The sequence below is a fragment of the Euleptes europaea genome, chromosome 11 (genome assembly GCF_029931775.1).
Source record: "Euleptes europaea isolate rEulEur1 chromosome 11, rEulEur1.hap1, whole genome shotgun sequence".
In the NCBI taxonomy this organism is placed as follows: Eukaryota; Metazoa; Chordata; class Lepidosauria; order Squamata; family Sphaerodactylidae; genus Euleptes; species Euleptes europaea.
The window spans coordinates 78,693,746-78,936,921 of record NC_079322.1 but is presented as its reverse complement, the minus strand read 5'-3'; the positions used below and the strand labels follow the sequence as shown (position 1 = coordinate 78,936,921).

At 48.7% G+C, this 243,176-nt stretch overlaps 3 protein-coding genes and 2 non-coding genes across 5 annotated transcripts; 4 read left to right on the top strand and 1 right to left on the bottom strand.

Moving 5' to 3' along the window:
* The first annotated feature begins 18,107 nt into the window (after positions 1 to 18,107).
* LOC130484267 (KAT8 regulatory NSL complex subunit 1-like) lies at positions 18,108 to 54,290 on the top strand. Its single transcript, XM_056857171.1, has 13 exons — positions 18,108 to 18,490; positions 29,710 to 29,851; positions 35,124 to 35,321; positions 39,397 to 39,524; positions 43,473 to 43,680; positions 45,658 to 45,823; positions 47,079 to 47,216; positions 47,995 to 48,161; positions 48,721 to 48,839; positions 49,965 to 50,019; positions 51,051 to 51,163; positions 52,113 to 52,323; positions 54,009 to 54,290. Exons 1-13 carry the CDS (start codon positions 18,108 to 18,110, stop codon positions 54,288 to 54,290), a joined length of 2,310 nt encoding a protein of 769 aa, XP_056713149.1.
* A 2,851-nt stretch (positions 54,291 to 57,141) lies between these two features.
* On the top strand, positions 57,142 to 149,648 carry SMARCC1 (SWI/SNF related, matrix associated, actin dependent regulator of chromatin subfamily c member 1). The gene is made up of 28 exons (XM_056857170.1): positions 57,142 to 57,192; positions 58,708 to 59,418; positions 65,933 to 66,052; positions 67,092 to 67,177; positions 68,470 to 68,551; positions 76,676 to 76,768; positions 78,229 to 78,298; positions 81,948 to 82,017; positions 83,814 to 83,889; positions 88,730 to 88,855; positions 92,989 to 93,113; positions 95,353 to 95,477; positions 97,788 to 97,847; positions 99,721 to 99,758; positions 100,962 to 101,083; positions 107,826 to 107,897; positions 113,317 to 113,430; positions 114,556 to 114,709; positions 115,508 to 115,621; positions 120,298 to 120,357; positions 124,338 to 124,596; positions 125,598 to 125,759; positions 131,495 to 131,556; positions 134,074 to 134,185; positions 136,456 to 136,610; positions 138,639 to 138,773; positions 146,344 to 146,605; positions 149,350 to 149,648. Exons 1-28 carry the CDS (start codon positions 57,142 to 57,144, stop codon positions 149,646 to 149,648), a joined length of 3,915 nt encoding a protein of 1,304 aa, XP_056713148.1.
* Positions 94,663 to 94,731, bottom strand: TRNAV-GAC (transfer RNA valine (anticodon GAC)). Its single transcript has one exon. It is a non-coding gene; the product is annotated as a tRNA-Val (tRNA).
* Positions 149,649 to 175,484: 25,836 nt separating the features above from the next.
* On the top strand, positions 175,485 to 175,556 carry TRNAA-GGC (transfer RNA alanine (anticodon GGC)). Its single transcript has one exon. It is a non-coding gene; the product is annotated as a tRNA-Ala (tRNA).
* A 38,713-nt stretch (positions 175,557 to 214,269) lies between these two features.
* On the top strand, positions 214,270 to 232,636 carry ELP6 (elongator acetyltransferase complex subunit 6). Its single transcript, XM_056857757.1, is given in 7 exon segments — positions 214,270 to 214,323; positions 221,872 to 221,950; positions 224,180 to 224,250; positions 227,961 to 228,097; positions 229,315 to 229,510; positions 231,670 to 231,816; positions 232,502 to 232,636. Coding segments are annotated over 7 exon segments (813 nt in total). The 3' UTR covers positions 232,631 to 232,636.
* Positions 232,637 to 243,176: the final 10,540 nt, after the last annotated feature.

Below are 243,176 nucleotides of genomic sequence, written 5' to 3'. Positions count from 1 at the left end.
AGGGAGGTACACCTGGCCCTCTCATTGTTGACCTTCTGGAGGCAGTTGGAAAGTTTCATTTGACCAATGCAATTTTTATTTATTGGCAGTCCTGAGTGTTTTTTAAAACTGGGACTTTTAAAGTGTTTTTATAATTGTTGTTTGATTCATACTGTTTATTTTGATTTTTTAATAATTGTTTTATTCATATTGTAAGCTGGCTTGAGTTCCTCATGGGAGAAAGGGAGCTAATAAATGTTTTAAATAAATAAAAACTCTTATAGATCCATTCCATGGGCTCCAACCCTAATGCAGGAGTGGCTCTACAGGGGCTAGTCAAGTTGTGTTGTTTTGTTATGACTGATCCAGGGACGGATTTGGTAGGGAACCCTTCACTGTTTGTGTTTGTGGTTTTATATGTGTGGCCCTGCTGGCTTTTACGATCCCACTACACCTGCCACAGACAAAAAGGGGTCTCTTTTCTGCTATTCCCAAACTGAATGAAGGCTGCTCACCAGCTGCAAACAGGAAGTGCTGAAGCAGCAGCAGACGACAGAGCAAGCAGTCTTTTTTCTCCTGGCCTAAGTTGGAAAGGAAGGAGAAGATAAGGGTGCAGGTAAAATATATGAACACAGCAACCAAAACTAAGTGGTGGCTGATGGGAAAGAGGTCACAAATCTGCCCCACCAGGGACCTCAATAGATATGATAACCATCTTCAAGTACTTGAAGGGCTGTCATATAGAGGATAGTGCTGAGTTGTTTTTCTGTTGCCCCAGAAGATCCGACCAATGGGTTGAAATTAAATCAAGAGTTTCCGGCTAAACAGTAGGAAGAACTTTCTAACTGTTAGAGCGGTTCCCCAGTGGAACAGGCTTCCTCAGGAGGTGGTGAGCTCTCCTTCCCTGGAGGTTTTTAAGCAGAGGCTAGATGGCCATCTGTCAACAATGCTGATTCTGTGAATTTAGGCAGATGATGAGAGGGAGGGCATCTTGGCCATCTTCTGGGCAGGGTCACTGGGGTGTGGGAGGGAGGTAATTGTAAATTTCCTGCATTGTGCAGGGGGTTGGACTAGATGACCCTGGTGGTCCCTTCCTACTCTATGATTCTATATGTAAGAAGAGACTTGGGGCTGAAAGTGGCAAACCTAAGAGCTACGAGGAGAAAGAATGTGAGAGACCCCCAGTATGGTGTAGCGGTTAGAGTGTCAGACTAGGATCCGGGAGACACAAGTTCAAATCCCCACTCACACATGGAAGCTTGCTGGGTGACCTTAGGCCAGTCACACACTCTCAGCCTAACCTACCTCACAGGGTTGTTGTTGCGAGGATAAAATGGAGGAGAGGAGAATAACGTTAAGGCATTTGGCGTCCCCACTGGGGAGAAAGGTGGGGCATAAATGAAGTAAGTAAAATAACACAACCAACAAGGAGACTGGAAGTGCCACTCTTTGGGTGTGGGGTGGTCAGCAGTCAGAACTGTGGGTGGGAAAAGCAGGCCCCCGAGGGAATTCCACAGCCACTCCACAGAGGAAAAAAACAAACAGCCCCGTGTGCAAAATGCTGTGATGGAAAATTAGAGCAGCCACAAACACCACATCTTTGACAGGAGAGAAGCAGAGCACGGGGGAATGCACAACGAAAGGAGGACAGGGTGAGAACAGACAGTCTAGTCTACGCATGAGGACAGCTAGTGGTTTGTCACGGTCAGTTGTACGGAAGCTTTCTGCTCAGGACATACAGCATGTAGGAAAGACGCCAAAAGTCATTGGTCTCCTGGTTTGCGTAACATAATTTTTTTTATTATTAAGCAAAGGAAAATGTTTTCACAGTGTGGCACCACCATGCTTTGCCCTGCAGCCCAGGCTGATGCCACCACTGGCTGTGCTGGGCTCAAAAGGGGAAGAACACGCATGGATCAGGCCCTTGTTAGGCAGGCATGAGGTTAACGTCTCAACTTCCCTCTCCTACCACAGCGCCATCGTGGAATCCATGACAAACCACTAGCCTTGGTATATGGCAGCTCCTGCTCTCCTTCGCCTCTCTGCCCAGCCTGGGTTTGGAAGTTCTCAGGTTCAGCAGCTGCAGCTGATTCAACCCTCCTCATCACCACCATCGTGCCAAAGAATCTTGGGATCCATCGCTCCCGGGAAATGCCTCTTTACTCGTGAGGAAAGGGCAAGGCTGCAAAGCTGGCATGCCCCCCCCTCAAGAATTATGTATTCCAGCACGAGTGGTGACTTCCCTTTAAGAGCAACAGCTGCGGACTTGGAAGGAGCAGCAATTATGACCGATGACTGGAGTGACCAGAGTGAAGAACTAATAAGGAACTACAAGAAGAGTTTGGTTCAGCAATGGTGGAGGGTGAGGGCACATGACACGAGAGGAGGTGAGAACACAATGCAAAGAGGTTGACTTCTCTCTCGGGCAGGACAAAGGGGCACAACTGAGAGCAGGGGAGGAGTTACCAAGGTTTCTGTCTCATTGTAAATCGCCAGAACGTAAAACCACAAGCCGGTATGGTCGAGTAGACAGAGAAAGGACTTGGGCGACAGCTGCATTTGGTGGCTTTGGACAAATCACCCCAGTTCGCTGTCTTGTCGAATGGGAACCAGGCGCTACAGAACAAAGCTGCTGTCAGGGCGGACACCGAGACCGTTACGACCCGTGTTCCTGCACAGCTTCCAGAACGGCAAAACCGGCTTGTTCTCTGCATCACTTCGATGTGCTTTGACTGGCTGTGTGCAAAGCATTCCTGGGACCTTGGAGGAAAGGGAATCCTGGAGTTTTTAGCTCAACAGATGACCTGGGATTTGCCTTTCCTAACCCATCCACTCCTTTCTTGGTTTCAGAGAGTGCACTGGGGAAAGTACCAGCCTGCTGGTTAAGCTTCGTAGACCTACTGAGCCCTCCCCCTGACACCCCAACCGCTTCTTACCTCTTCTACAGGAATTCAGGGAGAACATCGCCGGCAGAGTGAAAAGCCCCAGTCCCTGGAAACACAAGAGGGGGGGGGAGAGGAGGCAAGGTGGGTCAAAGACAGTAGGCGCCATTTTCATTCCCCCCCAAACGGAATTTTTGGACAATTCATCTTCAGAGTCAGACACAATCCCAAAGGGCTTGTGATTCCTATGCTGTTGCCCAAATCATAGTTGCTGTCAGGAACTCAGACACCACCTCCACTGCACATTAATTCACAGCCCATTTCCTCATCCCAATTCTACATCACTGCTAATCTCTCAGTAGCTGCTTCCTTTGAACAAGAAGCAGCTAACTGGATGCAGTGAAACCTCCTACCTAGGGATGAAAAATATTCACGCTCAGTGAAACTAGTTTCTTTCAAGACCATGGGGAAGATACACATACAGAGTTGCTCATAGAATCATAGAGTCGGAAGGGGCCAGACAGGCCATCTAGTCCAACCCCCTGCCCAAGGCAGGATCAGCCTACAGCATCCCTGAGAAGTGCTCATCCAGCTTCTGCTTAAAGACTGCCAGTGAGGGGGAGCTTGCTTGCTGAGAATCTGCTCTAGCTTCCCTCTCAAAACAGCAACTGCCAACAGCAAGCAGAACTAGAGTCCAGCACCTTAGAGACCAACAAGATTTTTAGGGTGTAAATTTTTGAGAGTCAGAGCTCCCTTCATCAGGTACAAGTTGGAATGGAGCTCCCTCATCCCTTATATCCCAGTCAGAAGGCGGGACAGTTTGACTGGAGTCAAGGAGCACCTTAGAGACCAACAAGAAGGTGGGAGGGGTGTTGCAAAGAAGGAACTCAGGTGCAGAAGTACCATGCACATTGTAATCAGCTTGATTAGAGCAAGGGAGAAATGCTCAGGGGCAGAAAATTAGCATGTGTAGTTAGAGAAGAATTCTATTCAGCCCTGGACGGTCCATTGTTTTTGTTAATTGTGAATGAACACAACAGCAAGTAGAAGAGGTGGTATCCAGGTTTGTTTTGGGCCCGCTTTGTCCGTCAGTCTTGTCTCCTCTGACTAGCAGACGCTCTCTGCAGTGTCAGGCAGAGGTCTTTCACATTACCGTACTTCCCACCTGATCCTTTTAAATGGAGATGCCGGGGATTCGGCATGCAAAGCCGAATTCCACTGAGCCACAGCCTCTCCCACAATCTGCATTATCTTCTCAACAAAGTCTACCTTAAGCCAGCAGCTTCAGAGCCAGAACTGCACACGGGAAGGCAAAAGGCAAGAGAGTTTTGGCTTTGCCCTGCCTTCTCTCTCCACTCCCCCCCCCCCCCGCAATAACTGCTCTGCTGACCTCTTGAACTTCTACTAGCACAAAATGAAGAAGCATGGGCAATCAGCACAGAATAGGGCATCATTTGAATCAGGACTGCCAACGGGAGAACATTTTAATCTTCCAGGATATTCCATTGCGGACCTAAGAACGGAAATCTTCAAACAGAGAAGCTTCAAGGGGCGATAACAATGGGAGATGGCTGAATATATTTTGCATTTTATTTCTGCCTCCTGCCTCCTTTCTTTGCAACACCCCTCCCACCTTCAGACTGGGATATAAGGACTCAGGAATCTCCATTCGGACTTGTATCTGACGAAGGGAACTCTTACACTCATTTCTAGTTGTTCTACTGCAGATCAAGACGGCTACTCTCTGGAACGATATTCCTAGAAAGGGGAATTGTTTTTTTACTTAAGAGTTTTCAAGACAGACACATCGACTGGCCCTCGCTAACTGGACAGCATAGGACATAGAAATCACAACCAGCAACATCTTTCCTGCTAGAGATGTGTACTTTTAAGATGGAAATACTTGAAAAGGTCCACAGGACTCTGAAGGGCAAGTTTAGGGGGTCTTCTGGCTACATTTCACAAAAATGTCCTCACAACATGGGATGCAGAATCAGCTTGCAAACTTCATACTATGCAACAGCCAAACTCATGTGCTTAAGAAGATGGAACTCTTTCTCCTGGAGCATCTTTACACACAAAATGCAAGAAAACTGTTTGTTCTATGGCCAGCCTTGAGGTACAGTAGACCATCACCCACCATATCCACATCCTTCAATCAATATTCAAGAGAACAGCCCAGGCAGTCACTTGGGACCCAGCGACCCATCAAGCCTCTCCTACCCTTTTGTCAAAAACCAGGAAAAGCAATCAATTCTTTGTTCTCTGGCTTTCCTGACAGAACACCTCATACAGCCTCATAACCCATTTTTGGGTATAAAAGCAGGTCCTTTGCCCCCCCCCCCCCCGTGTGTGTGTTGGATCAGTGCACCCACCCCCACTTAACGTGCAGGCCTTCTTTTGCTTCCAGAAATGTTGGTTGCTTTCCTCCTCAGCACTGCTTTTGTGGATGTCCCTTCAAGACTAGTAACTATCACCCTTCCCAAAACACTATCAAACCTTCTCCTTTTTCTCTAGCTAGCTCCTGTGCATTTATGTATGCACGTTGCTCATTGATCATTAATCTATTTGCCTTTATTTTATCCTTAATAAAACCTGTTTCAATTATAATAACCCCCTGCTCATTTAAGAGTTCTCACCTGGGACTATCATGATATACACAGGTTATCGATCCTAGTTACTCCTCTCTAGCTTTCTGTCTCCAGCCAATTCCCCCAACTTAAGTAGAGACTGCCTACCCAGGGTAACAGTGCACACACAATGCTGAGAGGAACGACTGTTTTTTAATCCCTATAACCAGTCCGTGACAAATTTAGTGTAGGAGCCACTCCAAAAATGTAGGAGCCAGACTTTTTTTCAGGCTTCAGGGTTTTATATTTTAATGACCATACTGTCCTTATTACCACAAGATCTAATCCTAAGCACCACATTGTTTCTTATTATTTTTAAACGTGATAGCAAAAGTGTTGTAGTGTATAAAAAAATATGGGGTAACCCTGGTTGACATCAGAACAAAAAGGTAACCTCTATCCCTCGCCTAATTGAGCTCTGAACTTCTACTGAGAATCACCAAGAGGCACTGAAAATAAATGACTGATGAAGAAAACTCGGTGACACAATGAAATTGCCAGGCACCAGGGATTTGTTGAACTCTGTCTGTATCAATACACAGATTTACAATATAAAAAGTAAAAACAACTGAAATAATCTTACATAGGATGTACAGGATGGTTAAGTACCAATTCTAAGGACAGTTTCAAAGGCCTCATCTCCACCCCCCAATAGCCTGGAGGAGGATTCTGAGCAGACTCACTTAGGATAGCCCTTGAAGAGAGGAGGGCCACTCAATACAACTGGTGGGAGGGGGCTTCTCTGCTGCCTGTTCATATTTTGTGCACATCTCAAATGCTGGGAGCAAAGCCTAGACTGAGGGATGCCCCCAGCTGGCCTCCTGCAAAGCTGGGCCTGCTGCCCCCTGCCACGGCTGGTCAGGAAAACTGGAGTCTGAAACTAGGGTTTTTAATTTCCTATCAAAATAACAGTGACCAAAAATCCATCAGGAAAATACAAGGTAAAGCTTTGCCTTGGATTGTTACTAGCTCTTCTCTGCATCCTAGGTGAGATACATTTTTAAATTGACCAATCTCACTTTGATTGGAGACCAATGTACAGTGCATTGAACACATGAAGTTGCCTTATACTGAATCAGATCCTTGGTCCATCAAAGTCAGTATTGTCTACTCTGACCGGCAGCGGCTCTCCAGGGTCTCAGGCAGAGGTCTTTCACATCACCTACTCGCCTAGTCCCTTTAACTGGAGATGCCGGGGATTGAACCAGGGACCTTCTGCATGCCAAGCAGATGCTCTACCACTAAGCCACAGCCTCTCCCCTGATTACAGTAGTCTAGTCTTGATGCTACTCTGGCGTGGATCCAGGTGGATTCCCCATGTGGATTTACACCATGTAATCGGCCTTGATCTTCAGTGAGAAAGACAGACTATAAATACCACACACAAATAAATAAATAGCAGTGCCATGTCAGTGCAGTGGTCAGAGTAACAGAAGAGGATCTGGGGGACTCAGGTTCAAATCCCCACTCTGCCATGGAAGCTTGCTGGCTGACCAATTGGAACTGGCCAATGTTCTTCATAGTGTTCTGCTTTTATTATTTTACAGAGATAAACAACCCCCCCCCCCGTCATCTCTCCCACCCTGGACTTAATTTCCAGTGACTAATTTTTTTACTTCCTTAATATAAACCTGGCCTTTCTCCCCAATAGGGACCCAAAGCAGCTAACATTGTTGTCCTCTCCTCCATCATATCCTCACAACAACCCTGTGAGGTAGGTTAGCCTGAGTGTGTGACTATCTCAAGGCCATCCAGTAAACTTCCATGGCCGAGTGGGGATTTGAACCCAGGTTTCCCAGATCCTAATCTAGCTGTTACACCACGCAGTGGGAAACTGAGGCACGCATAATACATAATGCCTAAAGCCTCAGAGCCAGGGGGATGGAAAATAATTTAGTATCACTAGGAGGCCTGAACATTCTCATGACATCTCTGACAGATATTCCCAACAAGAAAAAAACTATCATTTTAGAGATAGAAGAAGAAGAGTTGGTTTTTATACCCCACTTTTCTCTACTATTAAGGAGTCTCAAAGCAGCTTAAAATCACCTTCCCTTCAGAGGGTAGTCGTGGTAGTCTAAAGGAAAACAGCTGGATTTGAGGTTAGCAAGATTTTGGGTATTTGAGTGTATGGGAGTCAATGCACCCTTCATCAGATGCCATTGTAGGTTTCACAGTCTCATTTTAGGTTTCTCAGTTTAACACAAACATTTACTCTGCTAATCCTAGGCAATCAACGGCAGCTTGATCTGCAGAAATCAACATTATTACATACTTCTGTTTGCCGAAAAAGCCACTGTCAATGGTACAAGAGAAGTGGCTTGCAGGGGGAAAAAATCTGTGTCAAACCCAATAATACTGACCACTGCCACAGTGGTCAGAACTTTGCCTTCAGAGGGCTCCAAAGACACAAATAACACTAACATCATGCAAACAATCCATCTTCAGCAATAGCACCCAAGGTTGGCTGACCACACACAGAGCTCTGATACTCTTCACAGCAAGCCTGACCAGAGGCAACTTTAAGAGGCAGGTGCAATTTGCCACGCAGTGTGAGAGAAAGAGCTAGCATGTGTTGAAACGCCCTCTGCTCTAACACCCCAATACATCTGCTGTCCCTTTATTGCTCACCGCAAACATATCCAGCATTGGCTGTGGAGTCAAAACCCACAGTTTCCAGGGCATACTAGTCAGAGCTTGTGAGGATGCCTGTTCAAGCCCTGTGCTAAAACCTCAAGCAAGGGAGGAGCATTTGGCACACAGCTCTGGAGATGGTCTTTTCACACATGAAGCTGCCTTATACTGAATCAGGCCCTTGGTCCTTCAAAGTCAGTATTGACTATTCAGACCGGCAGCAATTCCCCAGGGTCTCAGTCAGAGGTCTTTCACATCACCTACTTGCCTGGTTCCTTTAACTGGAGATGCCGGGGATTGAATTTGTGACCTTATGCATGCCAAGCAGATGTTCTGCCACTGAGCCACAGTCCCTCCCCTAACGGGTCTAATGAGTTGAGAGCCAAGCTCTGGTCAGTTAGATTCTCTCCCATCCAGGTGTTCTTACCCTCATGGCCACACATGAAGCTGCCTTCTACTGAATCAAACCATCGGTCCATTGAAGTCAGTATTGCCTACTCAGACAGGCAGCTGCTCTCCAGGATCTCAGAAGAGGTCTTTCACATCATCTACTGCCCAGCCCTTTTTAACTGGAGATGCTGCTGGGGAGTGAACCTAGGACCTTCTGCATGCCAAGCAGAGGCTCTGCCCCTGAGCCACGGCCCCTCCTCTGTCCTCAGAATCACTCTCAGCCACTCACAGGCAAACTGAGAAATTGCCAACACTTTTATTCCAAACATCTCATCGCCATCCAAAAAACTTGCAAAACACCATAAACAATTTTAGTAGAGACAGATAAAATCCAAAATCTAGATTTCCAGAAAACCGTAGCAGTCATGAAAGAGGCCTTTTAATTAAGTTTAATGGAGCCACAAAATTCTGAACTCCAGAAAGGGCATAGAAGAGGAGTCCTGTGGTACCTCGAAGACTAACACATTTATTGTATTATGTGCTTTCGTTACCTTGAGCCCACTTGGTCAGATGCCGTGCCCAAGAGACTCTGTTACAAGCAATGCATTCATCTTCAAAGTGCCACTGGACTTTTCTTTTGTCTTTGGTACAATAGGCAAACACGGCTACCCTTCTTGGGAGCTGAAAGAAAGAAACCTTTTAAGATAGAGGGACGACTGGCTATCCAAACACCAAGGTTTTGACATGACAGATGTATAAATATGTTAAGGAGGATGCTAAGGATCACACTAACTGATGCTTCTGAGTACACACATGCATTTAATCAGCATGAACCATTCGCAAAACCGCCTTCTCCGCAGCATCCCAGCACCCCTATTGCATATGTCTTGTAGTTTCTCCTGCAGCCTTAAAGGGAGACAGCAAACTCCAGGACCAAAGGTGCAGGCGGCCACTTTTTGTCTCCCGCTCCCAACCAGGATTTTGACCTGCGTGAGACCTCATGCTATTTCCTGCACCATCCCAAAGAGACAGCCTTGTTAGTCTGTTGCAGTCATAAAGAATAAAGTCTCCCGTGTTTGCATGCAATAAGCTTTTGCGAGCCAGCGGCAGGAAGCCTTTGCAGCTCTCGTCCCAGAGAGCCCACAGAGCGCGCCCAGAGGCATCTGGCTGGTCCAGGTGGGAAACAACCACTCTGAAGTTGCCTTCTACTGAATCACACCTTTTGGTCCATCCAGGGCAGTATCAACTACTCAGACTGGCAGGAGCTCTCCAGGCCATCCCCAGTGCCAACTGCCTGGTCTTTTTAACTGGAGATGCCCAGGAATAGACCTGTCCCCTTCTGCATGCCAAGCAGATGCTCTTCCACTGAGCCACAGACCTTCCCCAACGCAGGAACCTGCCTTCTACTGAATCCACCCAGGTCAGCATAGCCTACTCGGACCGGCAGCGGCTCTTTCCTACCGTTTAATGCCTGGTCCTTCTAACTGGAGGGGAGGGGCCGTGGCTCAGTGGTAGGGCCTCTGCTTGGCATGCAGAAGGTCCCAGGTTCAATCCCCGGCATCTCCACTTAAAGGGACCAGGCAAGTAGGTGATGTGAAAGACCTCAGCCTGAGACCCTGGAGAGCCGCTGCCGGTCTGAGAAGGCAATATCGACTTTGATGGACCGGGGAAGTCTGGTTCAGTAGAAGGCAGCTTCACGTGTTCACGAGCTGCTGCTGCTGCCGCCGGGGCTTGCGGCTGAGACCTCCTGGCTGCCCAACACGAGCTCCTCCGCCGGCCCCTCGGCCCCTTCCTTCCTCCCTCCCCATCTCCCGACCCCCTTCCCTCCGCACCAACACCCCCCGCCCCCTGAACCCCCCCCCGTGGAGTCCCGGCCTTGCCAAGCGGCTGGTCCTCAGCGGGGGCGCTCCCCCATCGAGACCCCCCGCCCCCTACTTATGGGGGGGTCTTAACCCCCCATCCCTCCCTCCCATTTTTCAACAGCATCGGGATGGGGCTCTCTCCCCCCCTCCGGCCTTGCAGGGGAGGAGAGACGGGGAGGGGGCGGCGGCTCCGGGCAGCCCCCTCCCCATCCCCGCGGAGCAAGCCGGGGGGGGGAGCCTCTCGCGCTCCCCCTCGTGAGGGGCCACCGACCTCCTCCTCCTCCTCCTCCTCCTCCTCCTCTTATTGCGACTTCTCCTCGCAGCTCTTTCCGCAAACCGGGGCGGGGGCGGCGTTTGAATGGGTCGGCAGCCCGGTGGTTGCTCGCTCCTCGGCCGGCCGGTTCGCTCGTCCCCCCCTCAGGCGCCGGGACTACAACTCCCGTCAGGCTGCGAGGGCAGATCCGCTTCCGGTACCTGGCGGAAGTGAGGCGGGGCGAAAGCCTCCGCGAAGAAACGGCCGAGGGAGGCGGGGCTTCCTTCTCCCTCTCCTAGGCAACGGGGCCACGCCAATGGACGGCGGAGTGGGCGGGGCCAGGGAGGGCAGGCGGGCGATGATGGGCAGGCCGCAGGAAGAAGGGGCGCCGGCGGCGGGGAAGGAGGCCTGGCCTAGGCGGCTCGGCAGGCGGGTCTCCGACCGGTGGAGCGTTGCCTGGCGCCGGAAGAGCAGGCGACACCTGCCGAACTCCTGCCCAAGCTCCGTAGCCGCGCCCACCCGCCCGGGAAGGTTCAACCGGTGCAGCTCGTAGGGGCGACCGGGGCGGGCTCGACAAGCTGGAGGGTAGGCTGGCCACTTCTTTCCGGTGGGTCGAAATCCGTCCGGTTAAGCTTTTTCCTTCTGCGGGGAGAACTGCACCAACTGCTGAAATACAGAGCAGGCCGGTTAGGTGCTCAGGGGTTGCTGGTGGGAGCCAGCAAGCAAAGCGCCAGCCCCCCCATGGGGTGGAGCTGGGAGGCCAGCCCGGCAGGGCTCATGGGTTCAGGGGAGAGGCCCTAGACATCCCCCACCACCACCTGCTGCTTCTTCTTCCCATCTCTCCGGACGCCACATGGCAATAATTCTTAGCATTCATCTAGCATTCTTAGTGTTGACAGTGCTTCATGTGTACTATCACAGTGTTGTGTACAACAGCCCTGTGAGGTAGGACAGCATTACAATTTCCGTACCGCGTATATTGTCACAGTGATGTGTACAACAGTCCTGTGAGGTGAGGCAGCATTACGATTTCCATACCGCATACATTATCACAGTGATGTGCACAACAGTCATGTGAGGTAGGACAGCATTACGATTTCCATACCGCATATGAGGGGTCCAGGCAGAGAGAGAATGACTTGACTGAGTTGGTACCTGAGGGGAGGTTTGAACTGGCAGCCTCCTGATGACAGCCCACCAGCTCCCTCACGCCTTTGAGAAAGAGAGGATCCTGGGGGAGGTGTGGGCACGCTGATTTTTGAGCTGCTCAATTGCCTGGTGCCCCTCAAGTATTTATTAGTAGCTAGAAGAGATATCCTAGCCCTCCACCTTTATTATTTATCTTCTCATGACTTTTTGTGTATGACCCCAAAGAGGCAACAGGATGTCCTAAACAGAAATCTTTGGGGGGGAAATGAAACGACTGTGCTGCTTTCTGTCTCTAGAGACTGGTAGAGCTTAGTGTTTCCTTACCAAAAAAGGTTCCAGAAATCTTTGCCTTGCTATGGCTTCCTCACAAGGGTGCTGTTTACAAGATGAACTCTTTTGGGAAACCTGTCTTTATCGAGAGAGCATTCTGCTCTTCTTCCTACATTGTAGTACTGGGTATTTCTTACCCAGTTTTCCACTTCCTTCCTTCCCTGCTCTTGAATGGTGTGCTAGATCTTGGGAGGAATACATAGCATGTATCCGTTTCTCTAGATTCCCCCCCCCCTTTCTGTTTAAAAATTTGACTCTGAATGATGGTTGGTTGCAAGAAAAGGAAGAACATTTATTGATGTACTATTCTGCCTCTCTTGTTGACACTCAAAGTGGATTACGGAATTAGAAATAATGCAATAAGATCAGCATAATACATAGACAATGCAATAAAACTGCAGTACATAGTTAAATGCTAGGAAAGGTTGAGGGCAGCAGGAAAAGAGGAAGACCCAACAAAAGATCGATGGACTCAATAAAGGAAGCCACAGCCCTCAATTTGCAAGATCTGAGCAAGGCTGTCAAAGTTAGGACATTTTGGAGGACTTTCATTCATAGGGTCGCCATGAGTCGGAAGCGACTTGACAGCACTTAATACACACACATAACACATAGTTAAATAAACAGTGACATAAAATGATGTAATATTTCCAATAAACAATGCAATATGAGGGGGAGAAAGAAAGAGGGGAAAAACATTTAATGTCGTTGCTATAAATGTATTTATTTTTATTTTACTTCATTTATATCCTGCCTTTCTCCCCAATGGGGAGCCAAAGCCACTTACGGTACATTGTTCTCCTCTCTACCATTTTATCCTCACAACAACCCTGTGAGGTAAGTTAGGCCCCTTCCCCTTCCTAGCAAGCTTCCATGGCAGAGTGGGATTCGAACCTGAGCCCCCCAGATCCTCTTCTGTTACTCTGACCACTGCACTGATCTGGCACTGCTGTTCATTTGTTTGCGTGTGGTATTTATAGTCTGTCTTTCTCACTGAGGCTCAAGGCCGATTACATGGTGTGAATCCACATGGGGAATCCACCTGGATCCACGCCAGAGTAACATCGAGACTGGACTACTGTAATGCTTTGTACACTGGTCTCCAATCAAAATCAACTCGTAAACTCCAAGTGGTCCAGAATGCCGCAGCTTGGCTATTAATGGGAGCTGGACGGAGCATGCATATTATTCCCATTCTGCAGGCCCTTTATTGCTTGCTCATTTGTTACTGGGATCGGTTTAAGGTATTAGCTGTCACATATAAAGTCCTTCATGGTCTTGGCCCCTCTTATTTATGGAACTGCCTCTCTCCCTATGCTCCACCATGACAACTTCGCTCATGTCAGTAGGGGCTCCTGTGGGTGCCAACCTGCAAATGGGCAAAATAAACAACTGTCCGTACACATGCTTTCTCTGTTATGGCTACAACTTTATGAACGGGTCTGTCTGAGGAGGTCAGGAAAACTCCCACTCTCCTGGCCTTCTACAAACTGGGCAAAACTGAACTATTCAAGAGTGCATTTCTGCACAGGTAATAAGGCTGCATGGTACAAAATGGTTTCACAAACTTGGATAAATGATTGAGACTGTGGTCTATACTACTGTGTTTATCATTTTGTGAGTAGGACCCTATTATGTAACCTTTGTACCACTCAATGTGTCATGTGAATACTTATGCTGCGCTTCAGTTCTTTCTGGTTGGTTCCAGAATGTCTAAAATCCAAATGCATTGGTTATTGAATGTCCCATTTTGTTGATTGTACTGACTCACTTTGTGCAATCCACCTTGATTGCCTGTAAGAAAGGCAGACTATAAATAACGTAAATAAATAAATACAAATAAAAGGTAAAGATATAGGTGGGAGTGCCTAAAGGTGCTCACAGACACACATGAAGCTCCCGGTCTTGCGAGCTCAGCAGGGTGGGCTGTGGTTAGTATTTGGATGGGGAGATCACCACTTATGCAGAGGCAGACAGCAACAAACCACCTATGGTAGTCTGTTGCCTCAAAAACCCCGTGAGGGTCTCCATAAATTGGCTGCAGCTCTCCACCACCCAAAAGATGTGTTTTAGCCTGGCGCCTGAAAGAAAGTAAAGCAGGCGCCAGGCCATCCTCGAGGCGAAGGGCATTCCAGAGGTGAGGGGCCACCACAGAAAGATGTAAAGTTTGCAGTCTTTGGGGTTTCAGTGTTATTTCATGAAGGTGATTCTTAATGTTCCTTTCTCCATTTGAGCCCAGAATCTCACTCTGTTCATTTCATTAAATTCTACCCCGAATACGTTTTACAATTTTTCTTCTCCACTGGCCCTGATCAGGGCTAATAGTGTGTGTGTGTGAGGGGAGGCCCCCTGCTTGTTCTGCTCAAGCTAAAAAGGGGCTTGCTAGTTTTATTTTTTAACAGTTCTTAATTTTCATATCATGGTTTGCATGGATTGTGTGTCCTCTGTTTTTTATTATGAGGCCTCAAAATCTGGAAGCTGCCAAGGTCTGTCCCTGAGTAAAATTCTGTGTTCCATGACCTCCCATCATATTTCTGCTAAACTCTTGTACATTAAATGTGGATTAATCCGAAGAGAGATAAGTTTGTTTTTATGTCTTGCTTTCAGATTTCAGCAAAGCACTGGGATTATTTCAAACTTTCAAAAATGGATGGGTCAGAACGCAGCGATGAGGGAAGGAGAGTCATATGAAGGTATGAATCTTCTAGATGGCTGCCATCTTGTAGGAAAATGCAGTCTTGTGAATATATGTTCTGAATAAGACCAGAGGTGATCTATTAAAGATGAAGAATGCATCCAGAATGAAGGTACAGATGTAGCAAGAAACCTTATAAGGCAGGGGTCCCCAACACAGCTCCTGTGGGCACCATGGCGACTGCCAGTATTTTTCCTGGCACCCTCTAAGTGCTTTTAGAAAGTGGGCTAGGTGGGTTTTTCCCCCAGCAGGGCTTCTGATTGGCTGTGCAGATTAAAAGGAATCCTATTAAATAGCGGTTCTACCTGAAATGTTGTAGAGTTACTACTAGAGTTATATATAACCTCGATCCCTGACATTTTGTGGTTGCCCCTACTTCCTGCAGCAGCTATTTTCTGATTGGCCTCACTTCCTGTGGTGGCCATTTGTCATTGTGCCCTCCGCTCTTTATATCAATATTCCAAAGGTGCCCACAGGTACAAAAAGGTTGGGGGGCCCTGGTGTAGAGTGTGAGATACAGATTCTCTGTTATTTCAGGCTGAATATTTATTTGGTCTTCTAATTGTGTTGTTATTGTTTCCTCAAATAGCGCTACCTTTGTGCTTGGTGCGGTACAAAAAAATAGAAGTGGTATAGTACCAGTTCAGAGGAGCTCTCAGCCTGAACTCCTGCATCCCAATCCTAGGCTTGTTTACTCAGAAGTATATCTTGTAAATTTCAGTTGAAGTTACTGCCAAGTAAGTGTGCTTAGGAATTGTGTTATAAAAATCCACTATTGTCTGCCTTTCTTTTAAACCGCGGCTGCTGAAATGCTTCATTTTTATTTCCTTTAATTGCTATTTCATCAGCTTTTAGAGGAGGGCATATGATTCTTTCGTGTGACTGCTGTTATGTTCTGATTGTTAGTGCATTTATAGTTATTGTTATAAAGAAAACAAGTATTTTCTATTGGTAAATGTGCAAACGTAACATTGTAATTGAACTGACAGGCTAAGTAGCATTATGCTCTACGTAGGGCTGCCCTTGAGACTGACCCGAAGGCTCCAGCTGGTACAGAATGCGGCGGCGAGGCTCCTTACTGGGGCCTCGCCCAGAGAACATATACACCCAGTGCTCCGACAACTGCATTGGCTCCAGCTGGAGTATCGGATCAGATTTAAGGTGCTGGTTTTAACCTTTAAAGCCTTACACGGTCTGGGACCTTCATATCTTCGGGACCGCCTCTCCTGGTATACCCCCCGAAGAGCATTACGCTCTGCTGATAATAATCTGTTGGTGGTCCCCGGCCTGAGGAGTGTGCGGCTGTCCTCAACCAGGGCCTTTTCAGCCCTGGCCCCGGCCTGGTGGAATGCTCTCCCTAATAACATCAGGGCCCTGTGGGACTTGAAAGAGTTCCGCAGTGCCTGTAAGACAGAGCTGTTCCGCCGGGCCTATGGTTGAGGATGGCCGCAGGTGAGATTAGATGAGATCAGTGCTGGCCTCCCTACTCCCCATCCCCACTTTATGACCTATTTGGGGGTGGGTAGCCAAACCAATTATATGCTTATGGTTGGCATTACCTGCCACAGTAAGCACGTATATACAGTGTCCATCTTTTAAATTAATTGGGTTGGTTTATGGTTTTATATCTTTTACTGTTCTATTGTTATATTGAAAATTTAAATTGTTGTAACCTGCCCTGAGCCCGGCCTGGTCAGGGGAGGGCGGGCTAAAAATATGAAAATAAATAAATAAATAATTTAGATATCTTGGGAAAGCAAAGTTTTGTATTTAGTTTGCAGACTTCCCCTTGGAAATTTTTCATTTTAATCCTTTCATTTTTGCTCCCTCAATGTGTCTTTACATATATTTACATTTCTCTCTTTAAAAAGCTTATTTTTTGTATATATTTGTTACATATAAAATCAGAAAGATGTTGCTGCAGTAGTTTGTTTGCATAAGCTATGCCAGGAGTAGCAGAACTTCACAAAGAAACTGCCCCTCCCCAGTGCAAACCCTGAAGTCTTAGTAGCTGACAGGCACTGCTTCGCAACCCCCTGCCAGCTTTCCATGGGAAAGGGAAGAGCCAGGACTTCCTTGGAGAGGATCAGGTGCCTCGAGAATCATCATGACATGGTTAAATGGAGAGAGAACTCCGGAATGGCTGTGTCTTTGAAGGTCTGCCCTTCTCCCATTTGACTCCATGTTCATTCTCTAGCTTGTGATTGACAGTGCAACCCTAAACAGTTACTCCAGTCTAAACTCATAGAAATCAATGAGCTCAGACTGGGGTAAACTGTGTTTAGGATTGCAGTGAAAGTCTTCGAAGTGCTAATAGGCTTGGTTGGTTGCTTGACTGCTTTTCCAAGGCTTTTTTGTACAATGCTTTCCATAGTTATTGCAAAGTTTTACCCAACCTGCCCAAAGGGAGCCAGCATGGTATAGTTGTTAAGAGTGGTGGCTTGGAGTGGTGGAGCCTGATCTGGGTTTGATTCCCCACTCCTCCACAGGAGCGGCGGAGGCTAATCTGGTGAACTGGATTTGTTTCCCCACTCCTACACACGAAGCCAGCTGGGTGACCTTGGGCTAGTCACAGCTCTTAGAGCTCTCAGCCCCACCTACCTCACAGGGTGTCTGTTGTGGGGAGGGGAAGGTGATTGTAAGCCAGTTTGAGTCTCCCTTAAGTGGTAGAGAAAGTCGGCATATAAAAACAACAACTCAACTCTTCTATTTTCTTTAGTGATGCGCCTGGGGGAGGGGGCTGAGGGCCAGGCAGAAATTCAGAAGGTGCAAAGTTTATTATTTGAATTTTTGCCCGTCAAGGAGGCCCTCCCAGCACAAAAAGAGCTGTGCCATTATATACTTTTTATTAGTAATTATTTCCCCCCTCTTTAAATGTAAACATTTAATTCGGGATAGTAGCCGAGCGAACGGTCGCCCATGCGCGGACGGCATCTTCCGGGTGACTGACAGTCCCGCAAAGCCTTTTGTGCGCAGGCGCTCCGGTCGGAGGCGAGTGGGCGAGCCACAGGCAGCCGTGCGCACGCGCCTTCGGGCCCGGTATGGGCGCGGCCGCGGCCGGGCGCGCGCAGGCGTGGTCGGCGGGCTCCCTCGCCCGCCCCCTGCCGGGCGGAGGAGCCCCAAACGGTTGCCTCCCTCCCCTCACGCGCATGCGCGCCCGCGCCCGCCCCTCACGCGCTGGTATTGTCCCGCCCGGGAGGGCGGCCATGGAGAGGCTGGGCCCGCCCTGAGGCGGCGGCGCGGCCCTGACCGGCGGCGAAGAAGACGGCGGCGGCGACGACGAAGACGACTTCCCCCCCCTTCATGGCGGCCGCAGCCGCTGAGGCCGGGCCCGCGACGGCGGAAGGGCGGCGTGAGGCGGAAGCGCGGGCCCGGCAGGCCGCGCTGTGGGGCCGGGCGCGGAGCCTGTGCCGCCGGCTGCGGGCGCTGCAGGCCCGGCAGGTGGAGCGCCACGTCCGGCAGCAGCTGGCCGGGCTGGCCGCGGCCCCCGAGGCCTCGGCGCTGGGCTCCGAGCTGAGGCGCCTGGCCGCCCGCGCCGCCGCCCGCCTCCGCGCCGCCCAGCGCGCCTGCGACTCCGACGCCACCGACAGCGCCTCCGACAGCGCCGCCGCCGCCTCCTCCTCCTCCTCCTCGGACGGCGAGGGCCCCGAGGCGACCACCACCACGTCGCGCCCCGACGCCCTGGGGTGAGTGTGCGAGGGGGAGGGGGGAGAAGGCGCGGCACCTCTTAGTGCGCGTTCTGCCGCCTTCGTGTCGGTGCTCACAGCGCCCCTGCCAGGTAGGCCACTCTCGCGCCCCGCTTTCCAGGCGGGAAAGGTGGCGGCTGCGTGGTCGGATTCATAGAATCACAGAGTTGGAAGGGACCACCAGGGTCATCTAGTCCAACCCCCTGCACAATGCAGGAAACTCGCAACTGCCTCCCCCACACACACCCCCAGTGACCCCTCCTCCATTCCCAGAAGATGGCCAAGGTGCCCTCCCTCTCATGATCTGCCTAAGGTCACAGAATCAGCATTGCTGACAGATGGCCATCTAGCCTCTGCTTAAAAACCTCCAGAAAAGGAGAGCCCACCACCTCCCGAGGAAGCCTGTTCCACTGAGAAACCGCTCTGTTAGAAAATTCTTCCTCATGTCTAGACAGAAACTCTTTTGATTTAATTTCAACCTGTTGGTTGTTTTTTAATTTTGTGTCATCCACAAACTTGGCCACTATGCTGCTCATAGAATCACAGAGTTGGAAGGAACCACCAGGGTCATCTAGTCCAACCCCCTGCACAATGCAGGAAACTCACAACTACCTCCCCCCCCCCACACCCCCAGTGACCCCTACTCCATGCCCAGAAGATGGCCAAGATGCCCTCCCTCTCATGATCTGCCCAAGGTCACAGAACCAGCATTGCTGACCGATGGCCATCAAGCCTCTGCTTAAAAACCTCCAGGGAAGGAGAGCCCACCACCTCCCGAGGAGGCCGGTTCCACTGAGGAACCGCTCTAACTGTTAGAAAGTTCTTCCTAATGTCTCGATGGAAACCCTTTTGATTTAAGATTCGGCTGTGGCGAGGGGGAGGAGGACGCCTGGGTTTCAAAACCACGCCTGAGGTCAGGCAGGCGCGCTTTTCCCGATGCCAAGCCTACCTCGCAGGGTCGCTGTGAGGGTAAAAGAGGGAAGGGAGAACAACGTGTGCTGCCCCGTGTTCCTCAGAGGAAGGGAGAGATAAAAGCGTGGCAGGGAACGGGTGGTGGACTAGGCCAGCCTGTCCTGTTTCAGGGGGGTGTTGAGAGGCTATATTAAGTGCGGGAAAACATCTTGGAGGGAGGGATAAAAGTAAGTAATTTGGTTTGGCCAGGAAAGAATTCAGCACGTGGTACCTTTTTGCACCATGGAGGCCAGAAGTCTCTGCCACTGCCCTTGCAATATATGAATGATAATTATTACTACTGTTATTATTATTATTTAGATGTATAGGCTGCCCTTTCCTGCCCAAGGCCGGGCTCAGCGGCTCACAACCTCGTCACCACGTTTTTGATAGATAGTGGAAATATCCTAAAACTGGGCATGGCTCCCACGGGTGCAGCCGCAGTGGGGGCCCTGTTCTCCATCTAGTTCTTAAGTAGAGAGAGCCACAAGCAATAGCTATCCAAATACACCCAGTTGGGTGCAAGTTGAACACGGACTCCCTGAAACTGGTATTCTGTCCAGGATCACCCTGTCTTCAGGACAGCCTCCTTATCCGCAGGGTAGGCAACAAATATATTGTCTCAGGGCCCATTCTTACTGCCCTTCCCTTGTGACTGCAATTAATGTGGTTTCTTTCTATACCCATATTTGACTCCTGAGGAGGAGGGTGCAACGTTGGTATGGAATGTTACCACATCATTTGCATGATTGTATCCTACAGAGCTGTTCTCATGCTGTTCTAGTCACCAGTGAATGGGTGCAAATCCTGCTTTCTGCATTCCTTTTGGAGCAGAGTCTGCTTGAAAGAGAATATGTTATGCAGTTGACTGAGGACTAGAAGAAGAAGAGTTGGTTTTTATATGCCGACTTTCTCTGCCACTTAAGGGAGAATCAAACCGGCTTACAATCACCTTCCCCTCCCCACAACAGACACCCTGTGAGGTAGGTGGGGCTGAGAGAGCTGTGACTAGCCCAAGGTCACCCAGCTGGCTTCAAGTGTAGGAGTGGGGAAGCAAATCCAGTTCTCCAGATCAGAGTCCACCACTCCAAACCACTGTTCTTAACCACTATACCATGCTGGCTCTCTAGGTAATGTCACTTGGGATAATAAAAGTTTTTGACTTACAGTTATTATGCAGAATTGACATTCTCTCCCTGAAGGGAGCAGGAATTTCAGGGTATTATAGGAATAATTCCTTACTGTCTTGGGGATTCATAATTCACTGCATTTGCGTGTGACACCAACTGCCAGAGGCTGCAGTCTTTTCATCTTGAATTGAGAGGCATGGAGTATCCGTATCTTACTAAGTGTTCTTTTTCCTGTTTAAGTCACTGCAGTCTGAAATGCACTCCTTGAGTTTCTTAAATAGATCACACACTGAAATTTAGTTTAGGGGTTCTTAGCTCAGGAGTGTTGATGATGTAAAGTTTAAGACAAACCCCAACTTTAAAGACTGGCATTGTCTAGCATTAGAGTGCTGACAGATTGCATCCTGAGTCCTTAACTGTCCTAGATCTCTCTGTTTTCTCACAGAGAACACTGAGCAATGGATTTTTAATACTGAATTGTTCTGAAATTTAAATTTTTGTTGTCAAGCTTCTGCACAGGGCAGGCTGGGTTATCATGATTTAGAAAGCAGCCTTGCTTTTCACAAAACTTGCTGTATGTTCCAGAGTACAGCAGTTTGTTATATAGCTCCAGTGTCATACATTTATTTGGCATGCATTCACTAAAGGAGAAGAAGGGCATTTGTGACTTCCTTTGCAGGTAATGGTTCCCACTTAATGGGCTATCTCTGTTTACTAACATTATAGGGACAGTCCACTATGCTAGAAAAGAATTGCATGTGGACTGCTAATTTGAGCCTGGCGCACACTGATAGCTGATATCATGCAGGAGACAAATGATTGTGATTGTTTCTGCATATGGGAAGCTTGGGTGGCCTTGGAACAATGTACCAACACAGATTAACTCATTTCAAGGAATCTGTAATGATAATTGAATCAAGCGTTGTTCCCATCTTTAAAATTCTGCAGAGAATAGATGTGCTTATCTATAGCTTATTGGTCTGGTCTTTTATAAAAGGCAGTTGTCAAATCAGGTGTGTATCTTCTGCTTTTACATATTTGTTCTAAGATGCTTATGGCTAAACCTCATGTTTGCTGTCTAGGATACTACACAGTAGCAGTTGCTCTGATCTGGTACGTGTGGAACTGTTTGTCACTTACTAGCAGAGTAGCCCAGAATTTCTTGTGACTAGCAAAGCTAGGGTGCCCATCAGACTCCTGTGCATTATTTTGCATGTGTGAAAGTGCCCTTGGAAAAGAGTTGCTATCTGATTATTGCTCTAATATTTGATGTGCATTATTTTGCATGTGTGAAAGTGCCCTTGGAAAAGAGTTGCTATCTGATTATTGCTCTAATATTTGATGGTCTCCAAAGTTTACTGTACTGAAGGAAGTGTGTTCTTCTCTGGGGGGCAGGCAGTTCTTTTGTGGTGAGTAAAAACTGATGGTCACTGCAGAACAGGCAGAGAATTTTCTTGTTTCACTGTGTATGTTTCAAGGGCAGCTGCTGTTTCTGATTTGAAACTGTATTTCTCTCTCAAAATGTATAGCAGACTGTTCACCTGAAGTTGGCAGCTAAGGTCTTTGCAACCTCTTGTAGATAAATAGGCAAAACGTTTGGCTCTTAATAATTCTGGCAGTTTATATACAGTGGTTTGCTGAAAATAAAGTAGTTTAAATGCTGCTTAGATGTAGGATTCATCCGATTAGAATTATTTAAGGTTAGACTGGAAGCATAATGAAATCCAAAAATTTCACAACTTTGCATTCTTGCAGTCCACTTTATATTACTTGGGTGAGACCATTTCCACCATAGAATTTTCCACTTCACAAAAAAATGAAACAATTATGTGTAGTTTAGTACAGGCAGAAATGATTTCTCTAGGGAACTTCTGGAAATGTCTTGTTAGGAGGATACTGAGGAATTCAGAGGAAGGGAGAGAAATGAGCTAGCAAAGGCTGTCCCTTCCTAGACTGGCAATAACTGGTGGCTGAAGTGCTGTGAGCCCCTTGCTAACAGTAGGAATCTAGTCAGTCGTTTGGCCGGTGGCCCTTGAGATCACGTGAGAAGCTCCCCTGTAATTGAATCAGATAACTGGTTCATCTAGCCCTGTAATTTCTGCTCTGGACGATGGGGGTCTGAGGGGGAGATCGTATAGGTAACCCCATCTACTACCTGATATATTAACTTGGAGATGCCAAGGATTAAACCTAGGACCTTCTGCATGCAGATGAAGTGCTGGGCCACTCATCTTGGTGCTGTGAGGAACATACCGGTAACATATGCTTCACTGGACTTTTCAGGAAAATATGTTGTGGTGTACCTAGTTGCTTTCTTGTACGTTCTTTGGTGTCTTGATAAGGATAGGAAACTGAGATGTGTGCAGTTTTGGTGACAGAATGGCTTTTGCGTGGTCCAGTATTGTGTGGTACCAGGGCAGCTTTTAAAAGTCTGCCATAAGAAAACCTTGTCCAAGTATTTGGACAAAGAGTTCTGTTGTCCTGCAGGAGCCCTCCAGTATGGATGTGAGGGGAAATACTGATAAGATAAGGCAGCAAAAGGAACCAGAAAGCCAATAACATGTGTAGTAAGAAGCAGGAACAAAAGAATAGCTGGGATATCATCGTGTGGATACAATCCAAGACTTAATAGAATACTCTGGTTTTTCAAAACAAAGCAATGTAACCCTACAATTCCAAATTATGTTTTTGGGTTGCTTTCTTTCAGGGTGTGCTTGCTGATTTAGAAAAGGTTACAACTTTCATCGGGCCTCTCCTAATGGAAAATCAGTAAAGGCCTTTTGTTTCACCAGGCAGGAGTGAGTCATTATGAGAAATGAAAAGGTCTGTTTGTTTTAGTCTGTGTTTAATGTTAGAGTTCACCAAGGATTGACGTCTATAAACATTTGTGGCAATTAGATATTAGGGCAGGGAAAACAATATTTGGTGGAATAGTGGAGAAACAGAATTATGGCCTTATTGGTGTGATTCTTAAAATTAGCAACCCCAGGGATACCCATTTTAATTTTAAAAAGTAACACCCCCCTCCGCTAGCCTACGCCACACCGTCTTAAAGTGCCTCAGCACAATGTATTGAGACTCAGATCAGCTGTGCTTTAAAAACAGGTTTAAGAAAAATTAGCTATTAACTGAAGCACACATGGTATATACGTTCAGGTCTCAGAGGTAGCTGACTCTACAGTGTCACAGCTCATAAAGCCCTGACCCAAATTCTGATAAATTAACCCCTTGATTGAAAGGGGCTTTGTACTGGAGGCAGAAAGACATTTCCGTATTGGTTATTAACTTATAGGTAGAGGCCACCTGAACAAGTGTGAGAAGAGGCCTGGAACGACTTTGTTACTTATAGGAATAGAAAAAAGTAAGCATCACACAAAACCTGGACTTGGGGTGTTGGATGGAAAGCATGCAGTGTCTCTCCTGAAAGGCTTTTCATCGGAAAATAGAGTGAAAACAGTTACGTTTTATCAGTGCAATGACTCCATTAGAGCTGTATCTCCTTCATGCGGTTCAATGTTTAGAGTCCCCAGGGCTGGACTCTTGGTCCCCAGCAGCCAAGCAGTTTATCTTCTGTTACGTGGAGGCTGGATGCTCTCGGGCAAGAGTAGCTCCGTGAGTACCTACCTTTCAAAAGAGGGGAAGCCTTTCTTCCACCCCTTTCCCCTGCCCCCATTCCTAGAAAAACGGAGTGAGCTCACAAGACTTGCTGCCCCCCTGGATCCACTGTGGTCCTTGTGGACCCCCAGAGGTCCCCAGACCCCAGCTGGAGAAATTTCTGTTCTGCTTGAGTTCATCTTTCCCGCCTTTCTCCCAAGTATCCAAGGACCCAATATTAAGCATTTAAATTTTGCAATACTTTATTGATAACTTTTAAATGGATAGAAGCAGAAGGTTTGAAGTAAAATGGCTGCATGCAGGGCATGTTAAAGAAGGGCTGCTAATAGTTTTCTGGGAGAGGGCTGCCTGTGTCCAGCCACAGTTATTATTCCTTTGGTGTCCTCACAGGACTTCTTCACTTTCGTAGCTCACACTGGTTTAAAGTTCAGTGTAACGCTGGAGGCTCTGATTAGTATTCTCCGAGGTCCAAATTGTGTGGTCCTTACTGTGTGCATTCTTTGCATAGTAATTTGCAGGATGAGACCGTGTTTGGCGGGCATGTGCTCTCATTGTCTGGCTGGAAGGGCAGAGGCTGGCGGGGTCCCTAGTTCTGCCCTTGCCTCAGCCCCCCTTGGGTAGGGAAAACAGTACTCTGTCAGGCTCTTCCCTATGAAATAGGAATAACTCAACAGCCCTGTAAGATAGGCCAGTGAAGAGTTCTTTGTAAGGTACCTTAAACATTCTGAATGCCCTAAAGCACTTAGCAAATGCTGAGTATTATTCTTGATGCTGCTTTAATTGAAACATTTTTGTGCTTTCTAGGTGCTAGTTGCATTGGCAGCAGAAACACTGGTAAAGAGGTGTTCTCCATTTTCCCCTCTGGTGGAAGCATGCTCTGAAGTCAAGTATCCTCTTGATGATGGCTTGTGTTATTAGTTCCAATGTGATGGCAAAATATTATGTGTTGCAAATACCAAAGTTAGTGATCTCTTAACAATCTTTCACAAGGATGTGTTTTTGTACAGGGTCTGTTGGCAAGGTGTATGTGGTTTGGATTTCCTGTGGGGTTTTCCATTAGCCTATTTGACCATAGTTATATTTTAAGAGAGCCTGTCCTGTTGTGTGTATATAGAGGGGATTTTCAGAGTTCACTAGGATCAAATGAACCGTATCTGTTTTCTAAAGGAATAGGAATGTTGCTTTTCTTTTATGCAGTTCATTAATTTGTTCAGTGTTCAAGTTTAGTGAATTGGGTTTCACTTGCCTCCCTGTGTAGGTTCATAATTTCTCCTACATAACCTACATCTTGTGTGCCTGGTTGGTAGGTCTCAATTGTGAATTAATGGTGTGTGAAACTGTAGGCCTACTTTCAATTCTTGATTAATTATAAGTTGTGGAGAGAGATGAAATTTAATTTGTGGATTGAACTGGAAAAGTCTATTCTTAGTTGAAAATTGTATTCAGGTTACCAGAATGAGTAAGATGTTTGCTTCATTCAGAAAAAAAGTCAGAATGTTGTTGTTAAGGTTTTCATTTGTTTTAGCAGTTTTAGAGCAGATCCTGGTGTTTTCCAGAGTACATAAATATTTCAGGAATAATTAGTCTGACTACTAGTTTCAGTAGCAGTAAACTTACAAACCTGTGAGCTGTGGTCACAAAGCTAATTCATTTTTATTTCTTTTAAGAAGTTCTGTGCCACCTTTCTCCCATCCTGAGATTCAAGGCAACTCACATATCAATAAAACAAAACGTCGAAACAATAATATTTAAACCCATTATAAAAGGTAGATAAAGTTGCCACTATAAAACTGAAAAGCAGTGTAAAATTAAGCCAAGCACAACACTCTAGCCAGATTTCATGGGCTGGACCAGGAGTCCCCAACCTTTTTGAACCAGTGGGCACCTTTGGCAGTCTGTCACAGGGTGGTGGGCACAACCAGAAAATGGCCATTGCAGAAGAAGAGGAGTTGGTTTTTATATGCCAACTTTATCTACCTCTTAAGGAAGACTCAAACCGGCTTACAATCTCTTTCCCTTCCCCTCCCCACAACAGACACCCTGTGAGGTAGGTGGGGCTGAGAGAGTGTGACTAGCCCAAGGTCACCCAGATGGCTTCATGTGGAGGAGTGGGGAAACAAATCCAGCTCACCAGATTGGCGCCCGCCTCTCGTGTTGAGGAGTGGGGAATCAAACCTGGTTCTCCAGATCAGAGTCCATCGCTCCAAACCACCGCTCTTAACCACTACACCATGCAGGAGGCAGAGCCGGCCACAAAATGTTGGGGAGTGTGGTTATGCATAACTCTAATAGTAACTTTTCAACATTTCAGGCAGAGCTCTGTTTAACAAGATTAACATATTGTTTAAAATATTTTCTTGCAAACACACCAGTATACATATTGAATAAATGCTAAGAAACACTCATCTGGCAGTATCTGTCAGATCTCCAGCGGCCAATCAGAAGCTCTGTTTGTCCCACCTACTTTCTAAAAACACTTAGTGTTCACCTGAAAAGGTGTCTGTGGGTGCCTTGGTTGGGACCTCTGGGCTGGATAATAATGGGAGAGGAATAAAGAGGACTTGAACTGCCCGTCCTAATGCTTAATGGAAATCAGAGATAAGCATTTGAGCAGGGGAAGTAATGTGATTGTTTTGTTAAGTGGTTCTTGTACAGAACAGAACATTTTGAAATGATTCTCATATATACATGCTTGTAACACCTTGGCATACAATGTGTCAAACTGTGCAGGGTGCAATTCAGGCAGGATCGTCTGTGTAGCTCATGAAAAGAGGGATAGTAGTGAGAGAATTGGAATAAATTGCTTAGTGTGCACATTTTCTGTTTGCCCTAGAGCTGTTCAATCTATGCACCTGTTTGGAGTTAATTTCATACTGAAATGATAGACATTTCTTTCATCCAGTCAGCAGAATCACCATTTAATTCCACCATGTTAGAACAACCTCTAGGTGATTGCAACACAGATTTGCAAAACCATTTCTGGATGTTATTCCCACTGCTCACTTCCTTCCATTGAGAGAACTGTCTGATTATTCCTACTGTGCTTCCGATTTAACCCATAAGAGGACCCATCATGTTATCCCATGACTACTAAGCTTATTCAGGAGTCTTCCGTGAGAGACTTTGTTAAAATCCTTTTTGGAATGCCAGGTATACAGTGTCTACCAGATCACCCTTATCCCTATTCTGGTTAACCTCCTAAATGAAGCCCGTTAGAATATTGTCGAAGGCTTTCACGGTCAGAGTTCATTGTCCTTCAGTGTTACTCCTCTGAAGATGCCTGCCACAGCTGCTGGCGAAACGTCAGGAAAGAAAATACCAAGACCACGGTCACACAGCCCAGATAATCTACAAGAACCAATGAAGCCCGTTAGGTTGGTGATACATGACTTCCCTCTCCAGAAGCCGTGCAGATTTCTCACTTGGCTGGCTTTGTTCCTCTAGGCCAGGGGTCGGCAAACTCATTAGTCAATGAGTCAAATATCAACAGTACAACGATTGAGATTTTTTTTGAGAGCCAAATTTCTTAAACTTAAACTATATAGGTAGGTACACTGTTTATTAACTTAATAAACCTTAATTAAAGTTTTAAGTCTTGATTAAACTATAGGTACACTGAATAAAACTAGATATCATACTTAATAGTGATCTTATTTATTGATAAAAATTAAATTGTAAGACCCTGCCATTTCCCCCTCCCTGTTCGGAGTCCTTGTCTGGAGGCCTGGTCTACCGCCATAAAAGCCTATTGGTAGACCTGGCCTCCGGCTGAGTCCCATTGGGAGGCCAGGTCTACCCATTGGCTTTCTTGGCAGTAGACCTGGCCTCTGGAGGCCCATAGAAGCCAATAGGTAGACCTGGCCTCTGAAGGGGGACTTTGTCCCTTCCTCGGAGTCCAGGTCTACCGCCAAGAAAGCCAGTGGGTAAACATGGCCTCCTGCTGAGTCCCACTGGGAGGCCACGTCTACCCATTGGCTTTCTTGGCAGTAGACCTGGCCTCTGAAGGGGGACTTTTTCCCCCTCCTTGGAGTCCAGGTCTACCGCCAAGAAAGCCAGTGGGTAGACATTCTCTCTCTCTCCCCCTCCCCCTCTCCCTCACCCACCCACCCAACGGGCCAAAGAGCCGCATGTGGCTCGGGAGCCGTGGTTTGCCGACCCCTGCTCTAGGCACTTAATAATCCTCTCTTTAGTAACAGTTTCTACTAATGTAGCTGGGACAGTTGTTAGGCAAACTGCATCTAATTCCTTGGATCCACTCTAGGCCCCTTTTCAATCATCCGTGTGACGTTTGCCACTTTCCAGCCCTCTGGCACAGAGGTTGATTTTAGTGACAAGTTACGTATACTGGTTAGTGGATGAGCAATGTCACATTTTGAGGTTCTTAGGAATCCTCGGGGCATGCCATCTGGAGTCTTAGTAGTCCTAGAACTTCATCTCTTGTCACCTCAGTTTGACTGAGTTCTTCACATCCTTTGTGAAAATAGTGGCTCCAGTAACGGTACGTGCCCCATATTTTCCATGGTTAAAAGAGATGCAAAGAATCCATTCAGCTTCTCTGCCACCTCCCACCTTCCCTTAAGAAATGCTTTCATTTCTTTATCATTCAAAAGCACAATTCCCTCTCTAGCCTGTTTTCTGTCCCTGATATTTTTGAAGAAATGTTTGTTTCTTGATGTCTTAGCAACCCACTCCTCAAATTCTGTTTTTGTTCACCTTACTGCTCACTTTTATGTCTGTTTTGTCAGACCCTGGGTCCTCCTTTCTTTTCACATCATATGGGGTGGGGGACTTGCCTGTTGATTAAAAGAAGTATTTTGAGGCTTTCTTGAACTGGGTCACTAAATCGCGTAGGCGTCCTTTTAGACTAGGTGGTACTTTTCCTGACTTAGGGAATACATTCTATCAGGGCCTCAATTAATCTAGCTTTAAATAGTGTATATGCTCCCTGAAGGGACCTGACTCTGCTAATTCTCACTTTCATCTTCCGTCTGACCAGCCCCCTCGTACTTGTCAATTTCCCACTTTTGAAGTCAAATGTTATTGTCTTGGATTTTGTGGGCAAGTTTCCATTGCCATGAACGCCGAACTTAAAATAGCGGTTATGATCGTTGCTCCCAGTTGGTGCGACAACATCTACATTTTTCACCAGGCCTCAGAACCAAGGAAAGAGTCAGTTCACCTGCAGCTGGCTCTGTGACAGACTGCTACAATGTGCAGTCATTGAGAGATCACAGGTAGCAGGACTAGTCCAAAGCTGCCCCCCCCCCAAGTGACAAAATATTATTTTATTAAGATCAACCAAAATGACACAAAACCGCAGGCGAGCTGTTGAGTTCTGTGGAACTTTTTATCAGGTTCTTTGTTTTAAGGGGAGGAAGCTTGTTTCCTCCAAGGCATGCTGGCTTTTTATTTGCAGCTGTTGTATTCGTTTATTCCTCATCTGCAGTTTTCATTTCAAATGTGTGGAAAAATTAGATTGAAGTGTGATGGAGTAATTGTAGCCTGCAAATGCTTGCTTTTCAGGCGCCATCTAGCAGAACGGCAGTGGGCGATGGAGAGAGCGGCCATTATCTGCCGGTGGACGTGGCTGCAGGCTCAGGTTTCCGACTTGGAGTATCGCATCAGGCAGCAGACAGATGTCTACAAGCAGCTGCGTTCCAGCAAGGTAGGGCGGCTTCATGCTTCTGTGAAGAATCCTCTTTTGGAATGGTGGACTCTTGATCTGGAGAACCGGGTTTGATTCCCCTCTCCTCCACATGAGCGGTGGAGGCTAATCTGGTGAACTGGATTTGTTTCCCCCATCCTACACACGAAGCCAGCTGGGTGACCTTGGGCTAGTCACAGCTCTCCCATACTTACTGATCTTTTATTGGGAATTTTTTAAGTATTCAAACGTTTCATGCTATACATTTTGAGTGAGTAAAACTTTGTCTGAAAAAGCATTTTCTCATTGCAAAAGGAAAAAAAAACATAGTTTTCCCCCAGTTACCCCTAAAGTGTCTCAGTATTTTTGTAAAAAAAAAAAACCCACCAGATTTCACATCTCTAGATCAAACCATCTGTAATTCTTTCCTGAGCTCCAAAGGACCAGTCTGACTTGGTAACTTGCCTGGAGTTTAGAGGTCACTCACTATCAATTGGTTGGGGCAGCTGCATACCTGGAATTTCTTCTGGTTCTCCTTTTGAGAATGTGTAGAGTGGCTTTTTGATGCCCTGTGATGTTCCAACCAATTCATAAGTTGTTATTATGGTTCAGTTTTTCTTTTCTCCAGGCTTTCTAGCCTGTTAAATGCATACACTACTTTACAATTTAAGGTCCTCCTCTGGAATGTATACACCAGATTGTTTTGGCTGCAGTGTGCTTGAGTGGAGGAGGATAGGTTTCTTGTACATAACTTGCATGTTCTGGAATCTGAAGGGCTGTGATTGAGTTATGAATGGCACATCCTGGTATTAACATTTAAAATGTAGAAAGATACCTAATCTCTGAGATTTTAAGTTTAAAAAAAAGAGCGTGACCTGAAATGAGGAGAGGGAGAGCACATGAATGTCCATGTGTCTGATCCAGAAAACTGAGGAATGTGTCCTGCTTGTATTTACCGGTGGACATCATCTCCCACTCCTCCAGTACCTTTTCCCTCAGTTGGCTTCTATCCCATTTCCTCCTTTGTAATCACAGCCTAATCATAGAGTTGGAAGGGACCACCAGGGTCATCTAGTCCAACCCCCTGCACAATGCAGGAAATTCACAACTACCTCCCCCTCCCACACACACACCCTCAGTGGCCATGCCCAGAAGATGGCCAAGATGCCCTCCCTCTCATGATCTGCCTAAGGTCATAGAATCAGCATTGCTGACGGATGGTCATCTAGCCTTTGCTTAAAAACCTTCAGGAAAAGAGAGCTTACCACCTCCCAAGGAAGCTTGTTCCACTGAGGAACCACTCTGTTAGAACATTCTTCGTAATGTCTCGACGGAAACTTTTGATTTAATTTCAACCCTAAGATCCCAGATGGATTCTTAATAGGTTGAGAAACCCTCTTGAAGATAGTGCAGTACATGTAACATTTACATTAATGCACACGTCGATCAGCTGGTATACTGTGCTGTTGGTATCTGCAAAGATCGAAGGCTGAATGTAGGATGAGGTGCTGACGGCTGAGGATCTTCCTCCCCCCTTCCGTTCTGGCCTTGTGAAAGTGGTCGGCAGGGCCCACGTGGAGCAGTCCCCAAATTGGTTGATGGGCTGCAGTGAGGAGAGGGAAGTCAGTGAAATCACTTTCCTTGCCTCATGCATTAGCAGAGCTCCTAGGGGGAGATGCAGTGTGGTATGAGGGGGGTGCAGCTGGAAATAGAAATCTCTTTTGGCTTTCTGCAGTTCAATGTATGATGGACCCTGGCCACAGACGGTCGATCTGGGGTGCAAAAAAATAAATCTGGGGCGCAAAAAAAGAAATCTGCAGAAAGGTCGCACCAACTGTGCACTAAGGAATGGCTGAATTCTACAACTTCTGTATTAATTTGGTGGTTTTATTATATGTGCCCAGTTTGGGGACAAAGTTTTTCCTTCTTCTAGTTATAAGGAGAAGCAAACAGCTTTTCCAGGCAATTGTTGCTGCTGCTTGCCTCAGACAAAAGGTGCAAGCCCTTGGTATATAGTCTTGTTAATGTCCTGTCTTTTAGGCGGAGAAAATGTGCTTGCTGTAAAAGTGAAAAGAATCTTAAATTTGCATGATGATCATCCTTGTGAAGGCTGCCTATTTTTGTTTTCATTCTGCAGTCATGTCCCAGCCTGCCAAGTTTGAACAGGCCTAGAATGGTTTCAGAATGCTTTCCTTTCCCCAACAACAGTTTATACCCTCCCTCAAAATTTATATGGGGAGTTTCCAAGGCTTAATCCCTGGTGATTCTCAGATGAGCTTTAATTCATGCACGCAAACAATGTCCTTTTTTGGTTCTTGTAGGTTATCCGGGCTGTGTAACCGTGGTCTTGGAATTTTCTTTCCTGACGTTTCGCCAGCAACTGTGGCCGGCATCTTCAGAGGAGTAACACTGAAGGACAGTGTCTCTCAGTGTCAAGGGTGTAGGAAGAGTAATATATAGTCAGAAAGGGGTTGGGTTTGAGCTGAGTATTGTCCTGCAAAAGTATTGTCCTGTAAGTATCAAGATAATGTGCTAATGAGGGTATGGTATGTTAATATGGAACCATTGTATCCTGAAGTGATCTGTTAATGTGTGTAATCCAAAGCTAATCTGTATGGCTATTGTTGAATGTTGTCTTTGTCTGGAGGTTTTTCAGGGCAGGAAGCCAAGCCTTATTCATTCTTAAACTCTCCTCTTTTCTGTTAAAGTTGTGCTGATGTTTATGAATTTCAATGGCTTCTCTGTGCAATCTGACAAAATAGTTGGTAGAATTGTCCAGTCTTTCAGTGTCTTGGAATAAGACCCTGTGTCCTGTTTGTGTCAGTCCATGTTCAGCCACTGCTGATTTCTCAGGCTGGCCAAGTCTGCAGTATCTTTCATGTTCTTTTATCCTTGTTTGTATGCTGCGTTTTGTGGTCCCGATGTAAACTTCTCCACAGCTGCAAGGTATACGATATACTCCTGCAGAGGTGAGGGGGTCTCTTTTGTCTTTTGCTGATCGTAGCATTTGTTGTATTTTCTTGGTGGGCTTAAACACTGTTTGTAGGTTATGTTTTTTCAAAAGTTTCTCCATCCTATCAGTGACTCCTTTAATAAATGGCAAGAATACCTTTCCTATGGGAGACTGTTTTTCTTGAGTTTTCTGATTTTTGTTTGGTTTAATGGCCCTTCTGATTTCATTCTTGGAGTAGCCGTTTGCTAGCAGTGCGTGATTTAGATGATTAGTTTCTTCCTTGAGAAACTGTGGTTCACAGATCAGTCTTGCACGGTCCATTAATGTTTTGATTATTCCTCTTTTCTGTCGGGGGTGGTGGTTGGAGTTTTTGTGTAAGTAGCGATCTGTGTGAGTTGGTTTCCGGTAGACCTTGTGACCTAACTGAAGGTTTGTTTTACGGATGACAAGGGTATCAAGAAATGGGAGTTTACCCTCAATTTCCTTTTCCATGGTAAACTGAATGTTTGGATGGATATTATTAAGATGGTTTAGAAAGTCCATTAATTTTTGTTCACCATGGCTCCAAATGGTAAATGTATCATCTACGAACCTGAACCAGACTGTAGGTTTGTAAGGTGCTGATTCTAATGCTGTCTTTTCAAAATATTCCATGTAAAAGTTTGCTATTACTGGACTGAGTGGACTTCCCATAGCTACTCCATCAATCTGTTCATAAAATTCTTGATCCCATAGGAAATAACTTGTTGTCAAACAATGGTGAAATAAGGCTGTTATATCTTCTGGAAAAATCTGGTTAATCAATGAGATTGTGTCTTTTACTGGAACCTATACACAATCTCATTGATTAACCAGATTTTTCCAGAAGATATAACAGCCTTATTTCACCATTGTTTGACAACAAGTTATTTCCTATGGGATCAAGAATTTTATGAACAGATTGATGGAGTAGCTATGGGAAGTCCACTCAGTCCAGTAATAGCAAACTTTTACATGGAATATTTTGAAAAGACAGCATTAGAATCAGCACCTTACAAACCTACAGTCTGGTTCAGGTTCGTAGATGATACATTTACCATTTGGAGCCATGGTGAAGAAAAATTAATGGACTTTCTAAACCATCTTAATAATATCCATCCAAACATTCAGTTTACCATGGAAAAGGAAATTGAGGGTAAACTCCCATTTCTTGATACCCTTGTCATCCGTAAAACAAACCTTCAGTTAGGTCACAAGGTCTACCGGAAACCAACTCACACAGATCGCTACTTACACAAAAACTCCAACCACCACCCCCGACAGAAAAGAGGAATAATCAAAACATTAATGGACCGTGCAAGACTGATCTGTGAACCACAGTTTCTCAAGGAAGAAACTAATCATCTAAATCACGCACTGCTAGCAAACGGCTACTCCAAGAATGAAATCAGAAGGGCCATTAAACCAAACAAAAATCAGAAAACTCAAGAAAAACAGTCTCCCATAGGAAAGGTATTCTTGCCATTTATTAAAGGAGTCACTGATAGGATGGAGAAACTTTTGAAAAAACATAACCTACAAACAGTGTTTAAGCCCACCAAGAAAATACAACAAATGCTACGATCAGCAAAAGACAAAAGAGACCCCCTCACCTCTGCAGGAGTATATCGTATACCTTGCAGCTGTGGAGAAGTTTACATCGGGACCACAAAACGCAGCATACAAACAAGGATAAAAGAACATGAAAGATACTGCAGACTTGGCCAGCCTGAGAAATCAGCAGTGGCTGAACATGGACTGACACAAACAGGACACAGGGTCTTATTCCAAGACACTGAAAGACTGGACATTTCTACCAACTATTTTGTCAGATTGCACAGAGAAGCCATTGAAATTCATAAACATCAGCACAACTTTAACAGAAAAGAGGAGAGTTTAAGAATGAATAAGGCTTGGCTTCCTGCCCTGAAAAACCTCCAGACAAAGACAACATTCAACAATAGCCATACAGATTAGCTTTGGATTACACACATTAACAGATCACTTCAGGATACAATGGTTCCATATTAACATACCATACCCTCATTAGCACATTATCTTGATACTTACAGGACAATACTTTTGCAGGACAATACTCAGCTCAAACCCAACCCCTTTCTGACTATATATTACTCTTCCTACACCCTTGACACTGAGAGACACTGTCCTTCAGTGTTACTCCTCTGAAGATGCCGGCCACAGTTGCTGGCGAAACGTCAGGAAAGAAAATTCCAAGACCACGGTTACACAGCCCGGATAACCTACAAGAACCAATGAACTCTGACCGTGAAAGCCTTCGACAATGTCCTTTTTATTCCTCAGGGTCCAGTTGTCTTGGGTGATCTCCAGCATGAAGATGTGACAAAGCAGCCAAATCGATTAGGCTCTGCGGCAGTGGCGAACGCCAGGAGGAATAAAGCACTGCCTCCTTCCTCCAACATGAAGGTGCCCCCTGGAGACAGGCAGGGCGGTTTGTCTGCCTGTATCCCTTCCTACCTCCTGCAGAACACAAAGAAGCAGGTCAGTTCATGAGAAATGTATACTGTTCTGTGGTAATCAAGAATATTAATGCATTAACAAAAAAAGTATTAGTATGCGATGTCTAGCATATAAAATTGCAATTGCCATCGTCAGGGCAAAGTGAAACCTCATATATTTGTTCACCGAGTGTCTAGAAATTTAATGGTAGTATAGAAAAATGTAGCAGCACAGGGCTGCTAGTGCTTTAAAAATGCAGGCTGGTTTCTAAAGCACTTGGAACTTGATTTTTTTTTTTGTTCTCCCCAGCTTTGCCTCAGATAAACTGGTGAAAAAGTCTGGGTATGTCCTTTGCTCATGAATGACTGCTGTTAATTCCATGTGATCTTTTTTGCCAGCAGTTATTTTTCACACACACACATAGTTCACTGTATTCTGCACCTTCCTTAGGTATAGAATCATAGAGTTGGAAGGGACCACCAGGGTCATCTAGTCCAACCCCCTGCACATTGCAGGAAATTCACAACTACCTCCCCCCCTCTCACCCCCAGTGACCAGAAGATGGCCAAGATGCCCTCCCTCTCATCATCTGCCTACGGTCACAGAATCAGCATTGCTGACAGATGGCCATCTAACCTCTTCTTAAAAACCTCCAAGGAAGGAGAGCTCACCCCCCCCCCTCCGAGGAAGCCTGTTCCATTGAGGAACTGCTCTAACTGTTAGCAAATTCTTCCTAATGTCTAGACGGAATGTTTTGGTTTATGAGATGAGCATATAGTAGCTGTTTCCTAGACTCTCACTTTTCTTGCATGTTGGTCACTTTATATAATAGAAAGGAAATCAGTTATAAATACATTCTGGAGAAACTGTAGTGGGTTTCCTCTAAAGTTTAAATCACTTATATGTATAGTCCAAGATTGGCTCCCAAAGCCGGTCACAACGGTTAGTGTCCAGCTCCAAAGTTTCAGTCACACAGACCGGAAAGGGTGTGCGCGCAGCCTTCTCTTCTGGCCCCTGGCGGTCCAGGACTTTGTCCTGCTTCCAGGCTTTTCTCTCCTGTGGGGTGGGAGCAGGCGAACTGCAGGTGACCTCTGAGTTAGCTGATGGAACGAATGCCATAGCAGCAAAGCAGCCCCTCATGTTGATCTCTTACCCCAAAAGTCGTTAGTATAAAAGCTTCTAAACTAACTTAACCCTGAGACTGGAAGTGGATAATGCTTCCTTCTCAGTCACTTTGGCAGCAGTCTGATCACTGTTACTTTCATTTTACAAGTGAGCCTGAGTTGTGGGGACTTGTTTGCTTAACCAATTAGTTTATGGCTGAGTTGGTTGGGTCTGGGGTCATATCCCGTCTTTCCACCTAGCCTGACCAGCTGTTCTGTACTGGTATTCTGGAAGGAGGTGATTTCATCTCTCTCAAGGACGTGATTTCCAAGCATGCCTTTCTATGACTCCATTTCCTCCAAGCTGTTTCTTGCTGTCCTTGAGAATCTCTTGACTTTCACTGTGAACTCAGCATTGTTTTAGATTTCCCCGGTGCTGCTCTTGATGGCTGCTGGAAATTCTTGTAGCGATGGCTGTGAATGAGCAGTGTGGAGAGCCTTTTCATTTGCCTTCGCAACTTGGCCTCTACAGGCTCCTAGACCAGAGGTCCCCAACATGGTGCCCATGGGTGCCATGATGCTTGCCAGGTGGGCTTTTGCCCAGCAAAACTTCTGAGTGGACATTGGGGATTTGACTGGCTGTGCAGAAAAATGGTTGCTTCAGCTGCAAATACCACCACAGCACAAGGATCTTTGCAGTATGACTGAAGATAATCTGCAGCAGCCTTTTGTGGCTGGCTCCGCCTCCTGTGGCAGCCATTTTACAGCTGCACCCAGCACCCCTCTGTCAGAATCTCAAAAGTGTCCATAGGTTCAAAAAGGTTGGGGATTCCTGTCCTAGTCCTTCCAAAGATCTTCCCTTCCCCCCTATTTCCTCCTTGTACAGTGAACCAAAGCTCTCCAGAAATGATGCTTTTTTTTTCTAAAATGAAAATAAGGTTCTTCTTTCAAGTTGTCTTGTTATCCCTCAAATCAAGGTGGTGGTGTAAATAGGACAGATCTGAATTCTGATTTGAGAGGTCTTGCTAGTCCTGGTATCTGAACAGCTGGATCTGAGGCAGTTGCTTTGTCGAAGCTTTCTGTATGGGAACATAAAAATTCAGATTAAAAGGTGATATGTTGTCTGAGTGATGCATTGCACACTGTTCTTTTTCAGTGACAAATGAGGTAGAAAAAGAACTGGCTGGTCTTTGATGTACAGTCGGTACCAGTGAAGAACATGCGCATTCTACACGCTCACTTTCAATATTGTCAAACTCAGTATCTCTCCGGCGGTAGAATCTCCTGTGCAGTTTATGCATTTGGCACACAAAAGTACATTTCTAACTCCTTCCTTGCTAGTAGAATCAGTTTCAGTGAATTCATGTAGTGGTATCACAGTTGAGTCGTTATTCTGTGTTTCCTGAAAGCAATAATTTGATCTCAGTGTCTCTGTACACTGGAAGCTGCTACTTTGGTGATTTGCTTCTCAGCAAGTCATGAAGAATAGAAACACACTGGGAAGGATTAGACAGGGTTCCTGCATCAGTAATGTTGTTGTTAACAAGGAGTGGTGAAGAACGGCCTTACATGTGCCCACATGTTAGTATAGAGACGATTACAAGCACAGGACTTGTATACAGAAGGTCTCAGATTCAATCCCTGGCATCTCCATTTAAAAAGGCTTCGAGAAATAGGTTTGGAAGAGACCTTTCTCTAGCCTGAGACCCTGGTGAGCTTCTGCTGGTTGGGAATAGACAGTACTAAGCTACATGAGTGGTCTGACTCAGCAGAAGGTGATTCCAGATGAACTGTGAGACTCATGATGGTCCCTTGAAATGGTTCAAATGCCTAGCAACTGATCAGCCCTTGGCTTTGCCCAGAGATCTGAACTCAGCACCTGAATTTCCAGGGCTGCCTTCCACGTCAGTGGTTAGCAATTCAGTTATGGATCTTCTGTGTACTGAGAGGTGTGTTTCCAGAGACATTATTTTTGATATGCTGGAACTTTATGTATACTGCTCTCACTGTATGAATTTTGATCCTTAAATTTGTTTTGCAGTGCACTTTTTGGATTATAGAAGAACATACTGTTTACTTCATGAGAAGGTTAGAATGGCATTTCTTAGGGAAGACTAGAGAAGCTAGTTGCAAAGAAGAGAAATGCTGAGAATTTTACCTTGTGTAGTTCTTTGACACTTGAACAGTCACTCCTGCTCACTACTTTTAAGTTATTTTCTACAGATTTAGAATTTCAGAAAGCCAGGGGAAAATTCTCAGAAAACCAAGCTTTGTATCAGGTTGTGCTTAAAGTTCAGGAAATGCACGAATGCATTAAACATTTGGGTGTAGTCGCAGTTTCTCTGTGTAGCTTACACATGAGGTCTGTGTGCTTCCTATTAAATGTTAGCCTTTTGCCTGTTGTGAAGCCTCATTCCATAAATGCCAAAATGAACAGCTGAGCTTCCTATACTGCTGCTGCCTTATGTGAAGATAGAACGTTAGGGAGAAAAAATGTTGAAAGTGCTCAGATATTTTAAAAAATTGTCTGGCAGCTCTAGTCTTAGTATTTGTAGTTGTCTGTGGTGAGAACAGAAATCTTGATAAGTTTCTTATTTGGCTTGAGTTGTTGTTGCATTGCAGGATTTGGGCTTTACATGACAGTGAAAAGCAAAATTAAGATGATGTAAATTGCTATCTTAGTTTTACTGTCATCTTAAAGTGAGGTTTAGTCACGAAGGGTAAAGAAATTATGAACTTTTTTTGTCCATTTGTGAATGGATGTGAACCACAGGTCCTCATCGTTTAACCTGAAATACATGTTGCAGACATTTGAGTTTTTGAATGCAGGTGGACTGGAAAGGACAGGAGATTGTTCTGGATTGTCCCTGCTGGGATGTAAGGCTACACCTGAGCTTCCTTTTTCACTTGCAAATTGCTTCTTTTGTTTCCTTCAACAACCACAACCAGAGTCTTCCCAGATTCATTCTGTCACCAGACTTCCTTGAGTTTGAGATTTTATTTTTCTCTTGCAGAATTCTCGCCTTGCGCAGTCTTTAAGAAACCTTGTGTGTCAAAGTCCCTCCTGTACACCCATCAATGGGGCTCCAGAGCCCCCCAAAGCCTCCACATCACCCCATCAAGTCAACGGAATAAGTAACTGGTTAGTCCTCCTTTTCTTACAGGTTGATCAGTGTGATGTTTGAAATGTATCCCGTTGAGTTGAACGTTCTCTGCCTGCACCGGCTTTAATGAAAGCGGACAAAATCGACATATGTTTTTGGAGGGGAAAGGGTTTTCCCATCTGTAATCCTGTTTTGGAAAGTTTTATGGCCTAAAGTAGATCACATCATTTGTGAGCAGTTGATGCATTCTGGTAGTGAATCTCACAGTCTGGAATTGGTTGTCGCTTATCCTTGTGCAGTGGTGCTTTGTCAGGATAGATGATAGTCCGTTCTCTGTTGGACTTGGGAGAGATTGCTGATGGTCAGCTTCGCTTTAGTGAGCCCTTCTGCCTTTCACTACTTGAGCTGGCCTCTGGCCCTCTGTCTGTATTCTCCTAAATGATCCAAGGGATGAGTTCCATATTCCTAGTCTTCCTGTGAGCAGGCCAACTGGACATGAGGCCACGTGCAGAGGGGAATGTCTCCTGAACAGAATCTTGTTGTTCACATCAACATGGCCCTGGCTCCTCAACACACTCTTTCATACCTGACCCTGTCGGACAAATTCAGTTCATGCTTGTTTATGTGTTTGGAGTCTTCGGAGTTTTTCCAGTTCTCATTTCTTGCTGGTTTTGTCAATGTCAGTATTCCCTTGAGCATTTGTTTATGATTGCTTCAGGCTTTCAGAGAGCAGATGCATTACTCAGCTCATTATTTTTCCCAGTCTAGAAGTGTTGAAAGGCTGCGACTGGCCCACTGAAGGCAGCAGGACTGTAAAGCAGCTTGGTTAATTTCATCTTGTAAAAGGAGGGCACGGAAGTTTTGCTGTGCCCGTCCCAAACAGATTGCAGGGGGACCCGGAGCTTGCCAAAGGTGATATGTACTTGGGTGTCTCTAGAACATCTCCATTAGTCAGAAGGGACCAGGGGCTTGTGGTGGGTGATGTTGTTTTTTTAAAAAGGAAATTTCTCGGTTCCACAGCGTAGTCTGTAGGTGTGATAGAAGTTTAACTTAAAACAGGTTTTCCAGCCACTCTGCTTGCTATTTCTTGGATTTCCCCTAGGCTCTTGTATGTGAGACGTAGTGTTCGTTTTCTCCCTCCCTCCCTCCCTCCCTCCCTCCCTCCCTCCCTCCTTCCTTCCTTCCTTCCTTCCTTCCTTCCTTCCTTCCTTCCTTCCTTCCTTCCTTCCTTCCTTCCTTCCTTCCTTCCTTCCTTCCTTCCTTCCTTCCTTCCTTCCTTCCTTCCTTCCTTCCTTCCTTCCTTCCTTCCTTCCTTCCTTCCTTCCTTCCTTCCTTCCTTCCTTCCTTCCTTCCTTGTAAAGATACTAAACTAGGCTGAAAGTTATATATTGACTTGTTGTGAGGGGTGACTCAGAGCCATTTCAGGATCAGTCAGTGAATGTGAAACTTCAGTTCTATGTAACCATGTAAACAAAGATAACCATGAAGAGTACTTCTGACAGGATTATTGAAAACTGGAGGGTTGGGATTCCCCTTTTTGGGGGGATTGATTGGACATCGATCTATTACTTCTCACATCCCAAATAAGCTTAACTTTTGAATTAGATGAGAATCTTTACACTGTCCAGATGAACAATGTTAAAAAGAAAGGTTTTTTGTTTACTTCAAAGAAGAAGAACTTCCTAAGAGAGATCCTCGATCCTCTCTTTTAGCTGTGAGATTGGGGCATCATTGATGAGTATATTCTTTAGAATGATGCATTTTAACATAGTTACATCCTGTGGCTAAAATAAAGGTTGTTGTGCCTTTCTAATTTAAGGTGAAATGATACTGCGTAGGAGGAGGAGTGTTTGTCACAGTGGAGTCATTAATTCATGTGGTGTAAGCACATCTCTGCCTGCTGGCAGCCCTTCTAATACATTGGGGGCACAAACAAAATTAATACAGCAATGTTCTGCTGGTCTCCCCCGCCCCCAGCTTTTAAAATTAAAGGCAGTGAAAGAGGTTCTGTTCCCTTTTGGACGGCTATCTCTGTACAGCTGTTTCTTTGGTGTTCAACAATTTGTCGCCAGAACACTGCCAGTGGCACATGAACACATGAAGCTGCCTTGTACTGAATCAGATCCTTGTTCCGTCAAAGTCAGTATTGTCTACACAGACTGGCAGCGGCTCTCCAGGGTCTCAGGTAGCAGTCATTCATATCACCTTTAACTGGAGATGCCGGGGATTGAACTTGGGAGCTTCTGCATGCCAAGCAGATGCTCTACCACTGAGCCACAGCCCCTCCACTAAGGGGTTGTTGCCCTGTTCATACAAGTCTGCTTATTGAGAGTAGCTATGTCTGATACATTTGAGTACAGCAAGCACAGGATAAGAGAACAGCCTGTTTTCGCTCTTCTGGAGTCTACTGTGGTGCTGGTGAGCTTTTATTTATATATTTATTTACTTTATTTATATCCTACCTTTCTCCCCAATGGGACCCAAAGCAGCTCACGTTGTTTTCCTGCCTTCCATTTTATCCTCCTACCTTCCATTTTATCCTCACGGCAACCCTGTGAGATAAGCCAGGCTCCCCGTTCATTGCTACCTTGTCTTGAATGAGTGAGACATGCTAGCATCATGGGTAGGGCTGTGCTAGATGTCCTTGCAGTTGAGAGGGTAGGTGGGATTAGGTGGAGGTCTGTAGGGCAGCATATGATAGGCTGTGTGTGTTCAGTGTCCCAGCCGTGAAGGCAGCATTGTAGAAACTCACTCTCCACTGTATGCAAAAGTGCTAGTTCTTCCATATCCCAAGATAGGAGTCTGGATTAGGTCATCTCCACTGGGTCAAGACCCTTCCCCTTGTCTCAGATAGGTGTTAAATTCCAAGGCTGATACAAGTGGTAATACACATGCCTACTTCAATTCTTGCTCTACCCTGGATTGCCCAGGCTAGCCTGGTCTCGTACAGCCTCAGAAGCTAAGCAGGGTCAGCTGTGGTTATTACTTGGATGGGAGGCCACCTACAAACTATAGGGTTGCTACGCAGAGGCTGGCAATGGCCATCCACCTCTGAATGTCCCTTGCCTTGAAATCTTCTTGAGGAGTTGCCATGAGACAGCTCTTAACACACACATTTCAATTCTCAGAATGTTTTTAATATTTTCATTTTTATTGTGGAAGTCAGATGTATTGAAACCATAACTATCTTAAAACCATCAGCGGAGATCTCATTTGACAGCAAATGAAGAAGTCAGAGAATTAACTTCTGTATAGAAATGGCTTAAAATAGATTCAAAGTCCCTGGGCATTACAGTGTAAAACACTTAAACACTTTGTCTGTTCCTCTTTCCTTTACTGAAGACACATAACATTCCCAACAAACAATAACTGTTCTCATTTCTTTCTGCGTATTAATCAGACACCCTTAATTGTACTTTATACATGCTTTCTTGGCAGTCACATGGCTATGTCTCCCTTTTCTAGTCAGACTGGTTTATTGATCTCTGAACCTTTGTCTTCAAGTGTGTCATTTTCTCCGTTCTTTCTACTGAAAATTAGTTAAAATAATATAGAAATATAGCCTTGGGATCATGAAACAAGCATGGAAAGGCCACTTGGCATTTTATAACAGGCTGCTAGTCCTCATGATGTAGCAGAATGGCCAAAGCCTGAAGTTCTGAAGGGCTGTGTCCATAATTTCCGAAGGCTTGTTCTGCATTTGCTGAACTAGTTGGTCAAGGATGGCGGTTGCACGACAATTTGTATTTATGTCTTTTCTTTCCAAAACGAGTCCCCTCCTCCAGAGTGTTGCCAAAACAGACCTGTGATCATATGATCAGTATTAGCAGGGCTTACCCTTACATAAAACTCTGAATCGCACTGTCATCTGGGGAACTTCCTGAAGATCTGGTGCTCTGGGATAATCAGCCAAGACAAACGATTAAATTTTGCCTTCCCTCTTCAGAATAATCCTCAGTGTGTGAAATCCTTCTTTTTGGCTGCAGCTTCAACCCTTGCTCCATGAAGTCCTCCTCCCAGGATGGCGCAGATGCTGGCCAGGTTCTCAAGAAACCAAAACAGCTGAACAACGGCTGGCCTGCCGCACCTTCCCCCCCTGGCAGCAGCTGTGTCGCTGCCAGAATCCGTCCGGTTTGTAGCTACAGGAAACGCAGACTGGTGAGAGTCAGCGCTGTCTCTCACCTTTCAAGGAAGGTAGGTGTGAGGTTTCACTTCTACGTCTGTTACTGGAAGAAGGCTTTTGTAGTGCTTGACTTACTGTCACATGTCAGTGGGAAAAACAAAAAAGGCAACTTCCAAGAGGAACAGTGATTATGGGCAGGAGCCCTTTTCATCTTCAGGTGGATCGGATGAAATGGACTAGTTCCTGAAAGCGTCTGTCACATCAACTTGATTAGCCTTGAGATTCTTCTTGTTTGTTTGTTTCTCTGCAACAAGCAACATCTGCCTCCCCCCTTTGGAATGTGCCACTTTAGCAGGAGGCATAGCGGAGAGGCAGTGTAGGGTGGTGGTTTGAATGGTGTGTGGCAGACGTAGGTTCAAATCCCTCACTTGTCCATGAAGTTCAATAAAACGTACTGGATAGACGGTTCTAGATGGTTTAGCACATGTACCCTCTTCATTGTATGGCCTAACAGGCTGGCTCCATCTACTCTGGTTTGTTCTGACTCTACCAATGCCTTACCCTTAGAGGCTTCTCCAACATGGTGTGTGTTGTTTCTTGATCGATTCTTTCTTTTTGGTACACTTGCCTGGAGTGCAGTTACCAGTACTCTCGTTGTGTGGGCTTGTGTGTTGGGATTCTTCATGTCCAAACACTTCTGCTTTTAAACAAAGGTAGGGGGCAAGGTGAGGCCTGGCTTGGGTCAATTGTAGTTTGCTTTGAGTGGCAGTTGCTTTCATGGGCATTTTGGTGGGGTATCTGAAGTTTGTTTGGAGGGTAGACAAGACAGGGTCTTTTCAGTGGCAGCCCACTATTATGGAAAAACTTACCCAGGGAGCTGTGCCTGGCCCCCTCACTTTAAATCTTTAGGAGGCAGTTGAAGACGGTTTTATTTAGGACTGGTTGAAGTATTCCTAAATTGTGATTTTAAATTTTGGTTTTATGTTTTTTTATGTACTCTACTTTGTGTTATTAATATTGTAAGCTGCCATGAGCTCCATAAAAAAGAAAGGTAGCTAATAAATTTCCATGTGTCTTTAAGCAGCCCACCCACATTTGGCATGCCAGCTGTTGTGAACGTGTGAAATGGCCATAACTCCCTGAGCATCATTGGCCTGTCTCACCCAGGGGCTGCTTGGGCTGCCTGGCAGCGGCTCTTTAGGATCTTGGGCCAAGGGTCCTTCCTCATCCCGCATGTTGGAGCAGTCCAGTTCCTTGAACAGCTCTAAGAAAACATGAATGTATATTTTCTTAGCTCAAGGTTGGGATGCTTTTGTGAGAGCCAGTCAGAAAGGGATGTTGGCCAAGGGAAGAGCTGAGCCATGAGCAGCGAAGAAGGAAGCGGCAGTCGTGTTCCTTGTTTGTTCCGCCCATAGTGCGGCTATTGTGTGTGGGGCACCGAGAGCTGCTTGGTGACCTTTGTTTTATGGAACTTGAACATTCGAACAGGACGAAGCGTTCCCCCCCACAGCTAGGCAGCGCACAACTTGTTTGAATTATTGGACATTGTTGTCTGGCTTTATATTGGAAGGGGGCTCATCTAACTTATGAAGGAATAAAATATCGTTAGTCTTAAGGAGCCACCATACTCTTGTCTAGTTTTACTGGGTTTCCACTCATCGTTATCGAGTCTGAGGGCCAGTGACATGTTCTCCCAGTGTGAAATTTAACTTTGAAAAGCAGCTGTAAGGAGGGTTGAATTGGGACTTCAGCTCTAAAATGGGAGGTTTAAAAAAAAAATTTTTTTCCCCTGGTTGCCCTCAGATTGTGCCTGTCTTTTTTGCCTGCCAGCAGCTTGGGATGTGTGTTTGTATGAGATGTTTCTCTTAGGTAAATGGTGCTGTGGAAAGCAGTCAACATCACCCGCGATACTAATTCAAGTTAAGGCCTTTACAGCTACTGAAATGCTTATGGGGAAATGCTGTCGCAGATTTCCAGTGTTTGTGTGGTTTCACCCCGCAGCAAAACAATTCCAGTTTAAATAGCTGTTTTAATCTTTGTTGTTCCAGCCGCAGAAGCCTCTTACCCAGAGATGCAACTGTGAGCATCCTGCTTCTTGCATCTTGTGTGAGTGTAAGGCCTCCATTCAGACCTTAGAACCAGAAACGATGTCCCTGGAGGAGCGGGTAGCTCTGCTGGATTCTGCCTTCCATCCCATCCTCTCGTTTTCTCACGGTGAGTAAAAATACAGTCTCTGCTGGTGAAAAGAGGGATCTGTCTCTTGAGGTGACTGTTCTTCATGCTGCTTACAAAAGTGGTGTTCTAGAGCCTAAATTTTCTTGTCCACATGTGGCCTGTGGGGCTTCCCAGCTCCAGCTGATTCACCCCATCCAAGAAAGCTGCATTTTAAAACATTTCTTGTGCTGTTTTTGTTGAAGTAGGACTTTTCTGGAGCGTGAGTATCTAGGCTTTTAAGGCCCCTAAATATAAAGCAGGCTTTGAAAACACTATTTGTACTGATAGACTTACGAAAGAGTGTTACAGTTGCTGCTGCACTTGGAAGGGATTTCTGCATAGGCCGACCAGTGGCGTCAGTTTTTTGAGTTGTGCTTCTGCCACTCTCTTTGACACTGTTGTGTTCATTCTTGTGCTCCTCAGCAAAAGTTTATCCTATCATTTGGTTCTCCGTCCATGGCAGCTTCCTCTTCACCATGATGATTTGGTTGGCCGCAGTTCTTTCCGCTGAGTTGATCTTCTGATCTGCAGGGAAAGAACTAAGAAATAATCATACAGTTAGTAACTGGAATCTGGTAATCTAGTTACAGCATATTCAACTCTTGTGTGCATGTGTGTGAGTAACAGTGTTGTGCACACAGGGAGAAATCCTCTGGGGCCTTAGGCTTTTAAACCAGTTGTCCAGGTAGGTCTTCAGCTTTGAAGTTGCAACAAATAATGTTTAGGGGCAGATGCTTACGAAGGGAGTTGCCTGCTTTTGATTTTAAAATGTTGCCACGGAACTGGATTCCATGAAAGAGTCCAGCTTTGCTAGCTAGGTTAGCAGAATGTCAGCAGGACTCTGCTGAACTGCTCATGGAAAAAGTCTACATATTGCCTTGCCATCCCAAAAGGTTTCATAGAGTGGCTTCCATAACATTCAAATATAAAACAATATAGAGACATCAACCAAAAACAGCCAGCTCAAGAGAGAGCAAACAAAGCAGAGGATGCTTGAGAAAACCACAAAGAAAGCTGGGCTGTTCACTCGACACTTAGGAACAATGAGGCCATGGCACTGCTAATGAGGAGGCTTGCGTGTCTCATAGCTGTGTGTGCAGAAAAGCACAAAGGAACTGGGCTTCTGGACCGTGCCTGTGTGAAGGATTTCTGAGGCCAGAGGGAAAAGAGGAAGCAGCAAGCCCTTTCTTGTGAGCATTTGCAACTGCAGCTTTTCAGGGTGTGTCTCACGGCCACTTGTTTTCTCTCTCTCTAGGTAGACCTCTTCATTTACACCTCGAAGCCTTGTTAAGGGAGGACCACAGGCTAAGCCATAATCTCAAGACTTTGAGGATGCCCCAGTGGGGGTTGAAAGACTTCACCAGCAATTGCTCCTCTCCACTTTCCGCATCTGGTAAACACATCAACTAACAGGGGAAGCAGTGGACCTCTTGGACTAACGCAAATTCTCCATAAAAGATGCCGTGTCGTCTTGTGGAGGAGGGCAGCAACTGGGGGTTGGGCGTGTCTAATAGTGCAATCCCAAGGAAAGCTGCTCCAGTCCAGGCCCATTGAAATGAATGGGCTTAGACTGGAGTAACTCTCTTTAGGATTGTATTGTAAATTGATGGTTGCTTTGACTGTCAGAGACCCCAAGATCCATCCAGTAGCTGGTTTCTGCTCACGGAAGTGATGGCTGTCTCATGTCGCTTGTCACTGACACTGGCAATCACGCATGCTGCCTCTGTACATGGAGATTTCCTTAGGTCTGTCAGTGGCCGCTAGCCATGATAACTATCGTCTGTCTTACGAATTAACTTTACTGGGTGACCACCAGTTGTAATATCGTAAGAGACAGAAAAAAAATCTTTCTGTTCTTTCAGTACTGTTTAATTTTATATAAATTTCCTCTGAAGCATTTGGGGGTTATAATGTATTTGGGGGTTATAATGCAATGCACTAACAACAGGAGTGGTATGTTGTGGTCACCTTTACATCAGCACCTTTTGCAGCACCTGCCTGCTTACTTTGATAACAGCTTCTTCTGGAAAAGTGTAGCATAGAAAGGAACTCCCATCTTCCCTGTGATGCTTGGCCAGATGTTGCAGAACTAGCATCTCTTGGTTGGCGGGGCAAAGAATTAGCTGTGACTTACTAACCGAAGTGTTATTTCCGCTGGGTTCCTCTAACAGGTTCTCTGCTTAAGGGGTCAGCCAATCACAGCTTGCTGGTTCCCAGCTCTCAGACCCACAAGCTGAGTCACTTGCATCACATGTCCTCTGTGTGCCTAGAAAACACTTCTGTCCCACCCTTCAACCAAGTCCCTGGCAATTCCGTGGCTGCTGGCAGCACTACATTGGTGAGTTGGAACATGGACCTCTGGCAAGCAGAACTGCAGAAAGGTGCTAACAGTCTGGTGTTGCTGAGTTGAGGAGCCCTTTTCCTAATGAGTAGCATGTGTTCCAGGAGTGCAGAACTGCTTTTGAGGAACATTTTACTCAGAGGAGGGCATCCTTGGTTCGGGTCATCCTGTCTTAGGGTTCGGCAGCAGGGACTGTTGCACAAAGCAATATAAAACTGCAGCAGACTTCATTATGCAGAAGGGTTGATTGAATCAGTGATGTGAGAAGCTGTCATGGGCATAGCAGCACCCACCCACAGGCATGCCACCCACTCAGCACACCATCACAGTCCCAGTGGCCAAGCTGATGTGCTGGTAGGGAAGTCAGTTCTTTGGCCTGGCCCTAGACAGTTGCTGCTGGAGCGGTTCCTGGGTTTGGGTATTAAACCTGTTAATCAGGGAGGAAGAAAAAGCAGCTTACTTGCTTTTTCGGGGGCAAGGAGGGAGGTACACTATTTGAAAATGTCTTGATAAGTGTGGTGATGTGTCTTTAAAATGTTTCCTGTGGTTTCAACAGCCTGCAAAGAAGAAAAAAGTAGAATCCTCCTACGACATCAATAACATCGTGATCCCGATGTCAATGGCTGCAGCGACACGAGTGGAGAGGCTGCAGTATAAAGAGATTTTGACACCAAGGTGGGTGCAGTTTGGAAGCTTTTGAGACTTGCCAAGTTCAGAAAGCAGCTGGAACATTTCCATTTGCATATAAGTGCACCATCTTTCATGAGGAAAAAGGACTAGCTGCTGTGCCAAGGAACCCTGTTGTCAAAAGATCAGCACGCTCTTCTTGGTGACATTTTGCTGCTCAGGCACGGGTCTGGGTTAATGCTGAAGACAGATTAACAGAAGAAGAAGAGTTGGTTTTTATATGCTGACTTTCTCTACCACTTAAAGGAGAATCCAATCAGCTTCCCTTCCCTTCCCCTCCCCACAACAGGACACCCTGTGAGGTAGGTGGGGCTGAGACTGGCCCAAGGTCACCCAGCTGGCTTCATGTGTAGGAGTGGGGTGAGTCTGCAAGCCCAATTGGGACTTCTCCCAAGGGCCTTCTATGGTGTGTCTATTCAGCATGCTCCATCTCTACTCCCTTGCAGCTCTGAGGCACTTCTTTTTTTTAAAAAAAAAGTTTATCCTGCCTTTCTCCCTGCAGGTATTCCAAGTGGCACAAGGGCTGTTTCCTAACTGCATCATGGAGGAGCAGCATGCCTGTGTCCAGAACCAGAGATCTGGCTGGTCATGGAGGGAATAGGGCTGTGTTCTCTATTGTGGTAGAGTTCACCTCTGCCTATCTGAGCCCGGGAGAAAGGACAGGCACTGAAGGGCCTCAAAATATGATCAGCATAATAATTTTTAAAGCCCCCCCTTCCCACCTCGCTTTGGGTTCTGAAGGTGGCAAGCAATAAAATAATGAAAACAAGATTAAAAGCACTTCTGGCTGAGTAGGCTGTAATCTCTGGAGGAGCGTACCTGCCGAGTGTTCCTTCAACACCCCCACCCCACCATGGAGTGATAAGCTACACAGAGGACACCCGACTTCTTGCAGATATAGTCTGTCTAGATGTATGTGACCAAGGAAATGCCACTTCTCCTTAAAATTAGATGATTTCAGACAGAAGGCAGGCAGACATGTTTCCTGAGATTGGCGATGAAGTGTGTTTACCTGGGGCCTCAAGGTGCCATCAGGACATTTGACCACCGTAGCTTTGTCTTGAGGATCAGGCTGGTTGGAAACCGCCCTAACCTTGAGTGATTGTTTTGCAGCTGGAGAATGGTGGACCTCAAAGAACTGGAGGCATCGGGAGAAGGAGGCCCAGAGGTAAGCTCTCGTATCCCCATCAGTGAACATTTTTATCAGGGTTGCCAGCTTCATTTGGGCCAGGGCTCCTGCATTGGTAACATTGCATTTACCATCCAACATTCAGATTTGGCTGCTGACGTGGCAGACTTTGCTCTGCCATCTGGTGCTGTTTTGTAACTTGAACCCACCAACAAATGTGTGTGTCCTTGGCTTGCTGTCTGGCTTGAATTTGCTTGCAGGGGCTTGTGTGGCACTGTTGGTGCAGGAGTACAAAACATTTAATGTCGAAAAACTGCTTTAGAGGATCTGAGTTGTCAGCATATGCACATTCTACACACACTGGCTCGTATCCTACAAAACACCAGCAGGAGGCATACAGATTTCCCCCATGTATCTCTTCTCTCCCCGCAGTCCTTTTCAATGCCTATATATCGTTCCTGTATCATGAGACCTGTGTGGGTCTGAGGACAGGAAAGGGGGTGAAATCATCCTTTTCCTGTCAGCAGGTCTGCCGTGATGGAATTGGACAGGAGAGCAAATTTGACCCCTTTCCTCTCCTCGCTGCAGGGCCCCCCCCATGGAGCTCTTTGCCTGCCCAGGTCTTATGAGCCCCACAGGAATAATCTTTTTGGCAGGCAAAAAGGACTGTGAGGGAGAGGGGAGGGGCTTATGGGAGATCAGCACTGTCTCCTTGAAAGATGCAACCCATAATGGCATTCTTTGGGGAGGAATTCAGACTTTGCTTCATGCTGACAAAGCTCTGAAGCCGTTTTCTTTACGCTGCCAGATGTGCTTCAGCCGTCCTTTCTCCTCATCTGTTTGCTCATGGTCTTGGGAGGGCAGAGGCAGGAAGCCAGCAGCTCGAGGAGGAGAGACAAGAAGAAGCTGCTGCATCTGCTAAAAATCCTGCCATAAATTCGTAGCATTGAACTTTGCCTCTGCAGGTGACAGTGGTGGTCCTTGCACTGAGCCTGGGAAGCCCTTAGCTCCAACCTGTCAACCACTTGGGCTCTTTAGAATGTCCAGAGATTAACGCTCTTTCATCTTAGCTGGAAGACACTTCCGACGAGGCGTATCTGACCCACCACCAAATGTTTGAAGAGCTGGAACGGGCCCGCTGGGATTCCTGGGCAGTAACCACTTCCCACAGGCGAGGAAACAGGTACTGGCTTCCTGGTATCTCTCTGGCGTGGGCTGGGCTTCTTTTCAAATGATGATACTGCCAAACGGCTTTGTTCCCAGACTTTAGGGGCGAATCACTAATAAAGAGTGATTACGAAGAGGTTGCCAGGAAGCTACGGCTGAGTGGCTGTGGTGTTTAACTGGAAGAAGAAGAGTTGGTTTTTATATGCCAACTTTCTTTACCACTTAAGGGAGAATCAAACTGGCTTACAATCACCTTCCCTTCCCCACAACAGACACCCCTTGAGGTAGGTGGGGCTGAGACAGCTGTGACTAGCCCAAGGTCACCCAGCCGATTTTGTGTGTAGGAGTGGGGAAACAAATCCAGTTCACCAGATTAGCCTCCGCCGCTCATGTGGAGGAGCGAGGAATCAAACCCAGTTCTCCAGATCAGAATCCACCACTCCAAACCACCACTCTTAACCACTACACCATGCTGGAGCCCTGCAGGTCAAGATTCACCTCAACTGGAGTTCCCCAGTGCACTCCCTCTGCCTCACTTGCATGCTGTAGGAGGAGTAAGCTGGGTGCCCCACCCTTTCCCAGTGCATGAACTGTTTCCTCAAGCTCCCGTGGCCTTGGTGGTGAGAGGCCCGAGCCCTCCTCTCTCCTAGCCTCTCTTCCTACAGCCGGTGGGAGGGCAATTGGCGTGTCTCTATCGGTCGCTTCCCACCCTCTTTTAAAGGCACCCCGGTAGGAACTTCCTTCCCCCTACGGGAAGGAAGCCTCAAGCATGTGGCTTGTCACTAATGTGCAGAAAATAGGCTTTTCTGGCGAGAGCCCATGGATGTATGTGAGAGGACTTACGCTGTGGTGGAATCTACTTATAAGGACCCAGGATGTCCTCTGAATGTGGCCACCTCTCGCCGCTTGTCTGTGCTGCGTGGCTTCCTGCTCACAACGCGGTTCTGTTGCCTGTTTTGTTTTAGGGTCTCCAACAAAGCTGACGGCCGTTGCCTATCTCAGCTGGGCTCTCTGGATGCCCTGGCCCATCACCTGAACCATCTCTCCCCCACGGGGTCTTTCAGCCCGGAGCTTTTGGATATTCTGCAGCCTCTCCTCATCAGGGGCAGGGACAGAGGAAGCCTGTCGTTCAGCGAAGACACAAGTTTCTCCCTCCCAGAAACAGAGGATGTCCAGGTGAGGGAAGCAGCGGCAGAGAGGATGTTGTGTCCTGTTATTCTGGTAAAGCATAGAGAGCTGAAGAGTCTTAACGGGCAGATAAGACGATAGGCCAACAAGGGTCCCCAATATTTTTGAGCCCGTGGGCACCTTTGGGATTCTGACACAGGGTGGTGGGCACAGCCACAAAATGACTGCCACAGCTTACCTTCAATCACACCGAGAAGATCCTTGTACTGTGGTGGCAGCAGCTGCCAAAGCAATGTTTTTGAAAGTCTGCACAGCCAATCACAGAAGCCTTGCCGAGCAAAAACCCGACTGAACCTGCCCACTTTCTAAAAGCACTTTGTGGGCACCCTGCAGTCGGCAGTAGCAGGCTATGTCTCTGTGTGTGTGTCTTTATTGTCCAACATGCTTACTTCATTAAGGCTGAGGGTATGAAATGATGTTGCTGCAACCTTGTGTTTTTTCTGAGGGACTCTGCACCACATTGTTGCTTGTCTTTGGGCCTTGGGTAAAAAATGGCCGTGCTCCCAAAACACTTGCTGGAGCAGATGCTTCCTGAAAATGAGGCAGAGGATGACCGGGGCCAGAGAGCCTTGCCTCCTGGCCTTGGGGCTTGTGAATGCAGGGGTGCAGTCGGTCAGTTCCCTTTGTCCAGAAACATGGCCAAGCTTGGGTATTCTAAGAAAGTTACACTTAATCTTGTAGCAGCAAAGCAATGAACAGCGCTGTTTCTTTTAAATAATGATCAAATATATTTGAATTAACCCAGGTGGAATGGGATATATAAACTGGCTGGGCAAACACTGACTGAGCGGATGGTTGCCTGACCACCTCTGGTTTGTGAGCCGCACAAGGATGCAGGGTACAGCAGTTCTCCCTGCCCCCCCCGACCCACCCAAGTTGGTTGGAACCGTTTTGTTCCAGTAATTTATTTACTTCGTTTATACTCTGCCTTTCACCATAATGGAGGCTCAAATCAGCTTACATTGTTCTCCTTCCCTCCATTTTATCCCCACAACAAGCCTGTGAGGTCAGTTAGGCTGAGAATGTGTGACTGGCCCCCAAGGTCATCCAGCGAGCTTCCATGGCAGAGTGGGGATTCGAACCTGGGTCTCCCTGATCCTCGTCTGCACCATGCTGGCTGTCACACAGCAACTTCTTTCTTCCCAAGTTTTTATTTTCTTTTGCTTGTTTACCATGTCTTGATATATTATGAAATCTGTCCGCTTTTTTCCTCCCTTGTCTAGATACACATCTGTTGGAGACATTATAAAAGGTGGAGATGGGCTCAGTCTATTCCTGTTTCTCATCCAAATCTTCATTAAACCTTCTATAATTACATGTCTTTGTCCAAAGATCTCCGACTTCTTTGCCTTCCAAAGATAAAAATATAAACCCCGGTCCCATAATCCTTTTTCCATCTTCAATGCTTTCTGTTCAGGGTCTTTGATCCAATCGACAATCCAAGTTAGTCCTGCCGCTTGGTAGTTTCAAATTCAGTAAAGCCATTCCTCCCCTTCTTTTTTCATCCTGCTTGACTTTTTGTATTGCCAGCCATGTCTTTTGATACACACAGCAACTTCTTGAGCTCGAGATGAAGCGGTTCAGCTTTGGCCGGGATAGAGCGGGATATAAATCCCAAAATAAATAAATAAATAAAATGCTTAAATAAAACTTTCTGCCCTCTGTTGTCCTAGAACGTCCAGCCATGGGAATGCCGCACTTTCCCCCTTTCTGACACCGAGTATCAAGCGCTTCACGAGGCACCATGCGAAGCTGTAGGGAAGCAGATGGGGGCCGTTCAGCAGTGGAATTCAGGCCACAGTCAGGACTTGAGGACTAACCAGATAAATTCTGGCCCATCTCATCCCAAGGAGTCACTCCAGTCCACCTGGCAGGCGCAGTCCAACGGCAGCGGGCATCGAGAAGACTTTGCCAGCCAGCCCTGCGTCACACCGAGGCTCATCAACAACAGATGAGCTTTTGGGCCCCACAACGATGTCTGGTAGAGTTGCACCCATACTCTAGAGGTTGGTATGGCAGAGCTTGGCAGGTGAGCTGACCTGGCAGAGCCTTGCAGCAGAAAGCCCTACTGTGTACCGAGTGGAGGTCCAGCTGTGAACTTGGAGCTCTGGATGCCCCCAGATCAGTGAGGGCTGGACAGGCGGCAGAGGCCAGGCTGTCTGCGGCAGGGGAAGAGGGAGCCCCCTAGAAAGGCTGACTTGAAGGTTCATTCTGGGTGGAAGAACTCCAGCGCCTTCCTAGCAAGAAGGTTGGGGGCTGCTGCTGGAGGTGCGGCAGGCCAAGGACCCCTCCTCCAAAGGGGGCAGCAAAAGAGGCTAATGAGCAACTCCACAGAGAACAGAGGCCAAGCAGGAGGGAAGGGCGGAGAAGCTGCTGCAGTTTAGAAGTCTGCCGCTCACAAAAGGATGCCAGTCAGCCAAACGTCCCAGCCTCAGGGGTTTTTATGCCAGTTTGCGAATAGGCATTGGGAACTGGTTGTGAAAAAACCATTCATGCTGACCAGAGGGGGGCTCCCCACGAAGCCACTGAAGGCAAGGAGAGACTTAGTTGGGGGTAGTTGCTGTGCATGAGCATTTGAATATACGCCTGTAGGGGAAGGCGGATGTTTCCCCTTCTAGTTTCATATGGTTTTTAATTTTGAAATGTAGTTTGAAAATCACCAGCCTTTTAATTATGAATCATGTTTTCTTGGCCTTATGGAAAATGCAATTGTTGCTGAGATGTGACAAATCATGATGTAAATCCTGTTCATTGTATGAATGTTTTCATTTATCTCTCTAGTATATGTAATAAAAATTGGCAGAATGTCTGGTGCATTCCTTCAGGTGGCCGTTTGTGCGTTCTTTCAACATTTCATTGGAGTAAGCCAAGGGGAGTTTTCGTTTTCCCAAGAAGGGGCTCCTGACTGGTGAACAACATCCTGTTGTCTGCTTCGGCTGAAACTGGATCATTCCTTTTGGAAGCAGCTCTTGAGTTGCCTCCACATGTTGCAGTGTCCACATTTCTCTTGCTGGGAAGATGTCTGGATTCAGCCTACATGCAGCACTTAGACTCATTCTCTGAGGGAAGGAAGCTCAGCTATTTTAGGGGAGAGTGCCTTTGAAACAAGGATGCCTTCATATGGAAGACTTTGGGAAGTGGAACTGATGGGGGAAGGGAGGTTGAAATGTGAGAACTGCTGCATTCTCCCCTTAACTCAAATGCAGGCAAAATTTGTCCTTTGGCTAAAAGTGCTTTTAGGGAGTCATCATGCCAAAGGAGCATGATGACTCCCTAAAAGCACTTTTAGCCAAAGGACAAATTTTGCCTGCATTTGAGTTAAGGGGAGAATGCAGCAGTTCTCACATTTCAACCTCCCTTCCCCCATCAGTTCCACTTCCCATATGAAGGCATCCTTGTTTCAAAGGCACTCTCCACTCTCCTTGTTTCAAAGGCACTCTCCATGCCCAACCTAAGTACCTGCAAGCAGAGGAAAATAATCTGGCCCAGATGGTATTTGGGTGCTGCTGGCAGGCTCTTCCCTGCTTTCTCTCATTAGTCATACCTAGGCAGTTTTGTTTAATATTTTGGAAGGGATTATTAGATACGGAGCTTGCTTAAGAGGCATTCCATAGTACTGAGCTTGCTCCTGGTTTAAATGCTGGAAATGCCCCATCAAAGTAAACTTTGCATTTCCCTTGTAATGCTGAGAAATTAGCCCACTTACTACTAGGAAGATCCCCTGTCCTTTCCAGAAGAGTCAGTGTCAGTCATGTTTATTGTGCATGGCCTTAAAAAGTCATTGTGGAAGGGGACAGGACTGGGTGATGAAAGCAGTTGCTTTGAACCTTTTCATGAGAAGTGGCTCCCTGAAATCTTTTCTCAAATGGATCCTCCCCCACAATGCCCTGCCAAGAAGAGGAATGGGAATGTGAATTGAAATGGAATCTCAGCTGCTACAATGTGATTGGGTCTGGGAAGCAGATCATATAAATGACAGCCTAGGCTGTTTGTGGGTCAATACCATCTTTAGAGCAATTAAGTTAAAATGCATCTTGCAGTGGTTGGTAATTTAATTTCCCTAACAGTGAGAAGCCGGGTCACTTCCAAATCTATCCAGTCACACTTGAACATTTTCCCAACTTGAATCCCAGCACTTGGCGCTTGTGAGGTCAAGCATCCTAAAGCACACTTTTTGTTCAGTTTTGCATGAACCTCCTGTTGCTTTCACTTTCCCTATTATGACTGTCCTGTGTTGCATCAGCGACGGCTGAGACTCTTCCTAATGATTTCAAAATAAAATGCACAAATCACCTGACATTTTTTTGCTACAGGAGAAAAATAAAACAAGGGAACTCACACAGACACTCTGGTTTTTGCACCAATTGGTAACGTATGTTTGGCCCCTAAAGCTCTTTGCTAAGCAGCTAAGCGAGGCTCCCCAGTTACCTTGGCTGAAATGGGTGAGCCGGCAGCATTCTGCAGAGGCTGCTTTACAATTTACTCTCTGGCAAAGGCTGTGGAATAAAAGCCCAAGTGTACAGTGGAGATGTTTCTGTGCAGCAGAGCTTCTCAAGGGTGTTCCACCTCTCCGTGGAGCAAAAAGCAAACATGGGGGCGAGCCTTCTCAGGTAGCGGAGGAAAACCAAGGACCGCCTGGCCGGCAGAACGCCCTTCTCTTGGAAATGGAATTCCAGGGTTCACTGGAGAAGGGAGCATTGTTCCCCTGGAGAGGCCCGGCTGGAGGGAAGGGTGTGTGTAAAAGTGAGCTTAAAGATGGATCCTGGGGATGGAAATTAAACGAACACGCTGCCTTCTGTAGTGCTGATGGCTGCCAACATGAAACAATCTAGGCCGAGTGGTTTTCTTCTGCTGCAGGTATGTATAGCCCAAGTAAGGCCGATGTGTCACAAACCTCAAGGCTGCCTTGGCCAGATGGACTAACCTGATGGACATCAACCTGGGATGTCACATCTACTCTTTCCCTTGTTTGTTTTTATATCGTGTTGTATGTAAATTTGTTTAAAAGTGTATGTTTGGTCAGCTGCTCTGGAATTTTCAGGGAGAAAAGCAGGAGAGAAGCATTTGAAATAAAAGGAGTTCTGAGATACAGTGGCATCTGGGCCAGATTGGACCAAGCACATATTTCAAGCAATTGTCCAGTGCATGCATAAAGCTTTCTTCTATCAGCGTTCACATCTCACTAATTCATAAGGTCTTAGAAGTGACAGTGGAAAGAAAATGCCCAATGAAATGTAATATCCAGTTGCTGGACATATCCAGATGTCTGGAATTCCTCTACTTTGTGGTACTCATTTGATTCTACAAAGCCAGGGAGGACTGAAGTGAACGTTGGAGGAATTCACACACACACACATGCACACAGATTCCTCCCGCAATGAGGTTAATAAAGTTCTGTCCTCCTTTCCCCCTCCCAGTTTGTGGTAAATCACCTAAGCTTGCCAGCGGTACAGGAGAAGCAAAAAAAGGGGGAGCAGAAAGGGAGGTGTCATGGGCCCAGAGATATAAAGCCCTTTATTTCTTTTACCAGGAAACCACACTGAGGTTTTCTGTCCACATATTCAACATTCTTAACTCACCAGTGGGAGGGTCCTTCCTGCTCTTCTAATGGAATGAGAAAACACTCCCTCGTTTGTTCTTGTAGGTTATCCGGGCTGTGTAACCGTGGTCTTGGAATTTTCTTTCCTGACGTTTCGCCAGCAAACGTCAGGAAAGAAAATTCCAAGACCACGGTTACACAGCCCGGATAACCTACAAGAACCAATGAACTCTGACCGTGAAAGCCTTCGACAATACTCCCTCGTTTGTTTAGATTTTTGGTTTTAATGTAATGTACCTCCTATAAACTGGGCTTTTTGCCAGTAAAGTATATCAAAGCTTGAGGAGAAGAAGAAGAGTTGGTTTTTATATGCTGACTTTCTCTACCACTTAAGGGACCACTGGAGGCCACCCCTCCCTCATAATACTAGAGGGAAAGATTCAAAACAGATTAAAAGTTTTTCTTCACACAACGCATAGCTAAATGGTGGAACTCCCTGCCTCAGGATGTGGTGATGGCTGCCAACTTGGAAGGCTTTAAGAGGAGAATGGACATGTTCATGGAGGAGAGGCCTATCCATGGCTACTAGTTAAAAGGGGTGCTAGTCATGATGCATCCCTATCCTCTCCAGGATCAGAGGAGCAGGCCTACTCTATGAGGTGCTGTAAAGGAACACAGGCAGGATGGTGCTGCTGCGGCCGTCTTGCTTGTGCGCTTCCTGGAGGCCCCTGGGTGTGAACAGGCCGCTGGACTGGACGGGGCCTCCTGGGGTCTGACCCAGCGGGGCTTTCCAGATGTTCTCCCTGCCTCAGCTTCTCCCCCGCGCCCCTTAGGGACAGGCCAGCGGGAAGGCGCATGCGCGGCCAAGAAGGGACGGAGGCGAAGCAGGCGAGGAGGCTGGCGCACGCGCAGACGGCCCGGACAGGCGGCGCATGCGGAGACGCGGCGGCGGCGGAGGAGGAGGAGGAGAAGGGGGCGGGCCCCGCCGGAGACGGCCGGTGCCTGCGGCGCATGCGCCGCGCCGCCCTCCCGCCTTCGAGCCAGCGAGAGGAGCCGGCGTCCCTGGCGCGCGCGGGCGGGGAAGGCGGCGTGAGGAGGCGAGCGCGTCTGCCCGCCCGGAGGGGAGCTTCGCCTCCTTCTTCCCTGCGCGTGCGCGCGGCGATTGGCGGCGGTGTGGCAGCCGCCGCGGCGTCCCGCGGGCTCTGCGCATGCGCGGGGCCAGGGCAGTGGGCGGCGTCGGGCCCCGGCAGCAGCGGCGGTGGCGGCGCGGGAGGCGCGGAAGGCCCGGCAGGACAATGGCGGCGGCGGCGGCGGGATCGGCGGCCGTGGCCGGCGCGGGCGGGGGGCCGGCGGCGGCGGGCGGCGGCGGAGGAGGGGGCGGCGGCGGCGGCGGCCCCGGCTCGGCGGGCTCGGCCTCCTCCGCCAGCCCCTTGTCGGTGTCGCGGCGCAAGGACGGAGGCCCCGCCGGCAAGTTCTGGGAGAGCCCCGAGACCGTCGCGCAGCTCGACGCCGCCCGCGCCTGGCTGGGCAAGCACTGCAAGAAGGTGAGGCGACCCCGGCCCGCCCCTCGCCTCACGGCCGCCCGCGCGGGACCGCCCCGGGGGGGGGGAGGGGGAGGGGGAGGAGGGGGAGGAGGGGGCGGGCGGCCCTTTGTGCTCCTCGCGCGCCGCCGGCGGACAAAGCGCGCTCCCCCTCCCCCCGCCGGCCCCGGCCCGGCCCAGACTTGCGCGGGGGACTCGAACACGCACGAAGCTGCCTTACACTGAACCAGACCCCCCCCCCCGGTCCATCAAAGTCAGTATTGTCCACTCAGATAGGGCAGCGGCTCTCCAGGGTCTCAGGCAGAAAAGGGTCTCTCACATCACCTCCTTGCCTGGTCCCTTTTAACTGGAGATGCCCCTGGGGATTGAACCTGCGACCTTCTGCATGCCAAGCAGAGGCTCTGCCACTGAGCCACGGCCCCTCTCCAAGGCTCTCCGGCAGAGGTCTTTCACATCACCTACTTGCCTGGTCCCTTTTAACTGGAGATGCCCCTGGGGATTGAACCTGGGGCCTCCTGCATGTCGAGCAGAGACTCTACCACTGAGCCACGGCCCCTCTGCATGTTCCAAGGTGGCACAGGGCTCCCCACTTGCACCTGCAGGCTTGCACTTCGGCCCCCTCCCTTCCTCGTGGCCCCCGGTTGGGCCAGCCTTTTGTCCCACCTGCTGGCCGTTCAAGCCAGCAGCTGAGGAAATTTCCTTCTTCGGCTTCCTTGTTTGCAGGCAGGAAGCAAAATCCCAGGTGTCGCAGTGTCGGATAATCCGCTTTCAGTGCCCCTTGCGACTGGTTGTTACTGTGGGTGCTTTCACACATGCCAAAAAATGCACTTTCAATCCACTTCCAATGCACTTTGCAGATGGATTTTACTGTGTGGATTGGCAAAATCCACTTGCAAACAATCATTAAAGTGTATTGAAAGTGCATTGTTCAGCATGTGTGGAAGCACCCTGTGTGAACCAGCCAGATCCAATTGCAAACAATGCCTAAAGTGCATTGAAAGCGGACTTATTCTGTGGCATGTGGAAGCGCTTGGTGCAATAGGAAGCCCTCATCAGAGGAGTGGGCAGGCTGGACCTGGGCTGCCCGAAGGGTCTCTGGTGGCACAAGGAGGCACCTCCAGGGCCTTTGTAAATGCAAGGCAATGGACCCCCCCGGGCTCCCTTGGGGCCTGCCCTGGGACACCTCTGCCTGGCAGGCCCTGAATGACAGAGCGTGCGTGGTGGCTGCTCGGTTTCCAAGGGGAGGGCTTGGCAGGCAAGGAAGTACCACGTGAAGTCCGAGGTATCGAAACATTGCTGCCGTTGGAGACGGGCATGAGTCAAAAAGAACCTGTCACAGGCGTGCATGCAGCCAGGGAAGTGGTGGAGGACTACGATCAGCTGATCGTTATTACTATATGCTAAGGTCAAGGGCAAATCATTAGGAAATCATACCTCCACTCTGTAAGGCCAAAGTGTTTGCTTTTTTTCTCTCTCTTTTTCTCCAGGATTATTTATTTTTATTTATTTGTTAATTTTACATCCCACCCTCCCCAGCAAAGCCAGGCTCATGAAGTGAAGGTTACACGCTTTGATGGGATCTATGAATGAAGTAATGGTCTGCTTGGAACAAGGACAAGAAATTAAAAAACAAAACAAAAAACGCTTTTAAAATGTGTTGCTTTTTTGTTCAACGAGATCCGACTCGCTTGGGATTCTAACTGCTTATTGATTAAGAAAGGACATGGCCTTTCTCAATCAGTAAGCAGTTAGAATCCCAGCCTTTAAAATCCCTTACGGCAGGTCGGGTGCCCGGTGCGCTTCTGAAGCAGGTTTTGCCAGGGTTGATGCTTAGAGGAGGTCGCAGTGCTTGGGGGCTGAGCAGTTGAATATTCAGCAGGCAGCGAGTGAATCTGGAAATGCCATTGGGAGCTGTGCTTGGGGGGGAAACCAGGCATGCCAGACTCTGGGCAGCGTTTTAGAACAGCCTCCAACTACCTACAAAGCTGCTTTTGCAGTCTCTGGAATCCAAGCTAAATACCAGATCACGTATGGAATGGCTGACCAGCTTCTTTGATCTTGACAAAGTAACACTTAGGTTTTAAAATAACAAGGTGTTTTTTTTTTTTATTGCTTGTCCTTGTTCCAAGTAGATCATTCTTTCATTCACAGATCCCATCAAAGCATTTCTCCTTCGCTTCATGAGCCCGGCTTCGCTGGGGAGGACGGGATATAAGATTAACAAATAAATAAAAATAAATCATCCTGGAGCAAAAAAAAGAAAAAGAGAGAGAGAGAGAGAAGCAAACATTTTTGCCTTACACAGTGAAGGTAGAAACTGGGTGTTGTATGGGTTTTGTTGGAGCGTAAATCCTTAGTGCCTGATAGAGCTTGTTGTGGTATTTAATTTTCTTTAGAAGGGGAACCAAGGACCAGTCCTCAAAGGCGTTCCTCTTTCGAAAGTGTGCTGCTTCTCTTGACTGAACCAGAGATAATTTGAAAATGGAAGAAACAGAGACCTTTGTGCCAAGCACTGTAAATAAACAATCTATTTGGGTAACAATCTATTTGATCTGTTTCGACCAGGATCCTGTTTTGAACAGTGGGGTATTCCTGTCAGATTGCGCTCAGAGCTAATGAATCTTAATGAAGTTTTTGGGTCTTGATGATCTTGGAGAGTGTAAGGGAAAGTAGTTGTAACCTGTAGTATTTGAAAGCTGCTCTGGAAAAAGATTCTTTAAATTATATACATGTATATATTGAGCGCAGGTAAATTAATGTATTGTTACATTTGATAAGAGTTCCCTGTTAGTGTCCTAGCTTTACATGTTCTTGAAGTTGTGCAGTTGCTGTGCTTGAAAAGTGAGGTGTGACTTTAACCTTGTTTTTTGTAAAACTCTCCAGCTGCCAATCACACACAGCTATTAGTCTGTTGCTTCTGATGTAGATCATAATGAACTTCTCCAGCTATGAAGCCAAAGACAGCTGCCAGGTCTCTTTCATCCAGGCAGGATAGAGGACTGGGGAGAGGGAGTGGGGAGGGCAAGCCCTGATAATGGCTCCATGAAGATTTTAATCTTCAGGGGAAATGAAACCTCTGCTAAGCCCAACAAACTTCTTTGCAGTTGCTCAGTCCCATCAGCAGAGAATTCGTGATTCCCTGGAAGGGGAGGAAGCAGGCCCCTATTCAGCTTGTGAGTGTAAACAAGGATTTTTTAGAAGACACAGTCTGAGGAGGGTGGTGATCAGGAGTTTGTGGCAATTGCTAGCATTTCCCACTTTGAAAACCCTATGCCTCTAAGAGGCGGGTGGGGGGACACTTCCTCAGTGGTGGTCCCGTTTCCGTACATGCATCCTCCCTAAGCGAGCATGTGTGATTTGGTCATAACTTGGCAGCATTGTGGCTCAAGCAATAGATAACAAACCAGAACTCATTGGTAGCTGTGATGATAAATTATAAAGCAATTTGTTGAAAGAAACACTCTTGGAGTTATTGAATTTTGATATCTGAGTATTGGGGAGAGGCCGTGGCTCAGTGGAAGAGCCTCTGCTTGGCATGCAGAAGGCCCCAGGTTCAATCCCCGGCATCTCCAGTTAAAGGGACTGGGCAAGTAGGTGATGTGAAAGACCTCTGCCTGAGACCCTGGAGAGCCACTGCCGGTCTGAGAAGACAATATTGACTTTGGTGGACTGAGGGTCTGATTCAGTATAAGGCAGCTTCATGCATTCATTAATCTTTGCCTTTGTCTTGCCAGGCCAGAGAAACAGAAGGCATATAACTGGTTTATTATGTGAGGGGGGAGCATGAATTTCTGACTATTTCCCCTTCTCCACTCCTAACTTGGGTGGAGGGAACTGAAAGAGTGAGACAGTGTTAGTTTGGAGGGGAGGGATCCATTGTCTTCCCCTCCTCAACATACTTCCATCCATACTATCCTTATGAAATTTCATGAGCTTTACCTAGCTATATTCACTTAGTCTAAGCCACATTCTGAAATACCCTTTCTCCTGCTTTTAGGCAGTTTTTAAAAAATGAATTTAAAAATTAAAAAAAAAACCTTTCCTCTACATTTTGATTGTCTTGAAAATCTGATTCATTGCTTCAGGACCATGCAGACAACCCTACATTTTCCATGAAAGCTGGGATACTTGGTATTCAGGTTCCTTCGCTGGGTTCCCCCCGCCCCCAGTGCTTGGTTTCTAACGGCAAAACCCGTTCCATTTTGCAAACCAGCTGCAGGAGTTTTGTGGGAGGAGGCATCAAGCTGGGAGAAATGATTATTACATAAGGTACTCAGGAGGTTTCTTTTCTGGATCAAGATTTGAACTGGCAGGTAAGCCTTGATGAACAAAGGAAGGGGAGGAGGAGGACCTGCCCTGCAGGTCTGTTTCAGAATGAATCTGATTGTGCGTGGTTGAAAAGAGAGAGCTCTTTTGGGGGTGCCTGTTAATTAGCATTGTTTGCTTAATGTGCTACACTACTTTTGGGCCAGAAATAGCGATTACTGTATTCCCAGTTGAAGAATTAAATCCTAACAATGTTGAATAGCAGACGTCTCCAAATGCAGTCGCCCGTGGTAACCATACCTTTTACTCTGGTGATTACCCGCCCCAGCACAAAGTGAGAGACAGCTGGGGATTCATTTCTGACCTCATCCTGGGCTTTGGAGGCACATGAAAGCATTGAGTGGGGGGTGGGACCCGGGATGAATGTCAGCCAATGTAGTGGCATGTGCTTAGCAGTAGTAGTGTGAAGAATGAGGGGGTAAAGCAAGGGTCTTTGTGGGAGGGGTGGGTTTTAAGGATGAGCTGACTTGGAATACTCACAGAGGGGACATTTATCCTATATTTGACTCACTGGTACAAGATCGTGTTGTCGATTTTTAGAAAAGGAAGTACAGTTGCATCATTACAAGATGCAGTCCATGGTTCAGTGTGTTTGTTCAAATTCCAGTGTGGTACAAATGAAAACCCACTTCTCAACACATTTGTTTGTTATTTTTCTGTGCTGTGTGAATTTGGTTAACAATACATCCAGGCACTTTTATTCCAGTCTCTTAAAGAGGGTGCAGTTGAAGGTCTGCTGAAGCTCAGTCCAGATTAGACCGAGCTACTTGTAAATCAGTGGAGTTGCCAGTCAGGGGTTGTCAGCCCATACTAGCAGGATTGCACACTCCTTCGATGAGCATTGTTAGTTCTGAGTCTGCAGCTGGAAATGTAGATTTATCTCTTGGTCTGTAGCATCTTTTACTGGCTTTGTTTGGTGTGCCAGCTTGCTAGTTATCCATGCTTTGATCCATCCCGCATAAGGTTACCATAACATACTCTGCTTGGGGCTGCCTATAAAAACTCTCCAGAAGCTTCTGTTAGTGCAGAATGCAGCAGCCAGGTTGCTGATGAGTTCTAATGATAGTGGTCATATCAGGACCCTCTTACAGCAACTGATCAGGATGCCTTTTTGTTCCAAACCCAATTCATAAGAACATAAGAAAGGCCATGCTGGATCAGACCAAGGCCCATCAAGTCCAGCAGTCTGTTCACATAGTGGCCCACCAGGTGCCTCTAGGAAGCCCCCAATCAAGACGACTGCAGCAGCGTTGACCTGCCTGTGTTCCACTGCACCTAATATAATAGGCCTGCTCCTCTGATCCTGGAGAGAATAGCTATGCATCATAACCAGTATCCATTTTTACTAGTAGCCATGCATACCCCTCTCCTACATGAACATGTCCACTCCCCTCTTAAAGCCTTCCAAGTTGGCAGCCATCACCACATCCTGGGGCAGGGAGTTCCACCATTTAACGATGCGTTGCGTGAAGAAATACTTCCTTTTATCTGTGTTGAATCTCTCACCAGCTTCAGCAGATGACCCCGCATTCTAGTATTATGAGAGAGGGAGAAAAGCTTCTCCCTGTCCACTCAATTAAAGGTGTTAGTTATTTCCTTTAAGCCTTAAGTTGGGCTGCAGTACCTAAAGAACCTGACTCCTTCCATGCCAGCCTTCTCTGTGTTTATCTTCTGAGGAGTGCAGGATATGCATTTTTCAAATGAACTTTTTCAAAAGCAGTGATATTTTAGTGAATGTCCAGTTTTTTTTTTTTATGTGAGAAAAAGTCTGGACCCAGTCCTTCCAAATGGTTATTAGCTGTTCCCATTGCGAGCTGCTGCTTATAACCCTGTGTCCTATAAATGGGGTCACCATAGTACATAATAGCTCCACCAGCGTGTTCTTTGTTTTTTTATGAAGCACAGAGGTGCTGCTGCCATTGGTAATAGCGCTTCCTAGGCTGGGCCTGAGCGAATGCTGAATCAATAGAAGCGTCTTTAAGTGGGCTTGGCAAACTCAAAACTAGTGACAGTGGAGATGCTACTTGGCTGTCTAGTTCCTGACTGCCCGTTGCTTAACAACTGTAAGAGCAAAAGTTAAGAAACCGCGGCCTCCTTGTGCACGCTAAGCCTTGCCTGGTAGTGTTGAAGTTGCTTGCAGCCTCGCCAAACAAGCTTGATTGATTGGGGAATGGCTTTGTTTGCGTTCCAGTATGTTCAAGCAGATGCTCCGACCAATAAAACGCTGGCTGGGCTCGTGGTGCAGCTGTTGCAGTTCCAGGAAGATGCCTTTGGGAAACACGTCGCCAACCCTGCCTTCACAAAATTCCCAGTGAGTATTGAAATGCTGTTGTGATATATCTTCGGCCGATGTGCTTGCAGCGCGCTCCGTCTGGCAGAGAGGGTGCTGCAGCTGTCTCTAGAAAACCCGCCCGTATCCAGTGGGGACAGCTGTGGTCAAGCCAGCCAGTACCAAGAAATAAAGGTGTGCCTTCTGTTTCAGGTGTGTTCAGAGGTGCATCTGGAAGAATTTGGCAGTCAATTTAGACAGATATCCTTATAGACAAGGATTCTATTAATGCCACAGGACAGATTAGGAAGATGCTACTCGGAGCAGGGCTTCACCTGAAGATTTTAAGAGCTAGGAGGCTGGGAGAAGGTGTTCCCAAGATGGTTAGGTCTTCTCAGGACCTCTTTCTCCAAGTAGGAAGGCTGTTGGCTTGGACCAGTTTTGTATATGAGGACTGTTCCCATTCTCTTTGGGCATTGGTTCTCCGTGTGCCTCTGTTCAGTGACCTCTGCTAGAGTGTTCCCCACAGCTGTGCAGCGTTGTAAATTCTCAAATACTTCATGAAAAGGGTTCATATTAATTCCAAGGTCATTGGTTTTGATTCTCATCTTCGAGGGGATGAATGCACACCAAGCATAAGGAGGCTGTGCCCCAAATACTGAGTCCATGTATAAGGCTCAAGTGTAACTTGAATCTACTTGCCCTGGGTAGCCAGCGTGGTGTAATGGTTAGAGTGTTGGACTAGGATCTGGGAGACTCAGGTTCGAGTCCCAGCTCTGCCGTTAAAGCTTGCTGGGTGACCTTGGGCCAGTCACGCACTCTCAGCTTGTAAGGATAAAATGGAGGATGGGAGACTGACGTAAATTGCTCTGGGTATTCATTTGGGGTGGGAGTGGAAGTAAATATGAAGTAAATAAGTCGTGCTTTGGGGAGTAGGAGAAGAGGGAGATGTGTGGATTGTGAAGCTGAGGCCAGAGGGATTATTGCAAGTTGTGGCTTGGGTGACATGCGCCCTGGGGCGTGTTTGTGCTTTGGTGCTGTGAGTGTGTGAGGGTCACATCGGGACTTTTTTCTCTTCTAGGCAAAGTGCTTCATGGATTTCAAAGCTGGAGGGACCCTGTGTCACATTCTCGGTGCTGCTTATAAGTATAAAAACGAGCAAGGATGGTGAGCTCTTTTTTTTTTTACCTTTCCACGGGATTCCCTCCTCATGCTTAAGAGGGTCTTACTTGACTTAAGCTAAGATTCATTTTATTTTTATTTATACCCCTCCCTTTCCCAACCAAGTCAGGCTTAGGGTGGCTTCCAACAATAATAGATTATAATGTAGCTCTACGACAGACATGCTAAGAAAAGTTGAGGGCAGCAGGAAAAGAGGAAGACCCAACAAGTGATGGATTGACTCAATAAAGGAAGCCACAGCCCTCTGTTTGCAAGATCTGAGCAAGGCTGTCAAAGATAGGACGTTGATTCATAGGGTCACTATGAGTCGGAAGCGACTTGACGGCACTTAACACACACATATGACATAAGGGGGAAACGCACCATTTAAAACTATAAAGTTTGTAGTTCTGTGTACTTGCCCATCTTTCTGCATAGTGTGGTGTTCCATTGTGATTTTATTGATTTGTCTTAATTCAGTATAACCTGCTCGTAGCGCTTCTGGTGTGAAAGGATATAAAATGTATTAAAAGAATAATTATTTGCTTTTCCTTACCTGCCCAAATCTACATGCTGTCTTGGTATTGCTTGGGGCTTTAGCCTTTGCTTTGAGCAGGTTCTTTCCAAGGGTTGAGCTTTTACTCATGGGCAAAAGCCCCTCTGTTGCAGCAGCTGCAAGAATTATGCCTTTAAGAGGCCAAAGCTATCACGGGCTCAGAGGTTAAAATATTTACACTGCAGCTACTTAAGGGATGTAAAAGTTTCAGAAATTATGAAGCTGTAGTTAATAATTGTTTTTTGTAGTTAATGAATTGTAAGTGAAAAATTGTAGTTAATGATTTTTTTTCCATTTTGTCCCCCTGGACTATCACCTCTCTGTGCCTACTAAAGTTTCCCATGGAGAGGTGGCATTAAAAAAAATTCCCAAAATAAATACTAACCAGTGGTTCTTGAGCAGGCTCACAATCCATCACAGGAAAATTTAGTAACACCAATAAAATCACTAAACAGTGCATTCCAACAATAAAACGGTCAACGGTCAAGAATAGCTATAACTTTCAGGGGACATATCGTTCAAATTCTTCTGCAAACCTGGGGCATTTATCTGGTTTGTAGAAAGAGCTGCCTTGTTTGTTCATGGGTCCAATCTCTGGATTTAAGTATCCTCAGGTTTGGCCAACTTGGCTACTAGAATATAGATATAGATGTCTCCAGTATACACTGGAGTTATCATTATCTAATACTGTAAACTGTTTGCTGTTCCAACCGCTGTTTTTTTTTTATTCTTTCCTTTACAGGCGACGGTTTGACTTGCAGAATCCTTCCCGCATGGATCGAAATGTAGAAATGTTTATGAACATTGAAAAAACATTGGTGCAGGCAAGTATTTTACAAATGCCAGTCTATATAGCCTGACATCAATACCAGGTAAAATACTAGAGCAGATAATTAAACAGACGGTCTGTAAGCACTTAGAAAGAAATGCCGTGCTCACTGACAGTCAACATGGGTTTCTCAAAAACAGGTCATGCCAAACTAATCTCATATCTTTTTTTGAAAGAGTGACAAGTATGGTAGATGAAGGGAATGCTGTAGATGTAGTGTACCTTGATTTCAGTAAAGCCTTTGATAAAGTCCCCCATGATCTTCTTGAAACAAAGCTAGTAAAATGTGGGCTGGACACTGCTACTGTTAGGTGGATTGGGAATTGGTTGACCAACCGAACCCAAAGGGTGCTCATTAATGGCACAACTTCATCCTGGAGAGGAGTGACCAGTGGGGTACCACGGGTCTGTCCTGGGACTGGTACTATTTAATATTAAAATACTATTTTATAAATGACTTGGATGATGGAATAGAGAGCATGCTAATCAAATTTTCAGATGGCATCAAGTTAGGAGGGGTAGTTAATACCCCAGAGGGTAGGGTCAGAGTTCAGAATGACCTCGATAGACTGGAGAGCTGGGCCATAAGCAGTAAAATGGATTTCAATAGGGAGAAGTATAAAGTACTTCACCTAGGCAGAAACAACATAAGGCACAGGTACAGGATGGGAGATAGTTGGCTTGACAACAGTACATGTGAAAGAGATCTGGGAGTCTTAGTGGACCACAAACTGAACATGAGTCAACAGTGTGATATGGCGGCTAAGAAGGCCAATGCAATTCTGGGCTGCATCAATAGGAGTATTGTGTCTAGACTCTAGATCAAGGGAAGTAATACTACCACTGTGTTCTGCATTGGTCATTTGGAATACTGTGTCCAGTTTTGGGCTCCACAATTTAAGAAGTGTCCCGCGCCCGGGCAAGCCCCAGTCGCGGGACTGCCTGGCGGCCTACTTACTGGGCGGGAGTCGCAGCCGGCTCGGGTCGGAGGGGCTGGGCCGTCCGTTCCGCGGCTCACGCCTACCCCAGAGGGCTCGTTGTCTAGGCCGGAGGGGTTGGGGCCAGGTGGCGCGACAACGTCGCCCGGCCCTGGCAAGGCCAGCGAGGGGACGGGACTGGCTGGGCCGCAGCCCCCAGAGGCCCCGGAAGAGGCGCCATCCCGACCGGGAGGGTGGGGGCGCAAAGCATCGCCGCACAGCGGCGGCAGGGACCACGGGGCGCCGCCTCCGAAGGCCCCTTTGGAGGTCCTGGCACTGCGGCGGTCTTCCCCGGCAGAGCAGGGGCTGCAGGGCGGTCGGGCGGGAGCGGAAGGGGCGGAGCGGGTACCGCCGATCAGCTGGGGGAGGGCCGCAGTCCCCCGGAGAAGGAGGGCGAGCTGATAGCGCTGGCAGGGGATTACTGGTGGAGCCCCTGCCCGTCAGGAGGAGGAGGGGAGAGGGGCGGAACCCAAGGGGCCTGGCCTATATGACCTGGAGGGGGTGGAGGCCAGGGAGGAAGCGGCGGAGACGGTCGACTGTGGAGCAGGTGGCTCGGTGGAGCAGAGACCGCCCGCGGGGCTGAAGAGGAGGGAAAGGCCTTCTCTTGAAAAAGCCCATTCTGAGGCCAAGGAAGCCCCCACCGGGTCGAGTTGGCCAGGCCTCGGGGAAGATAGGCGAGGGCCTCAGGGACGGATCCTCACAAGAAGGATGTTGACAAGTTGGAGCATGTCCAGAGGAGGGTGACTAGAATGATCAGAGGTCTGGAATCCAAGCCTTATGAGGAGAGACTTAGGGGGTTGGGTTTGTTTAGTTTGGAGAAGAGAAGGTTGAGGGGAGACATGATTGCCATGTTTAAATATTGGAAGGGATGTCATGTTGATGAGGGAACTATCTTGTTCTCCTCTGAGGCTCCGGCGTCTTGAGCTGTGGGTTATTTTCCTCCATCTTCAGGGTAGGCAGGACTAATATTTATTAATTTTTTTGCTAACTTCCTGTCTACCCTTGGCGGGAAAATAGCCTGCAGACTTCAGTTCCGTCCTGCCTCCCTGGCCTCTAATAGGCAGATGCCTGCTAACGTCAAAAAATTGTCCAACTTAGCCCCTCATGCTATGTCCTTACTCAAAATACCACCAGTGGATGCTCCAGTGGTGGATATACAGACCCCGGCTCTCGTTCCTGAAGATGGGAAGGGATAACTGAGGGATCAATTAGATCAAAAATGTGAAGCCTTAACCAGAAAAGCCCATGAGTCTTCAGCACTAGCCATTTAGGCTAGTGCAACCACGTCAATATTCACCAGAGCTTCATACTTGTGGATAAAAAAGCTTATCCAGTTGATACCACCAGAGAATCGTAGAGTAGCAGGAGGCCTGGATAGAGTCCTGAGTGCTGTCACCCTGATGGCGGATGCTTCATTGGACACTATGTCACTGGTTGCACGATCCATGGCCTCTGTTACATCAGTAAGAAGGGCATTATGGCTGAGGGCATGGCTGGCAGATTTTAGGGCAAAAACCACCTTGATGTCCTATCCTATTCAGTAGGGCAGGCTTTTTGGTGACAAATCGGACAAAATTCTTATCGAGACCAAAGATAAGAAACAGGCCCTGCCCAAACAGATGAAAAAAGAGTCCCGACCCTCTTCGTACCAATCCTTTCGGACATCAGGGGCCCCATTCAGATACCGATCAGAGTACAGAAGGGGTTCTTGGAATTCTTCCTCTCGGCCCTTTTGGAGGGGAGGGGGAGGTAGATTTCAAAGATCAAACCAGCAGTCCCGTCCCGATAAAGGGGACGTTTCCCAAGAATAATCCCCAATGACAACTGCACATTAGAAGTGGGAGGAAGGCTTCAATACTTTCAGGAAAAGCGGGCCTCCTCATGTCAGGACCAGTGGGTACAAACAATCATATCACAGGGATATCTACTGGAATTCACGTCACAACCAAGAGACTGATTCATTCGATCTCCCACATCTTTCAAACTGGAAAAACAGAACAGAACACGCACTGCTATTCAGCACCTCCTACAGATCAATGCCATAGAACCAGTTCCCAAATTAGAAAGACATCAGGGAACATATTCAATATTCTTCACAGTCCCCAAAAAGAATGGGGACTGGAGGGCCATCCTCAACTTGAAATACCTAAACAGGCGGATGGCCCGCAAACATTTCCGCATGGAAACCGTCAAGTCCATTGTGGAATCCCTACGCCCAAATACATTCATGACGGCGGTGGATTTGACGGAGGCATACCTACATGTGCCCATCCATCCATCACACAGGCGTTTTCTTCACTTTGCATATGGCCATTCATATTTCCAGTTCAGGGCCCTCCCCTTCGGATTAACATTGGCATTGAGGGTGTTTACAAAAATTCTAGTGTCAGTCATCGCATCACTCAGACAAGAATGCGTCCAGGTACACCTGTACCTGGACGACATTTTGATTTGTGCAAAATCCTAACAACAATCCAATCAGCACACAACACGGGTAATCCAAGTTCTTCAGGAACACGGTTACTTAATCAACTACAGCAAAAGCAATCTCAGACCTTCTCAGTCCATGATCCACCTGGGGGTCAGGATAGACTCGAAACACAACTCTCTATCCCTACCCTCAGAACGCATACAAAAGATTATAGGTTTAGCATCGACCATAACCAAATCGCGAACATCCAAACTCATGACATTAGCCAGTCTATTAGGGCTCATGATTGCATGCATAGCCATGGTTCCCTGGGGCCGCTTTCGGTCCAGACTGCTTCAGTGGCAACTCCGACCGTTTCAAAAGGACATAGCAAAGAAGAGGGACAGGGTCATTACACTCTCCCTCAAAACCAGGAAGAGTTTGCGCTGGTGGTCTCTACAGTCAAACCTTTCCAAACCCACTCAATACATTCACCAGGAACCGGTACAAATATTCACAGATGCCAGCCTGGAAGGGTGGGGAGCCTCGTTCAAATCACACATGACACAGGGTCGCTGGTCAGAACAGGAGTCCTCTCCTCACATCAATCTATTGGAATTGAGAGCGGTCAAACTCGCCCTACGAGCCTTTGCTCCACTACTCCAAGGTTCACACATCCTTGTGAGAACGGACAATATTTCCACAAAGGCTCACATAAACAAACAGGGAGGGTCCAGATCATCAACCCTCCACCGCGAGTCAGAGCAGATCTTCCTATGGGCTCAAGCCAACCTGAAATCTATCCGGGCAGAGCACATCAAAGGGATTTTCAAAATCCAGGCAGACCAACTAAGCCGCCACTTCGTAGACGAAGGGGAATGGTCCTTGGATCAGGAAGTCTTTCGGCAAATTACCATCAAATTTGGCGATCCCTTAGTAGACTTGTTCGCCTCCGCCAAAAACTTCAAGGTACCAAGGTTCTTCTCAAGGTATCATAATGTGGTGGAAGTCATAGATGCCCTTCTGAGCCCTTGGCCAACGGGAATGCTGTATGCGTTTCCTCCTCTGCCCATCATACCAAAAGTCCTCCGAAAGATCCAGACCGAGCAGGCCAACGTCCTCTTAATAGCCCCTTTTTGGCCGCGACGACCATGGTTTGTGACTCTCCGCCAGATGTCTTGTCAGGACCCTTGGAGAATTCCTTCTCAGTGGGGAACTCTCCATCAGGGTCACCTAGTTCATGCAGACCCCCAATGGTTCTGTTTGACCGTCTGGCCTTGAGAGGGGATCTTTACTAGAAAGGGGTTACTCTACCAAAGTGGTGGACACCATACTAGAGGTCCGTAGACCCACTACCAAACGTGTTTATAATACCTCTTGGAAGGCCTTTGTGCACTGGGCAAGAAAAAAAAGGTTGACCCACTAAATCCGGGAGTACAACTACTGGAGTTTCTCCAGGAGGGGGTACATATGAAACTTTCTGCATCCACCTTACGTAGGCAGGTCGCAGCTATCACCACTGTCGTTCCCTCAATTGAAGGGTTCCCACCAACTAGACACCATCACGTCATCGCCTTTTTAAAAGGGGTCAAGCAAAGTCAACCTCCGGTCATACATCGCTTCCCATCCTAGAATCTTACCTTGGTGCTCAAGGCCCTTACAAAGCCGCCATTTGAGCCGCTTCGCTCGGTCCCCCTAAAATACCTTCGCATGAAGGTCCTCTTTCTAATTGCCATTACATCAGCCAGAAGGGTATCCGAGTTAAGGGCTCTATCTATACGTAGAGGGCTTTGTGTGTTCTACAAGGACAAAGTGGTCCTTACACCTGACCCCACATTTACTCCAAAAGTTAATTCTCCTTTCCACAGATCACAAGAAATCAATCTTCCATTCTTCTGTCCAAGGCCATCCTGTCCCCAGGAACGTTCCTGGCATTCCTTAGACTTGTGTAGAGCCCTGCACATCTTTATTAAAAGAACAGAGAGTATAAGAAAAACGGATTACATGTTCATTGGAATTGCTAACCCCAACAAAGGGGAAAGAATGTCTGCCGCAACGATTAGTAATAGCATTAAAATCTGTATTTCTGAGGCATATAAAGCCTTGGGAGCCCCTGTCCCTGAGGGTATCACCGCTCATTCACTGCGTAGAGCTGCCACCCCAGCGGCCTTTGATAAGCAGGCTCCGTTAGAGGAAATCTGCCATGCTGCAACCTGGGCATCAGTATCGACCTTCATAAAACACTACTGAATAAATACTTGGTCGTCGGCCCAAGCTGCCTTTGGTCGCAGAGTGTTGCAACAAGTAGCTGAGGAAGGTTCATAACCCACCCATCAGGGGAGCTCTTTTAGGTCCCACAGCTCAAGACGCCAGAGCCTCAGAGGAGAATGGAGCCTTGATTACTTACCGTGACGGCTCCTTCTCTTCTGAGGCGTAGGCGTCTTGCCCACCAGATATGAACCTTTTCCTGCCTCACTATTGAGGGAATGTAGTTTACAAATTTTAGTGATTGATCACTTTCCAGATTGTGCCAATAGGTTTATCTGGGGGTATGTTTTTCTTCCAAGGTCGATAATACAAATCCTTTGGGTTCAAAAAAGTTTGTTCCACTGTTAATGTTGTCAATGTTATATCTTTCGTGTTTTTTATAAAGCAAGTGTTCACTCCTGTCGTAATAGCAAGACTGTACCTGAGGTCTGCAGGCTATTTTCCCGCCAAGGGTAGACAGGAAGTTAGCAAAAAAATTAATAAATATTAGTCCTGCCTACCCTGAAGATGGAGGAAAATAACCCACAGCTCAAGACGCCTACGCCTCAGAAGAGAAGGAGCCGTCACGGTAAGTAATCAAGGCTCCATTCTCTGTTGCTCCAGAGACTAGGACACGGAGTAATGGATTTAAACTAATAGAAAAGTGATTCCACCTAAACATTAGAAAGAACTTTCTGACGGTGAGGGCTGTTCGATGGTGGAATGTGCTGCCTCGGAGGGGGGTGGTGTCCCCGTCTTTGGAGGTCTTTAAGCAGAGGCTAGATGGCCATCTGTCGGGAGTGCTTTGATTGTGGGATCCTGCATGGCGGGGGGAGGGTTGGGGTCACTGGGGATGTGAGGGGAGGTAGTTGTTAAATTTCCTGCATTGTGCAGGGGGTTGGACTAGATGACCCTGGTGGTCCCTTCCAACTCTATGATTCTATGAAATGTTTCCTCTTTGTGTGAAAACAGCTTTCTTACTGTGAGCACCGTGGCAATTGCAGATGTTTCTTAGAACATCCATAGAATATGTGTATGCATTTGTAACCTGCCAATTTATCCATTAAAGAGGAGGAGAATCAGAGGAACCTGTTGGAAGCAGAATGAGGGACATGTAGTGATAAAATGTTTGCAGTTAAGAGTTCAAGAAGGGAGAATTTAAGCACTTGTTTTAGTTTATAAAATAGGATTACCAGTAACTGAATCATTCAGCAGAACCCTCTTTGATAACTGTTACATCCAGAGGTTATTTTCTGCCACCTGAAGAAGGGAAGGCAATTTTTATTTCATTTTTTTCACTTCTGTTTAACATCAACCTTTCTTGAGACTCAAAGCAGTACAGATTTATGAAAGACCATTAAAAAGACAATGAAGTACAACAAACAACTCACCAAAACTGGATTGCACAAGTTAGATAACGAGGAAATAAGAAACAGCTTAGCATGTATTTATTTATATTCCACCTTTGTGTTCCTAACCCTAACCTCTGCATCCTGACTCCTGTCTTTGCAACACCCCTCCTACCTTCTGACTGGGATACAAGGACCCAGGGATTTCCATTCCTACATGTATCTGACGAAGGAAGCTTTGTCTCTCGAAAGTTTATACCCTGGAAATCTTGTTGATCTCTAGGATGCTCCTGGACTCGAATCTTGCTCCTCTACTGACACCCAGCACGCCTGCCATGGGCTGTGGCTGTTCAGGTGGAAAAGCTCAACCCTGGATGAGGGGCTGTGGCTCAGAGGTAGAGCCTTTGCTTAGCATGCAGAAGGTCCCAGGTTCAGTCCCTGGCATCTCCAGTTAAAGGGACCAGGCAAGTAGGTGATGTGAAAGACCTCTGCCTGAGACCCTGGAAAGCTGCTATCGGTCTGAGTAGACAATACTGACTTTGATGGACCAAGGGTCTGATTCAGTATAAGGCAGCTTCATGCGTTCATGTGGTGGAAAGTCTTCCTTGGCAAATGGCAGCACCAGGCCTTGGCTCCGTTTCAAGGGTTGAACAGCCTGAGGAGGGGTCATAGCAGTCCCAGGCTTGTGTGGCTTTTCTCTGTGTCTGTCCCATGATCCCCAGCGTTGCCTTTTGGGTGATCAAAGGGGACCCCTCTGTCCCCTTTGCACCAATGGAAAACCTGTCTGGATCCAATCCAGCAGGCTGAAACTCCTTGTTCATCTGCTATGGTCATACTTGACCGAGACGTTAGTTTGCATAGTTGTGAGATACCTTGTTCCTGGAAGTAAGAGCTCTGTAGTAGTAGTGAAAATTCCCAGTAATCAGTGAGAGGTAAAAGGTATATCTCCGCATAGCGAAATGTTGCCATGTCTGCAGCCTTTCAATTTAAGACACTGATCATAGGGAGTCCTATTAGTGGAACCATCTCTCGAGGCTCCGAGCAAGACTGCGAGAGAAGGAATGCCACGGGTGGACCATACCACGGTCTCCAGGCTTATATATTTGATTTGCTTCTTTCTGATTTTCCCCTTCTAGAATAACTGTCTGAGCAGACCAGTCATCTACCTCGTTCCAGATATTGAGCTGAAGCTGGCTAACAAGCTGAAAGACATTGTCAAGCGACACCAGGTAAAAGGCAGGAAGTATCCTGTTATTCATAGGGCATGGCTCAACCCACCCAAGACTGGTCTTTCTAGGGAAGGGAGTGCCGGGGGCCTCAGGATGGAAGGGGGTGGACTCAAGCTACAGAAAACCTTTGAGAGCCAAAGGTTCTGTTAGGTTTGTGGGATCCTGCATGGCAGGGGGTTGGACTGGATGGCCCTTGTGGTCTCTTCCAACCTTGTGTGATTTTGTTTGCGGTGTGCTCCAGGCCAAGGGCTTTCTTTGGTTCATCTTCGTGGCCTCTTTGCAGTCCCACATGGGAACTGTGCATGCGCAGGGCAGCAGCTGGCCTGTGCATGCACAGTTCCCTTGTGGGCCTACAAAGAGACCATGAAGATGGAAACAGTGTTGCCTATCTGTAACTGTTGTTGCAGTTACAGGTAAGCAACACTGTTTTATCCCATCTGCACAAGTAGCTGCTGCTTCCACTCATTGTCCTTACCAGCATGCCTGTCCCTCTCCAAAAAGGCTGGTGGGAAAGCTCTTGGTCAGGAACAGTGGCCGCCGCAGCTCCTCTTGGCATCATTTTGGAGCAGTCGGTGGCAGCAAGGAAGGGGAACCACTGAAGGCACCTGGCCAGTGTGCCTCCAGAGGTGTCGAGCTGGGCTGCATCTATGCCAGGTGCACAAATGTATAGAGCCCCCACCACCAAAAGCAGAGAATAACTCATGGGCATTACAGTTACTGGAAAAGACAGTAATGCTAGGAAAAGTTGAAGGCAGCAGGAAAAGAGGAAGACCGGACATGAGATGGATTGACTCAATAAAGGAAGCCACGGACCTCAGTTTGCAAGATCTGAGCAAGGCTGTTAAGGATAGGACATTTCGGAGGTCATTAACTCATAGGGCCGCTGTAAGTCAGAAGCAACTTGATGGCACTTAAAGCACAACATTGTTACTTAAATCACCAGTAGGGATTTCTGGCCTGCCTGCTGCTGTTTTAATTGTGGTCAACTCTTTACTAAGCACTGTGTAGAAAGGATTATGGTGTGCTGTGTCATATTGGAAATAAATAAAGTTTATGTAGCTTGAGCTGTTACTAAGAGGGGGTTGCAAGATTCACAGCAGGACTTGAGGGAAGAACTGGTTACGGCTTTGGACTGGTCTGAAATTACAAAATGGATGGAAAAGGTTCTGAGGTATGCACCTAAGAACTCTCCAAGCTTGACAAGCGTAGAAAACTGCTTCCTGAGAAGTGCAGAGGTGGTGGTTTGGCTCTGTGAATGGGGGCACCTTCCTCCCCTAGAGGGAAGTACAGCCCCTCAGCAAAATGTTCCATGGAGTCCAGCCTGGCACCTTGGTCAGCACTACCCAGTTTGGGTTGTATCCCGTGTTTAAATCTAAGATAGGAAAGGGATATGTTTGCTGAAATGAAATGGGTTCCTGTGCCTATTGCTGAAGTGGCATCTGCCTTTGCTTTTTCCCCAGGGCACAGTCACAGACGACAAGTCGAAAGCCACCCACCATATTTATCCCATTCCTACCTCATTGGATGAAGGTATATTCATATTCAAACCTTTATTGGCATAGATCTTTTAAATACATAAGTCAGTCATTAAAATACAGTATTTAAATAATAGAATATCAATAAAATAATTAAAACATGTGATTCTTAAAGTGCTATGTAGTCTATTTAATAGAGTTTAGCTCTGTGGGGGGAGCTTGGCGCAGCGCTCCTAGGGAGGTTTCCAAGAATCCTGCTACCATCAGTGTTATATGTGCACGTCCCTGTCCCTTAGTAGGTAGCGCACCAGGCCCACATCTGTTTGGGCTAGACTATCCTTGAGTAACGGTAGCAGGAATTTTTCTCACAGGAGCGCATGAAGATGGCAATGTAATAGGACATGGGTTACCGATTCAGGTTGTCTCTTTGGGCAAACACAGAGTCTCTCTTCATAAGGGGTTTTAGTATATCTGCCTCTAGTCATAGCTGTCAGAAGTAGATTTAAGCGAGCCAGCATAAACTGATGTCTTAACATTGGAGAGGTCAGGTTTGAGAAATAGTCTGGTAGCTTATCTCGAACCGGGTAAATGCCAAAAGATAATGGTGAACATGTCCTTACAGCATTGGAATATACAGATCGGCTTTCAATATCTAAAATCCTTTTGTTTTAGCACTTTAAAAGCTTGAGATCAGGGGCCAGTCTTCTTGGTTCATGAACCCATGAAGCTGCCTTCTACTGAATCAGACCCTCAGTTCATCAGAGTCAGTATTGTCTACTCAGACTGGCAGCGGCTCTCCAGGGTCTCAGGCAGGGGGTCTTTCACATCACCCACTTGCCCAGTCCCTTTAACTGGAGATTCTGGGGATTGAACCTGGGACCTTCTGCATGCCAAGCAGAGGCTCTACCACTGAGCCACAGCCCCTCCCTTATTCAGAGGGTAGCCATGCTGGTCTGCAGTAGAACAGCTAGATTTGAGCCCAGCAGCACCTTAGAGACCCAACAAGATTTTCGGGGGATGAGCTCTGTGACGAACAGAGCTTTGACTCTCAAAGTTTATAACCCCAGAATCGTGTTGGTCTTTAAAGTGATCCTGGGCTTGAATGTTGGTATTGCTATCTGGTTTGTTTTATGCTTTTACAGTGTTTATCGCTAGTAATCGTTTTTTAATCATTAGCTGCCCTGAAAGTTTTATATGGGAGGGGTGGACTGTAAATATTTTGAAGACGTGTTTGCGCATGGTTTGGTTGGCATGACCAACCTTCTCGAGGTTGTGTTCTGACATCGGGATTCCACTAGATGGCAGTATTCATCTTTGCAAATGGCTGAGCATCTCCCCTTTCTTCTTTCTTGCTGTGTTTTGTTTTGGGGAGATATTAACGTTTGCAGTCCCTGGCATTGAACTCTTTGTCATCAGTGTCCTTGAGTGCTTGAATGCACTTCTGCCACTCACCGGAACTTGCATAGGTTCAAGCAAATCATTCTTGCTCAAAGCCCAAGCAGCTGAACTTCTTCTCCCTGGGAGGGTGGTGGTGACATCTTCCCCTTCTTCCCCACCCAGCATCAGGAAGCTGCATCAGTGCCTTGGCTGTAGACATACTTGGCTTATCTCAGCAGCCTCCTCTGTTTCAGTTATTTATTTTGGAACACCTCTTTTTCCTTTGGTGAGAAGAAAATATTGGGCTGGATCCTGTGAAGCACAAGCAAGAAGATGGACGTGGATTTTCCCCACCTCCTCCCCCTCCGGTAGCCTCTTTTGACCCCCAAAACGTTGATCCAGGGGGGCTGGGATTCGCCCTCCTCCCTGCAGCCTGGTTTGTGCCATGGCATATTCCCCATGAAGGGCTGCTGGGGGAGGGGACAGTGGGAAAGACCCATTTATTTTAGTTTGCAAAATCGATACTCCTCCTTTCTGCCCTTCTAAGGGCTGCCAAGTTGGCTAACAAATTAAAACATGCATAATAAAACCACATCTTAAAACCAACAAAAACAAATATTTAAAACAATACCAGAGCTAAAATACATAGAAAGACATAAGAGCGACAATAAAAACATTGGGCATGGGGGAGGGAGCACCAAACGAAACCGAAAAGTCGTCCGTTGGTGGAAGACTGCAAGCAGCAGAAAGAACAGGCAGGTCTCCCCAGGGGGAGAGTTCCAGAGTTTTGGTGCCATGACCAAGAAGGTCCTCTCCCAGGTTGCCATCTGCCTAATCTCAGAAGGTGGGAGCTCCTGAAGCAGGGCCTCAGAAGATGACTTGGGTAGGTTCGTAAGGCAGCTACTGTCCCCGAGAGCTGTTGCACTTGTATTTCCTATGGTCAGGCCCATTTCTTCTTGACACCATTAAAACGTTGCCTTTTTGCCAAAATTGCTTGTAAGAACAGTTGATTTCCAAAGTCATTTAAAAAACCTTTTGATTCTGCTGGATCTTGGAAATGGTGAGCGCATTCCTGTTGCAGTCTAGACTCTGCCACCTGGTTGGCCTTGAAATTCTACCTTGTCAGCTTGCTCCTCTCTTAGAGCAGAGTAGAATTTCTCACTTCAAAAATAGCGCTTCCACTTTCTGGGAATGAAATATCTCTGGAAAGCTGTATCCTATTTATGTCAGAGAGAGCCTGGGGTGATTGCAGGTTATGAAAAAGAGAGTCATGCAGCTCTGCTTTCAGAGTTCTCCAAAGGGAGCAAATGTGGAGATTGGGGATAGAAGCTATTTCTGGTCTGGTTCTCAGCCTGGTAGTGGGGGAGGGGTTAAACTGTAATACTCGGAGGAGGACTGATGCAGGCACACGGGCCTAGAAGGAGACTGCCCCCGCACCAACCACCTGCAGCCTTAGCCATTTGCCCAATCCTTCTTACCAGCTATGAGATGGCCAGGGACACAAGTCAATGCAGTCTGCTGTCTGAAGCCTGCAGCCTTCGCTTTTGGTTGATGCTTCTGAGAACGTTACGGGGGCACTCTGGCCTGTGGCGCACACGCTGAACTTGTGCCGTTCTTCTGACATAATGGCAGCATGTCCTCTCCTTACCATGTGCACCTGATACGCCCTCTGTCCTTTTTGTCTTGCATGGTACCTGCTGGTTATCAGCCCAGATCCTTGTTTGGCTCCTCTGGCTGAGAGCCAGTGTGGCTTAGTGGTTAAGAGTGCTGGACTCTTAATCTGGAGTATGGGGTTTGATTCCCCTCTCCTCCACATGAGTGGTGGACTCTGATCTGGAGAACCGGGTTGGTTTCCCCACTCCTCCACATGAAGCCAGCTGGGTGACCTTGGGCCAGTCACCGTTCTCTCCAAACTCTCTCAGCTCCACCTGCCTCACAAGGTGTCTGTTGTTGGGAGGGGAGGGGAAGGCGATTGTAAGCCATTTTGAGATTCCTTAAAGGTAGAGAAAAGTGGTGTTTAAAAACCAACTCTTCTTCTCATTGTGGGGTATAAAAACCAACTCTTCTTCTCATTGCGCCTCATTCAGATGCATGGAAATGGGTTCTTCAGGTCAGCCTCAGCAGCTGTTAATCTTCCAGCTCTACCCTGCTGGTTTCTGTGTGCCATCTTGTATGCAGACATTCCTATTAAGGAAACGGGTCTCTGATGCGTTTCTCTCACTGCCTTTTGGTGAGATTACTTAAATGAGTGACACTTCCGGTGTCCGATGGGGTGGGGTCATTTGCATTGTTTGCTCACTGTTACGGCAATTTTTTTTCTGTTGCAGAAGAGTGGCTGAGACCTGTGATGAAAAAGGACAAGCAGGTTCTTGTGCATTGGGGCTGTTATCCAGACAGGTATGGAAAAGGACCGCAAGGCCAGCATTCATTTTTTAAATAGGGTGTCCTTTGTTTACCAGGCGAAAGGGAGGAATTCTTTCTTAACAGTTTTGAATTGAAGGTTGCTGGCGGTACAGATGCTTCTCTGGAATTATTCTTTATTGAGAGACTTGCTCTGCCGCAAGGCAGCTTCTCAAGTAAATACAACACAGTACAGAAAATTGCTGGACACAAGGCATTTCTCCCCCCCCCATTTTTTTATTAAAGTAAGAAATAAAACACATACATACCCATACATACAAAATATATCTTCCAAAGGGAACATATATTTAGAACCATTCGTGAGGCTTCAAATATCAGATTGATATTCTTACGACCCTTTGTCATTACTATACTATTGGTTGTTATTTTATCAATATTTAAACTCAATTAAAATTCATCAAACTTCTGCTTACAGACATCTGCTTTATACTACCTCTCTTGTTATTGCATTCTCTATAAACTACTATTAACATTCTGCTTATCTAACACCCTATAACCATAGTGTGGTTACACATAGTCAGTATATGGCTTCCATTTTCTCCAAAATTCCTCCTCAGGTCTTCTGTTCAACAAATACGTCAATTTTGTCATCACTGTATACTCTGCCATTTTCTCTCTCCGCTTTTCAATCCCAGGAATCTCTTCTTGCTTCTACACAGGGCGTTTCTTGATAGGGCAACACAATTTACGGAGCTTTGTAGAGCGATTGAGGGAAGTAGCTAGACCGTGCCAGAGAGACCCACACTAAACATGGAGTTTTCCTTGGTCACAATCTGTTGGAACCCAGAGCCTGTCTTAAGCAGCGTGCCTCCTTGTGCAATCTCATGTTCTGTTCCACTGGTTGTCTTGAGGAGGGCAGCTTTTCCATTGAGCTGGGGTTCTTTTCTAAAGTGGTGGCTGTGGGTCTTTTCTCTTACCCAAGCAGTACATCCACGCATGCCCTGGTAACATCTGGATTCGATTACTGCATAGCGCTCTACACAGGGCTGCCCTTGAAGACTGTCCGGAAGCTGCAGTTGGTACAGAATGCAGTGGCCAGAAAGTTGACTGGAGTGGAAACTAGGGACCAAACCACTCTAGTCTTGTTGCATCTACACGGGCTCCTAATCTGTTTCTGGGTTCAATTCAGTGTGCTAGCCTTGACCTTTAAAGCCCTGTAGGGCTTGGGACCAACATACCTTAAGGGGACCGCCTCCTCCCATATGAACTTGCCCATTCGCTCTGGTCCTCTTTGGAGGCCCTCTTTCAGTTGCCGCCACCATCTGAAGCTAGATGAGTGGTGGCCCAAGAAAGGGCCTTCTTGATCATGGCACCAAACTTTGGAACTCCCTCCCCAGGGAGGTTTGTTTGTCTCCTTCTATCAGTGCCTTCTGCCAGTGGGTAAATTTTAATTTAAAAAAAATTGTTCAAATGTTTTTATTTTTTTATGCATGCCACCTTGGGGACCTTGATCAGGTGGAGAGGCTGCATTAAAATGTTTTAAATAAATAAACCTTTGTTACTTTCCGACTGCTGACTCATTTCAACGCCTCAGCCCACTTTTTCATGCAACCGATGTGGTTTTGGTAATTTTCTGGGTACGTGCAATAATGCCTGTAAATTTATTCCTCCAGTTTCAGTACGATGATGGGTGTGTTTTTTTCCTGGTAGAGATATTGTTAACTGTTTAGAGCATGATGCAAAATTGTTTGATGTTACGTGTTGCCCAACATGTCCCGGGGGAACTACCCTGAGGGACCCATCCACATCTTGGTTCTTTATTTTCCTTTTAGCTACGACACTTGGGTTCATGCTGGGGATATAGATGCGGAAGCTGAAGAGCCTCCAATTCCAGAAAAGCCGTGGAAGGTGAGACCAGCGTGTTACTCTCCAAAAAGCTCTGGAGCGTTGGCCGTTTCAGAACCCTCCATCTCCGAGCGTGATATTCCTTTGGAATACCAGGATGCTGTTTCAGACATGCGGGGTGGGGTGGGGTAGAATGGAAAGCTGAATTCAAAAGTTAAAAATTCAAATCCAGAGTGAAGCGGGTCATGCTGTTCAGATGACAGGCTCTTAGGATGTATCACTTACTGAGAAGTGAAGTTATCTTATTCAGCCAGTCATCGAGTAAGCAGGACTCAACAACTTTACCTACTTTTAAAAAGCAAGTCTTTTTATTGAAATACGTCTGGTAAAATATGTGTAAATGCGGATTATCAAGTCTTTAACACTTCTATAAAAACTCTTGTCAAAGTACAATGTATGTATTTACAATGTATGAAGTAAAAGCAAGCAAGTCTTACATACTTATTCAGTTTCAAAATCCAACTTCTAAAATATAACAGTCAAATTATTCTGATTCAGTTCAAAGTATCTAATTCATAAAGTCTAGAGTAATGTATTTAAGCCATACATACCAGTCAGCCTTTTCTTGAGAGTCTTTGGAAAGTTCTCATTCTCTGGGCTTACTGTGGCTGTATTTATACTGTTTCAGACTCATTAAGAGTGTTGATTTTACCATCAGGAGGGATATCTTCCTCCCCGCTTTCAGATAACATGAGCAGTGCAATAATGTACAGTTGCAGCTGTTCAGGTTATTAGCTTCTCCCCATGACCAAATATGGGCTTCCTTTCCTTTCAGTCTATTTTGCTTAAAGTATAAACAATCATTTCTGAGCTCCATGATCACTCCATATACTCAATTTTCATACCATTCTCATCTTCAGTACAATACGCATTAAATGAGACTATTTAGAAATCTACAATACAATATATAACTATATAAATCATAAAACACAATTATTGCTCACATTGTAACATGTAACCATCTGGTCAGTAGGAAACATAGCCTTCAGCAAGGTTATAGAAAGCAAGAAGCTTACTGCACTTATAGCCTTGAGGTCTTTGAGTAGACCTTCTCAAGGTTTGAGGATAGCAGGACTTTTCTGCTCTTGAGATATGAGCAGCTGACAGCTGGCAGCTGAATCAGGAAGGGTAATTTCAGATACACCTTTCTGGCAGATAGTGAAGAATGACACTGTTCTTCTCCCTTCAAGGACAAGACCAGGGTAAGTTAGTTAGCTCTTGAAAGAATTCAGACCTTGAGAGAATTCAGTCAGCCTGTTCTAAGGACATTTGCATTTTGCAAGCTGTTGCCAGGCTTTTCATTACACAAACCTCTGCAGTTTGTGGTTCAGTTTGTATGTTGTGTTCAAGCTCCACATGGAATTAATTCAGCACATGTACACAAAATACCACAAATATGTCAGAGACCGTGACAGAGTTTAAAAGTTTGACCACTCAAGTTTGTTAGGAAGGCCTTTGAGAATTATTTTTACAAAGTATAATGTTGGTAGAAACTAATTCTGGGCTGCATCAATAGGAGTATTGTGTCTAGATCAAGGGAAGTAATACTACCACTGTATTCTGCATTGGTCAGACCTCACTTGGAATACTGTGTCCAGTTTTGAGCTCCACAATTTAAGAAGGATGTTGACAAGTTGGAGCGTGTCCAGAGGAGGGCCACCAGAATGGTAGAAGGTCTGGAATCCATGCCTTATGAGGAGAGACTTAGGGAGTTGGGTTTATTTAGTTTGGAGAAGAGAAGGTTGAGGGGAGACATTAGCCATGTTTAAATATTTGAAGGGAAGTCATGTTGATAAGGGAACTAGCTTGTTCTCTGTTGCTCCAGAGACTAGGACACGGAGTAATGGATTTAAACTAATAGAAAAGCGATTCCACCTAAACATTAGGAAGAACTTTCTGACGGTGAGGGCTGTTCGATGATGGAATGCACTGCCTCGGAGGGTGGTGGAGTCCCCTTCTTTGGAGGTCTTTAAGCAGAGGCTGGATGGCCATCTGTCGGGAGTGCTTTGATTGGGGGATCCTGCATGGTGGGGGGAAGGTTGGGGTCACTGGGGATGTGGGGTGGGGAGGTAGTTGATAGTTTCCTTCATTGTTGGGGGTTGGACTAGATGACCCTGATGGTTCCTTCATTGTGCAGGGGGTTGGACTAGATGACCCTGATGGTTCCTTCCAATTCTATGATTCTAAGTAAAGGCTTAAGCGTCCTGAGCAAGGGAGTTCCATTTGGGCAACCGCAGCAAGGAGGAAGGGCCATAGCTCAGTGGTAGAGCGTCTGCTTGGCATGCAGAAGGTCCCAGGTTCAATCCCTAGCACCTCCAGTTAAAGGGATCAGGCAAGTAGGTGATGTGAAAGACCTCTGCCTGAGACCCTGGAGAGCCGCTGCCGGTCTGAGTAAGCAATACTAACTTTGATGGATTTAGTATAAGGCAGCTTCATGTATTCATGTGTGATCAAGTCACAGCCCTGCAGGTCTCGTAGCTGAAAACAGCAGGGAGTGAAGGGGGGGCTTGCCCTTCTGTGTTGAATGGGGGAGTGTTTGTTTGGAAAGAAGGTGCCCAACATCAAGGGTTCAGGCCATTTAAAACACTTTGAACTGTGCCCGGGTGTGTGTTGGCAACCCAAGCGGTCCGACTGCTTCTGGTGTGGTGTTATCTCTGCAGACCGCCCCATAATGGGTAGGGGGGGTCATTTTGCCCCCAGGTTTACGTTGTAGCCCTGAAGCAGCTCATTAGTGTATTCCCACGATTAATCTATTGCTGCTGGGGAGGATCTGTCTGAGAGGCCTTCCGGGAAATTCGGAGAAAACCAGTCATTGCCCAGATCCAGCATTATCTACCAGACCACACTTGCTCTGGTTGGCGGAATAATTTGTGAGTAAGTTACCATGTCTATAATTAATGCTGCCTTAAAGCCGTGGGTGGGAATTTCTTGTTCTCATTTGAGCTGCATTTCCAGAGAAAGAGAGAAACCAACCTTCTATTGCAGCTCCTTTACTACTGCACTCCATAGCAGGTCTGATTCAACATTGTCCTTACATTAAGAACATAAGGTGAGCCCTGCTGGATCAGACCAGTGAGGGTCCATCTATTCCAACATCCTGTCCCACGCAGCAGCCAGCCAGTTCCTTTGGTCATCCAATAACAGGGCACAGAGGCTGAGGTCTTCCCCTGATAAGAACATCAGAAGAACCCTACTGGATCAGACCCATGAGGGTCCATCTGGTCAAGCATCCCGTCCCACACAGTGGCCAACCAATTCCTCTGGAGGTCCAAAACAGGGCATAGATGCCGAGGCCTTTCTTCCCCTACTAAGAACCTCAGAAGAACCCTGCTGGATCAGACCAGTGAGGGTCCCTCTAGTCCAGCATCCTGTCCTACACAGTGGCCAACCAGATCTTCTGGAAGTCCAAAAACAGAGCAAAGAGGCCAAGACCTTCCCCTAATGTTAAGAACATAAGGCGAGCCCTGCTGGATCAGACAGTGAGGGTCCATCTATTCCAGCATCCTGTCCCACACAGCAGCCAGCCAATTCCTTTGGTCATCCAATAACAGGGCACAGAGGCTGAGGTCTTCCCCTGATAAGAACCTCAGAAGAGCCCTGCTGGATCAGACCAGTGAGGGTCCATCTAATCAAGCATCTTGTCCTACACAGTGGCCAACCAGATCTTCTAGAAGTCCAAAAACAGAGCAAAGAGGCCAAGACCTTCCCCTAATGTTAAGAACATAAGGCGAGCCCTGCTGGATCAGACCAGTGAGGGGCCATCTAGTCCAGCCTCCCATCTCACACAGAGGCCAACCAACTCCTCTGGAGTTCCAACAACAGGGCAGAGAGGCCGAGGCCTTCCTCTGATGATGTCTCCTGGCACTGGGATTCAGAGGTTGACTGCCTCTGTATAAGGAAGCTCCCTTTAGTCACTATGACTAGTAACCATTGATGGACCTCTTCTCTGTGACAGTATACTCCTGTATAGATTTGGCAGAGATCTCCCCACAAAGCAACACTGTCCAGTCCTGAGCTGTTGGGCTGGCTAGTGTGCGCAGCTTGCCTTCTGCTGACTGAAGGGCACGTCTGAGCAAGGGGAGGTGGCAGAAGCACTTCTGTCCTGAGGGTGGGAGCCGCTGCATCAAACGGGAGCCTGAAGCAGAGGCCTGGACTTCATGCTCACGCCTGGATTCTGGCTCAGGCGTGTGGGTCGCTGCATTACAGCCATGTTGATATGGGGCTTTATAAAAAAAAACTTTCTTTCTGTTGAGTGCTTCAGTCTGAGGGGTATAATAATGATGTGGTCCTCCTAATCTTGTTTGGTGTTTGTAATTATTTTATCATTTTAACTGTATTTTTAGTTGCTCAAATGTTTTGATTTTTCTTTTTATGTTACCACCTTGTAGACTAATTGGATGGAAAGACGGCATAATAATAATTATTATTATTATATTACCAACGCTGGCTGCATAAAGAAGGGCTTATCTTTACAAAGTCAGAATGTTTGTTTGCATGGAGGGAGTTGACTTGATTAACGGCCATATTAATTATGGCAAAGGTTCATACGTTTTCCGGTTTCGCTGAACTCGGGCAGATCAATACTTGGCAGTCTTATTAAAATTTCCAGAGCCCTAAGTGGTCTGTGCCGTAGACCCAGTCTAAATCAGATGAATATGCAATTGTTCATTATATGGGGTCATGACCAATGACCCATCTCTTGGACAGCGGTCTTAACTAGACCTGGAGATCATGAGAACAGAACTGGTGGTACACATCCAGAAGAGAGTCCCTGCCCAAAATTCTCTCAGTGTGCAGAAATGTCAGCACGGGGAGGATGATTCTGTTGTGTTTGCTCTTGTAGGTTCACGCCAAATGGATTCTGGACACAGACGTATTCAATGAGTGGATGAATGAAGAAGACTATGAGGTGGATGAGAATAAGAAGCCAGTTAGCTTTCGCCAGCGGGTCTATATGAAGAACGAAGAAGTAAGACTTCCCGGCTTCCTGTGGGCCTCGTGCCAAGCAGTGGCATGAGCAGCCTTCTCTTCCTCGTGTGACTCAAAGCCATTTAGCCAGCTGGGAGTCTGCCAGGGCCTGGCAGCACCATTCTGGAGAAAGTGTCTCTGTCAGGCATGCAAATGCAAAAGTTTCTATAGACAGAGGCAGGGAAGTCTCTCAATGGGTCTGGGTTCAGAAGGGCCAAGACTTAGCTTCACCCTCCATTGACCCAAAAGGGACCTTCCATTGGCTTAGAACTAAAATGGGGACGAAGATTGGTCCTGTCCAGAAACCTTATGATTCTTTCATTCCCCTAGTGGGCTCGGTTTCGTAGCTGTCAACGTTATGTCAGAGAAAACGTTTCTGCCTAGTCTGTCTTTCAGTATTTGAAGGGCTATCACTTAGAGGAGAGCAGGGAGCTGTTCCTGTTGGCAGCAGAGGATAGGACTCGCAGGAGTGGGTTTAAATTGCAGGCAGAAAGGTATCGGCTGGATATTAGGGGAAAATTTTTTACAGTAAGAGTTGTTGGACAGTGGAATCAGCTACCTAGGGAGGTGGTGATGCCCCCCCCCCTCTCTGGCAGTCTTTAAGCAGGTGCCTATAAGTCTCATGAGCATGTAACTTTGAATTGCAAAATTATGATCGGATGAAATTGTAATTATCTGAAGAAGCAGAAATCCAGCGAAACAAGGCATAACCGGTTGCTTGTCATATTATCATTGCATTAGCCTGCATATATTCACTGCGGTGGATACAAAGTATGGATTGTTAAACGGCTGTGCAAAAGAGGAATCCTATTGGTCAGCTGACTTTTAGAAGACATATTGCAAGACGACACTGTGCAGCAAGACATCTGTAATTTCTCTTTGAGGACTTGGATTGCAGGACATTGTGGACAATTTATCTATCTTGTCTATAATGGTTTAGTATTGTAAATCGTGTTATGAAAACTTTGTGAACTGGTATTTAAAGAGATACTAAGCATGGGAAAAATATAAAAATAACAAAAGAATTGGAAGTGGCTGCGTGTTGGGATATTTTTCCTTAACAGGAGATTAGCCAGCCTCTATATACAACACGCTCTTACTTAATAGTCTTTAAGCAGAGGCTGGACAAGCCCTTGCCAGGGATGCTCTAGGCTGATCCTGCATTGAGCAAGGGGTTGGACTAGATGGTCTGCATGGCCCCTTCCAACTCCATGATTTTCTCCAACATGTTGTTTTTCCAGTATGTGACGAGAGAGTTCTTTCCAGGAGAGCAGCTAGTCTGCAATCCCCCACTTTCAGTCAGAAGTGGTACAGTCCCCAAACAGTTCTACTGTACTACTGCAGCTGCTCAAAATATTGTCGAAGGCTTTCACGGTCTGAGTTCATTGGTTCTTGTAGGTTATCCGGGCTGTGTGACCGTGGTCTTGGTATTTTCTTTCCTTTTTTTTTTTTTTAAGAATTTTTATTATTTTCTCATTTAATACCTCATACATACATCACTACTGAGTATTAAAAAATAGTAAATGTAAATTAAAGTCTAATACAAATAAAAATGACTCCCCCTTCACTTTCTTCCGTCTGAAAATAAATTGTAAGTACTTTTGCTAACAGCGTAATCCCCATCTATATAAGAAATTTATCCTTTTCCTGTTTTATCTAATACAAATCTTATGGTATCCTAGTTAGCCATTATACAAAATACATACATGGGATTAAATCAAAATTTATCCTTTAAGTTGATCCATCAGAAAGTAATTTTCACAATAAGTTCTCCACTCCTCCTTACCCCCCCAAAATTATAGATTAACAAGATTCGCCCATTCTTTATTTTAAGCATTAATATTCTAATAAATCAATATCAATTATGATTCTCTTTCCATTTAAACCAGTCCCTTTAATTCATTCCCTTTAATCATGTCACCAAGAAAGACCCCTCTTTTATATTAGTCTCTTCTCTCGGAATTTCCAGCGTTTCCTTCTTGCCTCCAATAGCAATAGGCATCGAAAATCATCCTTGGAGGTCATTATTGAAGTCTCTTCTGCATACTGATGGTCTTCATAGGAAATCCAGGTTGTAGTCTGTTCCATCCCACATTCAAATAAAAGAGTCTTGTCAGTTCCAATTGTCTTGCTCATTAGGTACTCCAAGCGTATATTAAAGATTTCCTCAGGCAGGTTATAGAGCCACAAATCCAAGTCCTTCACTGTCAAATCCATTGTTGGTAGCAGGATTATCACACTTTGCTTATTGAAATTTCTCATTTCATCCGAGTGTTTCCTCTGTATTTCTTCTTTCTTGTCATCAAGTGGCAATTCTATAGAACCGTTAAGGTCTTCCTCACTTATTTTTTGGGTAGGTGACTGGATATCAACATTCATTGTAACAGCCATCCATTCTATCTGCTTTGCCAGCTGCTCCTGTTTTTTTAACATTTGTTCATACCATCTGGCAGAGGCCTCGTACTGCTGGGCAAACAGATCTTGGATTTTTTCCATTTTCTCCAGGGTATGGGTAGACTAAACTTTTATCAAGCACAATCACTGTAAACAGGAAGTCAGCCAGATATGATGCAGGTACGGACCTTCCGTCTTCCCCTTTATCGTAGTTTTAGTATAAGTCTTTTATTGGATGCACCGGGGGAGTTTCTGGTCATGCGTAGTTCTCTACTTCCCTTCTGCAGAGTCGACGGGCATTTCAATTTTGAGTACGTGGCAGGCTGATCTTCCTAACCCGGAAAGGTATTGTGATCAAGGGAGGGTAGGGTTTTAGTGCTCCCTTTCCCTCACGTCACAGAGTCTAATTGGTATTTGTCACGTCCATCTAAAAGTCAATTGTTTAGTCTACCCAAATTTATAACTTCTTTACTGCTTTATCCAATGTCTTATCTCAGCCAGTCAGTTTTTGATGGGGGTGGGGAGAGTGCGAAGTTCTCAGTTATTTCTAACAGCCAGGCTGCTCTTCTATTCCCAGTAAAAGCGAAAGTATTCTTGTTACTCACATAGACTTCAGATAGTGAGGTATTTGTTCATTAATCAGTTGATAAGTTGGTAATAGGTGGTGGAGATCCTGGCCAGATGCCAAAGAAAACGCTCACGGCGATGCTTCTCCTCTCAATGCCAAGCAGGACAGTCTCCGCACTTCCGGGGGACTTAAAAAAACTTCCTCGGAGAGTATGGACGTCAAACTGCTATCTTCAGGCTGCAGAGGAATTCCTGTATCCCAATCCACTAATTAGGACTGGGTTGGAGTGAAATAAATCACTCCAATTAGAGCGTATCTTGGATTCTCTTGAGAGCTTTCTCAAGAGACAAGCGCCGGGATCAGCTCAGCCACCGGAAGTCTCCTTGGTATTTTCTTTCCTGACGTTTCGCCAGAAGCTGTGGCAGACATCTTCAGAGGAGTAACACTGAAGTACAGTGTCTCTCAGTGTCAAGTGTGTAGGAAGAGTAATATATAGTCAGAAAGGGGTTGGGTTTGAGCTGAATCATTGTCCTGCAAAAAGTATCAAAGGTAATGTGCTAATCATTGTCCTGTAAGTATCAAGATAATGTGCTAATGAGGATGTGGTATGTTAATATGGAACCATTGTATCCTGAAGTGATCTGTTAATGTGTGAAATCCAAAGCTAATCCGCATGGCTATTGTGGACTGTAGTCTTTGTTAGTCTGGAGGTTTTCAGGACAGGAAGCCAAGCCTTATTCATTCTTAAACTCTCTTCTTTTTTATCTTGATACTTACAGGACAATGATTAGCACATTACCTTTGATACTTTTTGCAGGACAATGATTCAGCGCAAACCCAACCCCTTTCTGACTATATATTACTCTTCCTACACACTTGACACTGAGAGACACTGTCCTTCAGTGTTACTCCTCTGAAGATGCCTGCCACAGCTGCTGGTGAAACGTCAGGAAAGAAAATACCAAGACCACGGTCACACAGCCCGGATAACCTACAAGAACCAATGCAGCTGCTGTTTGTGTGAAGTAATCCTGGGGGTGTGTGCGTGTGAAAATGTATGAGTGAGGCCACATTAGTAACTGTTGATTGTGCAGTGCTAACCTGGGTGGCTAGGAGAGCATTTCTTACTCAGCTGAGTTCATTATGCTGATGTAAATTTCCTTCTGTAACAGCCAGTCCGCAGCCCAGAACGCAGAGACAGGAAGGCGACTGCCGGCGCTAGAAAGAGAAGGCACTCTCCTTCACCCCCGCCTCCTGCTACCCTGGTTGAATCGAGGAAGAAGGCAGGAAAGAAAGGGTAAGTAATCAGAGGGGCATACTTTCAGAAGGTAACCATGTTGGTCTGCAGTAGAAGAGCTGGAATTCGAGTCCAGGAGCACCTTAGAGACCCACATGATTTTCAGTGTATAAGATTTCAAGAGTCAATCTTGTGGGTCTCTAAGGACTCAAATCTAGCTAATCTGAGGGATGTGCAGCTTGAGGTGAGAGCCAGCAAGGGGGTCTGGGAGTCCCAGGTTTGAATCCCCACTTGGCCATGAAAGCCTGCTGGGTGACCTTCGGCCAGAGTCACTCTCTCTCAGCCTAAGCAACCTCTCAAGGTGGGAGTTGCGAGAATAAAGGAGAGGAAGGGAGAATGGTGGAACTTGTTTTGGGCCCCAATTTGGGAAGACAAGGTGGATAGAAATATCTGGATGCAAATAAGAAGAGTTGGTTTGTTTACCTTGATTTTCTCTACCTTTAAGGAGTCTCAGGTGGCTTACAATTGCCTTCCCCTCCCCACAACAGACACCCTGTGAGGTAGGTGGGGCTGAGAGAGCTCTAAGAGAGCTGTGACTAGGCCAAGGTCACCCAGCAGGCTTCATGTGGAGGAGCAGGGATTAAACCCAGTTCTCCAGATTAGAGTCCGCCACTCATAACCACTACACCACATTGGCTAAGATGAGGAGGGATAGCTTTTCTAAACAGAAAGGTGAATCTTTGTTTTAGAAATATTGGGGTGGGGGGCATGAGCCTGCTTGCCGTACTCTTTCTGGCAGCCTGCGAACGACATGAATATTTGATGCTGCCTGTTGAGCTGGGCCACTTGATCTTCCGAGTGGAAGGCCCATCCCGCCTATGGGAGGCAGCTTGGTGCAGTCATTATTCTGCCTAATGAGCGCTTGGCATTTGAGCGGCAGAGGCCATTAATAAGCAGGGTCGTTTTTCTGTGTGGCAAAAGCTATCCTGAGGTAACTCTGTTGGCTTTAATACACTTGACCAATGAAGCAGTTGCTCAGCTTCAAGACAGCTGTTTCCTTACTGGCAAAATCCTGCATCTGCGGGTAGATATAACCTTAGAAGCCACTTCTGTGCCCTGCAGCCCTTAAAATAGCATATGCCATTCAAACCAAAGATAAATCCAAAGATAGTGCATATTCCTAAGGTTGTAACATAGCATCTTGTTCAAGACTGAATTCCTCTTTCCTTAACCAGCGGCACATTTCAGTGGATGGGCCTATTAGGGCTCCCTTGGGAAGGAGTTCTACAACACAGATGGTGCTTCAGAAGAAGCCCTGTTAATCTTCGTGGCTTCATCACTCGATGAACAACACACGAAGCTGTCTTATACTGAATCAAAGTCAGTATTGTCTTCTCAGACTGGCAGTGGCTCTCTGGGGTCTCAGGCAGAGGTATTTCACATCCATCTACTTGCCTGGTCCCTTTAACTGGAGACGCCGGGGATTGAGCCTGGGACCTTCTGCATAACAAGCAGATGCTGTACAAACTGAGCCACAGCCCCTCCCCTAAGCTCTCCAGGGTCTCAGGAAGAGGCCTTTCACATTCCCTACTTGCCTAGTCCCTTGAACTGGAGATGCCAGGGATTGAACCTGGGACCTTCTGCATGTCAAGCAGATGCTCTACCATTGAGCCACGGCACAGGTAAGTGCAACTCTGTTTTTCTTTTTAGAAAATGGCCTCCCCATGTGGTGTTGTAATTGCTCCAGCTGAAGGGGATATGGTTGAGAGAAAGCATTCCTAGATGGAACTTGGACCCCCCTTCCCCCGCAACTTTCTATAACTTGGAAAAGTCAAAAAGAGCATCTTGAATTTAGCTTGGAAGCACGGTGATAGCCAGATACTGCCTGTTCTTGTCCACCATCCCAGACAAAATCCATGCTGCCATATTCTAAACCACCTGAGGTTTCTGCATGGTCATTAAAAGCAGTCCTGCCTAGAGCAAGTTACCAGTGAAGAGATCCAAGTGACCTTATCTTCAGAGTTCTCGTGTTGCCATTGTATGTTACTGTGGGTTCTGGAGTCCCAGCTGAGGTGGGGATTGAGTTGAAGCCGTCCCCTCCACATGTGAGAATGACGGAATTGCATGACAGACATTTGGGCGGAAAGCTGATGCGCCTCTTGTGCTGCCTAGTGATCACCACCGTCCTGGAGGCATCCCGTAGCAGCGTGCACCATGCCCACGCTCGTGTTAATGCACACTGTGTTTATAGAAAACCGGTGACAGTGGGGACGGCTGACACATGCTTAATCTGTTTCAGACAAGCCAGTCTTTATGGGAAGAGACGAGGGCAAAAGGAAGACGATGACCAGGAAGATCTTACGAAGGACATGGAGGATCCAACCCCGGTGCCTAACATAGAAGAAGTGGTCCTTCCTAAAAATGGTACAGGGATCCAAATGCTGGGTTTCCTATTGAACCACATGTGACGTGCATTCCAGTGTGGAGTAGTGGTTAAGAGTATTGAACTAGGATCTGGGAGACGGAGGTTCAAATCCCTAATCGTGCCATGGAAGCTTACTGGGTGACCCTGGGCCAGTCACACACCCTCAGCCTAACCTACCTCACAGTGTTGTTGTGAGGATAAAATGGAGGAGAGGAGAATGATATAAGCTACTTTGAGTCCCCATTGGGGAGAAAGACCAGGCACAAATGAATTAAATAAATACGTGCCAGTTTTAACTGGGCCTTTCTCCACCAGCTGCCCTGCTCAGCATTGACCTAAATCTTAGATAGTTAAGGCTTCTGGGTAGCCTTGCTGCAGCTAAGCACCTTAAAGCATCTTGCAGCAGGTGAAGTCTGTCTGTCTGTACTGGAGGAAAGCACCTGCACCAGCTCAACAGATCCTTGGGATCCTCCCTGTGTGCATGTGTGCTGGGATCACCACAGAGCACAACAGATTCCTGTCCTCTGCCCCCAGCGCGCGCACTGGTGCATTAGTGTCTTCGGTAGGACACTACTGGGTTGAACCCATAATGTGTTCCTCACTTGTTGTCACATCTTCATAGATGTTTCAAATGCCAATATTTGCTTTGCTTGTTTGAAAGCAGACGTTCCTTTTAGACTCTTGAGGCCGGCCCTGGGGCTGGCTGCTTCCCAGGCTTTGCTTCAGCTGTGCTCTTTCCCAATTTTCTTCACAGCGAGGGAGATCCCAGTTCTATCCAGTGTTTACCCACATTGCATTGAAGGCATCCAGTCTTTGCTGCTATTGCATTTGGCACCAGATGGAGTTGAGACACTGCAAGCTGCATTTGGACAATTGTCAGCGGTGCGTGTAGCAGCAGGCGGAAGAATAGCCCCCCGCAGTTAAATAAGAATAAAGGCTCCCAATGTTTAGAAAGGAGCCTTGTGGTGGGAAAGGAAATCAGCTTCAGCTGCTGGCTGGCAGCAGGGCCCACATGTGCCAAGAGGGCAGGACAGCGGTTGACCCCTCCTGTCACGAGATCATCAAGGCGAATGGTTCATTTAGCAAGCTGCAGATGCAGAAATTCTAGATGCACTAGTCTTGCTCCCCATTAATGGTAGCAGACTGCTTCTTGTGAAACCACAGAACTAGAATGGGCAGTGGAAACTGATTCCCCCCCGCTTGCTTCTTTTGTTTTTGCTATTCACTATTAATGCTGGGTCTTTGCACATTACAGTTTCCCGGCCTTAAACATATAGGCTTGGATTTCCATCAGTGGAACAGACCTTCCTTGTCTCCTCCTACCCGCCCCCAGCCCCAAAATGATTCCAGGAATAGCATGAAAAGGTAGAAGAGTTGGTTTTTATATGCCGACTTTTCTCTGCCACTTAAGGAAGAATCAAACCAACTTACAATCACCTTCCCCTCCCTCTGAGGTAGGTGGGGCAGAGAGAGTGTGACTAGCCCAAGGTCACCCAGCTGGCTTCATGTGGAGGAATGGGGAAACAAACTCAATTCACCAGATTAGCCTCCACCGCTCATGTGGAGGAGTGGGGAATCAAACCCGGAGCCAACCGCTCCGAACCACTGCTCTTAACCACTACACCACACTGGCTGTCAAATTATCCAAAACTTTAATACATCACAAACAGTAAAAAAAAAACACATCATTAAAACCAAACATGTTTTGGCCATAAGGCCTTCTTCAGTGGTACAGTTTGTTAAAATACATACCATAAAGTAAAATATTCAAAGTGAAAAATGCACCAATTCTGACGTAAGCTTTAAAACACACACAAGAAGTAGGGCCAGTTCATGAACTAGATAATTCCCCCTTCATTATAGGAATCAATTAAGGACCACCAAAAATAATTTTTCAGGACATTGTTGTTCATTGTTCAAATATGTCTGTAAGCAAGGTCAGAGTGAACTGTAGCTCTATGGTGTGAATGTCCACATTCAGAAAGCAAAATACAACAAATCAAAATTTTGTATTTTGAATATATTTTTACTTTATGGTGTTTATTTTACCAATTTGTACCTCTCAGACTCACCTGCCTCCTCTCTGCCACCATGATATCTTACTTACTAAATACAATCAACTGGCAAAGAAATTCAGTTGAGGTGGAATGATGTTTAGTCTGTATAAATCTAGATCACGAGGTGGGGGGTGCATCACAAATCTGAGTGTGCTGGAAGACGGGTTCATTTCAGTCAGTGTTTTGTAGCATGAAAGCAGAGGATGCACACTTTGACTGTTTTTCAGTCTTCCTTAATTTTTTTTTTTACAGTCAACCTAAAGAAAGACAGTGAAAACACTCCCGTGAAAGGAGGAACTGTAGCAGACCTGGGTAAAACAGCATTCTTAACTTTGCTCTTTCTGTCACATGAATACGTGAAGCTGCCTTATACTGAATCAGACCCTTGGTCCATCAGAGTCAGTATTGTCTACTCAGACCGGCAGCAGCTCTCCAGGGTCTCAGGCTTCCACATCACCTACTTGCCTGATCCCTTTAACTGGAGATGCCGGGGATTGAACCTGGGACTTTCCGCATGCCAAGCAGATGCTCTTCCACTGAGCAACAGAGCAGATTCACATGTTCTTTCTTTTCCTGTGGCTCTTGTCTGGGCTTGCAGTTGTGCCAGGCCCGGGGGCGTAGGACAGCCTCATCTTGTCGATATCGATCCTTCCTCTGAAGGCCGGCACTGTAAAGAAGGAAGCAGAGAGGAGGAATCTGTGCAAGGTCACCGAGTAGTCAGCATCCTTTGTCCCCTTTTATGCAGCTGCCCTTGACCTGTTCGTTCTGCTGTAGCCGGGGGAACCAGGCATTGTAGCTACAATTGCTGACGGTGCAGCGGCAGGCCCATTTACAGCTTGTCGTACCAAAACAACCTTCGGGGCAGTTCTGCAAAACAATATAGCTAAAGCCCAATCTGTGTAATATTGGTATGATAGAAGAAGACTCTCAAAATCTTTCTGGCAGAGGTTGACCAAAAGACTACTATATCTGTGGTGAAGTGTCTGTTCTCTGTAACGGACATATAGGTTAAGTTAACGTCCTGTGTACTTAGATTCTAAAAGTATTAGTTATTTTAGGATGACTGATGTATGCTGAGATTTTATGTAGGTGATTAATTTTATAAACATTTCCCCCCCTGCTTCTGAATAGGCTGTGGGCCGTAATAAAAACTGAAGTGAACTGTTACAATAGAATCATAGAGTTGGAAGGGACCACCAGGGTCATCTAGTCCAACCCCCTGCACAATGCAGGAAATTCACAACTACCTCCACCCCCCCACACACCCCCAGTGACCCCTACTCCATGTCCAGAAGATGGCCAAGATGCCCTCCCTAAGTTCATAGAATCAGCATTGCTGACCGATGGCCATCTAGCCTCTTCTTAAAAACTTCCAGGGAAGAAGAGTTTACCACCTCCCGAAAAAGCCTGTTCCACTGAGGAACCACTCTAACTGTTAGAAAGGTTCATTGTTTACTCACCGAGAAGGTCCTTTCCGCTCTGAAGTAGAAGGAAAGTTCTTCCTAATGTTTAGCCGGAAACTCTTTTGATTTAATTTCAACCCATTGGTTCTGGTCCGATCTTCTGGGGCAACAGAAAACAACTCGGCCCCATCCTCTATATGACAGCCCTTCAAGTACTTGAAGATGGTCATCATATCCCTTTTCAGTCTTCTCCTCTTCAGGCTAAACATACCCAGCTCTTTCAACCTTTCCCGATAGGACTTGGTCTCCAGTTACATATGCCAGTTACCCAAATTAACTGCTAATGGAGAAGGAAGTACTTACCGGTTGTAGTGAGTGGCTCTTACAGACCAGAAAGTCTTGCATTGCAGGTCTGGGACTGAGGCATACGTCTCTAGGCAGTTTGGTTTCTCCAGGCACAGAAGTGTTGCCTCCACAGGCAAGATCCTGCTGTGTGTATATGCGCCCCCCACTCCTTGTCCGGGCCTCTCCCCCTGATCTGAACTGGCGGTTAGGTTCATACAGAAGGCGGCTCTGCCTTGGTAACACTCCAGGTCAAAGGTAGTGAGGCTCTCTGTGGGATGAGTTGAGCAGCCTCTGCGTTTGCCATCATTCATTCGGAGGCACCGTTGATGCTGTTCTCCTTGCTCTGAATGCCGTCGATGTTCAGTCATCCTGTGATTGTCCAGGGCTGCCATTTGTCCAGAGGAGTTTCATTCCCTTCTCTGCCCTTTGTCTTGCAGATGAGCAGGATGAAGAGACACTGGCGACAGGAGGAAAGGTAACTACTGCCATCTCCATCTTCTTTCCAGCGTTGTCAATGAATGCTTTATAAACTGAATGGTGTCAGTTCATCTTTGCAGTGAGGGAGGTTCTTGAACCAGATTATTAGGTCTGGATGTTGCCTTCCAGATGCTCAGTAACACGCTGAAAGTGTACTGAGGTTGACAGACCTGAAAGTGGTGCCCATATCCGGGGGGGGGGGGGTGTGTGATTTACTGGCAAAGTCTGGCACTGCTGAAAATTCTAAGGGCCTGTGCCCCCTCCCAGAAATCTACTGACTGTGTGGATGAAAGGTGTAAAGGGTTAACTAACCCTTTTTATCCTGATGGGTAGCCGTGTTAGTCTGTCACTAGTAGGAAAGAGTAGGAGTCCAGTAGCACCTTAAATACTAACGAAAAGACTAACCTTGCCAGAAATTTTGTTAGTCTTTAAGGTGGTACTGGGCTCCTAACTCCTCTCTACTGCCCTTTTTATCCTGTTATTGTTAAAGTGGCCACAGACCCTTGGGCCTGCTGCCGCCATTCTTGGTTTACTTCAGGTCTGTGGGAGCCTGGGATGGCGTGATGCCTGGTTACTGGGCTTTAACCCCTGGGCTTTTGAGTACCTTACCTCTTCCCTGTGTCTGTCTGGGTCACCCTGTCCCGCCACAGTAGCTCATGCTTCAGTCAAGGCAGAGAGTTCTAGGGGAAAGAGCTTAAGAACCTTTACTGGGAAGATGGAATTGGAAAGAAAGCGTAACCACAGTCTTGATCACAACAGTGACAAAAGAAATCTTTACTAGTTCACATTATTGTGGTGTCTGATATTTGGCACCCTGTAATAATTTCGCTTGTGCACAAAGGGAAGAAGCTTGATTTGGTAAGAATTTCTGAGCAGCCGATTACTCATCAGCAAGTTTTCTCCAGTAAACAGCCTTTACTGAAGTTGCCAGTAGCCAGTCAGAGGAAGGGATAGATATGGGAGTGGAGAGGATGGATGGCAGGGAAGGCACGACTGATGATTTTGAGACTTCTGGGTCTACAATCTGTTCTTTTTTGTCTCATGGAAGTTAGTTCATCCCACTGGAATGCTAACTCTAACCAGCTGCCATCTTAACATGATGTAATCTCTCTCATACATTGGTTTTCCTTTTATTTCTTGCTTGCTTGCTTTTAACCCACATGCTCCATTCCAACACACTTGGATGCACTTCCTCCTGCAGGAAGATGAAGATCCCAACAAAGGTGACCAGAGCCGCTCGATAGATCCGGGAGAAGACAATGTCACAGAACAGACGAATCACATCATTATCCCCAGCTATGCATCCTGGTTTGACTATAACTGGTAAGGAAGAGTTCTCGGGGAGGAAGAGCCTGGTTCAGCTGGCTCCCCACTATGAGGAGTCCAGAGACTGTCCTGGATGACCTTCAAAGGGTTGTGTCCCACCCGCTCTGCTCAGCTGATTTTCGTGCGTTTTCTCATTCCAAGGAGCTTCTGGCATCTGTGAGTCTCATGGAACAGACTGCTGTTAGCCGAGTGCAGGAGTAGGATGCACTCTCTACTTGCTATTCTCAGAACCACTCAGCAGTGACTTCGGACATTGATTTTATGCGTTCAGGGCCGTCAGCTTGCTTCCAAGTTATGGCAACCCTGTGATTTAAAGAACTCTAGAATGTCCTGTCATTAACAGCCTTGGTCAGGTCTTGCAAAACGAAGGCCGTAGTTTCCTTTAGAAGCAGTGGACTCTGATCTGGAGAAGCAGGTTTGATTCCCCACTCCTCCACATGAGCGGCGGAGTCTAATCTGGTGAACTGGATTTGTTTCCCCACTCCTACTCACGAAGCCAGCTGGGTGACCTTAGGTTAGTCCCAGTTCTCTTAGAGCTCTCTTAGCCCCACCTATCTCACAGGGTGTCTGTTGTGGGGAGGGGAAGGTAAGGTGATTGTAAGCCAGTTTGAGTCTCCCTTAAGTGGTAGAGAAAGTCGGCATATAAAAATCAACGCTTTTTTATTGGGTCAATCCATTTCTATTCTGGCTGCCTTCGACTTTTCCTAGCATTGTCGTCTTTTCCAGTGACTCTTGTCTTCTCAAAATGCGACCAAAGTACAAGTAAGCATGAAGCAATTCACTGTAAATCCCTGGGACCAACGGTAGCCTTGGAAGTCACAGCCTTTGACTCTGAATTTTCCTTTATACTCAGCGATAGGTAGCCGTGTTAGTCTGTCACTAGCAGTAGAAAAGATTAGGATTCCAGTAGCACCTTAAAGACTAACCAGATTTCTGGCAGGGTGTGAGCTTTCTGAAGAAGTGAGCTGTGGCTCACGAAAGCTCATACCCTGCCAGAAACTTTGTTAGTCTAAGGTGCTACTGGACTCCTAATCTTTTCTACCTTTATGCTCAAGAAAGTTGTTTCTTTTAGATGACCTTTGCAAAACGCATATGCACAACTGGTAGATCAACAATATTCATTACAACTGTGTTTTCAAGTCTGGGTTAAAGGTCACATAGATCTGGCTTGGGTCTAAACCATGTATAATAAACTTCACTGTAGGAGAAGAGGGTCCAGTTAAGTTGGCACGCCCCTAGAGGGAAGCAGATGGTTATGGTTTCTTTGTGGCTCTTGGAGTTTCCTGTTGACAAGACTAGTGGTTCTTTTGTTTGATCTTGGGACCCCCAGAAGGTCCATGCTCATAGAATCATAGAGTTGGAAGGGGCCATACAGGCCATCTAGTCCAACCCACTGCTTAATGCAGGATCAGCCTAGAGCATCCCGGACAAGGGCTTGTCCAGCCTCTGCTTAGAGACTGCCAGTGAGGGGGAGCTCACCACCTCCCTAGGAAGCTGATTCCACTGTTGACAACTCTTACTGTAAATTCTCCCCCCCCCCAATATCCAGCCGGTACCTTTCCGCCTTCAATTTAAACCTGTTATTACAAGTGCTGCCAACAGGAACAGCTCCCTGCCCTCCCCTAAGTGACAGCCCTTCAAATACTGAAAGAGAGCAACCGTGTCCCCCCTCAACCTCCTCTTCTCCAGACTGAACATTCCCAAGTCCCTCTGCCTTTCCTCGTAGGGCTCGGTCTCCAGGCCCCTGATCATCCTTGGCGCTCTCCTCTACACCCGCTTGATTCTGTCCACGTCCTTTTTGACGTGGCGATGATCATTCCTAGGCACCTTCTGCAACTGACAACACCCCAGTCATAACCAGGAAACTAGCTTAGGGCAATGGAGCAGCCGAGGCAATGGCTGGAATGAAAGTGGAGGAGTCCTGGCTCAAATCAGAAATTGACTCAACATAAGAACATAAGAAAAGCCCTGCTGGATCAGACCCAGGCCCATCAAGTCCAGCAGTCTGTTCACACAGCGGCCAGCCAGGTTCCTCCAGGAAGCCCACAAGCAAGACGACTGCAGCAGCACCATCCTGTCTGTGTTTGTTTCATTTTTTCATTGCTGTGCGTGACTGATGCTTTAATATACATTCCTAACTAAAGGATAGCAGTGTTCCAGGCCATTTTTCATTTGTGTAGTGTGCAAACACTGGTTTAAATTGTATAATGGTAAACTGAGAGTTAAGTAAGTTTTTGACTATAACAGCTGGCTCCCCACTCATCACAGAAGGGGGCTTCATGAAGTGACATTTCTCCTGTCAGTATTCATTCACATCTAGAGAAGTGTGTGTGGGTGCACACTGAATTCCTGTCCCAAAAGGTTCATTGGCGTATTTGCTGGGGGAGGAGGGGGGTGTTCTCTGGGACTTCTTTTCCTCGCGCAGTTTGAAGATGGGAATAAAGTGGTCCGTGGTTCTTCATGGTCTGAAGGGTGCTCCTCCAACCTATACAGACACAGCGAGTCTGGTAGCTGTCTGAGGGAAGCGTTTGTGAATCCAAAGCATGTTGAGGCACCAGGAGCAGACCAGACAGTGTCCTTGAATGGAATGCAAATTGGTCGGGTATAATTGCTTTTCTGAGACTTGCGTCATTTGGCAGCTGAACAGCGGGAAGGGTTTTTGGATCCCGGGCTGCCTGCCTGTCCTCCCTTCAAAGGTGCATCTTCTAAATACTAAACGCTCTTTCAGGAAGTCAGACACAACATGCCTGGTTGAACATTCGTTTCCTTCTCAAGGTGTTGACATTCTTTTGCTACTTATCATTCAGATTTCAATGTGTTCATTTATTAATGGCTTTGCATGAAGATTGTTTCAGAGGATGTCCGTGTTGGTCTGCAGCAGCATGGCTAGATTCAAGTCCAGGAGCACCTTAGAGACAAATATGGACAGAACGGAGCGGGTGCAGAGGAGAGTGACGAGGATGATCAGGGGCCTGGAGACCAAACCCTATGAGGAAAGGCTGGGGGAGTTGGGAATGTTTAGTCTGGAGAAGAGCAGGCTGAGGGGGGACAGAATTGTTCTCTGTAGTAGGGTGAGAGCCAATGTCATGAGACGACATAGCCGAGGTGTGTCTGACCTCCATTGGATCAGGCAAACAATGGAATTTGTTCATGGCTGGTATGAGCCTGTTCAACTGTCTGTCTTGTGTGCCCCTTCCATTATGGGGCATGCAGAAATTTTAGATGTTTTCAGCTATCTCTGGTTAGCCATAATATCCAAACGTTTATGCCTTAACTGAGTTTAGTTTTTTCCCTTCCAGTAACCAGGATTCTTAATCACAGTTTAATGCCGGTCAAAAAACCTAGTTACTGGGCAAGAAACTAATCTTAGTTGTAATAACTGAGGTCACCTTAAACTAATTGGTTTAGATGAAGACACCTGTCCTTAATCGCTGCAGGGAGGAAACACGAACTGGCAGCCATCCAGGTTGGGGCCTATAACAGTTTTGTGGTGCCTGAATTAAGCCACTGTCTCTGTCTGCTGATCTGTTGTGGCTTCAGACTGATTAGGGCCACGTTCAGTGGTGGTCTCTGCTTCACCAAGGAAGACCTCTGGCTTTGATAGATATTTTATCCTTTCCTGTTCCATTGGTATTTCATAAAACACCTACTTGGGGTCAGCTTCCAAACTAACCTGGATTGTCCACGGGTGTACATAATACTAAGAATCCCCAAGCATAATCCCCTCCCCCAAAAAAAGGTTTATTGTTGCAAGAGAGATTTCTCCGTACAACAGACAAGAGATCGTCTACAGTGGGTGGGGAAGCCCATACTGTTCTGATCAAGAAGCAAGGTTGTGGATGCCGCTTCTTAGCCTAGTGAGACTTAGAAGGGTTAAGAGCCGGCTCAGCAAAATTACCATCCGTGCAGTGCTCAAATTATGTTTCTTACTAAATTGTCTGCATCTGTTGATGTTTCATCTTTCTCATGAAAGTAGCTGTTCTAAATAGGTAAAGGGTTGTGAGCTCAGCAGTGCTTCTGCTGGCCTGGACACTCAATTGACTACTGTCAGAAAAAGAGTTTGGCTACTAGGTAAGGTTGGGAAAGCCCAACACTCAGAACATCAGGGGACTGCGTGGTATGGAGACCTCTGCCTGGGGTGCACCCTCTGAGTGGTCTCCAAAGTGGAAGAGCTGTAGGGCACGTTCTCACACGGAATACTGCACTTTCAGTGTGCTTTGCAACACGAATTTTCCATGTGAACTGGCACAATCCCCTTGCAAATGGTTGCTGAAGTGCATTGAAAGTTAACAGTTAACTGGAGTTAGCACAAGACCTCCACCCACAATTTCTGTATGCCACATATTGGGAGGGGGATGGAATATGCAGTCAGATGCCTTCAGATGAAAAGGTTCCTGGTTCAGAGTACTTTGGATCCTTGCCTCAGTCTGGAGAACTGCAACTGTGAACATAAAGGCCCTGCTGGATCAGTCCAAGGTCCATCAAGTCCAGCAGTCTGTTCACACCGTGGCCAACCAGGTGCCTCTAGGAAGCCCACAAACAAGACAACTGCAGCAGCATTATCCTGCCTGTGTTCCACAGCACCTAGTATAACAGGCATGCTTCTCTGATCCTGGAGAGAATAGGGATGCATCAAGACCAGTATCAATTTTTACTAGAAACCATGGATAGCCCTCTCCTCCATGAACACGTCCACTCCCCTCTTACAGCCTTCCAAGTTGGCAGCCATCACCACATCCTGGGGCAGGGAGTTCCACAATTTAACTATGCGTTGTGTGAAGAAATTCTTCCTTTTATCTGTGTTGAATCTCTCACCCTCCAGCTTCTGCAGATGAGCCCGCATTCTGGTATTATGAGAGAGGGAGAAAAGCTTCTCCCTGTCCACTCTCTTCATACCATGCATAATGTTATAGACCTCTATCAGGTCTCCCCTTAACCACCACCTTTTCAAACTAAACAGCCCTAAGCATTTTAACCGTTCCTCATTGGGCAGTTGCTCTAGCCCCCTGATCATTTTGTGCTTCCGCCTCTCATGGAAGAGGGGCCAGCAAGAACATTTAAAATAAACTACATTCAGAGACCTTCAAACCTGAGCCTGCATTAACAGCAGTCTGTCTGAGACTATTACAGTAATTTGTGGAAGAAAATTCGCATTACCCAATTATTTTCTGCCTAAGCTTTTAAAAAATAAGCCAGCATTTTCGTTATTCTCTAAAATAGAAAAAAAAACACCGTTCATAATTCAATTGACAGTAAAGGGGTGATGTGCAGAACGCCTGCGCTGTATTGTATAATACTGAAAAATGCTTAGTATATTAACATTGCAAGTTGAGCTGAGAGATCCAGACTCAGATTTTTTTTTTATGGAAGGAAAACCTAGCTTGAATTGTGTGAAGTAACAAATCAGAAAAGTTATCAGTTGTTACACACTGGTGATGACTTTAACATTGCACCCTATCTTTCCTGCATTTCCTAATTGCTTGCAATTGCAGGAATGGAACGTAGGTGATTTCTCTCTCTCTCTCTCTCTCTCTCTCTCTCTCTCTCTCTCTCTCTCTCTCTCTCTCTCTCACTCTCACTCACAAACTTAAATTATTTTTATTCCTTTTATATGTAAATAGCCTGGGTAGGATGCAAAGATCATTTTCTGCCAGCAGTAGAGGCAGCGATTGCCAGAAGGACCAAGACATGCAGTCCCTGACCTGAGAGGCTTAGCATCTTTTGGCTTCCTGATATATGTCAGCTTTCTTCAATAAGGGGCTGCCCTTTCCACTATTGGGGAAGATGTGTAGGGCAGCTACTAGGGTGGGGGAGTCTGCCTCTCCCTGTTGGAGGGACCCCATCCTAGTTCCATTCACCCTGGCTGGGACTGTCATGGGTCTGCCTGCCACCAACGCCTCCTTGGATGAGGAAGAGATGGAGAAAGCCATCCCTTGCAGGTGGCAGGAAGACCCACTGGACAAGGTGCAGGGGGGGAGTCTCAGGTAAAGGCAGCGTGCCACACCCCCAGTCTCGCAGCATGGGGTCTGAGGTTGATGTAGAAATGCTGTGGCCGCCATCCTCACCTCTGAGGTTGCCAGAGCCCTTGGAACGCCGGAGAAGGCGAACCTGGAGGGAGGTACATGAGTGGCATGGTAGCATGCACTTGGCAGCCTAGTGCCGGTCAACCTCTGCCTGTGAGCTGGAGTCATAAGAACATAAGAACTGCCCTGCTGGGTCAGACCCAGGCCCATCAAGTCGAGCAATCTGTTCACACGGTGGTCAACCAGGTGCCTCCAGGAAGCCCCCAAACAAGTCATCATGGGATCAGGGCTGACAGCCATAGAGGCTGCCCAACCATTGAGCAGGAGCAGCACCTGTCCTGGGATGACTCAGGTGGAAGAGTTGCACCTGCTCCTGATCAGGGTTTTCCTGATAAAAGCAGCCGGAAAAGGGTTGAGCCAGTGTGGAAGCAACTTGTCCAAAGCACCTTGCGCGCCTGTTGTTGCTCTATGCCCTAGGCCTCTGTGTGTTTGACCTTAACTGGATATGGACTTGGTTTCTTGGATTATTACAATTTATTGGTAATTATCTTTATTTTTAATCTGTTTGCCACTTCAGAAGCCACTGACTGCAAGAGGTGGTGGGATAAAAACCTAATAAATGAGGATGTGCGTGTTTACAAGCCATGCAGATGTAACGATTTTGCAATATGTAGTCTGCTTTGGGTTGACCTGTGCTCAACTTGCTTTTTTGATAGTATTCATGTGATCGAACGCCGTGCTCTTCCAGAATTCTTCAATGGGAAAAACAAATCAAAGACCCCAGAAATGTAAGTAGTCCATTTGTCTCATTGTTTTCCACAGGTTGGATTTCAGTGCCGTCGGTTGACATGAGGCCGTCATTGCCTGGGGCAGACATACCCCTGCCACTCTCATAATCTTATTTAGGAGATCGGGAGCACTCTGCAGATATTTGGGCGTTTCTCTCACCCTCTCTCTCTCTTGGGTATTTCCCCTCCCTTTTGCAAGCTTAACGATGCTTAGTGTTAATCTGCCCTGGCCATTTTTGCTACCCAAAGTTAGCACATCATGGATTGTAAACTGGCTTCTAGTCATAGTTGCAAACATGATGGTTAGCAAACCTTATTTGTTTGTTTGTTAGACTTCTATCCTGCCCCTCTCCAACTGGAGTCGGGCTCGAGGTGGCTCACATCCAGCTTAATAACAACAACAATTCAAGTTCAATTTAAAACAGTAGCATCATGTGTGTGTGTTAAGTGCCATCAAGTCGCTTCCGACTCATGGCGACCCTATGAATCAGTCCTTCAAAATGTCCTATCCTTGACAGCCTTGCTCAGGTCTTGCAAATTGAGGGCCGTGGCTTCCTTGATCGAATCAATCCATCTCTTGTTGGGTCTTCCTCTTTTCCTGCTGCCCTCAACTTTTCCTAGCATGCTTGTCTTTTCCAGTGACTCTTGTCTTCTCATAATGTGACCAAAATACTATAGCTTCAGTTTAGTCATTTTAGCTTCTAGGGTCAGTTCAGTAGCATCTTAATATATAATAAATTACCATTAAAATATCTGATAATTCAAAAATTATACATTATTGAAATCCATGAGGCGCCATTCAAGAAGTATTAATATCCACCCAGTCAGGAGAGGAAGACGGGGTGGGCAAAGATGGAGCAACGGATGAAACGGGCAATAGAACAGGGAGGCCAGCAATGATGCCCTCAGCTGTAGGCCTGGCAGGACATCTCCACCTTGAAGTCGCTGAGGATCTTCCAACGCAGACATCATCACAGTTCAGTCCAAAACTAAAAGGAAATGGGGAATGCTCACGGGGAGAGGGAAGAGGCAGGTGAGTCCGTAAACTCATGATGCTTACAGGACAATGATTAGCACATTACTTTTGCAGGACAATATTCAGCTCAAACCCAACCCCTTTCTGACTATATATTACTCTTCCTACACCCTTGACACTGAGAGACACTGTCCTTCAGTGTTACTCCTCTGAAGATGCCTGCCACAGTTGCTGGCGAAACGTCAGGAAAGAAAATTCCAAGACCACGGTTACACAGCCCGGATAACCTACAAGAACCAATCATGATGCTTAGTTCAGATGTGTGCGGTTTGCATCGAGGCTGTTGCCAGTTTTCCCCTCACAATGCGCTTTTTTGTTTTTAAATGTGTTTACTTGTAGAGCTGTGGGCAGAACTTGTGCATTCCTGTCTGTGTTGTCAGGTCAATCTGAGTTTTGCACCTAATTCTCAGAAGGATCGTGACTCGTGAAAGATTTATGCGTGTCTTAAGAGTTTCTGTTTGTTAGTTTTAATGTAAGCCCTGGTTCTGCCTCTAGTGGAGGTCATGCTCTGATGCCTTCTTGGTGTTGTCCATCAAGCCTCGAAACTTCAGAATGCAGCCTTCTCCCACCCTGCAACAGCAGAAGCTGCCTTTCCTACATGCATGTTTCTCCTCACACATTTCTGATGGGGTATTGACTTGTCCATAAAACAAAGTGAAAAGACACTTTGACCTCACTGGGCCAGTCTTTGAGTTGGCAGCCATGTCTGGTGTAGGAGGAATTCACTCAGGCATAGGGAAGTTAGAGCGGTTCCTCGGTGGAACAGGCTTCCTTGGGAGGTGGTAAGCTCTCCTTCCCTGGAGGTTTTTAAGCCGAGGCTAGATGGCCATCTGTCAGCAATGCTGATTCTATGACCTTGGGCAGTTCATGGGAGGGAGGGCATCTTGGCCAACTTCTAGGCATGGAGTGGGGGTCACTGGGGGTGTGGGGGGAGGTGGTTGTGAATGTCCTGCATTGTGCAGGGTGTTGGACTAGATGACCCTTGTGGTCCCTTCCAACTCTGTGATTCTATGAAGTGTGTGTGTGTGTGTGTGTATACATACAAGATCCTCCTCTCTCCCCCTGCACATTCCACATAGAAAAACAGCTCTGTGTGCCCGGGGGATATTGCCGTCCATATTCACAGGAACAAGTGGCACTTTGTGTTGCTCCTGGGACCTTGGCTGAACTCAGGGTGTAAAAACCGGTGATCCAGGGATTGCTTGTGGCAGCACAAACCAGCCCCAGGTTTGGCATGTCTCATGCCAACGGCACGGTCCATTACTGCAGTGGCTGAAATGCAGTGAGGTGCCGCTCGTTTCTATTATGGCTGCCGTAGTTTGGGGGGGAGCTTCCAGCCAAGCTCTGCTGATTTGAGGAATTTGGTAGATTTTTCATGTGTTTGTCCTACAGCTAAAAAAACTCAACAGCAGTGGTTATGTAGTAGGGTTGCCAGCTCCGGGTTGGGAAATATCTGGAGATTTTGGGGGTGGAGCCTGAGGAAGGTGGGGTTTGGAGAGGGGGAGGGACTTCAATGCCATAGAGTCCAGTTTTGCTCTTGTTCTGATTTTGTGCAGAGTTTAGGATCTGCAGCAGAATTGGGTCAAGGGAGCCGGTTCCTGATTTCCCATTCAGGAGTTTGAATTGTGGGTGAGCATGCACAGATGAGCCCTTGGGTGGGGCAAAATGGAAGTTGTAGAAGGGCCAGTGGAAGAGCTCAGGTGATCAGAGTTACCTCAGCAGTGGTCCAGCCAGCTCAGGCTGGTCCAACAGAAACTGAGCAGCAAGATGGTGACATTCCCTTGGTTTGAGATTGAGTGACCGGGGCAGGCGGTACTATGGGGAGGGCTCCAGGTCTCTAGATTATTATCTAGCAAATTTGAGTCGATTACCCCTCTCTGTGGGTGCGAGGGAGCTCTGTAGAAGAAGGAGGAGGGTGGTGGTGGTGGGTTTATATGCCAACTTTCTCTACCACTTAAGATAGATTCAAATCTTCCTTTCCCCCTCCGCACGACATCCTGTGAGGCAGGTGGGTCTGAGAGAGTTCAGAGAGAACTGTGACTGGCCCAAGGTCACCCAGCTGGCTTCATGTGTAGGAGTGGGGAAACAAATCCAGTTCACCAGATTAGCCTCCGCCGCTCATGTGGAGGAGTGGGGGATCCAACCCGGTTCTCCAGATCAGAGTCCACCGCTGTTAACCACCACACCATGCTGATTCTCATGGTGAATCTCTTTTGGGCAAGGACGGCAGGTGCTTTCTCCCATGCCAGACTCCCATTTATGTCAAAATAAGCCAGGTTAGGAATTCAGTCTGACGAAGAGAGAGACCACTTGGAACCCTGGGCTGCCACTCTTGCTTTGAAGAGCTGCCGCACACCCAGCGGTCTACGAAGCTCAGTTGCAATTCCTAGTAGAAGCTAAGATTTCTGCACACGGTCTTAAAGTCGAGGGGTGTTGATTTGAGAGGGGGGCTCTCCACCATTGCCAGATAAACATCATACATTCTTGACGCAAGCTATCAGATGTACAGCATCCCCCCCCCCCCATGAGTCAAGAGAAAAGAGCACTTGTCCTTGGGCGATGGACTCTCAGTATCGGCTCCGTTTGAATCCAGTAATTTAGAAGAAAAGCTACTGCCAGAGGAGTTGATGCTGCAGGTTTTGCTGGCAGGTGTTTGCCTTTCCTATAAAATAAGAAATCTGTTGACCTTCGGGACAATCCTTTGGAGGCACTGGACCCACTGAAGAAGGTGGGAAGAGGCAGAGGTCACTGAGCCATGAGTTTCTGTGGGCATGTTTCACCTACTGACTGTTCAGGAGAGGTATAATTGATCGCAGTCACAGGATGTAGAAGGGCACCGCATCCCCTCCTTTGTGGTTTATGTTTTCCAGCCCTCACAAGGAAAATAGCTCAGTGACTTCAGAAAGCAAGTCAGCATTTTTCCTTTTTCTCAGCTTCTGGAAGTTTCTCATCTGTGTCTTGCAGTTTTTTTCTTGTTTTCAGATGTATGCAGGCCTTTCCCTTTCCTTTATCTTTCTGCTTTTGTTTTTGGGAACCCAGAAAAACCTGCAGATGAAATAGGATGGTGCCCCAGCAACCCACTGTGTGCAAATCCTTTTCATGCTTTCTTGACTATGGGAATTGGCACATCCTTTTCTGAATCAGAGGGGCCTTCCTCGGAGTATGTGTGCCAAGGCACCACTGAGCAGAAACTCTTGCTTTTCTGGCACTGGGGCTGTGACTGAAGGTACACACCCCTTCGATAAGGATGGACACCCAAGAACGCACACAGCAGCTTGCTTGTGCCTTAAGAAATTAATCCTTAATTTCCTTTTCCCGGTGATCAGAGGACCAAAGTGTTGTTCTTCGTTATCTGATGCGTAATGGCTCTTAGTTTAGCTTCTAACAAAGATGAGCATGTCTGTCCAGTCCAGAAAAGGATCCTCAAGGGCGGGCCCATTGGGCCTCTGTAAACCTCTGTAAAATGATGCATGGTTTGGAGAGAGTGGACAGGGAGAAGCTTTTCTCCCTCTCCCATAATGCTAGAACACGGGGTCATCTGCTAAAGCTGGATGGTGAGAGATTCAAAACAATTAAAAGGAAGTATTTTTTCACACAACGCATACTTAAATTGTGGAACTCCCTGCCCCAAAATGTGGTGACTGCTACCAACTTGGAAGGCTTTTAGAGGGGAGTGGACATGTTCATGGAGGAAAGGGGTATTCATGGCTACTAGTTTAAAATGGATACTAGTCACGATGCACACCTATTCTCTCCAGGATCAGAGGCGCATGCCTATTATCTTAGGTTCTGTGGAACACAGGCAGGATGGTGCTGCTGCAGTCGTCTTGTTTGGGGGCTTCCTAGAGGCACCTGGTTGGCCACTGTGTGAACAGACTGCTGGACGATGGGCCTGGGTCTGATCCAGCAGGGCTTTTCTTATGTTCTTATGTAACCCGACCTGAACCATGTTGCCGTTTCTGGCTGCTGTCACCTTCCGGAGTTGGTTGGTAATGATCAGCAACGGACTGGTGTTAGTACTTCTGCCCTTGAAATAAGAGCTTTTGTGCTTGCTTTTAAGTCCAGGGTTTGTCAGAAGATATCCTAATGTGATGTCAGCTCCCAGGGGGAAAGCTGAAGTGGGTGGCATTTCAAATCACGTTTAACTGAGGTGTGAGTAGGAGTGTGGGCAGGTTTCAGTCAAGAATCAAGTAGTGATGGGTGAAGCTGGGGAAAAGGTCCTTCCATTGAAGAAAAGAGCAAGAGTCCAGTAGCACCTTCAAGACTAGAAAAAAAAATTCTGGCAGGGCATGAGCATTCACGAGCTCACGAGTTTGTGAATGTTTCTCAAGCAGCACATAGTAGGGGAGCGCGTCCCTAACGTGTCTGTGGATTCCTTTTCAGATTCTTAGCGTACCGCAATTTCATGATCGACACCTACCGCTTGAACCCTCAGGAGTACTTGACTAGCACTGCCTGCAGAAGGAACCTCACTGGGGATGTCTGTGCAGTGATGAGGTAAGCCCACTGGAGATGCTTCTGCAGTGCTGTAGTCGTCAGAGCTAGAGTTTGTCTTGCCTGACAAGAATGGGGGAACTGGGTGAGAGAATACTTAAAAGGTGGACCACATCAAAAATGTGCTCTCAGTGCACCTCTACAGAGAGGTGGATTCTGGTAGGCATGCACCCATTAACAGTATTTTGGACTGTCTTGTTTGGGGGGGAAGCATCACTTAGACAGCATGGGGAACGGAAGGCCCTTTCATCTCCTTGTGTCAGGCCCTTTCGTCTCCCTTCAGACCTGGCAACTTGTTAGCCATATTGAGTGGGGGACTTCTAATGCAAGATAAAGGTGGATGTGGCAGAGCCCTTGATGTGGTAGAGCCCTCCCCCTACTGTGTTACTTGTTGTGCAGTCTGGGTGATGAATAAAATGAACCTTAATAACTACACATAAAACCGGTGAAGCACAGATAACAGGCAACAGAGAGTTACAGGAGGACGTCTAAGAACAGAATCAAAAGGCGCGTTGCTAAACTTGTGCTTATACAAGAAGATTCCCCAACATTCCTGTTTGAGGAATGGGTCCAAGATTTAGCATCTTTGGCATGGCCTGGCAGGCTCTGTCTGTGATGAGAGTCTTAATACTGAGCTCCCAGCCTGGCTAACAGTAACCTAGATTTCTTCTGAAATCTGGGCAGTTCCCTGTTCAGCCCAGTCTGATTTGGGGGTGCAGGCTAAAAGTTTTTCCCCCAAGCCTGCTTCTCACCAGTCAGGCCAAGAGATGACAGGAGGCTCAAGGTGCCAAGCAGGAAAGTTAAAATTGACCTTCCTTGGCTCCTAACAGCCTGACTGAATGGCAAACTGAAGTAGATCATTGTAAACTTGTCTTTTACCCTTCCTGGGATGGATCATTGTTCATCTGCAGACGTGAATTATTTTAAAAAACTTTCTATTTCATTTAAATGTAGGGAAATGGGGCTTTCCTGATTTTGAGAAAAATCGGTTTCTTCCTCTTGCATGCAGAACAGGAGGATTTTGCGGGGCTGGTTTGCCAGCTTCCCTGTGTTTTCAAATGTCCCCCCTTGCTGCTCTGTCATTGCCACCGTTCCTCAGGCCTCCTTTCTTGTGCTGTTGCCTTCCAGAGTCCATGCCTTTCTGGAGCAGTGGGGGCTCATTAATTACCAAGTGGACCCGGAAAGTCGGCCCATGGCCATGGGCCCTCCTCCCACCCCTCATTTCAATGTGCTCGCTGACACCCCTTCTGGACTCATGCCGCTTCATCTTCGCGTGCCTCAGGTAAAGATCCCCAAGTCGTGTCTTGCCACAGCCCGGCCTGCACGTCTTCCTGTCTGAACGTTGAGTGCTTTTTCTTACGGTGAATTATTACAACACAGAGCTCCCAGCCCCACTTCGTCTTTGTGTGGTTGATTGTGTAAGAAGTCCCAGTAGCTCCAGTTGGTTCCATGTGGGACCACCTGGAAGCACTTGAGAAGAAATTTATCTCTCTGCACTTTGGGTGCTTGCACCATTCGTGGCTCCAGGCATGTGCAGCCCCATGTGGCAGCTGAGTGTAGAAGGGTCCCGTGTTCGATCCCTGGCATTTCCAGTTGGAAGGATCTTAAGTAGCAGGGCTAGGGAAGAATCCTGCCTGTGTCTCTGGAAAGCTGATATCGACCAGGATGGGCTGAACAAAATGGATCAGGCAGCCCTTGTATGTCGTTTCCAGTACATAAGTTGTTCATCCCATAAGATGCATGTTGAGATGTTATGAGTAAGGTTGGCCACCTCCAGGTGGGACCTGGGGGCTACCAGAATTACAACCAATCTCCAGACTACAGAGGTCAGTTCCCTTGGAGAAAATGGCTGCTTTGGAAGGTGGACTCTGTGGCATTGTACCCCGTTGAGGTCCCGCTGAGGTAGAAGAGGTTGTTTTTGTCACCTGGGATTGGGAGAAATGCTGCCCTAGAGTATTCCTAGCAAGCTTCCAGCATTCAGCATAATGATTTCAATGATTTGATAGGTTGTCATCATGTTTGTTTGTGATGCTTTCATAGCTTCTTTGCTCTTCTGGTCACTTTGCATTTCTTTACCTAGATCCCAGCTGCTCAGCAGATGTTGAATTTCCCTGAGAAAAACAAAGAAAAACCTACTGATCTGCAAAACTTTGGGCTTCGCACAGATATATACTCCAAGAAAACATTAGCAAAGGTAAGTGATTTGGTTTCCTTTCTCCCAGAAATTTTTTTTTTTTACATTTGAACAAGATTTTCTTGAGTGGAGGCTGATTCTCATGATGCGTTGAGAACTATTTAGACCCATTCTTTCTCCGAGGGTTGTGTCCTGTACACCATTTTGAGCGTCTGTGCATTCAAATTCTTAAGTCTTCCATATTTGGTTCAGAACAGCTGTTACTCAGGGCCTGGGTTGGTAGTAGCTGAAAAAGCTGAGTAAGGTGGAAAATAAATCCTTCAGAGATCTGTCTTTGGTATCTAGCACTGAGTATTGCAGCTGGGTTTTTTTTTAAACTTTTTTTTATTGTTTCTTTTTATACAAGTTTCAAGTATATATTTCTTAATCTACAGACATTGTTTGTATACCGTACTTTTCTCATTCCCTTCCGTCCCTCCCATCCCCCTCTCTATCCCCACGCCATCTCCTTATAATTTTTAGTCTCTTGATCTCAGCCACGGGCACAAAGTCTGGATCTTCCACCGAATGTCTTTTCTTCCTTCCGTTGATATCTACTCTAAGTAGGTCTTCCATCTATCCGTGATTTCCCTGTTCTTGTCTTCCCATGAAGTCTTCTGGCATATCATCTCGACGATATCCGACTGTATAAATTCAAACAGATAGTTGTGCCAGATTTCTATAGTCCATTTACTTTTATCCTTCCAACCCAGAGCTATTACTGCTTTGCTTGCTAATAACATAGCCTTGAATATGGCCTGATCCCTCTTGTTTACCCCTGAGTTCCCTGTTGTGCTCATTAACATTAGTTTAAAATCTATGGTTAAGGATACTTTACATGTTCTCCTTATAATTTTTAGTATTTGTGTCCAAAAGTCCCTAACCTCTGGGCATTCCCACCACATGTGGGAGAACCATCCCTTAGATTGTCTACAGTGCCAACACATGGGGCTTAGTCCTGGGAACATATTCGCTAATTGCGCTGGTGTTTTGTACCATTTTGTAAAAAATTTATGTTCCAGTTCATTGAATTTAATCACTTTAATTTCCTCTAGACCTTTCATAATTTTACCTGCTGTGTTTTCTGATATCTGACCTTCCTCACACCAAGTTTTTTGAAAATATGATATTGTCTTGTCTTTATTTGATAACTTTTTCCTGCCAATCCTTGTTTTGATTTTTGCATTTCTTTATATATTTCTTCCATTGGTTTCTCTGACCATATTTCCCCTTTTTCATTAAACATTTTAACCCTTCTATATAGGCCTGTTGTTTTTAGCCAATGTTGTTTGCCTACCTCTTCTACTATCTCCTGTAAAGCTTTTAGGGTTCCTCCTCTGTACATATCTCCCAATCTATAATATCCTTTTGACCTTAGGGTTTCCCACCATTTACTTTCTCTCATTTCAGTGTGTATAGTCTCTAGCGGGGCCCATCTTAAAGTCCTTCCTAGCCATAAAGGTTGCCATTTATTCCATACCTCTAATGCTGTGCATCTGGGTCCTATAGTTAATTTTGAATCTTTACTTAAGACTTTTGAGAAAATGCCAAATCTTCCTATGTCACTGTTAATTTTATTTTCAAATCTAACCCATTTCTGGTCACTTTCTTCTCCTATCTCTAATAATGACTTTATTTGAAATGCGGCGTAGCAGCTATTCAGATCCGGGGCTCCCCAACCCAGTTCTGATCTAAGGCTATATACTAACCTTTTTTGAATTCTACATTTTTTGCTATCGAATATCCACCCTCTTATCATTCTATTCCAGTGTTCTATTTTTTTGGTACTAATTCCTAGTGGTATCGTCTGAAATAAATACGTTAACTTAGGCACCCAGAACATTTTAGTACTTCTAATTCTAGAGGAGATTCCTAAAGTTTTATTTCTCCATCTTTTCATATCCTCCTCTATCTTTCTCCATACATTATTATAATTGACCTCTGCTATTCTATTAATATTCTTTTGTAATATTATACCTAAGTATTTAAATTTTTTAGCTCCCAATCCTATATTTGTAATTTTATTAATCTCTTTTTTTTCGTTCCTATTCACATTGACATATATAATTTCTGATTTAGCCATATTGACTCTTAATCCTGAACACCTTTCAAAGTCTTCTAATATAATCTTTATTTCTTTTATTCCTTCTTTAGAGTTTGTCATAATAACCATGATATCATCAGCAAATAAATTAATTTTCATTTCTTCTTCCTTAGTCTTATAGCCTTCTATTATTGCGCTATTTCTTATCCTTTCTCCTAGTTGTTCTATCGCTATGATAAATAGGAGTGGCGAAAGCGGGCATCCCTGACGAACTCCTCTCTGGATCTGAAAGACTTTTGAATGATCATTGTTAACCTTAACCACAGCTGTACCATCCCTATATAACTCTTGTATTGCATTTAGATAATGATTCCCTATTCCGTTTTTGCTCAAAACCTTCCACAGGTATTCTTGGGACAGAGTGTCAAAGGCTTTGAATACATCTAGTTTTAAGAGGGCCAATTTTTTTTGTTGGCCATGTTGCAGGACATTAATTATATTTCTGATAGGATGCAGCTGGTTTTAAGGCTTGGAATGATTATTTTATACGAGAGCTCAGTATTTCGGAAATGCCTGCCAAGGACTCTGGGACGTTGTTTGTCACCATTTTAAATATTCCTTCTGACTGCTGTATTTTGGACCAGTAGGATGAGCAGCTGGCCATGTTGGTTCGCCTTCTCCCCACCACCATGCCGTCACTCAGTGACTTTATCCAGATTCTGTCTGGGCCCCTATGCTGCACTCATTGGGGGTGGGGGCAACATGCTCATCGCCACTTGGTTAGAGATGGTGAGATCCTGGTTCATCCGTGTCCCTTGCTCTTCTGGCTCTATTGATTCATTAGCGCATGCCCTCTTGGAATGCCGCTTTTATGAGGAACTTCGATTACATTATATCTCTCCCCTTTTAACATATAAATCTAATGCCTCTATCTCTGACATAATGCCTTTTAAGTGACAGGGATCCCAAGGCTACATTGTCAGTGGCAAGATTTATTTCAGTCCTTATATCCCTCAAACATTAGATTTATGCTGCTCAAGATCAATGGATCAAGGAGCTTCTAAGAGATAAAAGGAAAGGTTCATCTGTGTTGAGTACATCAAGGCCACCTTGCATCATGCGCCATTTTGCTAGAGGTTCCTTTCGTGTCCTTCCTGGCCTTCGATGCTGTGACCTCTCCTTGGAGCTGCTGTGTGCTGTTGGGTCCCAAGTGTCAGTCTTCTGGCAGTATCTTATTCTTTGGGTTGTCTGAACCGAAATGCATCTGTATGCAGCAGTTGCCTGTACCGGCTTCTTATCTTGGAACTCCAGTCAACTTGCATGCTAAGTAAGTCTGGATTCCCACCAGAGGTCCCTGCCTCTGCTCCAGTCAAGACAGTCCAAAATATTGTGCTGCCCCCAACAGCTGCACGCTCATAAGAACATAAGCAGAGTCCTGCTGGATCAGACCAGTGAGGGTCAATCCAGTCCAGCATCCTGCCTCATGCAGCAGCCAATCAGTTCCTCTGGAGGTCCAGCAACAGGGCACAGAGGCCAAAACCTTCCCCTGATGCTGCCTCCTAGCACTGGGATTCATAGGTTGACTGCCTCTGAACGTGGAGGTTCTCCTTAGTCACCATGGCTAGTAGCCTCTCCTCCATGAATCTATCTAATCCCCTTTTGAAGTCGTCTATGCCTGTGGCCATCAATACATCCTCTCAGTGGCACTGGGATCTGGGGGTGTGCAGCTTCATTCTGAAGGACCGTCTCCTTCCCTGTGTCCCTGTGCGCTGACTACAATCATCAGGCAGCCACCTGCCGGCTCTCCCACCATTTAGGGTGGCCCGTCTGTCATCAATCAGAGTTGGGGCCTTCTCCATCGTGGCTCCAGTTCTGTGGCATGGGCTCTCTGAAGTGGTGAGGGGGGCACTCCTTGGAGATCTTCATGAGGCACTGCAAGGGCTGCCTGTTTGCCTGGGCTTTAGAGGGGGTTTGAATGGCAGGCATCTTTTAAGGGGGGGTGGAGGAGAGATCTGGGGTTTGTCATTTTATTTTGGTTTTAGCTGGAAATGTTTTTAACTATTAATGTAAGCCACCTTGAACTATGAGGAAAGGTAGGATATAAATGTTGTAATAAATAAATTTTAAAAGTAGATTCTTTTGAAATGTGGTGTTGGAGGAGAGTGTTACAGATACCGTGGACGGCCAAAAAAACAAATCAGTGGGTTCTAGATCAAATCAAACCTGAACTGACCCTAGAAGCTAAATTGACTAAACTGAGGCTATCGTATTTTGGTCACATTATGAAAAGGCAAGAGTCACTGGAGAAGACAATCATGATAGGAAAAGTTGAGGGCAGCAGGAAAAGATGAAGACCCAACAAGAGATGGATCTACTCTATAAAGGAAGCCACGGCCCTCAATTTGCAAGACCTGAGCAAGACTGTCAAAGATAGGACATTTCGGAGGACATTGATTCATAGGGTCGCCGTGAGTCGGAAGCGACTTGACGGCACTTAACACACACACAATAAATAAATAAAATGGTGTCACTTTGGCTGCTGTGCTCGGCTTCAGGTCAGAGATCGGTGAAGCGCACACCTGGAGACCAGAGCCCCCTAACTCAGCTGTGCTCTGGGGTAGAGAAGTATATGGCCTCCTTTTTCCTTCCACAGAGCAAGAGCGCCAGCGCTGGGCGAGAATGGACAGAGCAGGAGACTCTGCTGCTGCTCGAGGTAAGAAATGGGCACGGCGAAAGATTGGGACCTGTGGCGGAGGGGGAGAGGCTGCTGTGCAGAAACCAAAATGCCATCTAGTTCGTGACATTGGTTGGGCCAGAGCGGCCGTGGAAGGTATAGCCCTTTGGGGAGCGTCTGTGGTTTGCAGCTGGTGGCATCAGCGCTTCCAAATAAATGAGCTCTTTCTAATGGGGTGTCGTTTCCAGAGTGACGCCGTTCGCACCTGCAGCATTCTAGACGCTGCTATTTATGGCACAATATGCAAATATCCACACCTGCCCTGCAAAACAGGTGGCAGGGCGAACAGACTTGCTGATATGGTACTACTCTAGGAAAGGAAGTTGTGCTCGCCACGTGACCCTTTGTGAGCTTCTGACAATGCTCACAGCCTTTCAATATTGCCAGAAGCTGTTAGAGGACACCGCAATTGTCAGCACTGTGAAGCTTCGCTATTGCAGACTGAATGAGGCATCAAATGGCAGCCTGGTGTAGTGTTTAAGAGCGGTGGACTCTAATCTGGAGAACTGGGCTTGATTCCCCACTACTCCACATGAGCAGAGGACTCCACTCCTTCACATGAAGCCAGCTGGGTGACCTTAGGCTAGTCACAATTCTCTTAGAGCTCTCTCAGCCTCACCTACTTCACAAGGTGCCTGTTGTGGGGAAGGGAAGGCGATTCTAAGCCGGTTTGATTCTCCTTAAAAGGTAGAGAAAATCAGCATATAAAAACCCAACTCTTCCTCTTCTCTTCTTTAATTGTACAGTCACAGGATTTTCTGCTTCATTGTAGGGAAGCAGGTATCAGTCCCCCCTGCCCCAATCTGTTCACCTGGGCTCACTGCTGTTGGCAATGCTGGCCTGGATGTCCACTGGCACCCCCAGATCCCCTTCCCTAAAAGCAGAGAATTGCAGAGCCTTGTGTTGCAGTCAGCTTTGGAGCAGGTAGAAGCAACAACACACAAACCAGGTGATGATGATTTTATCATTACGGCAATAGCCAGGTGTCTGCATATACTAGAGGAATCAGGGAGGGGGTCGAGTCTAAGTTGACCTCAAATAATGACTTGATACTGAGCCAAGGCAGAATTTGCGGACCCCGATAGATTGACACGGAAAGCCTAGTGTGCAACTGTTGCTATTTGGCCACAGAATTGTTTTTGATGTTCCCTTGCAGGCTTGAGGCTAAACCTAAAAGAACAGGTGCGCAACGGCAGTTCATGAGTTCAGTGACGATGAGTGAACTCTAATGAGTGTGTTGTTTCCAGAAATCTGTGTTTGTTGTGGTCTGGCAAATGAGGCCAGAGGTTTGTCCAGGGCTACTTATATGTATTTATTTAGCCATTTCCACTTATTAACAGGTGCATCTGTACAACTCATTGGCTTTCAGACAATAGTTAGTTATGTGAAATGTAAAATCATATAAAATAGAGTTTAAGAATAAAATACAAAGCTAAACCCCCAAGCTGAACAGCCATATAGTCTCCAAAATTGCACTAATTGACAAATTAACAACAAAGCTGAAATTATAAGCTGTTCCCAACTGGTACAGAAGGCTAGTTCTGAGTAATAATCCAGAGTAATAATCAACCTGGGTTAAAAGAAGTGTCTACAGATACGTATTTAGCTACTGTCGGGGTGACATCTGTCATTACCTGACAGAAGGATAAGCAGATGGCCGTCTCTGGAATGTCTGGGGAAGGACACTGAAAGAGGAGTAAGCAGAGATGCTCCCAATTCTGTGTTCCGCCCACAAAAGAAGGCAAAACGTTGAATAGCTTCCAGAGTACGAGAAGGGGCAGGTCTGGCTGCAGTCCGAGCGGCTTCGATGTCCTCGTCTGCCTTTGAACTCGACAGACGTACCTCAGGCTGATGTGGATGATTATCCACACAGGGATGTCATGTCTAGAATAATGATATTTAATGTACCTGGCAGGGTCTCCTTGTCCCTGTGTTCATGCTGATTGGGTAATTTACATCAGTGCTGTATGTTATACTTTTAATGCTGCTAATGGTGTGACCAGCACAGAGCAATGTTTATTTCCAGGAAGATGCAAGGATGTGCTTTATTAGCAGCCTAGAGGGTTTGAGTTGATGTTAGACTTCCACAGTTGACAGGAGTCGTGGATGGGGTGGGTGCTATGCAAAATGACAAGAAGGCTGCTGAGCTGCTAATTCACATAAACACCATTCTGCTTCTTCATCTGACAAGGAGGGAGCCCCGGGTCTCTGCTAGAGTTCAGAGCTGTTATACATGACTGACTTTTCCCTTTTAGTTGTGTCCGGAAACATCCTTTGTTTGTGTTCCAACCTTCCCTATATAAAGCAAGTTCTTCAGAAGTCCGCAAAGTTCTTTTCAGTCACTATATATGCCACAGAGCTTAAATAGGTTTCTTTGTGTCTTTCCTGCCTTTGGTTTGAATGGCATGAAACAGAATTATCCTCTGCCCCAAGCTAATCAGTTGCTTCTTAGCAGACAATTTCAGAGGGCAGCTGTGTTGGGCTGTAGTAGAACACCTAGATTCAAGTCCAGTAGCACTTAGGGACCCACAAGATTTTTAGGCTATTGAGAGGTATCTGATAAAGGGAGCGTTGACTCTCAAAAGCTCATACAAAATTATGTTATTCAAAATATTTGTGTTCAGCCTTTGTACTTGAGCCAGGTCCCCAAGGCAGCTTGTGTGATTAAAAGCAATCTTAAAATATAAACACAAAAAATTAAGAACTAACATGCAAAAAAGAAAAAGAGCAAGCAGGCAAGTCAGACGCTGTCAGAGGAGCACAGTGGAAAAGCCAACAACAGGTGAGGCTGAGAGAGCGCCGGGAGAGAGAGTTTGAAGGCGGGTGATGGAGAACCAGGCTTAAGGGGACATTTCCACCATCCTAGCGGTCGTTTGGAGGCAGGGGAGAGAATGAATGAGCGCACGGACAGCGCCCACAGGAGCCTTTCCTGGCTCCCACCGAGTGTTTATAGAAAGTAGGCGGGGCCAGGTGGGCCTTTTCCCCAATGGCCTCTGATTGGCCATTGAAGATTTGATTGGCTGTTCAGATTTTTTGGAACATTGCTTTGGCAGCAGCTGCCACCACAGCTCAAGGATCTTCACTGTGTGACTGAGGGGAATCTGTGGCAGGCATTTTGTGGTTGGCTCTGCCTGCTGTTGCAGTCATTTTGTGGTGGCGCCCACCATAGAAGAAGAGTTGGTTTTTATCTGCTGACTTTCTCTACCACTTAAAGGAGAATCAAACTGGCTTACAATCCCCTTCCCTTCCCCACAACAGACACCCTGTGAGGTAGGTGGGGCAGAGAGAGCTCTAAGAGAGCTGGGACTAGCCCAAGGTCACCCAGCTGGCTGCATGTGGAAAAGGGAATCAAACCTGGTTCTCCAGATTAGAGTCCACTGCTCCAAACCACCGCTCCTAACCACTACACCACGCTGTGAGAGGGCAACTTGCAAGAAAGCCATTGTCACATTTACTCTCTTAACCGAATGACCAGCCATAGGCGTGTTTCCGAAGGCCAAGGATTAATGATGGCTAACTGATTTCAGAACCCCAAGCTACAGACAGCAGGGGGCCTAAACTTCAAACACCCACTACTGAATATCGTCGAAGGCTTTCATGGTCAGAGTTCATTGGTTCTCGTAGGTTTTCCGGGCTGTGTAACCGTGGTCTTGGTATTTTCTTTCCTGACGTTTCGCCAGCAGCTGTGGCCGGCATCTCCAGAGGAGTAACACTGAAGGATAGTGACGTCTCTCCTGAAACGTCAGGAAAGAAAATACCAAGACCACGGTTACACAGCCCAGATAACCTACGAGAACCCACTACTGACCTCAGCAGGCTGAAATGCCGTGCTTCGATTATCTGAATAAGTGTTTAGTTTCTCTTCTGAAAACTGCGAAACTGCACACCGCAACTTCTGTAAGACCAGTGCCATTGGTATTGTGCCTCTCTTAAAATTTGCTTTCCCTTGCATTTCCTAGGCTTTGGAAATGTACAAAGACGACTGGAATAAAGTGTCGGAGCATGTCGGAAGCCGCACTCAAGACGAGTGCATTCTCCATTTCCTGAGACTGCCCATCGAGGATCCTTACTTGGAGAACTCAGATGCCTCCCTGGGCCCTCTGGCTTACCAGCCGGTGCCGTTCAGCCAGTCTGGAAACCCGGTGATGAGCACTGTCGCTTTTCTGGCGTCTGTTGTGGATCCCCGCGTGGCGTCTGCTGCAGCTAAAGCTGCCTTAGGTGTGCCGTCACCTTCTTATCCCCTTACAATCTTGTCTGAGAAGGTCTTAATTGTATACATCATGTGGGTTTGGGCCTAGAAAATCTAAGACTGTCTCATTGATTGAGCCATCAGAAAGAGGACTTGCCCAGAAAGACACGGGGAGCGGACCGAGTGAATGGCGTGCTCAGACTTTCCAAGCTGTTCACTCAACTTGAAGCTGGTTTTCATGCCTCCTTCGGTCTGTTGCCTCCTGACACTTACCGTCAATTGGTTAATGCTTGAAACCATTGCCCAAGCCAAGCCCCACTTAAATGCTATGAATTAATTTGTCATCGCAGTAGCTCAACCAAGAATTTCCAAAGGGCCTCGTATACCTATTATGAATGCTTCGAGTTCCGCTGTCATCTCCCAGTCTCGGTTATGCTTCCACACAGCTTTTCTTGAGAGACACCCAGGAAGATTTGTGTATAGAACAGCCCTTCTATTATTAACTGTTCTACGATATCTATATGTGAGAGATGAGCTGTTACGTTTTTGGTTAGTGTGCTTACGGTTAGTGATTTATGAGAGGAGGAGAACTTGGATTGGATTCTTCCTCTCTGGCATCGAATGCCGAACCCTCTTCAGTGTCTGGCAGTCGGCAGCCTCCCCTGCAATCTTGTACACCTGTCATGTTTCCTGATCAGTCACTTCGAAATTACCTTAATTTGAGATGTCTCCTGTCCAGGCCTTCCCTATTGCTTTCCTTGACAAGGTTCTGGGCCTTCCGTTCTGGATCCTCCGCCTGCCCTGACCCAACCTCTTCTCTCTTCCTGTGTTATCCCGTTCTCCCAGTCCTCTCTTTTGCCTTCTGCCCTCCCTTGTGAAATCCGTATTCAGCAAACGGGTAGCAACGCTTGGTTACTAAAATTTGCAATTTGATCATCCGGCAGAGACATCATGTAAAATTTTGCTGCATCACTGAGAACCCCCTCATCACTGCATACAGAGCCTTAAGTACCTTTTGCTTCTTTGACAGAGGAATTTTCCCGTGTCCGAGAGGAGGTGCCCCTGGAACTGGTTGAGGCCCATGTCAAGAAAGTGCAGGAGGCAGCCAGAGTCTCTGGAAAGCTGGACCCCACGTATGGGTTAGAGAGCAGCTGCATTGCCGGAACAGCTCCAGACGAGCCGGAAAAGCTCGGTAAGCCCCAGAGTTTGATGCCTCTGCCTGTTGGGTCTCTCTCTATTCCACTGTGACAAGCAAAGAACCATTGGTTTTCATTTACAATGCAGCAACATTTTTAGCATGTCTGGGGAGAAAAAGGACAAAGACTGGAGCGGTGGATTCTGATCTGGAGAACCAGGTTTGATTCCCCACTCCCCCACATGAGTGGTGGAGGCTAATCTGGTGAACTGGATTTGTTTCTCTACTCCTCCACATGAAGCCAGCTGAGTGACCTTGGGCTAGTCACACTCTCTCAGCCCCACCTACCTCACAGGGTGACTATTGTGGGGAGGGGAAGGGAAGGTGATTGTCAGCCGGATTGATTCTCCCTTAAGTGGTAGAGAAAGTCGGCATATAAAAAACAACTCTTCTTCTTTAAAGGTAAAAATGAGCACGTTGAATTGGGCTTGGGGTGGATTGGTAGCCAGCGCTGTTGCCGTAGTATCAGGGTCACGTCCTCCCTATAGCTGGCCCCGACCAGCCGTCTAGCCGCAGCGTTCTGCACTAGCTGCAGTTTCTGAACACCTGTTGCATCCGTGATAGCAAATGTGTTTCTACCACCCGCTGTCCCAGTCTTAGCAAACAGGCGTCTCAGTCACACCGCAGTACTGTCAAACACGGACACGTCAACTAAGACCTTGGGGCTTCCCAACCTTCTTAATGGTGCTTCTCATTCATTACTGCTTGAATGTCAGGAGATCACCTGGGGTGGTAAGTAGAGCCTCAGCTCACGGGTGATGATTAAGGTTCCTTAAACTGTGTGTGGTAGTCATATCTGTGAATTGCTGGTGAACAGCTGGTGATGATGAACATGATACGCCCCCACCAGAGAGCATTGTGCTCACTGAATGCCAATGTACTGGTTGTCCCTGGACCCAGAAGCGTCCGGCTGTCCTGGGCCAGGGCTTTGTCAGCCCCGGCCCCAGCCTGGTGGAACCCCCTCTCTAGTGAGACCACGGCCCTGCAGGATTTAACACAGTTCCGCAGGGCCTGCAAGACCGAGATGTTCTGCCAGGCCTACGGTTGAGGGCAGCAACGGTTTCCATCATGTCCGGCCTCCCTCCCCCCTTCTTTTTTCTTTCTTTGATCCATCAGACACTTAGGGGGCTTGGATTGCTTCTCTCTGCTGGCTCTGGTCCTGTGGGCAGACACCGAGCACCTACTGTTTTAGATTTTGAATTAATATTTTAATGGGACTGAATTTTTGTGATTTTACTGGATGTACTATTGTTTTAATTGATGTAACCCGCTGTGAGCCCGGCCTTGGCCAGGAATGGAGGCCAGGCTAGAAGTTTAAATACAAAAAAGTAGTAAATATTTCGCTGGGGTTAAATGAGCAGCACCATATCCATTGGTGCTGCCCCGCCATATCCATTGGTCTTGCCTTGACTTGCCGCGTGTAATTTGACGGCCTGCAGTCCTTTGAGGGTGCAGGCAAGAAAGTCTTTCCTGCTTCTGCTTTTAGCTGGAGATTTCAGGGGGTTTGGAGCCGGGGCCTTCTGCAGTTGCTTGACCAGTACTTGACCACTTATGGCCCCTCAGCTTAACATGGCTTGGGCTACTGAATGGAAAATAGGCTCCAAAAATCCCATAGCTCGGGACTGCTTGATTAGCCTGAGGCAAGAGGAAAGGGACAGGACACAGAGCTGCCAGGTAAATAAGCTTAACCTGGTTCATGCTGGATGCTGATCTCTTTTACCCACCGATACAGACTGCAGAGCCTTTACCAGAACAAGTGAATATGAACGAGAGAGAGAGAGCAAATTTATTTTATCATTAAAACAAGTGGGTAGCCCACAGAACTTGCCATGGAGCGAGGTGGCGAGTGGACTCTCCTGCTCCTCCTCATGCTGTCTCTTCTTTCCATCCTCCCCTCCCTCCTACTGCTCTGTGTCCCCACCCCCACCCCACCTGCTGTTTTGGTCCTGGCCTTGCTTCTTCCTCCTTTCCCCTCCAGGCAGCCCCTGCAGCTGCACCCATTTCCCTGCTTCCTTTGTTCTCTTCAGGTCCCGTCTCTCCCCTTTTACTCCACCTTTATTTCCCCCCCCCCCTCTGTCGACTAGGGCTTCACTCCTCCCCCACCCCCAGATCTTCATCTTAGGGATGCCTGCCCACTCCCTCCCCCTCCACATGAACACATGAAGCTACCTTCTACTGAATCAGACGCTTGGTCCATCAAAGTCAGTATTGTCTACTGAGACCGGCAGTGGCTCTCCAGAGTCTCAGGCTGAGGTCTTTCACATCACCTACTTGCCTAGTCCCTTTACCTGGAGATGCTGGGGATAGAACCTGGGACCTTCTGCATGTTAAGCAGATGCTCTACCATTGAGCCACGGCCCCTCACTCCAATTCTCCTCAAGCTTCCAAATGAAACTGGCAGCCATTTTGGGTTATCCAGGCAGCCACAAAGAACATTGTGAGGATGTCTGGGGTTGGTGAAGCAATCCAAAACGGTCGCCAAGATCTCAACCTTTTAAAACATTCATGTTTTGTCACCTCCATTTTTAAAAAGGGGGGATTCTGTTAAGCTTGGGGTAGTCTTGGGTTTGTAGAAACATCTTCTTTGTACATCGCTGCATAGTGTGGATTTTTTGACTTGCGACCGAGGGGCATGTTCAGAGTTAGGTATATGATTTGCTTGTTAGTGTGATTTGTATTGATCTGTGGTTTAATGGAATAAATTAGTGCAGTAGCAGAGGGGGGTGTCCCATTGTGGTTGAACTGGGGTCAGTCCACAGCCTGCAGTGCCTTCTCTTTAGAACGTCTGTTCGCTGTGGGGCGGGCAAGGTGGTGAGCCTGTGTTTGTTGGGGGAGGTGTGCAGAAGTGCCGCAGCAGAGCTACACTTAAGCCTCACTTCACACTTCACAAAGGATGTGGACAGAATGGAGCGGGTGCAGAGGAGAGCGACAGGGATGATCAGGGGCCTGGAGACCAAGCCTTATGAGGAAAGGCTGAGGGAGTTGGGAATGTTCAGTCTGGAGAAGAGGAGGTTGAGTGGGGACAGGATTGCTCTCATTAAGTATAGGAAGGACTGTCACTTAAGAACGTAAGGAAAGCCCTGCTGGATCAGACCCAGGCCCATCAAGTCCAGCAGGCTGTTCACACAGTGGCCAACCAGGGGCCTCCAGGAAGCCCACAAACAAGACGACTGCAGCAGCCCTTAGAGGAGGGCAGGGAGCTGTTCCTGTTGGCAGCAGAGGATAGGACTTGCAATAATGGGTTTAAATCGCGGGCGGAAATAATGGGTTTAAGTCACGGGCAGAAAGGTACTGGCTGAATATCAGGAAAAAAATTTTTTTACAGTCAGAGTTGTTCGACAGTGGAATCAGCTGCCTAGGGAGGCGGTGAGCTCCCCCCTCTCTGGCAGTCTTTAAGCAGAGGCTGGACAAACACTTGTCCGGGATGGTCTAGGGCTAGGCTGATACTGCATTAAGCAGGGGGTTGGACTAGATGGCCTATGGCCCCTTCCAGATCTATGATTCTATGATAAGCGCTTCGGCTGCCTTAAGTATCGGTATGTCTAGAACAGATGTGTGGCCCTGGGGAGCAAAAAACACTTTTCCTGCTGACCCTAATAGTACTGTACCTGAGACATAAGACTGTGCTCTAAAGGCTTTTAAGGCTCCAAATGGCCAGTGTGGTGTAGTGGTTAAAGTGTTGGACTAGGATCTGGGAAACCCAGGTTCAAATCCCCACTCCGCCGTGGAATCTTTTGGGCAACCTTGAGCCCGTCACATGCTTTCAGCCTAACCTACCTCACAGGGCTGCTGTGAGGATAAAATGGAGAGGAGAGGAGAATGATGTAAGCTACTTTGGGTCTCGATTGTGGAGAAAAGCGGGATATAAACAAAGTGAATTGGTGCCAGGGTACCTTAAGACCGCCTCCTGCCATACTGTCCAGCCTGCCAGTAAAGATCCGCCTCTCGAGCCCTCCTCTCTGTGCCCCCTGCCTTCAGAGAGGGGGGCAACTAGAGGGGGGGCATTTTCTGTGATGGCACCTAGCCCTCTCCCTTGAAATTCACCTGGCATCTGCTTTATTTTCTTTTAGGAACCAGGCTGAAACACATATTTCTACCCAGGTTTCTAATTAGGGGGTTTATCTTACCAGCTTTTTAATGATTTGCTTCTGTTTGATGGATAGTTTTTGTGCTATTTATGCCCAATGGCTTGTTTGTAACGGCTCGTTTTTAATATAGTGACGTGGTTTTAATTGTAAACTACCTTCAGCAGGACTCTCGAGGCAGCACAGAGATATCAAATAAATAGAAAATAACAGATTGTTTGTGGCGTGTGAAATGAAGCCAGCCCAGGAGCTGCTTATAATTGGTGTGTGAGTCTTGACCTGCGGCAGCCCCTGTGTTTGCTCGGTGGGCCTGCTTTTGAGCTGTGCGGTGGAGCTGTGAGGGGCAGCGTGGACCAAGGGTCGTGTTTCATTTGACGCTTTTTGTTGTCCAAGTGTGCAGGTACATTTTGCTGAAAATGTGAAGGATGAGTGGGAAGGGGCTTCACAGGTGAAGACGAGATTGTTCGGGTATGGGCCACCGTTTTGGATCAGCTGGCTCCTTTTCTTCTTAAGGGCGGGTATCAGCTCCAGATCTCGGGAGTGACACAGCCAGGAGTGAGAGGAGGAGAAAGCAAAATGGGGTGGGGGGAGACAACAGACATGGGTAGACAGGCTCCAGGTGGAGTGGGTGCAGAGCAGCCCTCTTGGAGGAAGAGAGAGCCAGCCGAGGACTGTAGCAAAGGGCAGCTGGCTGGCGAAGCTGCAGAAGTGAAGGAATCAGGGAAGGTTCTGACAGCGCTTTAAAAGGCCAAGGGGAAGGACCGCTTGAGCATGGCATCACCCTTGGGAGGCAGGGTTCCCCTTTGGGTGTTTTGCCTAGGTAGGGCTCCAATGCCTCACAGGCTTCTTCTTGGACGATACTTCTATTTTCCGATAGGCATAACATGAGGCCTTCGGTGTCCGGGAGCACAGAGGGGCCCTAACTAAAGATGGCTTCCTTGAGCTCCCCGCTAACAAGTGTCTTGGCTGTGAGTTGTTCTTCTAATTGATCGCTGCGAGGGTTTTATATATCTAATTAACTTATTTTACAGCCTGCGTGGAGGTGTTGAGTGGCAATTACTTAGGACTGTTTACCGTGTGCCAAGATGTTCGATCTTGGGCCTATAAATTAGGGCAATTAAGGAAATGTGCATAAATGCACTTAATTTGCTTAAACTATTCTCATTGCCAGATCTGGGGTTTTGCATCCAAGCCTCTTAAGTCTGCCTTCCAACAGAAGCAGAACTCTGATGCCTCAGAAGAAAAAATTTCAAATCCCTGTAGCTTATACTATGGCTTCCAGGAAGCTAATGTTTAGGGGCTCATGGAAGGGGGCTTTCCAGTGTTGTAGAAAGGTATTGCTGTGCTCCACAAGTTGCTTTTTGCTTAAGATAATGGGACAAATCCATCAGGGACTTATTTGAAAGCCCTGTGGAAACCAGCATGGTGGAGCTATCCTAGAAGAGCTCCCAGTGGATTGGCCCACTGGAGGGGAAAGTTAGTATCTGGAGAGAGTCATGTATATGGGTATATGTATATCTCAGAACATGATGCTGGGTGCGAGAGCTGAAAAAATCCGGGTCAAAACCCATCAGTCCTACGGTGGCGTATCATTCCTTTTGCCGCGTGATCTGCTTTGCATTTAATGTTTGGTATTCTATCTTGCAGATGGGCCTGAAGAAGAAAAAATGGAAACAGAGACCGATGGGACGCCGGCAGAAAAAGTTAAGGTCTGATAACTTCAGATACGGTTATGCAAGAATAGCCATGGCACAATATGACTGTGTGTCCTTTATAACTGCTGCTGAGCTCCCAGATGTGGGGCGCCAGTGCACTTCTTTCTTCTCCAGGCCCCAGATAACATGGCTGGGGAAAGGCAGGGGGTTGTTGTGCGTGCCGCAGGGCCCGGGAACTGTCGAGAGTGCTTGGTGTCCTGGTGTGTTCTGGCATGGACGGAGTGAAGCAAGCTGCCATTCCTCTTGGGCAGGGGTGGGGAACCTTTTTCCTGCCAAGGGCCATTTGCACATTTATAACATCATTTGGGGGCCATACCAGGTGTAGATCTCCAAGTGGGGGGGAGAGGCTAGGGTTGCCAGGTCTCCGGCCACCACCTGGTGGTTGGCAACCCCAGGGGAGGCCACGCAGAGAAAGCCTGGAGGGCTCCCCCAGTCCCCCCCTCCCAGGCGGGAGGGCAGCCAGTGGTGGGCTTGAGAAAACGAGGCGCCCGCAGTCAATCGGCAAGGGAGGAAGGGAGGGAAGGAAGGAAAACAGAGAGAGGAAAAGTGAGAGAGGGAGAAAAAAATGAAAAGAGGGGGAGAAAGAAAAGGACAGAGGAAGACAGACAAAGAAAGAGAGGGAGAGAGAAAAGCCTCCCCCACACACACACACACACACCTGCCGGCCCCACGCAACCGGGCCCCAGGCTCCATGCCCTCCCCCAGAGTCCACAAAAGGCCCCCTGAAGCCCAATCAGCTCCTGCGCACGTGCTCTGCCGCCGGGAGCCACGGGCCTCTTTCCCACCTCTCCCTCTTGCTGCTCAACAGCCGACAGGCAGTGAGAGGGGCTTACAGTGTGCCCCGGCATTCCTGCATGCTGCGGCAATAGGGGGCAGCCTTGGGGGAAGGGTCCCTCCCCCTCCTCTCACCGACCAACGGCAGTTGGCGAGAGGAGGTCCAAAGGGCGCTGCAGCGCCCCTGCAAGCCGTGGCCCCAGGAACACCCTCGGGGAGGGCCGTCCTGCGCCGTGCCTCCGCGGCAGGGCCCCGGAGTACCGAGGGCCACAAAAATTGTCCTTGTGGTCTGTATGCAGCCCCCGGGCCTGAGGTTCCCCATCCCTGCTCTTGGGCCTCTAATGTGCTGGCCACGGCAGGATTTCAGGGAGTGTTCCTGAGGGCAGCAAATGGGAAGGAGAGGAAGTGTCCCTGTAGGGTTTCCTCAGGACCTTTGGGAAATAATGGGAGTGACTGGGCACAACCAGTTCAGTTGTGGATTTCAGCTTGGCCACTTTGGAAAAGAGCATTAAATATTCCCTGCCTTACCTTCTCCTTCCAGCAAGGAAGGACGGCCATTACAGGTGGCTCTGTCGCAGTTGCCCTGCCTTGCAGATTACCTCCGACTGAGAACAAAACTGATAGAAGAAGAGGGGCAAGAGTCTGAGTGTCCATCCCACCCCCACCCCCGGTCCTGGAGGCTTCTCCTTTCAGGATCCTGATCTGCTTAGGGCTGGTCCAGTTACGTCCCTGCAACCAGCCCGTCTCTTTGAGGGTGAGGGAACTGTGCTGACCCAGGAGCACTAAAGACGAGGGTTGAATTCTGACCGCTGTCCTTGCACTGGACTTCTCGTTTTCTGAAGATGCCCTGTGCTCACCAGCCCTCCCTCTTTCACCTCTAAAAGAGTGGGGAATCCCCAGCTAAGCTGCCCCATTCCATTCTGTGAGGGATTCTAGATCCATTCTTCTAATTTCAGTCCCCAAGATTTAAATGGTAACTTGTGCTGATTTTACTCCCTTGCTTTATTACTGGGCCCTTTTAGTTGTAGTTTAGTTGAAAAACAAGGCAGGATAAAAATTCTCCAAGTGAAGACGATGCCAGGAGTGTGAAAATGCCTGTTCCAATCTGTCCTAGGAGGGTCGCAAGCCATTTTCTGCCAGCCCACAGGCTGTGTGCTGAAAGCCATAAGGTTGGACCTTTGGTCATTTAATTCCACCTTGTTTTGCTCATTATACTTCAAGGCTAGTTTATGTCTTTGGATGAGTGGCACAGTTTGTCTTGTGCCGGAATGAATTTGGTGTATTTTCATTCATTGTTTTGGTCAGTGGCTTGGACAATTGACCATCTGAACTGAACAATGGCATTCACTCTGAGGCCGTTCTCTTCTGGTCTGCGCAGTGAAAGCCGCCAGGCTGGGCTTTCCAAAGAGATCAAAATGGGGTCCAGCTGGCATCACTCTCTTTTTCGCTAAAATCAGCTGCCATTTGCATCTCTAGCAATTAAAAAGTTGGGGGTTTCTTGTGCATCGATGTCCTTTGTTTTCTTGTGCTGCTGTAGCATACCTCCATGGTTACTTGCTGCTACTTTATCTGTTGGAAGTAAACCATTAACTGATTGTCAGTTGGAACCTTTAAGAAAAGATACTAAGGGAACCTTAAAATTTCATAATCTCTGATGCATCTCTTTGGGGTGACACTGAGAAACATGCCAACATTTGAAGGATTGTTTCTGTTTCATTCTCCTTTTGTAAATTCTAGGTTGAAAACAAAGGGGAGAGTGAAATGGATGGAAACAAGGTACTGGAAGGAGAAGAGGAGAGACACGCAGAAAAGGAGCAAGATGGTGAAGTCCCTCTGGATCCCAAACCAGGTAGGGAATGCGGCTTCACCCTCCTCACATTGGGGAGGCGCTGTGGCTCCGTGGTAGAACATCTGCTTGGCATGCAGAAGGCCTCAGGTTCAGTCCCTGGCAGCATCTCCAATTAAAGGGACTTGGCAAGTAGGTGATGTGAAAGACCTCTATCTGAGACCCTGGAATGCTGCCGCCGGTTAGAGTAGACAGTACTGACTTTGATGGACCAATGGTCTGATTCAGTATAAGGCAGCTTCATGTGTTGCCTCTAAAAGGCTCTCCGTTGTGCTCGGACTGTCCCCTAAATTTAGCTGTTATCGGCGTTTCGCCCTTCTTGGAGCTTGGCCTGCTTCAGAGCACAGCACTAAATATTCAGGCTTCGTCTCGCAACCTGGCTGAGCCGCTAAATCTTGATTTGCTATCCTTTCATGCTTCATTTTGGAACTCTTTTCATCTTGGTTGTGTACTCTGGTTGATGGAAGCTGAGCTAAACCAGTCCAGGCTTATGTAAATGGAACCTGCTCGTTCTGTATTGCTAAGCCATTGGTTCAGCCCTAATCCAAAAGAATAGGTGAGCGGGGTGTCCTCTGTTGCCTTCCATGCTTCCAAGTCAAGGGGCAACTTGTTATGTGTCTTACAGTTTTCTGCAGTTTAGATATGTGAAGGAGCAGGCCCGATCCTGAGAGCTTGGAAAAGGCATGTGGCCATGCCAGGTCTCTGCCCAGCATTGCCTTCCCTTACTCCCAGGGGGTAAATCAATCTGTCTCTCCCTCTCCCCCCCACCCCCCGGCAGTAACTGCCACCAACAACAAATTCCCCGCTAGATAGATTTGCACTCTGTATCGACATTGCCATTTAGAAGGTCCACCTAGTTGTTGCATCTTGTGCTTCACTTGCACCGGCTAGCGTGGGAACGATCAATCGCATTCAGAATTGTGAGCTGTCAGGCTCAAGAGATGGCAAGCTGACTTGCTGCCCCTCCCCTTTCCGGCTGTTTGGACAGCAAGGCCAAGCAGGCATGGTGCGTTTTACAGTTCAGGCACCCAGCATTCAAAGCGTAACAAAGTTTAATAAAAACAAAAAGTAGATGTGGTTTATTGAAGCATCAGGCTGAACAAGTTACAAATAAAAGGTGCAAACACGGGGTCCTATGAACCCTCAATTCAATACTTATCCTAACAGATGTTGAATTGGGACAGTCTAGTAGCCCATTAAGGTGGTGAGCTCTCCTTCCCTGGAGGTTTTTAAGCAGAGACTAGATGGCCATCTGTCAGCAGTGCTGATTCTATGACCTTAGGCAGTTCATGAGAGGCAGACCATGAGAAGGAGGGCACCTTGGCCAACTTCTGGGCATGGAGTAGGGGTCACTGGGTGTGTGGCGGGGAGGTAGTTTTGAAATTCCTGCATTGTGCAGGGGGTTGGACTAGATGACCCTGGTGGTCCATTCTAACACATGATTCTATGATTAAGATGTAACATTTAAAGTCCATCATTACTTTAGTTCGCAGAGTTGGGACCTCCCATTGTCCCTTGACATGTGGTTAAGATGGAGTCCCTCATGTCCTGAGAGTTTATAATATCCTTTTTCAGAGCCCACATTTCCTCACAAGATACTTGGATATTTTTCTGTGCTTTGGAATAATTTTGCCTGTGGGTATTTGAATAACTAATATTGTCTATGTAATGGGTTGCGCTTCGGAGGAAGGTACCACACTTACCTGAGTGGAGTGGCAAGGCACAACCTATTGGTATTTTGGGAGGGGGGGTTAGTACTGAGGTAGAGGAGTGGGAAGAAAGTGCAATAGCAAACCGCTTGCTGAAAATACACTGCGGCTGTGACCGCTAGTAAGAAGACGAGGGAGATGGTCAGGTGATAAATTCGCAAGGACAGGAAGAGAGCGCAACAAAGGCACCCTGTGAGTTGCCATGCAGAAACACGCCCCTGGAAGGGACGATAGACGTTAGGAGGCCAAAGTCTCTTATTTTCTCAATTGATAGGGAACGTTTTTTAACAGATGCACGGCACTATATTCCCTTTTAGAGTGAAGGCAGAGCAACTCACAAGGTGTTTGTTTCCTCAGCTGTTCTAACAAGGGCTTGCGAGTTGATAAGCAGTTAATGTAAGGAAGGGGTGAATTAGTTGAGGGTGGTTTTGTTTCTGACCCTCTTTTATGCTAGAAGTTGAGTGTCCCCTCCCCCCCCCCCCCGATCATGAGGTTGGTGTCATGACAACTGCGGCGGTGACCAAGGGGGGGACGTATGAGGCTAACTGGAAGCATTTTGTTTAGATGAGAGGGAAGTGGAAGAGAACAAGGAGAACCTTGATGTGGGCAAAGACAAGGAGAGCGATGCTGGGAAGAAGAGAGCAGAGCACGAAATCTCTGAAGGGAATGTCGCAACTGCCGCAGCTGCCGCTTTGGCTTCGGCCGCCACCAAAGCCAAGGTTTGTCGCGTGCGGATTTTCTGCTCCATCTGATTTCCGGTGCTGTTCTGGGAGTGTCTGTCAAACAACACCGTTGTTTCAAAGCGCTGGGTCTCTCCCCCGCCTTTCTAGAGCCTCAAAATGCGTGGCTTGTGCTCCTCAGCTTCAGCTGGACCGGTGTCGCTGTCAAATGAAATTTTGTTTCCTGGTGAATGGTTCAAGGCTGCTATTGTAGGCTTACTGAAAGGCACACTGAGGAATCCCTTCCCAAAAGTTTGTCAGCTTCTTTCAGAATGTGATGCGCTGTTTCTTTTGATGATTAAATCTCAGGAGTCAAGCCAAGCATTCCTTCCTCACAAGCCCATTCACATTCCCGTGAGAGATGGCTTTTGCATTCTGGTGGCACCATAGCAGTAGCTTGCAAAGCCTTGTGCGGAACATCCTAGATGGGAGAGGTTTCCGCTCCGTTTTCCTAATTTCTGTGCTTCACCACTGGCCACAAAATGGCCATTCCTTTAAGCCCCTTTCTTATTTTCCTCTCAAATGGTTCTGAAGCTAGTTCAGAGATCTCTTTTGCTAAACACCAGCATGCTTCACTCACCCCCTTTCTGATGTTTGTATTGGCCTCGGGCTGCAGGCTCAATGTTGGGGCAGAAACCACCCTGCTGGGCAGCTAAGGCCCCAGCCGTGTGCAGCAAGTGAGTCTGACCGTGTTGTTGGCTCTCCTGTTCCCACACTCAATGGTAGAGCGCCTGATAGTCCATCTCCTGCCATGTTACTTCACAAAGGGGTCCTGTCTGATGTGCCCCTGGGGATAGCAAGACTGTCCTTAGCCTGCCCAGGAGGTCTGTTACGATTTCTCACCTTGCCTCCTTCCCAGATTTTCTCTTGGGTTTCTTTCTCAAAGGTGCTGTGGAGGAGCTCCCTTTCACGCCGGCTCTCTGCTTCACGCAGCTCTCCGCTTGGTCTGGGAGGACTTCTTTATACCCTCCAGGGTGCCACTGCCCTGCCCCTTCCAGGTCAACTGTTGTGTCTCTGGCCACACCCAAGCTTTATAACAACCTTGTGAGGTAGGCTAGGCACATGTGACTGGCCCAAGGTCCCCCAGCAAGCTTCCATGGCAGAGTGAGGATTCGAACATGGGTCTCACAGGTCCTAGTCCGAAACTCCAACCACTACACCACGCTGTCTCTTGCAGTCTTGGGGAAGAGGAGAGCCTTCCCCCTCCACCTAAGCCCCCTTCTTCCCCCCAGGTAAAGATAGAAGGGGTCCAGCCAATGCTGTTGTTTAGACTTCTATAATGACTGGTGCTCATGAACTCATAGAAGAAGGGGTCGTATCCTGCCATTTGGGCCTTCATGCTCCAAAGCAGAACAGAAATGTGCCCAAAAAATGTAAAGTAGTTATGTCTTTCAGCAAGCCCCTGCGGTACAAGTATTTTATGTGTTTTTTAACACCCCAATACTATCAAATCAGAGTAAAGGAGGTTTTCAGAGGTCCCAGTCATAACTGTCTTGAACTATCTGCTGACAGAAGTGATTCTCTTTGCAGCACAGTAGAATAAACAAGTTTATTACATTAGTGGAAATCCAATTTTCATTCTTGTTGCAGACCGTTGTAATAAGCTCCATTTTGAACTAGTTCTGTTCTTCCAAATTTGGTTATCTAGTTGCTGATGGATCGGTACTCTAGGCCAGCAGTGAATGAAAATCCATCAGTGGTTACTTTGGCCCTCAGAAGTTTTTAGATGAATCGGCCTTCCACGCAAATGCTGCAAACCACATAAATTAGTTAAGCCTAGGCTTGTTACTGGCACCCTAATGCTCTGGCCACTTCACATTTTCAGAAGACTGCAAAGTAAAATCAGATGTATCAAATAAGACTGTAGAAAACAGAGAAGGATTACTGTTGTTGAACTCTAGTGGGGGGAGAGAAGAGGGAATGCTGTGTGCAAATGGGGAGGAAAGCTAAGGCCACCTGGCATTCTGTTTGTGCTGCAAAACCTCTGATTGTGTAGCCTGTTTGTAAAAATGCCGGTGTCTTTTTCAGCATCTAGCAGCAGTTGAGGAGAGGAAGATCAAGTCCTTGGTTGCCCTCTTGGTGGAAACACAAATGAAGAAACTAGAGATCAAACTCCGTCATTTTGAGGAGCTGGAAACGATCATGGACCGAGAAAAAGAGGCGGTAAGAACAGGAAGCGGCAGTTACCTAAGTACATGCTCAGCGTGGCCTTGCTGAGGAGGCTTCGGAGAGCATGGCTGTCTCTCTCTGCGTGCATTGCTTTTTGAGGGCTCCGTGCATTTCAGCTGCTCATCAGTGTCAAAGGATTTGGCTTTTCTTCTGACACAAATGCTAGGGAACTGTTTGTTATGTACCACCAACCTGCTGTCTCCTCTGCTCAGAATCTCTCCTTCACTGAGCGATAACTTCTCGTCTTTAGATCACACTCATTAGTACAGCCCCTTTTGGATAAGATGTGGGCAATTTTAAGACACAAGTGTTTGCTTGTGTGTTTATACAATGGTTTCTTAAACCAGTCATGCATGTGTGTTTTCTGTTCTCTGCTTGGGACACACAGCAAGTGTACATGCTTGTATTGGAGATTGTGGACAGAGGATACTACTTCAGTTGTCTCAGAATGGAGTTTGCTGCTTGGCTTCTCCATGGTCCAGTTCCTTCTTCACATGGGTTCTGAGCTCCCTGGGTGTATCTACAACAACCTTAAGCCCATTCTGAACTGTTTTAACTAATCATTCCCGCAAGGATCTCTTTTCAATTGCAGTTTTGTGAGTTCCAGGATGTATCTAGTAGAGATTTCTAGCCACTCTGACGAAACTAACTTTCAAAAGCAAGCCGGAACAGGTTTCAGAAAGATGTCTGGGCTTGGATTTTATTGAGGCTGCAAGACAGTGTAAATAGAGGTGGCAGCCACAGGGTTAGTCAGTGGGTGGCATGGTTGGGCATCCTCTGGACCACCCAACTGCTCTTTTCAAGTCTTGACACTTCCTGGAGGCCGGGCACTGCACCGCCTCTGAAGGGGGAGGTCTGTGGCCACCTGCTGCTCCCAACTATGAGATTTGCTTATTTTATTTAAATATATCTGTTCTGCCCTTTCCACCACCCACAATGGCTGGAGATAGGCAAATTCCCTCCAGCTTGCTGTGAAGTCCAGTGTGGACAAACCAAACTTTTTGAGGATCATTTATAAAAAAACGTTTTTGATCCGAACTGGAAACAAAACTCTTGAGTGCTTGGGATACCACGACACACCCAGGGATGTCCTCAGGGGCGCCGTGGACTTCTAGTTGGGATTTGTCTTGTGGAGTGTCACAGGGTTCCGTTCTCAAACCCATGCTCTTCTGTACACATATGAGGGTGCTGAATGAGATCGTCTGGAGCTTTGGGGTGTGTGGTGTTATAAAGGTGACACCCAGCTCTATATTTTGTTATCTGAGCCTCTAGGTGAGTCAGTCTTGGTTCTGAAAGTGCTCGGAGACTGTAGTCGTGTCTAAGGCAGGACAAACTGAAGCTGAATCCAGGCCAGAGGCAATGCCGTTGGGGGAGGCTGATATTCTGGGGGGATTGGATCCACTTGTTTTGAATGGAGTGGCATTGGCTTTTGCAGAGCCAGTTGAAAGCTTGGTGGTCCTGGACACAACCTGGCTGTTTGAAAAGCAGGGTGGTGCAGTGGCCAGGTGTGCCCTCTGTCGCCTGCGTCTGGTTTGCCAACTCTCTCATTTCTTAGACTTAGCATATGTGGCATCTCCGATATGTGCTTTTGTGACCGTGCAGTTGGACTACTGTAATTGGCTGTACATGGGGCTGCCCTTGCAGTTGAAGACAGCCCAGAGACGGCAGCTGGTCCAGAATCCAGCTGCCCAACTGTCGTCAGGGCAGCTCCCAGGGGTTCTGCCTTCCCCATTCTATCCTCACAAAGAAGGCTACGTTGAGAGTGAATGGCTGGCCCAAGATAGGCCCATGAGCTTCATGGCACAGTGGGGATTTGAACCCAGGTCTGCCAAATCCTAAAATGACTCTCTAGCCCAAGATTCCCCAGTGTGGTGCCCGTGAGCGCCATAGCACCTGCCAACACTTTTCCTGGTGCCCACCAGGTGTTTTTAGGAAGTGGGTGGGAGTCTGGGTGTTGGCAGAAGACATGCGGGTTCAGATTTCCCACATTGCTGCCACTCTTGACCTCAGCTGGTAGAAAACTGTGTGGATGTGTGTGGGGGGGGTGTTTTCCACGTAAAAGCTTTGCAGCTGCTGAACCAGTTTGAACACCCAAGATATGCAGTTTGAATTCTCTTTGAGCCTGGAATATTGGAGAGGTATGTGTGTACTAAGTGTCCTCAAGTCGCTTCCAACTCATGGCGACCCTATGAATCAACGTCCTCCAAAATGTCCTAACTATGACAGCCTTGCTCAGATCTTGCAAATTGAGGGCTGCGGCTTCCTTTATAGAGTCCATCCATCTCTTGTTGGGACTTCCTCTTTTATGCTGCCCTCAACTTTTCCTAGCATGACTTTTTCCTAGCAAGGAGAGGTATACTTCAGCGAAAAGCTGCTTGTTCAAAGAAAGAGCCAGTGTGGTTTAGTGGTTAGAGTGTGGGGATTGGGATCTGGGAGACCCAGGTTCGAATCCCCACTTCTGCCATGGAAGTTCGCTGAGTGACCTTGGGCCAGTCAAACTCTCTCGGCCTAACCCACCTCACAGGATTGTTGTGAGGATACAGTGGAAGAGGAGAATGAGGTCAGCCACTTTGGGTCCCCATTGAGGAGAAAGGTGGGGGTTTAAATGAAGTAAATAAATAAATCCAGATGTGCCCCATGGCATGGAGCTGCCTGGTCTGAGGCAGTGTGTGGCATCCTTGGAAAGCTTGAAGAGGGGAGTGGATGTGTTCATAGAGAGGGCTATTCATGGCTACTAGTCAAAATGGCTACTAGTCATGTTGCTAACCTATTCTCTCCAGTATCCAAGGAGTAGGCCTATTATATTTGGTGCTATGGAACGCAGGCAGGATTCTGCTGCTGCAGTCATCTTGTTTGTGGGCTTCCTAGAGGCACCTAGTTGGCCACTGTGTGAACAGATGGACCTTGGTCTGATCCATCAGGGCTTTTCTTATGTTCTCTCCAGGATCAGAGGAGCATGCCTATTATCTTAGGTGCCGTGGAACACAGGCAGGATGGTGCTGCTGCAGCCGTCTTGCTTGTGGGCTTCTGGGAGGCCCCTGGTTGGCCACTGTGTGAACAGACTGCTGGGCTGGATGGACCTTGGTCTGATCCAGCAGGACCTTTCTTATGTTCTTAACCTACTTCCTTATGAGAGGCAGATTTGGCCAAGGGGCAGGTTGAATAGGTGTCTGTATTTATGGGCAGAAGGCAGCCTTGGTACTGACACGCCCCGTCTCCAGTTCTGTTGAAAGACAAGAGCACTGGAACACCTCCCGGCCGTCTGCAGCCAGCTCTGATGAAGTGTCTTGCAAGAAATGAACCCACGTGTGTGTGTGGGGGGGGGGGCTCTTGGTTGGCCGCAAGCCGGCAGCAGCAGCTTCTCCTCCTCGGAGATTCTGCCAGGCCTGTCTGTGCCCCCCCTCCCCGCGTGCAGGCATTCCCCACTGCTGATTGGCAGAGAAGGAAGGGCTGTTGCTAAGGGGCAGATGCTCCACGAATTCCCTTAGCCACGTTGCGGAAAGACCTCTTTTCACCTGGCTTTTCAGGCACCGGGCTGTTCCCCCTTCTAAAAAAATTGCATGCGTCCCTCCAGAAAGCAGCTGACCGCTAAAAAACACGGCCTTTGTCCTTTGTCGCTAAAAAACACGGCCTTTGTCCTTTGTCGCTGGCCTTTGGCGGTTCCCGCTTCCTCAGTGCCAGGGAAGGGGGAGCGGAGGAGGGGGGCTGACAGGTTCGTGCCAAACATGTAAATGGGAGCCATTTTAGTGCTGTCGGCCCTAATTGTGCTCAAGGAAGGGCTGTCGGAATCGCATCCTTCTAGATCCAGAGTGCAGCTGATGATGACGTGGGGAGATTTGGGCTTTGGACGATGTGTGGCATTTTGACATGTGCCGAGAGATGTGAAGGCCCAGGAAAAAATGGGGGGGGGGAGGTTTTTCTGTGTGTTTTTTTTTCCTCTGAGGCCTTTCCCCCCAGTTTTTCCAGTGAAATCATCAGAAATTTCGGAGAGTGCTAAAAATAGCTCCCGTGAAATATTTTCTCTTTTTGAATGAGTGAAATGCTTTTAGAGCCACGGTGGGCATGCTGTAGAAATATATAGCTCTTAAATCCAAGATGCGTTTCCGCACCTAGGAGGACACCTCATCTTCATGAGGGGAGCACGCAGGCCTTTCGTGGCTTCTCAGCTGCTGCAGGCCTTTCATGTCCTTAGTGGTTGAGCATCTGCTTGGCATGCAGAAGGTCCCAGGTTCAACCCCCGGCATCTCCAGTTAAAGGGACTAGGCAAAAGGGTGACGGGAAAGAAATCCCTTGGCCTCCTGGGGGATGCTGCCTCGGAGTTCAGCTGTGAGCCGAGTCTGGTCACTCTGAGGGCGCTGGGGTCGAAGGGGAAGGGAAGGCTCCTGCCACGGAAGTCTGCCTCAGCAGCGCGGCTTCGTCTCTCCTCCAGCAAATCTGCAGGGAGTCAAGACGTTTTAACTTTCAAATCCTTTTTCAGCCATGCACTGTTACCCCACTGGCAAATCTTTGGAAATGTGTGAAATCAGTCAGGGACAAAGGAAAGAGGATCAGTGTAACTGAACGCATGGTACTGATTGTATGCTAAAGCAGCCCCCCAAAAGTGCCGTGTGATGGTTGTGAGCTCCATTCCATCTGGGGTCCCAGAACAAGCCTGTCCTTTGTGGCTGAGGCCAGCTGTGGTGGAGTAGGTTGTTTTGTTTTTTAAAAGGGGGTGGGCCGGTGCTGCCGAGAGGACACAACATTCAGCTTCCAGCAAACCATCACAACGGGGAGACTGATAGGACCAGAATTCAGAGGGGTTTCTTCGCTGGGGCCAGACCGGCTGCCAAGCCACGCCAAGGGGGGCCTGGGTACCCAAATAGATAAAGGAGGCCGGGTTCTTTCTTCATTATTTATTTTCGTTGCCCATCTCAAGAAGGCTGTCCCTTAAAGCTGCCAAAGGTGTGGGAACGGGCAGCCAAAGCAGTCAAGGGTTTGAAGCTCCCTTCCCACGCGGACAGGCTAAAGCGCTCGGGCTTTTCTAAATTTAGAAAAAAAGACAACTAAGGGGGGGACAGGTATATAAAAGTATGCATGTGGAGAAAAGCAGAGAATGCTCTCTTTCCTGGCACAACTGGGTCACTCGGTGCAATTGGTGGGCGGTAGATTCAGAGCAGGCGAACAAGAGAGAGAGAGAGAGAGAGAGAGCTTCACGCCTGGAATTAGTTCATGCCACTATGTGCAGGGGTGGCCCATTGACACAGATCGTTCGAAAGGGAGATCAATCCATTTCAAGGCCTAGCAATAACTACTAGCCCTGATGGCTAAATGGGACCTCCAGCTGCAGATTCCTGGAGATTTGGGGGTAAAGCTTGGGGAGGGCAGAGTTTGGAAAGCAATAGGACCTCAGCAGGGTACAGTGCCCTAGAGCCCACTCTTCAAAGCAGCCATTTTCTCCGATGGAACTCATCTCTGTTGTTTGGAGAGTAACTGCAATTGCTGGAGGTCTCCAGGCCCCACCTGGAGATTGGCAACCCTCAGGCTGCAGTAGGGTCTTCAACAGCAGCTGGGTTGCCTCTTGATACGATGCTGGCCTAGATTGGCCTTTCATTTGTTCCAGCAGGTCCAGCTGGAAGGTGCTGAGAGAGACAGAAAGAGCTGTCCATGTGACAGGTCTTCGGAAGCAAGAATTGTAGTCGGCACTCAGGAGTTATGAACTCCTTCTAGCCCAGTCAACCACTGCTGGTTTTTTAACAGCAGGGATCCTGTTTTGACTTGAGCAAGGGCTGAAGGGGCAATAGAATCATAGAGTTGGAAGGGACCACCAGAGTCATCTAGTCCAACCCCCTGCACAATGCAGGAAATTCACAACTACCTCTCTCCCCACACCCCCAGTAACCCTTATTCCGTGCCCAGAAGATGGCCAAGATATGCCTTCCCTCTCATGCCTAAGGTCATACAATCAGCATTGCTGACAGATGGCCATCTAGCCTCTGCTTAAAAACCTCCAGGGAAGGAGAGCTCACCACCTCCCGAGGAAGCCTGTTCCACCAAGGAACCGCTCTAACCGTTAGGAAATTCTTCCTATTGTCTAGACGGTAGTATCCCTCCCCACACTGACACAGCCTCTGGCCCAGAACCGAGTCGGAAGCCATGGCCTCTTCAACCCCTTCTTCTGCGCTGTGAACAACTGAGTCCTGAGCTGAGCTTGAGGTGCTTTCGCACATTTGCCAGTGTGTTGGTTCACATGTGGGAAGGAGCAGCTGAGACGCTTAGAGCGCTCCCCTTGTCGAAACCTCATTGGCTCTGCTGTGTGCCCCGGGGAGTGGGCAGGGTGAAGACAGAGCTTGACAGAAAGCACCTGAGGCTTCATAATGGGGCCGAGTGATCTTGCTGTCGGAGTATGGAAATGTCCCAGGGCTCGGGGCATCTCTTGGGGCCACCCTCTCATCCTCTGCTCTGTGTATGTTGTACATCAGTAAAAGTGAATCTGTCCCTGACCCAGGAGCTCATATTTTGCAGTCTATCTTTAACCAAGTCCTGTGAGGAAAAGTTGAAGGAGCTGGGTATGTTTAGCCTGAAGAGGAGAAGACTGAGAGGGGATATGAGAATCATCTTCAAGTACTTGAAGGGCTGTCATAGAGAGGAGGGTGCAGAATTGTTTTCTGTTGCCCCAGAAGGTCGGACCAGAACCAACAGGTTGAAATTAAATCAAACGTGTTTCCGTCTAGACATTAGGAAGAATTGTCTAACAGTTAGAGCTGTTCCTCAGTGGAACAGGCTTCCTCAGGAGGTGGTAAGCTCTCCTTCCCTGGAGGTTTTTAAGCAGAGGCTAGTTGGCCATCTGTCAGCAATGCTGATTCTATGGCCTTAGGCAGATCATGAGAGGGAGGGCATATCTTGGCCATCTTCTGGGCACAGAATAAGGGTTACTGGGGGTGTGGGGAGAGAGGTAGTTGTGAATTTCCTGCATTGGGTAGGGGGTTGGACTAGATGACTCTGGTGGTCCCTTCCAACTCTATGATTCTATTGCCCCTTCAGCCCTTGCTCAAGTCAAAACAGGATCCCTGCTGTTAAAAAATCCAGCGGTGGGTCTTTCCACATCTCTCCCCTGCTTTCTTTACGGACTCTTGCTCCAAGGGGAGGGGTGAACCACCCCAAATGGGGTGCCTCGAATGGCAGTCGCTTGCTGAGAAATCAAGAGTTTCCTTCTAGACATTTTCTGACAGTTAGAGTGGTTCCTCAGTAAAACAGAGGTTTTTAAGCAGAGGCTAGATGGCCATCTGTCAGCAATGCTGATTCTATGATCTTAAGCAGATGATGAGAGGGAGGGCATCTTGGCCATCTTCTGGGCATGGAGTAGGGGTCACTGGGGGTGTGGGGGGAGGTAGTTGTGAATTTCCTGCATTGTGCAGGGGGTTGGACTAGATGACCCTGGTGACCCCTTCCAACTCTGTGAGTCTGTGATTCTATGATCCAGACATTTGCTGGGAGCATCTGTTGGAAGGAAGGCCTGGGAGGGCTTTATGGCTCCATTTCAGTGTATATGTTATGGCATGAATCCACTCTCTCCTTCTCCTTGTAGCTGGAGCAGCAGAGGCAGCAGCTGCTGACTGAGCGCCAGAACTTCCACATGGAGCAGCTGAAGTATGCGGAGCTGCGCGCCCGCCAGCAGCTGGAGCAGCAGCAGCACAGCCAGAACGCCCAGCAGTCCCACCAGCACTCCAGCGGCCCGGGCATGAACCCTCTGGGGACCTCTGGACACCCGGGCCTGATGCCACCCCAGCAGCCTCCTCCATATCCCATGATGCACCACCAGATGCCCCCTCCTCACCCCTCACAGCCAGGTAAGGGCCGGAAGTCAGGCATGGTGGAAACGGGGCCAAGACAGAGTCCTGGCAGAACACAGATGAAAGGAAGTTATTTCTTCACACAACGCAATGTAAAATTGTGGAACTCCCTGCCCCAGGATGTGGTGATGGCTGCCAACTTGGAAGGCTTGAAGAGGGGAGTGGGCATGTTCATGGAGGAGAGGGCTATTCATGGCTACTAGTTAAAAGGGGTACTAGTCATGATGCATGCCTGTTCTCTCCAGGATCAGAGGAGCATGCCCATTATATTAGGTGCTGTGGAACGCGGGCAGGATGGTGCTGCTGTAGTCGTCTTGCTTGTGGGCTTCCTAGAGGCACCTGGTTGGTCACTGTGTGAACAGACTGCTGAACTTGATGGGCCTTGGTCTGATCCAGCATGGTCTTTCTTATGTTCTTAACACTGAAATTCAGGACTCAGAGGACTGAGGAACGTAATGATGTCAGTTTGGATCCAGTGAATGGAGCAAAAACAAGAGCCAGCATGGTGTAGTGGTTAAGAGTGTTGGACTAGTATCTGGGAGATCCGGGTTTGAATCCTCACTCGTGCCCTGGAAGCTTGCCGGGCAACCTCGGGTCAGTCACACACTCACAGCCTAACCTACCTCACAGATAGTTTCAGGAGAGGGTGTGGAGGGCCCGTGTTGTTCTGCAGTAGAAGAGCTTGATTTGAGTCTGGTGGCACCTTAGAGCCAAACAAGATTTTCAGGGTTTGAGCTGTCAAGAGTCAGAGTTCCCTTCGTCAGATACGAGCGGGAAGGGAGATCTGAGTCTTTTCATCCCAGTCTGAAGGTAGGTTGTTGTTAGGATTTTTTTTAAATACTTTTATTTGTGTATATATAGGGATACAGAAAAGAAAAAAGGGAGGGAATGGGGGAAAGAAGAAAAATATATAAGAGTTTACAAGAATAGCAGCATGTCTGTGCCCAAATTTCAACATAATAATACTTAATTGCCCCCATCACCGACATCAAACTTGTCTTAATAATATGTTCCTCTGGTTCTCCTTGGCTGCAGTTTCAGCAAAACCTCTAGCAGAACTAATTAACACTCAAGTGACAGTGTAGTCAGGAAAAGTATCCTGAACAGCTTTCAAGGAGAGGTCCACAGTTGACCCAAAGGCCAAGTGATCTTTCTTGCAGGGTTTAGACAGAGAATGCTGGAAAGTGGGTTGTGTGTCAAAAGCTCCAGTCAGAGGCAGGTTGGACTTAGCTTTAACTGGCTGGCTACAGGACTGTCCCCCTTACAGCCGCGTCAGTTCTATGCTGTGCGTGCTTTCAGAGTCACCTGGGAGGCCACAAAGCAGAACTTCTGTTTAAACATCACTAAGAAGAATTCCATGGACGCTGTCACTGCGGTCAAAAAAGAGAAGAGGAAGAAGAGCTGGTTTTTATATGCTGACTTTCTCGACCACTTAAGGAAGACTAAAACCAGCTTACAATAACCTTCCCTTCCCCTCCCCACAACACACCCTGTGAGGTAGGTGGGGATGAGAGAGCTCTAAGAGAACTGTGACTAGCCCAAGTCACCCAGCTGGCTTCATGTGGAGGAATGGGGAAACCAACCCGGTTCTCCAGGTCAGAGTCCACCGCTCCAAACCACCGCTCTTAACCGCTACACCATGCTGGCTCTCCAGTGTGGCCCAGCTGCCGTGGTGGTGCAGAAGGGTCTCCAAAAACACGTTCCTCTGTCATGGTTCTCTGCAATGGCTGTTCGATTCCACACCATCTGGATCTGAGCTGGTGCTCCTCCGATGGCTGCTTTGTCCTGCTGCCTTTCTTGACGGTCGCTCGCCTCAGCCCTCCAGCAAGCGCAGAACCGGATCCTGTGCGGTGCCGCTTCCTTGCAACTGCTTGTGGGTCCATGGCTATCTTGTGTCTTGTCATTGAGCTCCCGAAAAAACTGCTGCAGCTGGCTTCCAGGGGGATTTTTGCAGAGGGCAGCTTGTAGGGGTGTCAGCAAGTCACAGGGCAAGTGCCTCAGTGGAAGAGCATCTGCTCTGCATGCCAAAGGCCCCAGGTTCAGTCCCTGGCATCTCCAGTTAAAGGACCTGGCAGTAGGTGATGGGAAAGACCTCTTCCCAAGACCCTGGAGAGTCACTGCTAGTCTGAGTAGACTAGGGGTCCCCAACACCTTTTCTGGCACCCGCCAAATGGTTTTGGAAGTGGGTGAGGCCAGGTAGGGTTTTTGCCCAGCAAGGCTTCTGACTGACTATTGGAGATTTGATTGGCTGTGCAGATTTTTAAAAAACGCTGCTTTGGTAGCAGCTGCCGCCGCAGCACAAGTTTCTGCACTGTGTGGCTGAAGTTAAGCTGTGGTGATCATTTTGTGGCTGGCTCCTCCTCCTGCGGCAGCCATTTTGTTGCTGCGGCCACCATGCCGTGTCAGAATTCATAGTGTGCCCAAAGGGTCCAAAAGGTTAGGGACCCCTGGAGTAGCCAATATTGACCTTGATGGCCCAGTGATCTGATTCAATATAGGCCAGCTTCATGTGTGTTCCTGTGAACTCGTGGTGGCCATCCTCGGATAGACCTGCCTGTTGAGGGTAGTGAATGAGACGGTCTCGAGGAAAAAGGCAGGGAGTGCGCTGATCCCACTTGACCTTTGTGATGGCAGGGTGGTAAGGGTTGCCCGGCTTTTGCCCGGATTCCCAGCAGCCATTGTCCAACAGTCTTTCCTTGCCTCTTTGTGTCAGATAAAAAGCAGCCCTGTTAATTCAGCAGAGCGTGAAGAGATGTACGAAGCTGAGCGCTGTTTAAGTGACTGGTGGGGCTGGGAAGCTGCTCCGAATAAAGAGACCAAAGGGGCCCATAAAACATTTATTGGCCAAGAAAACAAAGAAGAGCCCTGGTTTATAGTCCTCTCCAGTTCTGCAGGCAACCAGAATATAGGGCCTCAGGCTCTGAGCCATTTCTCCTATCCGGCTTTCTGCAAGCACTGGAGAGTAAAGCGGCCAGGCGGCTGGCTGGTTGGGCAGTACCTCGATGAGCGCATTTTCAGGATTCCCGTCCAGGTGGTCTGAACCAGAGCAAAGCTCACTGCCTTAAACAGTGAAGTGCTGGGGGTGTGGGCTCTGGCTGCTGGGTGGGAGGAGTGGGTAATCAAACCTGGTTCTCCAGATCAGACTCCACTGCTCCAAACCACCGCTCTTAACCACGACACCACGCTGGCTCGCTTTGAGTGGTGAGGGGGACTATGAAGAATGGCTCCAAGTAGGGCATCTGACCTTGGCCTTCAGGAGACCATCAGGAAAGCTATCATTCTCCTGGGCTTGCCAGGCATGTTTCAAGAGTCTGGGCTTGCAGCTTTTGACTCTGCGTGCTCCAAGATGTACCCCCCCCCAATCCTCAGCAGTGTTGCAAGGGATCCTGCGATACCCTTCAGCGAGTGTGGAGTGCAGCCATTAGGGGGTGCAAAATGGCTTTTGCCCAGCCTGTCTCCTATCCTGGGTAGCAAGTTCGGATGGTGTCTCTTAGCCTTACGATAACCCGTTGAAAGCTGCCCATGCAGGGAATAAAACCAACCAAAAAAGACCCCTTTCTGTCTTAGTGACAGAGGGTGTCAGGCAGGGGGCATCAGTTCTCCTGCAGACCCCAAGAGGTGTTTTAATAGCAGTGATCTATGCAGGCTTTTCCTGTCACTTGAAGCCAAGCAAGCAAGTTTCCACACTTGGTAACTCCTGGCAGTGATGCTTTATTTAACAGGCATGAATATTTGAAGGTGGGCAGGGCAGTCTCGGCAGGTCACTTGGCCTGCTTGCTGCCGCCGCCACTTCTCCTTGGCAGAATACCACAGCCTGCCGCGTGAGGTCGAGAAGAGGAGGTTCCTGAGCCGCCAGCGGCTCATGGTCCTGTCCTGTGGGTGGGGTGGGGCGCAGAGATCAGCATGGCCACCCCGTAACTGGCAGAGAATGGAATGGCGGGGGTGAAGAGGCTCAGGGTTGAAGACTCCCTGCAAAGTGTGCCGTTGCTCTTAATTATTCAGCACCGGGCCAGTGATTCTCTGCATCTAATGGGGAGGATGCGCTGCAGAAAGGGCAGAGTCTGAAGGGTTGCTGCGGAGCTGGGCTTTCGGTTCCACTATTCATCATTTGGGAGGGGGTGCAGGCATGTCTTTTCGACGCTGCATTTCCCTGCAGGAGAGCTTCAGCAGACATGTACACATGAAGCTGCCTCCACATGAAGCCAGCTGGGTGACGTTGGGCTAGTCACAGCTCTCTCAGCCCCACCTGCCTCACAGGGTGTCTGTTGTTGTGAGGGGAAGGGAAGGTGATTGTAGGCTGGTTTAAGTCTCCCTTAAGTGGTAGAGAAAGTTGGTATATAAAAACCAACTCCTCTTCTTATGCAGTGGCAATCGTTTTGGGGCTGCCTCTGACTCCTGCGACAGCCATTTTGCGGCTGTGCCCACCATGGTGTGTCAAAATGTCAAAGGCGGCCACAGGCTCAAAAAAAGCCATTCGCTTGACCACCAGCCATGCAGGCTGCAACTGTTAGCAGAGGGAACAGTGGGAAAATATGTCGGGGCTATCCCTGAAGTCCTGTTTGTGCAGAGGAGGCTTCCGCTCGAACCCCGTGGGGTGTGCTCATGCCACGCAGCATATGTGAAAGTAATGCTTCACAGTGCGCCTTTTCGGGGCTAAGCGAGGAGAGAGCCAAGCGCCTCTGGGTTTTTTCAGCAGACCACTTCTTGCACCTTTCTTACCTTCTTTCCTGTGAAACAACTGCCTGTTTCCCTTTAAGCTCTCCTTTCCCTTATGTAGGTCACGTTTGACCGTTTTTTCCTGCGTTTAGCTTCCAAGAGCTTCAAGCCATATTCTTCTCTCTCTCCCTGCCAGCCATTTTTCTTTGTTTTGCCTGTTTTGTCCAAATGCTTAATCCAGGTTTGAGGTGTGTGTATGAGGGGAGGGGGTTCGACGCTGGCTGGGCTCTCCTGTGTTATTTGTCAGTTTGAAAGCTGCCTATGATAGGCTAGGAAAGTTGCGCGCCAGCATCTCTGGCCTTAACAGATAATCTCGTCTCCGCTGCAGAAATAAGCTATGGAGGAAACGTTAGCGGAGAGATGGGAAGCCATTTTCTAAGCTCAGTGATGCATGGGGTGGGAATTGGCAGAGGGGAAGTGGAGCACATTTGCCAGTGGAATAAAAGGGCCGAGATTTTCCCAGCCGAGGGTCACTCTGGGGCAGGGCTGCCTTCCCAACCCATTTTGCATGGCCGCCTTCCTTCTTGGGAGAGGGCAGAACAGTGATGTGCCGTTTGTCTGGTGCTTTTAGCGCGCACATTGGGGAATCCTTCCAACAGCCTGTTGGGTATCATTGGCCAGGATTAGGACCCAGGTCCAATCCCTGGCAGCATCTCAAGCTAAAGGGACCAGGCAAATAGGTGATATGAAAGACCCCTGCCTGAGACCCTGGAGAGCCACTGCCAGTCAGAGCAGACAATACTGACTTTGATGGACCAAGGATCTGGTTCAGTATAAGACAGCTTCATGTGTTCATGTGACCTTAGATGCCAGCCGGGGAGAACAGTGAGCTGCTGCGGGCCCCACGGAGAAAGTTTGTGGCAAAGGTGAGGTTTGGTCCCAGCACTTCCCCAATCACGGCTCGTTCTCTGAGCCCACTGGCTCCCTCACCTTGCTTTTAAAACAGCGGTTAGTCACATTTAATCCACTACTGCTAAGCATTGTATCTGATGAAGGGAGCTTTGACTCTCCAAAGCTCCTACCCCAAACATCTTGTTGGTAGACTCCTGGACTCGACTCTTGCTCTTCTCCACCCGACACAACACAAGGACCCTCTGAAACTGCTTCTAAGGAAGTACACAACATTAGCCTGAAATCCTGCATTTTCTTTATTTGTTACTGGGAGTTCTGAATGACACCCCACCCACCCCCGGTGAAGAGCGGCAGCCTGAAAGCGTGTTCTGGGCTGTCAGATTTGCACCCCCCTTCCAGGCATATGTGTGTGGTGGTCTCCTGCTTCCCCCAGCCCCGGCCTTTCCTCCAGCTTGGTGTAGTGGTTTGGAGCGGTGGACTCTGATCTGGAGAACCGGGTTTGATTCCCCACTCTTCCACATGAGTGGGGGAGGCTAATCCAGTGAGCCGGGTTGGTTTCCCCATTCCTACACATGAAACCTGCTGGGTGACCTTGGGCTAGTCACAGCTCTGATAGAGCTCTCTCAGTCCCACCTACCTCACAGGGTGTCTGTTGTGGGGAGGGGAAGGGAAGGTGATTGTAATCCGGTTTGATTCTCCCTTAAGTGGTAGAGAAAGTCGGCATATAAAGACCAACTCTTCTTCTTCTACATACACCTCCACTTCTCTTGCTTTGAAGTTTTTGGGGTTGGTTGCATTGCAAGGAGTTCTCTGACAGTAGTCTGATGTCTGGCAGGATAGCAGATTATAGGCATGCTTTGCTGAAGTGCTCTGACGTGGGTGGCCCAGGCTAGCCTGATCTCGTCTCGGAAGCTAAGCAGGGTCAACCCTGGTTAGTATTTGGCTGGGAGACCAAGTAAGTCTAGGGTTGCTATGCAGAGGCAGGCAACAGCCAACCACCTCTGTTCATCTCTTGCCTTAAAACCTCTACAGGGTTGGCTGTGCCTTGACCACACTTCCCACCACCAGGCTAAAGTGCTCACAGCAAAGGGTCTGTCTGAACAGTCTGGCAGGTTTACTGCTTCTGGTACTGGAGGGAGCAGATATCCATTGTGCTAGTGGCCATTGATAGCCCTGCCCTACATGAATTTGTCCACTCCCCTTTTAAGGCCTTCATGGAGGAGAGGAGTATTCATGGCTGTTAGTTAGAATGGATACTAGTCATGCTGCATACCTATTCTCTCTAGTATCAGAGGAGCATGCCTATTATTTTGGGTGCGTGGAACACAGGCAGGATGGTGCTGCTGCACTTGTCTTGTTAGTGGCTTCCTAGAGGCACCTGGTTGGCCACTATGTGAACAGACTGCTGGACTTGATGGGCCTGGGTCTGATCCAGCAGGGCCTTTCTTATGTTCTTATGTAAGGTGGCAGCCATGACCGCATCCCTTGGCAGTGAGTTCCACAATTTAACTGTGAGCTCCGTGAACAACAAGTGCTTCCTTGTGCCTGTCTGCCCTTTTCTTGCTGTGCCAACGCCAGCCCTGCCCCTGGCGCTTGGAATCGCTTGTCAATGGACATTCTAAGGGCCAAACCAGATGCCATTTGGAGAGTTTCACGAATGGTGCTCCCGGTATTTTTTCCCTTTAAGTAGCAGAGGTGTATGTGGGGGGGTGGGGGCAGATTCACAGAGAGGGTATGTGTGTGTGTGTGGGGGGGGGTATTACGCTTTTCCCTTGTGCCATTTTCCTGACCACAGAATGGCCATGCAGAGCCACAGTTGGCCCCATTGAGAAGAAGCATTCCAGAACACATTTCTGTCCCAATGGAGCAAATAGGATCAGGGGACAAGCATAGGGGTGGGAGGCTTGATCAGGAGACTTAAGCCGCAGCCCCTCCGCGTGGGGCAGTTTGGAGTCTAGTTGTCATAGCAACAGCATCCAAGGCTTGAGAGCACCACCAGCTGGTGTAGTGGTTAGCGTGTCAGACTAGGATCTGGGAGACCCTGGTTCAAGTTCCCACTCTGCCGTGGAAGCTCGCAGGATGACCTTGGGCTACTCACTCTGTAACCTGCCTCACAGGGCTGTTGTGAGGATTGAATGGAAGAGGGGAAGATAAGGAAGACCTCTTTGAATCCCTGTTAGCTAGGGAAATGGGGTTCGAATAAATGAATGCAAAAGCAAACAGTGCTGCCCTTCCCACAGCAGCAAAAGGTTGAGCAAGCGTGTGGGTACACATGCACTCTCCTGCACCCCAAGGTGTGGTATATAGCTGTGGTTGCCAACCTCCAGGTGGAGCCTGGAGATCTCCCAATATGAACACACATGAAGCTGCCTTATACTGAATAAGACGCTTGGTCCATCAGGGTCAGTATTGTCTGCTCAGACTGGCTCTCCAGGGTCTCAGGCAGAAAAAAGTCTTTCACATGATAGAGTTGGAAGGGTCAACCAGGGTCATCTAGTCCAACCCCCTGCACAATACAGGAAATTCACAACTACCTCCTCCCCCACACACCCAGTTATCCCTACTCCATGCCCAGAAGATGGCCAAGGTGCCTTCCCTCTCATGATCTGCCTAAGGTCACAGAATCAGCATTGCTGACTGATGGCCATCTAGCCTCTGCTTAAAAACCTCCAGGGGAAGGAGCGCTCACCACCTCCTGAGGAAGCCTGTTCCACTGAGGAACCGCTCTAACTGTCAGAAAGTTCTTCCTACTGTCTCAACGGGACCTCTTTTTATTTAATTTCAACCCATTGGTTCTGGTCCGACCTTCTGGGGCAACAGAAAACAACTCTGCACCCTCCTCTCTGTGACAGCCCTTCAAGTACTTGAAGATGGTTATCATATCCCCTCTCAGTCTTCTCCTCCTCAGGCTAAACATACCAGCTCCTTCAACCTTTCCTCATAGAACTTGGTCTCCGTCAGCTGCTTGGTCAGCTACTGCCAAATCCTTTAACTGGAGATGCTGGAGACTGAACCTGGGCTCGGCCTCTGAACCACAGCCCCTTCCCTAAACTTTACAATGAAGGTGGGATACTATACTATACTATGGCAGATCTCCAGACTACAGAGGTCAGTTCCCCTGAAGAAAAAGTCAGCTTTGGAGGGTGGACTCAGGCTCCACCCCCCAAAAAAAACCTCCAGGCGTTTCCAAACCCAGTGTTGGCAACTCTGTTCAGCTCAGCAGGTTTGGCCTCAGGTGGCCCTTCTGGTGGGAGTCCCGGCCCCTTGGTAATTGGAACCCTTTGGGCAGGCCTATGCAGTCATTTTCCCCAAAAGCCCGGCTTAATGTCAGCTGGGCTCCGCGGCTGGCTCATTTGCAGTCCTTTTCTTTCTTACTGCCACGGGTGTCTCCATTCGGCTTAGAAAATCTCCGGCTCAGTAGAAACATGTCAAAGAAGATGAAGAACCATTTCTTCAGTTTCAGGACAGAGAAGGACGTTTCTTTGTGAATCCCCGGTATGGAGTGTGCTGGTTTTCAGGGAATAGGCTTGATTTCCAAAGATGACCTCTGAAGCTCGCTGCTATTAATATACCGCCAGGGAGAGGATCACAGTGACAGAGAGAGGGAAAGCTGAGCTCGGTGAAGCAGAGTGTCTTTTACAGTCGGAAGCAGAAGAAGAGTTGGTTTTTATATGCTGACTTTCTCTACCATTTAAGGAAGAATCAAACCAGCATACAATCAACTTCCCTTCCCCAACCCACAACAGAGACCCTGTGAGGTAGGTGAGGCTGAGAGAGCTGTGACTGGCTCAAGGTCACCCAGCTGGCTTCATGTGGAGGAGCGGGGAAACAAATCCAGTTCACCAGATTAGGCTCCGCCGCTCATGTCGCTCATGTAGAGGAGTGTGGAATCAACCCCAGTTCTCCAAATCAGAGTCCTCTGCTCCAAACCACCGCTCCTAACCACTACACCACGCTGGCAACAGCATTTGCATCTGGGAGCAGGGCTCCGTGGGGGAAGCAAGAAGTTCATCTCCCTGCCATTTTTTTCCTTAAAGATTGTTACCAGGAAACCCTGGTAACGCTTCTTTTTAGATGATATCTGGGGCTTCAGAGCTGGCTGCCTGCGCTGCCCGTAGATTTCTGTGCCTTTTGCTGTTGCAACTCCCCAGCCAGCAAATCATCTAGTCCAACCACCTCCATTCCTTAACACACAACAGTCTGGGCTGATCCTGCATTAAGCGGGGCGGGGGGCGGGTTAAGTGACAAAGAAGGACAGTACTTGAGAATGAGACCTGGTTTGTGCTGTACGTGTTTTCCAGGGAGAGCAGAACCGCATTTTCACACTTGTAAATTGCATCCCTGCAGGAGAGGGTTGGGGAAGCTGACAGGTGCTTCTTTCATTTGTCTGCAACGCACAGCCCACTCTGCAGAAAGGACGAGGCTGTCCCTTTCTGCTTGCAATCTTCCGCCTGGAGTTGGAATTGCGCGAAGGCTGAGCCTCCACTCGGAGTCAGTTCCACCCAGCCTCAGATCTCCGCTTCATGCACAGGCAGCTAGCTGGTGAAGACTTTTCAGTTTCCTGGGGTTCCCTTAGTGCCAACGTGGTGTGGTGGTTAAGAGCAGTGGGCTCTAATCTGGTGAACTGGATTGGTTTCCCCACTCCTACACATGAAGCCAGCTGGGTGACCTTGGGCAAGTCACAGCTCTGTTAGAGCTCTCTCAGCCCCACCTACCTCCCAGGGTGTCTGTTGTGGGGAGGGGAAGGGAAGGTGATTGTAAGCCGGTTTGATTCTCCCTTGAGTGGTAGAGAAAGTCGGCATATAAAAACCAACTCTTCTTCCTCCTCCTCCTCCTTGTTTGCTTTTAAATACTGCGGGTTTAAAGTGGATTTTTAATGTTTTTAATTGTTCACTGCCTTGAGGGACCCTAAATAGATGGGAAAGCAGCATATAAATGTTTTCAGAAGATGAATACCACAAACTAGTCTCCACTCAGAGGCTCTAAGGATAGAGTGGCTCCCGTGTCAGGTGAAGCGTCTCTTAGATCCTGAACTTCCTTCTCATCCTTCCATTGTGTCTGCAGATGCTGGCCTTTGTGGCTTGCGTTCTGAGGGGATGCTGTCGGCCTGAGCCCCACGGGTGGTGGGGTGTGTGCGCTGGCTGCCAGCCACACTCTGGCCTTTGGCGCCTACTCTACAGACGTCGCGAGAGCGTGACTGGCAGGCAGATGCCAAGAGCCATGTTTTTAGGCGGCCTTCTCCGGCTCAGGGGACTCTTCACTGCGCTGGCTGACTGCTTGTCTATGGTGGGGAGGGGAGGGAGCCGGGCTGGGTGACTTCCAGCTGAACTTGACAGGTAGGATCTTCAGAGCTGAGGCTTCTGCTGTGGCACGGAGCACCCCTTGCGCTCACCTGGTCAGAGGCTCAGGGCCTGGAAGAGGTTTGCTTTTGATAGCTTTTGGGTCAATCTTTGCTGCTGGCGTCTCCTTTAGACTTGGGGGTGCAAAAAGCTTAGTCGCGCACCCTTTCATAGCTGTCAGAGTGGAAGCAGCTTTTGTTTGGGAGGAAGGAGGCAGAGAAAAGGCGGCTGGGCCCCTTGCAGAGAAGCTCTGTTAGGGATGGAGATGTCGCAGCTGCTCGTCGGAGGCTGCTTCCCAGAGGCTGCCTGGTCTGCCTTGCAAAATTCCTTCTCATGTCCTTTACCTAGGCTGCACTTGAGGATTTTTCAGTCTGCTTTGTTGCAAAACCACCATAGTTTTACTCTTTTTTGGAAGGGAGAGAAAGGGGGGTTTGCCAAGATTTCTGCATTGAAGAGCAAAGCCCAAAGCCCAGGACTCGCACTCAGAATAAATCATGCAAATTGAAGAGCTAAGCAGAAATGCTCTTCAGAGCTGTTGCCGGTCTGAAGGTGTTCGCAGCATTCCAGTTCCGGTGTCAACAGCAGCCACTTGGAGGAGGGAGGATGAGTCCAAGGAAGCCACTGGGACCTCGGCTCTTCCCTCTTGAACCATGAGGACCACAGCACTTTGGAAGGGGGTGGAGCCCGCAGTCGGCAGCAGGAAGGCAAGGGCTGTGGAATAAAGGCCTCCCTTCATACCAGACATAAAGCAATAAAATTAATCCAGTTAGTCTTCAAGGTGCGGCTGGACTTCCGTGTTGTTCTCCCTTCGTAAAATCTGCAGAGGGTAGCTCTGAAGCCACCATATGCTTCATCCGCTGAAGCTGAAGGGTGGGAGATTCAGGACAGACGCAAGGAAGTGCTTCTTCATGCGGCGCATAGCTAAACTGTGGAACTCGCTGCTACGGGATGTGATGATGGCTGCCAACTCGGAAGGCTTTAAAAGGGGAGTGGACAAATTCACGGAGGACGAGGCTGTCCGCGGCCACTAGACATGATGGGTATCTGCTCCCCAGATACCCATCATGTCTCCCCTACTGGAGGCAGAACGATGCCCCTTTGTACCAGTTGCCGGGGAACACAAGTGGGAGGGTGCTGCTGCAGTCTTCCTGTTTGTGGGCAGCCGGTTGGCCACTGTAGGGAGAGAATGCTGGACTTGATGGGCCTTGGGTCTGATCCCGCAGGGCTCTGCTTATGTTTTGCCTCACTTTTGTTAGGTGCTAAAACCAGGCAAGTTTGTTTAAAGGGTGGCCTTGCAAGGACCACCCAAAACGATGCCTTAATGCAAAGTACCCCCTTCTTGTGGGACGTCAGGCAGCCAGAAGGCCTTTAGCACCTTGTCTCTTTACCACCTGAGAGCCAGCGCGGTGTAGTGGTTAAGAGCGGTGGACTCTGATCTAGTGAACCGAGTGGTTTCCCCACTCCTCCACACAAAGCCAGCTCTGGTGAACCAGGTTGGTTTTGTCCACTCCTACACACAAAGCCAGCTGGGTGACCTTGGGCTAGTCACAGCTCTCTTAGAGCTCTCTCAGCCCCACCTACTTCACAGGGTCTCTGTTGTGGGGAGGGGAAGGTGATTGTAAGCTGGTTTGAGTCTCCCTTAAGTGGTGTAGAAAGTTGGCTTATAAAAACCCAACTCTTCTTCTTCTACCTTTTAAGGAGAATTAAACTACCCACACACACACATGCACACCAAGGTAGTGCTGGGTGTGCATTGCATTTGCATGTGCGGTGGAGGTGATACCGGGGGGTGGGGGTGCTCGTCAAGCCCAGGAAGGTTAAGAGCCCTTTTGAAGCTCCCGGGGCCTAGTCTGGAGGAACCTGTAGAAGCCAGCCTGGCGAAGCAGTTCTGGGGGGGGAGGGGGGAGCCCTTCTCCTGGAGGCGCCCTGAAGGGTCATGGGGCATCAACCTGCCTCCCAGCGGTGGGTCTTTGCGCATCTCTCCCTTGCTTTCTTTACGGACTCTTGCTCCAAGGGGGGGGGGGCGAGCCACCCCAAATGGGGTGCCTCGAATGGCAGTCGCTTGCTGAGAAATCAAAAGAGTTGCCATCTAAACATTAAGAAGAATTTTCTGACAGAGTAATTCCTCAGTAAAACAGAGGTTTTTAAGCAGAGGCTAGATGGCCATCTGTCAGCAATGCTGATTCTATGATCTTAAGCAGATGATGAGAGGGAGGGCATCTTGGCCGTCTTCTGGGCATGGAGGTAAGGGGTCACTGGGGGTGTGGGGGGGAGGTAGTTGTGAGTTTCCTGCATGGTGCAGGGGGTTGGACTAGATGACCCTGGTGGTTCCTTCCAATTCTATGATTCTATGAACCAGAGTCTCAGATCCTAGTCTGACATGCTAACCACGACACCAGCTGGTGGTGCTCTCAAGCCTTGGATGCATGGAGTAGGGGTTGCTGGGTGTGTGTGGGGGGGAGGTAGTTTGGAATTTCCAGCATTATGCAGGGGGTTGGACTAGATGACCCTGGTGGTCCCCTCCAACTCTATGATTCTATGGTGAAGCAGGTCTTGGGGGGAGGGGGGAGCCCTTCTCCTGGAGGCGCCCTGAAGGGCCATGGGGCATTAACGTGCCTCCCAGTGGTGGGTCTTTCCGCATCTCTCCCCTGCTTCCTTTACTATCTCTTCCTCCGTGGGGGGCAGAGCCATCCCAAACGGGGTGCCTCGAATGGCGGTTGCTTGCCGAGAAGGTAGAGCCACCTTGCAAAACCCCAGGAGGAGGTCTGTGGCCAAGTGGCTGGCTTAGCCTGTACATAGGTTTGTGCACTTTAATGACAGAAGGGATTAGCAGCAAATGCTGAGAAGATGGTGATGAAACGGTCCGTATACCAGACTGTAAGTGGGTGTCAGGACTGGCGATCCATAACTTGGCAGGCTGCTGCTCAGCCGGGGGATTCCTTGGCATCAGTTCCCACTTTAGCAGTAATGCATTTGCATGGAATTCCTCGGCTTAGAAAGACAGCCTCTTGGGGGGGTGGGGGATGTTGTGCTGAAAGAGGAGTGTGCAAGCAGACTTGGCCTAAATGTTTTCTGTGATGTTCTGGGGTTGGCTAGGAGGGTCATTGCTTAAATTGGAGGTCCCCAGCCTGGTACCCGTGGGCATCATGGCACGCACAGACACTTTTCCTGGCGCTTGCCAAGTGTTTTTAGAAAGTGGGTGTGGCTTGGTGGTGCCAGGAGAGCTTCTGATTGGCCGTTAGAAAATCTGACAGGTAATGCCAGATGAGTATTTCTTAGCTAGCTCAAGAGGCATTTTTCTGTGTACGAGAACATTTTTAAACAATTTCTTACATTTTGAAAGAGCTTTCTGGCAAACAGCTTCTTCCTGAAATGCTAAAGAGCTGAAGAGCTACAGTCAGAGTTATGTACAACCTGACAGTTTTGTGATTGGTTCCACTTCCTGTTGTGTTGTTCCCCTTCCACCGCCCTGTGTCAGATTTCTAAAGGTGCCCGCTGGCTCAACATTTAGGGGCTACTTTTCTCCCCAAAGGCACCTGAATCTTCTATTAGAGAACAGCTTTGCTGTGTCACATTACTGCCCAGTTTCCCTTGGTGCCCCTTATCTCTGGAACTCTTGTGGCAAATGGAAGCCAGGTGAGTTGTGGCCGCTGTGTGTAACCTTTTCCCAAGGTGAGTTGTGGCTGCTGTGACCGTCTCCGTTGTCAGGAGGTTTCCATGTTGATTTCAGTGGAGGTTTCCCCTTCCTCTTCTGCAGGTCAGATCCTCGGCCCAGGCGCCATGATTCCTGGGCAACCCGTGCCCGGCCGGATGATGCAGACAGGAGCAGCCAACAGCGGTGGCGGCAGCACCTCCCAGCCGGGTACGGCGCCAGCAGCGGGGAACGTCGCTGGACCCCGTGGGCCTCTGTCATCTCCCAACGGCTTGTGTAAGTGGGCTTCACGTGTTCAGGATGCCGTCGGGCCTGTGTGATCTTTGAAATTGTCTGATTCTCCTTTTATTGTGAGAGCCAATATGGCACAGTGGATAGAGCATCGGACTAGTACCCTGGGAAACCCAGGTTTGAATCCCCTCTTCTACCATGGAAGCACACTGGGTGACCTTGGGCCTGTAACCAAATCCTTAACGTGGCCTACCTCACAGGGTTGTTGTGAGAAAGCGGAGGAGGGGAGAAGGATATTCTAAAAGCTGCTTTGAGTCTCAGCTGTGGAGAAAAGCAGGATATAAATAAATGAATGCAAAATATTGTCGAAGGCTTTCACGGTCAGAGTTCATTGGTTCTTGTGGGTTATCCGGGCTGTGTAACCGTGGTCTTGGTATTTTCTTTCCTGACGTTTCGCCAGCAGCTGTGGCAGGCATCTTCAGAGTAGTTACACTGAAGGACAGTGTCTCTCAGTGTCAAGTGTGTAGGAAGAGTAATATATAGTCAGAAAGGGGTTGGGTTGAGCTGAATCACTGTCCTGCAAAAAGTATCAAAGGTAATGTGCTAATCATTGTCCTGTAAGTATCAAGATAATGTGCTAATGAGGGTGTGGTATGTTAATATGGAACCAATGTATCCTGAAGTGATCTGTTAATGTGTGAAATCCAAAGCTAATCTGCATGGCTACTGTTGACTGTAGTCTTTGTTAGTCTGGAGGTTTTCAGGACAGGAAGCCAAGCCTTATTCATTCTTAAACTCTCTTCTTTTCTGTTAAAGTTGTGCTGATGTTTATTAATTTCAATGGCTTCTCTGTGCAATCTGACAAAATAGTTGGTAGAATTGTCCAGTCTTTCAGTGTCTTGGAATAAGACCGTGTGTCCTGTTTGTGTTCAGCCATGTTCAGCAACTGCTGATTTCTCAGGTTGGCCAAGTCTGCAGTATCTTTCATGTTCTTTTATCCTTGTTTGTATGCTGCGTTTTGTTGTCCCGATGTAAACTTGTCCACAGCTGCAAGGTATACGATATACTCCTGCAGAGGTGAGGGGGTCTCTTTTGTCTTTTGCTGATCGTAGCATCTGTTGTATTTTCTTGGTGGGTTTAAACAATGTTTGTAGGTTATGTTTTTTCAAAAGTTTCTCCATCCTATCAGTGACTCCTTTAATAAATGGCAAGAATACCTTTCCTATGGGAGACTGTTTTTCCTGAGTTTTCTGATTTTTGTTTGGTTTAATGGCCCTTCTGATTTCATTTCTGGAATAGCCGTTTGCTAGCAGTGCGTGATTTAGATGATTAGTTTCTTCCTTGAGAAACTGTGGTTCACAGATCCGTCTTGCACAGTCCATTAATGTTTTGATTATTCCTCTTTTCTGTCAGGGGTGGTGATTGGAGTTTTTGTGTAAGTAGCGATCTGTGTGAGTTGGTTTCCGGTAGACCTTGTGACCTAACTGAAAGTTTTTTTTACGGATGACAAGGGTATCAAGAAATGAGAGTTTACCCTCAATTTCCTTTTCCATGGTAAACTGTTTGGATGGATATTATTAAGATGGTTTAGAAAGTCTGAAGATGCCTGCCACAGCTACTGGCGAAACGTCAGGAAAGAAAATACCAAGACCACAGTTTCACTGCCCGGATAACCCACAAGAACAAATGAATGCAAATTTACCTGAGCAGTAGTCCTGAAATAATGCCCTGCCTGCCCAGTAGGAGGCATACCCCTCCCAATTCCTGATGTGTATTCTGGGGGTCTGCCTGTGGGGTGTGTTGCCTTTTGTGAGCTTGCGGGTCATCCCTTTTTCTCCTAGTTCTGCAGTGGGCATCCTTTGCATCTGGGATAACACAGCCTCGTGGTCAGAAGACAAGTTCAGTCTTCTGAACTTATTTAGAGCATTTCTACCTGAGCTTTCCACTAAAGGGCTCAGGGCATCTGCCAACTTGATGAACCCAGTAAGCCAGTGAGAGGCTTTCAAAGCTGCACCAGAGAGCAGCACCCTTCAGGAGAGACACAGGAGGCAGGACAGATTTTAACATCCTCTGGATGGCACATCTCTCTGGAGAGGTTGTGCCAAAAACTGACCAGGAGGTGACGCGATCCCAGATGTGAACTCTGCCGCCTGGATGTTGAGAAAATGGGAATTTACCCTCCGTAAAAAAGCAAAGCCTCCCTGTAATACTGGGTGTGGCGGCAGGGCTACTGCCGGTGTAGCTTGCGCAGGGCACTTCCAGCTGCTGCATGAACATTCTGCTGAATCCCTTTCTTTCTCCGCAGATCCGCCCCCACTGCAGCCACCTCCTCCAACCGACGGAGTGACCCCTCCTCCTGCAGGAGCGCCACCAGCCTCCACGGCGCCCTGACGGGGTCCAGCAACCAGGAATTGCTCATGCTGTGCCAGTAGCAACCAAAACCACCCTTCCTCCATTTCTCGCCCCTTCCTTTTACAGCTTGTGTTCCCTGCATCTGGTGCCGCTCGGAGACGGGAGTGGCATCTGTGGCCTGGGCCTGGCTTCCCTGGCAGGAGCACCCCCCCAGGCTTCCGCTGCCTCATCTTGGTGCTTTGCATTTCGGCCTCAGGTCTCTCTTGGCTGCACCGGGCAAAGGCTCTGGCTTGGCTGACGCCCTGCCCGGCAGGCTGCTCCAGCGTGCTAGAGGCAAAGCACCAAGATGCTGCGGCACGTGGGCATGGGCACAGATGGATGGAGGCGCACGCCTGCCCCACCCCCTGGCCGAACTGTCCTGGTTTGCGGTGCCCAAAGGCTCAGTAGGGGGCCGTTATTCAGCTCCGGGCCTACCTTGCAAACTTAGCAAGAGGAAACATCGATAGGGGAGCTGAATCACTTGGCATGAGCCCCCTACAGTGGTGCAGGTGGTTCCGGCTCTCATCTTTTCAGCTGGAAAAGGTAGGGGGGAGGAACTGGTTGATGTGGACCCCTTTCTCCCCCCCCCTTGCCCTCCTCCCACCGCCATTCCCTCTGCAAAGCGCAAGGAAGGCATCACGTCTCTTCGTTTTCTCTCCTTTTGGGGAGCATGTGTGGTGTGCGTTCTTTTCCTTTTTAAAAAAATGAGCAAGCAAGTAGGCCCCCGTAGGTCCCTGCGAAGTGCTGGCGTGGGAGATCATATTGGAGCGACTGGGGGTGTCATTGTCCAAACTACCTCTTGCAGACAGCTGCATGGGAAGGGGGCAGATTTGTCAAAAAAAATGGTACTTGATTCCTTTTCGGAATTTCCCTGATGGGAGTTGAAAAAGGAACTCTGCGTGCCTCCCTCCTTTCCCTCCCCTCCCCTCCCTCACACAGGCACGTCCCATCCACAGGCCCCTCACTGCCACCCGCTTATCTTCGACAACATTCCATCCGTTCCCTGGGCTGGGCCAGGCTTGGCAGGCGAATCCGGGCACGGCATAGTGGGGCAAGGGAAGGGGGAGGGGTGTCCTTGACCACCCTGATGAAATGTTGGGCTGCCATCCTTCCTGTTCCTTGCCTGGTTCGCAGGAGCTTCCTCTCTATCCCAGCACCACTCCCGTTGTTTCGACTCCATTCCAGTCTTGCAATTTGCCAAGGAGTTCTTGTGTAGCTGAGGAACTTCTGCTTGGGTAGATGGTGCCATGTTGTGAACGTTGCAGAGGGACCCTTCTAGACCCTCAAGGTCCAGTGGCTGCCACCAGGGTCCCTCCTCACTTGCCTGGTGCACCCAGCAAGGTAGCCAGTAATGACAAAGACAGGTCTCAGGTAGGGTTCCGCGTGACGGCTTCCCACCCTGGGAGGCCTCTGAGGCCCAGCTCTGGGGGGAGGGGGACGATTTCCTTGTGTTCACCCAGCTTGTTGGGAACCCTGGCCTTATCACTTGGGGCATCAAAGGAGGAAAGGCTTCATCATCCCCTCTTCCCCTGTGCCCTTGCTGTGACTAGCGAGGGAGCCCTGCCTCTGTTCTCCCCCAAAAGCACACACCTGTGTCCCTCTCACCTTCTCAGAGAGGAAACCTCCTCCCAGCGTCTTCCTTTTCCCTCTCCCCACTTCTTCGGAGCAGCATGGAGCTGAGATTCCAAACAGTGTCCTCTTTAGACTTTACTAACCTCAGGTTGTTTTTAGCGAGATCCACTTCCGATGTAAAGGTTCTAGACGGAGACCTTGTTTTTTTACTCGACTGTCAACTGTGTTCTGCACTGTACTCCGAACGGTTCACACGGTGGCGTTTCTGCATGTGAGCAAGAGGTGACTTTTTGCTTCCAATCTGCTCCTGTGTGTATGTGATGGAGGGGGACTTTGTTCTTGCAGCACGGCCACCTAATTTTGTGAAATAAAAAATGCGGGTTTTTTTAACAGAAAAAATAGGTCCGTGTCCAGTGGATTTATTGTGGCTGAGCTAAGCGAGAACCAGTTCAAACCCGCACCTGTGCTCAGAGCCAGTCACGGACATTTCAACATCCCCAGGCAGAAGATGCACCCATCCACCCCACCCCCCGGCACCAGTGAATGAATACATGCGCAGTCCACCAGGAAGGCCGACCCTGGGAATCTGGCCCTGCAGTTGACCTCCCTCTGCTGCCCATTCTGACACCCCAAATCACGGTGGTCTCACTTTGGTCTGGCAGGAGTGGCAATATTCAGACAAAGGAGAGTTGGGCATTTTGGTAAAGGAGCGTTGGCAGGCAGATCAGAGAGAGAGAGAGTCTGCTTCCCGTGATGCGAATGCAGGCAGGGACGGGGCCACCCCGGGATCTCGCAAGCTGGGCTCGTGGGCTTCGTTACCTTCACACTGAGCAGAGGCCATGTTTTGGGCTTCCTTGAGAGCCAGCGTGGTGTAATGGTTAAGACAACGGACTCTAATCTGGAGAACCAGGCTCGATTCCCCACTCCTCCACATGAGCGGCGGAGGCGAATCTAGTGAACTGGATTTGTTTCCCCACTCCTACATATGAAGCCAGCTGGGTGACCTTGGGCTAGTCACAGCTCTCTCAGCCCCACCAACCTCCCAGACTGTCTGTTGTGGGGAGGGGAAGGGAAGGTGATTTTAAGCCGGTTTGTTTCTCCCTTAAGTGATAGAGAAAGTCGGCATATAAAAACCAACACTACTGCTTCTTCAAGAGAGGCAACAGAAAGCTCTGCTTCACTTGGTAGGCAGTTGACCTGTGGAATTCACTGCCACGAGATGTGGTGATGACCACTGGCTCAGATGGATTTAACAGGGTGGGAGAGATTTCTGCAGAAGGGTCTGTTGGTGGCGATGAGCCATGAGAGCCGAGTCGGAACTTCAGGTTCCGCGACCGAAAACCTCCAAGGGTCAGGTGCTGGGGAGCAGCCAGCGGGGAGGGGGCTGTGTGCATGGCCTGCCCTGGGGCATCTCATGGGCGGCTGTTGGATGCAGGACTGGTTGAGCCCCTGGTCTGACCCGGCAGGGCTCTTCTTGTTTTTGTCCTGATTGCTTAGTGTGGCTGGCAGCCCTGCCCAACAAGACGCTGTCCAAGCAGAGAGTTCCACAGGCAGTCCTCTCTGCTTCTCCCAGCATCACTCACAGGGTTCCCACTCGTCCTCTCTTCCCCCCCCTTACTGCGGGGAGCTTCCTTGGGCCTTCATTGAGATGCGGGGCACCTCGGCTCCCGGATGGATGGAACTAATCCTTTGCATTGAAAGAGCCGATGCTGGTGCTGCAGACAATGAGCCATTGAAAGGATGGTTGGCCGGGTGGGAAGCGGCCCGGGGCTTCCCTCGGCTTAGTATGCATGGCAGCCCATCAGCGACTTGGCTCCTGCGAGTCCAGGCCTGGCCCAGCTCTCTAGGAACAGCGCTGACCATTGTGTGTGCCGCCCTGCTCAGGGCAACAGACAGCCCTCTTTCCAAGACAGCCTCCTGCCCCTCCCAGGCTCAGGGGCTTTGTAAAGTTGAACGAATGAAGCTGCCTTCTGAATCAGACTCTGGGTCCATCAAAGTCAGTACTGTCTACTCAGATCGGCAGCGGCTCTCCAGGGTCTCAGACAGAGGTCTTTCACATCACCCGCTTTCCTGGTCCCTTTAACTGGAGATGCCGGGGATTGAACCTGGGACCTTCTGCATGCTCTACAACTGAGCTACTGCCCTTCCCCTTGTGATCACACCCCAGATGTGCAATTCCCTACTGGGGGAGACAGGCTGACGCCGTGCCAATTCTGTCTTTTAGGAGCGGTTAAAATGTTTGTCCTTCTCTGAGCAGCAAATTGCTGATTTCCAGGGTTTTTGTCCTGTTTCAGTTCAGCCCTGTTGTATTCACTGCCTTAGAAGTTTTTATACACATCTTTTTGCACCTCTCTTGCCCCCACCAAGCCCTTTGTAAGCCACAAGAACTCAGAAGGGAAAGGTGGTCGAAAGGTTCCCAATAACTGACAGTTAAATGGGGAGCTGTTATACCGCTGGGATCAAGCTACAGATAAGGCCGGTTGCCTGGCCTTCATGGCTCCCGCGTACCCCAGAGGCATCTGGCTGGCCTCAGTTGGAAACAGGATGCCAGATCTTTGCTCTGATCCAGCAGGTAATTGGGGGGAGCCGGGCTCCTTGTGCATGGCCCTGCGTGGTGTGCATCATTGTCTTTCTAAAGATAGCTTTGAGGCATGTAAAATCAATACTCTCTCATTCGAAGCTGTCTCCCTCCTGCCCTCTCTTGCGTACCCCTTCCTGTTTCTCTTCCCATGCTGTAGGTCATTGGGGCAACAATATCCTCTTCTTTCATCAGATTTCCCCCTGACCACTTGAGAGGCATGTTCAAATTGCCGGGAATCAGGGTCACCCTGGAATAGGGTTGCCAACCTCCAGGTGTGGCCTGGGGATCTCCTGGAATTATACCTGATCTCCAGAGGACAGAGATCAGCCCCGTGAAGAAAATAGCTGCTCTGGAGGGGGGAATCTATGGCATTGTACCCTGCTGAGGTCCCTCTCCTCCCCTGGCTCCATGCCCAAAATCTCCAGTTATTTCCCAACCTGGAGCTGGCAACCCTATGGAGCCAGGCAGGTCTTACATCACCCCCACAGGTGAGCACAGCTGATTCTCCCTGCTTGGGCACACATCCCAATTCCAGCTGTGAGGCTGCAGGTGCCTGGGGCCGCTGGGTTCTCCTGCCTGGCTTGATGCAGCTCCCCGAGGCCCTGGCCAGAGGCCTGTCCTCACCTGCCCTCCCCCTTCCACCAGAGCAACTGGAATCCCTGCCTGGGGCCTGGTGCATGCCAAGCAGGCACTCCACCTCTTAGGTACCCACTCTTCCCCCCCCCCCAAAAAAAAAGCGCTCTGCATGAAGCGGGCGGAGACCCAAAGTAGAGGAAAGTGTTTCCTGCAGCTTCCCACTGCTGCCAAGATCAGCCTGCAAGACTAGGTGGACCCTTCGGCCTGATTTGGCAGGGATGGGGAGGGTAAGACGTAAGGTTGCCAACATCCAGGTGGTGACTGGAGGCCTCCCGGGATTACAAATGATACCCAGGCAACAGAGACTGCTTCACCTGGTGAAAATGGCCACTTCGGAAGGTGGACTCCATGGCATTTATATCCCATTGAAGACCCTCCCCTACCCAAACCACGCCCTCCTCTGGCTCTGCCCCCCCAAATCTCCAGGTATTTCCCAACCCGGAGCTGGTAGCCCTAGTAAGAAGCCCCGTGTTTCTCCCCCCTCCCCAGCATTTGCTGGAGAATCAAAGGCCTCCCTGCCCATGCTGTTTGCAGCGTAGCCCCAGCCGCTCAGTTGAGCCTCCCCACCTTGACTGACAAGGGCAGGGGGCTGTTGGAGTCCCGCAAGGGCAACCCCCGGAAGCCCACAGTGCTGCCGGGATCCTTTTTCCATGAGCTCATCCATAATAGAGGACGCCAAGCTCTGGAAGGAGCCTGCTGACGCTGTAGGGGTTGGCTGGTTAGGAAGAAGAAGAAGCTTCAGGGAAACGGCATCGATGCCCACTCCCAGCCAGCCAGCTAGCTGTCGGCAACCAGAGTGTGGGGAAGCACATTAATAGAAACCACCACCACCCCCAGGTTTTGTCCCTGCTGGGTTTAGAAACCCCTCCGCTCCCTTTTGGGTGCTCAAATGTTTTATTTTAATTTAGAAAATCTATTTAGCTGCTTTTTTTTTTCTTACAAAGCTCAAGGTAACTTACAATAGAAATATACAATTTTTCAAATCACAGTTTAGGACTGTTATAATCAAATGCGGCCCTAAATAAAACCATCTTCAGCTGCCGTCTAAAGATCGAGTGAGTGAAGTTGCCACGTGCACCTCCCTGGAGAGGTTGTTCCATAATCATGGGGCTGCCCCTGAAAAGTCCCCGTCTCATTTGCCCACCCAATGAGCTGCTTCGACTGACGGAGGAGGACCCTCTCCCCGTGATCTTAATTCCTGGGCAGGAACATATGGGAGAAGATGGTCCTTCAGCAACTCCCATGGGGCCTCCTTGCCCCACACGTGGGTCTCCTCTCCCTGAGCGATACATGGACAGTGGCTCACCTGTTCCCCAAAAAGTATCCATGCCCGCTCAACACCTCCTGGGACTCAGGGGGTTGCCAAGCAGCCGCCTCTCTCAAAAACCAGCAGCCACTGGGTGGATCCCAGAGCCAGGGTGGTGCCGTGGATAGATTATCGGACTAGGACCCTGGGTGATCCGGGTTCAAATCTCCCATTTCTACCATGGAAGCTCACTGGGTGACCTTAGGCCTGTCACAAAGTCCCAGCCTTGTCTACCTTGCAAGGTGGTTGTGAGAAAATGGAGGGGAGGAGAACAATGTTCTAAAGGTGCTTTGAAATCCTAACTGGGGAGGAAAATGGGATATAAGTAAATAAAGCAAATACATTCACACCCAAAGGTAGCAGACACAGGTAGCAGACACAGGAGGCAACTTCAGGTGGGACTGTGAACAGATTGCTGGACTTGATGGGCCTGGGTCTGACCCAGCAGGGCTTTTCTTATGTTCTTATGGGACATTATTTTAAGCTTACTCTCCAGCCTCTGAGCTACCAAGGAGGATTTGAGGAAGAGGGAAACAGCCCTGGCCTGCTGAGGGTGCGGCTGATGAGGACCAGTGGGAGGGGCTTGCAGATTTAATTAATTCCCCCCCCCATCATTTGAGCTCAGCTCTGAACACAAACTTTTTTTTGTCAGTGACTAGTGCAGAAAGAGGCAAGAGGAAAACTGGTTGGCATGAGGGGAGAGAATGATAGCTATGAGAAAGAGCCCCCGAAGGGTGTTACAAGGATCTGCCCAAGGCACACAGCACATAGACAGCATCGAAAGACTGCACAAGGTGTGTCGAATGGCTGATTCTTGGGAAGGCTGAAAAACAGAAACCCTCTGAGTGTGACAGAGAGAGGTGGATCGGCCTGTGAGCATACTTGGGAAGTCCCTGGAGAGCTGCCGACAGCCAGGAGGAAGCCAAGCCCCAGGGGCAGAGCCGGGGCTTCTAGTTTTGCCCATCACCACCACCCGCACTGCCAAGTCAAAGCTGAGCAGCCTACATGGCAGCCAGTGATGGTGCAGGAGGAAGTAATTCAGGGGTGGGACCATGGCTCAGTGGCAGAGCATCTGCTTGGCATGCAGAAGGTCCCTGGTTCAACCCCTGGTGGCATCTCCAGTTAAAAGCACCAGGCAGTAGGTGATGTGAAAGACCGGCTGAGACCCTGGAGAGTCTCAGTGGCCAAGACTGACTTTGATGGACCAAGGGTCCGGTTAAGTGTAAATCAGCTTCACGTGAGTGGCTCAGTGGTAGAGCATCTGCTTGGCATGCAGAAGGTCCCAGGTTCAAACCCTAGGGTATTTGGTTAAAAGGACCAGGTAGGAAGTGATGGGAAAGACCTCCGCTTGAGACCCTCCAAGCTGCTGCCAGTTTGAGTAGACAATACTGACTTTGATGGACCAAGGGTCTGATTCAGTAGAAGGCAGCTTGCGCTCCTGCAATGGGCAAGTGCCCACCTGGCACCAGCCAGTTCCCTTCATCAGCTCACTCTCGGGTAGTGCCAAGACAGCAATGCTCTAGTTGTCCTGGCATCTTGGCACAGCCTGGGAGAGAGCTGATGAGGGGAACTGGCTGGTGCCAGACTCAGAGAGCCTCTGGGCACACCACATGACCAAAGGCCTCACCCCCTTTTGGATTTTTTGCCTTGTCTTCTCTGGCTGAGCTCTGACCCTGAAGACGATCGCGCAGCCAAAACCCACTATCGAGGCCTGGGAGAAACATGAGCCTTAGAAGAGGTGAAGAATCAGGCACTGGGCGGAGAAACTGAAAAGATGCCAATATGCCCATCAGCTGCTTGCCCTGAGTGCCCACGCACTCAGTGCCACGCGTAGTGTGCCCATGCCTAGTGCCCACTTAGTGGCCCACGCCTAGTGTGCAGCCAGGTTCTGGGCACCTTAGCAGCTGTCCCCGTGCTGAGAGACAAAAAGAGACAGGCAGATGAAAAGAGGCATTCCCCCCAAGTTTTTCTTGTTGTCCCCACTGGGGGGAAGAGGCCTTCGGGAACCCTGCGCTTGTGTCTGAGGCCACGGTGGCATGAGCCAGTGGGTGGAGCCAATGTTGTCAGTCCTGTCTTCACCCAAAACAACACCTGCTGACCCAGCCAGGTTTCTCGAACGCAGCGGCTGCTCCCTGCAAGAAAAGGGGAGGCAGCAGGACCATTCTCAGCCATGGGAAATAGCAGCAACTCCAGTTTGCCACAACCATCAGTCGCGCGTCACTTCCTATTTGGCAGTCCACAACCCACCCAGCAAGGCTGACCACTCCGTCCCCTTTAACAGACATCAAGCTGGGACCTTGGGAGAGCGGCTGCCTAACTCGATGTCCCTCCCAGCCCTGGGGCCCTCTTTATCATGCTCCTGCATGGGGAGGGGGTGGCCAGAGAATCAAACGGCCCACTCCTCCACTGCTTAGAGTGTTTCCTGCTGCCAGCCTTCCCTGCCTTTTGAGAAGAAAAGCCATTCAGGAAGGGCTGTCTGAGTGTGACCGAGGCCAAAGCAGAAAGCCCTGGTGTGCGCTTGACCCCTGCCAGCCCTGGGGGGCCGATCTCCAAGTGGTTTGAGATCCGGGGCCTGGCCCTCCTCCCTCTCTTTTCCTAGGAGCAACAAGAGCCAAGCGCTATCTCCAGGGAAGAACCATTCAACAGGCAGGGCAGGAGGGGATCGGCACCCACACGAGTGCGAAGAAAGGGTGTGCTCTGTGCGGCTTCATGCGTGGGAGCCTTCCTCATGCGCACAAAGGCCCTCCCTGGGGTGGATCAGCACCGCCTTCTTCTCTTTTGCCCCATTACGGCCTGCCCCACATACCTCCAGCACTATACCTCCAGATTCTGCCCAGTCCCGTTCTGGCTGCAGGAGCAGGTGGCCAGTTGGCACAGTCAGGCAATGAATCCCAAATCAATGCCGGGTGAGGGGTTCGAGAGCGCCCAGGGGGATGCAGCCGGCTGGGCAGTGGGGCTTGTTGAGGGAGGATGGGGAGGTCAGCAGCTGTCCCAGATTCGAGGAAAACAATCATTCTGACCTGTTTTCTTTGTTTGGGCAGAACAGGCATACACAGCAGAGAGCCGCTTAGGCAGTGCACACAGAAGCAGAGGGTAGAAGGTGCCAAGCTGGCACCTGCAGTAGGGCATTTGGGCACCCTAAGAGACAAGGGGGTGGCTCCTGCCTTGAAGTGGGCACTGGTGCATCCACTCCTAAAGAAACCTACTCTGGATCCAGGAGAGTTGAATAACTACTGTGCAGCCTCAGATACTCCCTTCTTGAGCAAGGTGATTGAATGAGTGGGGTCAAGTTGCTTCATGGCAACGCTGTGAATGAATGTCCTCAAAAACATCCTATCATTAACAGCCTTGCTCAGGTCTTGCAGACGGAGGGCCGTGGCTTCCTTGGTTGGGTCAATCCATCTCTTGCTGGTCTTCCTTCCTCTTGTTACACTGCCTTCAACTTTCCCTAGCATGGTTGTCTTTTCCAGTGACTCCTGTCTTCTCATAACATGACCAAAGTATGATAGCCTCAGTTTAGTCATTTTAGCTTCTAGGGAGAGTTCAAGGAATCATAGAGCTGGAAGGGACCACCAGGGTCATCTAGTCCGACCCCCTGCGCAATGCAGGAAATTAACAACCATCTCCCACACACACCACCAGTGACCCCTCCTCCATGCCCAGAAGATGGCCAAGATGCCCTCCCTCTCATGATCTGCCTAAGGTCACAGAATCAGCATTGCTGACAGATGGCCATCTAGCCTCTGCTTAAAAACCTCCAGGGAAGGAGCGCTCACCACCTCCCGAGGAAGCCTGTTCTACTGAGTAACAGCTGTTAGAAAATTCTTCCTAATGTTCAGGCTTGATATAATCTAGAACCCGCTTCTTTGTCTTTGTGGCCATCATCAGTATCCATAACACTCTCCTCCAACACCCCATTTCAAAGGAATCTACTTTCTTCCTGTCAGCTTTCTTCATTGTCCAACGTTCACACCCATACATATTAATAGGGAAAACTATGGCATGAAGTAAAGCTGCCTGATACTGAATCAGACCATCGGTCCATCAAGATCAGTATTGCCTGCTCAGGCTGGCGGGGGCTCTCTAGGGTCTCAGACAAAGGGATTTCACATCACCTCTTACCTGGCCAGTGGAGATGCAAGGGATTTATCCTGGGACCTTCTGCATGCAAAGCAAAGCAGAGACTCTTCCAATCAACCACGCCCCCCCCCAACTTAACACTTCTCACTTCAAATGGATGCTGCAAGAATAATAGCCTTGTGAATCACTGCTCTATCTCGCTTGCTTGGATAATTTATGATGTCTTAAGCTAGGAAAGTCCTGGTTCAACTTGACCTTGGTTGCCAGTGATACATCCTTAAACTCAAGGGTCTTTCCTAGCTCCTTTATGGCTGCCCTTCTCAGACCCAATCTCTTTCTGCTTCCGAGCAGAAAATTAGCATCTGTAGTAAGATAAGAATCCCATGTCCCTGTTCAGCCCTGGGGCGGGGGGGGGGGGTTCCATTGTTCTGAACATGTGAAAATGCATCATATAAATGACAGGTCCCTGGACAGCATGAGGCGGAGCATCATAGTGTGGCCGGGCCATGCTCACAGTGTGCTGTCAGGACTCTGAACAGCTCCTTCCGTTCAGCCGCTGGCTGCACCAGCTATACGCTCGCTCTCTCTCTCTCTCTCTCTCTCTCTCTCTCTCTCTCTCTCTCTCTCTCTCTCTCTCTCTCTCTCTCTCTCTCTCTCTCTCTCTCCCCCCTCCCCCCCTTTGTGGTGTGTATCCTGGGCCTCTTATTCCGTGAGATTTCCATGCTGTAATGTGGATGCATCCCAGAATGGTGTCTATTTTCACATTTGGCTACAACAGGCCAGTCCCTGCAACAAAGATTAAATGGACGTAAGTCTGGTATCAAAAACTACAACATTCAGAAACCGGGGGGTTGGGGAGAGACATTTTAACCTTCCAGGACATTCAGTTGCTGATTTAAGAGTAGCAGTTCTCTTACAAAGGGATTTCAAAGGGAGATTAGAAAGGCTGAATTGCAACTAATAATGAAGATCAAGAAAATGCTCTTTCCTGGATTGAATAGAGATCTGGGATTCCTGTCTCATTACCAATGCTGATTTCTCCACGCCTACCACCCCTCCACATATCACACCTCATCCAATCACGCCTGCTAATGTCATTGACTTGCTTTTGACATTTACATTGCCATTGTGTGTCTAATACACTCTTCTCTACTTAAGGATAGATGGGCTCACATTCTAGCTGTATCTGAAGAAGTGAGCTGTGGTTCACGAAAGCTCAGACCCCGCCAGAAATTCTGTTAGTCTTTAAGGTGCTCCTGGACTCTTGCTCTTTTCTACTGCTAGTGACAGACTAACACAGCTGCCCATCGTGATTTATCCACATTTGCCTAGCCATTCCCATTCGCCTGGTATGGTGCTGTCCGATGGCAGGCACCATTTTGAGCTCTCGCCGTCTTCTTGAGAAGGCGGCACACATGGTCAGGATGCCTGGCAAGAGGCTGCAACCCCTCCGTGGCTGCCTTCTCCACTCCACTTGGGAGGATCCCAGACTCCTGCTTCCAAAGACAACATTTAGAGGAGGGGCTGTGGCTCAGTGGTAGAGTCTCTGCTTGGCATGCAGAAGGTCCCAGGTTCAATCCCTGGCAGCTCCAGTTAAAGGGACTAGGCAAGTAGGTGATGTGAAAGACCTCTGCCTGAGATCCTGGAGAGCCGCTGCTGGTCTGAGTAGACAACACTGACTCTGATGGACCGAGGGTGTAAGGCAGCTTCATGTGTTCATTTGCTCAGCGATTCGACTCTAGTTGGGAACTTCATAGGTAGAAAAGGAGCTGGCTGCCCCACCCCCTTAGCTACAGGCCCTGCAGGAGACCAGTGGAGACCTTCTACCAGGTCCCCAGCTGGGCTCTTTAACCCCATGGAGGGCCAGCCCCATTGCGAATCTCCTTGTGGCTGAATTCAAGAGTGACCTTGTTCCGCTCTCAACTGCTGAAGGATTCCAGAGTGTGCCAGAGTGTGCCCTCGCAAGACCTCCGGTGCGTCTTCTGTGGTGGTGTTGCAAAGCGCCCTCAAGCTCCAGCTGCCACCCCTGTAGGGTTTTCAAGGTGAGAGACATGCAGAGGTGGTTGGACATCGTCATCCTCTGCATAGTGACCCTGGGCTCTCTTGGTGGTCTCCCATTCAAATATTGACCAGGGCTGACCCTGCTTAGCTTCTTTCGTATCTTACGCTACAGCCGTAGTGCAAACGAAGAGCCCGAGGTTTGCAGCCCCCCCCCCCAGACTGCCACTTTTGGGGGTCCCTGTGCAGGAGCTGATGCTGGAGCTGAGGGGTGGAAGCCTGTATGTGATCTGGGGTGGGGTAAAGGCCCCTTCCTTCTCCCCCACTGCCGACCCACGGCTTGACCCACTCTCTTGAGTCATCTACTCTGGGGCCAGGATTAGGTGAAGGAGCCTTGCTCCTTCCCAGTGAAGTGGGCTTAGTTAATGGGGAGGGGGGTGTCAGCTAGGGTTGCCAGGTCCCCCTTCTGGCCACTGGCGGGGGTTGGCGGGGGGGGGGTTGGGAAACTCCTGGAGCCTGGGGAGGGGGCCTCAGTGGGGTGCAATGCCAGAGAGCCCCCCACCCTCTCCAAAGCAGGCATTTTCTCCCGGGGAGCTGATCTCTGCAGCCAGGTGAGCTGTAATTCCGGGGGGGGGGGTCCCCAGGTCCCGCCTGGAGGCTGCCATTAGAGTCGCCAACCTCCAGGTGGGGGCTGGAGACCTCCCGGAAAGACTGCTGCTCTCCAAACCACATCAGCCCCTTCTTTGCGCTTTGTTGAAGGCGTTCGGTGTCCGCAGCGGGCCTTTCCTCCTGGAGGGGAGCGGTCATTGCGGGGGATCCCCGGCGGCGCCCTGGAGGAAGAGCGAGGGCTCTGGGCGCGTGCAAAGTGCGGGCGGGCGTGGCGAGCGGGGGGCGTGGGGCGTGGGTGGGTGGGCGCGCGCGCCATGCGGCGCCGGTGGCGGGGCTGAGCGCGGCGGCTGCGGCGGGCGGGCGGGCGGGCGGGACTGGGCGGCGCTCGGCGCCAAGGTGGCAAGGATGGGGCGCCCGGCTGCTCCCGCCGCCCCCGCCGCCCTGCCGCTCGCCCTCCTGCTGCTGCTGCTCGCCCGCCTCGCCGCCCAACACGCCGCCGGTAGGTGGAGCCCCCGGGCGGGGCGGGGGGAGACCGGGAGGAGGGGGGCGGCGGGGCAACGGGCAGCTCGGATGCAAAAAGGGGGGGCCATGCCTTTTGGCAGAAGGGGCGTTGGGGGGGGGGCGGGTTTCCAAAATAAGGGGCTGCGGGGCGGGGGAGGGAGAGGCGAGACGGGGCGGGGGGGGGGGGCTCCCCGGTCATTTCCTTTATTTTTTCCCTTCTCCCCCCCCCCCCCGCCCGATTTTTCCGGGCTCCAAACCTTGCACGATGGACATGGGAGGGTTGGGTGGACGGGCGGTTGGGATGCAAGACACGTGTCCCCGAGTCCACACGCCCTCTTCCGCCACCCCCACCGGTTCTGTTTTTCAAGGGAGGCGGCGGGGTCCCTCGAGGGCGAAGCGACCCCCCCTTTCGCGCCCCCCCGCCCCCTCCCCCATCAGGGGGCAGACGAGCCGCGGCCCCGAAAACGCGGGGGGGGGGTCGAATCCGCCCGCTGTCAGGTCCAGACGTGTCAATCGGGAGACCCCGGGTCAGGGGGCCACCCAGGCCAGCCGAGGGGGGGTCTGAATGGCCCCCCGGGGCCGGGGAGCCCCCCCCCACGCAGAAGCTTCCTCGGGGGGCCTGAGGGCCCTGGGCTGGGGCTGGGGGGCTGGCTCCTGGCCGGGTGGGGTCCTCTCCAGGGCCGCTCTGCAGGGCTGTGCCTGGTTTGCCAAACCCGATGGCTGGATGGCTGGCTGGAGCGGGCAGGAGCCGCCCATTCAGCACTGTGGACATCCCCCCGCAAAAAACCCCAACCCTGCCTCTCTGCTCTCCGTTGGGGCTTTGTCTGATGGGAATCTCCAGCCCGCCCAAAGGAGAGCCCCCTCGAGAAACCCCTCTGTCTCTGGGGCAGAGCCCCCCCCGCCCCCCACCCTTGCCCCCGGGCTGAGATTTCGCCTCCCGCCAGGAGGGCTGGGTGCCTGGAGGCAGAGCCCAGCGGGGAGGGAGGAAGTTTCCCCTCTCCCGCCCCCCCCCCCATCACTACAACCAGCCGCCTCCTATCCCTATCCCATCCCCCCCCCCACGCCTGTGCTTAATTCTGCTCTACTACACTCGGAATGAGGGGGAAGGAAGACGCTGAATCAGAGAGTCACAATGTGTGGGAATGAACACGGCGGCTATTTTTGCCACAGTAGCTGTGGCGGAAAAAGAGAGGAAAGTGTTGAAAAGTGTTTTGGGGGAATCCCATTTGGTTCACAGTTTCACCAGGGTTGCCCATGACAAGGGGGGCAGCTTTTGCCTGGGCCCCCGGCAAGGGATGTGTCCATCTCAGTAACGCACAGCCCAGATCACATGAACACATGAAGTTGCCTTCTACTGAATCAGACCCCCCCCCTCGGTCCATCAAAGTCAGCCTTGTCTACTCAGACCAACAGCAGCTCTCCAGGGTCTCAGGCAGAAAAGGGTCTTTCCCATCCCATTTAGCTGGAGATGCCACTGGGGATTGAGCCTGGGACCTTCTGCATGCCAAGCAGAGGCTCTACCACTGAGCCACAGCCCCTCCCTATCCCATTGCTAAGCACCTCCTGTTGTCTTTTCCAGCCTCGGAGCAACATCCAAGACCCCCCAATGGTACCGACAGCCAAGGAGCCACCTGGCAGGGTGGCAGCAGGCAGCAGGGGGCGGTAAGCAGAGAGCCCCCCAAGAAGGACCATCCGGCTCCTCAGAGGAATGATGCCGGAGCAGGGGAAGAAGCAGCTGCCGGGGCAAAGGAATCCCGCCCCAAGCCACCTGCCCTTCTCCCCGAGGGCAGAGACGTTGCCGCTGCCGATGACCCAGCTGCCGGCAGCCCCCCTGGGATGGGCATCCCAATGAGGTACTTTTCTGGTGAGAGCGACCCGGAGAAAAACCAGATGGAGACGACCCTTTGCCTGGGCTGCCCAGGCGGGAGGGGTCAGCTGCAGGACCATTTGGTGGGTGACCGCGGCGGCCAGGGGCCCATGGAAGCGCTCTCCAGCATCACCAGTTTTGCTCTGCCAGCCCAGGAACCAGAGAGGAAGGAATTGCCAGGGGGCGCACCCCCCCTCCCCGAAAGCCAGGAAGAGGCGGGAAGCGGAGACCAGCAGGCCAAGGCCTCCCCAAGCGAGGGGGACATGGCAGAATGGACCGCCATCCCCACCGCCCTGCAGTTTGCCACGGAGACGAGTTTGCCGGTGGGCCGAGACTTCAGTTATGATGCAGACGACAGAGAGATTCTGCTCGACACCGCTGGGGTGGCCGTGCTGCCTTCCCCCACTTTGAGCGGCCCAGCCCAGACGTCGGACGAGGCGGAGAGTGTCGTGGGGCAGGACTCGGCCCAGAAGGAGGAGCCGCTGGAGCTGTGGGTGGACTCGTCGAGCAGCACACCTGTGGAGGGTGCTCAAGGCCGCACCGACCTGACCTGGCTTAATACGGAAGCGCCCCAGTTGGCTGCCACGCCTTCGGTCCAGGACGTCCAGACCTCGAAACCGTCCGCGGACCCCTCGGCCTCGGAGATCATTGACATAGATTACTATGACCTCTTTGATGGGGACGGTTTGGGAGGGGCCAGTCCCGATTCCACCAAGAGGAAACCTTCGGATGATAAAGGGGTGTCGTGGTCCCTCCACGACCTCTATGACGACTTCACGCCCTTTGATGAGTCGGATTTCTACCCCACCACCTCCTTCTACATTGACGGGGACGAGGAGGACCTGGATGAGCCGGAGGATGACGAGGAAGAGGAAGATGGGGGCGGTGGGTTGGCTCGGGATCTGGAGGATGAGAACGACTACCGGATCCCCACTCCGGCGATGCCGAAAATCCAGACCATGGTTCAGGAAGTGGAATCCACCAGCCGGCGCTACGTCGTCCCCCCGCTGCAGATTTTCATCGCCTCTGGGGGTAACGGTGCAGCCACTTCTAGGCCCCGTCCAGCCGAAAGTGGGAGGGACCAGAGCCTGTCTGGCGGCGGTGAAAACGGCACCGACTGCCGGAGCGGCTATGTCCGGCACAACAACTCCTGCAAATCGGTGTGCGACACCTTCCCCAGCTACTGCCACAACGGGGGCCAGTGCTACCTGGTGGAGAATTTGGGCGCCTTCTGCCGGTGAGCTGCTGCAGAGAGTGGGAGTGGCAAGAGAGAGACGTGGTGTAAACATGGCCTTAGATCTAGGGGTTGGGTCTAGAGGTGGCCATTCTTGACCGACAACAGAAATGCACTCTTTGTATGGTCAAGTTGCAGCCGACTTATGGCAACCCAGTAGGGTTTTCAAGGCAAGAGACAAACAGAGGTGGTTTGCCCTTGCCTGCCTCTGCGTAGCAACCCTGGACTTCCTTGGTGGTCTCCCGTCCCAGTACTCACCAGGGCCGGCCTTCTGAGCCCTGACAGGATAAAGGGCTAAGCCTGAGCCAGCCAGGTCAGGACGGGCTTTTCTCTCCTACTAGGAAATATTATTAGGGGTCTGTTTCTTCAAAGAATGAAGAGCTGTGGCCAAAGTTGGAGAAGAGGCGGGGCTAAAGGAGGCATGGCGGGGCTAGGGGAGTGGTAGACCTTGCAGGAGGGGCTGTTTCTATTTCCTCTGCAGCCAAGGATCTGCTAAAATCGTGTTTCTACCTTGAGAGCAACGGAGGGTGACTGTGTGTCATGGAAGTCTGAGAGCCCACAGCAGCAGGGGCAGAGGGGGAGGGTACCTGGGCCCCTCCCAGAGCACCAGAGCACCCCTCCCTTTCCAGAATGAAATGGAGGCACGGATCTGGCCCTTGGTCTGCTGTAAAAAAGGCAAATTCCATGCTGGCCATAATTAGACAAGGAATAGAGAATAGAACTGCTAATATCATACTGCCCTTGTACACATTTCTGGTGAGACCACACTTGGAATACTGTGTACAGTTTGGGTCACCACACCTCAAAAAGGATATTGCAGAGCTGGAGAAGATGCAGAAAAGAGCAACCAAAATGATCCGGGGTGGGGGCTACAGCAACTGCCCTATGGGGAGCGGGTAAGACGCTTAGGGCTGTTTGGCTTGGAAAGAAGGCTGCTAAGGGGAGACATGATAGAGGTCTATAAAATTATGCATGGCATGGAGAGAGTGGACAGAGAGAAGCTTTTCTCCCTCTCGTAATACTAGAATGCAGGGTCATCTGCTGAAACTGGATGGTGAGAGATTCAAAACAGATACAAGGAAGTATTGCTTCACACAACATGTACTTAAATTGTGGAACTCCCTGCCGCAGAATGTGGTGATGGCTGCCAACTTGGAAGGCTTCAAGTGGGGAGTGGACATGTTCGTGGAGGAGAGGGGTATCCATGACTACTAGTCAAAATGGATACTAGTCACGATGCATACCTGTTCTCTCCAGGATCAGAGGAGCAGGCCTATTCTATGAGGTGCGGTGGAACACAGGCAGGATGGTGCTGCTGCAGTCGTCTTGTTTGTGGCTTCCTAGAGGCACCTGGTTGGCCATTGGGTGAACAAACTTGATGGGCCTTGGTCTGATCCAGCAGGGCTTTTCTTAGATTCTTATGTCCGCCCCATTAGGTGGCCGAGATGGGAGCATCACATCCGAGGTTAGGGCAGGACTGACCCTGGATGTGGAGGGTTCTTTTGTGGCATCCATTAGGCCCCCCTAGGCGATTGCCCAGGGCGCTGGGTTTCATTGGGGCACCAAAAGTGGCTCCAGGCAGGTTAATCCTTTGTAGCTTTTTCTCTTCGGGCTGTTTTCCTGCCGAAAATCACCACCTCTGGGGGAAATGTACAGCAGGTGCACATTGTGGCTGACTTGAGATTTGGACTTCGGTCTTGTTGTCCGTGTTAAAGCCTATCCTACCATCCACTACAACACACTCCCCTCCAAACCAATAAATCCTTGCCAAGGGGGGTGGGATAGACTTATAATGTAAGAGGCCCCTTTACCATCCTCTATTCTTCTCTTGGCTCTTTTCCCACCAGTTTTCTCCCCCCCCCCCAGCTTTCTCACTCTCCCCCGCCCCCATCACTCTTTGTCATTTCTCCGCTGGAATGCTCCTCTTTGCTTCCAGCTTCCTCCCCTGGGTTGGGGGGACAGGCACGTCCCAGGTCACTTGGTGGTTAAGGGGCAAGAGAAGCTGAACAGAGGGGGTGCCGTGTTCTGGTTTGCTGGAGGGGGTTGAGATCTAGGGGAGGCTAGAGCCTTTGCTTGGCATGCAGAAGGTCCCAGGTTCAATCCCCGGCATCTCTAGTTAAAGGGACTAGGCAAGTAGGTAATAGGAAAGATCTTCCTGAGTCCCTGGAGAGCCGCTGCCAGTCTGAATAGGCAATACTGACTTTGATGGACCAAGTCTGATTTTTTTTAGAGGAGGGGCTGCGGCTCAGTGGTAGAGCCTCTGCTTGGCAATCAGAAGGTCCCAGGTTCAATCCCTGGCATCTCCAGCTAAAATGATCAGATCAGAGGTGATGTGAAAGACCTCAGACTGAGACCCTGGAGAGCCGCTGCCGGTCTGAGTAGACAATACTGACTTTGATGGACTGAGGGGGGTCTGGTTCAGTAGAAGGCAGCTTCATGTGTTCATGTGTCTTTTGTGCCTTTTGCCAGCTTGCAGCGTCTGGGGGGGGGAGGAAATGAAGGGAAAGAGTGTCCAGACGTGCCGTGACCCTCTCCTCCAGAACGTTGAGAGATTAATTTTCCCAAGAAGGCAGCCGTGTTGGTCTGCAGTAGACCAACGAGGGACGAGTCCAGGAGGACTGTAGAGACCAATAGGCTCTCCAGGGTGGGAGCTTTTGAGAGTCGAAGCCTTCTGGGATCTCTCTGGGATCTGGCGAAGGGAGCTTCAACTCTGAAAAACTCCTCCCCTGTAGCTCCTGTTGGCCTCTGAGGTCCTCCTGGACTCCTGTCTCGTAATTCTCCCAATTTTCTCCCAGCAATTCCTGCCATTGCTGATGCTGTTTAGGCAGCTCCTTTTTTCCCATCTGTTGAAAATATTTATACCCGCCCCAACCTTCCCGCTGTTAGGGTTCTGAGCAGCTCACTAATGACAGCCGTTGCAAAAACACCAATCATTTCATAAATCAACAGCAGAAAATGTAAAACAAAGAAACAGCAGCAGAGAAATGGCAGAGCTGTTGGAGTCCCAAGGGTGGGGGCAAATGGCTGCCTGGAGGGCACATCCAGCCTTTGAGCTGCCGAACAATTTGCCAGGAGCATGCCAACTCCCCCCCCCCAGAATGCAAACCACACTTTGGGGGCCAAGACCCGTTAAGAGCGGCCAAGTGGGAGAGCGGGCCGCTTCTGGGTCTGTGCCCACTTGCAGGGCTCCAGTTTGGATTCTGGCCCTTCCTGCTTCCAGCATCATCTTCCCTCATCATCCTCTGCCTTCCAGAGCCCGGGATTGGAGGAGAGGGGAACACGCTGAGTTAATAGCTCCGGAAGACTTGAGCCACTGAGCCAAGCCACATGGGAGGGGCTGTGGCTCAGTGGCAGCGCATCTGCTTGGCATGCAGAAGGTCCCAGGTTCAATCCCTGGCATCTCCAGATTAAAAGGACCAGGCTGTAGGTGATGTGAAAGATCTCTGCCTGAGACCCTGGAGAGCTGCTGTTGGTCTGAGTAGACAATACTGACTTTGATAGACGAAGAGTCTGTTTCAGTATAAGGCAGCTTCATGGGTACATGTGTTCCTTAGGCCGGGCAGGAAACCCTTCCCGAACCTAAATGCAGCATCAAGTCACTGGAGATGAAGGACCAACCCAAGGAAGTCCTTTGCACAGTGCAGAATTCCCTTGTGGAACTCCTGGCTGAGGGATGTAGTGACCGTCACTGGCTTGGTTGGCTTTAAAGGGCCGTTAGACAAAAATTCATGGAGGCGAAGAGGGACCCATCAAGGGCTGTTGATCACAGTAGCTAAAGGAAGCCCCCCTGTATAGTAGCAGTGTACCTGTGATTCATCGTCGTGGCTTCTGTGCAGTCCCACATGGCTGGCTCTGCGCAAGCGCAGTCCCATGTGTGCCTGCACAGAAGACCACTCGACGAACAACAGTTACAGGTAAGTGCAACGCTGTTTTTACCCAATACAGGGGTCCAGTCCAAAGGGGAAGTTGCGGTTGCCCTTATGCCCTCGTTCTGGGCACTGGCCAAGGTGCCATTGGGAGCAGATGAGTGGAATCAATGGACCTTTGGTTGGATCCGGTTGGGCACTTCCTGTGTTGTTCCTGGTTTGCAGCTCACCCCAGGGGGCTGCCCCTCCCTCGCTCATGAGATCAGTTGGGGCAGCAGAAGGTTCTGTGCCCTGCCCCATACTCAGGAGTGCCCCCATGCACAGTTCAGGGATGCCACACCTGTGGGTTACTCTTCTCCAGATGTGGCCTGGAGTTCTCCCCAAAGTACAGGCGATATCCAGACTACAGGGACTGGTTCCCATGGAGGAAACTGCATCTTCAGCAGGTTTATGCTATGGCTTCACATCCCTACTGAGGTCTCTCTCTCCCCCAAATTCTGCCCCACCCCCTTACATCTCCAGCTGGAGTTGGCAACCCTAGTTCCTTGATGGCTGGGCTTTTGGTGGGCTGGCTGCCCATTGCTGCCACCCTCTGCATGCCACGTACTAACTCACATTGCCGTGTCCTCTCCAGTAACCTGGCAAAACCGGTGCTGAGCAGACAAGCCCCCGTCTGTCTCTGGCCACCTGTGTAGGGGGCTCGCGCACAGAGCCCGGTCCGTGGCCTGGGAACAGCCCGAAAAGACCCGGTTCTTGAGAGCTGGGCAGGCAAGGAGGAAAGGGAGGGATGTCCCGGCCCCTCTCTGCCCCCCTCCCCAGCGCTGTGGCTGCTCAGCGAAGCTGGAATTAGGTCAGAGCTGCCCTGACAAGACTTTGCTCCGGTCACTAATCATCTCTGACAAGCGGGGGAGAGGGGGAGCCGCACCAGCCAGCAGTGGGCCGGGCCTGAGCTCGCAGGGCGCGCCCTGAACTCACAGCAGCCTGCCAGTAATCTGGGGGGTTCCCTGTGGGAAGCGTATGGCATGAACCTTGCCAGCCCGCAGGTAGGAGGCTGAACCGTGGGGAGATGAGTTCAAATCCCTGCTCATCTGCACCGAAGAGAGTCCTGGGCTAAATCATGCATTTCATGTGTTTGTTTATTTATATCCCACTTTTCTCCCCAGTCGGGACTCAAAGCGGCTTTTAGAACATCACTCTGCCCTCCTCGGTTCTTGCATAACAACAGCCCTGTGAGGCAGGCCAGGCTGAGAGTGCGTGGTGGGCCCAAGGTCACCCAGCGAGTTTCCGTGGTAGAAGTGAGGATTTGAACCCTGGGCCCTGGTCTGCTACTCTCTCCACCACACCACAGCTGCTGAGCAGACGCGCCTGGAAAGTGCCCTGGAGGCAGAGGGGAGTTGAGTACCTGTCTTCCGGTCACACTGGGCCACCCCGCCCCACTCTTCTCTTGGGTCTTGTTCGCCGCGAGACCTGCTGGTGCTCAATGGCTCGCATACAGGGCATTGCACGAGAGATGCGGATCCTTGTCCTGCCAGGACATTCACTGAGGGCTCCAGAGAAGACGCTTCTCTCGCGTCCTGAGCTGGGCTTTGCGTCCCCCGGTCTGAGCTTTTCCAGAAATATTTGTGCTTTGAGGGATGAACGAGACGCAGCCTGCCCAAAGGGAAGTGTTGCCCAGTGGCTTTGCCACCCTCCTGCCAGGAATAGCTGCACCTGTGGGTGTTTTTCCCCTTTTGTTCATCTCTTAAGAGCCAGCGTGGTGTAGTGGTTAAGAGCGGTGGTTAGGAGCGGCAGACTCTAATCTGGAGAACTGGGTTTGATTCCTCACTCCCCCACATGAGTGGCGGACACTAATCTAGAGAACAGGGTTGGTTTCCCCACTCCTACGCATGAAGCCAGCTGTGTGACCCTGGGCTAGTCACAGTTCTTTCAGAACTCTCTCAGCCCCACCTACCTCACAAAGTCCTTTTTGTAGGGAGGGGAAGGGAAGGCGATTGTCAGCTGCTTTGAGACTCACTAAAAGGTAGAAAAAAGCAGGGTATAAAAACCAACTCTTCTTCACCAGCGTGGTGTAGTAGTTAAGAGCGGTGGTTCAGAGAGGTAGAGTCTGATCTGGAGAACCGGGTTTGATTTCCCCACTCCTCCACATGAGCAGCGGAAGCTAATCTGGTGAAACAGGTTCGATTCCCCATTCCTCCACATGAAGCCAGCTGGGTGACCTTGGGCTAGTCACAGCTGTCTCAACCTCACCTACCTCACAGGGTGTCTGTTGTGGGGAAGGGAGGGGAAGGTGATTGTAAGCCGCTTTGAGTCTCCTCAGACACCTTGTGAGGTAGGTGGGGCTGAGAGAGTTCTGAGAGAACTGTGACTAGCCCAAGGTCACCCAGCAAGCTTCATGTGGAGGAGCTTGGAAACCAACCCGGTTCTCCAGATTAGAGACCACTTCTTCAAACCACCACTCTTAACCGCTACACCATGCTGGCAGGGGGTGCAGGCAGGGGGAGGGCTCGCCTGGGGCCCCTAAAACCCAGTGCCTGCTTCACCCCTATATACTGCCTCTGAGTATGGAGGCTCCATTTGGGGGCTGTTTCAGGAGTCGTGGGGGAAGCCACGGGTGGGTGGGGGGAGATCCTGGATGTCCTTTGCCAAGCGGGCTGTGTTTTGTCTCCTCCCGCAGGTGCAACACCCAGGACTACATCTGGCACAAGGGCACCCGGTGCGAGTCCATCATCACCGACTTCCAGGTGATGTGCGTGGCGGTGGGCTCGGCCGCCCTGGTGGTGCTGCTGCTCTTCATGATGACCGTCTTCTTCGCCAAGAAGCTCTACTTGCTCAAAACCGAGAACAACAAACTGCGCAAGACCAAGTGAGTGGGGGGGGGGGGCGGAGAGGGGAGGACACAAACTGAGCCCCCCTCAACCGGTAACTGGAGCTGAAATATTTTCAACTATTGACATTTGGCCCATTGAAGCAGCTGCGTGTGTGTTCGGGGGGGGGGAGATCTGCCCCCCCCCATGCTATCTCTTGGCTTCCCTGGGTTAGATAAAATTTGGAGGAGCATAGAATCACAGAGTCAGAAGGGACCACCAGGGTCATCCAGTCCAACCCCCTGCACAATGCAGGAAATTCACAACTACCTCCCCCCCCACACCCCCAGTGACCCCTCCTCCATGCCCAGAAGATGGCCAAGGTGCCCTCCCTCTCATGATCTGCCTAAGGTCACAGAATCAGCATTGCTGACAGATGGCCATCTAGCCTCTGCTTAAAAACCTCCAGGGAAGGAGAGCTCACCACCTCCCGAGGAAGCCTGTTCCACTGAGGAACCACTCCAAGGGTTAGAAAATTCATCTTCATGGTCTCACAGAAACAGATCCACCCCTTCGCTCACCCAGCCGCCTGCCCACAGTTTTGGGACCATCTCTTTCTTTGCCTCCCCTATCTGGGAAGACCGAATTTCCCTCCTGGCCCATTCTGTCTTTTCCTGAACGTGCATGCTTGTTCCCCCTCCTACTAGGGACTCTGTGTAAGACAGCGTCATGCATTCTGCCGGGCAGAAATTCAACAGGGGCACCTCCCACAGCCATACCCCGCACCGTGTCCATCACAGATGCAATCCTGTGCACGTGAATGAACACATGAAGCTGCCTTATACTGCATCAGACCCTCTGTCCATCAAAGTCAGTATTATCTACTCAGACCAGCAGTGGCTCTCCAGGGTCTCAGGCAGAAAAGGGTCTTTCACATCACCTACTTGCCTAGTCCCTCTAACTGGAGATGCTGAGGATTGAACCTGGGACCTTCTGCATGCCAAGCAGAGGCTCTACCACTGAGCCACAGCCCCTCCCAATGCACACCATGCTCAGCAATGGCTGTGGCCGGGTGGGTGAGTGATGCCAAATCCGGGAAGGGCTTTCTCGGTCTGCTTGCATCCACAAACTGCACGCTAGCTCTGGTTGTCTGAGGGGCTCCCGGCCTGCTCTGGAGGGAATTCCCTCTCTCTGCCCAGACCTGTGATTTACGGGAGAGTCTCTTGGCTGGGAAAGGCGCCAGGCATGCGAAGGAATGGCTTTGCCTGTCGATTGCCTCTCTCGGGGCCATCTATTTCCCGAGTGCCGTCAGAGATGGGTGGGGGAGGAGGTGAAGCAGAGTGTCAGGGGAAAGGATGCTGGGATCCCTGGACTGTTACATAAAACCCTACAGAGGATTCGGGGCAAACTGGCTTTTTAACTGGCCGGGAAAGTTCCTGGGGGGCTGCTGGAGGGGGACACAGAAAGTCGGGAGCGAGTTCAGCTGCTGCACCAAAGGGACTCGGACTAGTTTGCTCCTGGGATGCTTGAATGTCCCAATCCTCCCCTGCGGAGGAAGCACCTCACCCACCAAAGGATCCTGTGGGGGTCCACCTGGGCTTCCTGGAAGTGCGGGCTGGGTGCGTGCCGAATGAGGAAAGGCTGCAGGAGCTGGGTATGTTTAGCTTGAAAAGGAGAAGACTGAGAGGGGATATGATAACCATCTTCGATTACTTGAAGGGTTGTCATAGAGAGGATGGTGCAGAGTTGTTTTCTGTTGCCCCAGAAGGTCAGACCAGAACCAGCGGGTTGAAATTAAATCCAAAGAGTTTCCGTCTAGATATTAGGAAGAACTTTCTAACCCTTAGAGCGGTTCCTCAGTGGAGCAGGCTTCCTCAGGAGGTGGTGAGCGCTCCTTCCCTGGAGGTTTTTAAGCAGAGGCTAGATGGCCATCTGTCAGCAATGCTGGTTCTGTGACCTTGGGCAGATCATGAGAGGGAGGGCACCTTGGCCATCTTCTGGGCATGGAGGAGGGGTCACTGGGGGTGTGGGGGGGAGGTAGCTGTGAATGTCCCACATTGTGCAGGGGGTTGGACTAGATGACCCTGGTGGTCCCTTCCAACTCTATGGTTCTATGAATGCTGCTCTAGACGCACCCTGGGCCTGGTCCAGCAGGGCTGTTCTGACAGTCCTAAGGCCTTTTGAGAAGCCGTGAGAGAGAAGGGGGACAGTGCAGTGGGAACCGGAAGTGTGCTGTTGTCTAAAGTGATCATCAACCCAGGCAGCGAGGGCAGGCGGCTGGCACAGCCCCTCCCCACACAAAGCAGCAATTGTGGAGCTGAAATCAGGCCGAGGTTGTCAGAAGGGAGGGAACTGGAGCTGATGTGCTGATTTCCAGGGCTGGTCAGTAACTGCGTGGCTGAGCTGCAGTTTGAAGCCAGAACCAGGTCTTACATTATTTATTTATTTATTTATGTATTTTAAATCCCATTGTTACCTTTCCATTAAAATAATAGGCAAGGTAGTTGTACAAATAGAATAAAATCAATAGCAATGATAAACTGAATCGGCAGTCCTAAAAAATCAAGTTGTAAAATAGGGATAATAAATCCAGTGCAAAAAGCGCACTGATCAGGGTTGCTTCCGCTCATGAAGCCAGCTGGGTGACCTTGGGCAAGTCACAGCTCTCTTAGCACTCTCCCAGCCCCACCTATATCACAGGGTATCTGTTGTGGGTAGGGGAAGGTAAGGTTTGATTCTCCCTTAAGTGGGAGAGAAAATCGGCATATAAAAACCAACTCTTCTTCTTCTTCAGCTCTTGTTGCTGCTGCAAATGCGGAGCATCCACACACCCATTTTTCCAGTGCTTTTCTGGCCTCAGCATGAGCTACGAGAGGGCTTTATTTTTTTAAAAAAAGAAAAATGGTAGTTGACAGATCACTAGAGAGGAATAAGATTGTAATGACCTATAGCAACTATGTACTGATTCCCAGGATTCGTTTTTTTAAGAAAAGCAAGCCCGTAGCCCTTTTCATTGTGACGTTATAAGGGTAGATGTGCAGCATGTATGTTTCCCAATATAACTCTGCACGGAAAGGGGGGTTGGAGTTCAAATTTTGCTGCCCCAGCAATATGTCCTGCTAAGCCTACAGCCCTCCCCTCATTTTCCTGTCTTCATACCCATGTGCCAGCTGCAAAGTTTTCCACTACCTCTAAAGGGTCGCCCTTGCGGCAGAAGGAGGGAGACAGAGCGGCACCTCCCCTGGGTCTCTAGCTGTCCTCAAAAGGGAAAGCCAGAGCTGTGCTTTGGCTGCATGCAGCAGACATGACTCTGCGTAGAAACCTCCTCCGAAGGCCGAAGACTGAACTGTCTGCCAGGCGTTCCCCCCCCCCCCTCGTGATCTCCAGCCTGCTAACCCCACATAACCCCTCTGAGCATCTGGCCGGGGCTCAGAGAGGCAGAGGGAAGATTCCAGCTCCCGGCCCTCTTTCCTCTCCCTCTCCCGGGCCGGGCAGTCGGGGCCGAGGCAGGCCAGGTCCCTAATGAGCGGTTAATTATGGGTTGCGAAGTGCCTTCAGTAATTGCCTCGGAGCGCTTTGCTCGGTCTGCTTGCAAACAGTCTCCAGCCAGCGAGGGCCAGGCAGGCTCGGAGGTCTTCCGGAGCTACGGGCAGACCCTCCCCTTCCCTCCCATTTTATTGGTGTGCCTTGGATAAGCAGGCAGATTTGTAGTCCTTTTCGGCATGGGAACTCTCTGTGGTTAGTAGGGTGGAGTTTAATTTGTCTGTCTGTCCCTGTTTATCCTGCCCTTCTTCCAAAGGCCTCAGAGCAGCCTTCTCGGCTCACTCCTCCCCATTTTATCTCCGCAGCAGAACGCAAGTGACCCTCTCAAGGTCACCCTGCAAGCTTCATGGCAAAGTGGGGATTCGAACCTGCGTCTCCCTGCTCCTGGTCTGGCACTCTAACCAGTATACCACACTACAGTCAAAGAGCATGCTGCACACATTTGCATTTATGAACTTATTTATTTATACCCTACTTTTCTCCCCCTTTGGGATTCAGAGCTGCTTTTAGAATGTCGATTTCCCCTCCTCTGTTTTCTCACAACAGCCCTGTGAGGTAGGCCAGACTGAGAGGTTGTGACGGGCCCAAGGTCACCCAGCGAGCTTCTGTGGCAGAAGTGGCGATTCAAACCCCGCTCGCCCAGGGTCACAAGTCCGCCAATTTATCCACCGTGATGTGCTGCCCTGTAACTGATGTTGGCCAAAACACTGGGTCTATTCACACCAAGAATCCTGGTGGATCTCTACCTTTCTCAGAAGGGATCAATATTTCTAGATACGGAAACAGGGAACAGCAGTCCCTAAAGCTTCCCAACATTAAAGGTCCATCCATAACCTTTTGGGAAACTAGGACGCACTGTCTGAAAAAATTGATGCCATCCACTCTTAATTGTCCCCCCAACATCTGGTAATCAGAGGTATACTGCTTCCGAATGTGGAGAGTCCATTTAAGGCTGCATACATACAATGATTCTTCAAAGCACAGAAAATCTGTACAATATTGCTTTGGGTGCAGAATTCAGCTTCCCAACAACTTACACTTTCATTTTTGTAGGGTTGCTAATCTCCAGGTGGGGCCTGGAGATTTCCCAGAATTACCACTGATCTCCAAACTATACAGATCAGTTCCCCTGGAGAAAATGGCTGGGTTGGAGGGTGGGGCTGTATGGCATTATAACCCCACGGCAGTCCCTCCCCTGCCCAAACCCAGTTCTCCCCAGGTTCTACCCCCAAATTTCCAGGAATTTCCCAACCCATCGTTGGCAACCCTATTATGGAGTAATCTGCTCAGAAACAAGATTTCCCAACCCCCGTCACTAGGGTTATGTTCTTCTGTTGTTGAAAGCGTGCTTTTCCCAACACAGAAGCGGTCCAGTGTTTGGTGCTGGGTCGTGCATTTGCGGGCTCTCTCTCCCAGCTGCTGCGATTGGGAAACGCCCCAGCAGCTGGAGCCCCATTCTCCAGGGGTCATGGGAGCAGCCTGTCCACCAGAGCGTGCGCCTCACTCTTTTCTTTTCCAAGCAGCTAACAAATGCAAATGAGTTGGGCCCCTAGGACTCTCCCGGAGAGACCAGACCCAACGCTTCCCTCCCCTCCCCGCCCCAGCCCGTCCAAGAATTTTGTGGCAGCTGCCTCCCAGCATGGGGGGGACTGAGTTTGGCCACAGCAGATGGTGCTTTGTGTGGGTGTGTGGGGGGGGGAAGAGAGATTCCATCACTCTGCATCTTCTGAGCCACAGGTCATCTTGGAGTGGGGGGGGGGGAGCAATGCAAGCAGAGCTGGCGTTGCCAACTCTGGGTTGGGAAATTCCTGGAGATTTGTGGTTGGAGCCTTGGGGGGGGTAGAGTTTTGGGAGAGTGGGGGTATAATGCCATAGAGACCGCTCTCCAAGGGTATAATGCCATAGAGACAGGGTATAATGCCATAGAGACCGCTCTCCAAGGGTATAATGCCATAGAGACAGGGTATAATGCCATAGAGACCGCTCTCCAAGATTGGACTAGATGACATTAGGAAGAACTTTCTAACAGTTAGAGCGGCTCCTCAGTGGAACAGGCTTCCTTGGGAGGTGGTGGGTTCTCCTTCCCTGGAGGTTTCTAAGCAGAGGCTAGATGGCCACCTGTCAGCCGTGCTGATTCTGTGACCTTAGGCAGTTCATCAGAGGGAGGTCATCATGGCCATCTTCTGGGCATGGAGTAGGGGTCACTGGGGGTGTGTGGAGGGGAGGCAGTTGTGAGTTTCCTGCATTGTGCAGGGGGTTGGACTAGATGACCCTGGTGGTCCCTTCCAACTCTGTGATTCTGTGAAGGAAGTCCTGCAGTATTCAGTGGTGCTCACTTCCAGCTCCACGTACACAGGATAGCAGCTTGGTTTCTTGGACAGCGTCATGACTTAGTTGGCTGCTTCCACACCTTGCTGGATTTCCGGTGCCTGGAACCGTATTGTTCCTGAACAGAAGGATGAACGACTGGAAGCCGGCCTGCCCTGTATAAAACTCAGTGAGACGGGCCGTCCGAACACGCTCAGGTAGGCTCTCCATTGATGACATCCCCCGTCCAAGCACGGAGGCACGGAAAAGAGGTTCTGGGGTTGAAGCCTCAAATGTCCACTGGCCTTTGGCAGCCCGAGGGATCCTTCGCTTCTCTGCCAGAGTTTGTGCTAGGAGTACTTTGGTTGTGCTTCGTGGGAGTGTTTCTGACCGCCCTCTTCCTCTGCCTGCCTCCCCCTCCCCGCTTTGTCTCTTCTTCCCCACCGGCAGGTACCGAACTCCGTCGGAACTCCACAACGACAACTTCTCCCTGTCCACAATTGCCGAGGGCTCCCACCCAAATGTAAGGAAATTTTGCGACACCCCGTGTAACCTCTCCCCTCATGCCCGTGCATTGGCTTACTATGATAACATTATCTGTCAGGTAACTCGTCTTCTTCACGTCTCCCCCTTGTGCATGCCTGAAACCCTCTTGGCCACCCTCCCGCACCCCCCCCCCAAACACTCCCGCCTGCTCCACAGCATGCTGAGGCCAGCACCGGCAAGAGACCTTGCTAAGGGGTGTGGGGTGTGGGCCCCAGGGATCCAGCGGCAGTCCCAGCTGCGTGGCAACCTCCTGAGCTCCTTCCTGTGGTGGAGCTCAGCAATATGAGAGGTGTGCCATTGTACCTCTGCATGCTTGCGCATGGCCACATGGCAGAGGTGATGGTACTCCGTCCCCCTCCTTTGGCACATGGAGCCCCTCCTATCTCAGGGGTGTAGGGAAGGTGACACAAATCTGTATGAATGGCATTGTTCTTGGCCCAAAGAGACTGCCAAATGTCCAGGGGTCTTTGGTAGGCCCAATACAGGACAGCTGCTTGTTCAAAAAACAAGGCATCTCATCCTTTTCCACTAAGTGGCTGGTTGGCCCAGTGTTCTGCAAATTAGCAGTTTCTTACTTCTGCAATTGCCAAGCATATTTCTAAAATGGACGCTTTGGGCTCAGATCCCTGGTCGGCCAAGACTCTGCTCCCTTAGCCTCACGTAGCCTAGCCCCAGATTGAGAAAGCAAAGCCAGGGATGGGAATTCTGGGGTGGGTCGAGAGAGATGGTCCACTGTACAGGCGCTTTGAATGCTCTATGTGTTTGCACTGCCCTTCCTTGGAGTATCAGTTTAGTCAGTCAGTGACAACCCTGTGGGGTAGGCTAGGCTGAAAGAGGGCAACTTATCTAACGCCAATGAGACAAGCATCCTAGAGTGTGGTGGAAATGGTTGTGAAACACTCCTCTGCCCAGGAACAAATGCCTTGGGATGTAGCCAATGTGTTTCGAACCCACTTCCATCATAGTCTAGAAAATCTGGCCCCCACTCCACCCGCTGAAAGCAGGTTTAAACTTGGATTTCCGGTGCCCGAGCCACTGCATAATGCTCCCCATTAATGTTCCAGATCATTGATAGCCGCTGCTGCAGCCCTCTGGAACCAAAAGGGGATTTCTAGGCCCCAAAGGAACCGTGGTCCTTTTGCCTCCCCCCTCCTCCATTATTGCTTGGCAACACCAATACTGCTGTGCCCCCTCCTCTTCCAGCTGTGCATGCCACACAATAGTGGAGGGCTTCAAAGAAGGTGTGGTGCATCCTTCCTTCCCATACACTGCTGTTAGTAGTGGTTGCTAGGCAACAATAAGGCTGTGAGGCTCCATCCTCTCTGACTAGGCCTGGCAATGCGAGCTGTTAGTACTGGTTGCTAGGCAACAACAGGGCTGCGAGGCTCCATCCTCTCTGACTAGGCCCAGCTATTAGTGCTGAGCGCTTCTTTAGGTTCTGCAGGCTATATGGGCTTCTGCCACCCACCCACCCGGGCCCAGGGGTAGGGTTGCCAACCTCCAGGTACTAGTTGGAGATCTCCTGCTATTACAACTCATCTCCAGCCGATAGAGATCAGTTCACCTGGAGAAAATGGCCGCTTTGGCAATTGGACTCTATGGCATTGAAGTCCCCTCCCCAAACCCTTTCCTCCTCAGGCTCCGCCCCAAAAACCTCCCGCCGGTGGCAAAGAGGGACCTGGTAACCCTACCCAGTGGCATTGCTAGGGCACCGAGAGGTTGAGATTGTCCGTGCCCCAGCATTAGTGGCTGTCGTGCACAGATCTGTGCCTTGCTTCGGCCGCAGAGAGTCAGCAAGGGGATCTAGCCAAACAATTTATTTGGGGTCACGATTCTTCTCTCAGGACCATAACTCCTGATTCGCGTCAGTGCAGCCGTTGAGTTCCCTGTTCCGTTCCCACCAAATGTTATTTCTGCCACCATGAGTGGCCTGAAGCGCCGTCAGTGTGGTGCCGCATCTGTTATGAGGCTGGGGCCACACATCACATCCCTGTCCGCCGGCACTGCTGATGCTTTGAGCGTGCCTGATCAACGCGCTTCCCTCCCCCCTCGTGTCCATTCTCATGTTCCTGCTTGTCTGCCATAGCCTGTGTCTGTCTGTCTGCGTGTGATTCAGCCACACATTTTTGGCCGGAAGCAGGGCAGAGGTGGGATTTTGGTTGGGGGGGGGGGGAAGGATTGATGCTTCCTTTGGTTGCCCCTATTGTCCATGGCTGCCTGGAGCAGAGGGAGATGGGTTTTGCAAGTGGGGGGACGACAACACAGTGGCTTCAGAATGCAACAGCATGCGCAGAGCATCAATAACTCTGTGGGGCATGAGAATGGATCTCCAGGATCTTTTGTGTGACCCAGCCAGCACTGCATGGGAAGGGGGCCGGGGAGGGGGGCAGTCCTCTTTATACAACTTTTTCACAGTTTATCTCAGTCAATTAAAGGCCTTCAGAGCAGTCCCTGATAAAACGCTGAAAAATAGATTTAGAGAATGAGCAATAAAAACCTGCTGTAAAATCCGACCGGAACTTCACGCCTTGGCCAGCCAGCCAGAAAACAGGCCCTCCCCAAATGCCCTTCTGAGACGCCTTAACCACTGCATGATATGTCTGGGGAGTACTGGGCCAGGAGGCCTTTCTCGAAAGAGGTTTCCATAGTGCAGGGGGCATCCCGGAAAAGCTCTCTTCTTTCTAGCTACCAGTCTTGCTTATTCAGTGACTTGAGTGGTGGAGGGTGGCATTTCCTGGGCACTCTAGTGGCTGGGTCCCAGGACCTAACCTGATATTTCAGGGGTTAATCCTACTCCTGATTCTCGCCAAGGGAAGGAATTAGACATCAGGGTGAGTGCCACGAACGGGGGTGGGGGGGAGCTACTTGGTCTGCCCTGACTGACCAGTTGGTGTGCCCTGCCATCCCTACCCTAGCAGGCACCCTCCTTACTCCCAGGGGTCCACCCCTCCTGGAGTCTGAGCCTCAAGGGATCTGGCAGCCTGACTGAGCTTCCCCTGGCAGGAGTGACCTTAAAATGGCCTAAGAACCAACCGTGCTGTGAAGGGCTGCCTGGCACAGCCCCGTGCCACAGCAGGCTTCCAATCTCCTCTTGCTTTGCCAGTCCCAGCTGGGTTCAAACTGTGGGTTGGTGAAGCATCCCGGGCACTCTACCGGGGAGAGGGATGACTCCATACCTGGCACAATAGCAGGAAACAAAAGAGAGCTTTCCATACACCAGGAGAATCCTCAGGTGTGCAGGAAAGTAAGATGTTCTCCCTTTCCTCCCCAGTGTGTGTGTGTGGGAGGACCCCCAGATAGCCACAAGGAGAACTCTGCATGCCCACAGGCCTCCTGTTGCCATGCAACCTTGGCAGCATGAGGGCCAAGCGCAGGCCCACATTCTGCTCAGAGTCAAGCGGAATGGAAGCCAGGGGCTCGCTGTTTGCTCTCTTAGCAGGAGGGGAAATCTACCCCTGGCACTGAGATTAGGGCTTGTTGCAGCCTGCCTACCCCCTAGCCGCCCTCCATTCTGACCCCTACAGAGAAATAATTGATGGGACAATACCCTTTTTGCTAGATTCGAGTCTGGTAGCACCTTAGATGGCAACAAGGGTGTTTTTTTTTTGGGGGGGGAGCTTCCGAGAGTCAGAGCTCCCTTTTGTCAGATGCCCTGAGATCCCTGACCCTTGAAAGCTCACACCCCGGAAATCTTGTTGGTCTTTAAGGTGCTGCTGGACTCAAATCTGTCTCTTCTACTACAGACCAACATGGCCTGCCCTCTGAAACCATTTTTGCTGTCGATTCTGATGTGGCCATTGTTTTTACAGATTCCCTGATACGGCAGGGAGCCGGAGTTGGCCTTGATCAGATCTCTCAAGATAGTGTTCATGTTGGTCTGCAGCAGAACAGTTAGATTCAAGTCCAGCAGCACCTTAGAGGCCAACAAGATTTTCAGGGTGTGAGCTTTCAAGAGTCAAAGCTCCTTTCATCAGATACTCAAGATGGCGGAGAGCTTTGAGGATGCTCTCCTCCCTTTAGGATAGATCATTTACATGTGCTGTATTTCCTCCCAGCAACCTCTGAATCTCACAACAACCCTGCTAGGTAGGTTAGCCTAAGAGATGGAGACTTGCCCAAGGCCAGCAAGTGGACTTTGTGGCTAGCCAGGGATTGGAACTCAGGTCTGCCCAGCTGCAGTTCCGCCTCCACTGCCTCTCACTGGCCATTGCTCATCTGCTCATTAGGGGGTTTCATGTGCTCTACCTGTTGTGACGCTGACTCCTTTTCTCTCCCCCTGCTCCCTCCCTGCCTGCTGTCCCCCCCACCCCGGTTTAGGATGACCCCAATGCCCCTCACAAGCTTCAGGACCCCTTGAAATCCTGCCTCAAGGAAGAGGAGTCCTTCAACATTCAGAACTCGATGTCGCCCAAGCTTGATAATGGGAAAGGGGAGGCAGGCGACGCGGAGGTGAATTGTCTGCAGAACAACCTGACATGAAGGTGGGGAGGGGCTGCAGACATTGAACGAAGGGGGGGGGGGCAAAGCACGAGAACTATTTCCCATTGTACAAATCTCATTTCTTGTAACTGTTTGTTCCGTTTTCTTCCCTGACTTCATAGCATGCTTTGATGTATTTTGTACAGAAAAGGGGGAAAAAGGAAATAATACACAAGAAGACGACTCCAAGTGTTTCCTCAATGAATTGTGGGTTGTTTGGTATGTCCCTGTCTATATATTGCCTGGGTTAGCTCCTCCCTCCCTCCCTTCCTCCCTCCCTCCCTCCAGGAGCAGGGGGGGGCTTTAACTTCCCGGGAAATTTCCTGGAAGACTCCTTCCCTGGAGGGCTGATGACAGTTAGGAGCATGCTTGGTGCTAGCATCACTGTCGGGGGGCCGTGGCTCAGCCCAGGCCAGCAGCAGCCGTGATGGATGTGAACTAACCCTGTGCTTGTGCCCCCCCAACCAGCGGGGCCACAGGAGGAGAGGGTGGGCCGGGCAAAGATCACAATCCCGATCGTGCGTCTCGCTCAGGGCCAAGTATCCTCTGCAGCACCGCCAGCACCTTAGGGACCACTCGGCTCAGGTTGCTTCCTGGGGAGTTTGAAGGCCCCGATCCACCCCTCCCTCCTTCCCTCCTTCCCTCTCCTGCCCCCCACCCCCGCTGTGATTTCTAATCCTTTGCTGTTACTCAGCTCACTTTTTTATTTGTACTCTTACCCAGCCTTTTTTGAGAAACCAGTTTAAAAATGTGAAAAAAATTAAAGATCTTGAAATAAAAAACCACATTTTTTAAAAAGTTAAAGCCGTGGCCTGCTCTCTTGCTGTGGGTCAGGGCCGGCAGCGGGAAAATGCGACGCCAAGAACATTGATGCCGAAAGACACCCTAGGATGGTGCTTGGAAGGAGCAGCCGTTTGGAGTCGGGCAGGCAGGCACTTGTCACGGGGTAAGTTGTCAGGGAAGAGATGCGCCAGGCATGCCTGGAACAAATAGGCAAGTGAACAGGGCACTAAGCTGACCAGCAGGTACCAACAGTCACAAGGCAGCTTCAGCTTCAAGATAAGGATGGCACGCTCAGACTTAGGAGCCATGTTGGAGTTGGGGCTTTAGCTGACCAAGTAAAAGCCCTCTGGCCCCCTGCATGCAGTTCTGGAGGCCCCACTTCAAAAAGGATATGGACAGAATCGAGCGGATGCAGAGGAGAGCGACGAGGATGATCAGAGGCATGGTGACCCAGCCCTATGAGGAAAGGCTGAGGGAGCTGGAAATGTTTAGTCTGGGGAAGAGGAGGTTGAGGGGGGACATGATTGCTCTCTTGAAGTATTTGAAGGGCTGTCACTTACAGGAGGGCCGGGAGCTGTTCCTGTTAGCAGCAGAGGATAGGACTTGCAATAATGGGTTTAAATTGCGCTCGGAAAGGCACCGACTGGATATTAGAAAAACATTTTTTACAGTAAGCATTGTTCAACAGTGGAATTGTCTACCTAGGGTGGTGGTGAGCTTCCCCTCACTGGCAGTCTTTAAGCAGAGGCTGGACAAGCACTTGTCAGGGATGCTCTAGGCCAGTGGTTCCCAAACTTTTCAAGCCACCGTCCCCTTGGTTCCACAAACAACCCCAGCGCCCCTACCCCATCCAACAACACAGTTGAAGGGGCCCACCTCTAGTGCCCCCTGCTGCCCCCTTGCCTCTTAGTGCCTCCCCTAGGTAATACTGCCCCCCGGGGGTGGTACTGTTCACTTTGGGAACCATTGCTCTAGGCTGATCCTGCATTAAGCAGGGGGTTGAACTAGATGGCCTGTATGGCCCCTTCCAACTCTATGATTCTATGAAAGTGTGACAAGCACTGGGTCATCAGCAGCAGTGCCACCTTCAGGAAGGGGCTGTGGCTCGGTTGCAGAGCATCTGCTTGGCGTGTGGAAGGTCCCAGGTTCAATCCTCAGAAGCTCCCATTAAAAGGGCCAGAAAGTACCGTAGGTGATGGGAAAGACCGCTTACCTGACACACTGGAGTGCCACTGCCAGGTTAAGTAGACAATACTGGCCTAGATGGACCAAGGGTGTGGTTCAGTGTAAGGCACTTAGATTTGAGCCCAGTAGCCTTTCCTACCTGTTATCTGATGAAGGGAGCTTTGACTCCCAAAGCTCATACCCTGAAACTCTTGTTGGTCTCTAAGGTGCTCCTTGTCTTGAATCTAACTGTTCTGCTGCAGACCAACATGGCCCTGCCCTCTGACAGTATAAGGCTGGTTCATATGTGTTCAGCCAGTGACCACGGGGGTGCTCAAATGCAACAGATAAATCACCAGCAGCTCCGTTCCCTGACCAGCTGCTGCAGAGATTTTATTTTTATTTTATTTACATTATTTATAGTAACGTAAGATGCCCTGACCTGGATGGCCCAGGCTAGCCTAATCTCGTCAGATCTCAGAAGCTAAGCAAGGTCAGCCCTGGTTAGTATTTGGATGGGAGACCACCAAGGAATACCAGGCTTGCTGTGCAGAGGAAGGCACTGGCAAACCACCTCTGTTAGTCTCTTGCCATGAAAACCCCCCAAAAAGGGGTTGCCATAAGTCGGCTGCGACTTGAAGGCACTTTACACACACACACAAGATGCCCGGAGTCTGCATTGGGCCACTGGAATACCCATTTGCAAAACCACAGATATGGCGCTTCCTTACTATCTTGCATCTTAATTATCAGAAACCCAGCCTAGACAAAGGCAGTCCTGCTTGGTGACTCACTTTCAATGGGATTTAGGTCTGACTCCTGCTCTTTAGATGAGGTCCCTGGGTAGAATAGAAATTAGGACAAGTGTGTCATCAAAGGGTCACGGGCAATTTGTCTTCCTCGTCTACAGTGCAGGGTGTTTCTGATTTGCATAATTGTAAATGGTTGTAAAAAGAGCTGTATTTGACAATCACAACTGCCAAGCGCATTCATTGGTATTCATGGGCCATGGCTCAGTGGTAGAGCATCTGCTTGGCATGCAGAGGGTCCCTGATTCAATCCCCGATGTCTCCAGTTAAGGATCAGGTAGGAGGTGATGTGAAATACCTCAGCCTGAGATGCTGGATAGACACTGCCAGTCTGAGTAGACAATACTGACCTTGATGGACCCAGGGTCTAATTCAGAAGAAGGCAGCTTCATCTGTGTTCCTCAGCTTGGTTTTTGTTTTAAAAAGACAACCAAAGTTCTAGCCCTTAAGTCTGCAATGATGGACTTCAACCAGCTTGGTGGTTTTAAGTGCCGTCAAGTTGCAGCCAATTTATGGTGACCCCATTGGGTTTTCAAGGTAAGAGACGTTCAGAGGTGGTTTGCCATTGCCTGCCTCTGTGTAGTGACCCAGGACTTCCTCGGTGGTCTCCCATGCAAATGCTAACCAGGGCCGACCCTGCTTAGCAGCTGAGATCTGACAAGATCAGGCCAGGCTGGGCCATCCGGATCGAGGCTGAAGCCAGATGGGAGCCTGAGCAAGCACAATTTTGCAGAAAATATTGGTTTCGTTTGCATATATTATACAGGTCATGGAATTATGCATTTTATTATGTAGCTGGTTTGGTTTCCTTTGGATGTTTCAAAAGGAAATGCACACAGGGGTCCGATGTGGGAAAGCTGTTGTTGCTTCAGCCAAATTTGGCTCCTGAGCAGCTCACAGCAATAAAAAAAAAACACAATAAAACTGGCACTAAAATCCAGTGCAAAGGTTCCTTGGGGAGGAATGGCTTAGCTGAGCTGGGCTCAGGCACCATGGAGGGGTGCCCAGTTGCCGCCTGTCCTCCCTCTGTTGACCCATCGTGGGCATTCACACCTCCCTTTGCTGCCTCCGCGTTGCATCCTCTAACCAAACTGCCAAGAGAAGCAGAGCAGAGCCAGGGTGGATGGGGGACAAGGGCCGCCCCCTCCCTCTTTTACAAATCACACCAGGTTGATGTGCCATCTTGCGCCATTTACCAAAAATGGGGGGGGGGAATGTGTGCACAGTGCAGAGATGCTATGAATGTAAGTGGCTGACGATTGGCTTTCATTCACACCGTCTGCCTCCGAAGGCGAGATCTGCAGCTGTGTCTTTTCCTCACACAGGATTTTCTTTGCTAATCATTCATCCAGTTGTGCAAATTGAGCTGCGGTGGATTCTGCAAGGAGCCATTCAGTCCAATAGAAACCAGGTGATGGCATCCTTGATTCCGGGAGTGCAGCAATTCTCTAGTAGGCCAGGGGTCCCCGTCTTTTTTGAGCCTGTGGGCACCTTTGGAATTTCGACACAGTGGTGGGGGCAGCCACAAAATGGCCGATGTAGTGCAGGGGACAAGGGGAGACATTTCTGAAAATATACTGAGAAAGAGCAGTGAGAGAGAGACTGACTTGTTGGGATAGAGCAGGATAAACGCTTGTAAATAAATAAATAAATAAATAAAACCAATACTGTAGTGGTAGCTGCCACTGAAATGTTCATTTTAATCTGTGCAGCCACTCAGATTTCCAGTGGCCAATCAGAAGAAGAGTTGGTTTTATATACTGCTTTTCTCTACCTTTAAGGAGTCTCAAAGTGGCTGACAATCGTCTTCACTTCTGCTCCCCACAACGGACACCTTGTGAGGTGGGTGGGGCTGAGAGAGTTCAGAGAGAACTGTGTCTGGCCCAAGGTCACCCAGCTGGCTTCATGTGGAGGAGTGGGGAGACCAATCCGTTTCACCAAATTAGCATCCACCGCTCATGTGGATGAGCAGGGAATCAAACCAGAGTTCAGAAAGAACTGTGTCTGGCCCAAGGTCACCCAGGAGGCTTCATGTGGAAGAGTGGGGAATCAAACCCTGTTCTCCAGATTAGAGTCCACCGCTCTCAACCACCACACCACGCTGGCTCTCTCAGAAGCATTAAAGGGCAGAAGACTTACCTGCCCCCCCCCACTTTCTAAAAATACTTGGCGGGTGCCAGGAAAGGTGTCAGTGGGCACTGTGGTGCCCACAGGCACCATGTTAGGGACCTCTGCTCTAGGCAACCCCTAAAAAGGCACCTTCTCTTCATGGCCCCAGTGCAGACAGCCCAGCTGAGATAAGTGACATCCTGAAGGGGCAGAGAGTGCACTGCCCACCCGCCATCAGCAAGCCAAGACACCATGCAGGCGTTTCTGGAGGCTGAGGCCTTTTTTGCCCTGTGGCAACCGGCCCCCGTTTGGGCTGCGCAGCTTCAGACAGGAGCTCACGTGACCAAATGCATCTCAGTCCAAAAAACTCTGTACGTAGAAAGCTAGCATGCCAGGGAGAAGGGTGCTGGCCTAACATGCCCCTGATGTGTTGTTTTCTATGTGCCAAGAACTAGGGCTCCCAGGACCGGCAGAATCAGGACAGTGGACAGCTCCCTGCCTCTGCGATCCTTGGGTTTCATTTTCTGAGCAAAGGGGGCCATCTCCTTGAAGCACAGCCATCTCCCGGGGGTTATTTCTCTGCTGCTCCAAGTCTGGGACGGGCAAGTGAAGGCGAGCTTTCCCAGTGCCCACAGTCTGAGGTCCTTTACCAGGAGATGCTGATGGTTGAACCTGAAACCTTCTGCATGCCAAGCGGGGGCTCTACCACTGAGCCCCACATAGCTGCCCCACATAGCCTAGGCAAGAACAAAGCCTCAAATCCAGCCCCCACCCCCATGGTTCAGTTCATTACCCTAATTCCTCCTAACACTCCTCCACTCGGGGCTCTGTCCTGCCAAGCTACTTCCTGTTCCTAGAATAGCCTCCCCACCCCCTCAGGTGATAGATGGTCCCTCCAATTTATCCTCACAACAACCCTGCAGCAGGAAAAGAGGAAGACCCAATAAGAGAGGGATTGACTCAATCAAGGGAGCCCCGGCCCTCAATTTGCAAGATCTGAGCAAGGCTGTCAATGATAGGACATTTTGGAGGACTTTCATTCATAGGGTTGCTGTGAGTCCAAAGCGACTTGACAGCGCTTAACACACACACACACAACCCTGCAAGTTGGCTTTGTGGCCTGGTGGGGGGATTGACTAATGGTCTCTTGGGTCCTTGTCTGACACTCTAACCATTGCACTGCAGTGTCTTAGGAACTGCAGGGAGACCAGCCCAGGAAGCTTCCTTGCACCAATAGAGCACATGGGGCCGGGTGATACGTACGTACCCCCCACCATAAAAGCTTGGAGATCAGGACTGATGGCGGGTCTGAGAAATGAGATCTGCCCTTGCGCTCTCCATCTACCTGGCCGTAGTCCTTAATTGCTTCGCTGGCAGTTCTGACCCAAGGAAGCCCCAGAAAGAAATTCTTTTGCTGCTTTATGGAAACCATTATTAGAATAATAAATCTTCCTCCCAGAGTCACTGCCCAGTTAAGCGGCAGTATTGGGTTAAAAATAGAATGTAGGGCACATTCTCGATGGCAAATTGGAAGCAATTGGTTTAACTCGAAGGGATTTCCTCTCCAATAACCCTGGGATGTGCAAGTTTGAGTGGGTGTTAACAAAGACGATTCCCTCCTCCCCGTTTTTTCATAGCATTCTGATCTGCAGGCACCTTTCTGAGCAGAATGGGGAGGGGGCTATATCGGGTTTTTATCTGTATGGCAGGCAATCTGGTGGGGGCTGACCAGAGTTTAAACTACCCCCTTCCCCAAGCACATGCACAATAACAGGCTTGTGACATGGGGTGAAAGATTTATAATCATAGAATCATAGAGCTGGAAGGGACCACCAGGGTCATCTAGTCCAGCCCCCTGCACAATGCAGGAAATACACAAATACCTCCCCCACACACCCCCAGTGACCCCTACTCCATGCCCAGAAGACGGCCAAGATGCCCCCCCTCTCATGACCTGCCTAAAGTCATAGAATCAGCATTGCTGACAGATGGCCATCTAGCCTCTGCTTAAAAACCTCCAGGGAAGGAGAGCTCACCATCTCCCAAGGAAGCCTGTTCCACTGAGGAACTGCACTGACTGTTAGAAAATTCTTCCTAATGTCTAGACGGAAACTCTTTTGATTTAATTTCAACCCATTGGTTAGGACTCTCCTGGCAGTGCAGAGTTTCATGGGCTACCTGTCCCTCTGGCTCACTTCCCCCTTTGCAAAGGGCATCCAAGTCCACTCTGAGGCATGGGGCAGCGCATGCAACCATATGCTGATGGGCCACATCTCATGGTCGGAGAGGTACATGGGGGGGTCTGAGGTGCCGCATCAAGGTAACTTCCAGTCCCAGTTTGGGTTGCTTATTATTGGGCCAACTGGGTTGAGACCCTGTGTGGTGTAGGGATCATCACAACAGATTAGGACTGGGAAGGCCTGAGTTCAAATCCCCACTCAGCCATGACGTTTACTGGATAATCTTAGGCCAATCACTTTAGTCCGCCTCGCAGGGTTGTTGGGAAGATAACACGGAGGAGAGGAGTACTTCCTACACTATTCTGAAATCCTCAGAGGAAGGGCGAGATAAACGTTTGTCATTCTATGTCTGATTTTTTTCCATTGTTGCTGGAAGCCCCCTTATGTGCAATTTGCAAAGATGAGGAGGGTAAACAGATCTCAAATAAAATAAATCCCATCCCTCATGCAACCCATCTTATAACTTCAGTTTTCTCCCTACAGAACCTTGTCATACCTCCCATTCCATGTATTTCTCTATTGTCTGGGGCGAGCCAACATGTTTAATGTTGTCTGCACCAGACAGCAATGTACTGAACAGCCTCGGCAGCAAAAGATACCCCTGAGAGCCAGCCTGATGTAGTGGTTAAGAGCGGTGGTTTTGAGCGGTGGATTCTGATCTGGAGAATTGGGTTTGATTCCCCACTCCTCCACATGAGCGGCGGAGTCTAATCTGGTAAACTGGATTTGTTTCTCCACTCCTACACATGAAGCCAGCTACGAGACCTTGGGCTAGTCACACTCTCTCAGCTCCACCTACCTCACAGGGTGTCTGTTGTGGGGAGGGGAAGGGAGGGTGATTGTAAGCAGGTTTGATTCTTCCTTAAGTGGTAGAGAAAGTCGGCATATAAACACCAACTCTCCTCCTCCTCCTCCTCCTCCTCCTCCTCTGCTGTTTGCCAGATCCCGGGATCTTCCAGGGCCTGTGGCACATACCCTGCTGAGGGAAGGACTCCTTCCCCACACCCTGGTCTGTGCTGGGAAGCTGGCTGGCCCCAGGGAGCAGGAACCCAAAGGCCCTTCGCGTCTCCTGGACATCAATCATTGGCCTCTCCCTGGGCAGGACGAACCCAGACGACGTCCCGGCCGACTCCTGCTTCCTTCCTCCATTGTGAGGCTTCCAGGCTTGCTGGTGTGAAGCGCTTGCAAGGGCCGCTGCCCTTTGCGTTTGCAGACAGCTTGACCCATTTTTCACTCTCCTCCTTTGTCTGGCTGCAGCTTTCCACTTCTGGGAATCCAGCTCAGAGTCCTGTGCCAGAGATGGGAAATGGGCTGAGCGGTCTAGGCAAGGAGAAGCCATCGTGGCTCCCCTCAGTCACCCTGTGCCACCCCACGGCACAGCAAAGGAGAGACAGACAGACACCGACAAGGCCCTGTGTTGGTGTGGAGGGTGGCTGTGGGGACATGTAGGGAGGGAGTATTCAGATGCTGCGGCTGAAAATCTGTTGTGGAACCAAACGCTTACTTTGAAGGGCTAAGGAAACTGGTGAGACACATTTCCAAGAAAGATCAGGAGGGGACAAGCGGTGACCCGTGAAAACAGGCAAAGGGAGTCCATTTCCCCTGCACAATACTTAGATGCTACTCACACATACTGATCACATGCCACTCACATATGCACACAAAATGCAAACACATAAGCTAATCACACAGCCATGCGCTGACGCTGCAACCAACTTTGCTACTGCCCTTCTGGCCATGTCCACCCTCTGATCGTAGGCCCAGGTTATTATTATTTCCTTATGGTTCTGAGCAGTTGAAATGTTCATAAGTGTTCCATAATATCTCCACAGCTGAGATAAGTGTGTGGAAGGGCTCATTTAACTGTACTGAATCCAGAGGCAGGGCTGGACCGACCCTTTAACTTACCAAGAAAATTCCTGGCGGGCCTGTGCCCTGGAGGTGCCACTGTCTGTTGGAGGTGCCACTGGCCGTGGGAGGTGCCACTGGCAGGTAGTCCCTACAGGGGCTGCTCAGGTCGCCTACAGATGTTGCCACGGTTGCCACGGCTTGGGTCCAAGCCAAGAGACTCCTATGGCCATGCCAGCACCACAGGGGCCACCGTGTTCAACTTCCTCCGGGACTATGTCAGCGCCTCACTCTTCTCTTGGCCAGAGCTCTCCGAAAAGCTGCCACCTCTGCTTACCCCTTGTAAACAGTTGGACCCCTCCTCCCGCTAAGAGGCGCCACAAGGGCACAGGGGCCAAAGGCTGGTATAAGAGCAAGACACTGCTCCACACAAAATGGATGCCTCTTAGGAGGAGAGTTTTGGGATCCAGTGTGGTGTAGTGGTTAAGAGCGGTGGTTTGGAGCAGTGGACTCTGACCTGGAGAACCGGGATGGATTCCTCACTTCCCACATGAGCGGCGGAGGCTAATCTGGGGAACCGGATTGGTTTCCCTACTCTTACACATGAAGGCTGCTGGGTGACCCCTTGGGCTAGTCACAGCTCTGTTAGAGCTCTCTCAGCCCCACCTACCTCACAGGGTGTCTGTTGTGGGGAGGGGATCCATGTGTGTGTTCTGGATCCCTGAGCTCATCTTCACTTGCGTGCGGGCTCTTCCTTTCACTCATGGAAACGCTGGTAATTTTCCTCTTCAGTGCTGCTTTCCATAGACATCCCTTCAAGACTGGTAACTATCGCCCATCCCTTCCCCTCTCCACAACAGACACCCTGTGAGGTGGGGCTGAGAGAGATGTGACTAACCCAAGGTCACCCAGCAGGCTTCATGAGTAGGAGTGGGGAAATAAATCCATTTCACCAGATTAGCGTCCCCTGCTCATGTGGAGAAGTGGGGAATCAAACCTGGTTTTCTGGATCAGAGTCCACTGTTCAAAACCATCACTCTTAACCACTACACCACGCTCGTGTGGTGTGCCTTCAGGGAAAAGAAATGTCAGGGCTCCAGGGGGTTAAACAGGAGGCAAAGCCTATCATTCCTCATGTCCAGGAGACCGAAGCAAGGAACACAATCAAATAAGGCAATACCATTGGATGAAATACCTAGAAGACCTTTCAGTCCAAAAGCCATTCACTTTGGAGAGGTGGCTTCACGTCCTTTCTCAGTGTTGGGGCCCACGGTTCCCTCTTCCCATTGGAAGGGGCCCCTGTGTTAAAGAGACACCACTGAGCAGCCAAAAGCATTCTGCTCTGGCAAAACGGGCCGAGGTGCCCCCCTTTATGGCACAATGCCCAAGACCCCCCACGCAGCACTTGGGCATGACCGTAGCAAGAGAGGTGGGGGAGGCAGTGGGAACAGAGTGGTTCCCTCCTCCTCCGGGACTGTCTCCCTGGTGTACCCACCCAAGCATGCAGCAAGCACTGTTGGCTTTGTATGGCCAGAAGAGAAGCTAATTCAGCCTGCATCTCCAAGACAATGGGAATGGGGGGAGGGCACAAAGGGACCCCCAGCGGCATCCCTGTTGGCAAAGCACAGGCCTCCAGCTTCCAAAGCAGAAGGTGATCTATATTCATTCCATGTCTGTCCCGCACTGTCTCTGATGCTCGGGGCGGTGGAGTGGGGAAGGCTTACAACTGCAAGTGGACTTTCCAAAGTAAAAGAAAAATCAGAGGGATTCTGGGTTGGATCCAGCCACTCTGCTCAGCCAATGGCAGCACCTTCCTCTGACTTTCCTCCGTAGTGAGGGGCAGAGGAAAACCCTCGAGTCAGAGCATGGGGCCTCTCCAAACCAACATCAACTCAGCCCTGGCTCTCCAAGGTACTTCCCAGCTAGGGTTGCCAACCTCCAGATGGTACAGGAGCGAGAAGTTTGTTAACAAAAGTGCAAAATGTTTATAAGCTACTTAATTATGCACAGAGGAGTCCCGTGGCGCAGAGTGTTAAGCTGCAGTACTGCAGTCCAAGCTCTGCTCACGACCTGAGTTCGATCCCGACGGAAGTCGGTTTCAGGTAGCCGGCTCAAGGTTGACTCAGCCTTCCATCCTTCCGAGGTCGGTAAAATGAGGACCTGGCTTGCTATGGGTAAAGGGAAGACGACTGGGGAAGGCACTGGCAAACCACCCCGCAAACAAAGTCTGCCTTGGAAACGTCGGGATGTGACATCACCCCATGGGTCAGGAATGACCCAGTGCTTGCACAGGGGACCTTTACCTTTTTTAATTATACACAAACATATCATAGTGAACATATAAAGACATAATTTACAATATGACAAACAAATAAGGTGACAAATGTACAATAAAGTCAAAAAGATTCAAAAAAGTCTCTTGAAAGAATACAGTAAGTTTCTTGAAACAAAATTTCAGGTAGTCTTGTAGAAGCCAAGGTCTTGATGAGGATATGGCCGTTTCAAATTCTTAATTAATAATTCTTCATCAGTCCTTCCTATGTTATAAAAAAGTGCAAAATATGCATTCACAATCCAAGAAGGCTAATGTCTTACAATGTTTAACAAGCAGCCTATGGTTGCTAATATATTGCAACAAACAGCATATAAAAATATTTACAAGACCATTGATTGTAAGAATTTTTGTATGCTGTTTGTTGCAATATATTAGCAACCATAGGCTGCTTGTTAAACGTTGTAAGACATTAGCCTTTTTTGGATTGTGAATGCATATTTTGCACTTTTTTATAACATAGGAAGGACTGATGAAGAATTATTAATTAAGAATTTGAAACGGCCGTATCCTCATCAAGACCTTGGCTTCTACAAGACTATATGATATTTTGTTTCAAGAAACTTACTGTACTCTTTCAAGAGGCATTTTTGAATCTTTTTGACTTTATTGTACATTTGTCACCTTATTTGTTTGTCATATTGTAGGTTATGTCTTTATATGTTCACTATGATGTGTTTGTGTATAATTAAGTAGCTTATAAACATTTTTGCACTTTTGTTAACAAACTTCTCGCTCCTGTACTAATTTCCTAATCTCTTTGATACTAGTACAGTGGTGTCTATTTTCTCCCCAACCTCCAGATGGTAGCTTGAGATCTCCTGGGATTACAACTCATCTCCAGGCGACAGAGACGAGTTCCCCTGGAGAAAATGGCTGCTTTGGAAGTTGGACTCTATGGCATTATACTCCCTGGAAGTCCCTCCCCTCCCCAAACCCCGCCCTCCTCAAGCTCCACCCCCAAAATCTCCAGGTATTTTTCTACCTGGAGCTGGCAAGCCTAAATAATAACAATAATAATGATGATGATGACGACAACAACAACAACAACAACAACAAATAATGCTGGCCTCCCACTCCCCACTTCTTCCTGCAACTGGTCTATCTAGGGGGATGGTCATCTGCTTGGTCTTGACATCTACAACTCAGCAGTTGTACTATGTCAATTTGGCGCACCATCTGTTTTTTAATAATTTATGAGCTGATATTTTATTGTTTTAAATGTTTTATTAGGATATATGTATGTAAATTGTGATTTTATGGTTGTTATCTGCCCAGAGCCTGGTTGTGGCCGGGGAGGGCGGGTTTGAAATGCAAGAAATGAAGAAGAGGAAAAAGTGGTTTTTATTTGCCGACTTTCTCTACCACTTAAGAGAGATTCAAACCAGCTTACAATCACGTTCCCTTCCCCTCCCCACAACAGACACCCTATAAGGTTGGTGGGGCTGAGAGAGTGTGACTAGCCCAAGGTCACCCAACTGGCTTCATGTGTAGGAGTGGGGAAACAAATCCAGTTCACCAGATTAGCCTCTGCAGCTCATGTGGAGGAGTGGGGAATCAAACCCGGTTCTCCAGATCAGAATCCACCACTCCAAACCACTGCTCTTGACCACTACACCACGCTGAAAAGGTATCATCTGATGGACAGTGGCATAGGACTGCCCAAGGACTGCCAATCCGACTTGCTCTTTGTGTCTCCTAGGAAGCCAGACAGAAGGAAGGCTTCAGGTTTCCGCTGCAAACTTGCAAGCACGGTGCGCGCATAGGAAGGGAACGCATGTGAAACCGGCCAGGTTGGTTTGAGGTACCCGTTCCCATGGCTGCACTAATCAGCACCCTTTTGGAATCAGCTGAATTGGCCCGCCACCCAGCCTGGCAAGAGGGGTTTTGTGAGAAGAAGTGTAATCACTTTGAAATGGCCAGGCTATTAAATTGCAGTGCTCGGTTAGGTCGGCCAAGGAAAGGGGGGGCTTGTCTTTTTTTGTGAGCGGCTAACGACTGGTTTTTTTTGGGGGGGGGAATGCCTGTCATGCAAATCAGGCATGTGTTTGCTCTTCTCCCTTGGACACCGATCAGGAGATCAGGATGGAAGCCATGAACCTTGAGACAAGGGGGCATTCTTCTCCCTCGGCTGGCCTGGCTAGGAAGGGGGGCAAGAGAGCTGAGTTTAAGCCCCAGGGGAAGGGGAAGCAGAGACCAGGCAGGGGTCAGAAGGGCAGCTTCCCTTCTTCCCATGGCTTCAGGTGGGGAGAAGGAAGGAATTCAAACCCTCTGACTGCATGGCTGGCTGCCTCGGCAAGGGCAGGCTGTCCGTTTCGGATGCAAATGGACTTGGCCGGCTGCAGAATAACAAGTCTTTATCCACCGGGCGGTTGGATGTCTGGGAACCCTCCGGCGTGAACAAGGAGGCCTGAAGTAAGCCCACCCCCTGACAGCAACCACTGCCAAGTTGAAAGAAGTGGCTACCGTTCTGGAATGTATCTTGGAAGTCGGTTCCTCAGGGATGGCAGCTGGTTCCTGTGTTATCACTCAAGGCCACTGCGTCTCAGCAAGAAAGGCCTCAGGGTCTGGGTGTGTGTGTTGTCACAGCGTTCCTTATGGGGTCAGCTCTGCTGGAAAGGGAGAGACCCAGACCCAGGTCAAAATCCCTGCACAGCCCGCTCCCTCGCGTGTCTGGGAGCCAGCGTGGTGTAGTGGTTAAGAACTGTGGTTTGGAAAGGGGAATCAAACCCGGTTCTCCAGATCAGAGTCCACCGCTCCAAACCACCGCTGTTAACCACTACACCACGCTGGCAGCTTCATGTGATCTTGCCATTTTTCAGAGGCAGCCCCATGTAAACCGCATGACAGTAATCTAACTTGGATGTGATCAGAGCGTGGATCACTGCAGCCAGATTTTTTAAAAGACGGCTCTCTCTAACTTTCTGTGGTGTTGAAGGAGTCCCTTTAGATCTCCTCCACCCTCCCTCGATTTCCTCCCGCTGCCCGGCTGCCAAGGAATCTGCTGGCCCCGTGCTGCCACCTGGCGGAGTGCAAGAAACGCAGGGACCGCCTGTGGCAGTCAGACCGAGGCTCACCTCCTCCAGGCAGCGCCTTCCCCCTTTTGCAGGGCTTGGAGCAGCCGAGGACCAAAGGTGTGCCGCCGCCTCGGTCTGTCACTGAGCCATCCTGGTTCATGGCCCTTCGCAGGTGAGGCTGAAGGCCTCCTATTGGGTGACCTCGGGGCAGTCCATCCTCTCTCAGCCTAACCTACCTCACAGGGATGTTTGTGAGGAGAAAGGGAGAACTCTGTCTCCTGCCTTGAGCTCCTGGGAGGAAGGATGAAATTAAAATGTAGATTAAAAGGATTTGTCAATGCCCCCATCCCCCAAGCTATCCAATGCAATGACTGTCAGCACATCTTGTGGCAGTGAATCTCACAAGTTCCTTCCCTGTAATGCTTTCCCCCCTCTGTCCTGAACGACTGCCCATTTCACTAATTGACTCCACACCGGACACATGAAGCTGCCTTCTACTGAATCAGACCATCGGCTCATCAAGGTCAATATTGGCTACTCAGACAGGCAGCGGCTCTCCAGGGTCTCAGGCAGAGGTCTTTCACATCACCTACTTGCCTGGTCCCTTTATCTGGAGATGCCGGGGATTGAGCCTGGGATGTTCTGCATGCCAAGCAGATGCTCTACCACTGAGCCACGAGGCCCAGTCACATGAAGATGCCTTTTACTGAATCAGACCATCAGTCCCTCAAGTTCAGTACTGTCTGACTGGCAGCAGCTCTCCAGGGTATCAGGCAGAGGTCCTTCCCAGCATGTACTGCCTGCTCCTTTCAACTGGAGATGCTGCTGGGGATTGAACCTGGGACTTTCTGCATGCCAAGCAGAGTCTCTACCACTGGGTCACAGCCCCTCCCCGCATTATGGGATCATGCAACAGAAAGCAGTTCTATCTGCTCTCTTCACAATTTTATAGATGTGTAGGGTTTTTTTAACAACCATTTGCCAGGCAAAACAAGTGACTGTCAACTCTCTTTTGTGTGTGAATGTGTGACAATTCACTTAAATATTAGCAAATAAGCATTTTTTCCTCCTCCTGTTGCCGCTCCAGCCCCCATCGAAATCCAATACTTTACACACCAAATAATTGTTAAACGTGTCTCTCCTTCCCTGGAGGTTTTTAAGCAGAGGCTAGATGGCCATCTGTCAGCAATGCTGGTTCTGTGACTTTCGGCAGATCATGAGAGGGAGGGCATCTTGGCCATCTTCTGGGCATGGAGGAGGTGTCACTGGGGGTGTGTGTGGGGGAGGTAATTGTGGGTTTCCTGCAATGTGCAGGGGGCTGGGCTAGATGACCCTGGTGGTCCCTTCCAACTCTATGATTCTATGTCTATGTTCTATGTGTTTTTTTCACCGCAGGCCAGTATTCAGCCCTAAGTGGCACGCAAGTCCCCGGCCAAGGTGCTTGGCCGTTTGAACTCCAGCTCATCATTGACTTGACTGCATAAATACAGGGACGCATCATGTGTGAATCTGAACAAGCCATGTTTATTGATTTCAACAGGGCATAAGTCAAACTAAGCACGCTCACAGCCTGATCCAGCACATGCTTATTCGGTTGTGATCATTCCCAAGTAAGCATGCACACTGACCCTGGGGTGATGTTGAATAAAGCGTGCATTTTTTGTGTGCTGTCAAGTCACAGCTGACTTGTGGCGACCCCTGGTAGGGTTTTCAAGAAAAGAGATGCTCAGAGGTGGTTTGCCATTGTCTCCCTCTGCGTCACACCCCTGGTATTATCTCCCATCCATATACTTGCCAGGGTCAACCCTGCTTAGCTTCTGAGATCTGACAAGCTCAGGCTAGCCTGGGGCGATCCAGGTTAGGGGAAAGCATGCACATATACCCTGAAATAAAAGTCCCACTGACATAATTGTGCAGGGGGCTGGACTAGATGACCCTGGTGGTCCCTTCCAACTCTATCAGTTGAAGCAAGCATGCAGTTATGAGCGCCCTTACTTGGGAGTAAGCCTCCCCCCAGTTCTCCTGTTCAGCGGGACTTCGAAACAAGCATGCACGTCTGCAGCGCCCCTTCCGCAACACGTAACATAGTAACTCCCCGCCCGCTAACAAACCGGTGCGGTCAATGGGACCAGTGGCGCATGCGCACCTGCCCAGTCGTCGCCCGAGCCCTCAACGCTCCCAAAGAGCCGCGACAGCTGCGCAGGCGCGTTTCCTGTCCCTTCGCGGGAGCCGTAGTTTACACGGCGGCGATGTTTGCTCAGCTGAACGAGCTGCTCGGGGACTTCGTGGATCGGCCGGAGCAGGTGAGGCGCCCGCTCGGGAAGGCCTCGGCCCCGGGAGCCAGAAGGGTCCAGGAACTACGAGTCCCAGCATGCTTCGCTTCCCGAGGAGGCGCACGTTGCGGCTCGGCGCTCGCCGAGCCGCAACGTGCGCCTCCTCGGGAAGCGAAGCATGCTGGGACTCGTAGTTCCTGGACCACTGGCGGGCGGGGAAGGGGTTGCAGACGCTGGCTTGGGGAGGGAGGCATTCCACACAGGGTTGCCAACCTCCAGGTGGTGGCTGGAGGTCTCCCAGGATTGCAGTTGACCTCCAGGCAGCAGAGATCAGCCGCCCTGGAGAAAATGGCTGCTTTGGAGGGTGGGCTCTAGGGGACGGGACCCTCCCCTTCCCAACCCCGCCCTCCCCAACCCCAAATCTCCAGGAATTTCCTAACCCAGGGGTAGCAATCCTAAAGAAGTTGCCACCACTGCCCCTCAGCTCTGCACGGAGGGTCGCCAGGTCCCTCTTCGCCACCGGTGGGAGACTGGTGGGGGCGGAGCCTAAGGTGGGCGGGGTTTGGGGAGGGGAGGGACTGCAGTGCCACAGAGTCCAATTGCCAGAGCAGAGCGGCCATTCTCTCCAGGGGAGCTGCCCTCTGTCGCCTGGAGGTCAGTTGTGATAGCAGGAGAACTCCAGCTGTTACCTGGAGGTTGTGTGTGTAGGAAATAGGCACCTCTATGCTAGTGCAAAAGGTGACTGCTACATTGGTTCTCGTAGGTTATCCGGGCTGTGTGGCCGTGGTCTTGGTATTTTCTTTCCTGACGTTTCGCCAGCAGCTGTGGCAGGCATCTTCAGAGGAGTAACACTGAAGGACAGTGTCTCCCAGTGTCAAGTGTGTAGGAAGAGTAATATATAGTCAGAAAGGGGTTTGAGCTGAATCATTGTCCTGCAAAAAGTAACAAAGGTAATGTGAAATTCATAAACATCAGCACAACTTTAACAGAAAAGAAGAGAGTTTAAGAATGAATAAGGCTTGGCTTCCTGTCTTGAAAACCTCCAGACTAACAAAGACTACAGTCAACAATAGCCATACGGATTAGCTTTGGGTTTCACACATTAACAGATCACTTCAGGATACAATGGTTCCATATTAACATACCACACCCTCATTAGCACATTATCTTGATACTTACAGGACAATGGTTAGCACATTACCTTTGATACTTTTTGCAGGACAATGATTCAGCTCAAACCCCTTTCTGACTATATATTACTCTTCCTACACACTTGACACTGAGAGACACTGTCCTTCAGTGTTACTCCTCTGAAGATGCCTGCCACAGCTGCTGGTGAAACGTCAGAAAAGAAAATACCAAGACCACGGTTACACAGCCCAGATAACCTACAAGAACCAATGAACTCTGACCGTGAAAGCCTGTGACTGCTACACTTTCTGTATCCCTGTGAGGAACAAGCCGACGTTGATTAAAGAATGACAACATTAATGGCAGTGGTAGAAAAGGGCAAGAGTCCAGTAGCACCTTAAAAGACTAACAAATATTTTCTGGTCAGTGCATTTACCTGGGCTGAATAAAGACCTTGCATTCACGGCTCATTACCAATGCTGATTTCTCCACACCCATCTCTCCCCTGGACGTCACAGACTCTTCTGCATACCACACCTCATCCCATCCCGCCTGCTATTCACATTTACATACTGTTAACATTTACATACGAATGCTTGTCTGAATTCACTCTCCTCTACTTAAAGACAGATGGATTCACATTCTAGCTGTAAGTAGAGGAGAGTGAATTCAGACAAGCATTAGTATGTAAATGCTTGTCTGAATTCACTCTCCTCTACTTAAAGACAGATGGATTCACATTCTAGCTGTATCTGAAGAAGTGAGCTGTGGCTCACGAAAGCTCATACCCTGCCAGAAAATATTTTTGCTAGTCTTTACGGTGCTACTGGACTCTTGCCCTTTTCTACTACTGCAGACAGACTAACACGGCTACCCACTGTGAACATTAATGGCAGTCGACTTAAGGAAAGAATAAGCTGATGGGGACTGAAGAAGAGATTAGTATAAGAAATCGAAACGGCTGTATCCCCACTGGTCTGTGGCTTCACTTCGTGGGAACCTTTGTGGGACCACCGTCTTATATGAACACTTACCTTTTGGACTGTATATGTTTGCTCTTAACCATTCCTGTTCCTTTAGGGTGTACACTTATGATGTTATTTGTTTGTATGACTAGTTGTGATTTGTATATTTGTGTAGCTTTATAAATTTTGCACTTTGTTTAATCATTACCTGGAGGTTGGCAACCCTATCTGCAGGCGAGGGGGGCACAGAGAGCAGGGCTTGGGAAGAAGGTCTTAACTGGAGGGCTGGGCAGTACCAGATAGGGTTGCCAACCTCCAGGTAGTCAGCAAACTAGAAACAGCACTTCACAAGCTAGACACAATGATTATAAAGTAGTGGTATTTAATAACATATCCACCACTGATAGTATATAGGCAAAAACATGTATTGTTGATTATTGCCTTAAAAGTAACACCAAAGAGAGGACTATGCCTTGTTACAAACAAATAGCAGTATGATAGATAAGTCCATGAAAGGGGGTGCCAACCTCCCTTTCTTCCACAGATATGCTTCTTGAGAGTAGCAATTCAGTAGTGCAGTTGTTCTCAACAGAAGCCCGGTGATCTTTCTGTTTCAGCAATTAATGCCTTCTTCAGGGACCACTATATCATAAATTAGTACATAATGCTAATTAACAAATAATAATTAATATAAATATGCTAGCAATTGGCTTAAACAAGGGAGAAAATAGAGAGAAGATAGAGCATCATACTCACACGCTGGCTGTTATTAACATTCTCTGCATTGGCAATTTACCAAAGATACTGCCCTTAATTTTAAATGGTGCAGTCACATGTGAGAATTAACCATTAAAGAGACAGTTACATTTTGCATTACAGAAAAACTGAATTTAATTAAAGAGACAGCTGTTACATGAATTATGTTACAAATAGCATGCTAAATCCATCGAGGTGTTCAGTCCTTTAGGATACAAAGTATCAAACATGTGGATGTATTTAGATTCTTGACGCCTTAATATGAGATCCACATCAGACCTATCATATTTCTGTTGATTGAATCGCCATAACACAAAAAATGAAAGATCCTCATCAGTGTGATTATTGTCAAGGAAATGCTGTGTTAGTGGGGCCTCCAATACACGTTGCCTAATCCTGGACCTGTGTTCACTTATGCGATATTTGAGTTGTCTATGGGTTTTTCCAATGTACCAAAAATGGCAAGCACATTTTATCGCATAAATTAAATGTTTGGAATCACAGTTATTAAAACTCTCAATCATGAACTTTTGGCCAGTAGCTGGATTAATGATTTCTTTGACTGTTAGCATGAACCTGCAACTTTGGCAGGAACCGCATTTGAAATTACCCTTAGGTAAGTTGGCAACTGACTCCTCACATGCTTTATTGCTTATTAGAATGTCTCGGAAAGACCTGGTTCTTTTATATGCCATTCGTGGTAAAGACTGGCAGCCAGGCAAATGTTGGACTAAATGCCAATGTTTGTGAATCACCTGTCTAATTAAAGGAGATAATGAAGTGTACTGCAACACGCAAGTAACGCGATCCGAACGTTGTGCCATTGATTGAGATAATAGTTGAGTTCTAGATCTATCTCGTGTTCTGGACATGGCTTGCTTAATAATTTTATTCGGGTACCCACGTTGTTGTAATTCAACACTAAGCTGATTTGCAGCCTGTGAGAAATCTTCATCATTTGTAGAATTCCTTTTAAGGCGAAGTAACTGGCTGTAAGGTAGGTTATCCCTTAAATGGGGTGGGTGAAAAGATTCATAATGCAACAGAGTGTTGCGTGCCATTTCTTTTTTATAAGGACGGACTCCCAATTTACCGTCCTGTGTCTTAAAGACACGCACGTCCAAAAAGGCTATTTCCAAGCTGTTGTTTTCTCCACTGAATTTAATATTCAGATCACGCTCATTGATCCATATAAGGAATTCTTTGAAGGATTCTGCATCCTGCATCACCAAAAAAACATCATCAACATACCTAACGAAGAGATGGATCTTATCACTGAATGGGTTATTATGATAGATATAGGCTTGCTCAAAAGCAACCATATAGATGTTTGCAATTGACGGCGCGCATGCGCAGCCCATTGCAACGCCGTGAATCTGTAAAAAAAATTCCTCATTGTACATGAAATAATTTTTCTCCATGACAATATCCAACAAATTAAGTAAAAATGAAGTTGGGGGTTGTGGATCAGGTCTAGAGTCTAACAACCCAGCTATTATACTACGGACGGCTTCAAACGGCACATTCGTGTACAGGGCATTCACGTCCATTGTGCACAACACTGAATTTAAAGGGACAGAAATATTTTCTACTTTTACTATGAAATCACGAGTATCTTTGATAAATGCACTGGTTTTAGTGGTATAGATGTTCAAAAAGGATTCTAAGTACTTAGCCATTGGTTCTAAAATCGATTCAATACCTGCCACAATAGGTCTGCCCAAAGGGGGTCGGGTTGGTTTGTGAATCTTGGGTAAGATATAAAATCTGGGAATTTTGGGATGCTGATTATACAGATACTCCGCAGTCTCCTTAGAGATCTGCTCCAAGGATGACGCTTCATTAATTACAGTCCGGATGATGAGCTGTATCTCATCCGTGGGATCATGTGAGAGGCGTCGGTAAAATGCTGTATTAGTTAACTGCCGTTGCACCTCAAGATCATAGTCCTTTTTAGACAATATCACAATTGCCCCGCCCTTATCCGCTTGTTTAATTACTATGTCAGGGCGTTTGGCTAATTTACAAAGTGTCTCCCAATCTTCCTTTGAGATGTTATTTCTTCTGTGCATTTTTTGCCGTTCTAAAATGGCAATGTCACGACTTATTACTTCCTGAAAGGTTGCAATGAAATGGTTAGAGGAAGAAGGGTTAAATTTGGATTTGGGTTTAAACCTTATCATGGGAGACTCTGCATTGTCACAACCAAATTTCTCTTTGAGCTTTAATGTACGTATCAATTTAAACATGTCAATCTTTGTTTGTAAAGGGGAGTAGAGGGGTGTGGGGACAAAACCCAAACCATATTGTAATATTTTCAATTCTTGTGGGCTAAGTTGATAGTTTGATAAATTGACTACTATCTCCTTTCCCTTCCGCCCCCTCGTCTCCGAAAAGGGCGAGAGCTACCCCGCCCTCTAACATATCTAGACCTTAAGTTGTAGTCCCTATCCGAAGTATAGCTAGATAGACTGGATGATTCACTATCATATTCTCTCTGTCTATTTCTATTAAAGCCTCTAGAAGTAGGGGCATTAGCAGTGGAGTCATTATACCAAGGATAGACTATGTCCTGGCTATAGTCATTAGAATCTCTTTCATATTTCTTTGTTTTGTATACTTTGATATTGTCCTGATATGCCTTTAATTCTAATTCCATTTGTTTGATTTTATTATCAAAAACTGCAGTTGACATGGAAGGTTTCAGTTCCTCTTTCAATTTTTGTACATCATCATTAATTAATTCAACCTCATGAGTAGCTTGGCCAATAACTAAGGTCATGAGATCATAGGCACATTTATTAAGGATGGCTATCCATTTGTTTTTAAACTCAACATTATCCTTAAATAAAGTGGGAGGCTTTTGAAGACGCAAGCCTCGTGGGATCATCTTATGTTTCACATATTCAGCAAGGGAGGATGCATGCATAGCATATTTGATTTGTTTCTTAGACAAATTTAACAGCTTGTTAAAGTCGGGAGTCGGTTCAGTATCAGCTAATGAAAACATTTGTACAGAGTCCAAAATTTTATCTCTCTCTTCTGCAGAAAATGCAAAAGACTCCTTCAGGTAGTAGCTGGAGATCCCCTGTTATTACAACTGATCTCCAGCCGATAGAAATCAGGTCACCTAGGGAAAATGGCCGCTTTGGCAATTGGACTATATGGCATTGAAGTCCTTCCCCTCCCCAAACCCCACCTTCATCAGGGTCCGCCCCAAAAACCTCCTGCCAGTGCCAGTAGAGCGTGTAGAAAATGCAGTTATTTATTTACAGTGCTATAAACACACTCTTTCCACCACTATCTCCCGACATGAGACTCACAGAGTCTTACACTTATATACAGATGCCATCTCCAGGCAGCAATTAGTGTTCCTGGCTGAGTCACTCTCCAGGTGCAACTCATCACCTTCAGGCTGAGTCACCCTACAGGTGCAACTCATTAACTCAGTCTCAGGCCTTCTAGGGGCTTTCCAGGTTATTGCATCAGCTTAGCTTGACACTTAGATCCCCTGAATCTAAAACTACCTGTCATTGCTAATATGAACAGACTTGCATATTCTGTCAAGTACCAGAGGAGCCATTTCAAGGTGGCTGTGACACAAACCTTGAGGCCAGGTAGCACCTTAAAGACCAACAGACATTTCCAGGGAAAGAGCTTTCGTGAGTCAAAACTCACTTTGTCACACCAACCTATAATCTATTTTATTTATTCAGGAAACCCAGGAGCTCCTCAGGGATGTAATACCATAGAGTCCCCCTTCTGAAGCTGCCTTTTTTCTCCAGGGGAACTGAGCTCTGTAGACTGGAGATCAGTTGCGATTCCAGGAGAACTCCAGGCCCTACCTGGAGGTTGGCAACACTAACCCTAGACCATAAAGGAGCTTTGGCTGGACCAGAAATGTTGCCATCCTTTCAGGTGCCAGAAGACTAGGGTTGCCAACTCTAGGTTGGAAAATGCCTGGAGATTTTGAGGGTGGAGCTTGAGGAAGGCGGGGTTTGAGTGGGGATTCGAACCTGGGTTTCCCAGATCCTAGCCTGACACGCTAGCCACTACACCACACCGGCTCTCGCCATTTTTGAAATCTTTTACATCCTTCCATTGTTTGTCCAGGCAGTGTCTCTATGTTACGAGGTGGGCTTCATCCACCAGCCCACCCTTACCACATCTTGAGGGACTCTAAAGAGGACTCCATAGGACGGGACAGCATCTGTCCAGCTGTGTCAAAGCACAGGAAGCTGCCCGTGGAGCAGTGAGTTGGGGCTGTTTTTCTCAAACTCAATCATGTCAGACAGGCTAAATGTGGAATATGAAGCACTGATAAACCCCAGTGCTTGTGCATGGTTCAGGGGAGGGGCCATGGCTCAGTGGAAGAGCCTCTGCTTGGCATACAGAAGGTCCCTGGTTCAGTCCCCAGCAGCATCTCCAATAAAAAAAAAGACCAGGCAGGAGGTGATGTGGAAGACCCCTACCTGAGACCCTGGAGAGCCGCTGCCAGTCTTAATAAATAGTAGTGACCTTGACTGGCACCAGCTCTTCAAGGCTTCTAGAGAGAGAGAGATTTTTACTGCCACTTACTGAGACTGCCACTTAAAGAGGATTGCCAGCCAGCGGCTCTGGGAGCCTGCCCCCATGCAAAGCAGATGCTATACCCCTGAGCCCCAACCCCTCTGCAGACTGTTGGGCCTGACTATCTTGCTTTGGTTTTCCCTTTCTCGTTTCCTAGGGCCAGCTGACCTTACTGGGTGCCACCAAGACAGACCCCGGCTTCCTGGTCCACCATTTCCTCTCCTTTTATTTGAAAGGTATTCAGGACAGTGAAACAATTTGAATGTGTTTCTTATGCCAGGGGTCCCCAACCTTTTTGATCCTGCAGTCACCTTTAGGATTTGAACACAGCATGGTGTGTTCAGTTACAAAATGGCTGCTGCAGGTGGTGGGGCCAACCACAAAATGGCTGCTGCTGCTCACTTTCAAATGTACGGTGAAGATTCTTGAACTGTGGTGGCATCTGCTGCCAAAGCAATATTTTTTAATGTGCAGTCATTCAAATCTCCAATGGCCAATCAGGAGGCTTGCCGTGCAAAAGCCCCACCTGGGCCCCGCCCACTTTCTAAAAACACCTTGCAGGTGACAGGAAAGGTGTTGGTGGGTGTTGTGGCACCCCCCAGGCTCCACGTTAGGGAACCCTGTCACATGCAAACCTCTTTGGGCTTAAGGAAAGGGGTGTTTGGTAACTTGATTCAAAAGAGAACTGCAGCAAGCGATTGACCTTCCTTCCTTGGTCGGGCTGGGGTTGGGCTGCCTAATGTGCCGTCTACCTCTCAGTATGCGGAGGAGAACCCTGGGCCACTGAGGATCTCTTGGCAGTCCTGGGAAATGTTCAAAGCCGCTTGGAAGAAAATTCAGCTGGCAGCCAGTGGCAAGATACAGGAAGGCCCCTCCAAGGTCACCTGAGTTCCTCCCTGTCTTTTGCCCCCATGTGTTCTCATCCTCATCTTTAGGAAAAGGTGTTTGAAAATATTTGAGCAAATTCTACAACAAACTGCAATTTGAGCCCAAATTTCTGCATCTTGTGTGGCTTCCTGCCTCTCTTCTCCAAAGTGGCCCTTGGCTGTGTTGAGCGATTGGCCCTTCGCATTTGTGGTTTCCAACTTCGTTACTGTTAAGTCCGCATGGGGGAAACACACGAGGTCAGAGACGGAGTTCCAACAGCAACCACTTTGGTTCTTGTGGGTTATCCGGGCTGTGTAACCGTGGTCTTGGTATTTTCTTTCCTGATGTTTCGCCAGCAGCTGTGGCCGGCATCTTCAGAGGAGTAACACTGAAGGACAGTGTCTCACGACACTGACCATTTGAGCAACCACTTTATTAGGTGAACAGAACTAACTACAGTGCCTAGACCCCTGCTTATATGCCCACTTGGCCACTCCCCCCACAATCTTGATTGGGGGGGGAAACTCTAGTAGCCAATTGCAACATACCGGTCAGGAGCCTTGGGGAACTCCAAGCTACCCAGGGTTTCTCCTGATGTAATTACACAGAGTTCCTTCCCTTGATTCAATCACCCACACCCACATACATACATAACAGTTACCCTCCCTGTGAACCTTTTCTGGCTTCCATTTACCCATCCATAGGGTACAAGAAGCTTCCTTGGAGCAAGTGAGACCGCTAGAAGCAACTATCCAGAGTCTTGGGGGAGATATTTCCCCCTTCCCATATAGCACAATCACTCCTGGCCCTTTAACTGGAGAGGCCAGGAATTGACTCTGGGCCTTGTTAGTGCAAAGAGCGTCTTCCCTGTTCCATGCCAAGAACATAAGAAAGGCCCTGCTGGATCAGACCAAGGCCCATCAAGTCCAGCAGTCTGTTCACACATTGGCCAACCAGGTGCCTCTAGGAAGCCCACAAGCAAGACGACTGCAGCAGCACCAACCTGCCTGGGTTCCACCGCACCGCACCCAAAATAATAGGCATGCTCCTCTGATACTAGAGAAAAACAAATCACTCCCGGGTCCAGGTTCTGAAATCATGGGCTGAGAGCAGAGCATGCTGGCTGAGTCAGAATGTTACAGAGAGCAAAACCTGTCCTGGCTGCATTCAAGTCTTTGCCTCATGTGTGGGAAAACTTTGAACAAAGATTGGGTAGGTTCCATCAATCCTGACAAAAGTCAGTTTCAGGTAGCCGGCTCAAGGTTGACTCAGCCTTCCATCCTTCCGACGTCAGTAAAATGAGTACCCAGCTTGCTGGAGATAAAGTGTAGACCACTGGAGAAGACACTGGCAAACCACCCCGTAAACAAAGTCTGCTTAGGAAACGTCGGGATGTGACGTCACCCCATGGGTCAGGAATGACCTGGTGCTTGCACAGGGGACTGCCTTTACTTTATAGGCAGGTGCTAAAGGTGAAAATCTGCTAATTGGGGGGGGGGGGGTGTTTTCAAAGCAATGTCTTTTTTTTGTCTCAAAATCACTCTAGTAATAGGAATGCCTTATAACAACACAATGTGTATCTTTGTCCTCTTTGTCAGCTGGGTGCAAAGTCTGTTTCGTGGCTCTTCTGCAGTCTTTCAGTCACTACAGCATCGTGGCCCAAAAGCTGGTAAGCCGTTTGAGTGAGTGTTTCTGTAATCCCGAATTAGTAGCTGTAGAGCTTGTAAGTGGTGTACTTTGTGTTTGTGCTGGCGCACACGTGCATCAGTGGGTTTCTGGACTGTAGCAAATCCATTGTGGTTTGTCCCCTGCCGATTTCTCCCTCTCTTGGCCTGATCGCATCAGTTGTCAGCTCTCTCATCATGGCTCCATCTTTCCTGGTCTTCCCAGTGGCATTTAGTGTCTTAGGATGTCTAGGTCTTCTTTCCCTTAAGGTCTTTGGCTTTTTCTCCACCACACGCAAAAGAAAAGTGGGAGAGCATCTGCTGGGTGTGCAGAAGGTCCCAGGTTCAGTCCCCAGCAGCATCTTCAGTTAAAAGGACTAGGCAGTAGGTGATGGGAAAAACCTCTGCCTGCGACCCTGGAGAGCCGCTGCCGGTCTGAGTAGACAAGACTGACCTTGATGGACTGAGGGTCCAATTGGGTAAAAGGCAGTTTTGTGTGTATTCGTGTGCATGTAACTTGGGAGGGGTAAGGTCACTCTTTTATTTCCAAAATCTCAACTTAACATCTTGTACGATGAGAGATGTTATCCCTCCCAAAACTTGCGCACAATGTCATCAGCCAATCAGAGTTGATGGGTTACTGAATCTGTTCTGGCAATAAATTGTCCTTGGTGTTGTAACGATTCTGTTACTCTTGGAACGTTTAGTTCCTGCAGAACATTTTACTGCGGTACTGCAAACCACAACAGTTTCAGTTTGTACTCTGATAAAACTTGGTATGTTGCTGCTTCTGAGAACTTCTCAGGATGCTCTGGAACTCAGAGTTCAGCCTGTAAAAGATGCTTGCTTAACCAGTGTCCTCTTCCCATGCTGCTACTAGCAACCCTGGAGAGCTGCTGCCAGTCTGAGTAGACAATATTGACCTCAGTGGACTGATGGTCTGAGTCAGTATAAGGCAGCTTCATGTGAGGGGCCATGGCTCAGTGGCAGGGCATCTGCTGGGCATGTAGAAGCTCCCAGGTTCAATCCCCCACAAGGGACTACAAGGTCAGTGATGTGAAAGACCTCTACTGGAAACCCTGGAGAGCTGCTTCCAGTCTGAGTAGACGATACTGACCTCAGTGGACTGATGGTCTGAGTCAGTATAAGGCTGCTTCACGTGTGAGGCATTTGCTTGGGAAATGCTGGTAAAACCAAATTTCTGTCCCAGTCAAGTGACCCTGTTCCTGTGGCAGGGATCCCATGGAGTGGGGAAAAGAAGCAGTGGGGATCAGTTTGGATAGAGGATGAGAAAGAAATCCCATACACATCTGGAGGCTGAAGGCAGGCCTATGCTTCCTTTATGCATATAAGCATAAGCTGCCTTCTACTGAATCAGACCCTTGGTCTTTCAAAGTCAGTATTGTCTACTCAGACTGGCAGTGGCTCTCCAGGGTCTCAGGCAGGGGTCTTTCATATCACCTGCTTGCCTAGTCCCTAACTGGAGATGCCGTGGATTGAACCTGGGACCTACTGCATGCCAAGCAGATGCTCTTCCACTGAGCCACAGCCCCTCCCCATCTCTTATGCAACAGGCCAGGGAAGGGATTGCTGTTCTTAGATGCTTTAATTGGGCATCTCTCAGATGCTCTTCGTGCAAGACTTCCCTTTGATATCACAATTCCCCTTTTGTTGTATCCTATCTCTAAAGGCTTAACTGTCGCCTGGGTGTTTTGGGGTCACAGATGCAGGGAAGAGCATTGTGTTCATTCTAATGATCTTCTGTAGATACTCCCAAAAACCTCAGGTGCTGATGGTGGGTGCACGGTGTTATTGATCACACTCTGGTGGTCTGTGGGTTTATGGCTGCAACCGCCTGGCAGGGACGTCGCTGGCCAGTCGTTCTTCATAGGCCCTCACGCCGAATTTCCTCACAGCCAGTCGTAATTCTTTTTTGTTGGTTATAACAGATCATGAGGGCAGTATGCTTTTGATGTGTACAGGTGGGGTTTGCAAAAGGCTCCTGGGCTTGGGAGAGATGAGAGCACTTCTGTCCTTCATACCAGTTCCTCATCAGTCAGTTTTCTTTCTCTTCTTTTACGCCCTTCTTAACACTACATGTATCGTTCCTTCCCAAATAATCCCAATTTAATTGAAAGGAGGTCTGAGGAACCTGGACGGATTTCTTAACCTTCCTGCCCACATCTGCCTCCACATCTGGAGCCATTTCTCCTTGCACTGCCTCCCGCTGTCAGTGAGTTTTTTTTGCAGTTTTTAAAATTATCAGTTTGAACACACTTTAAGCTGCCTTATACTGAATCAGACCCGTCAAGATCGGTCTTGTCTACACAGACTGGCAGCGGCTCTGCAGGATCTTAGTCGGAGAAATGTCTTTCACATCACTTTGCACCCCTGACCCTTGTGTTTTAACTGGAGATGCTGGGGATTGAACCTGGAACTTCCTGCATTCCAAGCCGATGTTCTACTAGAGCCCCTCCCCCAAGTTTTTGGTATATCTGTATAACGTTAAAACACTACAGCAATAATTCTTACTACCAATTTTTTTTAAAGGGAGAAAGCCTACCAGAGGAAGGGGGAGTTGGAGGATGGAAGGGGAAATTCCAGAGAAAATCCTCTATACAGAGGATCCGTTGCTGCCACAAATGCCTTTATTTATTTGTAATTATTATATATTCATTTGTACCCCACCTTTTCCCCCAACGGGAAACCAAAACAGCTTATATCTTTCTCCTCTCCTCCATGAGCCAGCATGGTATAGTGGTTAAGAGCAGTGGTTTGGAGCAGTGCACTCTGATCTGGAGAAGCGGGTTTGATTCCCCACTCCTCCACATGAGCGGCAGATGCTAATCTGATGAACTGGATATGTTTCCCCACTCCTCCACAAGAAGCCAGCTGGGTGAACTTGGGCTAGTCACACACACTCAGCCCCACCTACCTCAAAGGATGTCTGTTGTGGGGAGGGGAAGGGAAGGTGATTGTAAGCTTGAGTCTTCCTTAAGTGGTAGAGAAAGTCAGCATATAAAAACAAACTCTTCTTCTTCTTCCATTTTATCCTGACAACAACCCTGTGAGCTAAGTTAGGCTGAGAGTGTGTGACTGGCCCCCAGGGTCATCCAGAAGCTTCCATGGCACAGTAGGGATTTGAACCCGACACTTTTAACCACTACACCACACTGGCTTACGGGCACTGCACCCACAACAGCAAAGGGAGCAAAACAGGGAATTGCTCCTGTGTGGCAGCTTCTGCAGACTGCTGCAGGGCAGGGCATGGGAAAGGTCCAGTCTAGGCAGCCACTGTGGAAATCAACCCAAACCAGTGTATAGCCTTCAATGGGTGGGACATATTTTGTCGTCCTGTCACAGGAAACATGGCAATTGTAACCAACAAACCAGCTGGGCTTTTTTCAAATCCTAAAATCTGACGTTTCTGCCCACAGCCCTTTTAAAACTAATTTCAATTTGTTGTAATCCACTTGGTGAAGATGCATGCCTCGTGGTGTCTATCCTAGCCGTTCAACGGCCTTGCAGGCTGCAATTTGGAGAGCTGAGCTCCCTTTGCACGTTTTCACTCCTCGTGTCCAGGTGGCTGGCAGGAGTGGATGGGGGATGGTGGGAAGCGTCCAAAAGATGGCTTATGAGGGGGTCCCTTCAGGAGCCCAAGGAAGATGCTCCTGGTCCGGTGGAGGGCTGGACGTGATGCTTTTTTTTCCCCCAGGGAAATAGTTTGACGACAGCCGAAGAACGGGGACAGCTTGTGTTCTTAGAAGGTCTGAAAGTTTCACACAACGTCTTGTTTAGCAAGCAGCAGGAGTCAGCCAAGCTCAATCCTTTCCAGTTCATCAGGTAACCTGAGTCAAAGGAGGGGCTCTCTGGTGTAGGGTGTGTGTGTAGATGAAACCCTGTTCAAACTTAGAAAAGGAAGAGTTGGTTTTATACCCTGACTCAAACCAACTTACAATCGCCTTCCCCTCCCCACAACAGACCTCTTGTGAGGTAGGTGGGGCTGAGAGTTCAGAGAGAACTGTGACTGGCCCAAGGTCGCCCAGCTGGCTTCATGTGTAGGAGTGTGGAAACCAACCCGGTTCACCAGCTTAGATTACGCTGCTCATGTGGAGGAGCCGGGAATGGAACCCAGTTCTCCAGATAAGAGTCCACCGCTCTTAGCCACTAAACCATGCTGGCACGCGGCCTGACACCCTTACTAGTAGGATTCCTTTGAAATCTCTAAAACAGTGGCCCTAAGAACCCACTTTCTTGATGGAGGAGCAGTAATTCTAGTTTGGGTTCACGATTATGAGCATAGAATGGAAAAGACTGTAATTCAATTTTATTTTATTTTTTGCAAAGGGGTGTTAGTCTGTAGGAGCAGAATCAAACAAAAGTCCAGTGACACCTTTAAGAATAACAACATTTATTTCAAATTAACCTGGAATGGGGCGCAGGATCTTCTGTCTGTGCTGTTCTCATAACAGCAACAATTGGAGAATAAATCCAGTCTGTCACACAAACACTTGTTGCCATCTGGGAAGAAAATGATATGTGTGTTATGCTAATTGGTGGTGGAAAGCGCAGCCAAGTCACAGCCGACTTATGACCCCCCCATAAGGCGTTCAGGGCAAGAGACATTCAGAGGGGGTTTGCCATTGCCTGCCCTGGACTTCCTTGGTGGTCTCCCATCCCTTCTTAGCTTGTGAGATCTGGCAAGGTCAGGCTAACCTGGGCCATCCAGGTCAGGGTATTATGCTAATCTTGGCCATCTTCTGGGCATGGTGTAGGGGTCACACGGTCTATGTGTGGGGGAGTTAGTTGTGAATTTCCTGCATTGTGCAGGGGGTTGGACTAGATGACCCCGGTGGGCCCTTCCAACTCTATGATTCTAATTACTTGTGAATAAAAACTGCATGTCAGTTATACAGTTGATATATTTTTCCAGTCACCTTCAGTGGTGATCAGATTGCCCAGCTCAGAGAGCAGCACTGGGGTGGCATGTGGAAGAAAACTGTGTTTTCCCCCTCAAAGGCTTGGTTCTTGGCCTGACACCCTTCTCTTTCTCCCTCCGTCGCCTGCAGCGGAGACGGCTCCGACCTGAAAGGGCTGCATGAGTTTGTCCGGGCAGCCCTGAGCCCAGCTGCTGGCGGGGACTCGTGGAAGTGCCCGGTGCTTATTGTGGACGACCTCAGCGTCTTGCTGAGCCTGGGGGTGAAGCCGACGGATGTGCTGGATTTCATCCACTACTGCAGAGTCACCGTGAACTCTCTGCTGAAGGTAGGCATGTATTTATTTCTATTCTGCTTTTCTCCCCTTTGAGACTCAAAAGTGGCTTTAGAATCATAGAGTTGGAAGGGACCACCAGAATCATCTAGTCCAACCCCCTGCACAATGCATGAAATTCTGAACTACCTCCCACCCACAACCTCAGTGACCCCTACTCCATGCCCAGAAGATGGCCAAGATGCCCTCCCTCTCATCATCTGGCTAAGGCCCTAAGGTAATAGAATCAGCATTGCTGACAGATGGCCATCTAGCCTCTGCTTAAAAACCTCCAGGGAAGGAGAACTCACCACCTCCCAAGGAAGCCTGTTCCACGGAGGAACCACTCTGTTAGAAAACTCTTCCTAATGTCTAGACTGAAACTCTTCTGATTTCATTTCAACCCGTTGGTTCTGGTCCGACCTCCTGGGGCAACAGAAAACAACTCGGCACCATCCTCTATACGACAGCCCTTCAAGTACATGAAGATGGTTATCATGTCCCCTCTCAGTCTTTTCCTCTTCAGGCTAAACATACCCAGCTCCTTCAACCTTTCCTCATAGGACTTGGTCTCCAGCCCCCTCACCATCTTTGTTGCCCTCCTCTGGACACGTTCCAGCTTGTCTACGTCCTTCTTAAATTGTGGTGCCCAAAACTGAACACAACACTCTAGGTGAGGTCTAACCAGAGCAGAGTAAAGCTATACCAGCACTTTGTGTGCTCTGGACACTATACCTCTGTTGATGCAGCCCAAAATCGCTTTTGGAACATCATTCTCCCCTCCTTGATTTTCTCACAAGAGTCTTGTAAGGTAGGACTTGCTGAGAGTGTGTGATGGGCCCAAGGTCACTCGGTGAGCTTCAGTTACAGTGGGAAGGGGCAAACGGTGCCTTTCCTTGATGAGAAGCTCCCTTAGGCCAAGGGTTCCCTGGAAAGTACCCTGGTAGCCTGCCGACACCACTCAGGACCTGAGAACCTCTAGACTGACCGGCTGAGAAGGCACTCTTCCAGCACAATACCACAGCAAAAACAAAATAACTTATCATCAGCCTGGTAGTTCCTGCAGTCTAGCACATGGGGAAGAGATTAAGAGGAATAGATCGTACTAAATGAAACCCAAAAAAGTCTTTAAAATGGTTTATTGTAAACAAGAGTAAAAGAAAAGAAAACACCTGACTTTCCGGATTCCTCCCAGGAGATATCTTCCCTGTCTTCTTCTCTCCTCTCCCTTACTACTGAGGCCTTTGGCTTTTCAGGGAGGGAGCCTGGTTGTGCCACCCCTTCCTGCCCACCTAAGACTGGCACGTGTGTGGCATTTACCTTCAAAAGGCAGAGCCACTTAGCTCGACGTCTTTCCAGCCATTACCATGTAGATCTTGGAAGGCTGTGGTTTCAAAGACTTCTTGGCCTGTGTGCTTACTTGCAAAGGATTGAATTGAACATAGATCCCCAAACCCAGCATAGGTGCATGCCTTTATATGCATGGGGAATCCCACGGGTAACTCTTTTGGGTCTTCCTGCGGGGCTAGACATTCCCAGCTGCCCCCAAGCCCCCTCCTCTGCCTCCTTGTTACTATTCTCATGGCTTCTTTGAGGGGCCCTGTTCCTCCCTCTTCCCACCTCCTATGCGGTTCTCCTTGCAACTGCTTAATCTGCGGTTCAAACAGTCCCCGACAGTAGAGGGTCCAATTAAAAAACTAATTCCTTGCAAAAAATATCTTTCACCATACTTGCAGTTTTGCTAACGGCTGCTTGTGCCATGTTATTTCTTTGTTTACAAAATTCATATTCTGGCCTTTCTGCCCTCTCAAGGGCTATCAAGGCCGCCAACAGTTTAAAATATTCCCAATAAAATCATGTCAAGGGCTGAAATATCTCACAGGTACTACTTGTGATGCCAGTGTGGTGTAGTGGTTAAGAGCATTGGTTAGGAGCGGTGGACTCTGATCTGGAGAACCAGGTTTGATTCCCCACTCCTCCACATGAAGCCAGCTGGGTGATCTTGGGCTAGTCACAGCGCTCTCAGAAGTGTCTCAGCCCCACCTACCTCACAAGGTGTCTGTTGTGGGTGGGTGGAAGGGAAGGTGATTGCAAGCCAGTTTGATTCTCCCTTAAGTGGTCGAGAAAGTTGGCATATAAAAACCAACTCTTCTTTTTCTTCTTCTCTGGCCCAGGGGAACGTGGTGGTGACGGTGCGTGGCAGTGATGACTCAGAAGACGAGGAGAATGAGCTGCTTGTGAAGGCCCTCCGTCACCAGGGCAACCGGATCCTGTGGGCTGAAGGGCTGACGACCGGCTTCTGCAAGGATGTGCATGGGCAGGTGAGTCGGCGTCTTCCCTTTGTTCTCTGGAAGCTCCCGCACTGAGTTGGGAACGTCACACACACAGAACTTATGAATGCTGATATGACCCTCTGAGTCAGGGAGAAAGGCTATTAATGTAGTTGACCCCAACTTCTTTTTACTTGAGAATGCAACAACTACAGAGTCCCACACGTCCAGGCCCCAAACCATCTCAGACACAGGCTGTTTCTTCCCTCCTTTTTTTTTAGAGGTCTTATAGAGGGAGAAGAATCTTACAACTAAAGGTCAAATCTGCAACTGCTGTCACACCTTTTCACGGGGGTGGAAAGTGCTGTCAAGTTGCTAGTTGGCTTATGGCAACCCCTCATGGGGTTTTCGAGGCAAGAGATGTTAAGAGGTGGGTTGCCATTGCCTGCCTCTGTGTAGCAACTGTGGACTTCCTTGGTGGTCTCCCATCCCAGTACTAACCAGGGCCGACCCTGCTTAGCTTCTGAGATCTGATGAAATCTGGCTAGCCCAGTCCATCCAGGTTGGGGCCACCTTTTCATACTAAGCATCTGTATTTTTCCACCTCTGAGGGTACTGACCACCTGGCGCTGAGTGAGGCATTTCTAATTACATGTATTGTCTCGCTTTTCCCCCTTCAAGAAGGGACCTACCCTGGATGTAAGCTGAAAGAACCCCATTCCTCTCTTTCCTGCAGTTAACGATCATCCGTCGCAGCTCATGGGAGGAAAAAGCTGAGAGAAACCTTCAGCAAGTTTACCAGTACAAAATCCAGGACAAAAACGTCACCTTTTTTGCCAGGGGGATGTCAGCAGCAGTGCTGTGAATCTGGGGGTGGGGGATACGGGACGCCAGGATGCTTTGCTAAGGAATCAGGTGACGGAGAAAAGGAAGTTGCAGAAGAGACCGGCTAGGGTGGAGGGGGTGGGTTCTGGAACTCAGCAAGACCCTGATGTCTCCCTTGGTCCTGTGTCAAATCCTGAACAAACCCATGGGTGAAAAAGACTGACATGGATTTCGTGGAGATTTTGATACTCCTCAATGAAAGCTGTTCCCTGGGGGTGAGTCCAGTGCCACGGTGCGCTGGCAACCTTGGCCATGCCAGGCCTTTGGGAGGAGACTCAGGATAGCTTGGTCAGGAGGCAGCGGAGGCAGAGAACACTCTCTGTCACTTGAAGGGGCCGGCCTGGCCTGTTGCCTGTGTTGACCAGGCCCCTGCCACTAAGGAATGTCAGCCGGATGCAATATTGGGCTGCAGTGTAACACGGACTACAGCTGTACTACAGTCAGCATCTAACCTTCAAGCAAAGCAGAGGACTCAAGAAAGCAGGACTAACGTCATATGCAAGTACCAGTTGCATGTCTGCCTTCTATGGTCAAGCAATTAAATATATGTGAAAAACAAACCATTTATCCCATTATTTTTTACATGCACACCTACAGGATAACTGAAACACAGTGGGAGCCCCCCTGCCATAGCTTCTGCAGAGTTGGGCACTTTCACACAGCCCAAATAATACACTTTAAATCCACTTTGACGGTGGATTTTACTGTGTGAACTGGCAAAATCCACTTGCAAACGATGGTTAAGGTACACTGAAAGTGGATTCAAAGTGCATTATTTGGGCTGTGTGAAAGTGCCCTCTGTGCCTTGTTACCCTGTGGCCTCTGTGCACACGTACACCACTGCTGGGAATGCGATCCACCTTATCACCAATCCCCTATAAGGAACTGGGGTTTGGGGATCTGCAGCACGGAACAGCCGTTGGAGTTAAGTGTTTGTACATTGATAGACTGAGAGCCAGCCTGGCCGTCCCAGTATTTAGTGAAGTCCACAGAATCATAGACTCATAGAATCATAGAGTTGGAAGAGACCACCAGGTCATCTAGTCCAACCGCCTGCACAATGCAGGGAATTCACAGCCACCTCCCCCCCCACCCCGTGACCCCTACTCCATGCCCAGAAGATGGCCAAGATGCCCTCCCTCTCATCATCTGCCTAAGGTTATAGAATCAGCATTGCTGACAGATGGCCATGTAGCCTCTGCTTAAAATCCTCCAGGGAAAGAGAGCTCACCACCTCCCGAGAAAGTCTGTTCCACTGAGGAACCGCTGTTAAAAAATTCTTCCTGATGCCCAAAGGAAAATCCACCTGTGTGTGTGTTGCTCGGTCTAATACTGGAAGGGGAGGGAGACAGCAGATCCCAGGGGCAGCTTCTGTGATTTCTAATCTCCAGATGTGTTCTGAGCCCTCCCAACTCCCTCCCTCCCAGTGCACATACTGCCCAACATAGCCAGGGAAGGGTGGGTGAGCGCTGGAGGATGGGGACATGAGCAAGTGGGAGGGGGAAGGACAGGCTAGGTAGTGGGGGGGGGGAGAATGTAGGCAGGCGGACAGGGAGGTGTGTGTGTGGGGGGCTCCTAGGCACTCTCTGCCCAGGGCCCACAGAAACCTGGAACTGGCCCTGCGTACAGGGCAGAACCACCTGCTCTTGTCTTAAATCCAGCACTCATGCTCTGGAGATCAGAGGTAGAGGTCTAACCTGTCTGTGCATTTTCATTAGGAGGGGCCGTGGCTCAGTGGAAGAGCCTCTGCTTGGCATGCAGAAGGCCCCAGGTTCAACCCACGGCGTCTCCAGTTAAAGGGACTAGGCAAGTAGGTGATGTGAAAGACCTCAGCCTGAGACCCTGGAGAGCTGCTGCCAGACTGAGTAGACAATACTGACTTTGATGAACCAAGGGGGGGGGTCGTCTGATTCAGTATAAGGCAGCTTCATGCGTTCAGCACAGCAAGCAAGGTCCCTGCCCCAGCAAAGTTGCAAGCCAAGCCACTTAGGGTGGTCATTATTATTATTGCGATTTGTTCCCCTTGGCTTTTTATCCACGGCTCATCCAAGCCGCGATCCTAAACGGAAGGCCCCCCCCCCTCCTGCACGCAGCCCACCCAGCGCAAGGCCCCCCACAACAGCAGCCTAAGCCCTCTGCCTGGCGCATGCGCGCAGAGAAAGATCTCTACAGGGAGGGGCCGCGGGGGAGGGGGCGTGGCTCATCGGGGCGGAGCGTCGCGTGCGGCGGCGGCGGCGGTGCGCGCGCAGGTGAGAGGGGAAAGGTCGGGGGCGGGGCGAGGGAGCGTGCGCGAGGCGGCGCATGCGCGCGCCCGAGTGAGAGAGGAGCGTCGGGGGTCGGCGGCGGCGGCGGCGGCGCCGGGGAAGGAAGCCGACGAGGGACGCGCCGCTGAGGAAAGCGGGTGGGGAGAGAAAAAAGGCCTCCCCCCGCCTCGAGGCCAGGTGAGCGGAGGGCCTGCAGCGCGTGAGGGGAAGCCTCGCCGGGAGGCTCCGTCGGCCTTCATCCAGAGCCGGAGTGGGGTGGAGTCGGGTCGGGAGCTGTCCAGGAGCCGCGTTCAGATCCTTCCCCCCCCCCACCTCAGTCACCCTTGCCTACCTCGCAGGGATGTTGTGAGCACGGGGTAGAGGAGGGGAGGGTCGTTGATGCCTCTTGTGAGTTCCTGGCAGGAAGCAGTCGCGTGTTTATTTATATATTTGCTCCATTTCTGCATCTTGGCCATCTTCTGGTCACTGGGGGTGTGGGGGGAGGTGTGAATTTCCTGCATTGTGCAGGGGGTTGGACTAGATGACCCTGGTGGTCCCTTCCAACTCTATGATTCTACCCCCACGAGTGGCTCGCATCGTTTTCATCGCCTCCGTTTTATCCTCACAACAACCTTGTTGGGTAGGTTAGGGTAAGAGTGTGTGGCTGGCCGAAGTTCACCCAGAGTGTTTCCATGGCGCAGGTGGTGTTTTGATCCTGGGTCTCCCAGATCCTAGACTGACACTCTAATCACTGGTATGGGAATTGCGTCTAATAAAGGATCGATCATGCTTATCTCTCACTATCTCTTCTCGCTCCCCTCCCCAATCTCTGCTCTCCAGGCAATGCTGATTTTATGACCTTAGATAGATGATGAGAGGGAGGCATCTTGGCCATCTTCTGGGCATGGAGTAGGGGGTCACTGGGTGTGTGTGGGGGAGGTAGTTGTGAATTTCCTGCATTGTGCAGGGGGTTGGACTAGATGACCCTGGTGGTCCCTTCCGATTCTATGATTCTAAGTATCACTGTCTTATGCTTGGTAGCTTCAGCTTCTGTTATATGCTTCTGGATCATGTGTCATCAATAGGATCTTGCGAATAATGTAATATCATGACAGAAACAAGCTTTGCTTTCTTTCTGAAATAGCTATTGAAAAAAGACCAGATTTTACCACCTAGGTAGCTTCCTTGAGTCACTGGATTCCGGTAAAATGTTCCTAGTTCTTTCTTTTATCTTGTGGAACTCACCATGTTGTTTATGTTTCCTTTCTGTTTTTAACAACAACTCTGTTAGGTAGGTTAGACTAGCCTTTATCTCAGGTGGCCAGCCTATGCTTATTTATTTACTTCATTTTTATGCCTTTCCCACCTTTCTCTGCTACAGGATCCCAAAGACGCTTGCATAGTTCTCGTTTCTCCCATTTTATCTCACAACACTCTTTATGCGGTAGGTTAAGTTGCAGGTGTGGGACTAGCCTGAGGTCACTCAGCAGCCTTCCACGGTGGATCAGGGATTCGAACCTGGATCTCCAAAGTCCTAGGTTGACAGTCTAACTACTCGAGATGTTGGGAAGCGGATTCTAACCGTGCCTCCTCCCTCTCTCTGTGTTGGAGATTTTGGTTGTTTTGTTTTTGCAAGGGGGACGACGATTCGTCATGCAACCTAACCTGTAATCGAAAGCGTTGCTATTGTGGGCTTTCTGCCACAGGGACAATGACCTGAGAGAAAGTGACATGCGGTCAGTGAGTTCTGGGATGAAACCAACATAGGGTGATGTAAGGACATAGGGCTTGGCTAGGAACAAAGAAAGTGAGGTGAGAGAACCCTGGCGTGGATTTTCAGGATTGTGAGATGTCACCCGTGCTACTTCTGGATAATGTAGAAGAGAATGTAAGGCTGTCGAGGAGCTCAGGACACTGCCTGGCCCTTCCTTCTCTTGTTAATGATCCTTGTTAGTGAAAAGGAAATGAAGAGACGTGCCTCTTCGTAAGGATGATATTCCTGTTAGCAGGACAAAGATGATTTCATGAAGCGGATGGAAAGTACATTCTGGGCACAGCTTCACACCTCCACCCCTGACTCACTGCAGGTTTCACCATCACATTTTCCTAATGGCGTGGTCTTTAGGTGCGTTCTGTGTAACCATGTAAGTAAGCAGTTGAACAGCATGAGGAACTTGGTTCTTCAGACTCATCCGTGGGGGCGGGAGAGGTGATAGGTTAATATGACATCACTCATGTTATGCTTTCCAATAAACCAAAACAGACACCCAGTGACACCTTAAAGACGAACAACATTTATTCCAGTATGAGCTTTCGTGAGTCAGAGCTTGCTTGCTTGCCATTATAGGCTGCCGTGGAAGATACAGCCAGGGTTAATCTGAGAGCGTTTTGTATTCGGTAACTTTAAAATATACAGATTTGTGGTGAGCTACCTTCTGTTTTGAAGGGATGTACAGAGATGTAAATCTTCTGGAAACTTTTCAACTATAGAAGAAAATGGGGGGGGGAAACAACTAGGGGGAACATAGAAATACATTCAGTACTTATCAAATTTAGACCTGTTTTACTGCTGTGGTTACATAAAGTGCATCATTTATATTTTGTTAGCTTATAGAATTGTATTATGTGGCATGTATATGAAATTTCAAAGTATAAATGTTCATTCATTCATAACCATATTTATTGGCATGATAGCTAAAACATCAAATACAAAAATGAGACATTCAGTGCAGAATGCCGAGCAATTTTAAAATGGCCTGTATAAATGTTTGACAGTGCAATCTTGTGCTGTGTTTGAATTGATTTAGACTGAAATAGCTCTCCATAGGATACCCTTCTAGTTTTGTTCAGAACTGCAGGCATACTGGAGAAAACTGCAAACTGCAGCTACCTGTACATGTATAATAGAAGAAGAAGAAGAAGAGTTGGTTTTTATATGCCTTTCTCTATCACTTAAGGCAGAATCAAACCAGCTTACAATCACCTTCCCCTCCCCACAACAGACACCCTGTGAGGTGGGTGGGGCTGAGAGAGCTCTATCAGAGCTGTGACTAGCCCAAGGTCACCCAGCTAGCTTCATATGTAGGAGCGGGGAAACAAATCCAGTTCACCAGATTAGCCTCCACCGCTCATGTGGAGGAGTGTGGAATCAAACCCGGTTCTCCAGATCAGAGTCCACCTCTCCAAATCACTGCTCTTAACCACTATACCACTCTGGCTCTAATACTTTTTTGCCATTGGAAAAGTGGAACAAACTAAAAATGGAAGCAGTAAGTATAAGAAATTTTAGCCAGTGTGGTGTAGTGGTTAAGAGTGATGGACTGTAATTTGGAGAACTGGGTTTGACTCCCTACTCCACCCCATGGGTGGCAAGCTCTAATCTGGTGAACCAGGTTGGTTTCCCCACTCTTACACATGAAGCCTGCTGGGTGACTGGGCCAGTCACAGTTCTCTCCGAACTCTCTCAGCCCCACCTACCTCACAAGGCTCCTGTTGTGGGGAGAGGAAGTGAAGGAGATTGTAAGCCGATTTGATTCTCCTTAAAAGGCAGAGAAAGTCTGCATATAAAAACCAACTCCTCTTCTTCTAAAAACAATCTTCATACAGCCAAAGTACTAATGGTTATCAGTGGATTTGGATATGGAGTTTAACTCAAAAAATTACATCTTCACAATTGTATTCTACACACAATATGTTGTATTATGAACAACATTTTTATTATTTTATTTATCATTCTTATAACCTGCTCTACCCCAGCACGCTGGGCTGAGAGCACATTTATAAGGCTTGGCTTCCTGTCCTGAAAACCTCCATACTAACAAAGACTACAGTCAACAATAGCCACGCAGATTAATTTTGGATTTCACACATTAGCAGATCACATCAGGATACAATGGTTTCATATTAACATACCACACCCTCATTAGCACATTATCTTGATACTTACAGGACAATGATTAGCACATTACTCTTCCTACACACTTGACACTGAGAGACACTGTCCTTCAGTGTTACTCCTCTGAAGATGCCTGCCACAGCTGCTGGCGAAACGTCAGAAAAGAAAATACCAAGACCACGGTTACACAGCCCGGATAACCTACAAGAACCAATGCACATTTATTTATTTAAGCAATAAACACTCTTAAATATATCATCAGAATTCACAGGAATTATGATCTAATTCTAATATAATTCTGTGATCTAATTATGGTTGAATGCTCTAGATTCTTGTGTAACATTCTTCTTACAACACAGCTCTTTGCAATTCACTCATTCCTAAGGAGAAATTTTTGAACAGAAGTCCCCCCCCCCCAAAAAAAATGTCATACATGAAACTGCTTGATACTGAACCAGACCGTTGGTCTATCACAGTGGTTCCCAAACTTTTCAGGCCACCGCCCCCTTGGTTCCACAAACTGAACCCCAGTGCCCCCTACCCTATCCAACAACACAGTTGAAGGGGCCCACCTCTAGCACCCCATACTGCCCACTTTGGGAACCACTGGTCTATCAAGATCGGTATTATCTGTTCTGACTGGCAGGGGCTTGTTAGTGTCTCAGGCTGAGATCTGGCACATCACTACCTGGTAGAAAAAAAGATTTCTGAACCTTCCTTTTTCTGAGGATTTTAGGAGCAGATCTGGCATATATATTGCATTGCTATATTATCTGTTACCCAACATGTAGCTATCTCAGCCCATGAAATAAGTTTGTGTCATTCTACCTTGACAGTAAGCAGTATGGTAATACTGATACATCCCCTTCTGAAAAATGGGCCTGGTAGAAGTAAGAATGCGAAATCTTCTTAAGGTGCAGGAAATGTAGGTCTGAGCTGGTTTACTGGCAGAGGAAGAAATCTTGGGGGCTGAGGTAACGTCTTTATGAATCTTTGGTAAACAGGAAGGAATTATACTCTTTATGGTATCTAGAAGATTGCGTCTTGTGTTGTGGCCCCTCTAGGCAGACCTTTAACATATAAAAGTTCAATGAATTTCTAGTTGCTTTTAACTGGCAGATGCTCACCATATTGCCTGTCTTGCCAGTCAGTCGTGTCCCTGACCTCTCGTAGTTTCTATCATGACAAGACGCTAATGCTATAAAATGGGATTAATTGTAGGAAAACCTAATGCAGTAAGCGGTGTAGCTGGCTTGCTCCTTTTAAAGCAGGGGATGTAGTTAATTTGTGAGTGTGGTATCTTAGTCAAATGCTTTTGATTGTCACTCTGTCATGACCCAATAATTTCAGACCTGTGTAAGACAGTAGTTCAGTGGGAAACTTATGTTTGAGTTTTTCCAATGGAATCTTGGGTGGTAGTGCACAATAAAAAAAAATTAGTGGCAGAGAAAAAGCTTTTTTTTTTTTAAAAAGTAAAGCTTTAAATGTATAAGCCATTCAGTAATTAGGTGACATTTCTTTGGTCAAATATTGTGAAATCCAACTTACAATTAAAATACACTTTAAGGAAACAGGTCATGCTTGTACAACATTGACTGATTTTAAAAGTTGTAATACATTCCTAAAATGTGGAATAGTAGCTAATGCTTTCATAAATTGAACACTGATCAGTTCTTCTCTTGGTTCTTATCTTTAAAAAATGAGTAAGTCTACAGCTACAAAATTTTAAAAACATGAGACAAGAGCAGAGTTCCTCAACCCAGCTGTTGTCGTAAGTAATGTGTAGTTTGGCCCTGGGTTTCTTATCATTCCTCTTAAGTTTAGCCTGGAGAGGAGACGACTGAGAGGTGATATGATAAACATCTAAAAGTATTTGAAGGGCTGTCATATAGAGGAGTGTGCTGAGTTGTTTTCTGTTGCCCCAGAAGGTCGGACCAGAAATTAAATCAAAAGTTTCCGTCTCATTAGAAAGAATTTTCTAACAGTTAGAGCAGTTCCCCAGTGGAACAGGCTTTCTTGGGAGGTGGTGGGCTCTCCTTCACTGGAGGTTTTTAAGCAGAGGCTAGGTGGCCATATGTCAGCAATGCTGATTTTATGACCTTAGGCAGATCATGAGAGGGAGGGCAGGAATATTTACATCAGTATTTGGCTCTTGGGGCCCTTTCTTGCATGCCCAGGGTAGTTCCGATCACCACTTCAGTCAGGAAGCAATTTTCCTCAAGGCTAGATTAGCCAGAGATCTTGGAGGCTTTTTTTTTTTGCCATTTTCTGGGTGTGGAGTAGGAGTCTCTGGGGTGTGTGTGGGGGGAGGTAGTTGTGAGTTTCCTGCATTATGCAGAGGGTTGGACTAGATGACCCTGGTGACCCTTCCAACTCTATGATTCTATCCTCTCCTAGTATGCTGTTTGTATCCCTTGAGACTGTCCACCATCCACCTTCTTTGAATCTTTTCTCTTTCGCTTCCCATGTTCAGTCTGTTGCCAAGGCATGCTGCTTCTCCCTTAGCAACACTGTAGAACTACAGCTCTTTCTTTCTGCCCCTTTCACAGAAACTCCGGTCATTTCTTACCTTGAGTACTGCAACCCCCTTCTCCGGCTTACTGTTGTCATATCTTGTCCCCCTCCCCTCAGCCTAATATTGTGCTAATAGAACCATTCACCTGTGTTGTCACTGTGACTACATGATGCCTGTCTTTCAGTTTCTCCACTGGCTACCTGTCTGCTTATGGATCTAGTCAAGTTTATTAATACGGCCTACTGACCAATCACCTGCTTATGGATCCATTGCAAGGGCCTTGGACATTAAAGCCTTCCGTGGCCTTCTGCCCACCTCAGTGTGCTCATATCCTGGTGACAGGCCTTCTGCATCTGGCATTTGATCTATAGCTGCACCAACTTAAGAACATAAGAAAAGCTATGCTGGATCAGACCCTCAAGTCCAGCAGTCTGTTCATACAGTGGCCAACCAGGTGCCTCTTGGAATCCCACAAACAAGACGGCTGCAGCAGCACCATCCTGCCTGCGTTCCACAGCACCTCATAGAATGGGCATGCTCCTCTGATCCTGGAGAGAAGAGGTATGCCTCATGACTAGTAGCCATGGATAACCCTATCCTCCGTATATATGTCCACCCCCTCTTAAAGCCTTAGAACATAAGAAAATCCCTGCTGGATCAGACCAAGGCCCATCAAGTCTGTTCACACAGTCTGTTCACACAGTGGCCGACCGGGGGCCTCTAGGAAGCCCACAAACAAGACGGCTGCAGCAGCACCATCTTGCCTGTGTTCTACAACACCTAATATATTCGGCATGCTCCTCTGATCCTGGAGAGAATAGGGATGCATCATGACTAGTATCCAGTTTTACTAGTAGCCATGAATAGCCCTCACCTCCACGAACATGTCCACTCCCCTCTTAAAGCCTTCCAAGTTGGCAGCCATCACCACATCCTTGGGCAGAGGGTCCCACAATTTAACTTGAGCTGTCCAAAGATTTCCTGCTCCCTCAGAGAGTTCTGTTTTGCTGCCTCTTATGTCTGGAACTGACTTCTAGGACACATGCATTATGTCACCTCTCACTTCCTTTAAATTTCTCTTCAAAACCCACCTTTTTCTGTGAAAAGGGTTAACCACCCCTTTCCTGCTTGTTGATCCTCCTCTGCAAATGCCCATAGCAGCAAACTTGCCATAGCTTTGTGAAGTAAATTTCAGATTTGGAACTCTGCATTTTCCATATAAGATGCACTTAGCAAGGAGCTGTGGCTCAGTGGGCAAGCACGTGGCCTGATTCAGTACTGGGCATTTTCATATATTCTTGTATGAAGAAGAAGAGTTGGTTTTTATATGCTGACTTTCTCTGCCTTTTTTTAAGGAGAATCAAACTGGCTTACAATCTCCTTCCCTTCCTCTCTCCACAACAGACACCTTGCGAGGTAGGTGGAGCTGAGAGAGTTCAGAGAGAGCTGCGACTAGCTTAAGGTCACCCAGTTGGCTTCATTTGGCCACTGTGTGAACAGACTACTGGACTTGATGGACCTCAGTCTGATCCAGCATGGCCTTTCTTATGTAGGAGTGGGGAAATCAACCCGATTCACCAGATTAGAGTCCGCCACTCATGTGGAGGAGTGGGGAATCAAACCCAGTCCACTGCTCTTAACCACTACACTGCACTGGCTTTGGGGTATGCTTACCCCAAAGCGGTAAAGCAACCTTTAAAGGAACAATCATGGACCTTTCCTGATCCATAATGTACAGAGTCTAGGGAAGAACAAATATCTTGTTTGTAGGGACAGTTAGCGTGTGTGTGTGTGTGTGTGTGTGTGTGTGTGTGTGTGAAAACTGATGCAAAATTCATTGTCCTTCCCCTGCTTCAAGAAGGGACTGCACTTG

What these genes read in the sequence shown, in the direction of transcription:
- LOC130484267 (XM_056857171.1), top strand. Translation starts at nt 18,108, where the DNA reads ATGGCGGCCGCAGCCGCTGAGGCCGGGCCCGCGACGGCGGAAGGGCGG. An exon ending in GTCAACGGAATAAGTAACTG is followed by an intron (nt 39,525 to 43,472) that starts GTTAGTCCTCCT and finishes TTTTGGCTGCAG; the next exon opens with CTTCAACCCTTGCTCCATGA. An exon ending in TCCCACAGGCGAGGAAACAG is followed by an intron (nt 51,164 to 52,112) that starts GTACTGGCTTCC and finishes GTTTTGTTTTAG; the next exon opens with GGTCTCCAACAAAGCTGACG.
- SMARCC1 (XM_056857170.1), top strand. Translation starts at nt 57,142, where the DNA reads ATGGCTGCCAACATGAAACAATCTAGGCCGAGTGGTTTTCTTCTGCTG. An exon ending in TCCTACCTCATTGGATGAAG is followed by an intron (nt 78,299 to 81,947) that starts GTATATTCATAT and finishes TTTCTGTTGCAG; the next exon opens with AAGAGTGGCTGAGACCTGTG. An exon ending in AGACGAGCCGGAAAAGCTCG is followed by an intron (nt 125,760 to 131,494) that starts GTAAGCCCCAGA and finishes TCTATCTTGCAG; the next exon opens with ATGGGCCTGAAGAAGAAAAA.